At 32.5% G+C, this 213,868-nt stretch overlaps 15 protein-coding genes and 3 non-coding genes across 25 annotated transcripts; 10 read left to right on the top strand and 8 right to left on the bottom strand.

The window, feature by feature from the left end:
- Positions 1–5,730: 5,730 nt before the first annotated feature.
- Positions 5,731–9,265, bottom strand: LOC137929697 (uncharacterized). Its single transcript, XM_068772758.1, has 3 exons — positions 8,839–9,265; positions 7,660–7,846; positions 5,731–6,496 (listed from the first exon to the last, which is right to left on the bottom strand). Exons 1-3 carry the CDS (start codon positions 9,186–9,188, stop codon positions 6,242–6,244), a joined length of 792 nt encoding a protein of 263 aa, XP_068628859.1. The 5' UTR covers positions 9,189–9,265; the 3' UTR covers positions 5,731–6,241.
- A 586-nt stretch (positions 9,266–9,851) lies between these two features.
- Positions 9,852–10,882, top strand: Mnat9 (microtubule-associated Nat9). The gene is made up of 4 exons (XM_068773026.1): positions 9,852–10,115; positions 10,206–10,315; positions 10,394–10,450; positions 10,536–10,882. Exons 1-4 carry the CDS (start codon positions 10,039–10,041, stop codon positions 10,880–10,882), a joined length of 591 nt encoding a protein of 196 aa, XP_068629127.1. The 5' UTR covers positions 9,852–10,038.
- A 382-nt stretch (positions 10,883–11,264) lies between these two features.
- On the top strand, positions 11,265–12,641 carry CNPYb (protein canopy b). Its single transcript, XM_068772274.1, has one exon. It carries the CDS (start codon positions 11,455–11,457, stop codon positions 12,103–12,105), a length of 651 nt encoding a protein of 216 aa, XP_068628375.1. The 5' UTR covers positions 11,265–11,454; the 3' UTR covers positions 12,106–12,641.
- A 1,296-nt stretch (positions 12,642–13,937) lies between these two features.
- LOC137929365 (choline-phosphate cytidylyltransferase A-like) lies at positions 13,938–48,883 on the bottom strand. Of its 4 annotated transcripts, none has more exons than XM_068772272.1 (8): positions 48,505–48,883; positions 26,317–26,539; positions 22,398–22,495; positions 17,950–18,112; positions 17,136–17,305; positions 16,141–16,361; positions 15,647–15,719; positions 13,938–14,716 (listed from the first exon to the last, which is right to left on the bottom strand). In XM_068772272.1, the coding sequence occupies exons 1-8, from the start codon at positions 48,634–48,636 to the stop codon at positions 14,660–14,662; spliced, it is 1,137 nt and encodes a 378-aa protein (XP_068628373.1). In that variant the 5' UTR covers positions 48,637–48,883; the 3' UTR covers positions 13,938–14,659. The 4 variants fall into 4 exon arrangements, with proteins under 4 accessions (XP_068628373.1, XP_068628371.1, XP_068628374.1 ...); XM_068772270.1 differs by having other exon boundaries at positions 15,655–15,719; positions 48,505–48,878; XM_068772273.1 differs by lacking the exon at positions 48,505–48,883 and adding an exon at positions 35,322–35,727.
- A 1,341-nt stretch (positions 48,884–50,224) lies between these two features.
- On the bottom strand, positions 50,225–60,000 carry Karybeta3 (karyopherin beta 3). The gene is made up of 18 exons (XM_068772344.1): positions 59,846–60,000; positions 59,092–59,325; positions 58,382–58,524; positions 58,099–58,300; positions 57,394–57,519; positions 56,714–56,925; positions 56,090–56,321; positions 55,860–56,003; positions 55,600–55,719; positions 55,029–55,224; positions 54,793–54,945; positions 54,446–54,619; positions 53,771–54,075; positions 53,349–53,489; positions 52,933–53,152; positions 52,253–52,553; positions 51,360–51,573; positions 50,225–51,201 (listed from the first exon to the last, which is right to left on the bottom strand). The coding sequence occupies exons 1-18, from the start codon at positions 59,960–59,962 to the stop codon at positions 51,118–51,120; spliced, it is 3,318 nt and encodes a 1,105-aa protein (XP_068628445.1). The 5' UTR covers positions 59,963–60,000; the 3' UTR covers positions 50,225–51,117.
- Positions 60,001–60,518: 518 nt separating this feature from the next.
- Positions 60,519–61,744, top strand: LOC137929733 (mitochondrial import inner membrane translocase subunit TIM14). The gene is made up of 3 exons (XM_068772804.1): positions 60,519–60,684; positions 60,756–60,995; positions 61,538–61,744. Exons 1-3 carry the CDS (start codon positions 60,682–60,684, stop codon positions 61,652–61,654), a joined length of 360 nt encoding a protein of 119 aa, XP_068628905.1. The 5' UTR covers positions 60,519–60,681; the 3' UTR covers positions 61,655–61,744.
- Positions 61,745–62,976: 1,232 nt separating this feature from the next.
- Positions 62,977–66,861, bottom strand: LOC137929513 (growth hormone-regulated TBC protein 1-A). The gene is made up of 6 exons (XM_068772496.1): positions 66,672–66,861; positions 66,420–66,604; positions 65,928–66,194; positions 64,702–64,884; positions 64,268–64,521; positions 62,977–63,950 (listed from the first exon to the last, which is right to left on the bottom strand). Exons 1-6 carry the CDS (start codon positions 66,689–66,691, stop codon positions 63,843–63,845), a joined length of 1,017 nt encoding a protein of 338 aa, XP_068628597.1. The 5' UTR covers positions 66,692–66,861; the 3' UTR covers positions 62,977–63,842.
- Positions 66,862–67,486: 625 nt separating this feature from the next.
- Sec5 (secretory 5) lies at positions 67,487–87,535 on the top strand. Its single transcript, XM_068772946.1, has 17 exons — positions 67,487–67,693; positions 67,784–67,936; positions 68,980–69,172; positions 69,433–69,544; positions 69,769–69,928; positions 70,978–71,192; positions 71,920–72,035; positions 72,108–72,244; positions 72,816–73,000; positions 74,045–74,230; positions 76,288–76,440; positions 76,927–77,121; positions 77,549–77,721; positions 79,825–80,056; positions 85,738–85,925; positions 86,946–87,005; positions 87,324–87,535. Exons 1-17 carry the CDS (start codon positions 67,585–67,587, stop codon positions 87,406–87,408), a joined length of 2,652 nt encoding a protein of 883 aa, XP_068629047.1. The 5' UTR covers positions 67,487–67,584; the 3' UTR covers positions 87,409–87,535.
- On the top strand, positions 75,663–75,801 carry LOC137929985 (U4 spliceosomal RNA). The gene has a single exon (XR_011108860.1). It is a non-coding gene; the product is annotated as a U4 spliceosomal RNA (small nuclear RNA).
- Positions 80,888–81,026, top strand: LOC137929986 (U4 spliceosomal RNA). The gene has a single exon (XR_011108861.1). It is a non-coding gene; the product is annotated as a U4 spliceosomal RNA (small nuclear RNA).
- On the top strand, positions 85,118–85,256 carry LOC137929987 (U4 spliceosomal RNA). The gene has a single exon (XR_011108862.1). It is a non-coding gene; the product is annotated as a U4 spliceosomal RNA (small nuclear RNA).
- On the bottom strand, positions 87,536–111,682 carry LOC137929898 (ATP-binding cassette sub-family C member 4-like). The gene is made up of 29 exons (XM_068773027.1): positions 111,606–111,682; positions 110,743–110,837; positions 109,274–109,427; positions 108,751–108,822; positions 106,680–106,881; positions 105,544–105,681; positions 104,869–104,953; positions 103,916–104,072; positions 103,144–103,357; positions 102,101–102,239; positions 101,941–102,027; positions 101,176–101,279; positions 100,870–101,026; positions 100,302–100,498; positions 99,040–99,122; positions 98,216–98,339; positions 97,668–97,826; positions 96,994–97,160; positions 96,410–96,589; positions 95,677–95,824; positions 94,757–94,907; positions 93,652–93,879; positions 92,819–92,982; positions 92,189–92,323; positions 91,291–91,446; positions 90,113–90,233; positions 88,730–88,968; positions 87,803–87,943; positions 87,536–87,571 (listed from the first exon to the last, which is right to left on the bottom strand). Exons 1-29 carry the CDS (start codon positions 111,680–111,682, stop codon positions 87,545–87,547), a joined length of 4,101 nt encoding a protein of 1,366 aa, XP_068629128.1. The 3' UTR covers positions 87,536–87,544.
- A 5,955-nt stretch (positions 111,683–117,637) lies between these two features.
- On the top strand, positions 117,638–129,656 carry ana1 (anastral spindle 1). 2 transcript variants are annotated; one of them, XM_068772619.1, is made up of 12 exons: positions 117,638–117,801; positions 117,873–118,083; positions 118,897–119,020; positions 119,330–119,841; positions 120,566–120,900; positions 120,988–121,101; positions 121,486–122,122; positions 122,805–122,832; positions 122,915–122,992; positions 124,040–124,152; positions 125,032–125,077; positions 125,891–129,656. In XM_068772619.1, the coding sequence occupies exons 1-12, from the start codon at positions 117,733–117,735 to the stop codon at positions 129,570–129,572; spliced, it is 5,949 nt and encodes a 1,982-aa protein (XP_068628720.1). In that variant the 5' UTR covers positions 117,638–117,732; the 3' UTR covers positions 129,573–129,656. The 2 variants fall into 2 exon arrangements, with proteins under 2 accessions (XP_068628720.1, XP_068628721.1); XM_068772620.1 differs by lacking the exon at positions 122,915–122,992.
- A 1,283-nt stretch (positions 129,657–130,939) lies between these two features.
- On the bottom strand, positions 130,940–133,244 carry LOC137929286 (HIG1 domain family member 1A, mitochondrial). 4 transcript variants are annotated; one of them, XM_068772149.1, is made up of 3 exons: positions 133,240–133,244; positions 131,903–132,014; positions 130,940–131,430 (listed from the first exon to the last, which is right to left on the bottom strand). In XM_068772149.1, the coding sequence occupies exons 2-3, from the start codon at positions 131,994–131,996 to the stop codon at positions 131,240–131,242; spliced, it is 285 nt and encodes a 94-aa protein (XP_068628250.1). In that variant the 5' UTR covers positions 131,997–132,014; positions 133,240–133,244; the 3' UTR covers positions 130,940–131,239. The 4 variants fall into 4 exon arrangements, with proteins under 4 accessions (XP_068628250.1, XP_068628252.1, XP_068628249.1 ...); XM_068772151.1 differs by lacking the exon at positions 133,240–133,244 and adding an exon at positions 132,366–132,526 and having other exon boundaries at positions 131,903–132,013; XM_068772148.1 differs by lacking the exon at positions 133,240–133,244 and adding an exon at positions 132,144–132,246 and having other exon boundaries at positions 131,903–132,013.
- A 28-nt stretch (positions 133,245–133,272) lies between these two features.
- Positions 133,273–135,137, bottom strand: CAHbeta (carbonic anhydrase beta). The gene is made up of 5 exons (XM_068772154.1): positions 134,951–135,137; positions 134,567–134,651; positions 134,138–134,325; positions 133,725–133,913; positions 133,273–133,631 (listed from the first exon to the last, which is right to left on the bottom strand). The coding sequence occupies exons 1-5, from the start codon at positions 135,041–135,043 to the stop codon at positions 133,422–133,424; spliced, it is 765 nt and encodes a 254-aa protein (XP_068628255.1). The 5' UTR covers positions 135,044–135,137; the 3' UTR covers positions 133,273–133,421.
- On the top strand, positions 134,766–137,386 carry LOC137929287 (serine/threonine-protein phosphatase 2A activator-like). Its single transcript, XM_068772153.1, has 2 exons — positions 134,766–134,928; positions 135,354–137,386. Exon 2 carries the CDS (start codon positions 135,354–135,356, stop codon positions 136,335–136,337), a length of 984 nt encoding a protein of 327 aa, XP_068628254.1. The 5' UTR covers positions 134,766–134,928; the 3' UTR covers positions 136,338–137,386.
- Positions 137,387–143,890: 6,504 nt separating this feature from the next.
- Positions 143,891–152,396, bottom strand: RagA-B (Ras-related GTP binding A/B). Its single transcript, XM_068772425.1, has 8 exons — positions 152,191–152,396; positions 148,014–148,051; positions 147,815–147,914; positions 147,163–147,380; positions 146,493–146,659; positions 145,366–145,459; positions 144,715–144,867; positions 143,891–144,323 (listed from the first exon to the last, which is right to left on the bottom strand). The coding sequence occupies exons 2-8, from the start codon at positions 148,023–148,025 to the stop codon at positions 144,144–144,146; spliced, it is 924 nt and encodes a 307-aa protein (XP_068628526.1). The 5' UTR covers positions 148,026–148,051; positions 152,191–152,396; the 3' UTR covers positions 143,891–144,143.
- HBS1 (translation elongation factor EF-1alpha (GTPase) HBS1) lies at positions 148,944–151,267 on the top strand. The gene has a single exon (XM_068772424.1). The coding sequence runs from the start codon at positions 149,040–149,042 to the stop codon at positions 151,047–151,049; it is 2,010 nt and encodes a 669-aa protein (XP_068628525.1). The 5' UTR covers positions 148,944–149,039; the 3' UTR covers positions 151,050–151,267.
- Positions 152,397–213,868: the final 61,472 nt, after the last annotated feature.

The following is a 213,868-nucleotide window of genomic DNA, read 5'->3' on the forward strand; positions in this document are numbered from 1 at the left end:
GAAGTGTCTTTTGCACATGATTGTTTATAATTTATCAATGATTAACAGACGAAATAAAATTGAGTTTCCGGACGCTATTTTGTTTGGTCAACGAGAAATTCATTAAATTGGCCGATTCTTTGAGTACACATTTATTTTTTAAAAAAAATCATTTTATTTATATGAATAAATGAATTTAGTTACGTGCTTAAAAGATAAAAGATTTTTTTATACACTGTGAATTTTCTTGCGACTTTTTTCTTACAATTATTTAAAGAGAAATAACTTCAACAATATTCCATGAATTCATTTTACGCGTGCCGGGTACATCGTGTTGTAGGAAGAGTGTCCGGATAAGGTGCTCGGGGCGAAAGACCCGCAAACCAAGTTTAAGGAATTTCTCCGTCCACGCTTCTTCTAACCTTACCAAATTTTAAATGATCCTTCCAATGCTGCTATGCCTGTTCCAGAAATAAGCTGGCGATCGCCCTTGATAGGCCTAAATTCTTCAGAAGAATATGTATAGAGATTTCATTGTTACACCTCTTGCTCTGATAATTAACATTTGTTGACTTAAAACGAGATTAAACGTTTAATCATAGGTTAAGCAGTAATCAATTTTTTTTTAACAAACCTTTCAGAAAACCAAGACCTATTGATAAGAGCTTAAGAGCTGATCATTTTAAAATAATGTTACGTGATTTCTGTTATAATTGACTGGTCGAGAAACACCCACAAGATTTAAAAATCGGTTATGCTATAATAATATACCTTCATAACACTTCATCAGTGCTACCGAAACCACTGTACCACGGGCTAAAGCAAAAAGGGCATGAGTGCCACAGCGAACGTTGGCCGCGGACTGACGGAACAAAGCGGCCAATACTCTGACCATTTCGCTGCGTACATACTAAAGGTGCGGTACAGCGGTTTCGGTAGCACTGTAACAATAATTCCTTAGTTCATACTAATACTTAAAATAAACTAAAGGAATAATATAACTTTTAATGGTATAGCAGAAAGCATGTTTTCTATATACTTTTGTTTGAATACTGTGCCATTTGTAATTATGTACTTTTTTAAATGTAACACAAATACGTAAAAATGTACTGATTAAGTGACTATTATGATAGTTTGTGTGCTGCCGTGTTTACCTATAGCATTAACCTAATTAATTCTTAACAATATACAATGTATGCTTTGTAAGGAAACTAACCACCAAAAACTTATTATTAATAATATATCTTAACGAAAAACATATTGATTTACTAATTGTAGAAAATATAACGATCATTGTATAAAAACAACTTATAAAGCCGTGTTTCGGCCTTCTCGGACAGAAATATTGTATTTTAATATTGTTCGAATCACAAATATTGTAAGAATATCAACATTGGGCAAGTTACTCAGCTACAGCGCTGATTTTCAGTAAGGGGTGTCCCTAGTAATTTTTTTTTTAACGGACTACTGCCCAAATGGTGGCATTTGCAATCGCACTAAAGCGCCCTCTGCGCCAGAGCCACAGTCCTGCCTCTTAAAGATGCGAAGCCCAAGGAGCCTCGGCTCAGGCCGCTACCTACTACTAATTCTTCTAATTTGGAGCAATGTGATTTTTTATATGCCAACGGTACACATCATATATCAATAACAACAAGTTTTATTTTTATTAAGTTTCTACAAGCATATTACGAATATACGGTTTTTAATTGTGGCGCATATTCACTTGAAAAGCATGTTTAAGTTAATCTGTAATTGCACATTGAATTTTATTCGAATGTTACTTAGATTATAATAGATAAAGAGGCTAATTTTTACTAAAAAGAAATTCATGCGCATTAACCATGTCGATTAGTTATGTGCATGTGCATTAAAATAAATTGCTTCTCTTAATTGGGCTGTGGATGTTAATGATCTCTGTCATTTATTTAAATGTTTATGTAAAAAAAATTAAAACTGTGATGAGTGCCACACGTGAGAAGAATAAATATCCTTGTAAATCCTTATCCTTTGTTAAATCTTTGTAAATGAATGTGCTTTTAATATTATTTCCAACGGTATTTCAAAACACTACTGATTACTAATAAAACAAAGTATTAGGTATTTTTCCGTAAGGCATGCGCAAGTAGAAAAACCACCAAATAATATGTAATTCCACTATATATTATAAAGGCAAATGTTTGACTCTATTTTCTGAATTCTTTAAAATCAATGAACATTTTACTTTTATTTATGTAAAAATAAATTTTGAATTTCACCTGGTAATAAAAGATGCAGTCTTCTTCAAGAAAATGGAATCATCATCATATTTCAGCCATTAGACGCCCACTGCTAATAATATGGCTCACCCACTGCAAATAAAATGGCTCACCCACTGCAAATAATATGGCTCACCCACTGCAAATAAGATGGCCACGATGACCGGTGTTGCGTTGCCCTCACAAAGGGACTTGCCGCGGTCTCGACTACGTCGTCAGTCCACTTGATTGAGGACCTACCCACGCCGCCTCTATCCACCCGACAGTTACCTTGACCTTTCTGCGGTTGCCCTCATTTCTGATTCGATCTCGCAGCGAAACTTCGAATACAACCATCTCCATTGCTCTATCGGTGTGCCTAGAATATTTTTATAACGCCCGTCGTAGACGACCACATATAGGAAAAAATAATTGAATATAACTTATGATCAGAATCATAACTTTTTAACAAATATTAATGAATTCCAAATAAAACAGTTTTACCCAATAGGAATGCTTGTTATTAATGCCAGTGACATTCTTACGCGGCTATCGGAAAAGTACCAAATATAATTAAAACAGAATTAAACACTGCGAATTCTCCACTATTGTTATCTTTGTATTTAGTTGTGTAAGTTACGTGATATGTAGTTTGTTGATGTTATAATATATTAAATATTTTATGTAAACGTAAATTTTGTTTGATTATTTCAAACCATTTTTCCTACTGTCGAAGAGCCAGAGCTTCTTTTTGATATCGTAGCCTTTCAAAACAACTTTTGTGAGTTTCTTTCTAATAAAGCTGGGCCTTCCAATATCCTCAGAAAGAGTCGCTGTTAAGTTTTCTGACCAGGCGACCAGAAGTGATACTCCTGTTCATTTTCAGTTTATTTACGTGGCACCGGTCTCTATAAACCTTCTAATTGTTGATTGCACAGCAAATCTCGTAACTTCCTCTAGTCTGGTAATAAGTTCCTTAGACTTTCCCTATTCATTTAGCATCTGGATTTTTATCCGAGTTCCTATACTAAGCTCGCGTTGTTTCATCATTTCGTATCACAAACTGAATCTACTTTACAAATAAACAGCTTATTATAATTCACCGGAGTCAAAACGAGACTGACAAATACCGTATTAATTTTTTAACGAAATCCATCATTTTTACATTTTGGGAACCAGATGTTTTACGGATCCCTAAAAATTCTTTTCTATTGTAATTGTTGTCTTGCGATTGTATTAAATAGTATTTTATTATAGCCGCTGGTGGTAATGTTAAACAGATAAGTAATTTTTATAGCACCACACCGTGGCGGTATAATCTGATATTCGCATATTATCTCGAGCGTTATCGAAATATGTTATACAGGTGTCAAATGAAAGTCCATGCAGAAGTCCACTCTCGCGAGTTCTTGCACCTACAAGGAAGGTCAGGCTAACCGATGTAAAGTGCACGGCGTCCTCCCAATCCGAATAAATAAATAATGTAACGACGCGGGAGGCGCCTCCATATGCTGCCACAGTATAAGCGATATATATCGCAGTTACCTTCAACCCGTTATCTTCAACCGACGGCCCTAACCATTTCGCTCTATCAGCTGCAATCACACTCATGGCAATCCGGCGCCAAGAGTAACTTAAATCCGTTATCAAAGTATCGTTCCGAATGACAATACGAACGTCGAAAGGGCACGTAAAAAGGCGGCCTTTGTGCTCAGCCATGAAGGCCTACATATAGACCTGGAACTTCCAGCGATAGCTCAGTTCCTAAAACATCATCGATTCATTACTTTACTGGTATAGCCAACACACAAATACGCTGATGCCGCCGCCTACAATAAGTTAAATAAAGTACATTCCAACGCCGCATTGTCCTGAGACCGGAACATGTTTTGAGGTTTCGGACGACAATAAGACAAGCCACGTACACGGCATACCGTCATTGTTAACATTCGATAATCAACTGATCTCGTCGGTCTCGTGCCGGATGGTGTATCACTGGAGAAGCGATTCCTCGATCAAGTTGTGGTTGTTTAGTTCCTTGTGTATAAATGCAAAGCGGGTATTAGAGAAGATTGTCAGACCAAACTGAGGTCGTGGGGGCCTTTGACTGTTACCCACTCCATTGAACGTTCGCCGATGCAATCTTAGAACTCGAAGCCCGCTCCCCCCACAATAAGGTAAAATATGTAAGTAGTGATTTATCGCTACACTAAAACAGAAACACTTCTCTTTACTATATTATCATCACGTTATTTATTATTTCTGTAATCATTGTATTTGGATAGGATATACCATGCATTAAATGTTACTACGTTCACCCATTTGTAGCTTTTACACCTATAATCGATCTTCCTGAGAAAACCTTTTTACTTCAAACTTAGATAATGCTAAGAGGTCAAACACTGATTCACATAAAAAGCAAAAAGCCAAGGGACTAACGGCGTTAATCCGTTTAAAAATTAATTAAAATTAAAAGGCCACAATACTTTCCACTAGGTTATCGTTCTGCTCGTTTCGTTGAAGATATCAAAGGGTGAACGTCCTGCTAAAAAAACATTTTGTTTTTGTACAATATGTTGTGTTATCTGAATAGCCCCGATAGTGTGGTAGGAACTACATTACGCCATCTTCAGCGACACATCGGAAAGAGGAATTTCACAGAAATATAATTCTTTTTTTGTATCGGACGAAAGAGAGCTCTCTACAATACTTCTCGATTTATAATTTTTTTGGTTGAACATCGTTTTCATAGTTTTAAATCGGTATAAATATGGGCTAAGCTTGATTGAATATACACATTAAGTTCAGGGATCCTTCCGTTCCGTAAATTCAGTACCGATGAGGCTGTAAAAGCTCCGGGTTAACAGCGTTTTCTTCAACAGAAACAATGTGTGAATATATATATATCACTATTTCGGACTTTGTATTGTTATTACCTCCATGACCTACAGGCCCAAGGAAGAATCCCACAGTGTTACGATAATTATTTGTTAAAATAATTGAACTGCAGGAATGCTTACGTAGGTGTACACATTACACGATATGTCTTCAACGTTAACTTTCATTCATGTTATCTCCATGTTATTTTTCCATATATACACACACACACACACACCTAATTATAAGTTTTCAATTAAAAGGATAAATAATAAAAAGACTCAAGTATCATCAAAATATATTTTTTAAAAACACATTTGGACGGCACAATTACATAGAAGTAAAACATGGCTATATCAAATAATTATTCAAAAGTATATTCAATAATAATAGATAGTCGTATAAAAGACAATCGTAAATTTTAGTGCTCTCAAATATTGTTCAAAATTGCTGCAAAAAATTATCCATTTTATATTTTAAAACAAATCTTTACCTGTCTGAGAGCACCAATAATTAATATGTAAAATAGTATAGTTCTTTTCCTTGTAGGAAAAGCGATATGTTGTAGTTAGTAGTATATTACTTCAAGTATTAATAAAAATAGAATTTAATACTTATTTTTAAATGCTATAAAATAATTGAATATAATTATAATATAAATTTTATTTACATCATACAGTTTTGTGTTAATGGACTTACATTAGACTACATTTAATTACTAAGCAACATATTTATTGTTTAAATGGGCGGGATATATTGAAAGTCAGTCTTATATTATTTTAGAAAAAATAAAATAAATGGAATAGACACGAAACTTTAATATAAGTGATGCTTTCAAAAAGTTTGTGATTGCCAGGTGACATTGACCATAGATTTATTGTGTCAATATCTTTACACATTAAGATCATTTTATTATTTTTTTAACATTTTTTAAAGCACAATCCAAATTGAATAATAACCCACTGATTAATTGGCTATAACACTAATGTTAATTATAATATAGAATGTCATAATTGTTAGATATATGTAAACAAATGTTGGAACAATAAAAATAAAAATTTATATTTTACCTACAATTGTGTAAGATATTAACTTTCCTTTAAAATAATTGTAAATGTTTGTACTCAAATATAGATGTAAACATTAATATTTTAATTGCCACAACATGTCAACACATCTCGTTCTCTGTATGCTCTGAGAGCTGTGTATATGGTAATAATTATCCACAAACAAACAGATACCCAGGAAGCTATGATGGCCAACTGTAATGCAACTCCGGTAAAAATTAATTCTCCACGTCGACTGTTGGGTGCATCCTTTTGAATGTAATCCATAAAGTCAAATATTGCTTGACAGCCCAACCGAAAGTGTATAGCAGTTACTTGGTCTCCAGCTGCACGCAGTTGCTGTTGAAGTCAAATATATATGTGGACAAATAGTTTCAACACTTCACATAGTTACAATCTTAGTTTTGGAAAGACAAGATTGCATTCTTAAAAAAAATTGTAGTATTATTAAAATTTTAATACATAGATGTTACTATATGAAAGTTAGATAAATATATAGTTTTATTTAAAACGGTTTTGATAAAAAATATATACTTTTGAGAGACAAAAACTACACCTGCTAGTCTGCTTCATGAAAATCATTATTTTTGCTAATTTATTAATTTGTAATACATCACAAAGTCTCCATAATTTCTGATCTTTACTGTACAATCTCTGATTATTATAATTTCCTTTGCACAGCCACTATAATTGATTCCATATTGAAATTTCATTGACAACTATGCCAAATAAACATTAAAACTATAATTTGGGGATTACATTGTCAATTAGGCATTTGTATGTCTTTTTTTTTAAACGTTTTACGCAATTAATATATAATAATTATAATTCTTCATTAGTAACTGTTCGTGTTATTCAAAATTATTAAAAAGTGCAGAGTATGTAAAGGTGGATTCTATGAGTAAATTTATTTGCCTTCACAAAATTGCAATACAAATAAACGAAAGTTGTTTAGTACTGAATATAGCTGTCTTGCACCAACTTGTACAAATAAGCTCTTAGCCCTACACCTCATTGACTAAGATATATATCCACAATCCACAGTCAGCACATATTAGCATGCGGCTCACAGCTCAACATGTTTTCATCAAGAGGAAGCTGTGCCTGCACTCGTTTTTAGTGTAAGGTCATTGCAGCAGTAGTTTGAAACTCTAGAATAGAATGCTTAATTATATTCATTGACACTTTGGTGTGGTTAAAGAGACAAGTGATAGTAAATATATTGACATCTTTATTACCTACAAATATAATTGCCAAATAGTACTGCGATGTGAATGTTTGTCATGCCATAGACAGATATATTCATTACATACTAAGTTACCCTGTTTAAGTCATAATTAATGGCAAGTTAAAAAGATTACTATGAAAAAAATAGTTATTGTATTACAACAAATTACAAATTAATATTGAGTATATGGTTCACCAAGTACAACAGAAGGGCTACATTTAAAAAAACATATTTAAAATGAAACATTATCTGCAAATAAATTTTTTATAATTACCCTGACTAAATATCCACGATATTGAAAACATGTTTTAAGAAACCCATCAGTTATTATAGCAGCATGGACTAAATTGTAAATTCCAAATAATGCAGCAATACAACTCGTTGGAATCCAACAATAAATTACTGCATCATTCTGCTGTGATATTCTTGCTCTTGAAGACACCACAATTGTCTCACCCTCACTGAAATTTAAAAACAGAAGATTTATATAATAAAACTAGCTGATCCCGCAAACATTGTTTTGCAAACAAAATTGATATTTTAATTTACAAATAAAAAATAAGGGTTGATCGTAGAGGGGTGAAAATTTATGGTTGTGTGTATTCTTGTATGCTGTATTAAAAAAAAATAAAAACAAAAAATTTCGTTAAAAAAATAAAAATTTTTTTTAAGTGTGAACAACCTTTATTACTTAGGGGTATAGAAAATAGATAGTAGCCGATTCTCAGACCTACTGAATACGCAAATTAAATTTGGTAAAAATCAGTCAAGCCGTTTCAGGAGTTCAAGTTTGAACACCGTGACACAAGAATTTTATATATTAGAGATATTAAATAGTAGTAGTAATAAAAGCATGTCACAGACCACATTATTATAGCACTCTTTCAACCAAATTTGTAAGCTAGTGAAAGCGTGTGGTTGTGGAGTGGAAAATGTGCACTTAGTGGAACAACAATTTTGTTAAGACTGCTGGTAGATGCTGGATGCTGATTGATTAAATGTTTTATTGGAAAGCTATGGGAAAGCCTACCATATGGCTGAAATTATGGTGATGATGCTTTATTATCTTTTCCAACATATCACTTCACCTTAGCAAATTTTAGTTCAATTGGTTTAAATGATGTGAAGTTATTATTCTTATTATTGACTGGTTGTGATGTTTTAAGCGAGATAGGAAACTCTTTTATTAATATTTTGTTCAAAATTGTTGTCGAATGACTTTTTGCTACTTATATAAAAGCCATCTAACATTATTCTGACTGCACATTTATTACTATTGCATGTACTACTTCTATTTGGTGAATAGTTGTGTAAAGTTAGTTTTCTTTTAAGTACACATGGTGTGATCAACATTGTAGACAAAAACTAACAACTCGATCTTCCCTATTATTAGGTGTCTTAAGACAAAAATAGTATGAACTCAATACTTAAATATTAAAAAAAAAAAACTTGCATTTCTTCAACTGTTGTGGATTTCTCTCCTTCATATTGTCCAATATTATTAATACAAACTCTATACATGTGAAATAAGGTCATTATGATAGCGTACAATAATATCGGTAGTGGAGCAAATATAGCATACAAACAATATGAATTATGGCCACCATTGAAGTATGTGGACGTGCTTATACCATAAAAAATGCAACCACAGTTAGTATTTTCAAAATATCCCCCAGGACAAACATCAAGGGTGGTGCGCCAATGATTATATGTAACTGCTATACACACGATTGTTACAGAGAGTAAAACAGCTAACAAGCCGTAACTCCAGCAAAGTCGTCTTTCCGTTTCATATTGATTCATTGTATATTAATATATAATTGATTGCAAAAAGTTATTTTGACTTAATACTTCAATCACAAACATAAAATAAATAATAAATGTGATACAGACAAAAAATTATCTTATCTCATAGATTGATAAGTCTTGACTATGTGATAAAGAATCAGAATTGTGACTGGGTATGAAATAATTATCATTAACAAGTAATTTTTAGAATTATCTGAACCATCTAAAATTCTTCAAAAAACGAATAATGAGCTTGAAGTTATTAACTCACTAACATGATATTATTAACCCAAAAACATCTCGGTTTTGTGCACAAATTGTTACACATAAGTTGTGAACCCATTTACAAAATCTTTAATGTGAATAAAAAAAATACATCTTATATAATTAAAATTAAAAGAAACAACGACTGATGAGAATAATTTAAAATAATATAATTTTCTTAAATTTTCTGGTACGAATTTTTCGTATCAAAATAGATGTTGTTATGGTTTCAAATTTAAGCGGCTAAAATAAAACAAAATAAAATAGTATTAAACAATTTACAAATACTTTTATCTAAAAGTAAGATTTGAAGAAATAGATAATTAATCGTTATTTTGCTCCGGGAGATGAAATGGAACAATGTCAATGTCAAAAGTTTATCACTGTTTACTAGACTGTTTGTAACATGTAAAAGGTTATTTATTAAATAGTATTTTGTATTCCTCTATACAGTGAACTATTATGCAAACTGACAGTGAACTATTAATAACATATTCCAAATAACAAAAATATTTCCGACACAATATAATAAAATATTTATTAACTTCTACAATACTAACATATATTTTAAATTTAGAAAACATTTGAATAAATTAAAAAAATGAGATTAAATATTGATACAAAAATAATTGGACAAAACATTATCCTTGTACCTTACAAAGAACACCATGTAAACAAGTATGTAAAATATACTTTAATTGTAAAATAAAGTTTATTTGTTGTTATAGTCATATTCACATAGTATCAAGCAAATAACATTTTTTTAAGATATCACTTATGGATGAAATCCGAAGAGCTCCAGAAACTTACTGCCTCAGATCCATTAACATTGGAAGAGGAGTACAACATGCAAAAAACTTGGCAGGAAGATGATGATAGTAATATGTTATTTTTAATAAAGTTTTTAACATTTTTTCTATATAATAAACTGTATATTCAACTTAATACGTTTCCAGAATGCACCTTTATAATTTTGGACAAATGTACATATTCAGAGGGTGATAATGAGATTGGTTAGTATTGAAAACATTTACCGGTTTTTAACATTTATGTTGATGCTTGCTGGGCTAAAATTATAAATTAGGTCTTTAATTTTAGATTCAATGATTGGAGATACAAATATTTTCATAACAGATAAAGACAACATGGTTGGTGAGATAGAAATAATGATTGCAGAGGAAGTAGCCCGAGGAAAGAAACGAGGTTGGGAAGCAGTCATTTTAATGATGCTTTATGGAATTAGGAATATTAAAATAAAATCATATGAAGCAAAAATTTATATTAAAAATGATATTAGCATAAACATGTTCAAAAAATTAGGATTTAAAGAAAAATCAAGAAGTGAAATATTTGAAGAAATTACATTAGTAAAACTAGTTGATGATGATTGGGTTAGTAATCTGGAGGGGCATGTAAAGTATGAATTACAGAGCTATTTATTGTAAATGGTTTTTTTATTTACACCAATTATGGATATGGCAATAATAATAAAAATGGAAAGTATATTCCATGATGATAAAAATAATCTATGTAAAGAAGCTAAGCTAAATATTTCTGATATTTTTTTATTATTATGAACAGAGACAGTTACATTTTTATGATAATTGCTTCTCAAAACGATGCTGCCAATCATTAACTGATTAAATAATAGTTTCCCTTTTTACTGGGAGATAGTATTATAAAAGTAGGATTTAAAATTATTTACAGATAATCGACTGATTTTTCCAGTATGTTTGTTTTTGCTTGTGTTTAATCTATCTTTATTTGTAATCTGTATTTTTATGTTAGTTGGAAGTATTTTTCAGTCATTTTAAAGAGAAAATACAAATATTGCTTCTGAAGCATCTTCCATATTTTTAATGTTTCGGTTTTAATCATGAAAAGAACAACAAATAGTAATTAATCAATGGCCACAGATTTCTGTTGGCATCACTTAACAGAAATGATCAAACGTCAACAACGCTGTCATTGATTTAACAGGTTATTGGTATTTAAAATATCAGGTAATATTTTAAACATGTATTTTCGCGGTCTTGTTTGTATACTTTTCATTTGTACGATTAATGTTTTATGCAATCACGACGTTGAAGTAAAGACTGAAGAAGACGTTGGTGTTAAATACGCAAATCGATGTGAAGTCTGTAAAGTCCTCGCTACTGAACTACAAAGTAGGCTCGAAGAAACCGGTAAAGTGCACGACGTGCTTGAAATCGGATATTCTTTAGATGATGTGCAACCAAAAAAGAAAACAAAGTACGAAAAATCTGAACTGAGATTGATCGAATCTTTAGAAGGGGTTTGTGACAGGATTCTTGAATATAACATTCACAAAGAGCGCCAAGATAGTACCCGGTTTGCAAAAGGAATGAGTCAAACGTTTAAAACTCTTCATGGACTCGTGGATAAAGGAGTAAAAGTGGATCTAGGTATACCATACGAACTATGGGATAAGCCTTCTGCAGAAATTACTCATATGAAGACTCAATGTGAAAGCCTCTTGGAAGAGAATGAATTTGCTATTGAGGACTGGTATTGGAACCATCAAGGAAATATTGACTTGAAACATCATCTTTGTACAAAACATGCTCTAAGAAACACAGATGACTCTTGTTTATTTGAAGAAGTGGGGTCTAAAGGGGAGAGAGGTGCAGAAAGGTCTGAACTTTAATTTAATTTGTATTTGTCATGTTATGATCAAATATTGATAAGTACTGTGATAATGATAAGTAAATATTTTTTTCTATGCATTTTTTGTCAAGTACAATGTCAGCATTAATAACTGTAAAAGATAAGTTTATTGGTTACAGTGTTAATAATTCAGAAACATTGTAAGACATCATTTGAAATAGCTATTATTTTATAAATGTGTATGGAAGAGAATGTATAAGTATTTAATAAATTTTTTTATGTGTACTAGTTTTAATCTCATTTTTGTACAACCAAAGTATCAACCATTACTGATTTATTATCACTCAAATTTCACATAGGTTTCATTTTATGGCTAACCAATAGTACATGATCTATTGTTTATAGATATATTTAAGAATTCAAAACAATCAGATGTAATGCATGGAACATCTTCAGAACAGTTAATTCTTCTTTGACTTCTTAAAGAAATTTTGTGTACTTTGTATTATTATCTGGTTGATAGTTACATAATTTATGCATTGATTAAGGTGTGATTAAAAATGCAAACATTCTAAATTTTAGTTTTATTTATTTTTCAAAAAAAGGTTATACTTTAAAAATTTAAACCAAAGTACCATCTTGAGGTGCACAAAACAATCATAGCATTGCATTTACCTTGTGACCAACCATGATTATGTTACAACTTCTATTAAAAGTAATGGTAAATGTTTGTTTTGTGAAATTAGAATTTGTCATTAATTGTAATATCTACAAAGAGATTCATGTTATATCTTATGCCATTGTTTCATTAGTAACATCATTAACTGTGAAACAACATTTAGCCATGTTCTTTATTTGAAATAATCTCTGAATATAAATTAAAAAATATCTTTAATTAACTGCAACTAGGACCTGTTTAGTTTGTAACTGTAGGAACCATAATGCATTTAATTAACTGTCTTGTATAAGTAAAATATATATTGTAATGTTACTTGCATGATTGTACTTTGTAATTTTATAATAAATTATTAGTGAAAATTCTAATATTGTAGTTCATTTATTAAATATAATTTTTGGATTGTTTATTTCATATTATGGTATAATTCTACAAAAACAACTTACATGTTTTTAAATGATTGGAGCTAATTATATGCAATCTTTTATAAATTATACAAAACTGATCTTTTTCTTAATGTATGATTAAAATTTAAGGTTATAATGAGAGTAATAGCATTACATTAGAGAAATATATTCTCTAACAAAAGCACTCATGGCAGAATTCCTAGTGACAACTTTTTGTATATTGCATTTTTTTTTATTGTTATCTATAAAAAACGAATCCTTGATAATATCATATACCAGTGATAAAGCATGTCATCACGTCTCCGGCTTTGATTCACAGTTCCATGATTTTAAGAAATTACGAGGTTAAGTAAGCAAGAAATGTATTTATACAATAATAGATAATTTCTAAGTGTAAAAAGTTGCTTTAATCAATGTGAAGGACAAAGATGATGGTTAATAAAGATTATAGATTTTAAATAAAAATTACAGATTTTGTTTGCTTTTCCAGTTTGCATATTTCTTTATTTACAAGATACATTAACCCATAGTCCACTAAGTCTATTGTTCAATAAATAAACCATTCAATTGTCTAAATATTAATTAAATTAGCTAAACCATTTTTATCTATTATTTCTGTATATGTTACATTTGGTGTTTTGAGAAAAAAGCAGTGCCTGTAACTTCAGGCATTTGACCTACCATAAGTTTTTTCAGCGGTGGTTAGTAAGACATCAGGATTTGTTCCTAAAAGACTTTGGACATAAATTCAATAAAAGCAAAAAGAAGGGTAGAAAAATAAACAAAAAATTCTAAAATAAGCACCTCTTTAATCAACTGTCAAAAATTTCCATACAAACAATGGATTGCCTGCACCTTATCACAACATGCATGCATGTTGTTTAGCTGTAGCTAAATCCTCCGAATTCTCGACCCGTACAGACAATTGTATAATGAGAAAAAAATTTACATTTAATTCATAAATAAACATTTATAAACCTAATAGGATTAAATACATTCACTCGCTCCATCATACAAACAAAGTATACTAATTTGAAGCTTTGACATACTCTAAAATAATTTAACACAAAGGATAATTCAAGGAAATGCGCTGTCCGTAGTATCTTCATTAACAATGAACAATTTACTTAGTAAAAAAATACTATCGGCTATACTAAGACATAACGCCTTCATATTAAGTCGATTTTCGTCATTACGGCCATTAACTCCAGTAAGCAGTTTATATGGAACGCCGCTGGGACTACACAGGCATGTGTAATCATATTTGTTGCAAGCTCACTCAAATCTTGAGTTTCATGTGACACTTCTTTGATGATGTCCCCCTACTTTCAAATGAGCAATAAATAATTCATGTGTGATGTTCTGCAACTAGTCCATGACTTGCCTGAGGACCCTTGTACTATTTACATAGACATTAGATTATATTGTGAGGGACGCGATGTCGGGGGGCATGTCCTATAGGTATTGGCTGGTGTCCTGATAGTCGTCGTCGCTGTCGGAGCCATCGTCGGTCAGCTGGCGCTGCGCTGCTTCCTCGGTGTCCCCAATACCGTCAGAGCTCGATGCATCTGTGGGCATAACTATTTCATTGAACAAAAACCTATTTACTCAATTGATTTTAATTTTATATCTGTAAAAATTATTTTTTATTTTGTAATTCGAAATACGTGGGCAGATAGCTATGTGTATTATGCTGGTTTAGGGATGAGGTACATAATTTGTTAACCTAAAAACTACATGTAATTATAAACCATAAAAAATGGGCAAAGAATTTAAGTAGAGTATCAAAGACAACTATATTAAATATCAGGCTGTTATTTATATTATTATATAATAAGCATAATTATGAATAAAATTTAGCAAAAGGAATAAGTCGGCAAGCAATGCATACACTATTAACTACTTTGACATGTAATTTTGTGGTAAAATAAACACAATAATGCATGGCAATGTGGTACATTTATGAATTTAGGTCTCTTTCTCTAACTGCTTCTTCCAAGTTCAAAACAAAGAATTTTTTTGTACATCAGTATAAATAAAGTAAAGTACCTTAAATAACATATTATACCTTAGTAATTTATAATAGAGAATTGAAGTTGTATAATTATTACATTTTCTTTCCACACTGTTAATGTTATGTGTCCTAATAATTTTAAATAAATGTTTTGATAAAATGTACTTTTCTATCTTTACTGGATCATTTCATTATGAATTTATGTCTATTGTATTGTATTATGGTTTACTCACATTGTCGAAAAAGAAAATTGAAGTTCTATAGTCATAACAGGTAGCCCACAATAGGAATTTTTTAATTATCAGCAATTAAAAAAATAACGAGACAAATTTTTTAAATTAGTTTTCTAGGGTTAGCCCTCCTTATCAGACCTATCTTTTCATTTGTAGGACATCCTGAATAAATCTAGAACGAAAATAGGCTAACACGAAAGAGACTTAAATGCATTAATGTGCAGTGTCTAGTACAAGCTGAACATAGTTACCCAGTTACCTGCTTGCGGCTCCCATAAGGTTTCATATCGCCGTGATTTTGGAGGTGGTGGTGACACTGACCCTCTGGAACAATACAATAAAATTACTACAACATACCAGACAGATCTGATAATACTGAACCTTTACAAAAATCAAATATATATACGTTTATTTAAATTATTATCCACATCAGATCATTATCAGAGATTTATGTACTTCATGATAAGAATGCCTGGAGGGATTTGATAGCAACTAGATTCAGATTGATCTGCCTATAATAGGATCTTTCAAATTAAAGTCACGAAGGTATAAAACGCATTCTGAACTGAGAATAGTCCACAACAAACACAGACAAGAAGTGACGGAAGAAACTCCAGCAATTCCTCTCTAATGTGATCGGGGGTTCGTATCCTCTGTGATATACCATACGGCCGTGTTTCCGAAAAGCCTGGTACTTATTTCTTGTCATTATAATATAGTATGAGACCGCTTGTTCAGGTCGTACCTGTGCTCGTGGGCGTCTCCGTTTTCGCTGGGCGGCGGCGAGCCTCGCGGCGACGGTGGCTGGCTGAGCGCCTGCATCAGCCGACCTTTCGACTCGTTCCAGATGCTCGACAGCCGACCGTCCGGACCGAACAGCAGTAGGAATGCGTCGATCAGCTCACGAGATTTCTCCTCCCATTTTGTTAAAATGTCCACTCGCTTCTCGCCGATGTTGGTCATTACCTGTAATTTGAAGTCTCATTTAAAAACTAATTGTTTGTCACTCTTAACAATTAAATTTATTTTTATTTTATTTTTATTCACTAAGGGGTCTATTTTAGTGAACAAAAATGATTCGCTGCATTGCTCAGAACCCACTGAACCATTCTAGTCTACTCAATATAGTTATCCAAATAGAATCATTAAGCGACCACTCATGTATGTATCATGAACAAAATGGCAAAATAGCCCAATTTAACAGAAATTAGAATCAGATTGTGCGCTATCCTATAACTGAATCTGATTTTAATTCTATTCATCTTATAGTACCATGATTTTGTATGTGCCCTGATCTTAGAACCCAATAAACTCAATGTCTCCCACATGTTTACGTACAACGAGCAATGTGGTGTCACAAATACAAAAATCAACAACACGTCACGTGGACATGCTAACATGAAGAACACTTAATGTATTAAAACATCATCAAAGATCTATTTAGTCCTGTTCTAATCAAGACTTACAGACAATGCTGTCTTAGGACTTAATCCATGACAACAGTTGCTACGGGATTATCTAGACAACATCTCATATAATCTAATCTTTTGACGTAGTTTCAAGTTCTTATTAATTATCTTTTTGCACTTATCTTAAACGAAAATACTTATATTTACCATAGATACAGATAAATGCTTTTAATGCAGGAAATATGTTAAAAATGTGTATATTAATAAAGAATGTTATCAAAAATATCAGTCGGCAAAAATTAAATGTATTGAGATCAGCTTGCAATCTTACCTTCTTGCCTTTATCTTTAAGTTCGTCCATCTTGTTCTGAAGGCGGAATTTCTTCTCATTGAGGAATGAGACGTTCAGCTCCTTGGCAGAATATCCTCGCGCGAGATTCCGTCGCACGTAGATGTCGTAATCGCGAACGATCCGCGCCACGATATCCGACGTCGACACACCTGCCGACGCACGCAAACATTTTATAACATATAACTTTTTTAAAATCATCATTTGACCAGTAGAATGTGACAGTTCCATGATAGTTAGTTACTTAATACTGCCCGTTTTAATAAAAATAAATATAAGCACCTTTTTAAAATATGGCTGTAAATGAATTTATATTAAATCGTATTTTTAAAGTCATAATATAAAGAAAGATATGGCTAGTCAGTTAAGCAAACACACTCTGTTAAATCATGTCTGTGTGTTTTATGCAAAACACGTTTAAACCCTCTTAACTTTAAGTAAAAGGATGCCATTACAGGGGAGCTCAATTTGATTCTAGTTTTTATTAAATTGAGCTTTTCTATTATTTTTTCAACGTACACAAGATTGTTAATCAGACGGGTTTTTTGTGGTCACTTTCAAAGTATTCATAGTTAGATGAATTAATTTCCAAGCTGTGTTGTCACTTAAGAAATTTCCTACGCTGTAATATGATTTTTTACGTAGTTGTTTTAATAAAAGCTTCTTCTCGAGTGGAGACACCTCAAGTAACAGAATCGATAACTTCATTCACAACAGTCACAAACACGCTAAGTATGACACCGCCTGTTCTATAAAGTACACTTATGGATTCAGTTAAATAAAAAAACATTCTTACCCTCCGTCCTTTCAGTGGCGACGAACATATCTTTTGCTTTGATCATCGCGTACGTGTCCTCGCAATCCTCTGTGGTGTACGGGATGTCGTCGTGGGCAACGAAGTCAATCTTGTGCTTCTCGAGAAACGCCTCGTCATACTCCCACGGCGCGTCACGCACCACCTGTCAACAAACAAACAAATATTTAACAATTGCTCATAGTATTTCTCGATCTTTTTATGGACATCAATAAAGAATTTTACTCTGGTATTAAAACATGAACAATTGTTCAAAATTATTTAAGGTCGTTGGAAGACGCTGGATGCAAGCCGCTTCCAACCAGTCAATTTGGAATGGAAATATGTGGTGTAAGCTTTTATTTAGTAATGGAACGTCCTTTGGCCGAAAACGAGCTGATGATTGAGTGTCGATAATGTACTCTTAATTTTGTAAACGTCGTTACAAAAAAAATGTATATATTATTCAAAACTATTTAAAATATCGAAAAATAAACTAATAATTTTAAATAATTCATAAAAATCTAAATATTTTTATTTTTTAATTACCTATATCGATAGATATACGATTCGGACGTACGTTTTGTAGTACAATTGCAAGGGACACTTGTATTACAATACGTAAGAAAAAATGTTAACTAACATGTATAATTTACTGTATAGATACAGTTTCTGTTTCAGAACTAAATTCAACGTTATTATAATAACAATAATGCCATTAATAATACAACAATAATGTGATTATAAATACCGAGACATTGAATCATATTTTGTTGAAATTGTCATCTTATTGATTAATCTTTTTAACCTAGATACAAAGCAATAGGAGTGGGCGTAGAGAGGTTTCTAAGCCGCCCCCGCCGGAATGTGCGGGTTGTCTAACGAAATAAATGTTGCTGCAAACATTATCTTAGAAATCTTTATTATTTGTTTACTCTTTAATTTCAAATGTGTTGTGGAAAAAATATTTTTATGTGAGTTTATATTAACTTATTATCAAATCTTAACTCGCCAGACTTTTTCTGGTAATTTTATAAAACTATTTGATTATTATAATATACGTACTAATAGTTGACAGTGTCAGTAATACACGGGTTACGGATATTGAGGCCGTTAGCTTTCTGATGTAAATTAAAAAACAAACATCGACTCGGCCTAGAAAAATTTCGCATGTAGGTGTTTAATTCATCATAGGTTGTTTGAATCTAGTACATGAAAATAAATCAAATTCGACATCTTTCACTAAAATGACTTAAAAACGAGACTAACAGTATCGTAAAGTTCTTTATATCTATTATGTTCCTGGTTTTCGAACACAATAAGACATAAATAAAGTCCAATTTTTTTTAGAAAAAGATTACATAATAAACTTTTTAGCAAACATGAGAACTGTTTTTAATATAGTTATCAAACTTTATAAAATATTAATATTTATCTTAATGTTATTTGTTATGTTTAAAAGATTGTTCTATGTATATAAATTATTGTTATGACGTCGGGGTAGCGCTGAATCTAGTCTGAAACTTTTAAATCACCATTAAAAATTTTAATTACAATTAATTTTCTAATTCTCCTCAAATATGTAAAACTATGCCTCCTGTCTGCTTCGTGAAGTATAAGCGGTATGTATTTACCGAATTACAAGTTTCTAAGTCTCATGGTTCCAGTGATATCGTGACGTGTCAGTACATAGGTTGTAATTTCTTTTATGTATATTTAAATATATATTAATACATAGATTATATTTAAAAATGTGTTTTAATGTCAATTTGAAATCAATCTCTAGTCTTGGTACTCGGTAATACGCTTACGATGTACATAGATCAGTGTAGTAGAGTAGTTATTAGTTAATAGTGTAACTTGAATTGTTATTGTGCGCAAAAGTATTACATCATAGCGATCCTAACTCGGGAACGTAGGAATATATTTAGTGTTTAGTGCTATAGATCGAGGCGGTTATTTTCCATTCCGTCACAACAATAGTGATCATGCAATTGATCCAATCAGCCCGAGTCCCGTCGGACTAGACAACTACTCAAGAGCGCTGACGATGATCCCTGCACGTCTCCGCGACACTCGCAGGTCAAGGTTTTGAAATCGATAACGCACACGTGAGACGCTTCGTAGCTATCAATCACGAGCCAATTCATGATTATCGTGACAAAATATAGACACGCCCACTGCAAGGCATAAGGGGTCTCCGTCAAAGATCATTACGATAGCCGGTCTTGCGCTACCTGCATCCAATGACTACTCTTTAATCTTCGCCCAAAAGCCAAGAAACGTTACTAATTGGAGATCCACAACGCGTTTACCGGCACGTGGTCGCCACTTAAAAACCTTTGCCCTACGGACGTCGGTTACACAGATCACTTAATAAACGAAATTTATTCTACTACAGTTATTAAGGAAAATAACAATAATCATTATTAGGGATTTCACAAAATGGTTAACGTCGATGAACATGCCTTGCATATTTTTATTTAATTTCTATACAGATGATTGGTGGATTGTAAAAAGTTTAAAGGGGTCCATGTGTACCTCAATTATCAGCAAGAAGCTTTGATGCTTTTTCCAATCACTCTATATAATGTCACTCTTTAAGTTCGTTACATTCAATTATTAACAAATAGTAAACAATATTTGATTTTAACACAACAGTCGTAATTTTCAAGATGCTTTTTTACTATTTTATCATTTCGTTATTTATTATTTTTTAAACTGTTGATTTTTTGATTGGGTGTACAAATCACTAGTTAACAACAAATAAGCTATGCATATACTCTAAATCTTTTACCCATTTAACCTATCAACCTGCATACGACTTAAATTTATAAATACAATGAATTTTACACTTAAATTTGAGTTACATTCCCATGACAACATTTAAATGCTATTTGGTGAACACGTAATGAAAAAATCTGATAAAAATTTAAATATCCTTATCTACTGTAAAGAAGTATTATCTCTTTGCTTGCGCATAATTAGTTTATTAAACTAAGTTATCATAATTTGATAACTTCAATAAAATGATAAATATTCAGTTTTTTCAAGTTTAAATCACTTTTCGGCGAATATATTTTTATGTAATAATAACAAACCATGATTACGAAATATCAATAACGTTTTTTCACTTCTCGTTTATTGAATCGATATTTTATCTCTTTCACGTAGTTCTTACTACCATCGGTTCGAAATGCTGAACTGAAAATAGCAGACAAGAAACTCTACATTTGCTGTATACATTAATATAAACCATGTTAATGAGTCAAAAAATAAAGTTCCACGCGTTTGGATTAACTGAAAACCCTTTAATAATAATAATGCTACAAGATTTATTTCATACTATACTTAACAGGAAAGAGAACTTAATGCAAAATTCTGCATAAACAATAATAAAATATTTCACCACGTGACTAAATATCAACCACAATTTCCACGTGATATGATAACTAAAAACAGCAGTTATCGTGAAATAAAATCAAAACATACATGTAAGTTATGCATAACTTTTAATTCGATGTCGGAAAGTCAGATAAATAATAATAATTATTATGATAATAAATAAACAAAGTTTCCTTCAAAGATCTATGTACAAAATGTTAGATTACTCATTGCGCTGTTATTTAAAAATAAAGACACAGGGAACAAAGTGATAACTACCGGCGCAGTGTAGCAGGCGCGTGTGGAAATTACGATCTATGAGTAACCGCTCCGTTTTGTAAATCATTCGATTACGTAACAACTATTAATAATACAACCTTAAAAACGGATCATTTGCATATACATTGTATTCTATAAAGTTCTACGAGATATCTAACACCTTCCTTATATTAGTTTTAAATCTTTTTAAATTATAAGTATATTATTAATAAAAACGCTATGTTACGTTCAAGAAATTTTGTGGTTGATCTTTTTGGAACTTGATTTGTTGGCTCATTAGCATTGTTAATACCATAACGTATACATCAAACATTTAAATTTCATTTAAAAAGAGCAACTGCCGAATTCCTGGCCTGCATTTTTTGACAGATTAGCATTCAGAGTCGGTGGATGTTTGCTATGAATATATTTGGATCTATTAACGATTAATTGTTAATTTGAGAGTAAGTATAAATTGCTTAATTGAATAAAGATATTATGATTTTAAATTTAGATTGAAAATGTAGTTTTAATATGTAGGTTATGTAAGGAAGATAATCATACAACTCGCTTTAAAAATTAATTAACTTGAATTATAAACATACTGTGTGACATACTCCGGAAAATTGAAGATCAAAACCGAACCATTAACATTTTGGAATATAAGAATCAATAAAAACGTCAGGTTTTAAATGCGTCAGAATGTACACATGTATTATTTATAAAAGGTTTGAGATATCAACTGCAAGTAGACAGTACAAACAAAAGTTATTCTTATTCCGGTAAAAACAGGTTTCAAAATTACGTACCTCGTCTACGTATCTGCAATGTCGGACTGCCTCATACCTCTCGTCCTCTGTCATCACTGTGCGCCCCTTGCGGCTGTGTGTGAGTTTGTCGTTGCATACTGTCGAAAAAAATGTTTACTTGAATTCACTTAACATTCACCCGGATCACGATATAACGGATACAACTATATATACAGTATAGTACAATACAGTAATACAGTAGTAAAGAATGTATCGGATATTTTCGAAGAGGAGCGTTATTGACGTCAAAAAACCACAAGTTTTAGCTACCATATTGCTGTTAATTAAAAACTTAACAAATGAATGAATAAGTGTAATTCCATATATTTATTTCAAACTGGCACGGTAAAGGCAATACATAAGTTTACGTTAGTTTCATTTAACGAAATATAAAATTAAATATGTTTATGTATTGCAAGCGTACACAGCAGCACTAGCAGTAATTATACTAGTACTAGTTTATATTTAAACGTTAATTACTAAACAAAATAGAAAACAATAACAAACGTGTCTGTAAATAATAATAAACAATCCACCATGTGTTACATGATTAACAGTAGATAATTAGAGTGAAATGTAATAATTAAACATTTCACTTTGTGTATCTTTAGTAGCTCCTAAAGTTGCACATTGCAAACTTAATATTCCGTATATAACACGGATGGCCAAGCTCTCCTTGACAGCCTGAGTTATTGTTCAAAAGTTATTAGTAAATTTTATTTTACCGACATTATATTTATTAAAAACATAAATAATAATACAATATAGGCATTGAATGTAAATATTTTAAATTTAACACGTTTATATTTCTTTAAAATTTTATGACTACTACCGCCACTCGGGTTTTTTTTTCAGATGGTGCTTAGTTCATGATTTTACAAATTTAGAAGTGGAATAATTCCGGATATTGAAATAATTCTACAAGCAGCCTTTTTTAATTTAAAATACTTCGATCGTGGTACAAATTTCCTTTATTACTACTTGTATTCCCCATACAGTAATCAGCGACGACTTAATTTTAACTGTAGTGCTTGATGCCAAAAGTTAGTTTTGGGTCATAATTCCAACGACTCCTAATCTTTCATATTTGTCACGAGTAACCAAATAAAACAAATAATTTTTCAAAACATAATAACAATAATGAAAAGAGAACTCGGGGACATTTATCGAGATCCAAAATTGGGTTGGCTCACCTGGTATATAATTAATTAATGAGTTGTAAATTCCCTAATCAACATCGCACTTGGCCTAATGATATACATACATTTGACGGACATAAAGCATTCGCATAATATCATCAAATGTGGCCCCAATTTTTCACGCGTTACGTTATCAGCGCTGAAGCAAGGCTATTGCTACAAGAACTGATAGCGTTAATTGCGACACGTAATTAAGGTTTAAAGATACTATGTATAGAAAGATAAAACTCGTACGACAAAACCTGACCAATCACAGTAGTCATTAAAATTTTTATGCTCGCGTTTTAACAGATAGCGGTGAGCAGTAATATAATGATCGGAATTCATTGATAAAAGCAGTTTTATTATTATTACCGTTGTTTGTTATTTGTAACGTGACACGTGTCGTGTTCATTGTTTATTAAATTTGTTATGTTGATTGATGTAAATAAATATAATAGCTTCCTGCTGCAATTGTAACGGGAAGGAAAGTGGATCATTACAAACATGTCGCCACAAGAAACATTTATATTTTAGTACACACATTTAAATATTCGATTACTTTTGCGCAATGTACATTCTTTTTTCTATAGATAACATCGGTACTGCAAGCAATGCCGCAGTCGAGCACAATCGATATCCTTCGCAGTCCGATCCTGTCGTCTCTATCTCACTCGTCTGTTTAATGTAAGGAAGAGTTGTGTACAAAATGCGATTAAATGTCGCATTTGAATCAGGCTATTTGCGTGTTTGTGTTCATAATTCATGTGTCTGTATATATATATATATATATATATAAGTAATTACCACCCATGTACTGACTCACGATATCTCTGGAACCAAGGTTTAAAAACTAGAAATTGGGTACAAATATTCATTTCGTTGAGTAGAGGTCGACTAAGAACGGATTTTATGAATTTACCCTCACAAGAGATGCAGATGGGTGTTTGCTAGAAAATCAACGTTTTCATATTATAACTCTTAGCATAAGACATGGCCAAAATATTTTTTGACATCTTTAAAATGACTAAGAACTCATTAAAGAAGCAGGTAGTTGACCTCTCTGTTTATATTTCATATAACACTAATATCAAGTTTTTAATATTAATTTTATAGCATTATTGTCCGTAGACAATATTCACACAATGATAATATTGTAGTCAATATTCAATCCGAAAAATGTCTTTTTCGACTTTTTATATTTCAAATTACCGGTTAAAAGAAATGATTATACATTACCGGCAAAAACAATATTCAACCTGAGATTGATCCCGCGGATCTTTGACCGCAAATTACAGTAATTAACCACTACATTACAATGTTACTAAAATTACAATTTTTATTATTCCTACAGTGATTTGATACAATTGCATTACGTTCACTAATATAACAGTAAATATTGTATGTTAATGTCAGGTTGAAGAAATAAAAATGATGTAAGATGTAGCAAGTCTCTCTTACATTAAAGCATCACTTTAATATAAGAGGCACAGATCGTTAAAGATTTCGTAAAGTGTTTCGCAACAATTGCTTTGTGATTACAATTACCATCCGAGCCAACTCGATCAGAATTGACTGGCCAGTACTTCTGTGAAGTCCCACATGTTATACAAAGTGACATGATGACATTTGGTACGTGAGTAAATTATAAATACGTGAATTTGTACGCCATATAGGAATACAAACAATTATAATTATTGGAATATTTAACAGAGTTATGTAACACTATAATATACTTTTAGGATAATTTAATTGTTTCTAATGCGTGGAAATTACGCCATCGCATAACTCTGTGACAAATGTATTTTCAATGGCGAGGCAAATAACAAAATATTTATAAGCATTGTTTTAATGCGTACGAACATTTAAAAATAATAATGAATGTGCGGTAATAAATTATAAAAGGTTATAGTTTTTCATTCGCCATTATTCTTATTTTATAAAAGAAAAAGTATTTTGTAACTTTGCTATTATCTTCATCCTATTAAATTGGAGACGATACATTTCAATTGGTGCCAATTGGCAACACGATGGTGTTGAAACATAAAAAAAAAATTTTTTACAGTCTTGAAATTAATAATTCAACAGACCGGAGATAAGGCCGATGAGTTTTACCAGAGATAATTACAAGATATTTTGAAAAGGTTTTGCTTTAGTTCTATTAACACTTGTTCAGTTTTCATCTTAGAAAAGTTTGTAACGAAATCATTTTAAAAATTATTGCGTTTACGAACATGTTTTTATTAAGTATCGCAAATACCTGGATCGTCGTCTAGCAGAGAACCATGAACAAAAACTCATAATTAAAACAAAATTGACTAATTCCCTTTGCCAAAGGGATGTCCTTGGATAGGGCTATGAATGACAATAAAAGATAGCGAAAATGTCCCACAATAAAGATACCAATTTTTTTAATGCGTAATATGCCGAAAAATTTACTAATACGTGACACCACGGTAATAGTAATTTTATGTTGTAATAGTGTATACTTGAAAGTATTCGAATAAATGAGGTGTTTTAATTCGAATTTGAAAATTGTTCTAGATTCAGGGCTCTTTGAGGAAAAGACTAAATCTTTATCTTTACTTTGTTTAAGACATAAGCTAGACGCAGTTTTGCACGAGTAAAAAATACGAGGTAAACCATTCTTTTTTATTTGGTGCTTCTATGCATCTACCAGATTCTTGAGAAAATTGTACCAGGGTGTCGTCATAAAGATTAAGGCAGATTAAGAGACTTACCTCCGACTATGAGGTATACGTTTGGAAAAACATTCTTGGCCTGTTGCAGTTGGCGCGCGTGACCCTGGTGGAACATGTCGTAGATGCCGTCGGAGTAGACGCGCACGCGGCGTGGCGCGGTCCCCGCCTGGGCAGCCGCGCGCGGGATGCGCCCGTACACGCAGCGCTCGCGCTCTGCCACCGCCATGGGGTCCGTGCTGTACGGCGCCGCGAGCCGTAGCGACTGGGAAAGATATACAATAACAATTGATTACCAGAAAAGGTACGAACGGTCCTATTGGAAATCTATGGGGGATGTCTATATCCAGCTGTAAACGTCCCACCACTAAAATGATGACGATGACCAGAGACCTCAATACTTGTATAGAGAAAATCGATGATGACTAATAAAATTGTTAACTGATAACACGACAAAATCTATTGAGAGTAGAGTAGTGTTCGCCTCTGCGCGGACACAAGCCTCCGAGGCTTTAGCAGTCTTGTATATTACGTTTTATTCACTAGAAGATAAAACAAATAAATAATTCTTGATAACTATTTGTCAAAAATAACAGAAGCTGGTATTGTTTTCATATCTTAAGATATAGGTATACATGATTACCCTGTGACTTTATACATATACGTAAAGTAAAACCTCTTATCCACGTTTAATACTTGCTGTGTAATTTACACAAGAATAGATTAAAACGTAAAACGAATATAATAGAAGATGGCACAACATGGGAGTGACGTGTTCATCTCCGGGCTGTTTCAACGTTTATTTAATGGTTGTCATTTTATATTATTTACACAAAATGAATATGCATCATAAACCACTAATTTTTTTTCGGTAATATTTATAAATTTACTTTACTTTCTATTTGAAACGTAATTATAATGCTATAAGCAGAGACATGTAATTATCTCCTAATTTATTTTGTTCATATATATTTATCTATACATGTCTGTCGTTCATACAAATAAATAAATATATAGTCCTGCTGAATTTCCTCCGCCTGTCCTTCTAAAGTCTGAAGCATTAATCAACCGAACTCTAGGCTCGACTTGACATCAACACAAGTAATTCATCGTATATTGAATAAAGAATATTTATGTTTAAATTATGAAAAAAAAAACATACGGCACACACAGCGTTTGTTTGTTTCATTGTTCAATTTAAAAAAATACATATTTCTCAATGACAGGCCTTAGCGCATCCTTATTTTAAAACATGAAACATCCGCGGATGATAATGAAGTGGCGTGATGTGACGTCATCGGGCAACGAGCAGTACAGGGCGTTGAGCGCTGCGTGACTCGAGTTAACCCTTATCACTTAATCGCGGCCACTAGCTGTTATGACTTCTACATTATATTTAGAATTCTACAACGTGCATTTCTTACACGTGCACAAAAATCAAACAACTTTTGTTTATACAGTATTGGTTATAATTACTGATAAATATGCAGTGTTCCCAGTTTAAAGTGATCACTCTGAAAAACATTATATTAATTTATATTTTTTATTGGAATAAGACATGTAAATAACTTTTTGCCAGAAGTACAGTCTGGAGGGACATAAAGTAAAAAATAATTAAGTTTAATATGTAGTAATCATAATTTTAAAAACTTCATACTACATTATCATTTATATATTATTTCGGAAACCGTTGATTTTTTTATAGGTTTTCCATTCATTATTTTACAGCGAATGATTTAATGCATTTACCCCTATCAAGCTTTTACACCTATATCCAAATCCACTATTTACAATAAATTAAAAAATAATTCAGGAGTGTAAAATTTTCTTAAAGGCCACCTGATTTTAAATAGGACTATTGTCAATCACAGATGTGTGTGTGAGTATCATCAGTGCTTAAATAACATTTGATAATAATAATAAAAAACAAGGTCCGAGAGCCCGCAGCTCCTGACATTCGATATATTATAAAAGTTAAGTTTCTCAGAACATGGATGTACCCATCACAGGTAGATTCAATAGCAACGAATTTTTTTATTCGTTTCACAAATCTGATGTATAATAATTAGTAGTTATGTCGTTTATAAATAACTTCAACAATTATTGTCACATACTTTATGTGAATATAACTTGATTTACATCGTTTAATTATAAGCTAACATAATTATGACCAGGGTCATACGAGTACGCCTTTAATAGGTAAACTCTTCTAATTTTGTACTTTTTAATGTTGGTCTTTTAAGCTTCTTACTAAACTATAATTTACTTTAATATATATAACAATCAAGTTTGACTTTCTGAAGATCTTGCAAGGGGTTACTTACGACTTTAATTCAATTAGACACATAATAATATAAACCCAGTTGTTAGACGGTGTCTAACCGTGTCCCTTGTCTTAGTCCCCTATTTATTATTATTAGGCTGGGTATAAATTTAAATAAACAGATACAAAATGAAAAAAAGTGAAGGTAAAAAATAAGATAACATAAAAACTGAGTTAAGCTAAGCGTTAACATTATCTGCTGAAAAAATAAAACTGACTTAGGTTTGAATTCTTTTGTTAGCGCAACATCTTTGTTAAAAGTACATTGTTTTGACCTTCTACTTTCAGAGTGACGCAAATTGCAAACGCAAATAAACGCAAAAAAACGCAAATTCTTTCATATTAAACGTGGTTAATTTGTTCTTGATAATATCAAGATTATATAACACATTAGCTCATGGCAGATGTAATAAACGTGTAACACACGTGTTGAATAAATCTACATATCAATTAAATGTAGATATATACACAATAAAATAAAAGGTTAATTTATTCATATTCTGGAAAGTGGATAATCTTTTCCACTTCACTTGAGGGTTATCTGTAAGAAATCACGAAAGGCGATAAAAAATTTCGTAATATCATTATTCAAGTAGACACGCACATTTAAATGGTCAATTAATTTTCTATATTCATAACATTGTTGCTTTTTGATAACCAAAAAGCCCTGTAATGCAAGTCTGTATTATCATTTCAGAAAGCGTGAGCGCTGAGAGAACACGTGACCAAAGAACCTGCAGTAACTCCACTGCTTCCATCATTAATAGAGATCCTTATGAAAAGTGATCAATGTTTTACAGAGAACATTTAATTCAATCATACACGTGGTCGTTATTATTATTAAAAATGTTATTGCAAGGTCTGCAAAAACACCAAGCGTTAACTATTATTGCTTGCAAATATAGTCACGTAGTTCAGTAGAAACGCTCAAGTATACCGGAAATTGCAATTTCATCACTTTCAAATATTTAAAAAAAACACGTAACAATACTTATGTAGAGCTCAAGGTATATGTTGACATACGCGGATGACGTCAATGTTATTTCCAAAAGGTTTGCTGAGAAATATAATAGAACAGTTGTAAATGTTTACATAGTACATGTTTTAATAATGTGTACTTGAAATGTAGTCGTAATACAACTGAAAAAATAAACTACCTGAATAAATATAAATCGCTGAAAGCGTTGCGCTACCTCACGAGGGTGGTTATGGAATGAAAAAATGGGAAAATTATGGGAAAGATAGTAAAAAGAACATGTTTATTTGTCCATATAAACCACAAAATAAATTAAGACGCGGTTCTCAATGAAACAAAAATAGGCGGTTAAAATATATATAAAATATGGTGTCCTATTGGACTTAGCTAAAATATTGCAGCGGACGAAATAGGAAACTTGTTTTCGTGGGTAACTGTTGTTTAATACCACAACAATAAACCAATAAATGAATTGATTACTGTAAAATAAGTTTTATTTGAATTTAATAATAAAAGTGCGACAGGCCAACTACTTTTGTCAGTGGGAAGCATGCAAGGACTAGTTATTTAATAAATTCATGTTTATTAAATAAGTGAACGAAATTATAAAACATTTCTTTAATAACTTGTACATCTTCGAAACGGAATTCAAAAGAAAGAATTTCTGAAAATTATTACCGCATGACGATTATCTTTATCTTTTAAAATTAAAGTCGAAACACCAGTTACACAAGATTGTAAAAATAAAAAGCTAGGAACAGAATTGATTAAGTGTGGTACACTAATAACCTATACATCTAATAACATATACATGGAAACTGGCTTAAAAATTCATAAAATAAAAAAGAGTCTTTTAGGATCTATTTATGCATGACATTAAGAAGTGACAAGTGACATTAAGTAGACGACCGACGTTGAAAAGCAATTAATAAATATGCGTTGAAGCATAGAGTTAAACAAAATTCTATAATCATTTTCATACCCAGTTTTAAATAAGTTTAATGCCACGTACAACAATCACCATCGTCATCTGCAAGATATAAACCTCCCCCTCAAAGGTAGCCCCACGAGGACCGGACTTGCGCTGCACGCTTTCATTACAAAATATTATAATATTGCAATTTTGACCGCTGTTCACTAACTCAAACTAAAATACCGTCGATTTTTGACTAATTGCATTTACAATTAGAAATACCGCTAATGTTACTAGTTTTGTGTTAGATAATTACGGAATCAATGAGGTACTGTTGCCTTGGAACCGATTGAATTTTTGACATGTTAACAATGGAGTTTCTTCAAGGTCTTGCGGTCGCGCGATGTGACGCTGTTCGACATTAGAATATTACGAGTTATTTTAACATTTAGCTTGATCTTTTGATGTCACCCACATGCAACAAGCGCGTGGCCGCGGTCGGTTTTAATAAATTAGCTTCGATACAACGGTTTGACACAAGCAATCATTGATCAATACCGTGCAGTGTGCCAAAGTTCACGGCTAACATCTCTTTATGAATATCCGGCTTAGATGCTAATGTAGGAATGAATTAGAGAGTTTCCCATTAATCAACGTCAAACCGAAAACTCGCGATTGACTAAAATGGCTAAAAACACTAGAAAATGAATTCTATGCACCCTGTAATATTCTTTCTATTACTATGCATAATATGCAATTTCATGGTTTTGCGCTTTTATGTTACCGTAACTAGCCCAAATGGGTTTGGCATACTGCAATCTTACAACAAACGTATTAAACATATTCCTTCTGCATATTATTCGACATGGTATGTTTTTAGTAAGAATCATTTCCTTTCCTACTATTATTATCTCGTCGCAGCTTTCTACCGAACAATTTAATGTATGCCAGATTACAAAAATCTATTCGTATGTCAACAAATTTGCGTATATACGTCTGTTAGTAACAAAAACTTTATTGTTAATGTTGCAATTTGATTAGAAAAATAATAAGATACAATGTCGAACATATTACGCGGACAGCCTATTGCGACATCTCGGTCATGAAGCCACGCGAACGTCACGTGACACTGACATATATAACAGAGGTATCTATTACCTAAAAATTTATTCGAAAAAGTTTTTGTCCTATTAGTAAGGCCTAGTACTTACGGACTCCTAAGTTTTTTTGTAGTACATGTATATTTTAATTTATAGATAAATATATTTAATTATAATAGAAACTATACACAAGCGACCATTATCTGCTAGAAGTTGCTGGATGCAGGCAACGCAAAACCGGTCATCGTGACGATCTTTGGGTGAGGTCTATGCTTTGCAGTCTATAAAGCTCACATGATGATGACTATGAAGATGATGAGCATATATAAATTTCATCTATATAATATATACTAGTCGTATATGGTACTTATGATACATATTCATGTATTCTTTGTAAATTCTGTATACACTATGTATGTTATATTCTATATTCTCTAATAACATTGTTTTTCCTATTATGGATGCCCTTAGCAGATCAGATTTGTATCATCTCCATCTAAAGGTTGTGTGGTATCGTTCCACTCGAGCTATGAGATCGCCTTACCACCGCGTTAAATAAAAACCTTTCAGTTAAGTGTGTAAATTCCATTTCTATTATTTTTATTGCATGAAATTTATTTTTGCCCTATTAGACATTTTATTACGGTGTACGATTAACAAAACACTACACTAGGCACGACCTGTCACATAAGAATTAGGTCAAAATAATATTTTGGACTGACGTGCAATGTTAGACAATACTGAAAAAAGATTATTATAAAGACACTTGAAACCGATCTAGGCAATAGTAAGGTTATATATAGTAAGTATAGTACGGTTATTTTGCAATGGTAATTTAGCTTCTATTCTATACAGCATAGTTTGATTTATTTTTGTTTTATATATGTATATATATAACATAAATTACACTTAGCAAATAGAATATACATCGAAGCAACTCACTTAAAAGCTTACGGGTAGGGCAGAACGTTTAAATTATAATAGTACAAAAACGGTTGAACAAATATTTTTAAGATAGTGTATAAGAACTTTGTATTAAAAAGACAGCCCATTTATATAGTTATATTTGATTATAGGCAGAAAAAAAAATGTATATAGTATGTATAATATTAGTTTAGTAAATCAACTATTAGTAATGATTTCGAATCACACGTAATTTATCAATTACAAACGTGTTGTAGACGACCATGTCTAACTGTGGATAGTTTATCAGATGGAATGATTATTAACGATGACTTGAAATCAAATTACTTTTTTAACTTGAAGTTATTGTTTTAATTCATGTTTTTCTTTTAAAAAATCATCCAAAGGGGTTATTTTCATAAAACCAATTAAAATTAATTCGTTACAATCGAAAATATTAAAAATGAATCCATTCCTATCGATAAGTGGTAATAAAACCTTGCATTTTCTGATAACAGCTAACCTATTGTTATTACTCGATAAGATTTATGTTTCTCGACTATGGAGCGACGGAAATTTAGGACCAGAATTTGCCATAAAAGCACCATGTAAACTGTTTATATTAACGCATAGAATGTAAACATATGTTTTTTAATAAAATACTCTCGAATAATCCTTGAAAATAATCTTATAATAGGGGGAGGGGGGCGTGGCGTAAAGTAAGGTTGTTCCCGTCGACATTTTTTTTACAGAAAAACCGATTGATTTTTACCGCTCCGGCATTGAAAATTTTTATCAGAGATGGCATTAGTTTGTTGATAGCGGAGGTGAATATATTGTTGATTAGAAATAAAAACTTCTTAAAAATGTAGTCGTGTGAATTTAACTTGTGAAAGCGACATTACTTTCCCCCTAATATTTCTGTCAAGCATTATTTGTCAATTACCTAATTAGATTGCACTAGTCACATAAATAAAATCAAATGCAAGGTAATGACGTTTACTATTTTTGGGATTATTTGTTAATATCGGCGGTGACTGAACTGTCAATACAGGATAGATCATACATACGTCGTACGTACCTTGACTAGTTAGTCTAGACTATTTAGTCGTACTACGTTAACGAAGCTAAAGGATACAACTTTATCCTATTTTTTTAAACAAAAAATTTAGCCGTGAAACCATTAAGAGCTCTTTTTAAATTTTATCTCTGTTTTGCATATTGCATATCTATATTGCATCTGTTGACTTTTTGCCTTTCACGCAAAAAAAAAACTTCTATATTCAATAATGCAGAAATTGTAAAAATATTTTCATCGTATAACATTATTATCATTAGGAATTTAAAAAAGAAAATCACTTTGATAATCTTTCTAGAAGGTCTTTACAGTCGAATTATTAATCAGGTACAGTTTTGATACATTTAATATTACTATTTTTTTACGATCATTTACGTATTCATTCAAATTAAATTATTTTCTATCGAAAAATATTACTCGCATAGACCCCCTAAAAAAAAAATAACTTAAGCAGCTTTTGATTCGAATTTTTGTACAGTTTATCGAACTTAACCCTGATTAGTATCGCCATCGTGGCCGTATCAGCTGAACAGAGGTCAAGAACCGACCACGGGTTCAAACAAATCCCAATAGATTACTCGTTGTATATAATAAGACATACTGTTATAACTCAAAACTCTAACTCAAAAGTAAAAGTGAAAAGAAACGTATAATGGAGAATTTTCTACACTTTGATGTTTAATTTGTTATTACCAATAAAAAACGTAACAAGGAGCGAAGAAGGATATACTTAAGAGCCGCGAAAACGAGGTTCTCATTTTAATTATCATCACGTTAAAAGGTTTGCATGTAACTGTTTGAAACGGGAAAATGATAAAAAATTTTAAAACAAGTATTTGGAGATTGAATAGAAGAGTACATAAAATTAAATCCGGAATGAATGAAAATCGATCTCAAAGCGTTGAGATTGCAGATGATTTAAAATAAACTCAGTATAACTTAAAAGAAATGCTATATAATTCAATTTACTACAGATGTCGATAGAGCAACCTTGATTATTATAAAACTCCTGATAGAGCTTTACAAGTTATGTCTTTTAATTTAATTTCCGATTATTGTATGAAAAAATTCTTTAAAAAGTTACTATAAACAACCTTTATGTACAACTGGAACATTACTTCCCCGATTAAGGCTAAATACCTTCTCAAAGTTTAAGTGGTTATTGATTCAAGGTTATTGGATTCTTACAACATTCAAGTAAGTTTTTATCAAGTGGTCCAATAACTTGTATGTTACACTAAATTGTAATAATTAGGATATGAATTGTAGGTTTGTACTGAGCATATTATAGACGACAATAGTATATGGTGCGCTATTAGTATTAACTTGAAAATATTTTATGGCAAGGAAAAATGTACTGTTTAAAGATTTTAGACAAAAAAAATATTTCATATGAAATTGAAATTTACAATGCACCCAAACCGTATTACCGATGTGAATTCCATGCGTTCAGTTCAAATGACTAACACTAAGGTTGTGCACTCTGTGCAGTGTGCAAACTTACTATGTAAATAAAACTTTCTATACGGGCAAAGCAAACGCCCAATGTGGTCTGTGGATACTTTCACTATAGATATGTGGTGAAAAATAAAATTTTCACCAAAAAATAATGTATTTTATAACGGCCATGTCGTACAAGACAGATAAGAATTATTTTTTTGTAAAATTGCTTAAATGACTGTCATAAATCAAACTCTAGGAATTTAGTATTACATACCAGCAAGTTTAAAGTAATATAACAGAAAAGAACTCACCGACACTTCAACAGGTTCTGATTTAACGTATCCATTTTTCCTGTAGCCGTTCAGACTAGTCTCCAATGTCTCCAACTTCCCCTTATAATGCCCGTTAGTGAGCGTGGTAGTCAGTGTCACAGCAGACATTGTAAAATAATTGTTTTGCAGGTCTTTCTTAATTAATATTACGTGCACAGTCCTAGAGTTTTACCGGCACACAATCAAATGTCTTTGGCATCGTTATCCGAAAACGTGAAATAAATTAGAAAATCACGGATTAAAAATGAACTTTGTTATTATGTATTTTTAATGTAGTAACCAGACGTATTATGTAAAATGCGATGTTTTAAAATAGTTTCAAAAGTACTATGTGTACGTCCGTCCTTGACAAGCTATATAGCATGACTAACAATATTGAAGCGGATTGCAGGCGTGAAGTAGACGGGTGGGGATTGGTTCTAGCGAATGGAACGGGTGTGAGGCAGGGTCGCGGGGGGGCCGTCGCCGGGTGGCGCGACGCCAACGTGGAGGCTCGGCGGACACGCGACACGCCACGGGACGCCCCGTATTCACGCGAGACCGGCAGCGCTAACCGGCTGTACCATAACGCCATTCACTCACCGCTAACAAATTATCACTGGCCAAACTCTTGATAACCGGATAATTAAACAAAGATGAAAACCTATTAAATCAAAATTTTATACTGCTATATTATTTAGACAAAAAATATTTACTTATCGTTGTAACGATTGTAGGCACAGACTGCCTAATTTGAAAATCTGTCATTGCTTAATTTTAACAAAGAGTAAGTTCAGTTAGTAACGACAGCATTAGGCTTATGAGTCGGTACCCATGTCAATATTTTTATTTTAAAACATGCTATTAGTTTGAAATTAAAATAGTTACCTTGACACACAAGGTGCGCTACATAGATTTAAAATTTAATTAACTAATTTATTTAATTTAACGTGTAATTGAAAATGATTAATGATGTAGTATGTTAACTAAGTTTAATTATTATCATAATAATTAGAGGAATGAATGCAGGGATATTGCTAGAAAACGTTATTAAAATTTACAATAATGTGATTTTATTTTTAGATTACTTCTTCAATTTCAACAAGATATGAAATTAATAATGCAATGACAATATAATAACAGAGAACGTTTTTAAAATTTGTATTACTACATATTCAAATTTATGTTTTTGTTTACTATCCGTCTCTGCAAACTGTACTGCTAGAGTAGTGATCACTATATACAGGTTGAATGGAAAACAATTACATTAGTTATCATCCTGTATATTCTTCGAAGTCTATGTTCTCTTTAATATTAATTTTAAAAGTGAACTTTATTATGTTTCGACTTCTAGGATTGTAGTATAAATAATGCAGAATTATAAAATATCGTCTACATATCGAATGATTTGAAAGGTTGGTCATGATAACTCATGCAACAGACACGTTCGTTAGAGCGGCGTGTGGCAGCTATGACGTCAGTGCCTATTCATTTCAGTTCCCGAAACGGAATACTGGCATTTCATACACAAAGTATGACGTGCAACAATAAAGGTCAAGTTGGTACATTACTATCATTTTAAAAATTTTAAAACAGATGAAAGCATACCAATTGTAAATTTGCATTAACTCTTTGACGTAAAAAGTATCGGTAATGGACCAAACGAGATACCAGCTTTCGTAAAACATAAGAAACATTTTTTTATAGACCGAACTATTCCAATATTACTTTTGAAAATCTACATACATAAAAAATTCCTCTGTTATGTCTAACTTGAAATGACCAATTTCATTCATCTTTTTATAAAAGTGTCCTAATATTTGTAGAAATTTGATATGGGAAAATGTTATAAAATTTTACAATTAAATATTTCCGAATACATGGGACTATTGAAACTGCGCATTTGACAATTCGCTATGAACTACACGTGTTTGACAGTTCGCTATGAACTACTCGTGTTTGATAGTTCGCTCTGTCTTTCGCGCATTTTTTTCGTTCGCGTGCTGCAAATTAACATTGTGTTTTGTTCATATTGGAATACAAAAAACCATTAACTTTTGACAGTACATTTTCTGTCGGGACAGCTAGCCAGTTTTATTTTTTCAGTTAAATTTCTATTTGCTTCTGGTCAAGTATTTACTTTTAGAGATCAATTCATGTGTAATGGCTTCAGAATTATCATACAGTAATTATTAAAAAGGACATCGTACAAAAATTAGAAAAAAGTCCTATTAGGTTGAAAACTCCGTGATAACACTAAGGAATAAATTGTTTTAAGTACTGTTTTTATTTATATAGGATACACATTACGACGTTTGTGGTTCATTTATTTATTAACCGTGTAGCAGTTTATCACTGCCTAAAAATGTTGGTGTTTAGTTAGATGCCAAGCATGATTAACAGACATAATGGTGAAGAGAATTGTATGTATATATTTCACATACAACTCTGGCTGTTTGTTGAAAAAAGATCAAATCTGTTTATTAGATAACGCTAACCACCAACCTAATTAATAGTAAGATACATTTTTATCACCAATAGACTAATAGTGAGAACAAAATTAACACGCGCTTTTTTATTATTTTACTATTAAATGTTAAAGATCATTTAATAGACAATATGATTGGAAATAAGTGTAAAGGCTTTATAGGGGGGAATATATATATATATATATATATATATATATATATATATATATATATATATACATTCTCCCCTATAAAGGGGGGGATAAATTGTTTTGTAAATATATATATAAACCTCAAATGTCGGCGTAAAGTTTTAAAGCATTATTACACGCACTTCCTACCTATAATCCACCAGTATATATAAATTACACTGAAATATGAATATGTAAAATTGTTTTTCTATTAGAATGCGGCAGATCAATAACTTGCGGCAATACAAAGCCTGCAGGGACAGACAGTAAGCAAAAATAATTTAAATATGCAGTAACCCGAATTAAAACGCTTCTTCTTACTATATTACCATGACGTCATTCATTATTTCTGGAACCATTCGTGTTTGCATAGAGATACATTAATTGAAAGCTAATGAATATTAACCGTTTCAAAGCGTTTACACCTGTAACCAATTATCCCCTTTACTGTAATGTTATTATTTGTAATGTAATCTATTCTACTTATCTTTTCAATGCCATTTAAACAAATTGTTTGATATACGCTCCGGAAATAGCGTTTGGCGTGGCTCGATAATTGTGACGAAATTGTTACAATAGAAATAACAAATAAATTCGGTGTAGTCAACAAACAATTGGCAGTCAGTTCAGAAAATGATTTGTCGTGAATTTGCGAGCGGTGTCTCACGTTGCCGCGCAATTGCGTCGTTCAAATAATAATGTAAAACGCGCGAAGTTTCTATAGTAATTATAATTTCAAGAATTTCTTTTGTTTCTACGTAACTTTCTATTTTTTTCCATATGTACCTTCTACACAGTATTCGCGTAGGCCTCTCACAAAGATATACCACAATAGTTACGCTTAGCAGGAGGGTTGATCGCAGTGTGGTGTTATGGTACGCAGAGGACGCTGCTGCCCATCCTCTGGAAACTTGTTTGTGAGCAGTGGCAATCCCATATTATTAATTTGCGAAGTGTGAATTATATAAAATTACTAGCTGATCCCGCAAACGTTGTTTTGCAAAAAAAATATTTTTAATTTTCAATTTAAAAATAAGGGTTGATCGTAGAGGGGTGAAAATTTAGGGTTGTATGTATTTTTGTATGTTGTATCATAAAAAATAAAAACAAAAAATTTCGTCAAAAAAAAAATTTAAGGGTGAACAACCCTTATCACTTAGGGGTATGAAAAATAGATAGTAGCCGATTCTCAGACCTACTAAATACGCATATAAAATTTGGTAAAAATCGGTCAAGCCGTTTCAGAGGAGTTCAAGTTATATTAGATATATTAGATATCTCTGAAATTTAACCCGCAACCTAGGATCGCAATTCTTAGTTCTATACCGCTGTCCTGCAGTATTAGGAAACTTATTATAAAAAGGTTGAATGAAATCGGTAAAGTCGTTCTCAAGTTAAGGTGTGACTACGGTAAATTCAGATAAATTTTTATATAGATTTGTGAGGTAAAACATTTTCGTGTGCGCTGACCGTTGAGCGTTTACTGCGCTGCCAGAACTGTAATTGCACCGATTCGTCATTATTATATAACTGAAATAATCAAGGAGTTCTAATAAGAATCATTTTCTTACTTTAAATCCACGAAAACTTAAAAAAAAAACAATACACTGATGTAACAACATATTCGTTTAGACAGACACATTTATATCACCCTGTCGCATATGTTGTCGTCTATGTCTTGATGAACATTTCAACATAGTGCCGAGTATATAAACCGAATTTTTGTATTAAATTTCTGATTTTCTATTAAATGGTTAACTTTAGGCGGTAAAAAAACATTTGCTTGAAAAAAATCATTTATTACAGAAAGTGTTTACAGGGAATATTCCTTGTTAAAAGTAGATATTGCTTAACCTTACTAAACTTGGTACAAATTATCGATATACTATTGAAAGAAAGCATTAAAATTTAAGCAGCTTATTACAAAAAATATATACATTATTATATACGCGTACACGCAGACCTATGAACGATTGGTTAACTTTTTGAAGACGATATAAAAGCGTTACGAGTTTTTATTTCTTGTTTTTATCATGTGTCTGTCATTATTTTTCATATAAGGTTTTAAATTACGGCGCATAAATAATATGTTATTAATATTAAAAACGACTTGCGAAGCAACTGTTAGAAGCAAATTATAATGTAATATCTGCTGTACTAATAAAAAAATATATATAAACTTTTTAATTATCAAACATTAACTAATAAACTTTCCATAGAGATAATTTTAAAATTGTACGTAATTACTAAATAATACTTAATATAATCCGAAATAAGTTTCCGATAATTTTTAATACACTTTAAAACAATTAGCTCCTTAATTATGAAAAATGTAATAATATAAGTATAATTAGTGAAAAATAGGTCAAGGGAACAATACATCTCGAAGTATATATATAGGATACGAGCTCCCAGATAAATGACACTTGGAAGTCACGACACACTCTCTAAACAAGTGCATTGACCGTTATAGAACCCACTTCATAGACGTACAGGGAAGGACTTAGAAGCGAACTATCATTAAGACTAAAAAATTTATTTAAAATATCTAATATTAGGAACACAGTTGTGAGGTTACACAATAACAGAGTTATTTGCCGGAATACGAATGCTAAAATCCGAACAAAAATTAAATTTAGCCACGACAACGCCCCTGTTATTCTAAATATAGACATCTAAAAATATATTCAACTGTTATAAGGGCAATTATCACATAAAACGTATAGCATTCAAGTAAATTCTATATATAGATGACGATAATAACATAGAATTGACATCTTTTTTTACTATTATCGTTCTAGAATAAATTATGCACTGAGCAATGAACATCGATGAATTTAATGTAAGTGAAAAGAAAACGTATGCCCTGATAAATGTAATGAATCTTATCAGGGTTTACATTTCTTTTTAGTTACATTTAATTAAAAGCGAAGTGGAAGAATAAGCTTTTCGAATAAATTAAACATTCAATATAAAACAGTTTTAATGATAAAAATAACAGTTAAATAAGAACAAAGCCATTAATTTCGAAGATATCGGTGTTGTTACGTAACCACATATTACACATATCACAGTACTCGAGAAGTGTATGTAATAAGGAAAACTTGGCCTAACGATATTTTTTTACTCTGACGATTGGCTGCTTAGCGTTGTTGGAATTTTTGAAGAATACGCACATTACAGAATTATATATTTATTATACAGCGTAACTTTGTATTGTCAGTTTAAAAAATAAGATAAAATTAATTATTCAACATTCTACTCCCATGAGTCGACAATTTTTAAATCTTTTTTATTTTTTCTCTATTTCGCAAGATGTTATAGTTGTGGAGAAGAAGCAGGGAGAGACTCCACAACAACCCATGTTTTAATAAAGCTAAACAATACTGGTTTATTAACACCACTTTCTGTCAGATATAGCTTATATGGGGACATAATAATCAAGCGACATTATTGCTATTCTATTACATATTTTTGAAAACCATTGAATGGCCTTCCAATGTTTATATTTTTATTATTTAATTTAGCTGTAAATTTAAAGAAAATTATAATTAAATTAACATGTATAATTCACCCATTTTTAAAGTATAGTATTTGATTCTCATAAATATTCCATAATTTAAAACAGCGATATCATCACCGTATCCGGGGTCAATGTGAATGATTATAAACATACTACCATGATTATATAAGTGATACTACAATACATTTGACGCTATGACCGTCGATCACAATTTCGGCTGGAATTTCATACGCGTGAAGTGAGAATATATTATTGTCATTGTTACACACACTACAAATTTTAGAATGCACAACGTTACTGTAATTTTTTGTAGTAAATACGTGAATTGTTTTAGGTGAAGACCAAAAAGGAGTAATTCATTAGAAACAATGTATAATTCATTTACTGTCAATTAATGTATGGTAACAACCCATCCAAATTCAAAGTTTTCAAAAATAAAAAATAAAACAATAATAGCACAGAAAAATAGTGTTTTCAACAGATCATTATATATTAAATTTATTGTTCACTATCTGTCATTGCAGACTTGTACTGCCAGAAGTCATTGGCCTTTCACATTTCAATAGAAAAAAATAAATTGATACATTTCAGAGTGATCGGTTTATACATCACCCTGCAAATTATACTTACGATAATTGCTCAATTTGGTAAAAATAACAATATAAAGGCCTGTACCGCAATCTCCAAGGATAGCCATAATTACTGTAAAAAGTTTAGACTAAGCTTATTCAGACCTCTGCTACCGCACATTTGTTTTAACTAAAATACCAACGGACAAACAATTGTCATTGACTAAAAATAACACATTAGTTCTATCTATTTTTTACTGGAATATTTTTTAAATAAGCAGTAAATGCCACGTAAATATGTACATATACACGTGTATATGTACATATATAAGTATTTTTGTATGCGTGTATAATAATGTTTGTATTTATGTGTATATAAACTCTAAACTGCCCTCTCCTTCATACCTGCCTCTCCATTCCAAAGGTCTGGTAGAGATCGCTTCGAGCGATAAGAATCGCCTCTTGTACCCCTATATAAATTGTTTTTTTTTTTAGTTATTATCTATGGTGGACAATAATGTATAAATAAATACAAAAGAAGTTTTCGAATGACGTCTCTTACAGGGGCTTGCGGAACCAAGGTTCGTTAGTATGAACCTATGAAAGTTCCTGCTATCTTTAATTATTTTTAGCTGGACTCTGTTACTTCTTAGTTTCTCTCATTTGCTGAATCGACAAATGCCAAAAAGAATTTGTCATTCAAAGGGTTCGGATGCAGTAGCTTGACAAGCTGACGGAATCATTTTGTAAATATATTTGTGAGGTTTTTATATTAATTATCTTACTTATCTGTTTCTCATATTGATGAAATAAATATGAATATTTATTTATCGTCGACAATTTATCTCTGCACCACCCAAAAGGTTAACTAGTCTGCTTTGGGTATTAAGTTCGACTTTGTACTCAGTGTAAAGTAAGTGTATAAATAAATAAAATGTAATTAAAAGTTTCAAAACTAAGAAAATCATTTACAATTTTACATATAAGACTTTACATCGTTTCCGAGTTTTTTCATTTGAAAATGCTTAAGTTATTTATTTATCTTCCATTATGTTTAGATTATATTTCTTTTACAAACGAAAGAATTATTCAGATGAGTTACGAATAAGCAGATAAAAACTGTCTTATATATAGATATAAAGTGAGAAATTAGGAAATTAAAAAAAGCGGATTCTGGGTTACTCTACCGCCAAATACTCGTTTCAACAAGCTGCTCGTCGTAGGAAAAGTAGAAAGAAAGAGCCCCAAACGGGATCCCCAATCCGATGAGCGTACTCTGTGCTCTTTCCAGTAATGATGCGACCTTCAGCAATGAACATAAACGATCAGGAAGAATTTTTTTTTCCAAATTAAAAGCAAATGATTTTCCTACAACCTTTAGCATAGCTTTTACCAACCACATCATCTGAACCAAGTTTACGCAAATCCTTATAAGACATTAATCAAAGGAGCCATTATGTATAAAACGTGTTCTATTTCATGTTGTTATTGTAATTAAAATATCAATTCCGACGAAATGTTAGCAAATATATTAAATACCACATCAGATTTCATGGTATCAATAACACAAAAGTTATTAAGTATGTCAATACTTTCTGTTCATCATTTTAAACATCCTGTGTTTATACAATATTTAAAAATATGTATAATTCTAGAGTACCTTAACGTAAATTTGATTTATATTTATAAAAACAGTCACAACACAAGCAAAGGCACGAAAAAGTACTACAAGAGGACGTTCGCCCTCAATTTACCACTACCAGCCATCATCTCTTTAGCTGATGGGCTTACGCTTCCCACAAAGATCACCACGATGATCGATCTTACGCTGCCCGTTTCCAATCATACGATCAAAATATTACGTGTTCCATTTGTTTGGCTGACATACCGTCACGCTCATATAAAGACATTGCAAGATGCCTGATTCGTAGAGAGCATAAGGTGAATCCTTTCATCGTGACGGTATTCTGGCAATGCCAAAAAGATGAAAACAATTGTAGTAGGCAATAAACAATACTTTGAATTTAAATATATCTCTGCCTAATTAAGTCGCATTTGAAAAAAAAAACATCAGAAGATTCTGATTGTAAGCTGGTATTAATGATATGAAACAAGATATTAGTTATCCAAGTAAATAATTAATCAACATAAATGCAGAAGCGATAATGTTTTTTTTTTTTTTAAATCTTATCATAATTCCTTCAATCATGTGATGAATAATACTTTAATATCATGTGTTTATGATAAGACAAAGTTTAAAATTTAATACGTAGTTGTAATACTTTAAAAGGACGCCGTTCTGTATTCATTGAATGATGTCAAACTTTCCCATCGCTGCCACTTATGCTTCCCCGCGTCCTTCCTTCCAAGGACCTGACCTGACTAACATAAGTGGCAGCTTCCTCATAATGTCCATTATACACTACACATAGTCTGAATTAGTAAATGTTAATTTGAAATCAACACTAAAAAGTTGAAAAATTTATAGTCGCAATCATTATTTTTAAAAATTATTTTATCAATATAATTACGATGATATCTCTTAAATTCATTTAATGATTATTATTCGAAAACTCCATTGATAGTATGTATAGTGAACCTTAAACAAAGGGGACCGATTGTGCATAAACAGTTTTGAGATGTGGTCTTGCGAATCTTACGAATTCGTGGACTACTCGTGGAACCGACGCATAGATACGAATGAAACTCGAAATGCTCTCTTGCCTTTCAACTGAATGTAAAAATAATGCAAGAAATGTGAAATTTCCGGTCATATGACTACGAAAGACGGTGAATACTTATACGATACGATACCACTGTAGCCGAGGCAATACACACCGCCGAAGATCAGCACAAGTGCCACGATCCTCAGTAGTGAGGGATACGACAGGAGGAGAAGAGTTTCAAAACTACTGAACTTAAGAAATATCAAAGTTTAGTTTTCTCTCTAATTTTATTAGAAAATTTGTTTACCGAACCTTTTCCATTAACAAATGCTCATTTCCCGATGGCATTTACACCTAACCTAAAGCTGTTTACTATAACTAAGCTCGTGGGCTCTCACGAGACCCTCAGGTAATACTGTTACATTCACGAGATCGAGAAGTCGCCTAGATTGTCTTTGCACAAGGTTCACCGGGAAGGGATTTCGGCCGACGACATACTTGGATACTACAAAAGACATTAACAAAATTTGTCTTATAACAATGTAGTTCTCGCACTGTAACCAGAATATACGCGGAAAATATTTTCTTGTGCTCGAATATTAAGACCCGTACGACTGTAAAGTTACATTCCTAAGATCAACTGTAACGTAAACTGTGTGAATGGATAAGAAATACGCATAAATTGACAACAAAATGACGAACATATCGATTAAAAATGTGAACTATAATAATGACCGTGACAATCTATGTTAGAAATGTATTATATTCTTTGGTTGTAAGCATGACAAAACGTAAATTTAGAAAACGAATACATTTACTTCATTTTTTAAGGTTTGCTAACAAAATAAACTACATGAAATATCAACATTTAATTGAAAAAAAAAATCAGGGAAGTTTTTATTAAAGAATTTTTGAGAATAAAAATCATATTAACGATAAATCTTTTTACCTACATACCTGAATCTAATTTAAAAAGTTAGTAATTATTATTCCTTAATTATAAATAGGTAATAGAAAAGTTAAATAATTTCTCATTGATTATTATTATTAGCAGTTTCTAACTTTAGAGATAAATGGAAGCCGTCTCTGTCATCGGCGTGATCATTTGACACGCTTTAAAAGTCGATATTTATTTACGAGACATGAAAGCGAAATGCAAGTGGATAGTTGGCGCATAGCGCCCGGTGCAGTGCAATCATGGCGTGGCCAGCAATCACGCCACTTTGTTGGCAACCAGCCTGAATAAGCTTTTGCCTGGCGAACACCTTTTACACATGTTTTTATTTTCATTTTAACCAATTTTAAACGTAGTATTTTTATTAGCTATATAAATCTCTGCATGTATCGATCCTTGGGGGAGGCTAATGCCTTACAGTGAACGTTTATCTGCAGAGATGATGATTATTGTCCTCTTCTAACAACTCATTACCAAAAAAAGCATCTAATATTAAAAATTTGTTTATTATTTGTTACAATAAAATTGTTATATTTATCTGATATAATGAAATAATAATTTTAATAAGCTAAATATCAATTGAAATAGTTATAGATAATTTTAACAAAAAAATTATCTATAAAATATATATATATATATATATATAATTATATATATATATATATATATAATTATATATATATATATATATTAATATATATATATATATATATATATTAATATATATATATATATATAATAATTAATTATATTATAAGATAATTCACAATTTTTTAAAAAACAAATTATATCTCTGTTTTATATTAAAAATATTTTAAAATTGCTAAGAAAATTATTATGAAATTGTACATATATTTTTACGATATAGATTATTGTCATTAATAAAATGTTTTATGCACCCCATGATGTTCTTTTCATTATTATGACTACAAATCTGTGTACTTTGTTAATTCTATAAAATTTTCATGTTGCCATCAGTAACTTTTCTGTTAACAAATTAACAAAAATTCAAACAGCAATAGTCTGATTTTGAAAGATGTTACTTATAACTCCTAATTTATAATTCCTGTACTCAAAATGTCTACTAGATGCATCAAACTATAAAAATATTTAATGGAATCAGACGTTACCTCGCTCAAGTCCATCCTAAGTAAGAAAAGGACCAATATTTAGCCACTTCCGCACATGCAGTGGTAGTCGTGCAATAAATTTTAGGTGCATTTTATTATAAAAACTATAAAAATATATGATATAATTTTTTTTTATAAATTTTCAGGAATTATTGACTATGTAACTGCCGTGTAATTCAATTTCAGTTTAAGATTTATATATGGAGCATCTTTTTTAAACCTATGTATAAAAGTTTTGAAAACCTGCAAATGGTCAGAAATACATAAAATATTAATTATAACATACTAAAATACTGAAGAAAACTCACAATAATATAATTCCACAGAATGCCAGCTTGGAATGTACTAAATTAATGCCTCGGCATACAAACAACCTAATAGCTTGAACTACTTTCAATAATACTACTGAGTATTATATTACAGGTGGTGTACAAAGGGGACAATGAACTGACCCACTAACCCTAATTTTTGCCAGCTTATAGGAAAAGTAGGTAATGAATAAATGCAAGGAAATATAAAAGCTTCAGTAAACAATCTCACAGCCAAAATGTTATGTTTAGAAAAATATATAAAATATAATTAATTTCAATATTGTTCATGTTAAATCTCTTCAAAAATTACAAGAATGACTACTAAGATACAGATAAGATAATAATGAGAAAATTACTAGCAATAACTATGAACATCAAGTCAGGAAAGGGATATTGTAAGACTCAAGTTTCATTTTGCCAATATTATATTATGTTATATGGCTTGTAGTGTGGGTACATTACTGTTGAAAGTCTTATTCTCATATAGAAGGTGGAGGGTCTGATTAAATAGGCTGTAAACATTACATGTTGTAAAGGTAAAAGGTGGATACTAATGTGCATGAAATGGAAAGGTGCCATTAGAAAATTCTTAGCTCTCATTACAAAATGGTTTACTTTTCGAAAATTGCAGCGAGTGATTAGTTACACAATGCAAAGTAAGGAGTAATAAAATGGAAAATTTATGGAGTAAACTCGAGAAGACCTACACCCAAAGAGAGGTGCAAATAAAAGAAGAAAATTAATAACAATACTAACAACAATCCACTATGTAAATTGGGTACACTACATTGAGGAATTAATACTACAGTATTTCCTGTTTTAGAGCAGTGATTTTTTTTTAAAGTATAGTAATTTGAATTAAAAAAGAAAACAATGAAAATATAATATTCTTTGATACAATGAATAAGAAATTGTTCCTTAAGTTTCTGTGTGAGTCCTGGAGATTTAGTAAATTTTGCTTGCAAATTACTAATCCCAAGAAATTTGCTGTTTTCATTATATACACATACATAGTGAATGCTCACCCACCATGCTTGTTTTTTTATTATGATGAGAAGATCTGTGGCACCCCTGATGTAAGGTCACAGCATTCAATTCTGCGAAACTATGATTTAGAATAACCATCCACTTACTAGAATAACACTTGTTTGACCAAGAGTAATCAAGTTATAATTTGTTTTTGAAAACTTATGCTGACCCTAGTGATATATTCAATTTTATTCAAATTGAAAAAAGTTTTACACATTTTATATGGTGGTGATCGATGCGTTTTTGAAAAAATATTTAAATAAGCCTATCACAAAATAATGTATAAGAACATTTTAAATCCATCTGTTTTTTTTTTTTCAAGAAATACATTTAAAAAGTACCTGTGATATATCTTGTTGGTTAGTAGCACTGGTGAAGCTGTGGTCGCTGCCATTGCGTGCCTCCATACTTTCCGAATTTTTTACTTCAGCACTCATAACTTCTTCAATTAGGCGAGTCCTCTTACGGGACATTCTTTCATTGCAAGCCGGATATTCCCAATATTGGTACTTAAAAGGTATGTAGCAAAACTTTTATACTTTTTTCAAAATCTGGGAACCCTCTCTGTTTCTTTGATTTATATTTGTTATAAAACAATACGGTTTTAAAAATTAGATCATCATAACCTCGTTAAAAATTAAATAACCACGTACTACAACTTGTAGCTACGTTGACGATTAAAAAAATCTATAATAACGTTTTCTAATATTAAAAATGTAAATATAAACTATTTCTCTAAATCTTAATTATTTTTTTGCGAAAATAAGAATTTATAGCAACAAAACACGACTGAAGTGTCATGTGTTTGACAATTGAATTGATATTTTTAAACATGGAAAATATAAGTACGACTTACAACGATATTACTCATATCAAAATAATAATGAACATTATTTTATTGGTTTTATTATGGAAGTGAAAATAAAGATACGATAATGTGTTCTTTTTTCATTAAAGTAAAACACACACAAAATAATTCGCGGACTTGTTTAATATACAGAACAATTTTTTAAAATCTGGATTTATACACAAAATATGCAATTTTGCCTAAAAATTATAAAACATTTTTTGTGGTAAGTAGTTATCAAATAATTCCTTTTTTTAAAGTGCGTTGTTACCAGTGAAATGACGGGTTACTGTGACGAAACATTTCATGTCTCAATGTTGACACTTTCATGAGAAGACCATATTATTTAGCCTCACATCGAGATCCTGTCGGGCACGATGCATCGGACATTTATCACAATTATACTACTAATGACACGACGGCCGCACCCTCCTAGCCCACATTCAAGGCTAGGGCAGTCAGAAGAGGCCCGTGTTGCTCCCGGCTGCAGAGTACTCCTCGCTTCGCTTAACTCAAACTTCATCTTATTCACTACACTCAACTTACACGGTCATAATCGCCGTTCGATGTAACAGGGATACAAAACAGCGTATCATTAAATAAATATGCCCTCTGCCCAACTCGTCTGTATATAAAATAGTTATTATGAATAAAAAACGTAATGATTTGTCATTTTAAAGTATTGTTTGTGAACATTTAATTATCCTATATTTATGGTTAAGAATCACGGAGTAAAAATTATAGGCGCAATAATTACTGTCAATTCTTTAAAAAAATCTTTCCTTATTGGTATTTTTGTTTTAACGGTGTTACTACTCTTACTACGAAAATATTTGAAGTCAATCGAGGAGTTTTCACTACATTTTTTATTTATATACGAGGTTAAGTACTATAAGTACAAGGTTTTACATATTTTTCTCATTGTTCACTAGTTCTAAAAATATATACTTTGTTTAAATTATGTACATTTGAACCAGGGGCGGCTTAACCCATAGTGCGGGGTGTGCAATGCACACGGGCGCTACAAGAGCTAGAGCCGCCCCTGATTCAAACCTAGGGATTTTCTCTTTTAAATGAATATCGTAGTTAACAAGAATATACTGTAGTATGTCTTACGACAGATTTACGCGTTGACTGGTGTTAGCATAGGCCTGTAATTGTAACACTTGTAGGGCTACACCCACTGCCGATTTGATAGCAAGAACACAAATAAATGAAAAAAATAATGTCAATAACTTTTATTTTAGTTAAACAAAGAGAGGTGTATATATATATTATATATATTCACTGGATAAAATTACTTTTTATATAAACAGTATCTCGCCCATTGCGAGAAACAGCCACAAAGTCTCAACATAGCCGAAATATGGCAAATTAGAAAATATTTTGTAAATGGTCCAATTTCATCTTGTGTAGTAGTTATAAAATAAAATTTACTATTTATCTATGGGTCAAAATGGAACTCAGCATCTGTAGAGATTAATAATGCTTAAAATATGAGCAACCTACTGCATCAATTCCAAAGTATGAACCATCAGCTACCACTAGTACTGTAGTGTAGTATATTGTTAATCTAAATCAAGACAAAGTGTTTAGAACAATTTGCTACATTCTATAAATATTCAAAATTGGACCATCCACATTGAGGATGGGCCAAAACAAATGATTCGAAACTGACATTAAACGTCAATGAGGAGTCTTAAATACTTTTAATATGACAACCTCAAAAAAAATAGTACAAAATATATCACAGCAATTTTAGCCCAAACTGATAATTTAACTGCTTATGAGATCGAAGAATAATCCATCATAGGGACAAAGAAGTAAACATGTTTGTGTTCTTGTCAAATACCACCCATTGATTTTATTTGTTTACGGGGTATACATACACAAATACTACTAAACAACAATATCCTTTTATTTAACTCAATATTAGATAGTAAAGGTCTAAATATGTTGAATACAAAGAAACAATATTTTATAGGTGGTCAACAAATAAAAATGGGCTATCATGAGTGGAGTGACTGGCAACAGATGAGCGCGTGCCAAAGAGTAGTAGCTAGCTTGGCGGGCAATAAATACAGGGGGATTAGTAAGGCGGGGGTCACTATGTGGAGAGCGCCACTTTCAACGCTTCCTGGTGTTCACTGCTCAACTGCATTACGCACGAGTTGAATAATTCAGCATTGCTCTGTAAAGGAGAATATTAATTAGAGATCCATTATCTTCCACAAGGCACTTCATTACAGTTTAGCAAAATTTTTAATAATGAAGAATATAATATCAAGAAAATTTTTAAATCAACATTTTTGTCTTGAAAATGGACATTAGATGACTAATTTGAATAACCTGTATTTGCCGTGCAAGGGCCACCATCTGACCATAAACTGGATTGTCATTGGGTACAGCGTCACGAAGAAATGCTTCTGCAAGAGTAGCAATGACTCGCTGGGGAGCATCGGGTGTTGCCAGTGCTGCATGACCACTTGCAGCGAGCTCGCATAGCAGAGAATAAACGTGGGGCGCTTCTTCAACATCTTCCACTACAGGTAGCCATGTTAACCTGTTGGTTCAAAATATTTTTAATCACTACAACTAAAATTGTGCATCCATCTCATAAGAGAACTAAGATTAAAAATATAAAAATAACTTTGATTTTAAAGCGCGCACCAAAGGTCTTCTTTTCTTCCGCCGATAGACTCCCACTGCAAAGCATACGAAACAACCATCAGTTGCTCAAGCAATGTTGCCTAGTTTGTCTGGAAATGTCTTGACACTGCCATCTGACAACACCACAGTGGTGATTCCACGATTTTTTAATGAAAGTGTGTGATTCGTGGATAAAAGACCATGTGCCTGTGCTTCTGTATAAAACTTGGAAGTTGCCATAACTTCGCGTGCCGGCGACGAGTCAAATGAGCCGAATTAGCGCTGCCGGCGTTAAGTGAATAAATTTTTATGAATAGTGCGAACGGCAGTCTTAATAAACTTCTTAGCGTAAATTATTTTGACTTACAAATTATTTTGAACTAATTGAGGAATTAGGGTGAAACACTGATGTGTAAGCCAATTGATTCACTCTCCAAGCACCCATTCAAAGCTGCTGAATTATAAAATGATCTCTTTTTGTTAGCATAACTTCAAGTGACTTGTGACACCATTATCGTGAAATTTCGATGCCTGGAGAACGAGCTATTTTGCTTTGCATACACAAGTGTAAATAAAAATATTTATCGACTGACCAATGTGTGATGAGCTGGTCTCGATCAATTTGCGTTGGGTTGTATTTAATTATCTTGGCTACAGCGGAGATGGCGTTTTCGGTGGCATTGAGGTTTTCAACGTTGCGCGCGTCAGGTGCATTAACCACGTCAGCCAAAAGTCTTGCAGCTCTGGCACAAGCAGGAGCGAACTGTGTGCCTCCAAACTGTGCTAATACACCGCAACCATAGGCTGCCGCTTGGCGGACTTCTGCTTCAGCTGCTACTAAGCCATTCAGCATTGGCTCCAAAAATATGTCTTGGTATTTTATACACGCAGGACCTGTAAAAAAATTGTAACATTGAAACAAATATTCATATTTTCCAAGAGTGTTAGCTAAGCACTTTCAGAAAGTCAAGACATTTATATGAAGTACATTTAAATATGCATTTATACATTGACTACTCCCATGTTCAGAATGTCGATTTTATCGGAAAAGAACTATGTACGGAAATTTTTACATATATATGTTATACATTGTCACTGTCATGTGAAAATCGATATGATGTTCATCCCAAGCCTGTTGATGCCCTAGATAATCTTTGAATTTATTTATGGATTAAAATAAAATTGCTTAATTATGATTAATTATTATAGAAGTTATAGTGGTATTACAATTTCAATACTTAATTAGGAGCAAGATAAATGTTTAAAATTTTACCTCCAAATTCAATAACATCATCGAAAATGCATATCGCCCATTGCCTATCAGCATATGGGCGACCAGGAGCCAAAAGTTGAACGAGATGTGGTAGCAGTGTGTCCAGATGAGGGAAGAAGTTTTCACGGTAGGCTGACATGAGAGCATGCAATACATCTGCTACTCGAGATAAGCCATAAACATCTTCATTGTCTTCATCTGCTAGTTGCTCTTCTACTACCTAAATAAAAAAATAGATTTAAGTGCAAAATCTATTTATAAAACTGAAACATTACTAAACTAATAAACTGTTTTACGCATAATAACAGGAAATGTGTTTTGGTTGTGATATATGTCCAGTAATTATAAATTTCAATATTAAATATTTAAATGGACAAATCATTCAATGATGTATCATGGTAAATGTAATGAAATACCTCGTCGTAATCCTCGTCGGCACGTTTTTGTCGGCGTTCAGTGGCGCGTTTAAAATGTTCTGTGAGAAGTTTGTTAAGGATGCGTAGGACTTCTGCCATACTTTCATCTGATAAACAACCAGTTCCCAAAAGCTCAATACACTGGAAAAATAAATTGTAATTTTTAGTACATCATTGTAAAATCTGGATTTCTTGAAGATTAAATTATAATTTAATGAAAGAAATATTTACTCTTTCAAAAAGGCTTTTTGTATAGTGTTATTGGAACCAATTTTCTCCATATTCTATTCAAGCACCATTTAAGAAATTATAATTATTCTTTTAACACCAATTTTACAATTCTTATTTACAATATTTTATTAAAAAATAAATTTATTTATTATTGATTAAATATTTAATAATAATTTGCAACTACCCCTTACCTTAGCTAAACTGTTCAGGAGTTCTACTTGAACCTCTTGTTCAGGCTCTGAATCAATTGCCTTCAAAAGCTCTGGTAGTATGTATGCCCACATGCCTTGTATATATTGTGGACCGCGAGAGCGAGCACATTCCAATAAGTATGGAAGTGACTCTGCAGCTGCTGTGCGGACATTGTCGTGGAAATAAAACTTCAACATGGGCACCATAAGTTTAACTACATCTTCAGCATAATCAGCAAATGCCTCCTTTAACTCTCGTGCATAACACACTAACATGTCGCAGGCAGACGCTTTGTCTTCAAGACCTAGATGAAAAATTTACTTTAAATTTTGTTAAATTGAAGAATCATCATGGGAATCATGATTAACTTCGCAATACTTACAATATCTTCCTGCCAACCAACTTTTAAAATTAAATTTTTAATTTTTCATACAGACTTTTTCTATACCAATTACAACATTATACTAATGTTTGAAGGAATGAGTACAAATGAGAAAATTATTTATTAAAACAATGTGAATACTCTTTGATATCAATAAAAATATTTTTAATGCCAAATTAATTAAAACCATTCTATTTTTTGTAATTTTTGTAATGCTTCTAATAGAAAAAAATTTTGGTTTTTCGTTGACAAATTGTAAATAGACCATAATTTACTCCATTTTCATCTTTACCTGCAGTTTTGATGCCAAAGTTTTGTTGTTCACCAAGAGTGACAAAGTGCCAGTCAAGATCACCTTCAATAATCTTGATTTCATCATTGTCAAGTAAGGCGACTTCAGGCTTCATAGCTGCAGTACGCATTACTGGTTCCATTACCATTGGCAGATAACGTGCAAACTTCTTGCCTTAAAGAATCAATATTTTATATGAACATAACCATTTTTAGCATTCAAATATATTTTAGATAACAGACTTGAACTACAGGATATTATTTATTTCAGAATAATTTCCATAATTTATAAATCATACTGTAAATGTTTAGTAACGGGTGAGTTAATTAAACAAGTCAGATCATTACCCATAATTCGGCAAATTCTTGACCAAGCTGAAATGAGAAATGATGTTTGTGGATCATCAGGAGGCAGCTGTTCACCTTCTGTATGAGTCTTTAATAAAAGGTCCATTACTTCAGATGCATCTGACATAAACTTTTCTTCTCCAACAGCTAGACCTAAAACAATAAAAAATTCATATTAAAACAAGTTGGTAAGGAAGTTTTGAGAGGATATTTGCCAAGATTTTTAACAAATTTACCTATAAGACTAACACATTCAATGGTTTTGCCACGAAGCGTCTTCAGCTCTTCAGTGTTAGCATTACCAATAATATATTTAAGACAAGGCATCAAACGATCATAATATTGCACAAAATCTTTCTCAACCGTATCAGCTACTGATGCAATTGTGGTTACAATTTGTTCAAGTACAAGTTTGGTACCTCGCTCCACCAACTGCAAGGAGATAACAAGATTAGTAAGATACAAGAGATGAAGTTTGGAAATAGGTTCATTAAAATTTTTATTCAAAAATGTCTGTGAACTGAGATCCCTAAATTTCTATTTAACAGAGAGAAAGGGAGCAAATGTCACATTTACTTTACCAATGCTATGGAAGTAACAAATTCTGTGATGAGAAGTTATTACTAACGAACATTGGAATGAATCTGTATTCATCTATTTAATATTAGGTAATTTTAAAAAACTTTCTCCTTACTCTTATGAGTAAATATTAACAAAACTGGTATGGAGACGTTTAAAAAAAAATGATTGTTTGGTTCATTGAAGTAATTCTTTACAATAAGTAAATACACACAAATACTACATTACCTCTTTGAATTTAGCTGTCAAAATAACTTCAAGTTTGTTCATCAAAGGACCAAGATATTGAGTCAAAATTGGTTTTGGACAGTCTTCACTAAAGTTAACCAAAGCAGCAGCTGCATGAGCCTTGAAAGAAGGGAATTAAAATAACTGTTAAATATAAAATAACAAAAGTAACAGTAAATAAATAATTAAAAGTATTCCATTATTTAGAGCATGTATTTTGTTCTGATGCTGTACAAAATTATGAAGTACTTCTTTATTACCTGCACTCGGGGATTAGCACTGTCATCCAGTACTAACAAAAGACCAGGTACAACTTTGCTGTGGAATTTTTTTTCAAAAATTGGGGCAAAGTCTGTTGACATCTGTCCAATAGCATTACATGCTGCATAACGAACTCGAGGATGCTGATAACAAAAAAATGTAAAATATTAATTTGGTTCTCTATATATTTTGGCAGAGATACATTTTAATTTTGTATAAGGAAACTTACAGGATCAGTTAAATAAGTGAGAACAGCAGATACAACTTGATCAAGCATTTGTTCCATTTGCTTGTGGCATCCTTCTCCTGCTGAGGAAACAGCCATGAGGGCTGCATGTCTCTTTCTCCAGTCTTCAGAGCTCAACATTTCTGGTACTTGTCCAACTATCAATCCTAACATGATTTTTCCTCCAAGACCACAACACATACGGTCAAGTGCAGATTCTGCTGTCACATAGTTCCTAAAAAAATTACACCATATTAATTTGCATTGAATATAAGATAATATTTTTGACATGATCTTTTAATCACTAATGTAATTGAGGGACTGACATCCAGATATATAACATAAAGAATGCTAATTATCTCAATATTGCTCTTGTAAGATTAATCAAGGTAAAAATATTTGATGATATCCTTACCTAAGCATGTTAACCTTACTATACAAGGTGTCTTAAAAAATAAAAAGGACTTAACAATAAAGTCTAAATGTGAATTTCTCTTAAAACATCTGAATGATATCTGAACAGAATATTTATCTAATAGCTTATGACGTCATTTCTAGATCGAGAGGAGATGACGCCATTGCGAAATGAATAGCATACATGTAAACTAAACTATCAGTTTTACTTACATTTCGTTATCGTCGTCGGCAACATCATCTTGAACTGACCAGTCAGGCTCATCATCAAGTTCACACATCATTGCCAGAACTAATGGAGTGAGCCTGCGTATAGCAGCGGGTACCTGTTTTCGTACCATTGCCGGTGCTGTCTCACATAAGGTTACCAACACTTCCAGTGCTAATTGGCGCCAATTGTCATCTGCGTCAGTATCAGCAATAACCTATATCAAATTATAAATTACTTGACAGCCAATTATATTAGTAAATAAATTTGGCAGAGTAAGCAAAAATCTATTTTAATATTAACAGGGTGTACCATACATTGTCAGTAAATGAGCTATAGAATCACTCCTTTAAACATTTTAAACCTATTTCTAATCATCCTATATGCTAAAGCTGCCCTCTAAATGTAGAAATTCCATTATCATCTATATCTCATTATTGTGTACTGTCCTTGTATTTAATAACAAATTGAACAAATCTGATGCAATAAACAAATTGTGCTCATTTATGTGTAAATTCAAAAATTATCTATAAGATTGTACTATGAATTATCTATCTCTAGTTATTTAAATGTTAATGAAGCATAAAACTTAGTCATTTAAAACATCAGTATCGCATTGACATGGTTTCTAATAATGTTACATAATGCAATCAGATGATTTACAAAATCCTATTATAAGACATACCTTTATGCCGATTTCAAAGATTGTTTCTAGCTGTGGCCGCAAGAACTTTGGGGCAGACTCTCCCAACTCAATTAGGACTTTAAGAGCAGAGTCATCATCTGTCTTCTCAATTGACTGCACAACCACCTAATAAAAATTATTAATTTAATTAACACATTCCTTCCCCAGCAATTTTTAAAGATTTTCCATTTAGGCCGCTTGGAGTATATGACCCACACTTTAAAAATTAAAAAAGTAATTTAAAACATATACTTTATACTTTTTCAATACTGCAAAGCTATAATTAGCAGCAAAAGCTATAAATATTAATATGCATTAAATATGCGCATACATGTTATCTATGGTCAACCCTACAATACATTTTTAAGAATCCTTAGTTTTTCAAAGAGAACTGCAAATGGCCTGCACGGAAAGAGCAGTGGGGGTCGTATACACCCCACATGGGATGAAATGTGTTAAATATAAATCATAATTTTAGTAAAAATATTAATGTTTATGTGACAAATGTATTGAGGGCTACTATCAAACTCATTCCTAATTTGAAAGGAAAGTGTTAGCGAAAACCTCAATTTTCATATAATTTTGCACATCTTGGCAATAAACACTTTTATGAAGTAAAAAGTGTATGTAGTGAATGTGCATACATATTTTTAAGCAGAAAAAAATCGAAACATTACAATCATTACAAATATGACATTTACTAACTTGCATGAGTGGCAGTAATAGGTCACCAAAGTGTTTTTGGATAGCAGGCTCTTTGTCATGTAACAAAATGAATGCACCCACAGCTTTTACAGCTTGCATACGTAAAGCTTCTGTCTCTGTTGGTTGTAATGATGACAATAACATTTGTTTTATGACATCCAAATTTTCATTTTGTCTGTTGCCAAAAACTCCAGGGACCGATCTGTTCAGGAAAATGTATTATTTTAATAACAAAAGTAAAATTGGGGATCACCATAATCTGATCACTTTTATGAAAACTTACGTAAACATTCTGATGCCTGCCTCTTTGATATCTGGATCCTGGGAACTGGCACACTGGAACATGAACTGAAGGAATTCAGGCCATTGGTTGACCCCATCATCATCAATATGATTTCTTGCAAGCTCAGATACTACATCACAGATCTAAAATATAAACACCAGTTTGTTAGTCATGTATGGATGAGGGTTGAGTCACTGTCTGTTAATAGTTGTGAGAATCACAATAGGGCAATGTGAGAAATTTTATAAGTATTGATAAATATCTTTAGTTATTAACAACAATTTTTTTATAACAATACCTTGATTTATACAAAGCCAATGTTTTTATTTATCTAATAATAAGGTAGTACTTAGGTAAATTATATACTTCCTGCTATAATACATGCTTCCTGAAGATAACAATAATCAGATTATTAAGAAATGTTTTTGTCATTGTCATTCAAAATATTAATTATGATTATAATAAATCATTTCACTTTACACAGAAATTAAGAATTGAATATAATTTGATTTTTTTTTTTATATTTAATACAACAAACATGAATGTAATAACAAAAAAATATTTCTTACCAATTGTGTTAGTTTCTCCTTTATGCAATATTAGTTTGTATTAGATATCCCATTAAATTTTGTGATAATTATAAGCTAAATTAATAAGATTTGCTCACTTTATTGAAATACAAAACATAATACAAATTCAAAATAACCCACCTTTCGCCTTAACTGTGAGCTTACATTCATCTGAAGTGTAAATAGCAACTGTTCTCTAAGCATGGCTTGCTGATCAAATGGTAATTTAGGGAAAAATTCGAAAAATTCTGCACTGAGAAGACGCCGCAATAAAACTGCAGCTGTCTGTCTAGGTTCCTCTCCAATGTCTCCATTTTGAATGGCCCCCACTAAATGTACCACTTTTGTCTCAGTTGGTATATTGTTATAGGCATCCTAAATTAGTAAAGGTTTATTAATTATTCATTACATGGTTTGTCTTTATAAACAAATATCACGTTTAAATATTCAAATAAATTTTAAATATATCATAAAGTTTAGGCGATTGAAAAAATACAACGAGAATCGGAGATAATTGACAAATCTGCACAAATCAAAGAAATATTCAGGGTAGTCCATGAATTCTATAAGAATATTTAAATAATTAATTTTAGGCAATCCTCATATACTAATTAAAAAGATCCTTGTCTCCACATGCCCGGATCAGTTGCAAAAACTGTACATACGAAAAATGCATATTCGGCAAATAATTTCTAAGCAAGAAAGAATTATTATTACTTAAGTGAATTAAATTAAGACCTATAAATTAATAATCTAGCATACTTTTAAACATACAACCCTCCATGACCACGTTTTGACACGAGGCCACAACGCCTCGTTTTCAATTAATACGTAATATATCAGATATATATTCACATGCAAAGGAAGAAAATTTGAGATGTTAATTAATACTCACTTCTGCTTGTTGTCGGATGTCATTATCTGTAGACAATAGTGTATTTAATAATTGGTAAAACTGCGCCTGATCTCCTGCCATGTTGAACCTCTTCAAAAAGGCCCAATTTTTTTTCATAAAATTAAATGCGGCCGGTCACTGTTCCATTGTGTTGCCAGTACTATTTCTTTTTTTCAATTAAAAACCTGCAGAGAGCGCTGTTTAACTTAATACATATTCAAATAACTATAATATATAGACACATAAGACTTGAATGCGAAATTAATTTTGAAAACAAAGAGGCCTCCGTGTATTATTGTATACATCTTTATAATAGCTCTAACTAAATTTGAGATTATGGTGGAAAGAGAAAAAATACTACTACAGCTTTTAGTTTATTAAAATCTAACTTTACGTACTAATAGACTGCAAATATGTTTAATATAACCGTTGTTTAAATATTTAATAATTTTCCTACAAACCTATATGCAAGCCTCCGTATTGGGTGAAAACAAAAATCATTCAATATCATTTTATTTAACACTTAATTATTAATTAATATTAACGAGATATTATTTACTGTGGGTACGATCGATTCAAATATATTTTTTAATATTACTTTGAAAAAAATATTGATTTTGTTGGTGACTAAATTCATGTCACTTGGATTTTTACATATCCTACAGTATTTTATTCTATGACGGGACTAAGTTTCAAGTTCGTATACCTACATAAATTGATCCATTAAATTTACGTAGTATTTTATTTCAAGTAGCGAGTGAAAAATGTTTAAAATTGTGTTAACCATTTCATAAATAAAAAAGTATAAATCTACATAGTCGTTAAGAGTCGAAAAAATGGTAAAAACCGAATATTTAGATGTATATTTGTTTAGAAAAGTAAGGGTTATAATTATTATTTTATTTAACAGGCTGGTTCTATTATTGTGGCTGGTTTGGGTATGGCTGCAATAGGTTTTGCGGGTCGTTATTTGTTGAAACAAATGCCCAATGCCTCTATGAAATTTGCTGAAGCTGTGAAGAATCTGCCAAAATTCGATACAGAATCGCTAGCCAATTCAAAATATTACAAAGGTGGATTTGAGCCAAAGATGACCAAAAGAGAAGCAGCACTTATATTAGGGATTAGCCCAACTGCTAGTAAATCTAAGGTTTGTAACTTATAAAGAATATTAAAGAACATTAGTTAGTATTAGTATGGAATGTGAGCAAATATGTTTTTCCCGATTTTTCAAGATATTTTATCTTCTTGAATCTTCATTAACTCTCATAATTAAATGTGATTATTTTTGCACAATTTTATTACCATATCTCTTTGTATTTTAAATGTATATAACATAATGTAATAAAAATATATGATCGAGCATAGTGGAAACAAGTGCAAGATAGAAGACTAGGTTCAATTTGTGAACACAAGAACTAAGCTATCAAAACACTGCTATAAAGTTGGCTCTTCATAATGGAACCCAGCAGTTGTTGGCCATTAGTATTATTTTTTGCTTAATATGTCCAATCAAATGCTATTGTGTGTAACAAATTTTTCTCCTGTTTATGTTCATCCCGATAAACCCATTATGCCTATTTGTGAAAGTTTCAGATTTGATTGATTTCAAAGATATTCCTATAGACATTTTGTCAATGTAAGTGTTGATGTTGTGATCAAGGTTAGTGATGTACAATGAATTTTTTTCAGATCAGAGATGCTCATAGAAGAGTAATGTTACTAAATCACCCTGATCGTGGAGGATCTCCACTTATTGCAGCTAAAATCAATGAGGCAAAAGATGTTTTAGAAGGTGGCAAAACATAGGAGAAAATCTTTAGAAACTTTTTTATTTGGTTTAGGAATAAAATAGGTATAGAAAAATGTAAATAAAATAATATTTGAACTTCAATAGTCTATTTCTGTCATTTTGATATAACCCCAAACTTTATAAATAATATATTCACTAACACAATTATTTGGAATAAGAGCACTAAAAGCTAATAACATGCCTAAGCATAACATCACATTACAACAGATTTTAACATCACATAGTAATCAAAATTGAAGTTGTTCTTTTATAAGGGTTAATTTTTAATGTTGTATATAGTTATCATAAAACTTTACACGAATTATGATCTAAATACTACTAATTTGAATAAATAAAGAAATGTATTTAAAATAACTGTTAAAATTGATTGTAAATAATGTTTTTTTTACATCAATGTATTTTATTTTGTACTGCCTGGTGTAGTTTGTATTTTTCATACAAGAAAAAATTCATAAACCATCATTCACATATTAAAAATCTTTGATATATTGAAATCAAACATTCCCACTCCATTAAGGTCTATGAAATACGTATTTAAGTATGAAAAGATGTAATTTCAAGTTGAGCATACACCTTGGATTCATTTATGCCTAAGATGACAAACATTTACATTTATTTTGTATACAACCATATAGGGAAGCACAAGCAAATATAATTAATTATAGCCTTGCTGGAATTAAGATCAAGTTAATAGGCATTAAAAGTGATTAGTGAAACTAAAAATTTTACTCTATTATTGCATATTCATCCTTATAACATAGCTATAGACTACCACTGCAAAGCATAGGCCTCCTCTACAATTGCCATAATTACCGGTCTTGCACTGCTCACATCCCACCTTAAGTTGGTTATTACATAGTCATATTGTGTATGTTATTGCATACACATATTAATATTCCTAAAATCCATGATCACACTATATATCTTTAATTATCATGTCATTGTAGTACCAGTCAATGAAAATGAAATAAATATTTATAATCAGTTCACATTTTCATAGATATCTAAACATAAACTTGAACAATTTTACTCAATATTTTGAAAACAAATTTTTTTTGGATATTTAAACAGTTTTTTTGCAGGTATTAAAAAAAATTATCTTTGGTTTTAAAACAGCACCATTTTAAATTTAAGAAAAATGAATATGTGGAATGTGGGTTAAAAGACTATCAATATACATGACTACACGTACAAAAAAAGAAAGATTAGTGTAAAATCCATTTTCATTAAAAAAAGAAAAAAAAAACAAGCTGAACATATCAAGAACATAACCCTTAACATGTTTATAAAGAGTTTATAGACATTTTTAAATTTATATGTTGACTTAAGCACCAGTTTTGTTCAAATTTCAAGCAACATACATTAAAGGCTCAAATATTAATGATTTTGAATCAACCTTGTTGCAAATTAAATAATCGGTCCACTAAGGTAATATTATTTAGATTAACACCCTAGCCGCTATAGACATACATGTTATGTGAAATTAACAAAATCATTGTTAAAAGTAATAAAATAGATTTAACTTTTTTAATAATAATAAATTGTTAAAAAACGCATAACCTTATTCAATTCAAAATAAATACTTAAATACTATAACCTAATCTAAAAATACGTAAATGATATGCAACATGATTTTTCACTATCACATAGACAAAAAACTATTAGTCTCAAACTTTATTAAAAAAAGAGTTTTAATTCATAATATCAACGAAAGAATATTATCATAAGTGTACAAAAGGCGCATAGACTAGCTAAATTTGTACAACCCACAAAATAATTGTAAACAAACAACTTAAAGACGGTCTATATACTTGCATTGTTTATTAGCACAAACAATCCAAGTCAAGTTGGAGGTACATTCTTTAAGAAATTGGGTTCACATATTTATACCCAAATTTATTCACATTAATCTGGATGAATTTCAAGTCTAGGTAATCTTAAATCGTTTCTTTAAAATACCAAATACTACATTAGTAAATGATACTTTTGATCATTGAATCTTAAAGATATAGAACATAAATTATGAAATGTAAAATAATATAAACAGGATATCAGACATGATTGTACGTATTTAAATAATAATAATTAAATAACCTATGTAAGTAGTTTTTAGTTGCATACTGTATTTTGGTAATCTTTTGATAAGCATGAGATCAAAGTTTCTTGTTCTCATTAACATTTTGTTCACCGAGCTGGTTCTTTTTGTTGCTGCTCTCGACGCTGTTTAGCAAAACGTGCCCGCAGTTTAATTATTGTAGAGTTGGACAGTGTCCCAGGTACTTTAAAAATCGACTGGAAATTAAATCAAACAGTTTAAATTAGTTAAATTTGTAGAGCAATTACAAATAATAAACTCCAGCAATCCTAATGACAGTTCCAGGAGTGCAATAGAAAAGTTGCAGAACATTCTAAACTCTGGCAGTTTGGTTAACTAATGAGAATTTTACCATTTCTCTATTATTAATTATATAACAGAAAAGATAATTTAGGGAGGTCAAAGTTATATAATAGATGTTAAATAAAACTTTTTGGGAATAGTAGTAATATTTCTAACACAACATTATTTAAATTTTGATTATTTAAATATAATTAATAAGAAATAAACATACCTGCATAAATTCATGACAATGCAATGCACTGGCATTTTTTACTATAGCTTTGAAACACTCTGCAAGTGAGGTAAAGTCATTGCAAGACATTATCAATGCTCGATTGTTTTTTATCAATGTTATGCATACTCTAAATAAAATTTTAGAGCCTTCATAAAAAAGACAGTCCCATATACGAAGAACTGTTTCAATGGGTAAAACTTCAGCAAAAAGACAAACAAACCATTTAGTTGTAATGACTGCCCATGGTAAGCCTGAAAATGTAAATTAACAAACATAAGGTGAGGTGATTTATGTAATTTATATACTTTAATGTGAGTGAATCCACTCACATAGCTACATTCTTAAATATAGTTAGATAGCTACACATCATATATTACATTGCAAACATATTAAACTTTAACACTAACATGTACTGCTGAAAATATACATACCTAAATTAATCACATGTTGATGTACATCTGGCGCTTTTGACTTCACAAGCTCTGATAAAACTTCAATATCAACTATCAAGCCATCCATTGTCTTAGTGTAATAGTCGGGTAAAATTTTCTCTACAAGGACTTTTAGCAACCAAAATGAGGTCTCTTCACTCTTAGTTGCTAGCAGTAGCAAACCTAAAAACATAGATTGGTGACAGTTTTATTTGCAAAAAACCATCTATATGGATATCATAGTGTTTCTTCCCACTAATAATATTTCTGTGTTATGGTATGCATGCATGTGAAGTGTGTCTCATAAATCAGGGTTATGCTGAAATTAGGTGTGAGACCAAACACTCACTGTTTGGTCTCTCACCTAATTTAAACACTAAAAATTGCTAGTAAATTTTTTTTATCACATTTTTTAAAATTACAGTAATTTGAAAATGTAATAGCATTTCATGCCTCTAGTGATATTCTTTCTGTTGCTTTAAAATAGGAAACCTTACTTATCACTAAATGGCAGACAAAGTATCTCCCATTTACTGAAAAAGTTACTTACTGTAATGACCTGATTTTGTAAAAGTATGTATGTGTACGTGCACAGTTTACAAATCGTCTTTGGATTAACTGCAACATAGTGTATAATTTCAAGAAGCTGTGAAGTATTTTGTAATCCATGACAAAATGTCACATGCCTTTAGGTCATTTATTCATCCATTTTATGATAGGAAATAATAAAAAAACAGATTATTATATTCTTAATGTTACAAATTCCATATATATACAAGGTGATTGGTAATATGTGTAAATATTTCAAAGATGAATGTATAGAACATTTGTGGTTAATTAAGGTATAGTACACCCTATATGAAAATTAATAGTTTCAGAAATAAATAATCTAAAGATAAAATAGTAAGAAAAATTTTGTTCTTAATTCTGATTACTATATATTAAAGTTAATAATTGTTTACTATCTTTTCTTGCAGACTTTGTACTACAAGAAGTTATTAGTCTGTTGCATTCCAATACAAAAAATTAATGAATGTAACATATTTAAAACCAATCACTTTATATGCAATGATTGGAAATAAGTGGTGAATGATGACCCTATAAAGCTTTTGCACCAATAAACAATCAATTTGCATAATGAGGGATAAATCTATAGCACATAAAGAATATAATTAAGAATATTAGAGATATATTATTCTATGAATTTTTTCAGTGTATACACTTACCTGCAATATAGTTGAGTCCCTGACAATATCCAACAACCCTATTATTATGAGCATATGCGATAAGAACATTGAATAGGTGTGTCTGGTGGTTGGCTTCTTTTGTGAAGTAGATATTGTCAGGGAATGTGCGTGGTAAATCTGTTTTAACAAGATCTACAAGTTCTTTTTCAAAAGGACCATCTAGAATTTTTTGGTAAAGGTCTGGGCATTCTTCCTTCATTTTTTCTGCTTCTGATATAGCCATCCAAACTGATGGACGATGTTCGCCTAAAAAAGATAAATATGCATAATAATGTAAGATATTACAATAAATAACATGTGAATGAAGTATTTTTTTAAATATTACTAATTGCTTTATAGGAGTTTGTACCTATTTATATTTTTGCCTATTTCAGAACAATTACGGAAATTAGGTTTTATCAAAAGATCTTTGAATATTTTTAAACTAGCAATTCAATGTTATATATTTAATAATTAAGATTTATCACTTACTGGGTATTCCTTTCCGAACATATCTTTTAACCGTGTTTGTTCTTTTGACCGACTTTCCTTCGCCGAGCAAAGTAGCCCATTTTTGTGCTCGTGAAGCAAGTACCTTTAAGTACACGGACATAAAATGTTCATAGCTCTCATAATCAAAATCCTCGTGTCTTTCGAACCCATACTCATCTACCGAGCTAAAATTAACACAAAATTAGACAGTGCAAAGAAATTCTTGTGATCAATGGTTCACTTATCTCATACCTAAAGTTTGATTGAGCCATTGTAAATACTTTAGAATCCGACTAAACTTTCAGCAACATGTTTAGCAATACCAAACAAATGTGGCTATTATACGAGTAATGTATAGTTTAACGCCCCTTTAACTCCCCTCATCCATATCACTCCCACATGACAGAAATAAATAATTTTGATAATTTATTTTTTAATGACAAATGACAAAATGCACAGACGGCGAAGACATGTACGACAGATTATGTACAAGGTAATAAAAATGACAGTAATTTTTAAATTGCCAGTGATTAAATTTTCGTTTATTTAAAAATTAAATCGCTACCCGCCTCTTATTATTAATAATTGACTTTCCCGCACCCAGTGTGAAACTACTATTTTTCCACTTTACCGAACTAAAAGTTTTTATGCTAGTGATACACAGTTGCTATGGAAGGCGCCTTGTCCTTAAAAGTTAATTTAAGTCGTACTCAAAAGAGTAAAAATTTTGTACAATAGTATTCCCAAAAGTTATCCATTTTGTTTTGGCAAAGTATAGTCTTGTAACTAAGGAAGAAAAGGTGAATTTAAGCTAAGCTTTAAATAATCGATTTATCGAACTAAAAATTCTTAACTCTGCTCCACACGTAAAAGTTATACTCAAAAATATTTATAAATGGCCTAGTATTAATACTGTAATAAAGAGAAAGTATTAACGTCTTGCGTTAACGTAACGCAACATGTATAATAAATAAAGAAATTTTGTTGATAAAAATAATCTATTAATTTGTATTAAACAGTTTTAAATCGCTAGTTACGTCAATGTTTTGACAATTGATATATTAGACAGACGTTTGCTTCTTGTTTATTAAACAGTTTTAAATTTCTTGATAATAAATTAAAAAGTTTTAATCAATTTTATTGAATTTTGTTTACCTAATTAGTTATGGGGCCACCTCCCGTTGTCACTGGCATTTCACCAAAAGAAGGTCCGCCTGGTACTAGAGTCACAATTCGAGGGGAGTTTCTAGGCATTAGTGCTACAGATTTAATCGGTACAAATTTTTCTAATTTACACCATTATACATGTTTCACATATTACGCTTTTATGTATAAATGGTTAAAACATGTTTATAATTTATAAGGGCTTAAAATATGCGGATGTGACTGCCTTTTATCAGCTGAATGGAAGAGTAAAAACAAGATAGTAGCTCGATCAGGACCATGCAAAGGCAGAGGTGATATCATAGCCACCACAAAGTCTGGTGGTGAAGGCACTTCCACTGTACAGTTTAGAGGTGTGTATTTTATAAAAATTTTTAATCTTAATCTTTACTTTCACCATCCATTTGTCAGTCACATAGCCAGGAAAAATGGCGACAACTTAGAAAAAACTTTGATCATTGGAAAGGTGTGGATGGGTGGGAACGATAAGGCCACTCTGTGTTTGGCACTAATTGGTGTAACATAACTCCTGAAGATGCCCCATGGAGTGGTGAAACACGTTTTGAGTGATTTAAAGGTGGCAGTTGTGTAATTTGCATTGTTTGTCGCATGCACATTTATCAGCGGGCTGGCGGGCAGTGCACTTTGTTGCACAACTGCCATTGCATGTGCGGAAGTGGCTAAATATTGGTCCTTTTCTTACTTAGGATGGACTTCTGCAAAATAACGCCTGATTCCATTAAATAGATAAGGCCATTGTCAGATGTGTTGGTCTGAGTAGGTCCAAACTATTCTCGATACCACACTATCTGTCTGCACACACATGGTATAGTTATAGCACATAAAAAACTTTCCAAAAAGCGTCATGACCCTCAGTAGCTAGGTAGGTAAATATCTTAAGGAGGAGGAATATTTACTTATGTGAAATCATAATAGTATTGACCAAGTTTTAAGTATCATTATCATTTCAACCATAAGATGTCCACCGCTGCAAATAGATATCCTTCTTTTTACATACTATAGTTTAATTTTTTGTACATCAATGCATTGTGTACAAAATGACAGATTGAATTTTGTAACATAATGCATTGATGTATGAAATTTTACTTAGTGCATAAGTAAATTTTAGTTAGTATAAAACAATATTTGTATGTTTATTTACTATTTATCACCAAAACAAAAGCTTTACTTATCTAAGTAGATTACAGTATTGTGAATGGTAAAGAAGTAGTCACAGCAAAGGAGAAAAAAAATTTATTATTATTGAGAAGATATCCTAAGTTCTAACAAAGTTTTAAAAATGTTTTAGTCTTCTTTGAGTACAATCACAAACAATATGAATTTAAGTGGTTAATATGCTTTATATTATTATACAGTTGATTAAATATTTTTTCAGGATACCATGAATCGGTTGGACCAATGAAAGAAAGTGCCGTATGGGTTGAAGAAGCAGCTCCACCATCTCTTCCATGGGGCCGGCGTCCCATGTCACCTACTGCATATACACCTCCTGATCCTTTAGGTTTATCAACTGAAGGTGATGATAGCAAATTTCCTGAGGAGGTGCTACATGAATTGTTTCCTGATGGGTGAATATTCATGACTTGTCAAATAATTAATCATAAAACTTAGCTCTTATTATTAATTAAACCTATCTTGTCTAGTTAAGCGTTATCATTATTGGTATAAATACATGGTTCACAGTGATGGTTATGTCAGGTGGATTATTAAACATATTTTTGTCATTGTTTTCATAACATAATTTTTATTTCATATAATTAAATTGAAGTATAAACTTACTATTTCTTCATTTTCTTAAGAGGTTTAAATATGTTGACAATTTTTATAGTTCTGGAAAGTTGTCAGATGAGAACTTCCACCCTGGCTGGTATCTTTTGGAACACCATAGCAATACATCTTATGAAGATTTAAAAGCTGGCATGATTTTTTTACAAAGAAAGGTAAGGGTATTTAAAGCCATTTTCAAGATATTGACTGCTGGACATAGGCATCCCCCATAGAGTTACAATAGATTTTGAATAAGGATTGCTGTTTCGTGTTTGCATGTACATATTTCTTTGGTTTTTCATATATAAATTTCCTGTTCTATCTGTCATCCATACATTTTAAATAATAAAATAAATTAGTATAAATACCATTACACCTTGTAATATGTCATTTCCAGGTAGAAGGACAGAAAGAAGGACAGTTGAGCTTCCTCAAAGCTAATACTGGGGCTGTGATGGACCAACTGGATCGACTTGTGCTTCTGAAGAACATGTATGAAGAAGATCAGCGGAAGAATGGAAGAGAACCACTACCAAGCTTGCAATCTGCTATAGAAGGTTTTTAGTGTAAATTAATATGTATTATTAAATTTTATATTCAATATTTGGTTAAGTTTAACAATAAATATATAATGTTTTGCTAATTAAGTATTAAGGTTTAATGAGAAAAGCTTACATATTATTATTGTGTATGAGATGAGTATTGAGTATGAGGTTATTATTTAATACATTTATTTAAGTTTTAGAAACTTGACTGCACATTTCTTCAATATTAAAATATCTCTTTGCCGATATCTTCAAGTTACAACATAATTATATAAAACATATATCATGCTACTAAAAAAATTTTTTTTAAAGGATGCTGTTATTATAAAGCAATTAATAATTCTATATTTACTGCACAAAATTAGGAAAATACAAACATAGAGTACATTGTTCCAAATGGTAATTAGGTATTTTATATGCCATCAAAAATTAAAAAAAAAAGAGATCTTTCTTCTGCCAATAGTTTTATCATGTCCATTATTCAAATATCCAATAAATATTTTAAAAATATTGTCAAAGTTAGAATTATCGATATATATGAAATTTTATACATTATATGTTTTGGTTAGTATTACAGCATACTCTGAACATGGTGATTGTTTTTATATATAGTTACAAGTAAAATTTTTAAAGAGGAAAATGCATAGTTCATTTATCTGGATGACGCTTTAAGGCTTTCACGTATTTTATGTAAAATTTTCTTTGCATTCATTTAAACAAGATAAAGTGATCATTTTGAAATATGTTACATTAATTATTTTTTTGGCATTGGTATGCAACAGGCCAATCACGTCTATCTTATACATACATGTCTCTGTGAGCTACACAAAAAAATTTAGTAAACAATAATTAATTCTAACGGATAGTATTTAAAGTTCAAAAAAAATTTCTTACATTATTATCATTTTGTATTAAAATTTTCTGCTGCGATTTCTTTTGACTGTGTACTATAAATTAATTGACAAAAAATGAGTTACCCTTTAAAGCATTTACATCTATATTCAACCTATACATCACATAAATACAGCGTACCACTTAAAAAAATATCATACATTTTTCAGAATCAATATCACTGGCAGATTCATTATTTTCGGAGATATTATCACGTAAGGAGAATGCAGACAAGACTCGAGAAGCGCTGTCTCTGCTTACACGTCACAAGTTTTTATTTCAGCTTCCTTCGTCCATAGACAAGAATATCAAAAAGAAGGAGTATGATTTAGTTGTAAATGATTATACGCGAGCTAAAAACCTGTTTGGTAATACTGATGTTAAGGTAATTTTTTTTAAATTAAAACGGCAATTTATTTTACGAAAACTAAGTTAAATGTTTCATAGTGTCACTAGCTAATCAAATCAGACATTAGACCCTCAAGGTTGGGGTTCCTTAAAAAAGGATTTAGGCCCTCAGCGCCCTGTTTCCGCGCACCCGCGGATTTTGTAAATGTCTCTTAGGTAGCAATGCAAGGCAGAACTTAAAAAACATTGTATATGGCGATGTTTTTGATATATAATAGTGTTAGTTTTAGTGCATAAATAAACAGTGTTGATCCTTTTTCAATATGGGAACAGGTAACATATAATTGTGAATAACTTAGATTTTCAAGATTTATGCCACACATACACACCCATACAGGCCATTACGAATATATACCGACATTGCAAAAGCAAGCTGCATTATAGATTGTAATTTTTTTTGAACAGGGTATTGGAAATAGGTGCAAAACCTTATTGATAAATGAGCCACATATTCACCCCTTTAAAGATTAAACTATTTTTTATACAAAGTATCTTAGAAATTTATTATGGATTTTATCAGGGCAATTTGGGAAGGGTAACAGATTTGTCATCCCACATTTGCGCAAGCCTGTATACATGTGATGACAAACTTTGCCTGCTTATTTGCAATAAAAATAGTTCCTTTTGATAATTGCCTACTAATAACTCCATTAAAAAACATATGTTCTCCAAACACATCAATATATACATGGTAATAATTGCAGCTTTTTCAAAAAATCTTGGATGAAATTGATAAAAAAATTGAAGAATTAAAAGAGAATTTGTATAACAGAATGAAAACAATGCCAATAAATGTTCAAGAGCAAACAAAATATATCAGGTAATGAACTTGAAGATACAATTTAGATTGTTTCTTTAATTTTGTCTAATCTTTATGTTAAATAATTTCCAGACTGCTGATTAGCCTGAATTGGGATGGAGATGCTGCATGGACGGCAATATTAAGCAGAAAGGAATACTTAATGAATCTTATGAATAAGGTGAAAGATCACTTCAAACAGAAAGAAGAACAAGAGTCTAATGAGAAAGGTAACTTTTAAAATTATTTATATTTATATGACATTCAGTATCAACAATTCGTATTTTACTTGGCAATGTGTAACAAATAATTTTATCCGTGTATTTTTAATATACCGTTGTCTACTAATTAGAAACAAAGACGCAATATGAGAATATTGCGTCTTTGTTTCTAATTAGTCAATTAGTCAAAAGTATGCCCTCAACTGGTCACTGTGAGATTGACTTTCTAATTAGGAATTAGGCTTGATAATGCATTTTAAGGCAAAGGGACTATGTAGGCTTGTGTTCCAAGAGTGAGATTGCTACAATGTTATTAATATACAGTTACTGGTGAATGCTTTCCGAGCATAATCTGGTATCTTATTGTGAAAGTGTATATATTGTCAAAAGAAAGATTTGCTATGTAGACGAATTCTTTGTTTCTAGTATTTATATTATTTATTTGCTTCTTCGAAAAAAAAATATTGCCATCAGCCTATACCATTTGATGACAAACAACAGCAGTTAAAGTTGGCCCAAAAAACTTATATATGTATAAATTAAATAAAAATTGATAACTATTTTTTATTAATAACTTCAGGGCGCCGTAAGTTTCGTGAGAGCGAATGCGAGGGTTCGTGGAGCGCCACTCGTGCCGCATGGTGCGGGGCGGCATGCGGCGCGCTGGCCTCGGAACTGCACGCGCTGTGGCCGCTGGCGCGACGCTACTTCGCGGGCGAGCTGGCCGGACAGCCCTCCGCCCCGCAGCGCCACAGCGATCTCAAAGTACCAGCCTTGACTTACGAATAACAGCGGTTATAGGTGTAAAAGCTTTAAAGGTGTGAATGTAAAACACGGGCGTCAATGGGCTCATCGGCCAGCATCTAGTTTGTTTCTATGACCTTAATAATCCGTCAATTCTGTGCGTCGACGTCATATGATACACTTGTTGGTTGGTGATCGCAACTCAAAAACCTTAAGGATGCTATAATACAGGAGTTTAATTTGATTTAAATTTCTATCCAAATGGGTTACTCCTCGCACCTCTTCTCATGACGTACACAAGTGGTCACTATAAATTATTCTAGATCTAGATGATAATATGAAGAAATGAATAAGCTTTGAAGCTTTTATACTTATTTCCAATCAACTGTATAAAGTAAATATTTTAGTATATATCAAATTAATTTTATTTTTTGGAAAGCGACCGGAAAATCTATTCTGGCAGTACAAAGTTTGCAGGGACAGCTAGTATACTATAATTAATTTTAATAAGAAATATTAGTTTATTTATTAATTATTAGATATATTTTAATAAGGAAATCTGAATTTTAAAAACGTTTTTCTTACCATAATATAATTACGTAATATATTATTTTTGAAACCATGAACTTTTGGATAGGGCTTACAATTTTTAACATAGCGAAATTTTTAAGTAGTCAGAAACTTTTATTTCAAATATCAAACTTAGTAATATTTTAAAATAAGTGCATGGTTCTATTCGCGACACAGGCACTTAAGTACATGTACTAAAATCTACTAATTATAACTATTACTATGTGTTGTTTAAAAGTTTCAAATTTAAAGTTTTTGAATTTGCATAAATTATCACATTGGTCAAATCATTATTTATTATTATATTTTGAAACCACATTATAAAACATTGCCTGAAATATATTATTTCAAAATTTATAAACCATTCAACAATCACTGTGGAGATAAGACGCGAATCTGCTGTATGAGTGTTAATAGATTAAGTTTTATACATAAAAAGAATAAAATTTTCTAACTAGCTCATTAATTTACTGAATATCGGGTTATAAATTTCAGGAGATGATAATAGCGATGGTGGAGTCTTTCTCGGACCAAATGCGCGGCTGCCTGATTTGCAGCGGCGGCGGGAGCGGAGCTCCAGGGGGCGCGGGCGCCGAACAAATGCGTACGCGACTTGCCGCCAACTTGAGGCACTTGCGCGACGCCTATGACTCCCTGCTCAAGCTTGATCTTCCATCGCAGGTGATATTGTAACTTCTATTTGATGCTTACTACTCCTACTGCCTAACTGCGAATGGTTCAGTACAGTCGTTACCGACTATTGTCCATTTATTTAAATGCCTCGCCTGACTTATTACTAGATATGATAGAAAATTTTATTTTTCCATTACACATTGATTAAGGGGTACCAGGTCTATATGGTAGTAGTGTGGAGTAGTATAGTGGAACATCCCCTGCAGACTACCGAGACACGTTCACGTCGAACAACCGGATATTGATACACCAATATCGCAAAATAAATTAATTTTTTTTAAAGCTAAATAAAACCACGCTGTACGTCATGTGTTATTAATTTTTATATTTATAAATATTAGTATAAACTCTTTGAGACCTTGGAATTCCGTACTATTTACTAAAACCAGTGTCTTTCTAATTATAATGTAAATTTAAGTTTAAAGTAGAAACAAAATTGTATTATATTAATATATTCCAAAGAGAATACAGAAATAAGTACTTATGTGAACTTTGTTTTTTTTCTACTAATATCATAATCATACAAAAAAAAACAAAAAAAATTATTAATGCATTAGCTACTGTTTAAGTTCTCAATGAACTTTCTATATATACTCAAAGCAATTTTTTTTTAAAATAATACAACAGATTTATAAATTTATGTTATAGATTTAAATTCACTAATTTTTGTTGTATTATGTATTACGATATTTTACGTTGTGTGATATGCAGTTACTTTTCTGCAATTACCATAAAATTATTAAATAAGGTATTACCTAATAACTACCAAAAAAAGTCTATTAATTAGACATACTTGGCATTTTCCGTTAGCCGGGCACAAATGTCGCCTTCTAATGGCAAACCTTACGTGACTTATCTAAATTTGGTGGCTCAATTTTTAATAATTAGAACTAATTCATTTTGATTGTCATTTAACTGTAAAGTAGTCTAAAGTTTTACATTTATCTATATATTGTGAACGATTTTTCAATTACGGCCGGTAATGCACGCAATATTTTGTTAAGAAATATTTGTATGTAAATATTTATTACTATCATAACGAGATTTCATTATTATAATTATATCGCAATATTATTTATCGTGAAACAATAATTAAATTCAAGAACAATATAACACTGCCAACTTTCTTATAATATATGTGGTATGGGTGTATTTTTAAAATCATAAATAAAAAATATAATATTAAATATTTATCCTATGAATATAATATTCATAGGATAAACATTTAATATCCTTGCATAAATATGTAAATCGAATTTAAATAATTAAAATATTGTAACCGAAAGATAGTGACATCTGACATGCACCTTTGGTATTGGTGTATCCTTTTGACGATAGATGGCGCTACCCTACTTTTGAATCACGCTATCGTAAGTTTACTCTGGGAGAGTGATATAGTCAGCCGCGTGTATTTTTCTCTAACTTTGCGCAGAGGCAATATCGTAACCAATGAGGTTAATCCGAGGTGCGATTATTGCTAGTTGAAAACTTTACCAATACCCCGCCTTGTGGTCGTGAAATACCGACCGCTATGGCAATTTTTGAACGGCCGTTTAGGCCACAAAATACTAAGAGTTATTAGAAATATAATAAATTTAAGTATAATATTATTTTGTGTTAATAAATATTGTCAAGTAAATTGTTAATAGTCAATTTATTTATAATAGTTTATTATTATAAATAAATATATATGCAAATTATATTAATAAAATATATATTTTTTATTAGTAATATTCAATTGTTATGTTAATCTTTGATTTAAAAACGATTGGCCTGTTTACTTATGAATATTTACTTGTGAGGTTTCTCTAAGGAGTTTTATGAAAGTTTAATGTGGATATGACTTGAAATTAAGTTTCCGTGACATTTTATATTTACTTCAAATGACAAAATCAGACACAAATTATGTTGTGGTATATATTTTTATTTTATTTTATTTAATTTATTATATTGTAATTTGGAATTTAACAATCTTGGTTGTTTATACCTTGATTAATTCATTTTTATTTTCAATGATTTAATTGTAATTGCTAATTTGTTTCCAGCCTTTAAGTATAGTCGAGAAAGTGATATTCGATTACCGTGTGCATGGGATGACGGTGTTCTTACAACGCGCACATAAACGTGTCAAAGGCCTCTCTGACAAGGAGACTTGGAAAATTGAGGAATTCTCGGATTATGGTGCTATTACCAATCTGGTAAAATTAAATTATTTTTTTTATTAAAATAATAGGTAGCTAAAATAGTTATATCGTAGATATTATTTATCCTTTCTATTCATTTCTCAGTTAAATAGAGTAGTGAATGTAGTTAACATGAATGAACAAACTTAATAGAAATCTTGAGAACATTATGTAATTTGATTTTGCACATTTCGTATTAGTATATACCAATTTTGACTAGAATTCTGTTAAATATTTTTATTGCATACCTAAGAAATAAATATAATATATGAGAAAGAAACCAAGTGATAGCCTAAGTCGCTGATTATGTATGCTGGTAATATACCTAATATTATTTTTGTCAGATTTGTATTTGTACCTGTTTTTTAAATGGTTAACTGGTAGAGAATGCTTTTCATTAATTTTCTCATTGTACTTCGTATTAGAAATTTATAATTTATTTTGTACTGTTATCTAAAATGGTTATGCATGAAGTTACATGTAGGTTTATTTTCATTTCAGCCACACTTGCTAGAGACTTACGTTAAGGAGGCGTTGTCAGCTATTCATAAGTGCGTGCTGAAAAGCGGTCGCCGCGAGTCACCGCTGCTAAGCGAGGGCAGCGAGCCCCTGGCGATATTGCAGCGACACACGCAGCAGATATTGCTCGCTTTTGTCACCGTACTACAGGACTTGGCGCTGCATCATGATGATCAGGTTTGTTACCAAATGATCATTCTTTTTGTCGTCTAAAAGTGTATGTAACAAGCTGTCACCAGCCCGCTTCGCGTGGCCCGCCCTGCCTATATATTCCATAAAAACTACTTTTGGTAATTTATAACATGACAAAAAACTTACGCCAAATTTTAAACCTTAAAGAACCAGAGGATTTGTTTTTTATGAATGACTGATACTTCTCATATTCTCCTCACAAGTACCTAAGGAATGGTATAGTGATTTCGAAGAGATCATCACATCTGGCGATAAACGAACATTACAAGGTCTTTTGCTGCATCCGACTTCACGCAACATTGCTATGTCGTCAGTCCGTCTAGTGGGGGGCTTCTACTCACGCCTCGTCTATCGGCTCGTGCTCGCCATCGAAAATCGTCCAGCTTATCCAATAATTTGAATTTTTTTTAAGGATTTTAATAATACGAGTCTATCGGTGGCGCTGGACCAGAGGTTGGACGAGACGCTGGGCGAGGGTTGCGAGGAGGGCGGTCGCAGCTGGCAACAGCGTCTGCTCATTGCTGGCGCCAACGCGCAGTACACGCGACGCGCCAGCCTTGCTAATATCGTCACAGCATTCGACGAGTACGTTCCTAGTCATACCCTTATTTTCATAACGAAGTGCAGATATTGCAATCAATATTTGTTGTAGGATTTTGTTGGTTATTGTTTTGTGCTTCTAGACGAGAACAAGACTAGAAATCAAACAAAGCTTGTTTTAAAATCTTAATGCAATATACTTTTATCGTAACAAATAGCGTCAGGGTAGCAGTGTGGTCCAGGTCACAAAATAACTTATGCGCCCAAACATAATTAGGCCGGCATCGTGAACATCTGCGTTCTGATTCTGTCCGGTCATACAAAACAAAACAGCGTGGATCGTCTCTGCTCTGTTTTTCCGAGACACTTTCCAGGTTGACTTGCCCAGGCATTACGGGACGGGTGAACCAGATATACTATTTGCACTTTGTAGAATATACTGTCTAAAATTTCTTTTTAATGCAACTTTTTAACAAAGCTTTTAGTATATAGGGTGATTGGTTAAATGGGTGAATGTATAACTTATTTGCTTTCGACGAATCTGTTGTATGATAATGCTTATTCAAAAGTAAATTGTTTAAGAAATGAAATATAGCGAAATGATAATGTAGTAAGAAAAAGAATTTTCAAAATTAGGACTCTGAGTAAGCTTTTTACTGGCCTGTCGCATATCAATTAAAAAATAAATGGAAAATGTCTCTGATTACTTTATATAGAATAATTACGAATAAATCCAAAAGCTTTTTAAAAATTTAATTCCTTTACAAGTATAACCTGATTATAGAAAAAGTTTCGAAAATAGTTTAACAGTCTTAATGTAAATTATAATATTGTAAGTTAGTTAGTTTCTAATGAAAACATTGTACTACTTCCGCCATGTATTGTATTTTTCTGGAGTTGTCAATGCTGTTAGCCCTAAGGCTTTTAGAACTTCATCGGTACTGAGTACACGGAGCGGAAGGGTATGTGAACTAGATTTAAAACTAGAAAGTAAAAGGTGGTGGGGCGCCTATAAGTTGCATGAGGACGCTCACGGGGCGCGGGCTAAGCCCGGTGTGTAGGGGGAGAGGGCTTTTAGGGAAAGCTCTCTTAGATTGCTCTGACAAGGTGCTCGTATTCGGCGAGCACCAATAGCTTTGCGGCCTTCTTTGGCGGCGCGATATTTCGCAGCGAAAAAGAGGATAAACACGCGGTTAGGGAGGCTAAGTCCTCCGTGAAGTCTGCGAGTCCTGCGGAGGGCTCGACTGGTTTGGGCTGCGGTTTTGGGGCAACCTTAGATGGGAGCGCTGAAGGCGCTACCGCGGGCTAAGGGGATGCCGCTACCCGTGCGGGGTTGAGGAATCTTGCCTACGCGGAGGCGGGCGGGGGCGAGGGAGGGGGAAGAGGGCGAGGTGCGATGACACTGCCCGATCAAGCCCTTCTTATGAGGGTCCTCAAATGAAATTCCTGAGAGGGCGCAAATCTTCTTAATATCGAAGATCTGCTTACCCTCTGACGTGTGCTCGATGGCGAGTAGCACCAGCAAAATTTTTTTTCCGGGTGCGAGCGCTCGTCATACGCTTTGCTGATAAGGCAGGGATGCCTTGTGATTTTAGATCAGACATTACCTCGTCCGTTGAAATTTCGAGAGTAAGGCCTCGAGCGACTACCCTCAATTGCCGCTCTTCCGGGAGGGCGCAGGTGTGGAACGAGGGTTGCGGTGCGGTGCGCGAACGAACGGTCGGCTGGCTGGCGAAAAGTCGGCGGGTAGAGCTCTAGGCGGTAGCGCTGGTCGCGGACAGAGTGTGCGTCTGCTTCGCGATCGGAGCTGATTTTGCGATGGATGTCGACTTGTGGATGGTCTTGATGGTTTGTTGTTCCGTCGATGTTCGTTGTCGACGTTGATCTTCTTCCTCGATGTCTTGGGCATTCAGTGTATCTTGTTGCATGATGGGTGTTTAATCGATGCGCGATGGATCGTCTTCTCTTGATGATTTGTTGTCTCTGTGGATGTTGGCCATGTAGTAGCCTTGTCCAAAACTAGTATTAAAAAGTTTTAGAAAGCATGCATCATTTTATAATAGAATTATTTTAATAAAACTATCATAAATGGTATATTTTATTATGTACTGTATTAATAAATCGTAATTTTTTTCTTTTTAATTACAGTTATGGAATTCCTAAACCTACGCAAGCTATACAAACAACGAAAGACGAGTTAAGTAAGTTGGAGTCGAGCATCGCGGAGACATATTTGGAGCATAAGGGCGACCCACTTGTGGGCACCATAGAGCCCAGCATGTACATGGGCCGCCATCACACTGACCCTGATGCATTGGTCGACGACGCAAGACCTTATGTGTATGAGATTATAAACAATCTGATTGCTGTACATGCAGAGGTTTGTACACTGTGTAAACAATATTTTTTTTTATGTTAATACATTTATTCTAAGAAAAATGTCATGTACAACTTTAAAATCCAAAATTTACTGTAGTTGTCGTGCTAGTGTTTGAGATTTTAATCGTCTGAGATTTTTGTGCAAAGAGATTGACATGTCCACGATTGCCAAGACTTTCTTGATTCAATAATTTCTTGAGAATAGATTAATTTCCGGATAACTGGGTTAGAAATCATCTTAATTAATGTAACGGGTAAATTATTATAATATATACCGCGCACGTACTGCAGGAGGTGGCTGTAGTGTTACTGAAACGTGCGTACCGCGCCTGCCATAAGCGCGCGGCGAGGCGGGGTTATATCCAGCAGCTCTGTTCCATCATTTCATAGTCAACCCTCGTCACCGCGAGGGTCGAGCTCTTTTGTTGTGCTGCTTATCTTTTCTCTTTTTTCCTAGACCCCACCTCGCTGTGCTTTCCTAAGCTCTATAGGACACATAACATTATTATTTTGCTTTTATAAGATATATTATTTATAAGATTATAAGAAATAGAATTATTTAATATTGTACCAAATGAGTATTTGAGTATAGTATATCTTCCTTGACTGTATCAGAGCTTAATTATCCTGATTTTTATGAATGTTGCGTGTAAAATATGTCTTAAGGTAATTTTTTATAGAAAAATTATAGGTGGTTTATTGGTACTGAAAAAACTCGTAATAATTTAGTTTTCTGTTTACGCCCATAGATGGCGCAAGTGTTAAAACTAAATCACGCTATCGTAAGTTTACTCGGGGAGAGTGATATAGTCAGCCGCGTGTATTTTTCTCTAACTTTGCGCAGAGGCAATATCGTAACCAATGAGGTTAATCCGAGGTGCGATTATTGCTAGTTGAAAACTTTACCAATACCCCGCCTTGTGGTCGTGAAATACCGACCGCTATGGCAATTTTTGAACGGCCGTTTAGGCCACAATATTATTAATATAGTAATCATTTTTTACTATGTTGTTTGTTTGTCAATCTGGAAGTTTATAGTTAGGGGTACGGAAATTTCGTATTTACGAAATAGATGCGAATATATGCGAAAATTACACATAAATGCGAATAAATGCGAAATATATGGTAGTGTTCGTATGATGGATTATTAAATTAATATCGTATCGCCTGAGTCGCGACTCGCGTCAACTGAACTTGAGTGAAGTTCGTTTCGGACGAAACGGTCGACGCACTTTTTGGACACGAACTGACTCGACAGAACGAAAGCTTTCGAGTTTTACTTGTTCGTTGCCTATCGCTAGAGTCGGGGACGTTGCATGCGGGCACTCGAGCAGTGTTCATTTGTAACATTTTGGGCACGCAAGTGTTTTACAAAAATATTTTTTTTCTTGCTTTTAAAATGGGACGCCCTAAGAAAGATTTGACAGATAGAATACTAGAATTTAAGAAAGATGTGTGTATGTGTCCGACACAAACATTGTGATGTGCCAATATTGTAACATTCGTTTGGATGGTGACAAAAAAGATACATTGAATTCTGAGTTCTGAACCAAAAATAATGAAATTGATTGATGAGTTAGAAGGGACAAGTTATCCAATTGCTCACCTGTTATGAAACAAATTAATATAAACGTATTGCTGGAAAGCTTTTCGAAAATTCCTTTTTATCCAAGGATTTCCTCAAAATGAGCTAATTGATAGGTATGCGCACTTTCATAGGTTAATTCTTCGGTCTATTAATATAAATGAAAACCCCAATGTCAGGGACATATTTTTGGCTGTCAAATGCAACTTTCCGTCCTTTGCTGAAGCAGAATTACAAAGTATTTGGTGTCCAACCAACAGCGTGGACGCTGAACGCTTCTTCAGCATATACAATGTCGTCGTAACGGACCGAAGAACGACGCTTAAGGAGTCAAATGTTGAAATTTTTTGATTTGTTATCTTTTAATTAATTAAAATTGTTTAATGTGAAACTTTACTTTAATATTTAGTAATAAAATTACTAAACAAGTATTTTTGTTTAATAAATACCTAATTTACCCAAATTTTATAATTTCAAAAATATAAATGCGAAATTTATGCAAAATTTTTAAATTTTGAAAAATATAAATGCGAAATTGGTGATTTTTTTTGCGAAATTTCCGTACCTCTATTTATAGTAAATACTTAGAGGTACGGAATTTTCGCAAAAAAAATCACCAATTTCGCATTTAAATTTTTCAAAATTTGCAAATTTCGCATAAATTTCGCATTTATAATTTAAAATACGAAAAATTTAATAAATTAGATTTTTTAATAAGCAAACATACTTATTTGTTATCTTTATTACTAAATATGGAAGTAAAGTTTAACAAAATAAAAAAATTGAGTACAAGTTTTAAGATTTAAAGTTTTTATTTAATTGATAGACAACATTGTAGAAATTTTAACATTTGACTCCTTGAGCGTCGTTCTTGGGTCTGTTACGACGACATTATATTTTATATGCTAAAGAAGCGTTCAGCGTCCACGCTGTTGGTTGGACTCCAAATACTCTGTAATGCTGCTTCAGCAAAAGACGGAAAGTTAAATTTACCAGCCAAAAATATGTCCTTTACATTGGGGGTTTCATTTACATTAATAGACCGATGAATTAACCAATGAAAATTCGAATAACAATCAATCAGTTCATTTTGAGGAAGTCCTTGAAAAAAAAGGGATTTATGAAAATCTTTCTAGCAATACACTTATATTCAATGTGGGTGACTTGCAGCCACGGATGGGGAAAACAATTGAGCAATGTGAAAGAAAGCATCATTTGTCTTATTTAATTTCATATGTTTAGAAAGTTTGCTTAAACTTTTGTCGCTTGCTAATTTTAACATATTTTTCATGCACTCATCATTTCCTTCATGGTCTTTAAGACATAAAGACGTCTTTTCATCAAAATATCCTTGATGTTGTCGTTCAAGCGATGATTCTAAATCCTCCAATTTGCTCCATAAAAGATGTGCAATTGGATAATTCGTCCCTTCCAAATCATCGATCAATTTCATACCTTTAGAACAGAACTCAGAAATAAAAGTTATTTAAGTGTGTTTCAGATTTAACATGTTTCTTCAGTGTATCTTTTTTATCACTATCCAAACGAATATTGCAATATTGGCACATAACGATATTTGTATCGGCTACATACAATCCATCTTGCGAAAATTCTAGTATTCTGTCTGTCAAATTTTTCTTAGGGCGTCCCATTTTAGGGGTAAGAAAAAAATTTTTTTATAAAGCATTTGCGTGCCTAAAGCGTTTCAATTAAACACTAATCGCATGCAACATCCACGACTCTAACAATAGGAAACAGACAAGTGAGATTTGAAAGCTTTCGTTCCGTCGGCATATTTACATGAGTTGCAACTCAAGATATTTCATATAAATTTTTAAACATTATACAAAAAAGTACGGAACATTTCGCATTTATTCGCATTTATGGTAAAATTTCGCATTTATTCGCATCTATTTCGTAAATACGAAAATTCCGTGCCCCTATAAATACTATCTATCACTTTCTATATTTTCTAAATGACATCGACAATTTCTCTCAAATGACTGGCTAAATATGTGTGTAGTTTGGTGTTGACTTTATGAACAAACTCTGATTTTGTTGATTATTTCAAACAATTTTTTTCTGTTTCTTCAATAAGTCTGATCAGTTGTCTGCATTGAGATGCATTGATAGCTACACGCTACAGGCCTGACGGGGCCTCATCGGGGAAAGATTGCCCTCCCACCCCTTCCACACCCGCCAATAAGCCACGAGGGGCCTCAAGGCCTTGCAAGAGAGCCTCGCGGTGCCTAAGCCGCCTTTAGTTTTATTAATATTAATTAAACTACGAACTTCATCTGAATCAAATTTAAAGATCAGGATTTTAATAGAACCGTGGCGAGAATTTGTTTATATTAATCTGTTAAAACTATTTACATATTAATATTACTACGAAAGATATTCCACTACAATTTAAATTTTTCCCAGTCAAAATATTTTTCGAAAAACTGCTTAGGTAGGTATTGGTAGGCTTTTACCATTAGTTTCTAATAATATATATGTTTCAACTTTTATTTATATAAATTATTTTTAGCAATAAGGAACTAGGAAAAATTATAAGTAAATAATACTTTGAAACCAGTCATAAAGGCAAAAAAAAAAGGAATTAGTGGTAAGGAAAAAATTTAAAAAGTAGAATTGATAATTAATGCTACCAATTTAAAAGATCTTTGCCAATTGTCGCAGAGGAATAAAGGTGGCTTTTAAAAAAAAAACTCTTATAAGCACACACATTAATGATAAAGTTAAAACTGCAGCTTATACATAATCATGTATTGTCACTCTACTAAATTTTGTAAAGATATTTTTTATCGCATTAGTATTTATATCATTAGACGTTATTTATAAAAACTATAAACCTTTTTTTGTTTCTGTGTTTTTTCTGTTGTTTATTATGTGTAAAAGGTAATAGGTTATGACTGGGGTAAAGTTCTATAAACTTGTTGATGTAATGGCTTTCCCAAAATAAGAAGTCCTATTAATAACCATTAGAAGTATATAAGATTAAAATATGAATGGAAGTCATCTCTTCAACTGATAAGAAGACAAAATCGATTACAAAACACGCAAATTCTAAATTAGTACATTTCAAGACGTACAATTTTGCCATTCATCATTTATATTGATGTACATTGCATTAACTTTCTTAGATGATAGTAATTTTGCGATTTGCAACTGCAATCACGTACAATCATTGAAAACGTGTTTATATTATGTAAGGAAGTAATTTTGTCTATCCGATAATAACTTTTATAGCATGTGACATATGCCAGTTTTAAGAAATATTTTAAATATGAGAATTTTTTTTATTTCATGATTTTTTGTTGCATTGTACTTAATTGTTTTTATTTTACGTCCTAAATTATTATCAAAAAAAATTTTACATTGTTCACAACAGATGGCGCTGGTGTATTTTTACATCGCGCTATCGTTTATGTATTTGAATAACACATAGGGTGTCGAGGAAAAAAATTCATTAACTTTGCGCAGAGGCAATATCGTAACCAATGAGGTTAATCCGAGGTGCGATTATTGCTAGTTGAAAACTTTACCAATACCCCGCCTTGTGGTCGTGAAATACCGACCGCTATGGCAATTTTTGAACGGCCGTTTAGGCCATATTTGATTCTAGAATTTCGTTGTTATGCGTATCTCCTTAACTTAATATGTCATAATAATAATGGTTTTAATTCTTGTATACTAATTAACAAAAGAAAGTTCGGTCGTCCGCTTAAAAATGTCACCTCGGTGTTTCTTCGCGGTTTGTGTGCAATTTCAATGTTATAGTGTGAGATTCTGTTAAAAACCTACACTTACAATTATAAGCTGTTTTCTTTAACCACAAAGCTAACGCTGTCTTAAAATAGTACTGGATATGATCACTTATTCTATGATTCTTTGTTATAACTTTAGTTCTCAAAGTGGACTAGGAATCTAAAGGACTTATATGATCATCATTTCATTCTTTAACTTAGGCTAATAAGGAGAAATGTATTTACAGGGGATGCATCGGAGCCAGCGGGAATTTGAAAGTGAAACTTCTGCTGTATTCAGTGCACCTACTCGTCAGCTAAACAAGTTGCTGGTATCGTTTGCAGGTGGACAGCGTTTGTGGCACAGCATCTTCACGCTACGTTCGCGATATCTGCGAAACTGTGTGTGAGGAGTTGGCACGGTTGGCCGCCTGTACTCCGCCCACTATTAATAGGGCAGCGGCCTTCCAGGCCAGACTTGAGTACACCTTGCTGCGTGTCGCTGTGGCGGAACACCTTACCAGAAAAGCAGAGTAAGTAATTGCAACGCTCTCACAACTGCAATTAATCAACAATCGTAGATACTGTATTTTCTATTTTACTCATAAAACATGTGATATTATAAATAGGATTATCGTAAGAATAAATATGATAAGATTACTTATCATAACCCATTGTATAACACATTCCATGTCACGTTGGGCATATACGACCCCCGCTGCACTTTCCGTTCAGGCCATTCACTGTTGTCATTAAAAAACAAAGGATTCTTAAGAAATTAATTATAGGGTCGAATATAGATAACTTCAAATCACGTATGCGCGTACGTAATGCATATTAAAATTTATATCCTTTTCCCGTTAAATATAGCATTACAGTATTAAAAAAGTGTAAGGTATATGTCCTAATCGATTTTTTTAATATATTAAATTGTGGGTCGTATACATAATCTTCAAAAATTGCCGCGGCACGGAACGTCATAATTTATTAGTACTGTAAAATAAACGATAATAAAAAATTGCATTACAATGGCAGTACTGATTAGAGCATTGAAATTAATTTTCTTAAATAGTTATTAATTAAATATCCTTTGTAATTCCACGCGGTATTTTAAATTTCAAATGATGTTAGTAATGTAGGTAATTAAATTTTTGGTTTTTAATATCCGTTCAAGCTGAACAAATGAATTTTGCAACGTTTACGAGCATTGCATGTCTATCGTTCTCGATAAATATTAAATTAATAATCATTTGTAGTATCTCCAAAAATTATCGTGAGTAGTATGAGCGCTGCAGAATGTAATATATTTGCTTTAAAATGCTATATTTAGTAAATAGAAATTTAAATGTTTTTTCTTGTGCTCCAGTTTCGGTAGCACTGTAGTAAACAGATATTTTATTATAAGTAATTTTCTTATTCAATATTATACAATCACAACAGAAAACGAATTATAGTTTTTCATTTAATTTTTGGGTGATTTATGTTTGGGTGTATACACCTTATACACCAGTAAAGCAAATCCAGTCACAGTACATTATTGTTTGTTTTTTCAGGAATTATTTAAAAGAGGCTCTCGCTGGACTTCCGCCTTTGGAGAATGAAGAAGATAAAACGTTAGTAAATATTTAAGTTTCTCTTAAAAATAGATCTAATTATCATAATACATCATAATTCATCATAAAATTACAATGTTTGATGTATTATGATATATTAAAAATATATCATAATACATCAAACATTGTAATTTTAAAAATTTAAAAAGGAAGTGTTGATTTTCAGGCCGGCTCTTCTCAATAGATTGGTATTCCGAGCCTGTGGTAGCTTCCTGTGTAAAATGTTTAAATAATTGACATTTTAAACGTGCATGTAAATGCCTGTTTAAATAAAAACATTTTGATTTTTAAATTAATAATGCATTACCTTCTTTTCAGACGAATGGATAGTATTATTAAAGGTTTCAAGGAGAGGATGAAACTACAGTTGGCAAGTCTCAATTGCAACATGGAGATTGTATAAAGCACACATGATTATCTAATGGAAAATATTAAGTTTATTAATTAAGCTTGTAACACATACTCATTGTTATTTATTTTAAAAATAAATTTATTATACAATAAATTATTGCGAAATACATAAATCAGTCTTACTGTGATTACACCTGTTTCATATCCTTGTAACTCTGAAAAATAATTTAAGTTATTTTTAAAAGTTGTCGTGGCGGCCGGATAGCTGGTAATATTAACTACTAGCTATTTTGCGCGTGTTTCGCATGGCGTGAGGTATTTTATGTAGGTGTAAGTTCATAAAATTTGTTCTTGGTAATTTTGAACATGTCATATGTAAAATTTTGTCCACGATGATAATGAATTTGATTAGGATGGTAAATCATATTGACAAATTAACAACTTACCTCCTTGGCTAATTTGTGTAACATTGAGGTCATAGCCGGCCCGGTCTCCGCGACCATTTTATGGAAGTAACCCTTTTTGTTCTGGAGGAGTATGTGCGGGTGGTCATACTCCATCATTCGACCGGCGTCCAAAACTAAAATCTGTACGAAGGAAAAACTTTATTTTTATAAGAGAGAGTTTCCTTTTTTACGGCTCATGATTTGGATCCTCAAATCACTGGGTTTCCATGCCTTATGACCAGACCAGATTAGTCTAGCAATAACAACTTAGCAATTCGAAGTTTAGCCTTCTCGGGCGCCCATGTGTTAGAATGTTAATGGGATATTATTGATAAGTGATAGCTTAAGCCGAGGTCGCTTTGCGAAGACCCTTCAGGGTCACTTCCCCTGACCCCTGGCAGGATCACTCCATGGAGCGAACGCCGAAACGATCAAGAGCTTGGCGGCCTTCCAATCCGGTCATACAATAATATTACTGACTATTATTTGACCGGATTGGGTCCGAGCCGAGGCTCCTTCAGAAGTCTTCTAGCTTCACTGCGTTTAAAGAGGTCTTAGACTAGGGGCCCGCTGTGCCCCGCAAAATCTGCAAATGCCATTTGGGCAGCAGTGGTAGTCCGATCTCAAAGTGATGTTTAAAATTTGGACTAGTTTCTAAATAATTCGTAGCATCTTTATAATATTAGTTCTAAGTTCTATTTAAAAAATTTCTGCCTTTATTATTTTATCGGCCACACTCGCATCCCAAACGTACACTCACTACATTCGCATGAGTACAGTTTCCTACCTTCTTTTCATCGTTATAGTTCAACTGGAGTACGATCGGTGCTGTAAATTTTGCTAAGTTTGCGAACTCAATTTCGTTGAAACTGCCAAAGTCCCCCGGGCTAGTTGAAACTACATCACCAGAAATCATACAATGCTCACTTTATCGGAGTCTATGACGGTGTTGAGTCTGTGTGCGATGGTGAGAACGGTGCAGTAGCGAAAGTGAAGGCGGATGGCGGTCTGTATGAGCGCGTCTGTTTGTGCATCCACGTTGGCTGTCGCCTCGTCCAGGACCAGCACGCGTTCGTTTCTCACGATCGCTCGCGCCAAACATACCAACTGTCGCTCGCCCACGCTGAAGTTGGATCCGCATTCCGACACTTGCTTGTATAAAACACCTTAAATATTCACTGCTATAAATAATATATTCAAATCCGTAAAAACCAATAGGTTGTTGAACACGTATGCTTTACGACCCGCCGATGACCCTAGCTCACTATTAAATTTGAGCCAAACCGAAATAAAAAATCAATGATTTTTATTAATTAACATTTATATCCTAACTTATATAAATTCGACTTAAATAAAATAATGTAGCAACTAATATATAATTGTGTCTTCCGAATTGTATTGTTAATATGTATAAATTTTAGCTGTATTTACCCGTAAGTGAAAATTGTGTAAAAAAAAAATTGTAAAAAAAAAATAATAATATAAAACACTGTCGTGCCTCGCAGCTGGGAGAAGAAAGATCCGTATCAAATAGCGGCAACCCTCTCTCAACTGTCTGCGTTTAGTTATAGCGAAAGATAAATACTGTAAAAAAAAAACACCAGCGATACAAATTAGAATTAATAAAAAAAAAAAAACTTATATAAATTGCGGTTAATTTTATACATATGAAGATATACGATGACAAAATCTTGAAGTTTATAGTAGATTCGAAAACTAACCTGTTTGTCAACAGGGCCACGCTAGTCATTACTATGTGCATTTTTTTGTTAGTTGCAATTTGTGGCCTGTGAATTAAGCGCTGACTGCCATGGCTTAAATGGTTTACTGAAGGATGACTCAGCAACGTGGCCTAAATAAATCAATACTCAAGTTTTCAATGTTTGATAACCAATTGCTTCTTAATTACAAAATATATTATAAGTAAACACTTTTAAATGGTTTAAGACTTAACTTGAAATAATTCCACAATTATTCATGGATAACAGAATTTGAAAATCTCAATATTAGAAAAATATCAATAAAGCAAAATAAAACCTCTGGTGTCTATTTAAAAAAAAATTTAATCTAATTGATAAAACACCGCGTTTTCTATGTGCCGGTGCCACGACGGCCAAACGCGCCGAACAAATATCCGAAGGGGCTTTGAGTGTCTGGAATGGAGACACCGGCGTAGGACATACATCCTTAAGATGAACAGACGACCTAGTAAGGTTTCAAGCGGTCTCATTGGAAATTTATGGGGACCCTTATGTCGAACAGTGGACTTCCTAAATCATGTTAATGACATTGATGAATAGAATGTTATACCATCGCCTTCTTCTTCATTAAGCAACTCTACGTTGCTAAGAGCTTTTAGTAGCAATTCATCTGGAAATTCATCAAAAGGATCCAAATTTTTCCTCATCGTACCACTGAATAAAACTGGTTCCTGCAAAACATCTCAATATATAATAATATATTATGGATACGAAATTATCAATTATGTATAAAAGTTATTGTTGTGATTCTGAGCTTTTTTTTAAATATATGGGCTTAAAGATCTTCACAAATAGTGTTGTAGCAATAGTTGTTGATTCACCATGAAGAGTCCGCAATATTATCGCAAGTGCTAGTCCTAGGACTCGACAGTTCTTTTCTTGTTCCTGTCAAATAAATGCTGCAAAAATCCCCTTACCTCCCCTCGGAAAGACAAAACAAACGATTAGGGGGAAAAAATAAAAAGAAATTCAATGAGTCTATTATTTTATCTGTTTATTATTAGTCTTTCTGCAAGACACCAAGGGTGCACTAGCGCGTGCGCCGAGGTGATTCATATTGGACAATGTCTTGGATTTGGACTGTTAGTATGTTCATGACATTATTTTAAAACGCATACTCATTTATTATTAATTATAAAGAGTCTTGTTAATGTTATTGTAAACACATTTTAATAGTTATACTAGTATTGAAAATAGATAATTCGTCTAGTTGCTAGGTTACAGTTCTGTCGAGTGGAAAAAAAATCGTGCGACATATTGTTTTGTGATTATTGTTCTACATTTGTTATTATTTTACACCTATTTGGTACATACATTATTATAAACCTTAACATCACCTTGCGCTTAATGAATGAATGTAAATGAATCTGACATTACTTACTCGGGCTTTTAAACTTTAGTATGAAACTCTGATATTTTACTCTTTTTTTTGGTTAGTCGTATATATTATGGAGTCAAAGAGAGCTTATACAAAATTAGTATTTATTGCGTTGTGTTCACCACAAATTTAGTTTCGTACTTACTACATTTCATACTTACTAAATTAATATTGCATAAGTTCTTACTTTATCTGTGCGTGTTTTTTAGTCTGACTCACTTTTTGAAGGATCTAATTTGCTAGGTTTTGATTTCCCGTAGAGTCTTTTTAACTCGTGTTCTTGTGTTGACGAATCATAGTACGGCTGATTTGACACCCTCAGGGTCTTATATTATAATATATAATTTAACCTGTGGTATAATAGATATCTTTTCCCGTAGATCGTGTAAACCGATGGTAGATATGTCGATGCCGTCGATTGTGATAGTGCCATCCAAATAAGCCAGTCTAAACAGAGCCTGTATGATCGATGACTTTCCAGCACCCGTTCTACCGACTATACCAATCTGTATATAATTGATTATTATTGCTATAAATATAATAACTATCGTATCGTTGTGGAGTTTTCCTTATTAATGTCGATTCTACCGCGGGTGCCCCTTTTATACGTTTACGAACAACTAGCGCCATCTGTGTCAATTAATAGCGCCATTGTGGCGCTATTAATTGACATGAATTCGAAGAATTATTTTTTTGTATTTAAAAATTAAATAAGTTTGTAATTTATGTAATATATATGTATGGCGACATGTAGGTATAAGAAATGATATGCAATGAAAAGTGGTGCCTAACTCTGGGCCTCATTGGCAAGTTGTCATGGGTCAACGAAGCATATAGAGTGGCCTATTCTCATGATTTCTCTACGAGATCTAATTAGGATTAAGGAGATCCATAATTAAACGAATGTATCCGAAATAGCTTAGCGGATTGGTAAGTAATAGATGGCTGCGCGTAGCACGGATGGCTGCTGGGAGTTTGAGGTTCTGCAGTGGAAACTGCGGACCGACAAGAGCGGCGTAAGACGTCCACCGACTAAATGAACAGACGACCCCGTTAAGGTCATTGGAAGATGCTGGATGAAGACAGTTTTCAACCTTTATCAACCTTTTGGAAATCCATAGGAGGAGGTCCATGTTTAGCAGTGGGCGTTCTAGAGCTGACACAAAGATGATGATTTAAATAAATGGTATAATTAGAGTCTCTTAATTTTAGAATTATGAATATTTAAAAACTTGAATTATTTAATACCTTCTCCTGAGGCCGCACGGCGAATCTGAGCTTATGAAGCACGTAATTACCGTCTGGAGAATACTTCAAACTTAGTTCATCAAAGCTTATGGCCCCTTGCGATGGCCAATCGACGGGCGGTGCTTTGTTAGGCTCCTGCTGGCATGTTTGTGTTCTTATAAACAGTCATTTCAAATCATATAACATAACATTTCTTATTTAAACGTTTATATGATGAAGTTCTTTGTTTAAGACAGAGAGACTGTAAAATTGACATAACTACTTTTAAATTGTGTCATTTTAAGATTCCGCGGGTTTGAAGCGGCAGAGAACAAAGGGTGTTTGGCCTAACACCACTTTTAAGATCGAGAGTTCTCTAAAGGGCCTCGGATTTTGACACGACTTACAAGAATTTAAGAATTTATATAATTAGAATTTATTTAATAAGAATGACTAGAGTTCAGAACCCAGGGAAATCAGCTTGGGGTAATACTGTTGATAATACCCGTATAGCATTCCTACCTAAGGACACATAAGAGCGCCTCACTTTGTCGGCCGCTATTAACTAGCTAACATTACTACCACTTTGGAAAGCGGTACATCTGATATGTTTTTGATTTCGTTGTCGTTATAATTTGCTACTAGACTAACACTTCTCAACGCGGGTTCTTGTGGCAACTTCGTGTACTCAAGAACTCTTTCTACACTTGTCATTTGATTCTCCATTTCCGCTGACTGCCGCATGCCCCACTGGAATACTCCGGTCAGCGATATCGACTGCGTTATCACAAGCCCGACGTTGCTGCCTTCACTGTCTTCAAAATTTTTACTTTTTAATATCAAGCCTCTTTGCTTATATAATAATAATAAAAATATAACTATTGTTTGTTTCACTATAATTAAACCAATTGTATGGATGAATTAATGATGGTTTTTTTAAGTGTTCCCAGCACAGTAATTTTTTTCTAATTTGAGATAGTTTTAGGAAGTTTAGAAGGACAAAGGAGCTCTCTATCCTAAATGAAAAACTGATATGTGAAAGACTGTACTGACTATTCCATATGAAAGGATATTACGGAATGTTTAAGTTGTCAGTTATATGTCTATTTATACATAAGCGGGAATATTATTAAAAAGCGTTCCCAAAGTCTCGCAAGATATGAGTGGCTTGCCGTGACGACGTTTTTGATCGCGGTGCACCTTAGGCGGTGCCCAAAGTTCGATGTCTGTCGACAAGATGATATTATTCTCTTCGTCTAAAGAGTGTCGTCTGTTAAGACTCGCGTGGCAACTACATGATTATTTTTAAATACTATGTTTATTCACTTAAACATTCCGGCTGATTGTAATGTGTGGCGCCTGGTTGTTAATTCATTTACATGGTTGATATTATAAGTTATACAACAGCGCACGACGATACAAAATTGCGAGCAAATATTTATTCAAATAAAGACGTTAAGAATTTGAATTCAAATGATCGTTACCTGTTTTCATCAAGCAACTGAACGTAACACAGACAATAAACAGCAGGCAGATGATGTCGAGAAAGTATCCAAAAGCTCGGCTACATGTTATAAAGAGGTACCAGGCGGCACTATGCAGGTCTTGGTGGCGGTCGAACTCCTGCGCGAGTAGAGCTTCTGCTCCGTAAGAACGAATAGTCGCTAGCCCTAAGACGGTCGCGTTCACGTGACCGAAGACGGGACTGCGGGCTGACAGATTTTATTTATTTTTTTTATTAAAATTACTATATGTAACTTTAGCATGTTATTCGCAGCTGTACTAGTTATTAACTATGGTATCGCCGTTAGCGTCAATCTCCTTGTACATTAAAAGAATTAAATGACACCTTAAATACATGAAAGATAACAATATTTTAGTCAAAATATTACCTTTAACACCTAAAACAATTAATTTAATCATGCATGCATGTGAGTGTGTGTGCGTGTTTGTGCGTATAATTTCAATTATTTTAATTTAATTGCTTGTTTCAGGAATTATATTGTTATAATTATAAATTGAATCTTTAGAGTATATATAGTGATATTATCAGACGAATTTTAAATTTACTTCACATTTTTATTTTTATAATCCGGTTTATGTTATTATTATTTTAATTTCAAAGTTGTTAAATAAAAATCTATCCACCATTTTTATTTAACAATTTCGACTGTCTTCGTTTTTCATCTTCTTTTTAATGACAACATTTGTATAACAATTGCTACTGGATCTATATAAATAAATACGAAGATATATACTACGAATTTATGTGTGTTCCTCTCTAAAACATGGCACACAACAGCAATGCTTTGTGACTAACGGAGAGACTGTTACATCTCCCCATGGCAGTGTTCTGTCCTCCATTCCACAACAATTGCTGCGTTCTTTTTAAAAGTTTAACGTTTATTTTATACGTATAGATCCCTGCTTTAGTTACTGTTGTTTTTTTTTTTTACTTAAAACAAATTAAAAATTTTGGTCTTTATAAGACGATTAAAAAGGCCATGACTAATGTCTTTGACTATTAAACTTATTTTTATTAAAAAAAGTTTCTTGTGCCGTGCAAAAAATATTATTAAAAATACTTACTGATTCCTTCGAGACGTTTAATAGCGCTAGTAGTTCGTACGTATATGACGCGAAAAATGTAGAAAATTATCAAAGACGTGGTGATGGGTATCAACATGGTTATGTCAGTCATCAGTATGACTACAATTACGCCCACGAGGTTCAAAATGATCTAAAAATCAAAACCAGAAAAATAAATACCAATCTATGACATAATTATTCAATTAATATTTTGTTCGATATAGACTTAATGCCGGGCTTTATGATATTCATATCTTGTAATTGATACAATCTCAGGATTATTGAAATTTCATCATTCCTATGTCAGCCAATAGGCACTTAAAGCATTCTTCAAAAATCGCTGCAATGATTAGTCTTGCGCTTCCTGTATCTAAAAATCTGCCGCGAACTTGACTTTGCAGTTGGTACACCTAAGGTGTGATCTACCCGCGTCGTATCTACCGCCCATCTAGGCCCACCGTAAACGACTTCGTCTACAAATTCACATTCAAAATTTTTTTTTCAAGTAGACATGCACTTCAATTTGTCAATTGTTTTAACATTATAAATACTAAGCCACCGGCTCGGAATGTTGATCTGCTGAGAAGGGCCGGCTAGAAATTCAAGTCGCTCTTTTTTAATCAAATTTAACAATTTTTGATATGTACATCGTAATATCAATCATGTAAATTTGTCAACAAATAAAGTTCCACGCATTTCAATTAGCTAAAAACTCTTACATGCTATAATAAAGTTAATTTAAGAAGGAATGTCTAAGATATTTAGTGGAACTTTATTATACGTGCATTCAGACCCGCTAAGGATTGGTAAACTTTGTGAAGAAGAAATTCCAGATCTATAAGTCATTACCGGCAGCACGCACTGGTTAAAACGCTTCAACTTTGGTCATTGCGAATAATTTTAATTCTTATAATATTTACTTGAAAACAATCCAACATCGCTTGTGGTAGAAGCTCGTCTACCGCTCCCATGTCTTTGCTAAAACGGTTCAGTATTCTGCCGGAAGGATTCGAATGGTAGAAACTCATCGGTGATTGTGATATGCAATCAAACATAAGGTCGTGCAATCTGTCAAATTATTTAAAAATGTTGACTATAATATTCAATAATTCATTTTGTTTATAGCCTATTCGGCAAAGCTTCTGCAATGAAGGGATATAAATAATTGGTAGAGAAGTTTTGATCTTTTGCCATTTGTATTGTAGAGCTAACATTACGCCATCGTCAGCGGCGCATGGACAAAAAGGGAATAACACAGAAAAAATAGTCATTTACGTCGGAATAAATATAGGCGAAGCACGAATGAATATACACACATTTACTACGGATTTCGTGTTGTACCTTGAGGTAGTAACAACTTCCAAGAACTTTTGTTGTCGGACCACTCTATTCGTTTTGTTGTTTTCTTGTATATTGATATGATGTTTATGTAAGCAGATCACTAAACTTGAAATTTCACATCAGACTACATTTTGTTGTTAATCATTTGGTTAAATATTTTTTCGATTTCAAACAATAATTGAATATTCGTCTGGTACTATTGGAAATCTAAAGGGAAGATTGATGGCCAGTAGAGGATGTCCATATAAAAATAAATTTTAATTCAGGATTCAAATAAATCTTTATGTTATGTGATTGATGCATTTTACTGACTTAATAGAAGACATCATGCACAGTGAGAAGAACATAAAAGCTCTGAACAAGGCGACAGCGACCGTCGCCACAGTTAAGATGCCGAAGATTATGACGTAATGGTTTCTATATAAACCGCCTTGCGCCCATAGCAACATGTCGATTGTTGTATCGCCTGTCAAATGATCTTCTATTTGACTCCTAAAAACAATTAAATCGATGAAGCGATCATACTAATTTATTAATGCTATTATCTATATTGGATCATTTATCATGATCACTTGTATAGGTCAAGTGAAGAATGCCAGAAGCACCAAATTTGATGGAAACTTGAATCAGATTGAGTTCCTCTGTACTTGCATTCTTATACTACAAAATACGAAAGATACTAACGCGCCCTAATCTAATAAGAGTTCACAACAAGCTCTGGTGTTTTCTTTTTTGTGTGCACACTTAATACAGTAGTAGAGAAATTCAATAATAAAAAAATAAAGGCTTAATCGGGAATGGTTACAAATATTTAAAAAAAAATTTAACTATCGAATTGATAGTGAACTTTTCTGTGGTTTATAAGCAATAATAATTTGATAACTATATATATATACCATTTGCTTATCCAAAAGTCACTAGCACTTGCAAAGAATTGAGCTAGAAGGAACATGAGACAGACGATAAAGAAGTAGATATAAGAGGTGCCTGCTAGGAAATACTCCCGGTATACAGATCCTCGAACTCGTCCGATTGCTTGAGCTTCTGCTTCTGGTTTTTGATCCTGCAAAAAGATTTTTGGTAGAAATAGTTACTAAATTAAAATGCTTAAATTTTGCTAGGTGTATTGGCTATAGTTATTAATCTATGCAATTAAATAAATCTCTATATTTCAATCATTTTTATAAGATTTTTGAAACTGCAAAAATTCTCATGAAAAAAATTGCGCAAAATTAGAAAATATATGTCAGTTTCACTATTTGATATGAACGTCGCAGGTTGGACGGTTCGCTTTGAACTTAGCGCGTTTGATAATTTACACAATTTTATAAAGCGATCACTGTCAATTATGTTATATTAATACATTTTTTTTCTATTCTAATGCGAAACTGCAACAACATGTCTGTTAGTTCTTTAAGTCTTAAATATGAGGATTATTAATTATATGGTCAAAGAAAAAAAATATAATGCGGATATTGCCAGTTATAAATAAAAGTAACTTGACTGTATTGATTGTGCTAAAATATTCTTCGAGTAACATATTGAATAAATAAAGAAATCGTAAACAGACGGCAACGCTGGCATCCAGAATGATGGACCAGTTCCGGCGCATGAGACTAAGTGTGCTTGGCTGCGTTACTGACTGCGTCAAAAGATTTGGCGTTGATTCTTCTTCGCGTATTTCACGCGTTTTGTCTTGCATGAGTTGGATTATCGCCAATTCTCGTTCCTGAAGAGTAATACTAATTACTATTTTAATTTTAATATTGAATTTATTATTATAATTAAAATATTTTTATTTTAATAATAAATTCATTTTTTTTATTATTTATTATTTCGAATGCATTTTTTTAATAATAAAGTGTTTTTTTGTCAATAAGCGCTGTAAGATTGTTTATTTTACCAAACTTACCTTATCTTTGATGTTGAAGAATGTAAACGCTTTATTCTAAAATAAATAAAACTATTCAAGTGCTTTTACCTATGACATTACACATAAGCAATTCAATTTCATATGAGGCCATTTAAGATACTACAGAAAAGGCCTATGTCCAGCATTGGTTGTCTTATTGCTTATATAGAATTAAATTTATTAAGGTTAAATAAATGATATATTACGTTTAAGTCTTCAAAACAACCCTCCGCTATGATCTTGCCTTTGTCCATGATTACAATTTCATCTACCGATTTAATAAATTGTATCTGATGAGTCACTAATATGACAGTTTTATCTGATAAATATCTGGAAAAAAATAATGTAAACCCGTGTTTTTTCATTTAAGAATAATTCAATAATTAGTACTATAATTTAATATAGACTGTAATTACGTCAAAAAACGTTTTTATTATCGATGTGGAGGATACAGTTTAAGCATTGTTTTTGTGTCCATGGTATAAATAAAATTTAATTAAATTCCGCAATATTATTGTTTGATATCCAGAATTGATTCAATAATTTCTTTAAATAATAATATTTCTGTATAAGTATCTTTTTGTCTACCGGCTCGTAGACGCCCTTTGTACTCTAACAACAGTCGATGGCACGAACAATGTACGCCGCCCGCTACTACTTCAGACAAGCAATTCTTCGTGCCGTGTCAATAACTTTGGTTCGTCTGTAGATCTCCTCATTTCTAGTTTGATCTTGCGGAGAAGCTCCATGGACTTCACTTCCCCATTGCTCTTTGAGTGAACTTGAGCCTTCTCATAAAGCGGCATGTCCTCCACTAAGTGTACCGACAACATAGTCAAGATGGAGAGAAGTCGTTAGATGCGAGCAGCACAAGATCGGTCATTGTCGCGATCTTTGGAGGAAACGTAAGCCTTGCAGTGGGCATCTATCGGCTGACATGTTGATTATGAAAAACATCTATCTGTGAAGAACTATAAAAATGGAATAAATTGTATTCCAATTTCAAATACTATAGAACAAAATCCATTACTTTTTAATGCACTTTTCAAAAATATGTCTCGCAACCTGTGTGTCGACAGCGGACAGCGGATCGTCTAGCAAATATATATCCGCCTGTAAAATACACAAGACGATTAGTACATCACCATACAATGTCTTTGAATCCGGCATGGACATGTTTAGACGAGACCATCACTAAGTAATATATTCGCCACGAGATATATACATGTCATTTACCTATTGATTAAATTATATATAGTACAATCAAATTGAATTTCTAATTACTTCGTAACGTGTGATAGTACATGACATTGGTTTAGTAATTACAGAAGATTCGGTGCATTCAAATTTAACAACAATATAATAATATATAATAAAGCGTGCTGTTTGATAGCAGATATAACGTGCTACTTACACGCTATCTCGCATGAGGCAATTGCCTCTTCTAGGTTTATCCAGTAAGTTCACAAAGATAGTCAAATATTCCTTTCATATATTAAGATTTCCTTATAAGATTGCTCCCTTTACGGTAAATTATTAATACACGGTCATATTGACCAGGTGTGAAATCGTTTGACATAATGTTAGGTCTTTCAACGTGTCATTATAAATGTCTCTGTTATATTTTAATACATACGAGGTGTGATAAAAATACGGTGAATAATTTTATATACGTTCGATAGTCTGTCTCATTAAAATAGCCTGTAGCAAATTCGAACATTTAGACTCTACAGTATGAAAAGTGAGGTCTTATTCGCTGTATCTGCCGCGCATCATGGGTTTTGATCAACGCGGTAACATAAAATTTTCTTCTAAGTTGCCAAAAACTGCCAAAGGAGGTCATAGAATGTTAAAATCTGGTGACTTTGAAGACTATTCACCAGTGGTTTGAGCGGTTCAAAATCGGGAATGAATCGGTTGAAGATGAGCAAAAGTCGGGACGTCTCCGACTTCAATAACCGACGAAAGCGTGCGAGAAGTTGCAAAAATGGTTTAATCAAACAGGCGATGACAATTCGTGAGTTTGCCGAGAAACTAAACATTTTCTATGGGTACGGACCTTAAATACTTTGCACAGGCAAAGCATTTTAACCGATGATTTGAAAATGAGACAAGTCAGTGCAAAATGCGGTGAAATGGCTTGTCTAGATGCACATTCAGACTTCATGGACATAACAGACGACCTCGGAACACGCTGAACGCAGACTACTTTCAATAGGTCTTATTGTAAATATATTGGTGAGGCCTATATCAGTCAGTTAGTTCAGGCTACGGCTGAAATGATGGTGATACCTCTTTATAGACAGCTCTTGCCAAGTTGATTCTTGCCCGTTGACCGCCACTCAGTGATACACCCCTTTCGCCGATAACCGTTTTGTCACCGTGCGGGAACAAGGAAATGTCCTTCTCGAGTGCGCATACTTTACATACTTCCATGTAACGAGATTTTTGAAAAGGCTGACCGAATAGAATATTTTGTCGGACGGAACCTGCCGGCGATAGTAACGTGAATTTATATATTTAAATTCAAAATGTCTAAGTAGTAACCTACCACCGGCTCGGAATGATGAGTTGCTGAGCAGAGTCCGCCAAAAAGTTATCGATTGCTGATTTTAAATGAAATTTAATAATGTTTGATGTAAACATTATAATATCGACCGTGTTTAACGAATCAAATTCCACACATTTTGTTCAACTAAAACTCTTAAATGCTACAGTAAGATATATTTAATAATATACTTTTAATTTTGGATTTAAAACTGAGAAAAGGAAGGACTGAGAAATCATGTGAAATTTTATTATAAATGCCTACACTCTGACCCATGAAGGATTTAAGATATATACGCTGTAGATAACTCACCGACAAATAGCCAGGGATCTTGACAGGCGTAGCTTACTGTGCCAGCTACATTGACATTGCCACGAGAACTTGGCAGTTCACCCAGCATCATATGCAACAATGTTGATTTACCAGATCCCACCGCGCCTATTATAGTCATAAGCGTACCTGACATTATCTGCACAAAAAAAATATTTCTTGCCGTTTAGTTATTATCTGTCATGCTCTACCATTTTCATTATTTTTATAATATTTTTTTTTTGGAAATTTTAGTGGCATAACTAATAATAATAATAAAAAATAATACAATGATTATCATTTACATACATTAAGAGTAATATCTTCGACATCTTCTTTGTTCGACGATTTGAGCCAACGACTATAAGCGCTTTCAAATTTAATAACTACCTCTTCTTTTATCGTGCGTTCACCTAGAATCGAATAAAGCACCTAAATTATAATTGAATTTTCATAAAAAAAAATAGCAGTGAAATTAAAGTATGAAAGGGTTTTAATTTACATCGTGATCGGAAATAGGTGTAAAAATTTTCAAAGGGTGGATGTTTCAATGAATGTACACCCTGACCAAAAATCAACAGGTTCAAAAGTAATAGAGTGAATAAAGCGACATGTAAGAAAGAGCGTTATGAAAATTCGGATTACTACATATTAAAATTAATTATTGTTTACCATCTGTCCCCGCAGACATTTTCTGCTAGAAATTATAGGTTTGCCACATTCCAATAGATAAAATAAATTAATCTAACATATATCAAAATGATAACTTTAAACAGGGTTATTGTAAATAGAAATAGCTTTAAATCTTTTTTCTGATCAATTAGCTATAAATTCACTCCTTTAAAGCGTTTACACCTACAACCAGTCACTGTATATTCACTGTTATTTTTATTTACAATGTAGATATAAAAACAGTACAAACACGGTATCTTTCACTTTAATAATAAAACGTATTTTATCGTAGTTGTAGTAAGTAACATATACAATGAGTTTAATTTTCAACCTTTTGAAACTCTTACACTTATTTTCAATACGCCTGTATAGGTGCAAAATATTATTTTCAAATAAACTGACTTTTGTCTTTGGGTGTTCCTTTAGATGTGCCTGGATCCGCTTGACGTCTGACAGGTGAATGTCTTCTCCGTCCATCTATTGGGTCGTCTAGGAATAAAAAAGTACATCGAAGTATATTCAACATTAGTTAAAATAATGACGTCTTGTTTTTAATATTTACCTGAGATTGTTACTCTTTTCTTTGGTTTCTTATTCTGCGCTCTCGCGTCGGTGGATAACTGCTCGCGTGGTGGCAACTGACACTCTTCACTCAATAAAAAGTCACGGATTCTCTGTATAGCGACGTGCATTTCGGCAATCTAAAAATAAGTCTTTATTGGTTTAAACAATATATGTTAATAGTTGAATCCTTGGCCATTGCCTTAAGTAGCAACCGAAGATAGACTTTACTTCTCAAACATTCGTAGCGGCCGTCATAGTTTCAACCTATAGATGTCGACTTCAAGGCATAGGCCTTCCCCAAAGATATCTATGGAGGGTATAACATAATCGCCACGCCTGGCAGCTTTCACATTTTTCTATTTATATAAGCACATGATGCTGCTGCCTATCCTGTATAATTATTGTAAGGTTGTATCCTAGGAATCGAACTAATGACCTAAAATTGTTACAATCAAGTTACATTCCTCTACCGATGGGCTGTTACTGCTCAACGATTCTTAAACATTGATAAACAGTGACATGGGATTATTCAGAGCATCATAATTATACGTTATAAGAGTAATTCTATTGTTTCGTAACAAATGTTCGCAGAATGATTGCCCTAAAAATACAGTAAACAGAAATACAAGTGACAGTTTCTTTGATAATCGTGCGGAAAAGATAAATCACACTACACTCGGTAAATCATCAGTTTATATTGATCGACTTAATCAAAGATTAGTGCGTACGGTATTATTGATGCTCCTACAGTAGGGAAGCTCCGTATTGTTAAGAAGATATACACCATACAAAAACACATTACAAAAATCAATAACTACTTCATGCGTATCTGTCTTACTTGTAGGCTGGTAAGGCTTTTTTATTTTAAACATGAACAGAATAGTCAAATGGACTTACATTCACGTTACAATGCCTCGTAAATTAAAAGAAACTAAACAATAAATTAAAAAAGGTTTATTTTAAAACTGCTAGCTTCTTCGCTTTCTGGTGTAAAACAATTATTCTTCTTAAAATGAAAGGGATAGAGTGTGCCATACACACCTGTCCAACGGCCTGTGGGAAGAACAGAGTCATTGTCTGTCTCATGATATTGTAGTAGCAGGTGAGGAAGAAAACATTCTCCACGGTGATGCGATCCACGTAGGTGACGTAGAGAAGAACAGTGATGAAAATGCTGAATCGCGCAGTGAACATGATAAACGACATTATAATGCCGCGAATGTACGACGCCATTTTGATACTCCGTATTTCTTGGCTAAGTGTAAAGGAATTAAAAGTATGTTTTTGTAATTCAGATAATGACGATTCAGTTTAAGCATGTTGCTGAAAATGTCTGCTTATTAGTTTTGGAATATTGACATCCTTATCAACCTGAAAACTCGGCTCTAATCTGAAATATAATCAAGCCATAGTGCTAGTAAGTATTCAATAATGTACAAGTTCATCATCAGGAAAAAAAAACGGTCTCAGTATGTCGTGGGCTTTTGTCAGATCAGGACAAGTTTAGAGCCTTTGTGATGTAAGTAACATTTAAGTTTCAGGGTACCATTTGACAGGGGTGGAAGGGATCCCTAGCGTCAGAAATTACTTTTGTCAGGTAACTTTTACTAGTGGAGGATTCGTAGAATATGTAGCGTGTGACAGCGAAAGGGCATAGGTTTGGTAAAGTAAAATTTTTGGTGACGTATTTTATAAACTGCCCCTTGGCAATGTTTATCATCATGAGATACGGCAGCGTCTCCCACGACGATCATTCTGAAGGAAGACATACGATTAATATTAATAAATAAATACGTTTTTTTAATCAACATACCGTCTAACAGTATCGATAATTTTTCGAAACGGCATTTCCCAAGTGTACATCTTAATCACCTCAATCCCCATTACGATTTCTTTCATTAGCTTAACTCTTTCGTCCGATTTGGTCGCAGTGTCGTTTCTATAAAATGCTGTAGCCATTCCGAGACATACTAAAAAGTAATTGATTTTAGCCGTATTTCAGTTGAAATCACGAATTGTTTTAATGTTTTTTAACATAGGGGACGATAAAAAAGTTAACTTACTCATTTGAGTTAACTTACTCATATAGTCATTTCGACTATCACATCGCAACTGTGTGAATGCAAGTGAGATTCTTAAGATGTTGATTAATAAGTCCCGCAGAGTACTATGGGTTAAGAAGAAAAACTCTATTATTGATGCAAAATTTAGAGTTACGTTTCATGACATCGTCTTAATCTTCGTTGTCATTTCAGACCATAGACACCCACTGCAAGGCACAAACCAACCCAAGAGACACCTATGAGAGATATAACATAATCACTGCACCTGACAGGCAGGCTGGTGATCGCAGTGTGATATAGCACCGTAGTACGCAGAGGACGCTGCTGAAACTTGTTTTGTGAGCGGTGGCAATCCTATATATTAAATGTACAAAGTGTAAATTACATAAGATTGTAGCCTGGGAATCGAACTCGCGGCCTACGGTCGCAACTTTTGGTCCTTGCCGCTGGGCTACCACGCTCAATTAGAAAAAATATACTGAAATAATTGTCAATAAATACATTTCAGTACTAAAAATGTAAAAACCATTCCGTAAAAGGATTAAGATACAATCTTTGAATAATAATCGACTATATGTCACATCTGGCATATACAATTTTTTTTAGTTATTATCTATGGTGTATAAAAAAGTGGAAATAAATGAATAGAATAATTAAATCAAGTTTGTTTTTCCAACAACTTTTTTTAACCGACTGGACTTACTTTGAAATGGTACGACCGCAATAACAATCAATGCTCCGTAAACCGCTGACATTCCCATTTCTCTATATAAGTATACAGTCATAAGCTAAAATATAAAAACAAAATTTTCATACTTTAAACGTTAAATTAAGTTAAATTAGGAGACACCATTGTTTGTAGCAGATATTTGTTAGTTACGTAGAAAAACTATGAAAAAACCTTTACAAAAAAAAAACTATGTTTTATTTTGTGAAATTATGTACTTTTCTCTAGTATGTTTTTTTACCGTTCATGAGAAATTAATATACAAAACATAACAATGAGATATATTATAGAAAGGCACTATCATATAACACGATTTCTTTCGAACGATATTTGGATGGAATGGAAGCGGCCTGCATCCAGAGTTGCCCAACGACTTGAACAAGATCATCTGTTCACTTTGTTAGTGGACTTCTAGGTGTGATTACTGTTCCATGAGCTTCACTCTAAATCATTGAGATCCGAGAGGCCATGTGTTCTGCGCATGCACGTCCACTGTACTTTAACTTACCACTTTAACTTACCGTTGCCTTTGGATATGCCTCTTACATACTTATACACTTTTGTAATTTTATTCATAACGTTCGGCGCTTTGCCAACGACTTAGGACGAAAAACCAAAAAAAAAAAGAATGTCCGATTATATAAAACTTACCGCAGTTTCAACCGGCCCTATCCAAAGATAATGGATGAAGGAGGGCCCTGTGTCGAAGCGGTTGACATCATTCGCCATAAGATTAACAACAACTCCTGCACTGCTTTCTGACATCGACTGCAGATTGATTTTTAAAGACTGAAATATTACAATAATAAATTACACTTAAATACAGAAGACAGAATATTTGTTTAAAAAAATGTTGATAAGCTTAAACAGCTATAATATAGAATTCTATGTAGCCATGGCGAGTACTATGCTTAGGATTTCTCTATATTGAATCAGATGTGCACAGGCAAGGTAAAATAGGATTGGGAACGCTAAATAGTGCTGACAACAAAGGCCAACAGGGCCTTAAAGTACCGAAGTGTATACGAAACGTAATACGTCCACCCACAAGATGAACAGACGACTGCTGAATGCAGGCCGCTTTCAATCGACTCTATAGGTAATACTCTGTGATCATAAAATAAGGCGAAATTGTTACTTAAGACTCCCAGGCATTAGGAAGCCATGCCCAAGTGCCATTTGCAAAGCGTCTTTTTGTGAAAAGTTGGAATATCATTTGGCTCATACCAAACCCTTTTGAAGGATGTTTTGGGTGTCAAACGCAAGTCTACATTGGTGCAAAAAAGGCTCATTTTTTTTTAAAAATCGTCAGAAACTTTACTCATACCTAAATCCGCGAACACTACCGCATTCGCTTGATTTGGCTCCGTTCCCTTTTTGACTACTCAGTAAACCCAAAAGGACAAAGCGGGAATGCTGTTTTGATACGATTGTAGAAATAAAAACCGAATTGAAGAAGATGGCTATACTTATTCTTCGGACGGAGATTACTTGGATGAAATTGATTTGCAATAATAAATAAAGAATACATTTTATGTATTAACATGTTACTATTTTATTACAGTGTTATATGGGGGAGGAATGCGTCCAGTAGACGATGTCCTACGGATCATATTACGATTTAATTTAAAAATCCTGTGAACTAAATTTAAAGTATGTTTAAATTTAGTTGTTATAACTTCATTTTCTTAAAAAATATATTATTTATCTGCAAGCAAAAGGAATGTATAATATAAAAAAACTCTATACAACGGTAGGCTTTAGTGAGTTTATTACAAAACAAATACCTTTCTGTAAATAAGACTGCATACACCGACTCTCATTTTCATTCCAAGGTGTGTGACACCCATCATAAAAGGATGAGCCACCATGACGTTTGCGGTACTGCAGAACACCACACCGAACGCAAAGAACACCGCTTCGCCCCATAGCACACCACTCTCTTTATCGTAATACGAGAACAATCGAGAAAAGTACGTGGAATCAACTCTGTAAAGGATAATTTATTTACATAGCTATAACAAACTAAACGACTTGACTATCATGAGGCCAGCGCCCTTATGCTGCGGTCACGTGACTTATACATTAATTTATTTATTTATACGCACGCCACCAGAAGTACATTATATAAGTTTATATTAGTTTCATTTAACAAAGTATTAAATTAAATGTTTGCTTATTGCGTCGTATACAGCCCTGGCCATAATTATGTTGGCTTATATCTAAAAGTTAATAATTGAATAAAACAGAAAACCATATTGAGCAGAATCTGGATAATGTGAATATTATTATGTGCTTCTCTCGAATCATGACACTCATTTTTTTTTTAATTTACTAGTCGAATTTGACCCAAATAAGTTAAAGACCCTTTTTCACTCACACTACTAGTAGTTTAATATGGACGCCTTTTCTTTATAGCTTTAAGTTATTTATTATTGATTAGCATCTCTGGCCGCCCACGGGACACGTTCTTTGTATAAAAATATACAAAACTTTGAAATCAAAACCGTATCATTCGTTCGATAGCTGAACACATCATTGATTCTTTGAGAATTTCAGCATTTCAAAATTAAACGAATAAATAATTTAAAAATAGAATTATATCAGCTTTCATCTTTATAATTTAAGCTTTTGGACGGCCTACTAGATATCAACCTCTCACATAGATTTCCAATTGGCTCGTTAAGAGGCGGCTTGCATTTTGCTTCTTCTAGGTAGGCTTTGTGGGACGTCCTGTGTGGCACTTGCCGGTCTGCAATCTTCACTCCAGAACCTTAATGCCCCAGCGGCCGATCCACTACGAATTACACTTACAAATCCGCTCGGCTCTGTCGGTTACTTCAATTCGTCTTACGAGTATACGCTTGAGTTTGAAATTAATAATGGTAGGGAGCCCAAACATAACTGACGATTCTGAATGGGAACCACCTAAGATGCTTCTGTAACCGTTTCGCATTGGTCTTTTTTATTAATTCTAATTTGTGTGTCGCTAGTGTTTTTTTTACAATATTTTTTTTCGCTTTTACTAAACGCAGACAGGTGAGGGTTGCCACTATTTGATACGGATCTTTCTTCTCCCAGCTGCGAGGCACGACAGCGTTTTATAATTATTTACAACTTTTCTTACACAATCTTCTCTTATGGGTAAATATAGTTAAATTTATACATATTAAAAATACAACTTGGAAGTTTTACTCAATTATATATTAGTTGGTACATTATTGTATTTCAAGTCGCTGCCCACGCGCTACAGATCGTTAAATGCTTTGGACTAATAAGAGACTTATTAAAAGTAATAAGGCACCGTTAAATGCTTTGAGGTGTAGGACAATGTGCCGGGCCACTTCATCAAAAGTTTTTGCTGTAGATATTTCTTACGAAGGTTCGGTAAGTTGAACGGCGGTATATTAAGGTTTTCACATAAGGTCACGTGGTTACGTCTTTTGAATTCGAATCGGGAGCAGTGTCTGAGTAAGTGATGAAAAGTCTGTACTGTGGAGCCGTCACATGGGCAAGTCTCGTTATCGATTATTTTATAACGGTGCAGGTACTCGCTTAGTAGTTGTATGAGATGGAAAGATGTCTTGATGAGTTTTCGCGTTTTGCATTGGTCATATAGCATTACATATTTAAATTTCGATTAATAATGTTTACTTACAATCAATTTAATTATAATAATTAATTCAATTTACAAAACAGTTGATTTTTTTTCTAAAAAACCAGTCTACTAAAATTAATTTTTCGTCATTACAATACTAGAAATACAAACGCTTAATTATTCAGCAAAAGTGTTTGCGGTCAGTGTTACGTTCAAGGTTACGTAACGTAATATTACTTGAAACATATCGTTTGACTTACGTGCTGTTGTATAAATCTTGAGCAGGGCTGTAATACCGAAGTAATAGGCCAAGAAATAGTGGCTGTTGTAATCTGTTACAAAAGAAATTACTATGACAAGGTAATATTTCGTTGTCTAAAATAATTACAAATATTCTTAGAACTGTATAGAAATTTTTAGTGATAACTTTACACAAATAAATAACTTTAAGTTTTATTAAAAATTGATCTTGACTACGTTACGTTTGACATGAAAATTTTTAATTCTAATTTAAATACAAGTTCTTCAAAATAATTACACAAGAAACAATTACAAGATAACATTGAAAAAAAATACTTAAATTAAATCTAAGGTGACAGCATGGATTATGTAAAAAAATAGACAGTCAAAAAATATACAGCGAGATAGTGATGTATACAAATACTAAAACAAAAACTCATAATAATCAAAAATGATCTTTGACACAAAATAAATTCAGAAAATAACAAAAAGTACATAAAAGATATTATTACATATTTATGGTAATCCTTTATATATATTTACCGAATTAAAAATTCCATAGCCGCGAGTATGAGACCATATAGCATAAGCTCAGCGCCAAACACCTTCATTAATACTTTCCATAGACTAGGTTTTATTCCATCTCTTTGGCGAACATTTTCAATTTCGCGTTCCCAAGCCTTTTGCATTGAATCACCTGATTATATTTATTGACATATTAACTATTATAACATAACGCTGGAAGACGTTAAAAACTAATGCTTTCTGCTAAACGAAACCGAAGAAGGACCCAGACGGTCGAGAACGTACCTTGATGTCCGAAAGTTACAAAACACCTACAATTAGAGACTTAGGGGGGCTCATGGCAAATTCGATGTCGTCATGATGTTTTAATAAATAATTATGTAAATGGTGATAATCTGAAGTGGCAGTGGGTGAAGCGCACGCGTCGTGCCACTGGTGAGCGTTAAGTTTCAGAAGTTTTCAAGTGGCAACCACGTGGCCGGTAAATGCAGTAATGGACCAACAATGTAGTCGGTCGCTGGGGTAGCGTAAGAACGTCATCAAGGCAATCTTTGGGGGAGGTCTATGTCTTGCAGTGGGGGTCTTTTGAACTGACATGATGATAATAATGATGATGATAGCCTTATTAAGTCTATTTGAAATCGTTAGTTTGTATTAATCTATATTATTTTAGGTTATATTCATTAATACTTTACGTTAAAATTATTAAAACTTAAAATATCTGGTAGTAGCCGGTTTGATGGCAAATTGAAGTGGTAGTGAGCAGGCCACAGGGCGCAGAACAGATGGTCTCCAGGACCTTACGATTCCGGAGTGGAGACCATGGACTGGCAAGCGCAGCGATAGACTTTTTTTTTTTTTTTTTTTTTTTTTTTTTTTTTTTTTTTTTTTTATTCGTACCCCTATCTAGTTTGGGACAGGGTCTTTTGTATCAATATAATTTTTCACATTTCTTATTATTTTCTTTCTCTTCTTTCTTTCCTTATAATGTCATTTCTTTCATTCTATTTTCTATCTTTCATTCCACAATTCATCTTTCTTTCTCATTCGCCCTATTCAGCTTTCATTCTTCCCTCTTTTCTTATTAATAATTACATTTTTATCTTTTTATTTACATTTGGATTTCTTATTTTATAATTATTTTTTATTTATCACAGTCTTATTTCTTAATTTTTTCCCATTTTATTGTCGCTTTGTTACTTACTTATGTTTGTCTTTTATTTATTTCTATTGTTCTTTTAACTATTTCTTTGCAGAGGGTTATGAAATCTTGCTGGTATTCTCCGCCTATCAGGGAGGCTATTGACTCCTCCCTGATTTGAACCCCAGGCAGCGATAGACTTCCTCTCAGAAGGTGAACAGACAACCTTATTTTAAGATAAGGTTGTCTAAAAAGCAGGCCGCTTTCGATCGATCCTATTGGAAATTTATGTCCAGCAGTGGACATCGTTGGACTGAAATGATAATCTGATAGTAATATGACATACCTAAGATGTCTGATTGGTGTTCAGGCAAAGGCGCATACAGATCATTTTCTCGTATGTCACGGCTATATCCAAGCTTGAACGTTTCAAGAGTCCATCTATAAAGAAAGAAAGTAAGATATGTACTTATTTACACTAACACACAATATAATTCGGTCGATTCAGAAGTGCGCGTAAATGTTTTCAGAAATAAGAATATTTTGAATTTGATTTTGATGGCTGAATTTTGGGCCGAAAGGCAGCACAAGACCGGTCATCGTGGTAATGTTTGGAGGAAGCCTATGTCTTGTTATACTGGCTATGTTGATGGAGATGTCTCTTAAATTTACGTCAAACCTGGTGAGGGGTAAGAGGTTAACCTAATAAAATAGAAATGAATAAAACCAGTGCTATCTTTTGATGTTACACGCTTATATTGGCCTTACATGCATGAAATAAAGTTGTAATTATTCATTTTGAGTGCATGGGTTGACGAAAGGTGCAATTTTCTACTAACATCAGGCCATTAGACGTCATTTACAAAGTATAATAAAAAAATTAAAAAAGTATAAATTAGTCACAGTAATAAAAAGAATCTTTGAAGTTGCAATAATTTTTTGGCAATAATTTTAAAAATACGTGACATAATTTATTTAACTAGTTTGCTTTAAATTAGCTACTACATGTTTCATCACGCAATCTTGTTGATTTATGGGAAACCCCGTTTACATAAGTATATTCTAGTGAATACTAGATATTTTAATAGTCACTAAATCAAAACAAGCTGATGCCAATGATGAAAATCACAGTCTTTATAATATATGGTGTATGATGAGTGAGCATGAATTGAACCTGACATTTCTAGTAAATTATAACACATGACTTACCCAAAAGTGAGTACCGAAAAAAGATTAGCTTTGTATCGAGGGTTTACTTTCCTTCTTTGCTTTGGGCCTGTATCCATAATTCAATGCATAATAGACTTATGAAAAAACAATAAAAGACTATTATCACGTTGGCCGTGATTCAAGTTGATCACATTAAAAATTCAAATGTAATAAAACCTAATTCTCTGTTTTTTATGTCAGTAAGTTCTAAAATGACCTCGAATTTAATTCCCGTGAAGTGGTCAAAAGTTTAAAGCCTAGCTTTCTGCGACCTCATACCCCACGAAGCTGAAAATACCATTGGGCAAACAATATTAGTCAGTAAAAAAACATATACAGTAAACATAATTTTACTACTATGGCAAACAGTCTCAAAGCCTTTTCGTGCCAGCGTTAGTGTATTCTGGTTTGAAGTATATAGTTGTGATTTAAGTATTTGGACTAAAAACGCACTATTATTTTAGACTAGGAAGTTCAAGCGTGGTAGTGCAATCGAATTTGAACCTTAAAATCCCGGGCAGCATCATATTGTTTTACTTGCATACATCACATGAAAATTAAAAAAAGGGACTAATATTTAGCTACTTCCGCTATGTAGCAGTCGTGCAATGAAGTGCACCGCCCGCCAGCCCGCTGATAAATGCGCATCCGGCAAACAATGCGAATTACACAACTACCACCGTTAATTCACTCAACACGTGTTTCACCCCTCCACGGGGCATCCTCAGGAGTAATGTTACACCAATAAGTACCAAACACCGAGTCATTGGCTGGTTGCTGGATGGACGGTGACGCAAGTTCGATCATTGTGACGATCTTTGTGGGAGACAGCCTTGCAGTGGATGTCTATCGGTTGATATGATGATGAAATATTTAATATTTATCCTAGTTTGTAGTAAATAGAATAAAGATTAATATGTTTAAAATGATGTATGATAAGAAATAATAATAGTAGCATGACCATTCTTTTCTCTATTGTATTGCTATAACACAACTAAATGTAATAGATAAATACGTGACTAATTGTTGAAAAAAAGGGAACAAATGATATCTATGTCCCAGAGTTCACCTGCGGCAGATGTGTTATTTATCTTATCGAGCATTGAATAAAGGCGTATTTAATAATATTGTATACAATATTCAAACGAACGAACATTTTTTTTTATTATTATTGGTCGCCTTATTGGTCGCCTTAGACCTCTACTTTAAAATGGCAGAGAACTTTTAATACCTTAGTAACAATTTTCTAACCTTATTTTTCAGTTACCGTATTAAATTACTTAACTGTAGAATCTAAATTTTAATATCCTAATTATTCACGCAAATAATCTATTACGTACGTACGCACATGGCATTTAATATGATTGTCCAAGCTAATTATTTCACTTATCTATATCTAGTTATTTTACTTCCGATTTATTCAAGCCCAATTTTACATTAAACTAATCTAGCTTACTATCTTATCTACTACTTTCTTATCTATTTATGTAATACTGTTTCCAACTTTCTCATTTATATTATTCAAACTTAATCAGCAGCGCCTGATGATCTAGTAGCAGCCGGCGCCGTAGTTCCACCAGCAACCTCTTACTACGGCTCCTGGCCAGTACATCTTTTATTATCTGCTCTAAAGAAACGAGAAGGGGCGGTCTACCCTTCTTTCCATCTTTGACTCCAAGTCACCCTTGCGCCGCACGTACTTCGGACAGCCCAGCAACAAGTGTAGCGGCTTTTCCTCCCCTCGAGGTCGGACATGCAGGCGGAGGTGCCTTTCAGCCGGAGTCGGTGTGGAAAAAGAAAAGGCTTGTTCTATGAACGTCTGAGTTCAAAGTGGTGTGATTAGACATTGGCGCACCAGCTTGAAGGCCACCCGAACCTCAAGCAGGAACGCCTTCGCTACTTGGGCGGTATCGCCCTCTAAGTATCGCTTTTGACAGACCTCCGGTGTCCCTTGTTGAAGCAAGCGCTTATCATGTGAAAGAGGCACCGCGTCATAGACTCACTTAACCTTCATCTTGAAGGCTGCACCCTTTGCGAACTATGTAAAATATTGTAAGAAAAGCTTGTTTTCCAAAATTTTCATTAAAGATAGACTAGTTTATTATCATTTTCATTTCAACCGTAGGACAAACAGCCGGCGGGAAGCAGCATGCATCTAGTCATTACCAATGACCTTAACTAGTTCGTCTTACCACTGCGTGTATGGACTTCTTACGTTGATTATTACATTACATAAAAATTAAAATATACGTTAATATAGGATTATATATTTTCTTCTATATATTATGTACAAATTTAAAAGAAAATATAATGATAATTTTAATTTTTCTTTCAATGTTTTATATCATTTTCGGCCGTACTCAAAACAACGCCTAAGTAACCATAAAATTTATGTTCATTTGTTTAAATTTTGTTAATGTCGCTAGTTTTTTCACTCAAATAGTGTGTTGAACCGGTAATAAGTGATATGCGATGTCCATAAAATGAATTACTGCACAGATTTTTGCAGTATAAAACTTGTGCAACGACTAGGAAGCTTTGTATAATTAGCACAGTAATTTATATTACTTACTATTAACCTATATTATGTACAACTTCACGGAATAATATCCTTCTCAATAAATGAAATTTAAAAGGATGTGTTAACCTAAACCGTACAAAAATATCGTGGTAAAAAAAAATAACTTTACGTTGATATTATACATATGAACATGACTAAATATCGAATCTAATCGCTTTCAACAGGATTGATTTTTCAAAATATTTATGTACGATTTGTTGTAATAGGGTGTAATTAATTGTTATAAGGTAATAAATTATTTGGCAACGCATTTATCTATATAAACACAAGTTCAATAATGAAAAGTATCTTTAAAACAATGAATCGATTATTGACGGTTATAGTTTTGGTTACAGCATGTGTGGGGGTATGAATATATATTTTCTTTATGGTTTTTATTTTAAGGTTACTGATTAATGATAACTATTTTATTTTCAGGTGACATTAGGGCAATGTTTTTCGCGATATCCTCAATATGTGTCCGTAGACTCCACTTCGCCTGTTACTACGCCCGCCGATGTCAACACGCTGTTGCAGCTGGCATCTTTAATGAACAAAATTGAGAACAATGAAAAAAATGATCGATTTAACTCCGATGACATTATTACTAAATTAATCGATGCGCTTATTTTAGTTGCAACAAAAAATCAATGTTCTTCAAACGGTAAAGATCTGGTCAACATAGAACTAGGGTCGAGTGACCTTTTGAATATAGGTGTTCTTTAATCTATTTTGCATTAAGAACTACTTTTTTAAATAATGTTTATAAACACTTTAAAAATATGCAATAGTATAAATATATTTTTGAATTGTTAAAAAGAAGTGTTTTATTTTTTTATCATCATTATTATGTTATCCAATAGAAGTCCACAAAAAGATTTGAGCTGCCTGCGACTTTCGGCGACCTTGACTATGCTGTTACTTGTTACTTATATTCAATATTAAATTTAAATTGTACCAATGATTTATTTAATGAATAAAAATAGAAAAATATGATATAATTAATTGTATGGAGTTTAATGAGTTAATATGACACAAGAACTTGCTAGCACTTGATAAAATTGTTATTGTTGAAGGTTTTCTTACCTTACCCAAGGTCCATCAAAAACCACTAAATGCCACGATAATTTACCAAAGTTATCGGATTTTTTTTGTATTAATGATATCTTTTTCTTTATAATTAGATAGTGCGATTATTGATTTATGCCTTAAAAATTAGAACAAAATGACAAAAGGTAATTTCACTTAATTTTTTTTCTTATGAATTAATAAATGCCTTCTTAAGGTTACCATAAAAAAATTCTATGTAAAATTTACGAAACAATGACTACGTGACTATTACAACAAATATTTAAACATTTTACAATATTAAAAATACCAGCTTTATTTCTGTTTATGTACAAAAATGTACAGAACCCATTCATTACTAAAAATTATTGTGTTCAGAAATGTTTGTAAAGGGTCCTTTTCTTTCGTAATAATTACTATATAAAGGAAGTTCATTGAAATCAGCTTCAGTCAAACTTAAAATGGCTTTATTATATTTGCTTCCTTTGGTTTTGGCTGCGTCATTTGTTGAGGTATGTTATTTTATATACTTATTTCATGTTACTTATATGGTCATCTACATTTAAATGTCATCATCATATGACTTTGCAATCATGCTCTCGTTTTCTAATTTTTTTTTTATTTCAGTTGGTTTAAAGTTATATTTTTAAGCATATAGGCATATAGACATAATATCTTCTGGTTTTGGTTGCTAGCAAAATATGAGTGCTTTTTTTATTTTTGTTTGATATCCATATATCAGATTACTTGGGCATCTACAAAATTGATAAAGGGCACACTCTTTGTTCTCTCTTCTCTCTTTGTTTTTGCCTTTTGAAACAAAACAAAATTTTATTCTTTTTCGTAAATATTCAAGGCTTTAGTACTTTTGAGTATAATATTTAATATATAAAAATTGCTAGTACTATATTGAAAGTTTGTTGTAACTTTTAATATACTTTTTAATTTAACACTTTCATATAGCTTAACTCATAAAATACACAAATATTGAATGCAAAACTTACGATTAAAAAAATTCTGCTAAGTAAAAGTTTTAACTATCAATCATATAATGTATTTACATGTGTACTTTATATAAATAACAAAATATTAGTGAAAATCAACATTTTTTAATAATTAATTTTCCAGATTTCTGAAGCACAATGTTTACCCCGTCGACCGTGGACATCATTGGGTAGCTATGAAGATTTAAACGTTTTGCTTACACTAGCTCGTGCAATTGATGAAAATGAAAACTCGAGATCATTGTGTAGAAATAATATCGACGTCGAAGAAATTATTATGAAACTAATTAATGCATTAGTTTATACAAGTATCAACAATAATAATGGTTGTGGAGGATCAGGAGGTTCTGGCGGTAATGGTGGTAGCGGAAATGGTAATTCAAATGAGGGTCTTATCGACTTAGGCTTGCTGAACCCTAACGATCCCGATAACTTACTGAAATTAGACCTCGCTAGACAAAAGTTACTCGGTATTGGATTGGGTAATACTGAACAAAATACATCATAATGGTAACATTAAGCTTATTATAACGAAATATTTTAAATTTATGTATGTTTAAACTTCGATTGGGAAAACCTTACGGCAAACATTTATAACCTTTTATGTGTACTATAACAACAAAATATACTATTGTGTTAGGTTTTCCTTGTAATAATAATTTTAAAAAAATCAATTATCTTTTATTTCCAACTATCTTTTATTTACAATAAACAACTAACTATATTACTTTTTCGTTTTACATAAGTTGAGTAAAATCTTAAAAAAACATTAACGAGTTATAAAGTATTTAGGTTCATACTATGAAACAACGGAGACCATAATTACACTAAATCAGAATAACGCAGTAATTTTTAAATATTATAGTATCATGTTAAAATAATGTTTTAATCGAATTTTTTAATGGGTTGAAAAATTAAATTAAAATAATGAAATAAACATTTATTTTTTGTAATATAATAATTTGATTGTTTTCGGACTTCTTAGAGTATTAAAGCCATAATCATAACAAGTTTAAAAAATGTGAATCAACACCCTTCGTAATTTGATCCGTGGTAGAAACTTATTAAAATTTATAACAATAAGTCTAAGTTTCTTAAGTGTTAAAGATCTACGTACTTGTAATGGCTGCAAAAAGTATATCCAAATTAGTTAAAATAAATGTTTTATTATATAACAATAAATATGAATTTTATTAAACAAAAAATATATTAGGTATACTCATAAATTTAACTAACATTATTTCAATATATTCAATAAAGGTCGCCTAAATAAAGTATATTGTGAAGATTCAGTTATAACTTTAAGTTTCAAAACTTTAAAACTGACAGATGTCAAATAAAATGAACGGTTTAACAAGTTGTCATTTGTGCGATTTGAATTAAACTTGTTTTGTTTTCTTTGTTCAAGTTGTTGCATTTAAATAAATAATGAAGTCATAAATTTAACATATTTTTATTAGAATTCAAATAGAAACTTTTTAGAAGAAATGTCACAATGACTTCCGAGGTAGACACAATAAAAACAAATGATCTTTTACATCGACGAAAGTTGAGGCTACAGCAGGTTGTGTTTTAACATGATTTCGTAAATATAGAAATGTATACAAAAGTTATTAACTTTTGAATACTTTGTAGGTTCGGGAACAATCAAAAGAAATTGCCAAGAAAATTCGTGAGCGTGCTAAAGTTGAAACGTTGCGGCAAGAAAAAATCGTTGGGAATAAGAAAGAAAAAGAATACCTCGAGTGTCAAAAGCAATTTATTAACAAATTGCAAGAAATTTACACAAATGGTGTTCAAAATATTGGAGCGGGACATAAGAATGCATCAGATATTAATCAAAAAGGTACTTTCAATGATAAAACAATGTCACAAAAATTATTTTTCTAATAAGCTGTATTATGTACCACCGAAAAGTCAAGACTACAAATATAACAAATACTTGAACACATTTTTATACATAGACTACTGCCAGGTTCAGAATGATGTTTCTTATGTTATGAACGTTTAATAAACATTAATTCTATTGAGAACCTACCTAGAAACTCGAAAGTTATTTTTTTAAGGGTAATTTTACAGTTTTTACTTGTTTTAAATTGTAAATTGCCATGTGAAAATTAGCATGATACTAATCTCAGGCGTGTTTATCTCTTATATAATCTTTAAATACAAGAATATATCTTATTGATCAATTTTGCCTTAACAGAAGCTTGAATTTTTGTGTGGGTAAATTTAAGTTGATTCAAGTATTTTATTATAGGAGCGTAATACTTGCTCTTTGTAGAATAATTCTATTTTTTATTTTGAATTATTCTATTAAATACTTCCAAAATAAATTGAACCAGTAAATTAAGTACATCTTTTTCATGTTTGTAATAACATAAAAGTAATGAACTATTTTTACATACAGTATTGTCAGGTCAAGTTAATAATAGAAATATTTAAACAAATTGTTTATATCCATGTTGAATATTTTTGTTTGTATCTTTCTTAATAAGTCTACATTTTTATTATTTAAAAATGTAGACTTATTAAGAAAGATACTAAAATAAATGTAGACTTATTATGAAAATACACAAACAACTTGAACAATTTATAACTAATTGTTTAAAATATAATACTAAGATATATGATATAATTATTATTCATTTGTTCTTAGATTATAATGTGAAGATTGATAAGTCTAAATTAAGAGGTAAAGAAGCAACTGCAGAGCTGAGAAGGAAAAAGCAAGAAGTATTAGACAAGAAAAAAGAATTGTTAGATAGAAAACTGCAAGCTAGGTACACATATTATATTTGTAAAAAAATACTTCTTGAAATGTTGTATACTTTAGATATTTAGATCATTTTAGCATGCATGTTATATTGTCACTCTTGAATATTGTTATAGTGCTCCACTGACTTGATGCCTTGAGTGCTGCACTGATCAGTGGACCTGACATATGGGTGTCTGTATAGTACATACTTAGTATAGTATTATGTGGCAATGCATAACGCAGATGGTCAGTGGAGGTCTGTAACCAGTTTTAATAAATCTAATTCAAGAGACCTCTTAACACAACTTCAATTATAACCCATTTTGGATTTTAGGGAAGCAGCTAATGAATTGAGTAGGGAAAAATCAAGTGCAATTGCTAAAACATTTCAAATAACCAATAAAGATCCTGATGTTGCAACTGATAACAAGGAACTTAATATTAGTCAAATTGAAAATTCAACAGAACCTGTCAAAAAAGTAGACATGGCAACACAATTAAATTTAAATGACCCTCTTTGTGATGGACAGTCAGATATACCATTATTGGTGTTGCCAGAAACTGAAAGTCTTAAAGACATAGCAAATGATGTAGCAAAAAATGACCGAAGCAGGAGACTAAATCTTTTTGCTCTAAGTGATGAAATGCCATCTAGCTTACGAGGAGGTTCATCCGCCGATCAACAGTTTAACCAGCAAAAACCATCCCTTACTCTAGTTTCTGAGTATATACAAAACAGGAGACTCCGCTTAAGGGAATTTGACACAAAATGTTCAAAGAAACCAACAGATGATTTGCAGAACATTAAACAAACCATACAACGGACTAGAGCTTCAAAAACAGAAGGTAGTGATTTTAATAATATATGCCAAGTTCTGGATGATCAAGCTGTCTTTGTTCCAAATTGGAAAGCAGAGCCCAATTATCAGTTTTGTTGTCACAAACTAGTGAAATCTTCTATTCCTCCTATCAATAGCAGAAAATTTAAATCAGTTGTTAATAATTCCATGAATAACAGTAATGAAACTCCAAGAATATTTCAAAGAGATACATTAAAACAAATTTATCAAGCAAGCATAGTTGCTTCAAGTAATTATAATATGAGGACCTTTAGACCAACAGGTGACAGAATGGTTATTTGTTGGTTCAGTACAAAAACTTATAGTATAATAATTCACTTGCTCATTTCAGACAATTCATTAAGTTTAGTGTTAGATTATATTATTAGATGTAACTCGTGTAGCCTGGATCATAAAATAGATTGTAAGTCAAAAAAATATTTATTAAGGAAATAATACATGGTTTTTTGATTATCTTATTGTCTTTATCTTCCATATTTTATTTTATAATTTACGTAATATCTCAACTAATTCCATAGTACATAAACATAATGTAGTTTATGTATAGTGCATATATATATATAGTTTAGTGCTTGAAAATTATCATTTCAATGTTTTCATATATTATGTAAACAGATATTTCTCTATAAAACAGATACATTTACTATTTAATTTAAAACATGCATCTATGGTATATTATTAATGCTAGTTTTATATTTATAATATTCCAGGTCATGCTAATAATAAAGAAAATTCTGTGATAACAAGTACTGATACTGCAATGAAGGGTTCAGTTGTTATGTACAACCATGCAACCAGGAATACTAAAACTGTGCCTTGCTATAATGAAAATATAGTTGTTAGAGATCAGAATGATGACGATAATGCTTTTACAAAAGCACAGAAAGAGGAAACAAATGACAACTTAAATGTTAAAGAATTGCAAAACAAAATAACACAGAGAAGAAATAGAATTGCCGTAACAAAGGAAAATGTGGAGAAAGAGTATAGGGATACATTGGCTTTTTTAAATTCTATTCCTAAAGACATGTCCAATAGACCCATTGTAAGTACCCAAACATTAACTTTAAATTATTTATATTAAAATGTGTTTTTGTTATGCCAATTCAATCCTAACAAAAATTTATTGTAGAAAGAGGCTTACATGGATGAAAATCGTCAGCAGCAATTAAAAGAGAGATATCAAAAGAAATTACAAGCTGAATATAAAAATATACAGAGTGAACATACAAGACGCAAATGCAAAGTAAGTACTGAAATTTGCACTAATGGCTTCATTTAACAATATTCATTTTGCAGAAGATCAGATTATTCTTAGAAATAGTTGCCCATTTGTCCTTTACAATGGTAGATTTTTTTGGTGGACAAAATATTTTTTTTGAAAGTAAGGTATTCTTTTGATAATGGCCATATTCACTTTCTATTCGTTTTTCTTACCCATATTTTTAAGATCTGTTGTTCATTGAAAAAAAAAAATGTTATTCTGGGCAAATATATTTAAATTTTTATATAATTTAATAACAGTTTCGAATTCATAGCAAAAGTTATACTTTTACTATTAATTCAAGATACTTTGTTACCTACACCAATCTACCACTGGCTAATTTTTTCTTTTCTTATTTTCCATCAGCATGTGAGGTCCAATATTCAAAGCAGGTCAAAATCTCCAATGGATCAATTTGAAGATTGTAATAACGATATCCAATACTCATGGATGCCAGTACCTGATGCAGAAAATAATCTAGGTATTCACAATATACCCAACCATGTAAAACACGGTAACAGTGTCAAATTTAGTATGGATAATGGCTATCATGAATATAGATCAGGACGTAAGCATACACCACCTACAAAAGACAAACCTGTTAAAACTAAATTACCCAAAAATAAATATGTAGAAGCGTTGGTAATAGAAGAAAATGATGCAGAATCAACAGGATGCTACTCCATCACATCAGATTCCAGTTCATTAGAAGATTTGAATTTAAAAAGAAGACGCAAGAAGGAAGAAACTTCAGAGGGATCTGAGAGGAATTTATCCAATGCTGACAGAATTGTCATATACAAAATTCTTAATTCAAAAAATGACAAAAAGAAGAAATGCCACAAAAAATCTAAATTAGTAGATAAAAATCATTCATCTAATGGCATTATTCAAGACCCTATTGAAGAATGTCTAGGTAAAGGTGACAGCAAAAAAACCTCTGAGAGTACCGGTAAACCAGACAACATTATGAGCAAAGCATCATTTGAACAGTTAACTGAAGGTATGTAGCTTTGAATAGTAGATTTTTTTGTATGCTATTCATTAGCATGAATGTTGACTCTAGGCCTTATTGGCAAACTCATATTTGTTAATGAAAGAGACTAATACATACAGACATAGCCTGGCTAATTAGCAAGTTGAGGTGGTAGTGGGCAGGCCACATGGCTCGCCGAACGGATACGCGCTGGAGCCTTAAGGTTATGAAGTGGAGACCACGAGCCGACAAGTGCAGCATTGGACGTCCAAAATGGGCAGTAACCATGTTAAGGTCGTCGGAACACGCTAGTATCAGTCTGCTTCCGACTAGTTTAGGAAATCTATGAGAGAGGTTTATGTCCTTTAGGTAAGTTTAGCAAAGTTTAGCAGTTGTCGTCTTGAAACCTATGGTTGGAATATTGGCTATCCCTGTAATTTTAAATATTTATTATTATCAAACGTAGTAATTCAATTATCATGTTTGATAATATTAATATAATAATTGGTTAATAATAATAAAATAAATACAAAATAATATTAGTGATTTAATAAACAAGTGTTTATCAAATAGTAAACAGCCGTAGAATTCTATTAGATGACTACAGACAAAAAAATCTTCTGTGAAAGTAATACTTAAATATAATTTACGATTATTGCTGACAGTTACTTTTTTATTCTAATTACTACTATTGTGGTTTTTTTTTCAGGAATTTACAAAGCTGTCAATAATAATGGGTAAGTTAATATTTTATATTTTTTCCTCATGGCCCTTGGCTTATTGTGCCATTCCTTATATTAATTCTTACTACACCCACAGGCAGGTTTATAATGAAATGTGTTTTTACACTACTAATACTCAAGAATGGTATTTAGCAGAAGAGCGAAGACCTTGGTGGTAAATATAGTCAAGAAATTGTTTTCGTTGATGATGATTTAGTTTAGCTTTTAAGTATAGAATATTAGAAATATTACTTGAATTATTTCACTTTCATAAAAAGCCTGCAAATTATTTATCTATATTTTCGAATATATTTAAAACTTTATTTAGAAATTGCATTACTGTACCATACTATAGAAATGCCATAATTTTTACCTCACCATCAAATTTAAATAACAAAAAAGTAACTAATGCACCTTAGGGATATGTCTATATAATATGGTTATAAAAGTAGCAAAATATTTAAGTGTGCACGGAAGTGCAAGTCGCCTCCTGAAGTATGGTGATAGGAGAGGGCACAAATGACAAGACTTACACGAGATATTAAAGAACAGACGTCTTGACGTTTGTCTACTTCTCCCGACCTGCTATACATATCTGAAGAGGTGTTTGGCACATAAGTGCACACTATATAAATTGTGTACATGTTTTTTTAATATTTTCATTGTAAAAGAATGTAGACAGAAATGGATAAGTAGATAAATTTAGATAGTTTTCGCTATAAATCCAATAAATAACAAGGAAATTATCCAAATTAAAAATAAATACTAATTTATAGTTACATACTAACATAGTTGTTATAATAAATTACTAAGAACATTTCTAATTTGGAAATAAGAATACAGAACTAAAGAGCTTTTTTATTTGATTAGATTTCGACTTGATGTCAAGAAATTATTTTCAATTGCAAAATCTCAAAAAATTTATTAATACACCCTGCAACAAGTTGCCCAGGTAAATGATAAAATAATGTGTACTATTCACTTAAGCATGTTGCCTTGGGACATAATGTGATGTGAATGTGAATAACAACTTAGTAATCTAACTTGCTACATAGCCATTAAAATGGTAACTTCATAATGTTTACATAATGGTAACCGCGTAGACTTGCAAAATAGTTTATGTAAAAATTGTAGCACTTATAACTCTCATTTCAATCTATATGTTATTAATTTAAAGTATGAATTACTGATTAAAATAATATACTTGTTTAATTCTGTTAAGGGACAACATGAATACATTACAATTCAGCGAGAATCCATCAGAGAATAAACTTCCAAATGAGGGAGACACACCAAATCATAAGACTTGTTCTTGTGCAAAAACAAATATACAAGGTATTATTATAATATTTACAATTAGTTTTTATTACAAAATAAATACAATTACCGTAGTTTTTTTTTGTTTAGATGTAATTGTTGTTTTTCCTTTTTTATTTATTATTGAGATTTATAGTTTTCTTAGCATTAAAGGTGAATATGTATGGCACGACTGGTATGTTTTAGCTTTTTTAAATTAAAACTGTATTTACAAAAAAGAGCTATGCGGGCTATTTACGACATTAAAACTAGATATTCCCTGAAAAATGTTGAATGTTTGCTTCTCAGGACTTATTCAATTCAATAACATTATTTATGTACTAAAATTTATAATCTTACATAAAAAGTATTGATAGACACATAAATACATGAATACAATAAATAAAAATAAACTTGTGACGCCGAAGTTATACCTCAAAAATGTTAATAAATCCTTCATAACTCTGAGGTGTACGCATATTAAAGTTCCATTAGATATCTCAGCTCCAATTCGAAGTTTTAAATCTAAAATTATTAGAGTATTTTTAAATAAATCTTATAGCGTTCAAGATTTTTTGGATGATCGAAATGCGCGGATATTTGTTTGTTAACTCAGTAACATAGTCGATATTATAATATTTACAACAAGCATTGTTAAATTTCATTAAAACAAAAGCTACTGTCGGATTTGTTGTCGGCTGTTCTCAGCAGATCAGCATTCTGAGCCGGTTTTAGCTTACTACTGCTCATAATGTTAAATTAATCTATGATTCAAAATGTGATATGATTCGAAATTTTATCTTGATAATATTTTAATTTTAATTGAATTGGTTATTTTATAACTTACACATAATTTATTGCAAAATTTATTTTACACTTTTTTTAATTATGAAGACTTAACGTTGATTTTTATTTTAGATGTTCAAACTAACACTATTCCAACTGAAAGTGGCTCTACTGAAAGGTAACTATATATTTTCTTTAATTAAAAATTTAAGGATTGTCTAAAGAGATTTCCTCGAGAGGTTGTACTTAATTTTGTGAAATATACTTAGATATCTGTGACATTTTTTAGTCTGGAGTTATTCTTATTAAGAAAAACATTGAAATCTGTAGTACTAACAGAATTTTTTGTTCCCTGGGAAACAAATAGGCCTTAAGACAACACAACTAATGTGAACAAGTACTACGATCTTGTTACGAAATTACTACGAATAAATTCATTGGGAATTTGAATGCTGTTCATATAACCTGTTAAAGTATTTAGGCATGTAAAGAGTAAAAATATTAGAAAATTCCTTGTCCGGGCTTCCAAAGTTTGCAGTATAGAGATTAAAAATGTATAATATGATCGGTAAAGCTAAATGCCAATGCATTGCAATGAGAGCTACTTAAACTGCTGTACGAGTCGTTAGCCTAGAGTACAGTACCTAGCCTCTCTCCCTACAACGCGATGGACCCGGTACCCACACAGTAAATCCGTGGTATACCCAGATGTTACGACGCTATCAGCCGACTGTTTCTAATGATAATATTGGGTGTATGACTTAAAAGAGTACTGTAGAATTTTTTAATAATCTTTTTAGTTTAAAATATTTTTATAGCTGAGAATTCCCATAGTAGTGGAGAGAGGGTTATCTGTCAGGTTATTCAAATTAAACTTGGCTCTAGTCCTTAAAATTTTCAATTATTTTTTAGCATAAAATTATTAAAAATTGTTTGTAAAAGGAGATGTAAAATATATGAGAGCAATACATCAGTTATTCGTTTGTTTCAGACCTATTAATTTGTGTGATGCCACGAAATTGAGCATCCCAGAGACACAAACTATTCATTATCCGTCAGCAGCAACATCTACGTCGTCGATAAAGGCAGTCATCAATGAAGATAAAACGCAACTCTCGGATGATGGATATATTAAATTAATTGACAAAACTGCTCAGGAAAATGGAAAATTTTATGTTGGAACGACAGGATTCCTTAAAGATGAAGCATATGAAGTTATAATACAACTCCGGAAAAAAGAAATAAATAACATAGGAAACACTAAAAAACACCATGATGCGGACATCGCAACGGAACAAAATGCTAATGTATCCTCGCAGAATCCAGTTGCATCGGTACCACACGAAGTTGAGAGAAATGAAACAAGTACCAATGCTGTAGTTGATGGACAAGTGAAAGAACCGATTAATCCTTCCAAAACTCAATCGTTTTCTTCTAAATTATCTGACAATCATGTTTTGTCCGCGAGCACTCGACAATTGCCACAGAATGTCACCAGTCATACTGAAGAATCAAAAGTTGATGACGTATCGAATAAAACTAAAAATGCGATTTCAACGTACACGCAAACAACAAACTCTCCAATTCACAGACCAATATTCATGCACATGAGTTCATCCACATCTACAGCATACATGAGCCCACCGGAGCTCATTATGCCCAGATTTCTTAAAAGAGATTACTCTCCATCCTGTGATGACACCTATAACTCGATGAAGGAATCGAAGCATACTAAAAGTTCTAATTGTAATTGCAAACATCGTTATAAAAAGAAGTCATCACAACATATAAATTTGTTCCAAAACTATAAAAAAATAAATCATAGAACAAAACATTCAGCTACACCGCCTAATACAGCTACCAGTGTTAGCGGCGTAAAAGACATTTACCATAACTTTTATGAAACCACACCAGATAGCATTTCTTCTGGAAAATTTGGAACATGTAGCAAGTGTAAAAATTGTCGGAGGCATAAAAAACAAAATAAAAACGTTAATGTTCACCACCGCAATAAACCGAAAACACAACTTCACGATGTGAATAATGCAACTGATAAACACATTAAAAATGTAAAATCTAATGAATTAAAAAGGGCTAATAAGAACTCCTTGAATCCTATTGTAAAACAGTATGTTAATAAACTTCTAGAACTTAATAAAGAAGGTTTGAAGACCGTTGATATATTAAATGAAGAATGTAGTTCTGTGACAACACCTAGCAGCTCTATTATCAATGATTCTCTTAATATGAACCCTAAATTATTGACAAATAAAAAAATCTCACTGGAACAAATTAAAAATATTTTAAAGGAAAAAATTATTAATGAGTACAAGAATATCGAGAAAAACAATTCAGTATCGAACACATCAAGAAACAATCAGTCACGAAAACATTTAAAATCAAATCCGAAAGCATCACGAAGAAAACAACTGCATAAAGTCAAATCATTGAAAATTTCAAGGAAAATTCTTAAAACTAATGAATTTCCAAAATATCACCCTACTTCGTCGAAATCAAACTCTACAACATCTTCATTTAGAAATGATACAAGTGATCATCAACCGGTTATTTCGCTTACAAAAGCGTCCAGCCAGAAAAGTTCTATGTCAGTTCGGAAAAACGGCCTAGTTATTAAAACTCAAAAAAGTGTCCACGATACTAAACCCGAATGTAACTTTTCTGCATTAAAATCTAATTGTTTACCTAACACAGATACTGTGTCCATTGACAATGAACCAGTTGGTTATCACAACAATCATGATGTAATTCGGCATCAACCTGCACACATTTCGACTCAAACAAGCATTGATAGTGAACATAATTTTATGAAAGTCGCCGAAGGTAAACTTCAAAATATGGAGAAAATTGCAGACTTGACTGAAAAGTGTACTAAACGCTTATCAAATCTTGCCAAGGTACTGGAAGAGGTGAGAAAAAATAAATCTTTAGCCTACAGCCAAATTACATCCTCGGAGTCCACATCCGAATCCGAATCGGAACGACTCAAAAAAAAATCTGTTGACAAAAGCCTATCCCCGCTCGCAATCTTTTCTGAAGTTCAAAGCCCGTTAAATCCATTAACTCCTCCAGCTATAACTTCTGATGATGATTTGAAAAGAAATGGAACGAACAACTTCATTCCATTACTGTCTGATATTCCTAAACCCATGGAATGTAAAACACCTAAACCCCAAGTTATCGCAAAACCCGAAATGATAAATAAGGAGAAAGAAAACTTTGGTACAGAGAGTTCACATATGAAATTAAGAGGTAAACCACCGCCGGCTTTATCTCGAATATATTTGAAAAATGAAGAAGTTATTGTACCTCATGAGCTTTCCACTGTACTTGAAGTGGATTCGCCTATGAGTTTGAAATTTAAAAGTCAATCTCGGAATGATATCAACACGGAAGTTTCGAAAATTTCAAATACGAGCTCTGAGTACTTCGCCACGAAAAAAGATTATGAACCTAATATAATGTCTCAAATATCTGGAAGAGAACGACTTAATCCAGACTTAGTGAACGCTAATAAAAATGGCTCCGAAAAAAATACTGAAACCCTTACCAATGAAACTTCCGATGACTCAAAATTACAAATGATGGATTTGAAGCAATTCAACGAAATTATGCTAAAACCATTCATAAGCATTCGTGAGTACACAAAAAAACAATATATGGATAATAACAATGAATCGTCTAATAACGGAGATCATTTGAAAGAAATATTAACTAATGACGATTTGAGTTCTTTCAATTCAGAAGGTAGTCTACCAGATGTTATTGCCGAATTGTTGAAGAGGAAAATTATCAGCGAACCTTTTAAATTCGATACACCGTCCAATGTTAACACGAGTACATTGTCATCAGAGTCTACAGTGTCCTTGTTGACTTTGTCTAATGTTGGAAAAGGGAAAAAAAAGTCAAGTATACTATTTCACGGCAAAAAAAATATTGCAGAAACATCAGATACCTTGAGTATTTCGTCCAACCCTGATTTAGAAAACGCTTTCCAAAAACTAGGCATGGGCTGGGCGTCGTCAACGCTCAAGAAAACTAAAGAACGACTCGCTCTTTCTTCGTCATCAAATACCTCGAGCTCTAGTGGAGTACAACTTCGCAGTAAAATTTTAAATAACCCTTCTTCAAATGGAGATTCAACTTCGTTGCCGTCAAATTTTAAGTCGCCAAGATTAGATGTGAATACTGATGATGTTTCTCAATTACCTAAACAGCAAGCTAAATTGTCTAATTCTATGACGGTTAAAGAGTTTCTTACGACTGAACTAGCGAAGAAAATAACTTTTTCAAACAAGTCAACCAACAATTTAACCGAACCAGAGTTTGTTTCTCTTTATGAGACTAAAATGCCTGAAGAAATGAAGAAAATTATAGCTTGCGAGGGGGACCAGAGCGGCAACAGTATCAATAACTGCACCAACAATAGAGCACGAACATCGACCCCTGTACATATTTTTAAATCATCGACGTTTCAATCCAGTTCCAGTTCTAACACATCAAACGGTTTATTTAGCAACGTTGATGATTTGTCGTCAGTAAAAGTGACTTCAAATTCCATAAGAAATCATTCCACTTCTGACAAGGATGACTTAACCATTCCAAATTGTATGTTAAAAATATCAAAACAATCCGATTGTAGTAAGAGTGATTAATCTAAATAAATTAACAATAACATTATTTTACGAATATAATGTTAAATGAATTAATTTAGCTTGGACATGTTAACGTTTTTTTCTTGCGAGATTTATATATGTTGAAAATATATTATAATATTTATTAAAATCTGTGTATTATTTCTACTGACATTTTCCAACTATTTATTTGACTTTGAAAATTACCCGTGTTCTCATAGCAGCAGGTAATATAAGTGAATATAATAATATACTTTCATATGTAACCTTCGTTATAAATCGCAAGAAAGTATAACAATCTTATTTTAATCAAATCTGATTATTGTTAATAAAATTAAGCTTTACCTTTTTTTCATAAATGTGATTGGAAAGAAATGAAACCTCACTCATTAAATGAAGACGAAATCATAGTGATTCCAAGACGCGACTGACAAGACAAGACCACGCTGACTGGGATTACCAAATTTGAAAACTGACTTTTATATACACTTCTCCCCATAGTCTACATGTAAACACTCGAAAAGTAGTAAAGTTGATAGTTCGCTAATTTCCGATATGATAAGGTGACTTTGGAGGTCTTTCATGCTTTTGGGGACTTTTCGAATATATTCGTAGTTTTGTACAGATCCGTGTGATTTATTGTTCCTGTAGTTGTTTGAACATGTTCAACAAATACGATAATTGTTTTGCGTGTCATACTATATTATCTTAATCCGGGCCATGTCTTTAGGTCCTATGTATGTACTGGTACTCTAGCACTACTATTATTTTATTACAATTTATTTTATGTAATAAAGATTGAAAAAAAATGTTTAAAACATGGAGAACAAATTGGATATTTAACAATAATATGACAATGAAGTGCTAACTGCTGCTATCTAAAAAATATGTGTGATCTATGTATACATCTGGACTACATAGAAATCCTACTACTCAGTAAATGTAGTTAATACTTTAGTTGGACATTGGTTTTGTTGTTAATACAAGAACTCCTTATTTGCCCAATATAACAGATTGTATTTGTTTCTGATATTTAAATAATGTTGATTGATGTCTAAAATATTAGTGAATGAATATTTGTGTAACAAATTAACATAAGAAAGTATTTTCCGAGTTTGTAATTTTTTCAAGTAGGTGAAGTTCATCACATTGTATGTATCAAAATTTTGTTACAAGTTCAATACGAAGAGCTTTCCATAATAAGCCAACACTTCAACTTTATGTGAGTACATGGATATTCAATCATGATCATTCCGCTAAAATGTGATTGTTATTATGAAAAGTATATGATATCTTTTGATACATAGATAAATTATATCTTTAACAATGCCAAGCAAACAAAATAAAAGTCTTTACAAATATTGATTTGTTTAATAAATAATTTACTTCTTAAAATTAAACAATGACATCACAAATCAATAATGAATACACTAGAGGTCACAAAAAAATACATTTTGTGTCAGTTTTGTTTACATGCTAGTGATCACAGTAAAAGAGCTTGGCTCTTAATACTAAAATTGAAAACTAATAACTGAGTAATTTCAAAGAAATAAACTTGTCCCTTGTGAATAAAATGAGATTGATTAAGTGAGATTTCAATCATAAGATTAATTATGTGAGATTACTTCCGAGGTAGCCAAGTTTAGACAGTGTTTCAAGCAATTTTACTAAAAAGTGACACAAGAATGTTATTCTGCCTTTTCGTCTTTAAATAAATGTTTTTTTGCTAAAGCATATGCTAAACCTAATGTTAACGCAGACACAACTGTGCCTTGGGCAGCCACACGAAGTTGCATCAGATATACACTTGTGCTCATTTTACCCCGGTTCTTGAACATATAAGCTCCATATCCACATACCCCAATAAGACCAATGATGCCTGTAAAACAAAAATTTAATTTAATATAGCTGACTAATGTATCTTAATTATTTTCTAACATTTACTTGATTTATCACCGACACAATTAAAATTTACAATTTGCTTATAAAAAAAATTGCTCTGATGGCTGCTAGTAATTGAAAACTACAAATTCTATTTGTTAAAGATTTTGATTGAACAAAATAGTAGCCATAAAAACATATTATGTACTGACTACATACTGCAATTTATTTTACAATTTATTTGTGTAATGAAAAAATTATGTGTTAACATGTAAGTTTCTATTTTTTTTATAAACAACAATACCAAAAATATTTTTAAATTTCAAAATCAAATTCTATTTGCAATCCAAAAAAGTACTGGTTTGTATCTACATATTATTTTAAAAACTAAATTTTGATTATACTATTTATTACTCTTGAATTTTTAAGATTAATGTACTGCACACTAGGATTCAAAATGAGAATATTACCTATTATCATAAATGGAGAATCTTTTGATTTTCTTGCTAATTTATCAGCTTGAGATTCCTCTCGGTAGTCAAATACAGGCTGCGAATTTGCCATAGTGGATGATTTCAGTTCTGAAAAACAATATTTTCGATCTTAATGATATATAATAAACAAAGCAAAAATATTGATTGCTGCAGAAATCTGTTTTGCACAATAATAAATACGTTAAATAAAATTATTTATTTGTGAATTCATAAATACCGTAAATTTGTATCACCAATTATATAATTTTTAAAATTATTTTTACATTGCATCACACGTCCATCACCTAACCTTGAAAATTTTTAATGTAACATGTAAGTCAATGTCATTATGACACAGTAATAAAGGTTTTTTTTTGTTATACAAAAGCAAAGGTTATTTTGATCAGTAGATCAAAACAATCTATGCTTTTGAAGATCTTTTAGTAATATATTTACTTACGTTTTGAGGATAAAACGAAGCACGTATAACTTCACTAAACACTAAATACAATCAAGTATTTTTAAATTCAACATTTACTAGATAGAACAAATACTGGAAAATTGAATTTCTTCGCCTAAAATATTAAAGAACGTAATATTGTTTCTTTTATTTTTCACCTCGACGCCTGGTTATAGATCTCGCAAAACGTTTGGATATAAAAGCGTGTATGCGAATACGCAGCGCAGAAGCACAAAGAGCACAAAATGAAATTTTTCCATAGCTAAATGTTCAGTACGTTAGTTCTATTGTTATGTAATAAATTTTCATTGCAATTTTTATGATGATTTTAATGATGATGATGATTTTAAAATAGTTACACTGATTCTCTGCATCTGAAAATGAGTTCAACACGAATGGGAGTCCAAAAGATTAAAAACAATAAATTCAAAGTGTACATGTCTTTTATTTTTTTATTTAAAACAGAGTTATACAAAAATTGCCAAAATATAGTGTAAAAAATAATTAAACTTTCTTAAGATTTGTTATCCCTAATAATATACCCTTATCAATAAAACTATTACAGATATATTTTATTCGCTATATTTTTATATATATCAATATACTTAACCTGAGTTTTTTAATAAAAGGTACATATTTTAGTTCCTATAAGTAAGCATAAATTATCCACTACCTATATAATATTATAGATAAGCGAGGATCATTAACGTGTTCGCTTTAAAAATAGCACATAGCTCTATGTACGTTAAGTACAGATCTTTTGATGGAGGTTTGTCATATAATTATTACAACTTTACTATTAAAATATAAACGTACGATAAAAATATTATAAAACTAAGTAAAACAAATATAACAATATTGTTCTATCTAAAATGTAATATTTGTTTTACAATATCATTGGTCCCGATTTTATATGATTTAAAAATAACTAAAAGTTCGATAGAATTCGATTAATTTCCTTCTGCAGGAACCAGGTTAATGTTAATTTTTTGTGACGTGACTTTTTAAACATTCTTTACGGGAATATTTCATTATATACCATAATTTGAAAAACTGCTACGAATAATATCTTCGAATTTCAGCCAATATACATTCATAAGTTGCTTCGTCTATAATAATGAATCTTTTGGCCCGTCTACTAAAATAGTAAATATCTCCAGTGTATATGTCAAACCAAAGTGCATGAATATGTAGATCATGCTTCTCTAACCGTTTCTTTAACATCCCGTAAGAAGCCACATTTTGTAACTGTTGCAAAGTGTTGACCTTAAAAATAATTAATGATTTTGTCAAAATTTAGTTCACATAATCAACTTATTATTTATTTAGAAACTAGGTACTTGTATATAAACTACTAACCTGTGATAGTTTATCTTCGATACAAAATTTATTTTCTGGATCAATATAAGCAACAAATTTTCGTTGAGGAGTTTCAGCCGTAAAAAGCATGGGCTTGTCAAACTCTCCATTCATTTGAACAAATTTTTCTAAACTTGTTTGACCATGTGTACATAACCATGACTTAAGTGGAGATATTCGTCTCTGCTCCTGTGTGGTATAAATAACAACATTTAATTTAGACCTTGAAAGTAATTAGCAGGTAAGCAAATCTAATTGAATTTATAGTAATTTAAATATTAAATATGATAAGATCGTCGTCATTTTTATCTTTGGTCAGTGTTTGTGAAACGGCTATATTGAGATAATAATAACCAATTACAATCAAAGCTTTAAAAACTTTAACAAAGACCTATTAATATAAATATACTAACAATGCTAGATTCTTCTTTACTTTTTAATTTGTATAAAAGATTCATCGCTTTGCAGTCGCTGTGCCCGCAAACTATAACATGTCTTATGTCATTTATTATGCAGCCGAGCTCCAACCCAGCTGGTTCACAACTTGTCATTTCGTCTACGAAATGTTGAGAATGCGGTATAAGATTTCCAGCGTTCCGAACTGTAAAAAAAATGTTTAAGCAATTACATAAATACATTATTTTTATAAAGAAAATCTATTATTAAAGGAAATTTACGCCAAATTTTACATAAAGCTTGGCTCTCCTCACAAGACTCCTATATATTATCACATATTATCGATCTTAAAACATTACTATATTGATCATATTTGCGTTTTTGTATATTTTGCAGCATTTTAAAATTCAGGATGTAAGGAAACAAAAGACATAAAAGTTACGTACCAACGAACATGTCTCCTACACTGGTTTCCGTAAATCTCGTGGGAATCATTCTGCTATCCATGCATGTATAAAAAATTGCTTTAGGCTGAAATTAAAAAGTTTTTATCATTAATTTATGGTCATAGAAGTTTTGAAAAGTGGCTTTATGGGTAATGAGCCGTTGTCTTTATATTATTTATGTTAATGTACCTGTCATTTTTGCCGTATGAACGAATGTTAGGTTTGTCAAAAGTATTCTAGTTTCCTATTTTTAACGACTTATAATAGTAAAAATAAATAAAGGACTATTAACTTCATTAGTCAAGATTAAAGGAACTGATGTTTACATAAATAGGGTATATTTACGTTCAACGAGAAGCAAGGTTAGTGACGTTTTATACTTACAACTGGGTGATCTTGTACTTCTTGAAATTGTTTTACCATACTTGCACGATCTAGTACTCGGTACCTCATAATTCCTCGTAGTATCCTCTCCATTTTATAAGTGACTAAAAATTATGTTTACCCAAATTATAATATTTAAAGCTTATTTACGAATGGGAACAAGCATTGCTTTACCCTATGTTTGACATTACTGACCTTCATTGGCTATGCTTATCAAAGTATACTTTTAAGATTCATTGGTCGTCTTAAAATATAAATACGTCCTTTAACTTTTATTTCGTATCGATATATACCAAAAACATTTTTATGTTGCCCATTATCTATCCTGAACAAATTAAAAAAAATATATGAAAAGATTGTAATGAAGTTGATATTTAAATATTATTTAAATTTCTTGTTCTAGATGAGTGTTGAAAATCCTATGGGGGATGGAACAAAAAATGAGAGTTCTGTCCCATTCTCACCTAATCATAGGTTTCTAGAGCCAGTAAAAGCAGTAAAAACAATTACTGACATGACAATATGGGAGAAGTCTGAAGCCTACATGGAGTACACAGGGTTCATAGCCACCCTAAATGAAGCTATAAAAGGAAAGCCACTCTCTGTTGATTGTAAGGTATCTGAGAATGTCACAAAAATTTTGAATATGTTAGACAAAATTGATAAATTAATTGATAATTGTCCTCCTATTGAACAACCACAAAGATTTGGTAATGTTGCCTTCAGAGAATGGCTTTTAGAAGTTAAAAAAAATACAGTGTTGTACCTACAGGAGGCATTGGATGAAAATATTCATGTAACTATACCAGAAATTAGAGCATACCTTGAGGAGAGCTTTGGCAATGCCACACGTATTGATTATGGAACAGGGCATGAAATGTCTTTTATTATGTTTTTATGTTGTCTTTATAAAATAGGTTGTCTTGTCCCAGAGGACAATGTTGCAACTGTATTTATGATATTTAATAAATACCTCAATATTGCAAGAAAACTCCAGCAGACATATAGAATGGAACCAGCAGGTAGTCATGGTGTGTGGAGTCTTGATGATTACCAGTTTGTGCCCTTCATCTGGGGCAGTTCACAGCTTGTTGATCAACCCAGAATATACCCGCCAACAAAGTTTTTAGAGGATGAAATAATTGATAAATACTCAGATGAGTATATGTTTCTGTCATGTATTAAGTATATTAAAGAAGTGAAGAAAGGTCCATTTGCAGAGCACTCAAATCAATTGTGGAGCATTAGTGCCGTTGGCTCCTGGTCTAAAATTAATCAAGGTCTTATTAAGATGTATAAAAAGGAAGTTCTGTCCAAGTTTCCCGTAGTGCAGCATGTCCTATTTGGATCATTACTCCCAATACGTAGATTTCAAATACATCACTAATTTCAAATTGTTTAAGCTTTTTTCCCTATCCAGTTGTGTGTAACCTAAAGATTGTTTTGCACATAAATAATATTAATGAGTTGATTTTATGTATTTCTTTGGTAAAAACAGTATTAATATGTTACATTAGGTATGATGTGTAGATTTATTTGATATATATGTTAAAATGTGATATTTGAATATTTTTGATATTATTATTTAAAATTGTTATTAATAAATATGATGGCTTTTTTTGAAAACTTAACTAAACTTATTAATTTGTAACTTGCTTCAGAACCTTATTAATATCTATATGATCTTGCGGTAGGTATACTCACAGTTTAAAGATACTTTCTAATTTATTTTGTTCTAGTGCACTTATATTATTGTACTGCAACCTAATTTGGGCTTTATTTTTATACATTTGTCACTGTTTTTTTAATTTCAGATATTCTGTTAGTGGCAGATGGTGATAAAATATTTTTATAATCGAGTCACTGTTTTTAATTTTTGGTTAAGATTTTTACAAATGTTTGTAACCTAAATTTTTTAATGTTGGATTACATCTTAGTATATAAATCCTTTTAAATAGGACAGAATGTCTCATTATGTCTGGTATAAAAGAACATTCGGATTTCACTAAAAATAGAATAACAGGGCAAGCAAAAAGGTAAAGACCTGAAAATAAGTTTTAATTAAAATGTGGGATTAATAAAGGACAGAGGCAGTATGCAATTGGAGCTTAGGATTTAACTTATTTTTATTTTGGAATTTAAACAATAAATATGTATTATAGAAATATTTTTTTGATTAATATGTGTAAGAGTTTTGGTGTAACCAAAAGGCATATTTTTAAAATTTCAAGAAACAGTTATTTTGAAAGTACAATATCATTATTAAGTATCCACTTATAACAGATTTTACTTCAGTTGGTTTTAAAGGGAAATTATACTTTATTATAGTAAAGTTGAGACTATGGGCAATAGCTTTGTTTTATGGGCTTCAATTTACTCAATCATCATGATTTCTTTACGTGAGATGAGTATTTCAGATAACCTTTCGCCATTTTTTCTTTTTAAATATGGCGAAAAACAGAAACACTTGTTGGTGTACATTCACTTAAGAAAGGTGCCATTCATAATTTTCCATCATATTTTTTGACTATTAAAAACAGGGAAGAATGACTGGCAATGTATTTTCCTAATTTAGTTAAGTTTAGTTAAATCAGTGTGATTTAAATAGAAATAAACTCATGTATAACATGAAATTAACTTTTGAGATAACTGTTTCAATAAACTCATGAAAAATATAAAATGCCTGTTAAAGTAATAAGTGTATGTTGTATTTACAATAAATTAAAACAATTATTGCTTCTCAAAGTAAATACACAGATATCTATAAAAAGTAGTTATTGCTCAACTACACTTAACATTGCTATTACTTTAATAATCATATAAGCAAGATAAGAATTAAAATTCTATCAATTCAAAGAATATCATTATATATAATATCAAATGTTGTAAATTGGTATATTATTCATGTGGCCTCAGGATAATTGCTTTATTCCTTTCATAAAGACTTGAAATAAATAAATTTTCTTTCATTATTCCATACATTCAAGTATACCTTATAAATGCCTTTGGGGCACTTTACAACACAACTGTTATAAGTACATTCTTTTTAAATTTACATAATTTGATTTATAATTTACACCATTAGATATAATCACAATCTAGAAATTACTAGGTCTAATGCTCATTAGCCTTTGGTATAACATTTCCAGTTATCATGTTTGGCTTAGATTTATTAAAGTGATTATTGTAAAGGGTATAGGCCATGCCGACTGTTAAGGCGCCGACGGCTAAGCCTTGAGAGATGACCCTGAACTGCATTAGATATACGCTTGTGCTCATTTTCCCACGGTTTTTATAGGAATACACGCCGTATCCCACAGCCGCTGCCAATCCTCCCAGTCCTGAAAACATACAAGTTGGAGTTAATCGATTTGTCTTTGAGTATCTTAAAAGGTTCAGTATTTTATTGAAAATCGAATTAATTTTCACGGTTAATTTCATTTTCATAAGATGAAGAATTTTGAAAGTTAAAATCCATTCATTTGTCAAATGTAATAAAATGGAAATTTTATTAATTTTCAAATTAAATATTATTCTATAGTTTATTTATTTATAAGATTTCTACCCTAGTACTGCCTCATTTCTGGAACCATAATGCTTAGATGTTTCAAAATTCGTAAGAATGTTTCTTTCGCCGAGTAGAGGTCAGCTAAGAATTTCAGATCTCGGGATATTCCACTCGCAAGGGCGTTCATTAAGTTCGCGAAGCGAGCAGGGGGCGACTAGTAAAATGGAACTAAAAAGTATTGAGTGATTATAGAATTAATATATTTAACTATTTGATTATAATAACGTACGTTACGTAGTGGTACTTAAATGAAAAAGTTTTGTTCGGAAAACCCACATTGCGAAACAGATATGTGTTACTACAATAAGGAAAACGCGTAACTGCTTGGAACGCCTACAAGCGTAATTTCCAATCAGATATTATAGAGATATTATCAATTTTTACCTATTGAAATAATAAATACCTTTCAGATTAAACGTTCGAATATATAAAGAACTAATATTTGTGTACCGTCATTTTGTGCTACCATAAAAATACTATGTAGTAACATTTTACTACCATACTATACAAAGTAGTGAACATAAAACTTGGTACTTTAACCTAAAAATACTTTAGGTAAAAAAATTACACGATAAGAAATTGGTGACGGGACTTTTACTGTCAAGTTCGAGCGCATTGTACGTTAAATGTTGCGTCACAATTATACAATATTTAACTGTTTCATCGGTTAGATTATTTTTTGGTATCTGGCTTACCAAGCTTCGACCTCTTAATTTATTTATAATCATGTTATTATAACCATTGTCTTGTAGCAGAAAATATTATTCATTTACAAATATATAATACAAATGTGTGACAGTTTAGCAGCTTTTTACTTGTTTCCTTTTTTTCTACGGAATTTATTAGTTGTGAAGGTATCACAAGTGCTAAATAATGATTTACTCACCAAAGACCATAAAAGGAGATTCTTTTGATTTACGGGCTAGTCTCTCTCCGTGTGTTTCTTCATGATAATCGAATATAGGTTGTTGTTGTGCCATTCTGTTGGAACGTATAAAGATTGTTATATTATCTTACAATAGTAAAGTTACTGCAAGTATAGTTATTAACAATAACAAGTTTTTTTTAAGAATATTTAATAATAACACAAACGTATAGCTGAAAAAATGATGTAAATAATATTAATGTAACAAGTTAACAATTGTGTCATTAAATACCTAACTAAATATTACATTTTAAAACCAAATCTAAATAGAATACCTAACAGCACACATTTTAAATTGTTTTAATTACAAACTCACTTCAAATTTAAGATCAAGATCACGAGCTCGCACGACCTCGGTTATTAAACGAATGAGCCACAAATTAAACAGACTGCTTCAAGGTCATCTAGACGTGTAAACACGTTCACTATCAATGGGGAGCAGTGCCAGACTAAACTCGTGGAAACGCCCGCTCGCTTTTGAATCACGTGTACTTTTTTTATAAAATAGTTTATTCATACATTTAATGACGTTACGTAGGTTCTTTTCACTAGCGATTATGTCTCTTTATCGTGACGTCCATGGCTTGGCATTGTTACAACAGCTGACACGAGGACGGTTGTAACTTAAAAACGTGTAGCGAGAAATGAATACAATAATTTGATAACATTATTAAACATCGTATATTCTCAGGACATGAAGCTGCTGCTATTTCACACCTGAGTAATGGAAAATTTTCATTTCTTTTCTTTAGGAACCTCTTCATAATGCGAACAATTTACGACAAACATTAAACATATTTTTTATTTTCATCTATTTCATTATTTTCATTTTGAACCATTGATCGGCGGCACAGAATTTAGTATTTGGAATTTTTAGTAATAATTAAATATTCAAAATATAGTTTCATTATGCAATAACAGCACTTATTTTTGTATATACAGTGTACAAAGTACATATATACAAGGAATTAAATATATTTTCAGAATAATTATTTTATCAGTGTGGTACTGATTATTTAGCACTCTAGTACCTAGTCCAATTCTAATTCCACGTGTTTATTACATTACATTATATTACCGTTTATTACACTGTGTAGTAAACATCATTGTTCCATACGAAAAGTTTGAATTGACTTTGAATTTGATTGACTGAAATTACGTATATACGACAAAATATTTTAAAAAAGGTTGATAGGAGTAGCGGTGTCGTTCCTTGAAGAACATTGTCTGTTACGGCAACTTTCCTAAAAGTTAGCCGCATGCCAAACAACACGGTTGTCAAAATAAAGTTAACTTTGCTTAATCTCTGTCGAGGTCTGAGAGTTATCAGGATGTGATCATTTTATAAGCTGATAGGCAACTATTAAAAGATATGGACTTCATTCAAAGATAACCACGATCATCTTTGGGTATCCCATGTCTTGCGCTGCTAGCATCCAGTGACTTCCCAAGGCGTACGATACGTTAATTGTAAGCAAAGGAAAGAAGCTATAAATTCTCTCCTTAAAAATTTTAACTTATATATGTTAAAATTTTATATGTATAATATAATATGTAGATTACAAGTACAGATGATAGATTATAGAATCTATCATCTGTACTTGTAATCTACATATTATAAAGAAAAGAAAACAGTGTGGTGCACCAGAATGTGGACTCTCTGTTAATAATTGTAAACGAATTTCCAGGACCCTATATAACGACCGACCTTTATCTGATGATAATCTTCCATGACGATTTTACGCAACAATATGCATGCGTCATTTTGGTATAATATGGTACGTCACATACGCAAAATAATTTTCTTTCGTAAGGAAGGACGGCAGAACCTTCGTGCGAATGTTACGAAAGAAAATATGTAACATTCGCACGAAGGCAGCAACTGCACACGTGTGAGTGTATATTATGTATTTGGGTGTGCGGCTTGAGATGGCAGCGAAGACCCCTGCACAAACTTATATTTCCAAAGTTACGGCTATTTGCAACAAATATACATAGAAATAATATATGAAATGTATTTATGAACTCCAACAGGTTTTAACAAGCCAAAAAATGTCATGGCTAAGTTTTATACTTTACCCACAACCTTTCTTGCCGATGGAATATTTTAGCAGATCTCTACACGGCGAAAGAAATATTCTTACCAAATTTCAAATCTCTAGGCTTTATGGTTCCAGAGAGATAGAGAGACGCGCCGATATAAAAATAAAATATTTTAATCTCAATTTTTCACAAATACTCACAGGAATACTATAATTTACTTTTCAGGCGAGCTATACATTCACCCCTTCAAAGAATTAATACCTTTATGCATTTACCCTGTATGTTTCAAATTTACATATATATGTATGGATATCTTCTAACGCTCTCTCTGCTGTAATTCATATCTATAAACATTGATAAGATTATCGTCCTCTACGTGTTTACACAAATTGCTTTTCTGCCTAATCCGTAGGGATTGATTCCATGTCTATGTAAAAATTATACTGTAGCATTAATATTATCATGGTTCTTTTACGAATGTCTATCGATTTTGTCTTTGTAGTCTATATTAAGATTAATTCATAAACAGAATAAGTTTTTTAGGTCATCATTGTTTCATCTGTAGGCCATTCAGTGTTGGACATAGGACTCCCTATAGATCTACAATATTAGAACAACCTATAGAAAATAGTGTAATAAACTCGTCTGCCAACCTTATGTGTAAATGTCTTACACTGCGCTTGCAGGTCTGCGGTTTCTACTTTAAAACCTTGAGACCCCTAGCATAGCCTTTTCCATGGCTCGTTTAGAGGCTGCGTACTTGCTAATGGGGCTGGAAGTAAGAGATTATTCATTGCCGTCAGTCATAAATGGTAACACACTTAGTCTTCGTCTTACAGCCCTGAAGGATATTGAACAAGATGTTTTTCAGTTTTTCGAATGCTGCCCAACCGAGTTAGATTCTACAAATGACATCTTTCTTGGAGTTATCTAATTTCAATAAGTTATTTATAGATAAGATAACAAAACTATTTTACGTATCTACCTGCGCACAAACGTGTAGTGTCTCATAATCCTCAATCCGTCTTAATTGACAAAAGTCTTTTTCAAAATAATACTGCTACCTTAGGTATATTTGCAGACCGAGTATCAAAGATTCGGTCAAAAATAGCAATTCCTTTATAAATTACATATACAATGATAGGTTATAGATATAAAAGCTCTAATGCATGGTACACCCTATCCAAAAATCAATGGTTTTAGAAATTATAAACCATGTAATGATAATCTACAAGGTTATCGGTTTTAGGTGTAAAAGATTAATAGGAGCTTTTTTGTTAGTAAAAGCCTTGACGCTTTTACATCTGTTTCCAATCACCTGTATAAAATGATGAATGATAACTATGTTACAATACTTTTTCTATAGGGATACCACAGGCCAAAACTTCAGTCAATATCTACAGGAACAGATAGTAAGTAGTAATTATTTTCAATATGAAATAATCCGTAAGTTTTTTAAGACCATATAAACATTAATGGGATTTAAAACATCCTATTTTCATTTCAATAAATAAACACAAAAAATTTTATTATTACATTTTTAATATTTGGGTGATATGTCAACTTTGTACAGACAACTGGTAACAAAGATAAAACATATGTTTATGAATTTTAATAAAAGTAATGACATTGAGTAGTGAGAACAAAACTTAAATGACTGGAATGTAGTTTTAGAGAGATTTCAGAGTTTCAGAATATGTGCAAATATGTTTAATTTAACGCTGAATTAATAGACAAAAGGAGTTTATAAAAACTACAAACCAAAATCAATCACAGATGTAACCTAACTTCAGTTAAAAGAATAAATGTACTATGCATATGTTTTAAATTAACTTAATATTCAGTTACATAATTATACTTAATAACAAATTACATGCAATTTCAACATTAATATATAAATTATGGATAATTACTCAAAGCTTATATCATATGTGTGAAGATGAAAGAAAAATTTATTCATGAATTGGTGGCTTTTGTACAGGTTTTTTTTTAAAACTATAAATAAATATTTTTATTACATTTCGTTTAAGTTACGTATTGTTCATGAATAAATAAAAAAAAATATATTCAATTCTTAACTGAATGCAGAAACCATTATATCACTCGGAAAAATGTATATTGCCTTCTTTGAAAAATTTATAGATACAAATCTCGATAAATCAGAAATATACATTAAGAAAATTGTATTGTCTATAGTATATTGCAATAATTATCAGAGCTTAATGAAGTTAGTTTAGATTAAAATATAGAAACCAAATTATAAACATTTATAAAGCTATAAATGTATTTTTAACTTTTTAAAAATATTATGTATGTATATATGTATATATATATATATATATTAATACATAATATATATATATATATATATATATATATATATATATATTAATTTAACCATAAAGACAGTTGCACCTAATGTTTGAAAGTTTATAAAAAAAAAATAATTTAATTAAAAATATACATATTCTCTACGATTTTCTATTAAAACTTTGATGACATTCTTACGACAACATTCACGGAAGGCTACAGAAATCCAATTATATTGTATCTCGCTTAGGCAAGAAGTTTCTCATGCTTAGCATAAGCGGACAATGTTTGCCAATGTTCAAGCATAGACTTGTCTCAGTTTGCCAATGTTCAAGCATAGACTTGTCTCATTGGTATTGACTGGGGGCGCTAGAGGACACTTTCTCCAATTTTTCAAAATGTTTTCTTGCATTACGAATGTTGATAAGTGTGGCTTCAGACGGTATTTTGGGGTCGGACATTTCGACCATCACGTAGGTGTTGCTAGTAAAACCGTCGATGAACGCGGCGAATACGCTGTTCCGGACCTATTAACAACATTACTTTATGTTATGCAATGTAAGAAATTATTTATATTTACTACCTGAGTTAAAGAACTTTACGGTACTTCGCAATAAAGCCACCGTGTCTGTTGGTTAAGATTGATAAGTTTGTTTTTAAATAAAGTGGTTTAATTTACAATAAAATGTTTTATTTATCTTGTGGTAAAAATTTACAGCGGCATTTATAAACTGCCAAATCTTTAGCTGCGGTGACGTTAATACGTAAGTACAAACTTGTCAAGTCGAAATGTGATGATCGGGTATATAGTGGTTAAACACAGGAAATTTTATTAAATGTTCTGCATCTGCATAAGATAACAAGTCTTTTGCCAGAACTATTGAGAAATATACTTATATTAAATTAGGATATTCATACCTCCATACTCTGGAACTGAGCGGCAAGTTTTGAGCAAGAGAGCTTGAACTGTTTCACAATGTTAGAGACTTTCTCAAAGCGATGCGCGTCGCGGTGTTGCCGTCGTTGACAGTGGGATACAACTAGAAATGTTGCCCGCTCAAACAAAAGTACCTGCATTGATAAATGTATGAGTCAGAGCTGAAACTCTCTAGCAATATCTGTGAACTAGTATTAGTATTGTTATATCTATAATATTAGCATTTTGTAATATATTTTGTTTATTTAAAATTTTACTGTATTATATAAATGTCAATCAATAGTTATTTTGGATGAGTACATAGTTGCATTTTCAGTGGCCACATTAAATCTGACATCACTGCCCTTTTTGAAATTATATTCACTGTTCTATAAAGGCAATGTTTACAGCACTGGTACTGGACCCTTCACATGAGTGATCAATAATATATTAAAAAAACATCATACTTAGTCAAGTCATAAGTTCATATACCATAACGAAAAGTTAAATTTTTTTATGTTGGCTATGATTAAGTAACTTTTGAGTTAGAATTTCAAATGTTTTATGAAAATAACAATGCGCACTATTTTAAAGGTGGAGGAACAATAGTGGGTCATTTTTGGTAGTGTGGATAAATAAATTGCAATACTAACCTCGTCTGCATCAACAATCGCTGCAAATTGTTTTAATGATGATTCCAAAGCTTTTACATTAGGTATTAATTTATAAACTATGCTGGACCATGCTCTGGAAAAAGAAATAAAAAAAAATACATACAAATATAACACATATATACATAGAAAACTACAGATCAACACTGTTTGTCTGTTGGAATTTACTATGTTTTATATGGCAGATAACAAAGGGTGCCTGGCTTAAACCTCTTTGTAGTAACTAAACACGAGGATTTCGTTAGGAGTCTTGATAGTGGACCTTTACATTATTCAAGTACCTTGGGAAGCTACCAAGCCTATACGTCATAGACATTTCATGGAGTGACAATACGAAAGGCCATCTCATGAGGGCACCTTGATATGGACAATCACTCAATGCTCACTCATGCTAATAATTCATGGGACCCGAGAGGTTTTTAACAAGACTTGATGATATGATCTATGGTTTTATTATTTTTAACATGCATCAATTTCAGGAGATTTCTAGACAATTTTAATTAAAGTAATTGGAATAGCACAGAAAATTGGCAAGTTAAAGTGCGCAAGCCACATAGCTTACAGAAATAATTGCCAATGGGGCTTTAAGGTTCTGAAGTGGAGACCTCAGACTGGCAAGCTCAGCCTATGATGTTCATCTAGAGGCTTATACAGGCAACCTTAATAAGATTGTCGGAAGATACTGGATGCAGTTTGCATCCAACTTGTCAAAAAATGAAACTGAAAATGTAGGAAACTTAAACTCCAAATGTGTTGCCAAGTGTGACAACAACTTAAGGCTTAAAATATCAAGATGTATCAAACTGAAAAAAGAACTTAGAACCACCAAAGAGCAAATATCCTGTACCTTTCTTTACTATGGTACATAAAAAAATTATGTACCATAAAATATTACAGGGAAATTCAATTAAGTCATTATTATTAAGTCTCAGTGTATGAAATGAAAAACTCATTATAATAAGTAATTGTTGTTCATCAATGAGAAATTAAACCAATAAATAAAGAGCTAACATTAAAATGTGTCATTTACTTTTTTCAAATAGTTTTTGACAGTAAGAAGATGGTTAAGGCTACTAATTTAAAGTAAAAATTGAAAAGTTTATACTTACTTGTATAATGTCTCATCCCATATACTTGTTCTAAAACAAGTACATTCTAGTGGTTTTGAAAGTCCCTTTAAATCTTCCTCTCTCTCTTTAAATATTTCTTCTCGCCTTTCTTCAGCCACCAGGTCCATTTTATGCACTAGACAGAATATCCGAGCTTCTGGGGAGTTCTGCAGTTGGAAAATATTGTTAAGAAAGTATTAAAAAATCTGTTTTAGACATATACAGAGAGTACACCAACTAGGTAGACATGACCTTATCAAGATTGTCAGAAAGTATAGGATGCAAGTCCCAATTAAGTGGTCTTATAAGAAATATATTGAGAAGCATATTATTAGAAAGCATTAAAAATCTTTTTTAGACTTATACAGAGAGTACATCAACTATATACACATGACCTTATCAAGGTTGTCTGAAAGCATGGGATGCAAGCCACAATCAAGTTGTCTTATAAGAAATATATTGGGAGGAGGAGGTCCAGTAGTTGACATACCAGAGTTGATAGAATGATGAAGCTGAAGCAGTTAATAGCAGTAGAGTGTAGACAGTATCATTTAACAACAGATTTAAAATAAGCACAAATCAAAGTTTTGTCTCCACAAAAAAAGGCCTGAGAGAGACAATTGCAAATATATATTTTTTATTTAACTAATAAACTTAAAAAAATCATAACCTGTAATATAGCTTCTAAACATGATTGATAATAGTGCATGTCTTTTTCCATTTCTCTGCTTTCTACATCAAAGACATAAATGAGAACCTCTACATTACGGAAAATGTTATCTCTCTGTGATGCAAAGTAATTTTCCATGAACGCTTCTTGTCCTCCACAGTCCCATAGATTAAGCACTAAATTACCAAGAAATCTGACATGTGAGTGTTCGACATCAACTGAAAAATTAAAATAATGTGCAATTAACATTTCCAGCATTCATACATAAATAAGGAAGCTTCTTCTGTCAATTGTTCAACATTGTAAAGAACAGTTACAATTTTTGATTCCAAGTCTAACTTTCAAAGTTGCCTTAGAATAAAAAAAATTAAAACAATTTACCTTTTTGGTAAAAAGCCCATAGTAATATAATATAATAATAGAAAAGAGTGACAGTGGGCAAGTCTTTCATTAGGCAATTCAATTTGCCATTAGGTTATTTACGAAGTAAAATTTAAACTTGTTTTAAATATCCTTTGGTGTTACATACCAAAGTAAAACGGTATTCCTATAGTTATTTACCTTCATTATTTAACATTTTTTTTGTTAAACCATTTACATTCAAGAAAAAAATATTAATTGAGTTAGCAATATAACAGTGTAAGAAACTTACTCGTAGCACCAAGACGTCGTGTGTCTCTTGCGATATAATTAGCAAATATTATGGATCTCATGCTAGTTTTACCCGAGCCACTTTTCCCCATCAACAGCACCTTGAATATTTATGACAAGTAAGGATTTAATGAATATAGTAATAATTTATTTATTGTACGTTGATATAATTAAACAGAGAGCTGCGTTATGATACATACCTTTTTCTTCATAGTTGCAATTGTTTAAGGTCAAGGGTCTAAAATTTAAAAGAAATGAACTTGTTTTTAATGACACGCAATTTTTTACTATGACTCTCGTTAGTATTCGTAACCTGTAAACATTTGCTCTTTATATCTTCAGTATGCAAAGATATTAAGTGGGAGTATCACAAAATCTTTTAATCACAAATCACGATAGGATACAAAGACGATACCCATTAATGTCACACATTGCAAAACAGATTACTCAATGTCACTGTGACAAGTTTTGTTATGGGTATGCTTAGGTTGTATGCGTTAAATAAACTAACACCGTAAAATTATAAAGCTTCTTAAGATATATTAAGATTTGTAATATAATTTTTTGTATATTAATTAATGGAATGTAATGGAAAGTAATGGAAGAGAAAATCGGTAAGAGAAAAATATAATTAGTACTATATTGTTCAGAGGGCTATTAAAATTTTGCTATGTGTAAATAAAAACATAAATATTTATAGGTGACTAAACACCGTATTGGTTTTCAAGGAATAGTAATTAGTCGATTTTATCTTCTAACATGTTTTTTTACTACTGTACACAATGAAACGATAATATTCGAAATTTGATAAAATTTATGAATACAACCAACACTTATAATAAGTTTAATTAGTTTTGGTTATTACAGAACTTTAAACCCATCAATAAACAGTTAAACAATATTGTACAGTAATCGAAAAAGGGCAGAAGAAACGTAAATTGGCTTAAAATAATTTTAAAAAATAATAGAGCACGTTCACATAAACTATGTTGATATATGATAATTAGTTGATTTATTTATTTAATTTTAATACGTTTTTAATAAAAAGTTACTTAACTTTTTGCGTAAAAAGGAGTTTAATATTATTTATCAAATGTTGTCAGATGTCAATTATTAAGAGTGAATCGAAATTTTGAGAAACGTGTAGATTTTTCTCTTTTAATTCTTAAGTATGTATTTTAAATATGTCTGTATGTAATAATTTGTTTTAACCAAAGGTAACTATAATGGCTAGGCACCGGAATATAAGGAACAGGAGTTATTCCGACGATTATGATTACGACGATGTGTATGGACATTCGGTTGAAGAAGACAGCTGTTTGTCACCAAGTGATGCATCACAATGGATGTATGATCGCTCTCGTAATCATCAAGCGATTTCAAGCTTTCTAGAAAGCCATAATGATATTCAAGAAGAAGTCGAGGAGGAAACCCCTGAACAGATTGGGTCGGGAATTGAGCGACGCGAGTCTACAGATCTTCGAAGTTTATCTCTCACTGAAGCAGACGAAGCCAAGCTATTATCGTGTTTAGATGAACTGCGGGATATATTGGGTGACACTGTATCAGAAAATGTGCTTATACAAACAGTGCTAAGCAATAAATTTGACTTTGATAAAGCTTTGGATAAGCTATTGAATAGTGATAAGAGTAAAGAAAAAGAAGCTGAGAAAACTAAAGAGCAGGCTAAAGCTCCACCTATAGTAGTTATAGAGCCTCTTAAAACTGTCAATGTTGACATTACACCTAAAGTGATTGCTACAAATGTTGAGCCTAAAGTTGTTGGTGTAATTAAAGGTTTCAAAGTTCAACAAGAAGGGGGATCAGGTAGTCGGCCTCAAACACCTAGAGACCAATCTCCAGCAACAGAAAGATCTACTCAAGTTCTTAGTAGAGTAAAAGAAAAAGTTGATCCCAATAAGCAATTTTCTGATGAAAGAGGCTCTGAAAAAGATCACTTGTACATAGTTGTTATAGGACATGTAGATGCTGGAAAATCAACTCTTATGGGCCGTCTTCTGTGTGAGTTAGGTGAAGTGAGTCAGAGAACTTTACATAAATATGAACAGGAGAGTAAGAAGATTGGAAAGCAAAGTTTCATGTATGCTTGGGTACTAGATGAAACTGGAGAAGAGAGAGTGAGAGGTATTACAATGGATGTAGGAAGAGCTCAGTTTGAAACAAAATCAAAGAAAGTTATTATATTAGATGCACCTGGACATGCTGACTTCATACCTAATATGATTACTGGAGCAGGTCAAGCTGATGTGGCCCTATTGGTTGTTGATGCGACTAGAGGAGAATTTGAATCAGGATTTGAACTTGGAGGTCAGACCAGAGAGCATGCCTTATTGGTTCGATCTTTGGGCATCAACCAACTTGCAGTTGCTGTTAACAAACTAGATACAACTAATTGGTCTGAAGAAAGGTTTAATGAAATTGTAAAGAAACTCAAGACATTTTTGAAACAAGCAGGATTTAAAGAGTCAGATGTTACATTTGTTCCTTGTTCTGGATTAACTGGTGAAAACTTAGTGAAACCACCAAATGAATTAGAGCTTTGCAGATGGTACAAAGGGCCATGTCTTTTAGATGTCATTGATCAATGCAATGTTCCTGTTAGGTCTGTTGGCAAACCACTTCGCATGTCTGTTAATGATATATTTAAAGGAACTGGTACAGGTTTCTGTGTAGCAGGACGCATTGAAAATGGAGTGCTAAACAAAGGTGATAAAGTTCTTGTTTGTCCCATTAAAGAAATGGCTGAAGTCAGAAGTATAAGTATTAATGATCTTTCCAGCAATGTTGCATTTGCAGGTGATCAGGTCAGTGTGACTCTCTCTGGAGTAGACATGCAGAATGTCTTTGTAGGTTTCATACTTAGTGATCCGGTGCAGCAGGTACAAGTCAGTACCCGTTTTGAAGCTAGATTGGTGGTGTTTAATGTAAAAGTACCAATCACAAAAGGTTACCCTGTTCTGATACATCATCAAAGCTTAGTAGAGTCTGCAAATATAGTAAAATTAAAAGCATTGTTAAATAAGAGTACAGGAGAAATATTGAAGAAAAAGCCTCGTTGCTTAGGAAATAATTCTGTGGCTGTTGTTGATATAGAAGTTTGTAGACCTATTTGCATTGAGCGGTACAAGGATGTTAAGGAGTTGGGACGGATAATGTTGAGAGTTTCTGGAGTCACAATAGCAGCAGGGCTCATTACAGATATTTATAACACTTGATTGATCAGACCCTCAGTTATAGAATTGCCATGCATCTTATATTTATTGGCTAAACATAGAAAATGTTTATATATATGAGAACATTATGTAATGATATGGTTATCTACAGAATCATAAGTTATGCATTGCACAAACCTGTTGTTAAATTTGCAATAAGTATTGTGCTACTTATAAAATGTGTAGAATCGAGATGAATATTTATGTATATTCTAATAAAAATTGCTATAGTTGTAAAAGTGTTTTCTTTTCTATTTATTATGTAAAGCAGACAAATATGTGCTATTATTTATAGAGTTATAATTCCTCAACTATCTATGAAGTATGTACACTTCTAGAGATTCTTAAAACAATTAAATGGATTATTGTATTAGTACAATTATAGATCCATATATATTAAGTGCTTCATTTCTTGCATAAAAATCTGATCTGGGGTTTTTTGTAGTGTCTACAGAAGAACGGTTTTCATGAAATGTATTATATTACAACTAAAGTCTAAGAGAAAAGTTTGGAGTTGCAGTATACTGCATGAAAATTTATACACAAATGAAAATACATAGTATAAATATGAAACCCAAATCTATATGAATAAGGATAGAAATAAATATAATTGATTAGTGGTGTATATAATGGTTTCTCTAGAAATAAATATGAACTTTTATATACATGTCTCTAAGTTTCATGTAGTAACTACTTTGCAAGCAACTGTTTATGCTTGGACCATAAACTCCCATGTATTACCTTTGTATTATCATGCAATGAAAAGTATATTGAACATGAATTATTAAAATGTAAAGAGTTTTTAAGTAATAAACCATAGGAATTAATGGCTTTAACTGTGTTAAGGATTATTTTAATGGTGATCACAAGATTTAAAAAAACCTGTTTTCGTTTATTGTGCGTTTTACTCAAATCACAGTGAGTGACCTTAGCTGCCAGGTACTTAAAGGATGCATGTATATTACCATGGTGATACCAGAGCATAGAATAGCCCCTTTTGCCGTGGTTGCTATAAGAGCCGGCTAAGGGAAAAATATTTTCATATTATGGTCAGCAGCTTCTGAATACATTTGAAATAAAAAAGAACCCGCATGCCGTGTGGCGAGAATTGGCATTGGCATGAGCAAAGATAAAAAGACCAAACCGTTCGTTCCTGGCGGCTGCGTTGATCCTGGTGGGTAGTGAAGTTCTTAAATCTCTGGCAGAGGGGAAAGATGTTTGAGTCCTTACAGCGTTGCCGAATTGATTCTCTACAAGATTAGCATCTGTTGAAATGGGGCGTGGGACGTGGGAAAGTTAACTCTCCTAAACTGTTCACTTGTGTGCTGAAATGAGGTCGTAGTCATAGCAAAATCGACAGACGAATCTACCACTATAATCGAAAACATGAATGAAGTTTCAAAACGGAGGTGCCTTAAAATTAACATAGATAACTTGGGTCTATTTTGTCTATGTTCATTTGGCTGTATTGTCACCACGTTGGTACCGTTTTCAAGGTATATTGGGGCAAACAGTCAAACTAGGTAATCAATTAGGCTAGGCAATGTCTGGGAAACTTCGAAACTTTTTTCCGTCCAATATTACTCAGTTCCTAAAGACTTCGTCTACAAGCAATGTCGCGGCACAAAAACGTGGTTTTTCACTTCTCGCCTCATTGGTGAGATCACAGTCGGTCAACTAGCCACGGAGAAGGCTATACACGGAATTAATTTACGAGTTTGAGTTAGGAATGAGAAGATCCGCTACCGAAAGTAACAAACATTGCCCAAGGGATTAGCAAGTTGATGTAGCATTGTGAAGACCACATAGCATGCAGAAAAGGCCGCTAGGGCATTCAAGTTCTGGAGTGGAGACCACATACTGACGACAACAATGTATGACATACACCCAGAAGGTGGACAGAGGACTTGTTGAGATCGTCGCTCGCCGGTTTTATCAAAAATCTGTGGGGACCCATAAAATATTCAATATTTTTGTAAGTAGAATCTTCGAATGCACTATTTAGGAAATGAGGCGTCGTTGTCTAAGGGAGATAAAAATAAATTTTAAAATAAAGATGGTTATTTTTTATTGTTACATTCCATTTACCAGATAATCTGAATTCGTCATATTTTTCAAAATTAAAACAAGGATTAAACTTAATGAATAATCATGTTTAAGTATAATGTACATACACATCCGTATAAATGACTTGGGTTTTTATAAATGTAATTGATTAGTAGCCTAGTTTTAAAGAAGATTATTTAGCTTAATTCGGTTCTTTAGATGTAAAATTACTTTCATCGTGTGATATATGAAGCGGAAAATTTATTCTTCCACATGAATTTCCTTTGTATAAGCCCTGCCAAATTGCTTCGATACATTATTAAAGACAACAGATATTTGTAATTTATGTGAAAATCGTTCAATATGTATATCGTGCGATATAGAGGAGTTTTTATGTGTTAATTTTATGCATTATTTTTTTCTTTAGAAAATGCTGTTTATCTGGAGGCCGCTAAACCATTAGTTATCTCAGGTGGACGCTCCATTGAGTCATGGGGTATAGGTGCCCAGGGAAAAAATTTCTGCTTTGGACCATAGCATTCCGACTAGAGGGTGCCCGAGAGGCACGAATCATAGCTTCATCAGCTATTGTTAACGTGCAGTTATATAGATGTCAGTGTCAAGTCCGGATAAGAAAGGAGGAGGAATCGTAAAATATCACTGCTGTGTCTAAAATGGTGAAAAATAATCTGATACCTTGGCCAACTAGCACACTTGAAGCGGTACCCAGTGACCGTGAGAACTAAATTTAGATCTGGAAGCGGGAGCCCGCCCCACATTTTCCAGAACCCTCCTCACTTTAGTGAAAGTTTATTACGATTTTGAGAATTAGGGAGAACGACGCGAAAGTTATAATATACACCAGATTTGTTTTAACAAATTTACGATAAGTTTCGCAAATTAGCAATTACGACTACGCTGTGCCGTGCAATATATTTGTCAAAAAAGTTCTTTTAAAAGTTATGCATATTCATCAACATTTTGTCGTTTTATAACGGTAGATTATAATATTCCCGTAAAACCTAGGTTAACTATGGAGAGGCCAACCCAAAAAAAAATCATTAACGTTGTAAACAAACTTTATTATTTTATAATCTATCGGTAAAAAATGTATGTAGATATTTTCTTAAACGTGAACCGAACGAACCAACATGCACATTGTTGAAAGTATTCATATTTGAGTGAGTACGATTGAAATTGGCAACGATTATTGAAATAGTCTTTCGGATTTAATTTTATTTGATTGAATTTTTGTTTCAAATAAATTCAATGTTCCATCGTGGTTTGGTCAACATTTAATATTTTTATTGCAACAAAAAAATTAAATTTCGATGAACGCTAGTGTTTCTACTCTGGTTGGCAGTCTATAATAAAAATGTACAAAATTCTACTTGAACGATCTGAAAACGTTCCAATTAAAGCAGTTCAAGAATTTGGCAACTCGCCGATTATGGAAAAGTTACGGCTAGTGTCATCGAGTATTTAAATTATTCGCTGCACAATTTTCAAATTTAAATCATCTTGCATATACTACGATATAACATTTATTTTCTTTTCATATTACTTTCAAAATTTTCTTAGAGAAAACATACTATCAATTTGTTTGCCCACAGAGAAGCATTTTAAGGACTTGATTTGAATTTACATTTTTTTTACCCATTATTCGAGCGTTAAACACTGTGACACCTAATGTTCAGTGACACGAATCTTTAATTAAAGACAAATAAGAAGAATAAAAAGGATAAAATATGTCGAATGACCTCATTCAGCAAGCCGTAGTCGCCGTCCTACACTGTCGACTGCGTTTACTACGCGAAAAGCAAATTCATTAATCATTAACCTGTAGGTACTATAGATATCTCTAAGATAAGAATCATAAGGCTTAAAACTTGGTACGAATATTCATGTCGCCGAGTGAATGTCGAGAATGTGAAGAGATTGCTCCCGTAAGGGGTGTTTACAAAGTGTTTTATAAACTACCAAAGTATTTAATTTCAAAATAATATTTGTTTCTATATATCCGAAAAATAAAAAGTATAATATGTTATTCTTAATACATTGTCCCTGCGAAAGCTTTTCAATCTCGCGAATGAGAACAAAATCACCCAGGTAAAATAGATAAATCACCAAGTTTCTGTTTGGTTTTAGAAATAACACAACCATTTTGAAATTAAAAAGTATTATAAGCCTAATTCACGTGATCTGAAAACAGCAGGTTTATTGTACGGTAGGAAAACAGAAAGATCCGTAATTAGAAGCTCTGGCGTTATGATGGAATAACACCGTGGAAGTGAACAGCCTCTCATAGGATCGAGCGAGAGGCGTCGCGTCGGCTTAATTATGAAGCATTAAGGTTTCTCCGCAGCGCACGCTGGTAACGGGGACAAAGATAATGAACGTATGGCTTACAAACGCTATGCGTTTTACTTTATACGCGACTCTGTAGACCTACTTTAAAATTTCAATTGTTAAAATAACACAGAGTTCCCAGACGTTTTGTCTCATGAGCCAATTTCAAAAATTAGCTGGTACCGGTTGACCCTCTGCAGCTTAAAAATGTTAAGATTAGATCAGGAATACGCATGTTTGAACAAGTAACAGTCGTTGAGCTTCTTAAAGTATAATGTGCCTATATTGCTTTTTAATTTTTCTCTAACGAAAGGAGATAAATTTTCGTTCCCTTATTACGAATTGTGGACCCCCATTTTTTGACACGCCAAAGTAAGCCCCCTCGTGTCTCTCGTGGACTCCTGGAGGTACATCTGGACTACTTTAGGAATTAAAAAAGGAACATACACATTGTTAATATAATTGCAGGATAAGCTTGTGCCTGTGCGGGTGTTAATAGAAGACTATTGCTGTATTCCTACCTTTTTCATTGACTAGAAAAAAGAAAATGAAATGCAGCAGAGACAACAGCAATCTTAGTGACTTTTTTATTTGTGTGTGTGTCTTGTGAGTGATCTTACTTTTAGCGACCGAAATCGAATCGACGTTCTAATTCGAATGCGAACAAGCAATAAAAAATAAGCACTTAATAGCATAAATGGCTAGTTTATTTATATGATGCATTCGCACTCGGATGCCGTATATTTGTAAAATTTTCTCGATGAGTCTGTTAGAGTTAGTTATTAGTTAAGGGTTGTGAATTGCGATTGTACATCGCAGAAATTATTTAAGGAAGATTGCAGATTTTGTAGGAATTATAAATTTGTCTGCTACATAAAAGTTGCAATGTGAAACATTATGAGGAACCCGGCGGTACATCCTCGGATCAAAGATCCAAATAAGATAAAATATTTGCATTATACGATAACTAATTTATCGTCACCGTCTCTTCGAAAACCTTTTGTTTCGGCAGTGGTAACATTATCAAGATATTAAAATAGGTTATTATTAAATAACTAAAAAACTACTAACTGTATAATTCATTATAAAGAAGTTACTAGCATATGGTGTATAATGTAGATAAACTCCAGGCGATAATGTAATAAAATTTTTACGTGCAGGTTTGTCTATTTTTTACATCTGTTCTCTTCCACGTGTAATGTTTTTCTATGTGTTCCTTTTGACGGCTAAATATTATATGTGACTGGTTATTAAGAAGTCAAAATTTGTTAATCGTTTATTTTTTTAATTTACCTATTTTGACATTCGTATTTATTCTATTTTAAAATCTGTCATGAAAGTAATAATAGCTGTACACAACAACATGGTTGGATTTTAATCTATATTTTTAATTTACATTTTTATTTTTTCATTTACATATTTATTAATTATGTTGTGCGAACAATTTTAAACTGTTTTTTTAATTACATTCATCATGTACAGAGTTTCATTTGGTTTTTAAAAATAATTTTTAGCGTTTTTACTTTTTGCTTATTACATTTTTCACTAATTTCATATTTTGAGTTATGTACAATTAAACGTAATTTAGTTATTGTTGAAAGCACGAGGTGAGGCGAGTTGTTTGTTTGCAATCAGTGCCCTTCGTAAAATTGCCTCCTCCGTTACAAGCATAGTAATGAACTCTTCGTGTGACTGATTAAAGCGTACATGTTGCAGAGTTTTTGCGCCGCGAAAGTTTGCTGGCGAGAAAAAAATAAAGAAAGAAACGTTCTGTTTTCAAACAAAACTTTACCATGTACATAATTAGGTTTTACTTATTGGTAAATATAAAGAAATCGTGTATATTTTTTAGAAAATGAATGCAAGAGACATTCAGGCTTAAAAAAATATTATTTAGTAAAATATGTTTATTTTTTTCTCTATTGGGTACTATTATTCCAGCAGAAGTTAAGTTATTAAGTTTTAATATTATTATTAGTGTGTAGACCATTGTTACATTCTAAAGTGGAGAACAGCAGGATGTACGTGCACAAGGTGGACAGACAACCGTATTAAAGTCGTCGGAAGATGCAGAATGCAGGCCACTTCCTACTGGTCCTATTGAAAATGTATGGAAGTATGCTTCAAAAGCAATCAATATGGCCCAGCAGATTGGCAAGTTCATAGCTGCTATTTCCTTATGTGGGGTAGTCCTACTACCTAAGGCAGCCTCTAGCAGGGACCTTCCACTTACATAGCTTTGTTGTGTATTTCAACTCCTAAAGCTCCGGCTTAAATGATGACAAATATATGATGATAATTAGTTTGCAAGCTATTCTAACATCGTAAAATAAAAGAAGATAAATAAAACAAACAGTTAAAACAAAGCAGTGTATTTTAAACATAGAATAAATTAAGTCAAGAAAATACCTTTGTCGCGGCGCAAGTTACAGTGCAGCTCTAATTGGTCAAGCAAACTTGCGTTACTTACTTGGGAGTCCTCGGTAGACGACCGCAGCGGCTTTTGTGCTGTTAATTAATTGCCGCGAGTAACTTCGTCTGAGAAAACTAACGAGTGCCGCCACTTGTTAGTTTTACTGTTTCAAAAATTTATGCCTGGGACTGTTTACTAAATGTGAATTAATAAATTAATTTTTGCTAAATAAATATTTAAAAAAGCAGCCAAAGCCATAATACTTAATTTACATCAAAATTATATAGATAAGGTGTAGAGATTGTCTTAGTCTTAGCGTGCACATTCTTCTTGTTATATAAGGAGAAATATTGGCTAACGTGTATTTTAAAATACATACATGCAAAGATCTCGGTTTTTCGATTAATTATATTGTAACTAGTTAGTAATTTATTTTAGACACATTGATACATTTATAAATTATTAAATTAAATTGACAGAAGGCTTTGTAAAGGTAAGATACGACGACGCTGGATCCAGGAAGGATTTTGAAATGGTTGCCAACCGGTGCTAATGAAAATCTATGAAGGAAGGCAGTGTCCGGTGTGCATGTCGCGGTTAAAATGATGATGATACTTTACAAGATTTTTAAGGTTTTTTCATAAAATAATGTGAAGAACGCATATTCCTTGTGGTCCTTTTCCTCAAAATTTTGTTAAGGTACAAAATCCTGTTATTCCACGTCTCTTGTTAGGATCGTTACTTAATCATACGAGCCTAATTATTCTTTTCTCACACTTGCTTAATGAGCCATTGAGAGGGCTATGCCCGTGATTTTTGTTCGAGATCGATTCAGGGATAAGAAAATCCCTAGACGAACAAATGTAACCAACACCCCATCAAAATGGTGAGTTGAGGTGGCGGTGAGCAGGTCACATAGCGTCCAGTACAGGTCACTGCTGGGCCCTTAAGGTTCTGAATAGACATCTCAGACCGGCAAGCCCTGCGTAGGGCATCCACTCACAAGGCGGACAGACGATCTTGTTAAGGGCGTCGGAAGGCGCTGGATACAGACCGGCCTCATTCTATGGGAGGATAGATCCTATGAACAGTCGTGTATATATAGATCATAGGATCAGCAGTGGAGAATATCCTCTGGTAGAAATTATGATGATGATGGTGATGAATTACTCTTTGATGGCAGGTGTTAACGCTGCAGTTGTACCAATTTAGACAGTCTAGAGCATGGTTGCACAGACTTATTAAGACTAGGGGCCACTCGAGCAAATCATGAACTGATGGCGGGCCGGCCGCCAGAAGTATAGGTAATAAATTTTCTTGGGTTTTATTCTGAAATGTAATTCAATATTTTTCGAATGTACGAAAGTATTATTTTTGCTGTCGGTGGGCCACCAGTATTCGACCGGCGGGCCGCGGTCTGTGCATCCATGGTCTAAAGAGATCTGCCTCTGGAACAAACCACGCTAGGAGTAGAGATCTCTATCGTAATTGAAGTAAAATGTTGGGTAACTTTAAGAGCATGTATCATAATTATTGTATTGTATGATGAAGTTTACCGCAAGGCTGAAAGCTGGTAATGATTTTTTTTTATTTTCCAATCAGATTTGCACTGTTGCCATTCCAGATGCAGATTACGTGGGTTCAAGGCGGTAGGGCGCAAAAGGCTCTTAGTCTAAGATCTCTTTGTAAGTAACGATATTTGCGGGCTCCCGGGGGCGCTTCAGCTTGGACCGCCGAATACTATTGTTTCACCGGAACAGGAGGCCACAGAGTTTTTTGATCGCTTCGATGCTTGGCGGATGCTCCGTATAGTGACTACGCCCAAGGTGCGCCGGACAGGACCTGTTGTATTGACAACCTTACACGGTTGTTTATACATCCACGGCAATATTATCATAAGAGGTTCCGAAAGATGCGACGCTTATTGAATGGCATGCCATTTCAAGTAAGTCGTCGCTTTTCAAATAAGTCTGTTATTCAAAAGGAGTCAATTTCGCTCAAACCGTGTCGTAAGACTGCGGGTTACCAGTTGTGCTATAGGTGTATGTAGCTAGCTGTAGTGTGGCGGCTATATCTTCTATAAACACAGAGTTAAATTTGAAACAAATTTAATTTCAAAATATCTTGAAAATATACACGCGTTCAGAGATAATTAATATTAGATATCCTATACGGCTATCTATGGGATGTCTAATATATACTTCATCGCAGGACCATGTTAATAATGTTGTTAAAGTGGGTCAAAGTAATCTAAGTTTTCCCGGCAGGTATCGGTAGTCGATCTAACTTAAGACTGGTGCAGAATTTTATAACTACTTATATTACTAAAAATTATTAATCACAAAGATTACTCGAGTCATAAAGTTTTTCTCTTATTTTCTATGAATATAAATAAAAACAAGGGGTAATTTCCACCAAATTATTAGAATGTAAGTACTAAAATAAATGCAGATGAGATCATGTCAGTGGATACAGTTTTGACCGTAATTAATACATTACGGGGGCAATTATACATTCTTAATAATTTTGATAATTTTTATTAGAGTTTTGTTTTAAACAAATACATCATCATTATCATCTCAGTCGTAGGACATGTACTGTTGGATACAGGCCTCACCCATAGATTTCCAATAACACAGATTAGAAACTGCTTTCATCCAACATCTTTCGACATGGATAATGTTTAAAATCACCTGATGGTAATTGATAGAGATTAGCAATAATATCGTAAAAGCATAAGATCTTCTTCTAGAATATTATAAGCTTAAGCAAAGTGTTAGATTTTAAACTTTGAACCGAATTAGACCAGTAATAAAGACGGCGCTTTCTAACGAAACAAACTAATTTAAGTACAGCCGTGGTAAAAAGCCACGCAAGATATTTACCAAAATCGAATGAATTGTATTGAATTTAAAAATACGTTTAATGATCTCTTGCGGTAATATAAATTGTTGTTACTATGTACGTGGTTATAGTTTTATTGCATAGTTCAAAGTTGACGCAATAGGGGGACCGACAACGCTTTAAGCGTGCTTGTTTCACTGTAACATTAAAGGGAATGATACAAAAAGAGTGAAGCGGGCCCCAACTGTGTGCCGGCAGCTAAAGAGAATATTAACAAGCCATTTTACCTCCGCCATGCATCCTTTGCACTATGAACTCTCTAAATGGTGCGTTCTTAGTTTCCTTTGTGTTAAAATGCGAATGCAAAATTTTACGACGCGCTTAATATCTTTGTAGTTATTTAAAGCCCTTCTTTCTACGTTCACAACAAACTTCAAACGGTTTAAATAAATTATATTTTTAGCTACAGTAAGCTGAAATTTATGATCTTTACGAGACACATTTATACTTAAAGTTTTGCATGTGATAGCTTGTTTTCGTAAGAAGCCGTTTTGGTACTACTGTGGCGTCTGTTTCTACCGCGCATGTATTATTGCTGCTATTTATATTTAGAAGAAACTAGGAGATTTCTAGACGACTTATATGACTAATGAATGATTGTTATGTCTCTTTGTAGTGAGAGATATGATTTTGTATTTCAAAATACCGGGCATCTCCAGATTCTATATTTGGGTCATGTGGGTGTTAGCTTCATCGCGTTGTATGGGGAGTGGTCGGGGCGATCGCGTCGTAGAAAAAAGAGCTGGGTACGGTTCTCGATGGTGACGACTTAAAGCAGTCTTTTAGGAAGTCGACTTGTAATGCGTAATGCATTGACGTTCACCTTCCTGACTCCTCTCCCTATCTAATCAATACTCATCATTAGGTATATGCCGTGTTCCCCTTATCACTTTATGGTGAAGAAATTGATGTGAAAGGATAATTAAATTATTAACAACAAAAGTAACTAATAGCGTTCTACTAAATTTTAAAAAGAGATTTATTTTATTTGAAGGATTGGACATATATCCAACAATATTTTTTAAAACCAAAATTAGAATTTTTTTCTACAAATAAAAATAAAATTTGAATATGAATATTGAAAACGTTTCGAGAGATTTCTAAAAAAATAGCAACAAACATCGGTTGAAGTTGCTAATATTGTACATTACATTATGTATTCTATTCATTTCGATGAAAAGCATCTTATCGTTCGTTCCATGAAGGTAATAGTTAATAAACGTTCCTGAATTTCATGAATATTTGTTATGAATTATATTTTACCGCACATGAAACCACTATACTTAGTTATAACAATAGGCAATGGTACCCTGATACAGTACCCGGCGATAAATATTGCACATCGACCTTTGGAAAGAGACAATCGGCTAATTTCGGCTTCGTAGAGCATCTCTTTCTTCAGCAAAGGTCGATGTGCAATATCTATCGCCGGGTACCTCTGTGGTTACGATAATATATATCATAATATGCATCGTTGCTTAACAAAAACTTGTAACTCGTTACATGTGCAACTGTATCTAGTAATAAAATTAAGAATATTAATAAAGTACAGTGTTAAAGTTTTTCTTATAACAAAACATTTTGAATGAATTGGTTTACTAATATATATCCTTAATGTCGATCCTCAAAGATCAGGTCGGGTCAAAACTTCTTGAAGGTTTTAAATCTGAGGAAGCTATTACTTATCAAATTAAACTCTTTTACCATTATTCTCATGGCGTACATAAGTGATCTCTACAAATTATCTTTAGTAAAGAATTAAACGACTCAATAAATATAATAACATACAAATATATAATAAAACCTTAAGATGCTTATGTAAATATTGCTATTTTTTTAAGTGTAATGTTTGACGCAAAATATCGCAATGTCAAATCTATGACTTTAAAAAAGAGGAATATTTAGTGCACATGAATGCAAATTACTACCAACAGGTACTCAAAGACACGCCTGCTCCTAAAAGCAGAAAACATTGGCGCCTACACCAGCGGGTGTGAAATCCCAGCGTTATACTCATGCATTTGCATAACTGGCTGCCTTTTCAAAGATACCTTTTGTAAGATGAAAATGTTCCTCCGAAATATTCCGCTTTTTTACTAGAAATTAGAAGTTGTGTTTCGCGAAAATTTGCAAATCATGTTCGTTATTTGGTTATATAACAATTTATAAAAATATTATACTATTATTTTACAAAATAGTTCGAGTGTGTATTTTACACACGCTTCCTATAGACAAACTAAAAAACTAAAAGATTTAAAATTATTTCAGAGTTTACTATGTTATTTTCGTCAAGTTTCCATTACTTTCAGGCTGTGAAATGGAAACTCAGGACAGACCAAAATTAGTATAAAAAATAAGTGGATACCTTTTAAGGTTCTAGTTTTTATTGTAAAAAAGGTCGTTGTTAAAAAAGATAAAAGATTATAGGCCCCTGTTGCATGATCACAGTGATATTCGGAGTGGATATTTTAAAAAAAAAACTATTATTACACACGGCAATCTGATATCTCTTTTCACACTTGAAGCAACCTAAAAGTACTTCTTAGTTGTGTGCTTTTGGCAGAGTTGTTATTTCATTGTCTTTTTCGTAGTCTTCTGCCATTCTTCTCTCTCTCCTAAGCATTTCATTGGGATAGATTTGCAATAATTTTATAAAAGGTAGTTTTATTTTTCATAAATGGCAACTCGACCCCGTCACTCTTTTGTGACAACTTCCGGTAAAAGGATTGAGAGTGGTGGGGTTAAAACAGCGTTTTGATTATTGAGTCGGAAGCTCGATCACTCGTTCGATAACCATCGAAGTGATAAGATGTCTAGTGGAAACTCTGCTAGTTGGCCTATAAGAGTATTAAAAGTTGAATAAAAGTATTTACTCGTACTGTGCGATGTTGTTGTTAATTGGAGTTTTTCTGATAAATTTGATAGTGATTTCGCCTTTTGCGACAGGGAGCGATCGCTGGATCTTGAGACCATACTCTGGTCAATGAGCCTTATAGAGTCGTCTTTTAGTACGTAACGCGGTCGAAGTATTTTAAAATTAGACTGATTGCCGATAGCCGTTCCCTATTCTTCAGGTCCTGGAGAATAAAGGTATGAGCGCAGAGTGTTATATAGGATGATTGGTTTTAGATGTGAAGGCTTTAAAGGCGTAAAGCTTTTTCATCCGTTTTCAATCACCTTGTACGAAGTGATCATTCTGAAATATAAAATATTTCTATAGAAATGCGATATGCCATTATTGGAATGTCGCATTGTGTCGAACGCAGACTTTATACTGCCAGAAGTTATCTTCAGGCAATACAAAGTTTGCAGAGACAGATAGTAAAAAAAAATATTAATATTATAGTTAACTGGATAATTAGTAAACTGGATTTTTAAAACTCTTTTATTGTATTATGATTATTTCTGGAGTTATTATTTCTGTAAACATTGATTTTTGAAAAGGTGTATTATAATACACCCTATTATTATATCAGTTATAGATGTAAAAGCTTTAAAGGATTGGAATCCTTCCCTAAAGCTTTCGTTATAGATATTCAAATTACTTTTTAAAATTTATTAGGGAAATCTTCTTTAAAAATTCTAGCTCCAAACTCTAATCAGCAAAACAAAATACTAATCATGCATATATATGTGTAAATAGTTTTTTATTTAGTACATAGTCTCATTCAGGGTTAAGTTTTCGTTAAAACTAGATTTGGTTCATTTCATATCATCGAGAATTGAATAAAACGATAACACAAGATTTAGTTAATTATGTTATTGTGTTAGTTTCAAAACAAACGCGCAATTTTTAGATACAAGGAGAAAATAAAACGATTTACAATACATAAGCTGATTCATGTTTGTTTTAAACTATAAATTTTGTGAAAAGCGACGCATTTAGATATTGTTAGAATATTTTGTTGAAGTAAGAAGCCAGTTCCAGTGTTGATAGGGTTCATCTAAGGGTGGCAATCTACCCCTTAGAATTTAAATGCTTTTGAAGCGAAGATGGATCTGTATATACCACTCAGAGCAAGCTTAATCCGCTTTGCAATACGCTCTAAGGCTAGGAGTACCTCTTAAAAGGGTTGGAAGGAATTCAATTTAAACCAAGTTGTTTTCAACAAACAACTTTAGGTTTTGATTTTTGGTATACATTTCGGGTTTTTTAGTATACTAGTGTTTCATTTATAAACTATACTTGTAGTATTTATTTTTAAGGCCTTAAAGTTTAAATCCGTTGTGTAACAAGAAGTAAAAAATGAAAATAGTTCAGTTAATGTTATCTAGTGTAATATATTTTTACAGAGTAAACCATAAATACTTTTAAAGCGTAATATGAAATGACTTTCAATTGGTTGAAAGCATACAGAAATGGGTAGCGTTCGGAAACATCTTCAAGTTCAAAATGCCGCAACGCTTAGAAACGAAGGTCTTTGACTAGTGTATGTTGTCGGTGTTAAGTTACTGATCGAAGACCTGGTCGTTTACCGTGTGCCTAATAAGAAGATCCAAGGTCACACAAACAGCAATAGAGAGAGTTATGCTCGAAGTTTCATGACGAGATCGAATCTGGAGAAGAACCAAGGTCATCGTGGTAGGTCTAAGAATTGTTAGTTTGAATAGGCAGTGGGCGGCACACCTCGCTCATGCAATCGATGGCCCTTCTGGTTGAAAAGTTCTCGAGTGGCGACCAGGAGTCAGTATATGCGACGTGGACCGACGACATAGCACAAGACCAGTCATCGCGGCGATCTTCGTGGGAGGACCAATGTTTTGCAGTGGGCGTCTACCGGCTGATAAGAAGAAGCTAATGTAATTATAAATAGTATACAAAGAACGAAACATGATGGTAATACTTTCTTATTTACATTGACGACATTTTGAAAAAGACATCAGCCAGTAGAGTGACATTATAAGTAAAAAGGTAGTGCAAGTAATTAGATTTGACCAGGGATATATTAAGTTAGTTAAAGAATAGTTTTTATTACTATTTGATTTGTATAGTAAATTGAAAAATAGGATGAGTGGATTAATGTATAGTACATTCTATCCAAAAATCAGTGGTTTAAGGAATAATCAATAACGTAATGATAATATAGTAAAAATTTAGTTAACAATAAATTAAAATTAATTATTGTTTAATAGTGACAGATCACTGCAGCCTTTGCACAGCTAGAAGTTATTCGTCACTTCATAATTTTATACAGGCGAGTTAAAGCTCAAAAAGCTTTAAAGCTTTTTCTTGACTAACTATGCATTCCTCTAATAAAGCTTTTACATCAATTGCCAATCAACCTAAGTCTATGAACTTACTCCAAATAACTAGTAATAAATTGTCGATTTAGTAATACATATGTAATTAAAAAATACATGTTTAATAGTTTTATTAAAAAGTTAACCGTTCTAATTTAGACAAACTTTTTATTAAGCAACTACGCAGATTATAATTTAAAACGCTAAAGAAGATTTAATTATGCTTTTTCTTCTCTTTTCTCGCTGTATAGGTCGGCGATTTTTCAATTCGCTCGAGTCTTCTTGCATAATTTACCTCAAGCATAATATATTTTCCCGCTATGTCGCTGTCGTTCGTTATCTGTGTGAGTTAATCCTCGCGCTTATGAAAAACGTTGTTCCGCATTTTAGCTGTTTCAAATTCACCTTAATACCATGTTATGAGGTCGATGCGCTTCAATCTATGTCCCGCCGAAATTGTGTAATTTCGCTGTTTGTTCTATCTACTATACACTTATAATTTTTATCTGTAAACAAAGAACCAAGCAAGCCATAATCAGGTGATTTTTTCAACAAGTTTTATAGCCGGTTTCTTGATCGGTAAAGGTAACAAAAGGAACCGAAATAATTCAGCTGATTGGCAAGCTAAAATTGATAGCAAGAAGAAAAGATGGCTGCAGGGACTTTAAGGTGAGTGGAGACTGCGGATCGATTTAAATAAAATTAATATACGAACATGGTTAGTTGTATATAACTTTACATAAACTTTAGTTCCTGGGATCAAGTTAAAATCTTGTGAAGTGTTATAATGAACATTGTCATAACCTTCATATCTTAGGAAGGATAATATGAAATACTAAAATAACACTTTAAACTTTCTAGTTTACGAAATGATCTTAAATACATTTTTCTATATATAATATAAATATCCAGATATTTTTCTGTAAATTTGATGATTATAATATGCTAGCCGATAAATGCCTACTGTAAGGTATGTCTGCCCCATAGATCGCTGGGATGATCGGTCTTGTGCTGCCCGCATTCAGCGAATTCCGCGAATTTGACTGTCGTTGGTCTACCTAGTGAAGGTTTACTCCCGCCGGGTCTACAAACTCATGGTCGCTACTTAACTGCTTTTCAGGCCCAACGGCCGTCCGATACGTGACTGAGTTTAGAGTGATTAAATATATAAAAAAGGCAACTGCTTATTCTAGAATGATTGTCTTTGATATAAAAGAGTCAAAGGAGCAATAACTTGAGTTTATCACTTAATATATATCAGGCCAAGATCTCAGACTAAGCGCCAAGTTTAGCATTAAGTGTTTACGCGACGCCTTTGAACCTTCGCCACTTGAACCCGTTTTCCAGTAATTGACACGTTCTCGTTGCACCGTCGGGCGTTCCACTTTCCGACTGCGCTCTATCTATTCAACTGCATCGTTTATAAGGCGTTGACAATTTACAGCCTTCAGTGTGGCGAGTGATTAAAATTCCTTTTTTTTAATATAAAACGAACCTATTAAGTTTTAAATGATCGTTCTTAGCATGGAAACATTAAAAACAACTAAAGAGTTTTTCCTTCAAAGATATTCAAGAATCTAAGGTATTTCTGTGAGGTATTCCTTTATATAGATATGCGTTTTTGTCCTGTGTCAAGCAGTTGACATCTTAAGGTTGAAATGTTGATGATGATGATGAATATATCGATCGAAGATTTTAATGTATATGTTTTGTTAATTATGAACTTGAAATGAACGAGTGATGTGCAGGTAAGAAAAATAATTAATTAATTGTGTAATAAAATTTTGGCCAATTTAATTTACGATTTTTATCAGAATTTATTCAGATTTATTTTTCAAACAACCTGTATTTTGAGAAACTTTTAAATTAATCTACATTTTAATTAAGGAAAGAACGAATTAAAAGGTAGAGTTGACTTTTAATTCGTTTTGATAGTCTCATAAATTTTGCTTATATTTTTACTACTTTATTGCCAGAAAAATAGTAAAATAACACAAATAAAATAGTTCTCTTTCATTATAACTAAACTAAAAAGTAACAATTTTTCCAAAGGTAATCGAAAATTTGTTCTTTTGTGTAACACTTAATAGCATTGGGAGCAAGACAAATGAGCCATTTATCTCTCTTAACTACAACAGTCTATAAGGCTTTGCTCCCAATTTTGGACAACCCTAAGTAATCTCGGTGATCCGATAGATACCTTTTTATTGATTTCGAGCCTTATAAGAAATATTGCAATTCGCGTCATTGCTAAAATATCAAATGAATAGCGGACAGTTACTGGTGATTATTTTTTTTACATTTCGTTATTGTCAAAATACTAATACATATACTTAGTTTAGCCATAAAAGCCGTTAAAATTTAATAATAAATGAAACATTACTTTTGAATTTCGAATCTGTGATTTTTTATGATTGTTCATTGTTTTTTTTAATTTTTGAGCCAATATATTGTAAAATATTTTGTAATATTAAAATGGAGTGAGGTGGTAAGAGAACCGAATCGCTGTGTTGAATGACATTACATAAAATAGATATGTGTCTGAAAGAATTCGAACAAATCCTGTTCGAAAGCAAAAGATTTTATCAGGAGAGATGAAGATTGCACCCAGATCCAGGTCACGTATTTTAAAAGATGATTTAAGATTTTCAGTCCCACCACCTAATTGTTAAAAATTAATTATTGGAAGTACAAGAACAGTTAATGTTAGTGTTGTTCGTGGGTATAAATAAAAACATATCGACGGAATGAAGACGGGAAGAGGGAGTTGTCGATTGAACTTCTGGAGCGTTCTCTCAGCTTGGGGCTCTTCAGACATTGTTACTTTATTAGTCGAATGTAAGGAAATTTTATGAAACTATGTTGTATGTTAGTGATGTCGGCACAACTGCAATCGCTTTTTTTAAATACTTTTCATACTTTACTAAGGTTATTTCACCTTCATATAAATGAATACTGTAGAACCTGATTGGGACCAATCCGCATCGTACAAAACATCGGGACATTTTTTGTGCAAAGTTGCAAATAAATCATTTGTATTTTTTTCATGAAAACCGCCAAGTAAATTAAAATATTTATCCATAGTTGATTAACATTTGACCACAGCCGAAATAAAATCGTTTCAGATACGAAGTTAATTCACTGGCTAAAACACAACGAATGGAAAATAATGTATAAAATCAAAATAAAAATAGAAAGCAAATAGATAAACTGTGAAATGTCATAAAATACTATTTCAATTATATTTTAATATGAGGCCATAAAAAGTAATAGGTTAAAAAGTGCCGTCCATTGAGAGTCAATTTAAATTATCTCCGAAGCACGAATTTGATGGATTCGCACGTTAAAATGTGCTTCCAATGCGCTTCCAATTAGACCTTTTACGATGCGAGTGTTGAAAATTGATATCACTGTAAAACGAGGGCATAGCATATGCAAACTATAGATAAAATCAATGATTTCAAAATTATATATTCATATACATGTTAATCGGTTGTATGTGTTAATGCTTCAAAGGGGTGAATGTATAAATGATTTACTGTTAATTAATGTCTGGTGAATCATAAATAAAAATTAATAGTTTCAGAAATAATAAGTAATGTAAGTAAGAAAAAGCATTTTAAAAATTCGGATTACTGCTGTCTTTATAGACTTTTTATTATCAGAAGTTATTAGCATCGCGTATTCCCATAGAATTTTTTTTTAATGTAAAATAGTGATCACTTTATAAGGGTGATTGGAGCTATGAAGCTTTTTGCTGACAATAATTTTAAAGTATGGATTAAAAAGTTTAGACCAAATTGTGAAGTAACATTTCGTACCAAAAATAACATGGGTTATAATAAAAAGTTTTCAAATTAAACAAAAATTATACTACTCTTTAAAAACTGTACCAGCATCGATCGTTTGGGCGCAGTGCAAATTCGTTTTGAACTTTAGGCCAAACAATAATTTTTTGATATATCTATTTTCGCACTATGTTTTCTTTCATCATTTATCAATAGATAAGTCGCTGGATGCGGGCTGTGTAAGACTGAACATCGTGCCCAATTTTACGAGAGGCCTACACTTTGCAGTTGACGTCTATTACCTGACATGATCTTAACGACGATGGTTTATTATATATGTGTTTGTTTGTATTTTATACATATTGCAAAGTATGAATCCTGTAACTTCGGATGGTGTCAATAGATGGCGTGGGCAGTCTATTGCCACATGCTGTCGATTGACGCGAATGGTCCTACAAGAGGGTATCATTCAATTAAAAAAAGTGAAATAAGGGAAGTAAACCCTACGTTATGAAAAACGGATTTATTTGTTACGTCGTTGTAACATAAAAATGAAATCGAAAACTACAAACAACCAAAAATAAAATGTCTGGTAGTAGATAAACACAAAAGATTAAAATATTATTTTTGTTTTTTATATTTAACAATATTTTAAATGCAAGTGTAATAACTTTATCGAAGAAATAATAGAATTGACCAATTATTATAATTAAATTTAAAAACGTAACTGATTTTTTAGCATAATTTACTTTTACAACGTAGAGAAGTGAAAATGAAAATTCTTTTCTTTTCTTTTATGATATGTACTTATTTTACCTACCATCATTTATCTATCCCCTTTATCTCTGCACTGCCCAAACGGTTAACTAGTAGAAAATGCCTTCAGCATTAACTTAACTGTTAAACATGAATTGTATAAGATTCATTTTTATAATTAGATAAATTTAGCTATCAACTTTTACTAGAGCTCTAAATGAGCATGCGCCTATATTTTTGGTATTCAGCTAAAATATAGGTCGTCGTTTATATTGATTAATTAACATTGCGATGGCACAGTGCGGCAGACTGCACTGTTCGCAGCGCGAGACTTTGATTGATAGTCGCCACGTACCAGGTCCATAAACTACGGCTATCAATCTATATTACAATACGCGAAACATGTTTTTTTTTGTTTATTAACTAATTATCTATATACATTTAAATTGACGTATCTAAAATGATCCAGTTTAATCGTGTTATTTATTGAACATTGACTATGCCTGCTCACTCTATTATGTTTTATGGAGAAATATTTCGCTGTTGTCACTGTCAGGTTATGGAATGAGCTATCATAACCAATTAGATGCGCTAAATCACTGTCAGCATTTTAAAAAAAATGGTAAAAGAGCACTTCCTTAGCCTCTAAAATATTGTGTAGCATCTTTTAATTATTCATTTTTGTGTAATACCTTTCCCACGTATATATATATATATGTATATATATACATATATATATGTATATATATATATATATATATACATATACACTAGCTGATCCCGCAAACAACGAACATTGCCAATAAAAAATAGGGGTTGTTCGTAGAGAGGTGAAAATTTAGGGTTGTACGTATTTTTGTATGCTGTATCATAAAAAAATAAATACAAAAAATTTAGGGGTGGACCACCCTTAACATTAAGGAGGATGAAAAATAGATGTCGTCCGATTCTTCACTCTGTCCGATATTCACGCTAAGATTCATGAAAATCGGTCGAGCCGTTTCGGAGGAGTTTAATCACGCACACCGTGACACCAAAATTTTGTATTATATTAGAAGATATCTATATATGTGTATAGTCACATGACTACATATAACAGGTTGTCAAATATCTCCTTTCCGCTTTTTTGATCTTTATTCAATGCTTTATAAAAAGTGTTACAGTGATCGGATTTAGTTCAAATATGCGCCGTTTTGTTCGATAATCTGTTTCCATCTAGACGGCAACTTCATAATACCTCCCTCGTAGAAGCCCCCCTCCTTATTTGCGAAGAACTCGGACAGCCACTTTTCACAAACCTCTTTTGAGTTCAACTTTACACCACCAAGGGCGTTCGCCATGGACAGGAACAGGTGGTAATCACTTGGCGCTATGTCCGAGCTATATGGTGGATGTGATAAAACCTCCCATCCGAGCTCCCGTAGCTTCTGACGAGTCATCAACGAAGTGTGTGGTCTGGCGTTGTCCTGGTGGAACACTACACCCTTCCTGTTGGCCAATTCTGGACGCTTCTGGTCGATCGCCTGATTCAAGCGGTCCAGTTGTTCGCAGTAGATGGTAGAATTAGGCGTCTGGCCATATGGGAGCAGCTCATAGTGGATGATTCCCTTCCAATCCCACCAAACACACAGCAAAACCTTCCTGGCCGTCAATCCCGGCTTGGCCACTGTTTGGGACGATTCACCGGCCATCGACCACGACCGTTTTCGCTTGATATTGTCGTATGTGATCCATTTTTCGTCGCCAGTCACCATCCGCTTCAAGAATGGGTCGAGTTCGTTCCGTTTCAGCAGCATATCGCAGGCGTTGATTCGGTCCAGAAGGTTTTTTTGCGTCAAATCATGCGGCACCCAAACATCAAGCTTTTTTTTGTATCCAGCCTTCTGCAGATGGTTTAAAATGGTTTGGTGACTAACTCCCATCTCCTGGGCGATGTCACGAGATGCCACATGCCGGTCTAACTCGATGTAGTCCATGATTTGATCGGTATTTGTCGTCACAGGTTTTCCGCCGACTGGCTTATCAATGGCGTCGTTTTCGCCGGCTCTGAATCGTCGAAACCATTCCTCCGCGGTTCGAAGTGATAGAGTACCATCCCCCAAAACACCATTAATCTCACGGAACGTTTCTCTAGCGGATTTGCCTTTAACGAAGGAAAACTTTAAAATAGCGCGAATTTCGGCGTTAGTGAACTCCATGTTTACACGTCTATAACTGTTGAACGCAATATCCAAACTAATCATGCGTAGCGTCGTTTTGTAGGTTATGTCAAGACGTTTCAAATTATGATACTTACGTACTTACGTATTGCCAGATACGAGCTCTGTAGCGCTTTGTACATAGCCGCGAAATTCAAAAGACAAAAAGGCGGAAGGGAGATATTTGACAACCTTTTACATACATATGTACGTATAACCTAAACCGCCCTCACCTTCAGGTGGTTATCTCCATCCAAAGGTTGTCTGGTAGAGATTGTCTCGAGCGAAAACACCGCCTCTTGTACCATATAAATTGTTTTTTTTGTCTATTTATTGTCCATGGTTTATAAAAAAAGTATTAATAAATGAATAAAATAACTAATTATATATTAAGTTAAGTGAGCGAGGCTCGTCATTCGTATAATGGTCTATCCGTGATTTTTATTATAATACATTTATAACACAAAACATTGCAGAAAAAATTTGAATAATTTGCCTATGGATAATAATAAATTTCGACACGTTTAATTGGTTTCAGTGCGCATCGCTTTTTAAATTGCCTGTCAACTATACGTCGCAGTTCATTAATTGTTCACTTTGTTGTAAAACGTGAAAATTGATTTAATAAATAAATAAATATAGCTATTTTATTCATTGTATAACACAACGTGTTATGTAAAGGTTAATCGAAAAGAGGTGTAAAAGCTTTAAAGTGGTGAATGTATAGCTTTTTCGCTGATAAATTATAACAACTACTTCCAATCATTCCATGTGAAATCGCAGAGTTTAATCAGAAAAATTAAGTATGAATGGAGGCAAACTATTTTTTTTTTAAAGTAAGATGCATCAATCAATAAGAAGTGTCAAAAGTTATAAGATGTGTCAAAGACTGTCTAGATCGTTTGACCTTCGTTATTTTTATTACCAAACAGTAATATGAAAATATTGATATATAAGTATCTGTTTTGGTGGTGTAGCTAGATAATTTTGACAAAGACGTGTATTCTAAAATCGATAACATTTTTACGGGTTCGATGATGGGAAGATATTAAATGACGTTCTATTTTTTAGTAAAAACTGATAACCAAAACCATATACTTTTTAATTTGACAGTTTGCTACAATATCATCAAATTAATACGAATAAGCCTAGAAGCGGCACGTAGACGCGGCGTGGATAGGCTTGGCCCTAGGTGGATCAGCATTGTCTTTGGGAAAGGCCTGGGTGGGTCATGCAGTGAGTGTCTTTTGGCTGATAATGATGATGATGATGATGATGAAGCCTGTCAATATCATTCGAGGAGTGTACTATTTGTGTTTTACTTTGTGGTTTAGTAGTTCTTTCTGTGAACTGCTTAGGTATAAGTGATATCTAGAGCGCGAGTTAAAACATGCATACGATTATTTAATTGTATCTAGTTTGTCGATTTTTTAAACAAAGTACCTTTATTAGGATATAAGCCTAATGAATAAATATGATATAAAATGTAAACAATGTTTAAAAATGTGTTTGACAAAATTCTATTAAACTGGTAATAGGAAACGAGAAGGAAATTAAATTTCAAGATACTGCCGCGACACTTGACTGGAACCCGTAATATGACAGGCCAACCGATGTCGGAATGAAAAACAAACATTTGTTCTCGTTTTCCAATATCGGCGTATAAAATTATTTACACGTTGACATTGGAAACATTACGTAAACATTCATTGATAATGAACAAACAATGAGAATCTATTTATTATTTATAAAGTAAGTTTTTTTTTAATAAATAGATCCATGTAAATGTTATAACAATTCGCTTTAATGTAATTATATAGGGCGTTTGGATAATGGTTTCAGAAATAATGAATAAAAAAATATAAATAATGATAATTAAGTAAGAAAAAAAGTTTACTATTAGTCTCTACAGACTTTGTACTGGTAGAAGTTATTTCGTGGTCGAATTCTAATAGAAAAAATAATTTGATCTAACTTATGAATCTAAATAGGATAATAGTTAATGGGTGTAAAAGCTACAATGTTTTTTGCTGTAAAATCAGCTATACATGAATCTTTTTTAAGCTTTTACATCTATAACGAATAATTAGATCGATTATTGAGTCTCCTTTAGTTCATAATATCACAGGCACGAAACATGATAGAAGATTTTATGAATAATATTAAAATTGAAAAATTGATAATGTGTAGATTGCTTTTAATATTAATAATTATTCATGCGGAGCCTACTGTTTACTACATAGTACAACATATATTTCGAGTAATTTATAATACATAGGTAGTACAGTCGTTGCATAGATATTTCAACGAAATAGGAGGCTGCTGTATGTACGGGCTTTCGGGACGGAACCAAGGGCTGTCACTGTACCCATTTAGCATTTTAAATAGAGGGTGCTCGAGAGGGCAGACCGTCGGCTCGATGGATTGCTCTTGTCGTATTAATTACTAAAATTAAATGATAAATAATATAATGTAATAATAATATAATGTAATGTTCATTAGTATTTTCTAATGTATTAGGTGGTAAACTTTTTGTAGTATATTTATTTATTATTAAGAAATCTTACGGGCTAACAATAAAATGACATTGAGAAAAACGGTTAGATGGTGTTTTATTATTTCTAATGACAAGCTTCCGCATTTACGCACTAATTTTACTTGTGTAATTAATGTTACGTATACATACATTACATATACATACATATTTCCTATGACAAAGCTAGGCAAAAATATGTAAAGCGAACAAAAATCGAGAAAGTTAAAAAAAGTCGGTGCGCTAACTACCGAATTTTCAAAGGATTGTTAAGTTGTCTTACCGTGCCCACTCTCGTGTTAAGTATGTCAAGATCTAAGTGATGAGGAAGTTCATTAAACGCTTACGCATTGCGCAAGAGGAACTAAGTACTTGCGTAGCTGGTACTTGCAAACAGTACATTAAGTCTTGGAAATGACAAGTGATTTTTAAGAAAATAAATTGTCTTAAGGCAGCGAAATATAATTGTTGATTTGAGTTAAATAATATAAAAAAACGTAAGTAATGAAAAATAATTATGTATTGTTTACAGAAAACCGGAGCCGATCCGTTTTTTTTAAGGAAAGTGTGTCTCATTTCAAATGAACTACAGTCTCAACAGTTTCTTTCCTGGAAGCAAACTACAAGATATAAGTAAATTTAAATTTTTTATAGTAAATAAAATTATTAAAAATTCTGCAAAAACGTTCAATTATGTTATTTATCTTTCTTTTTCTTACCGGTCTCAATAATAGTTGTTGTTAACAACATATAGTACTCTTTAATACTTTTCCGGGTTACGAAATAAAGTTAACAAGCATTTGCACTTTATTAATCACGCTTTAAAATGAACATTTTCCATTTAGCCAGTTTGTTGATGGGCACCCACGACGATATATAACTAACCAGTGTAAACTGAACTTTCGTGTCCAATGTTGAGTCCTTGAAGCTACAAAAGTGAGGAGACAACCTTACGCTGGTCGCTGTACCGCCTACCAGCGATCAGATCTATTGTCTTGCTTCGCTTATCTATCCATTATTTATAATGGTTTAGATAGTGCATTCATTTCATTTTTACACCTACGCGAGTTATAAAAGAGATGTTAATAGAATGATCTTAGATTCCCTTCGAGATATTTTAATGGATTTGTATTAGAAATACATTTGACATTGTGCGAGACAATTATAAGAGACTATACATGTACTTAGATGGTAATAGGTTTCTTTGGTAACGGATTATAGTGGGTGTATGTTTATGTTTATGATGTTATTGGAATTTATTACAGTATTAATGTTTTAATTATGACATGTAATAATAGGTTGTAGAAAAACTGGAAGGTGCGACGGTAAATACAACTATTTACCGTTTGTCATTTTAGCCGTAGGACGTTCACAGCAGGATATTGTTCTCTCCCGTAAATTTTGAAATAGAACCGGTTGGAAGCGGCTTGCATCCATTATCTTTTGACGAGCTTATCAAGGTCATTTGTCCACATTAAAGGTGGTTCCTGCGCTGCACTTGCCGGTTCATGGTTTTCATTTCAAAAAATCAAGGCAACAGCGGCCATTTATTACTATTTATTTTATATTAAATGTCATTATATTGTTTGCTCACTGCCACTTCAATTTGACTATGGGATATATCTGAATCATTGAAAGGATATTATAGTACATGTGGAAATATTAGGACCTTGAATAAGTTCTCGCTGTTTTTTGAAAGATGGCGTTGCGGCACTCTGTGCCTGGAATTTCGTACGGTAACAAATCACCAAAGTAGTGCTATATGTAACCTCAAATTATAGTAGAATAGAGTTTACCACAGTGTCAACTACATATTTATTTGCCTTTTGTGAAAATGTGTACTTTTGTGCCAAAAAAAGTGTTTTTGCGGGAAATTTTATTGCACTGCTTTATTCAGAAAAAATCTGCAGCAGAAGCACACAGAATTCTCGTTGAGACATATGGTGACAATGCTTTGTCGAATACAACGTGCAGAGACTGGTTTAGGCGCTTCAAAAGTAATGATTTTGACCTTGAAGACAAAGAGCGTTCTGGAGCACCGACAAAATTTTAAGACAAAGGATTGGAGGCATCAATAAATAATCTATCAATAAAATTGTATAGTTGAATACGATAGTAAATATTCACTCAATGAATGCTTAGTTTGTAAATAATTCTTTCGTATCAATTTTTTAAGTCGATTATCAAATGTTAATAAATATATATATAATATTAATCAGACTTCTATTTTGTTGTCGATTAAAAATTTGTGGAGCCTTTATTTATTTTCCTGGCCTTAAGGCACATGGAGGAATTTGGAAGACAACTTTCTGGCAAAAACACTTTTCCTGTACAGATTATGCTCCGTTTTTCTCAAACCCCACCCGTCCCATTTTCCAAAGTCGCGACACAGTGATTTCGTTAGGACCATATAACTTCGGTTCTTTTTACTTATGGTTACCTTAAAATGTATTATATAATCTATTTAGTTAATATAACCATATACATTTTAATTGAGTATTTAATATTAAATCAGCACTATAAAATAAAGTTATACGTAACCTTTCTGTTAGGTGATAATTTTTCTTTGAAAATGTCGTGGTTGTTAATATTTCTTATCTTGCCGTTAAATGTTCAGAGACGACTGAAGCTCGGATCTGGTTAAAGGCGCTGTCGTAAACATGTCCGCAGGTCGCCCACGATCCACCGCTACAATTTGTTCTGCGTTTCCCGTGAACGCCATAGATTAATAATGCTTTTGTTAAGCAAATGAGACTCGTGCGATGGAGATAATCAGCTATGAATGTTGACACGAGCATAGTTCCGGCTTTATAACGAAAATGGTATTTTTTTCAAACGCCCACGTATCATGGAGTTTCACATTCATCATTAATCACATACCTTACTTTGATTGATATGCTTTATCGGTGGTTTCGTCAACAAATATTGAGGAATACCATTCGGGTTAGGGAATGGGATCTGTAAATCTAATGAATATCAACGAGGCAAAAGAAAATTACTTACTAAAACTTTATTTACACTTAAGAGGTTAATGTTATTTTATTTGAATTAACCTTACGAGTAAAAATAATATGTTTGTTCATTTGTATTAGTTTCCTAGTAAGATCTAATTTTATATTTGACAGCATAAATAGTTAAAGACAGTTTCTTTCTCATTCTCATCGTCTCATTCGATAATAGCAATAGAGTCTTGATCCACTCTTTTGTGTTTTTGTGGTTCAAGTGACAGCCCATATCTCGTAGATTCCGTTATCCCGCGATTCATGAAGGGTTCCCCTAAGCATTCGAAGATCTTGGCTTCTCAATCCAGTGAAATAAATAATATGACAGCCTTTTACGAGCCTCTAGAGCAAGATCTACTGTGCATTTGTGTGAAAGATATTAACATTTTCTATACGTCACTAATTTATTTAGCTTTATAGATAAAAATGTTAAATTTTTATATATATCGAAAAAAATGGACTTTTTAACTTCTTCTCATACAAATTGTTTTAAAACGTTCTATAATTGTTCATAATATTTTGTTACTTACTTTTTTATATTTGTTAAAGTAATTAAAAATTCAGTAAGCATGAACAGCAATTTGTGTTTTGAATATAAGTCTTGGACTGCAAGAAAACAAAACATAACCCTAACTATATTTTATAATATTGAAATTTCTTGTTAGCAAATATCTTTACAGTAAACTGATTTTAAATCTTCAGGTCTATTCAGGGTTTTTAACGAACCGTAAAGAATTGAACAATAGAGAACTGCAGGAAGTCCAGGTTCAACGGCTATGAGATAACACAGCCGTAGGTTAATGTTAACAAAATAAAACCTTACCTCTTCGGTGCACGGTCGAAAATCAAATGTTCATTAAATATTGATAGCACCACGTTCTAATATAAAACTAAAAAATTGCAAAAAGTTTAGCGTCATTAATGTTTTAAAATATTTTTTACATTTTGTCTTGTTACAAAAACGTTACGTACTTTAGATTATATAGAATATTTTTTATAGATAAAAGATGAATGAAATATTTTTTTAGCAAAGATAGGCTTATATATTAAGAATATATTTGTTTTGCAAAAATATTCACGTCTAATTCTTTTGCCTAACAATAGCTTGTATGCGTTGTTCACGCTTAAGATATGTGGTAGGTAGTGATCGACTATTACGTCATATGACTTCATTTCCATGATGTAATACTATTAATGATTAGTATATTTCATAATAAGCCCGTGGTAGCCAAGCGGTAGGTTGCTGAGACATGATACCGTAGGTGGCGGGTTCAGTTCCCAGGACACAATCTTATAAAATTCACAAATTGTACATTAAATATATAGGATTGCCACAACAAGTTACCAGAGTATAGGCAGCATCGTCCTTTGCATAACATATTACCATACTGCGATCACAAACCCTTAAGCGTCATTATTATGCCTTGCAATCTATGAGCTGAAATGACAACGATTGTTCATAATAAAACTTGTGTACGTCTGCTAATTATGCTTTAATAAAATAAAAAATAAATTTTAACCCCTTTTACTAGACTTTGTAAAACATGAATCATTTGTGCTTAATATGTGACAATTATGCAAATAATCAACCGTGTAATAGGTTATGTAAGTGTATATGTTAAGGTGACGAGTGTATATATAGTTAATAGATACAGAAATAGGTATTGAGAAATCGGAAACGTCTTCTTTATGGGTAAGGCGTGTCAACTTACGGCGAAGTCAATGCCTTGCTGGTCGTCAATTTATTATTACAAGTCTCTTTTTACTTTGGAAAGTGGATTATCTCTTTTCTATAGAGCATTGTGTAATTATTCACATCGCATATATAAACCTCGATCTTTAACGTCGAATAAATGTTCACTTTAAATTGAAAATAGATACATTTCATTACTTGCTAACATCTTTATTTGAATACGTTTTTAGTATATCTTATGTAACTGTAATCTGGACGAAATACATTACATTAAGATTTCAAATAAATGGCTACTCCGTTTGTTTTAAATTGTACATTACATAACCATAAATATTCATTTAACGAATCAATATATCTAGATTGTGTAACATAACCTAATATTTAATATAAGTGTTTTTGATGTTATTACGCATGAATATATATAAGCAACAAATTTTTAAAAAATAATTTGAAATTGACTTAGTGCGTTTTTTACGTTATGCAAGAATGACGAGAGATTTAACATAAAGTAATTTCGTTATTATTTATTAAAAATTTTTCATTTAGACTCAAAGAGGCCGTGCATGAAGTTTTGTAACAAAATCTTGTCTTTAATAGCTTCAATAAAATCAGATCGCGTTCAATTGCGTAAAATAGAATTTATCTTTATTCTCGTAAACTAGACTAAAGTTACATGTACGCGCTGTAATTGCCGACTGATAATTTTTCACCATATGTCACGCTAATGGTCACCGCGTTTTACTGGAATATCTGTAATTATTTATTTTCTCAGACATGTTTCGAATGTTTACTTATTAAGCAAGGCACAGTAGACGCCTTGGTGATTTGCCAAGTCAACTTCTCTTGTAAATAATATGAGATGACCCATCGAGTGAACATAGAACTTTATAGGCAATGTGTTAAAAATGTTTTTTTTTAGCAGAGAGTCAAATAATATTTAAGTTTTAATAATTTAAATAATTTTCATACACAATGTGTTTTTAAAAAGACTTACATACACGGTTAGATAGAAATTATGTTTAACGAGGCTACGTAGCACAAAATGCAGTAAAAGTATCGCTCCCTCTGAGTATATGCCAGGTTTAGCATAGGGTTCGTTAAATATGTAATGTATTTATAACTATGAACTTTTTCGCAATTAGTCACAATGAAGTATTTTTCAAAGTATCTGATATATATACCTTGCTTACACTCTCGTTATATTTATAAATATTTTATCTTTGTTACATTTACACGAATTACATTTATCATAGGGAAACCGAAAAATAACATATGTGCATTATTTTTTTTTTATATTTTCAGTCGAAACTTGATTAATCAGTATTTTTTTAATGTTTACTACTTTGAAATTAATGGGTAAGTGTCCTCGTTTAGATTTATGTTAAGATGAAAGAGATCAAGGAATTTATTATATTAAAGTGTTTTACATATTTTTTTAACAAAGATAAAATGTACAATAAATTGTAAATATCTTATTAATGTGATAGATATTTCAAGAGTATTTATATGTGGTGACGCATCATATTTTAACTCTTTTGTTCTAAAAAAATATCGCTCGGTATTATGTACATAGAACCGGTTATAAGCATTCTACAACCAGTGTATTTTGATGATCTAAAGAAGGTCGGCGGTCAACTTTTTTGGTGAACGTCCTCATCGTGATCCACTTCAGGACCCAGCGGCCATATATTTTGCGCGCTACGTTGCCTGCCTGGAGGAACTTCTATTTGTCTATTCACTGGGCTATGTCGACGAATTCTTTTCGTTTACAGCTTTCCTCAAAAATCTATAACCTCCATAGATTTTTCACTACTTTTTTTGCCTACGCCTCCAAATGTATAAAATTTCAAATCGTTTGCCTTTCAAAATTTATTTATTAATATTTATATATTTAATATAAAATATATAATATAAAACTTATTATAAGTAAGAAATACCGTATTGATTATTGTGAGAAAATAACCTTAAACCGAGAACAATGTCTAATCCGACATGGAATGCGGCAGAGAAATTATGTGTAACTAATATCTGTGTCTCTGCTTGCTTGCATTTCTTATTAGCAACGAGCATTCTCGAGTCTACGTACGAATACCATTGTATGTGAGTCAAATCGATTTTCTTAGGATGTGTGATATTCGTGTAAATACTAGAAGTAAAAAATAAATAAAAATATCATGTTTTCATAATGATCAGAAATTTGCTAATGATAGATTCCATGTTAACAAAAATTTTGTCAAGGGACGTTTGTGTGTTAAGAGTTAATACACTGTAATTGATTTCATAGAAGTGTTTTCACCTTGGGAATAATGTGATCGCATCCAGGCTATTTCAAAGTTAATTAAATGTGTAGACTTATTTAAAAAAAAGTTGTAATCACAGTGAGTTTTTTTGCGTGTGAATTTTCTCAGTCCCGAGAGCTATTATCAGAGATTCGTCTCAATTTCATCAAAATTTATCATTTAAACAAGTTGTAGATTCGTTAGACGATAATAAGTGATGTAATCATCCCATAAAAAATTTAGAATTTTGTATTAAAAACAAAATCATCTTTTTTTGATCTAACTTGAAAATTTAAGGATAAAAGCAGCCTTAAAATAATGTCACATCATTTTATTGTAAATAGTATGTATATATGTATATGTATACATATATGTATACATTATTGTCCATTAATACTCTCTGAGCAACAGTAGTCAAAAAGTGTAATTTAAAAGACAGCAATCAATTAAATCTCTGCCGACGTCTTGGTTCAAACTGGACACTGAGTATTTACGATACGACGTTCTCTAATTGACAGCGTTTTCATTGAAGTGATATACGAACATAATATACTGAATGATTGCCTCATTATTAATACAAGGGCGTGGACAAGTGCGATGCTCTGTTTTAGTGATGACTATAATAATTATGTGCAGTGTATAACAGTGTTTATTTCTGATTTATTGAAAAAACTCGGTTCCACATCTTATCCACAAAAGTGGACAATTAAAACATGTTACTTTGTATTAGTTATGTTCACTGTATTATGCCCTATGGGTTATTTTTATGGGGAAAACTGCTTATATAAATACAATTATTGTGCTACAGAAGAGAACTGATCATCCGATTTTTAACATATCAAAAGACATCCTCAGAGAAAAGTTTCTTAAAGAAAATAAATAACAATCATCATCATTTCAACCTCCTCTAAAGATTTCCAATATATAGTCGGTATATATTAGATAATTTTGTCTCTATGCAAAAGAAGGTTAGCAAGAGATTTAAAGATAAGCTCGTTACATCTTTCTCTAGGCTCCATAAAATTAGTAACTCTTTAGTGGACAACAGTGAGCGCATTTACGAGTACAGTATAGTGAAATTTATTTATTTAATTAATTAGTCAAAAACTCGTTAAAATTCTTTTTACACTGTAAATGATAATAAACCTGGGGAATGAGTTGTTTAAACTCTATTAATCTTATACTTTATTAAGGATATTGTGAAAATGGCAACAAAAATCCCTTGAATTTGTTGTGAGCTAGTCTCCGATGAGGGCGCGTTAGGAGCCTTTAAGTTTTAAGTCGCCTTCACAGGGAGCGCAATTTGAATATAGTTTCTATCAAATTGGACTTCTTGATCTGGATCTTCCAGAACTGTTTTAGTGACGCACACAAGGAATCACTGTAAATTGTCAGAAGTGGACAATATATACCTGTGTTCAAAATGACCTCCAAAATTTTAATTGCGCTGATATGATTTTGTGGTTTTTATTATAGAACACCACATGTATTCCACTACAGCACCCATTACAGCAGCTTTCGAATAATGTTATTAAAATTAGTAGGTAATAAAAATGTAATATTTATCATTTACGATTTTAAGTGTACAACGCATATAGAGTAAAGCTTACACAAAACACTTATAATCGAATTTACGTCTTGTTACGTAACAGTAAAGTCACAAACCCAGGTAACAGTTATAACGACTATATATTTTTGCATTCTTCTTCCTCTTTTTTTTTGATCGAATGACGCCCACTGCACGGCTTAGGCCTCTATCAAAGATCGCCACGAAGCGCTGTCCGCATCCAGGGTCTTCCCACGACTTTCACTGTGTTGCCGGGCCTCCCCGCCGCACCTATCGGCTTGTAGTTGCCACTCGAGAACCTTTCGGCCCCAACGGCCTTCGGTTACATGAGCAATCTGCCGCGCCTATTGCCACTTCAGGCGAACAATTCTTCGAACTACATCGATTATATTACCTAAACAAAATTTGATACATAAATGAAAAGATAAATTCGTAAATTTTTCTATTACCTTGTACTACCATAAACTTTGAAATCAACTCTCAAACTCATCTTAAATGTTGAGAGGCGAAAGTTTACTAAGATACTACATTTATTTCGATAAATGAATTTAAACCGCTTTGAGTTCGGCATTGCATCGATTAACTGATCCCTGGACAGATAAAGCCTTTAGCACGGTGTACCGAAGCAGGTTTGCCCGTTTAAAATGTTCTCTGAAAGTAATTTAAGAGGGCGTTCATGTATATTCGACTCTTGTTTTAATTTATAAGATTAGTTCGTGATTTAGACTTTAATGTAGGCATTTATGTGTTTATTTAATCATCATTTAGCTCTGCACGGCCAAAATGCTTAATTGGTACAGAATGCTTTTGACATTAAGTATGTGCTTTGTGCTTTGTATAATATAAGAGATGTTTCAATAAACCAATGTATAAATCTCATTTACTTAACATTTGAAAAGAAAAAATGTAAAACTTCGAATAAATTTACTCTACACGTGGTTGTAGACTTTTGCTTCTAGCAATCGCCGACCCGTAAACTGTCATCATCAACATGAATCTTTTTGTGCTTTATTTGTTTGCTTCTCGTTTAAGATCTTTAGTTCAACATCTTCATCATAATACCAGCGGATAAACGCCCACTGCAAGATATAGGTCTCATCCAAAGGCTACAATGACGACCTGTCTTGTGCTCCCCTTATCTAGCATATTCCTGCAAAGTTGTCGTAAGTTCACAAAGTGATGGCTCGAAAACCTACAAGCCCCAACGGCCAAGGGTCTCACGAGTGATGTGCACCGTACGCTGCCACTTTGGATGAGCATTTGTTCGGGTTACGTCGATGATCTTTGTTCTTCTTGATTTTAAGTACAAATACTTCTAATTTTCCTTTAAATGTATTTTTAGTTTTTAATAATATGCTGTGTATTTGCAAATGTTTTGGTGATGCATAATTCACTTAAGAATCCTTTTAAAATTATCTTCCATGCGATGGAATGTTTTGTAATTAAACCACACTACATGAAGAGCGGTGGTATTACGTCAATTCTGTCGGATCACCTGCGTACGTGTATCTGCCGGTTCAGAGAACGTGATTAAGTGCCCTTTAGTTAATTAGTGATGTACCACTTTGTTGCCTTAGTTAATTAATGGTAAGTAAATGAGTTAACTAGTTATTGTAAATTGTTTACTGCTGTTTAGTGTTAAAAGCCAAGAGGCAGAATTGAGGTTACTTGGCAGAAATAGTTGATGTTAGTTGCTTCAAAGTTGCGTAATTAAAGTGATTACTATTGATGTTTTTGAATTTATAAAGCATTTGTCTTTATCTGTTCAAAATTCAAAAGGTCTTGCTTTAATCCAGTTCAATCGTTACCAAATTCATTGTTATAGAGGTAAGCATAAATTCTCTTTTATTATGACGATGGCCTTTCATTTGGCATTGTGATCTTTCAATTGTTAGCCTTCTGTTTGATCTCTGTTACTTTTTTAAAATATTCTCTGATCCCAATAATATTTTCACCAAAGAATATCTCTTACACTTAACAATAGATTACAGATAAAAAATAATCTTTTTATTTGAATTAAACTATTACATCTTTTACACTAAAATTAAATTAGTTTACTTAATTTTACGTATTACTTAAATTAATGCACTTTTCCAAGTGCACATAATGCTTAACTTGAGGCGAAGTTAATACATCAAGTTTTTTTATTTTTCTGTGACCTCTAGGTTCTGAAGCGGAGACCAAAGACTGTCAAGTGCAGCAAAGGACGCCCACAAAGAAGACAAATAAACGACCTTTTTTGTCATTGGAAAATGCTGGCTACTTCCAACGGGTGTAATAGAACATCTATAGGAAATGATGAAGATAACGATTCACCTAAACAATGTCGATCTTATCGAGTTATCGATATGTATTCTATAAAATTAATAGAGACGTTCCATCGCATTGATGGAAGATTGGTTGAGTACGGTGCTTGGGGCTGACGTCCTGTATGGCAGGTTTATGAAAATCCTTGCATTACATTAGCTTTCACTTTCACTAACCAATAAAGCTGCTTTGAAAGCCCGTTACAAAAACAAGCTAATGTTTGTTCTTAATTGGCTTAGTTTCTTTAGCAGGTTATAGATACATATACCTCTTGCTACTTCTACCTTCCCACCTCTACCGCATAAAAAGACGAGTTTATACCTAGTTATTTTGTTATCTATGTCTTAATATGTGAGATACAAGTAATACAGATTTATGAATTAAAATCCATCTTGTTTCAAGTCAAATACAGGTGGACGTAGCGAACATTTAAATTTTAAATGTGACGGAGTTGGTTGCTCGCCGCACCTAGTAACCATTATTGGGGACGGGTTAGTTCGCCTTCTAATAGATTGGTTAATGGATTGTATCTGACTTCACTTATTATTCCATAGAAATAATTTTGCTATCTTTAAAGTAAATTATAAAACTAGTCACAATTAAAATAAACGAGGAGCTATGTAAAAATTATAAAAAAGGTTATCATTATTTCTCTTATTTATTGAACTGTATCGTTAATCAAAGAATAGTGCCGATATAGAAAAATATAAGTTGATTGTATGGTTTTTAAAGTTGACAAGAGGCAAGAGAGCAAGACTAACAAGACAACAAAAACATGCCGTAAAGATTGCCTTCCTACCAGATACATATTCTTTCCGATGAATTGATCTACGCAGTCATACTTTATCAAGTACGTAGGAGATCAAACATGGTGAATGGTATCCGGGTAGACCCGTACTAAGATAGTACCATATAAATATATAACTAAAATGACGATGATGCCCTTAGAAACAATATGATTGCAATGATGATATTCTAATACCAGAATACAAATGAACGACAAACAATTGGATTAGGAAGCTGAAGTAGCAGTGAGCAGGCCACATAGCGTTAAGAGGAAATGGAGGCTGGGACCTTAAGGTTCTGGAGTGGAGACCACGAACCGGCAAGTAGAGAGGAAAGAAATCCACTTACAAGGAGAATACCCAATCTTGTTAAGGTTTTGGGAAGAAATGCAGGCTGTTTTCAACCGTGCCTATTAGTAATCTATGTAGCGTACTACGTCTGATTTGATGATGATAATGACGATGATATCAATCTAAAATAGTTTTTTATCTATGGCTTGGGAGTTCATTGTTATAGTGTTACATTGATGTAGACTACTTTCATTCAATATAAAAATCAGATACACGTAGACAGGAAACGACAAATGTTTTACACCATAGATATTTTAAGTTTTTATAACCAGTCTCATTGACGTAACACGATTTTCACGTACGTACGTCGCCATTTAATGTGGATCTGGTGACTGTACACGTTTAATGATGGCAAAAAACTCGTCGCGAGAGCAATGCAGCGAGGCAGGATCGCGGAGGATGTTGGAATACGAACACGTAATGCGCTCTTTCGACTTTTTGTTTTCAGCTCTAGATATTGATGAAGTATGATGCGTATGCGAACTATTCTCTGGAACGTTAAAAACATTTTAGGATTTATTTCAACTTAACTATTTTTCGGATCGCCAGAATAACCTGCCTTGCTCTGCGAATTCCCGCGACCTTGTCGTCGGTCAACCTAGTGGGAGCTATAGACTCGTGATCGACACTCGAAAATCTTTCGGCTCCAATAGCCTTCGGTTGCTTAAGGATTGTGATCTGCCAATTACCACTTCAGATACCATTTTTCGAGATACGTCGGCGACTTCTTCTGTTGGTTGTTGTTATATTCTGTGCGATCAATATTAAACGGCAAAACGAGTTTAAGACATTCAATAGTAATTTATTTATACCATAAATATTTAAATATATGAAGGTAGTGTTGATAATTTTATAAATATTAACAGTTACAGTCTACATTTTGCATTCATGAAAGGTGGCATTAAGGCAATAAATTTTGAGACATTGTACTCTAGTATAGTTTATAAGCTAGTTTGAAATAGTTGTAAGATATATTTACTAAATACCTTTTATGATTTAGGAATAATTTACGATCAATAATTCTTAGCTAAGGACTGACTTTATCAGTTTTATTATTAAACGTTGAAAAGCTTTCCCAGCATGATTCGACACAAAGATGTACCGTACTCTTACTTAGTGTTGGATGATTTTTTTATCTATTTTATTTGCAGTAAATGTTTTTAATACTCAAACGCTTAAAAGTCCCTTTTAAAATACAAATATTTTCGTTTATTCGATAACAGAATTGGTCAGAGGTCTTCTATGTCTAAAGTGCATTATCCATGACCATATATTGTTAGCAATAGTGTAGTATATTTTTTAATGGCTAATTTTTATAAGTTTCTTGTGCCTTTCTCTAGGTTTCATAAAACTAGTAATACTTTATTACAATACACTCCCATGTTAATGTCTTTAAATTATTTTGCAATAAGTTATTAAAGAAAAACGTATTAAAATTCCTATTATAGTGTGAAAGATTTTAAGTAACCATTATGGTTGGAATTGTGCTACTAATCTATTGTAAAAGTGGCCACAAAACTCTGTCCGAGTTTGCTGTGGGCTCTTCTAAGATCAGAGCGCGTTTGCAACTCTCGTAATGTTAAATTTAAGTATGCCATATAAAGGGGTGTCCAATCAGATTCTTTTTTCTATCAAAATGGGTTCTAGAATTCTCTCATAACGTATACGTGTAGCCGCTGTAAATGTAAATGCTGTAAGTGAAAAACCCTATGTAGATAATAATAAATATGAATACTAAAAAAATTGGTGTTATAATATAATATTTTTTATTTTGACAATATCAACATTTTGGAACACTAAATACCAACATTACATAAAATGCCATTTATTTGTCCGACGGAACAATTACTAATAAACCGAAGCCATGTTTATTAGTCTTCTGTTTATATAGCAAATAGTTCCGACGTTAATCCAATAGATTAGCAACAAATGAGCAAAATATATCACGTAAATGTTAGTAAGCGGTTTAAATGCAATGCTTGGTACTAACAGACCGCAAATTGGAGTTTCTATGAGAACCAATTTTGATTAAACACAATTTCGAAAAGCAATTTAGACTAAATAGAAGTCGGCGAAGTGGTTGAGTTGGCGTGGAAGTAAAAGTTTGATAGATTAAACGATATGAATTAAAGTTCGTTCATGATTCGTATTCTAAAATCGTCAAATTAAATTATTGAAATAAATGAATGAAATGTAACCCGATGGTCAACGATTGCTTCATTATGACAATGACACACAATAAGTTTAGAGTGAGCTTGCGTGTTAATATTCGACTGCAACGTCGCTTCTCAACAGGCGAGCCGGTGGCCAAACGCCACCATTTAAGCGATAAAAAAAACAAATAAAAATCGTTGCGGATAATGTGCCTAACATTAGTACGTCAAGTACATCGAAGCAGCTCTTGATTTGATATGTATGAAAAACAATACTAATAATAATATACCGGTTACGTCTTTAAGACCGGACGAATTCTTATTTTCAAGAACATTTAAAATTTCTAGCACCTTTAAAAATTACTGTTCTATGGTAAAAAATAATATACCTAAAGAACATACAACTATTTTGTACAAGTACTACGACCTAAGTGACGAAATAAAAAGGAATAAATTCATTGTTAATTTGAATACGAGTACTGTGCAGATAGGAGCGAGACGTATAACAGCAAAATGTTTCTATCACTTGCTGTAGGATTTAGGCATGTGAAGAGCGAACATCAGGTCATCTCTGGGGCGAGCTTCTGCAGCAGCACGTTCACTGCGGGCCCAATTTTGAAGAACTTTCAGCTGGTGCGGCTGAGATCGAATCAGCCTCAAGCTGAACTTCCTAGTAGTGCGGTTGAGGCCTTTTCTGCCTCATGTTCATCAATATTTTTTTACAATATTGAGTCAATGCTTCGCAGACATAAAGAAAGCTATATTTGTCTATGTCATACCTCATACGGTTGAGTGTAAACAGCCGCCGCACTAGAGAGAAAACACGAGTTTTACACGCCGCACCAGTGCAAAGTCTACCATGAGGCTGAATTGACCTCAAGCCGCAGTCAACGTGTTAAATCTGCCATGCGGGTCGTCAGCTCCGAGTACCTTACCCAGCCCCTTTCTCTTCAATGCTATAGATATGGACGTATCGTAAAATTAAACTATTTAATGAAAGGACGAAAAGTTATCTGACGGTCAAAGATTGCCTTTTTAATTTTTAATTGATAATTTACTGCTATTGTAATAATACCACATATATGACTACCAATGTGTGCCCAACATTGGTATGAAGAGGCATCGTTCGTAAAACATGAAGAACGAATGTGACTAAAGTAGTGCGTAAGAATCGCTCGTTTGAAGGCGGCAGCGGGCGGAGCACATCGCTCGTGCAACGTTGAGGCCGACAGGTTTTTGAGTGGCGACCACGAGCTGGTAAATGGGACTTGGACAGCCCCCTCTAGGTGGACAGAAGACATAGTCAATTTACAAATAATTTAATATTGTCTGTTCTGTATTGCTTTCCAAATCATTTGTAAGAGACACTAGCCATCAATGAAAAATAATCTAAACTGATGTTTTCGTTAAAACCGTAAGTCCATGCAACCGAATTATTTTTAATAGTAATCCACGCGGCGTAATTTATTAATTTGCAATAAACAGAATTTAAAAAAAATCATAACTTCAATGTATACTTTTTTGTATACAGGCGTTATTAAAAAAATAATAAATATCGCGTACGTTTAATTAAAATCGCTGGCAAACACGACCATCAAATAGAAATGATTAACAACAAACTATATTTAAATCTTATTGAACTTGGTAACTTCTATTTTATTTTCAATCAATAACTTTACTGAGCTATAATCAAGTGTAGTATGTTCAACCTACTTTAATTTAAAACCAATTAATAATTTCAACAGATGCAACAAAATTAAATAATATGCATGAAATGTAAATGTAATTTTCATGATGATTGGCATAATGATTTTTAAGTTACACAATTTCATTTACAGGATAATTGACTGTAAGTGTACTTTAAAAAGCAGCGGTGGTCCAGTGAAAGATGAATGAGACTTGCGATCGTAGGTCGCGGGTTCGGCGATGACGTGCTTTGAAGGCGTGAATGTATAAAAATGCTAGAAACCTATTCAATCATTTGTATAAAACGATAACTCATAAATACATCACATTAATTTACTTTTTTCTATTGGAATGCGTAAAATCGTTTTCAAGTTATGTCGAGACCAAGAAAACAAGGATTAATACTTAGTAAAATATAGACGTGTGGTATGATTGAAGGATACTCGTTAATTCTGGTATGATGTATCTTCTAGTTCTTAGTTTTCAGGTAATAACTGAAGTTCTTGCAAACAGTATTAAGTATCACAAACATTACGTGCAGCTTCGCATTATACCAAACTTCGAGAGAACTTCTATACCTATTATAACAATGGTATCATACGTCAGGTAAAACTAACTATCCAACGTGCTTTAATGCGGTTCCGTTATGTCTATACTACTTCGGAAAACTGAAAAAAATCATAAGCAGGTAGATCTAGAATTAATAGTAGAATCTGCCTATGACGTGGCGGTATTGTGAGTAATCAACTATTTAACTTTGCTTTCAACAATTGTTGTTGTATCAGCCGGGAGGTCAAACAAAATTCTCGGTCTTCGTAGCGTTCGGCACCTAGAATATCTTCAACTAGAGCAGGTTGTATGGCTGCACTTATACTATAGGAGGAATGCTGTGTTTCTTTGCAGAGAAAAGTTAAATAATGGGCGAGAGGTATGGCTACACCATAAAGTTATTAGTTTACTAATTATCTAAAGCACAAATAAATGCAGGCAGCCATCGATGTCTAATGCTGGTTTTAAAATATTTTATAAGATTATGATCGAATTTAAGTCGCATTCGGTTTGTGGATATTAAAAAATAATATATTATTGCAGCGTTATCTGCAACATCTTGGTATGGTGTTATGGACGTATATCTTCACGTTTACATCTGTGTAGGTGTTGGTATTACGTATGATCATAACAAGCGGTGGACGGAAACGAAGTTACGCCACCCACTCGTAATTGATGCGCTGAGGGTTTACCACAACTAAATTTTTTTAGGAAATAAAAATGTCAATTAATTCTTTTTTTGGACACTAATTTAAAAACCTTAATTTGTACAACATTTATTATTACATATAGGAAAAAAATAGTTATCATTATGATTTTTATTACTTTAACAGTGATTGAAATGACTTTTTTAGTTTTTTCTGGACTATTATCTTTTCATTTTTTTAAACTGTTTTTAAATCATATTAAAAATATTTAAATTTTACGACGAAAATAGATAATACACACAAAGTAAGTTAAAGAAGGGTCTAATTCGCGACTGTGACGTGAATTATAATGCAGAAATTATCCAGTATTACTACTAAATTAAGACAAAATGAGATGTAGAATAGCCAGCTCATTAAGCACCTTTGGCAAGATTTTCTTTGAATATAGATTATCTTTTGGCTGTCATAATATTCATAAAATTTAAACACAAGCTTTTCTCTCCATCCCACGAGGCAAGGCAAAACCCATTTCCGGGAGGATGTAACAACTGAAATATGTTACCTATTTATACATCGGCTACTTCCTTCTACAGGAAGTACTCTGTGAATAGGGGTTGCTCTCTGGGGAACTGGAGAAAATGTATTTGCAAATGAAAAAATAATGCTGACTTTTAAGTGCGAACAAAATTACGAGGTTTGTTTAATATTCGCATTGCCTATTTTTTTTTTGCTAAATTTATCCAATTGACCAAGAGCTATTTATCTGTATATATATATATACATGTATATATATGTGTATATATATTTATGTACATATTTATATACATATGAGATTTCCACCATGTACAGACTCGTTACGATATCTGTGGTTATGGTTCCAGGCTTAAAGGCTTGTAATTTATTAGAAATATACCTTTTACCAAGTAGACAATAACTAACGACGAATGTTACGAAATGTCATCCACAAGAGGCGTTAAGGGCGCGTTCATTAAAAATATTATTTTCAAATAACAGTTCTTATAATTATACAATTTGGTCGGAATATATTTTTCAAGTATTTTATAAAAATTACACCCGCAAAAGGCAATTCGGGCCCAGCAAAGCCACCAGGGGACTGCTAGTGTATAGCGTTTAAAAAGAACGAAACTTGTTGTCCTCCTATTACAGTATTTATTTGTTATTAATTAGACCATTGATATAGCATATAATATACATCATATTATATTTCTATCAGATTTACATACCTGTGAGATTGTCTATTAAGCTTTAAGCCCGCAAAGGTATTTTGCTATTAAGGTTTTTTTTTTATTTTTCTACTACATTAAGGATGGTATATCTTTGTAATCCGTTAAGCCGTAACATCTGCCACAATCAAAATTCCGGAATGCTCATGAATACTGTACATCGTATCGTACCGTGTCACATTATGCGAGTTCTGAATATCCCAATTTATTGGTTTTTATCATCTCGGCGTCTCTACAACAATGCGTTTACGAAATTGACGAAAATACATTTATAAAGATTACAAGAAACAGTGACCCCACGGCCCCTTCGCCTTTCCAATGCCGCGATCGTTTTATGGTCATTGGCTTCAAGTGACACGAGACGTAAAGACAAAGGTTATGCGCTTCTTTATATATCTATATGGAATTAGTATGTAAAATATTCAAATTATGCATCGTATAGGTAGTAAAGAAAATAATGTACACCGGTCGTTTACGATAGCTGACAGACTACGTAAATATACATGAAGTTTGTACTAATCTCGTTTCGTATCTCGAAAAAAATAATAATTAGACAGCTTTAAATTATTTCTGTTTTGACGACGGAATCTTTTAACGGCTCAGATGAGACTGATAGTCACTCTGGCATGCTGTTATTGACTTCGAGCAGAATTTAGGAATTTATAAGTGAATCAATAGCTGAGTAAGTAATTAATCATATTGGTGTTTAGTAGCCGTCCATAATTTTCCATATTAGGAAAAAAGACTATATTTTTAATCTTTTTTTTTATTAATGGAACATGTTTATAGTACTTTATTATGCGCGTTCAAATTTAGGAACATTATTTGTACAGGTTATAGTAGTGTGATAAATATCTCCCTTTTTACACGTTGTTTCAATCCTTAAGGATGTGGGCAGTTGCTTGCACTCAAACGAATCAATTGTTTCCACGCGCTTCCGTTTGGTGTATTCAGGTTTTTAAATGGATATAAATAAATAAAATCCTTTTGATCGGAAAAGCGCACTCTCTTCATATTTCGATATGTGCTTAATCATGTCATCCTGTGCAACTCCTTCTTGATCTTCTAATTAATAAAAAAGTAAATTTGCACACGAAAGGAGTATATATGTAATGGTACCAGAACTGCTGCAGTGTGCCTTAGGAAAGCGCGACCAAGAAAAAAGAGTAGGATGGTTCGTTGACGGCGGACTGATAGAACGAAGCGGCCGACACTTCCTCTTTTCTCACCGCGCATGTATCCGAGGCATAGTATAGCAGTTTTTTTCACTATATATAGATATCTTCAGTATTATTATTATAACTTTTTGTTAAAATGTGCTGGTTTTATTATAACTTTTCCCTTCTCCGTTAGTGAACAGTTTTGCTGTTATTATTTATAAAGAGTGTGCACCTATGTGAAATCGTTTGATGTTTGATTACAAGACTACGTAAGAAAGGGACTAATATATAGCTTCTTCCGTAACGAAGCAATAGTCGTAGAATGAAGTGCACCGCCCGCCAGCCCGCTAATAAATGCGCGTGCGGTAGTCCGATTCGGTGTTTGGCACTGGTCGGTCTAACATATCCTGAGGATGCCCCGTGGAGGGGTGAAACACGTGTAGAATCTATTAGATATAAAATACTACGGTTCACTATTTTACAAGATGTACAGCGAATTGGTGTTTGCAGTGTCGTCTTTTTTTAAATGATTACTATATTTTAGAACCATTGCTATATGATCATGAAAAACAAAGTATTTTGTATTAAGATAATACGGAAAATGCAAAACGGGTTCGAGTTTACGCGTAATAAATATTTGTTCATATCAATATACTATAATTACTATAATGACTATAATAATATATGCTTTAGTAGCAGCTATGCTATGACGCAACCATATCGTCAAACGAAATCTAGGAAAAAATAATATTGAGAACTAAATCGAATCAGAAATGAGGAAATCTGTAAATGAACGAAAGTAACCGTCATAATCTAATGGATTGGCAAATTAAAGTGTGTCACAACAGGCCTCATAGCGCGCAGAACAGGTGCTGCTAGGGTCTTAAGTTTCTGGAGAGGGGAATGCGCACGCGTAAGGGAAGCGTAAAACTCTCTACGCTGCGCTGGCCGGTCGGACCCACAAGGTAGACAGACTATTTTGTTAAGATCATTGCAAAATACTGGATGCAGGCCGCGTCCAACAGTTCTTATTCGAAATCTATGGAGGCAATGTCCGCAGTTGATGATAATGAATAATGATTTATGTGACATGCGCTTGCCTCTTTTCGTGCTGTCATCTTTAAACTACAAAGATTCCTAATACCCAAGTTATTTTGATTAAGTTAAGAAAGGAAAAATAAATGGTACGCCGACTGATGTAAACGTATGTATGTACCCAAAAATTTAATCATTAGTTTATGATACATCTAGTCATCTAGTAAAAAAATTAAACAAACTTAGAATCGTTCAAATTAAAATAAATAATTAACACCGACTAGAAAACCAGAAATGATGTATAAAGATTTTGATCTTATTATTTTATCGCGTAAACAAAATCAATATAGTTGAGAATGCTCAAAAAATGTTAAAAATACAGTTTTTATCACCTAAGCTGTTACCAACAAGAGAGATACAAATGTTTTTAATGTAAAGAAGAACATATCATTTTGTCATTTTCTGTTATGCTTTTACTCAAGAAGAATCCGACCATATAATAATTAAAACATTGTGTTGGTGCGCTTAAAAATATATTACCATTTTAAGTGAAATAAAAGTGAAACAAGTTGCTGCGCTTGCTGCACTAATTACAATTATCCGACCTGTTCTGCCTTATGGCATCATTAAGGCGTTAAGGTATTTACTGTAAGCCCTTTTTCGTAACTGCATAATTGGAACGCAGTTACGAGGAGAGTGTATTGAGAAAGCTTTCTGAATACATTTATTTTAAAAAAATATTCAGATAAAAATGATTAAACAAAAAATGTACCTATTTTAAACATAAGTGCCTTTTTTTTGGAAAGGAAATCTTCTGGAGCGGCACAAGACACTTTGACATCGGGGAGATAGATCAGTTAATATGGAATACTTACTCAATAAAACTCTCCCGGCGGTAGTTGTCCGTAACTACGGGCCAGCTGGATCTTTTACGGAATTCGTAGATGCCACTTCGAATTTCACTCCACCACAGCGCCAAGTCGCATACTGGGAGAAGCAGAATCTCTCCCGGCATCGTGCCTGTATCGTAGCAGCCCGGCATCGAGTTGGAGTAGATGATGCAGGCCCCACCCTTAACACCTGCGAACCTGTCGCCCACTTTAGTCACCTTTTCACGAAAGACAAGACCTTAGTCCTATTCTATTTAACCTTCCCTAAAGTTCATCATCGTTTTTTAAATTAATAGAATATTCTTACCTTACTATAGTATGTTCGTGTAAAAAATGCAATGAATCATCGTCGTCTATCTGCATGCCTATGGCCTCAATACATTCGTCTTTCAACTGGTCACTGGGTACTTGACTTTCTAATAAGAAATAAATTGATTGATTTAGGTCGTAGCTACGTTGGTGCACAATGATGATTTGCTGCATTATTAACGGGAACGGATTGTAGTACTTTTGCATTGAATTTTATAAGGTTAATAGATAGATTTTTCACCCAGAGCTGGGTCAGTTGTAATTGCCTTAGTAATATCTTTATCAGGACGATAGTAGACCGATGATAACGGTAATCACACCTGTTTATTTTAAATGAATTAGTTTACCGTTAATAATGGCGATTACATTTAATTTTAATAAGGGTGCAAGAGTAATGAGCAGTAGCCTAGCGGTAGAACACTGAGACTTTTGATCGTGGGTCGTGAGTTCGGCACCCGAGATACAATCTTACATAATTCACAATATGCGCTTTAATTATATGTGATTGCCATTGATCATAAACAAGTGGAAGGGACGCAGCATCTTTTGCGTACTATAATACATACTACAATCGCCAACCAGCTGCCTAGCCGTTGCAATTATGTTATTTCCTTCCAGAGATATCTTTGGGGAAGGGCTACGCCTTGCAATGGGCTGAAACGAACGAACAAACGAACGTGCATGTGTCGGAAATCGAACCAAATCTGTGATCAACTTACAGAATTTAACTACTGCTTGGGTTCAAATTAAAAATCCAGCTAGGTGTGATTAACAATTCTGAATAATTATCTGTGAAATTGGTAGTAGAATTGGTGACATTTATTAATTTTATAATGATAATCCCATTATATAATAATAACTAATAAATTTTATGGTACACTTCTAAAAATTTTATTTTGTAACTTTAAATTATAACCAACAATCAAATGTATAATTTAAAAAATACAGTAATGTCTACTCGATAAAAACTTACAAAAGACTTCTCGTTAGGTCAATTCCATATTATCCAATTACCATAAAGCATTCACGTTTCACAATGGCGGAAATTATGGGACAGTTTATTAGATGATCATTTAAAATGGTTAGATCAGAGATCATGATTTTTGTCTCGCAGAGTTTACGATATGAAGTTTGAAAATATTTTTATATATTCAGATGTAAGATTTTTTTTAGAGATTAAGATAGTATATAATTTTTGTTGAATATTTTGTAACCACACTCGCAACTAATATTGTTAGGAGTAAACTGTTATAGGTAAATAAATTTCAAAAGACCCAATAGAAGTACGTTAATTTATACATAATGATTGGAAATAAGTTTAAAAACATTGCAGTGGTGAATGTATTACAACATCTTCTGTCAATGAATTTATGGAACAACGTGTACAAAAACCCACTATTTCAGAAATAATAACGTAATACGTAAAAAGCGTTTTTACAATTCGAATTACTACATAATGAAATTAATTCTTGTTCACTTTCTATCCCTGCAGTCTTTGTACTGGCAGAAATTATTGGCCTCCCACATTTAAATTAAAAATTTCTCAATATGACGTATTCTAGAGTGATCACTCTGTAGGATTATTGAAAAATGATGTAAAAGCTTTCAAGCATTTTGCTGACAAATGACTTATTCACCTTCTCAAAACTTTTGTACTCTCTCATACAATCATTCTGTATAGAATTTCGAAGTAACTATTACATATGAACATATTCCTGAAACAGTTTCAATATTTTATTAAATACTGGAGTTGAAATCGGAACTCTAAAAGGTTTAATCGAGACCGTTTTACAGTACAATATGTTTTAACGTAAAAATATAACAAGCATTCAGTCGACATTCTCTTATAGCTATTTGAAAAATAAAATTCGTATTCTAAAATCAAACAACTGCATTAAATTGTATAGTTTTTATCGCCTAATACATTATTCGGGCACGCGACCAACATTACAGGGTTTTTGTCTGCCTCGTAAAAAGTTATTATAGAATGACATTATGATAATTTATTAATATATTTACCTAATTCGGCAGCTCGACGACAATGAGTCGCCTCTCAGGCAGTAAATGATTGTCGTAATTTATTAGCAGGTTACATACACAGCGACCTGTGGATCAAGTCTGGCTGTCTCTTTTGTGAGAAGTAGTAATGAATTGAAAGTTACTCCTACCACAAAAATTCCATGAAATCAATATTTTTAAAATATTTCAAATATGAGTTTTCTATAATTTACGAATTATTTACCGTTACTAGTAACTTGACATATTTCTGGCGGTATTTGATCAAGGTACTAATAATACTACAATATGATAGCCCTTTTTACTTATTCGTTTTTTTTCCGAAGTGGTAGTGATATTAGCCAGCAACCGACCATGTCGAGGTTGAACCCTCTCGAGAGCCCACGAGTGGGAACACTAAGCGGGTATAATCGACTAGGCCCAAGCCGAGGTTTTCTCCTAGGAGCCTAGTCATCCCAGAGAGCATCACCATGCAGGGAATCCTCGAGTTACGTTACTTTAACAGAGGTTTTAGGCAAAGTGTCCCTGCGTTCTGCCACATTGAACCCGCACGACTTGTAAATGCTTCTGGGCAACAGTGTACAAAACAGGTAAAAGAAAAACTTCTTTTATGCTCAGTGCAATTAAATTGCGGATTTAATGCTATATATGCATTCTTTTCTAGTCAACGTAAATACGTATAATTTAATAAATACGTATGATTGAAAAAAATATATTTTCCACTTGTAGATATTTGAAATTTCAGTTATCAACATTATTTATACATTTTAGTGCGTATTAAAAAAACCTACTTGTTAAATGATCATTTCAAATAGCAAGAGTTTTTTTCGCACATACATATGAGTGATCAAATTGTTCCAATTTTCCTCCTTCATCACCTTCCGCCAGGAATTATTGGAATTACCCTTAACTGTATAAATATTTAAAGAAAATAGTACATGGGGAAATTCTATAACATTTTATAAATGTAACGAATATTTTTTTAAAGTCGGTAATACATACACAAGAAATAATTTAATGTATTTTGAAGGTCAGCAAAGGAAATAAATCAAATAAAAAACGTTATTGCAAGAGATTCTAAGTTTATTGTTTCAAATGGTGTATTCTTCGTGTTACATATCTGCAGCTATTTATTAAAATACCATTGCAGTACAAATTTTAACATGAACAAGAACAAATCAAGATTTTTAATTATTTTACGACATTAGTCAAAAGTCACCACGACGTGACTTTATAAAAAATTTACTAAATTTAACTAAAAATTATAACTTACGTAAATAACAATAATATTAAAGATAAAAAACGGAATTATTTATTTAAATGTATATGGAAAAGTGCATATAGAGTACGCTTACATTTAAAATTAAAGTATTTATGTTCATTTAACCTTTTTGTTAGTAGAAAAATTTTCCTTGAAACAATTTTAGCTTTCATGAATTCAACCAATAAATTTAGAGGCGAGCCTTTGTTTACTGGAAAACCCCCCATTTCACGTCGTGTTCCAGCCACTGGGGCTTAGTGTTTGAGTTATACAGCTCTAATTCAATTACTTCAAGCCCACATCTCTTTGCGAAACTCTGACCTAGCCTTTAGAAACAAAATATCCCTCTGCCAAGAACCGTTTTCTTAAAAAATGATGTTTCTTTAATATCGTTCTTTAATAATGTCTTTCTTTAAAGTATTATTTTTTTTATTTCAAATTCAAGAAAATTACCAACATTTTTTATGTGTACACTTTAATTAGATGGATTTTAATCGGAGCAGAGGACTGAGACTTATGATCTTAGGTCGCTGGTTTGATTCCCGGGATTCAATAGTATATAATTCATAATTTGGACATTTTTTTATATGGGATTGGCACTGCACACAGACGTTTCCAGAGAATGAGCAGAAGCGTCCTCTGCGTACCATAATACAATACTGCGATCGCCAATACGCCTGCCAAGCGTGGCGATTTTTTTATATCCTCCATAGATATCATTTAGGTCTATCTGTGGGCATATATGGGCTGAAACGACGACGACATTTTAATTAAGTAAAAAAATATTTCTCTGTAATTGAAATACTAACAATTTTTAGAAACATATTTAAAAATTTACTTTTTAATTTTTTATCGCTTTACCGTTAGTATTTACATATTTTGTATAAATATTTTGAAAGAAGAGAGAAAGATATTTAAGTATAAATGACAGCGTTGAGTGCTGTGGACGCCGGTCGTTACACAAAAAAATAATAGTAGACTCGTGTCACAGTGTCTCATTACTGTCACTTTTTCTTTTATCTTTTATTGTGGGTTAGTTAATAATAATTTGATTTAAATTAATTTTAAACAGTTATATTTTAATTTTCTTTTTTTACCGGTTGTAGGTTTAGCTTGTTGTCTACTTACTTCAATGCTTGGCTCTATGCCTGACAGCATTGATTGGTTATCATAAAAATGATTCCCAATTTCCATTAGTCACACCATAACTTGAAAACAGCATTATAGGTTTAAAAAATACACAAAAACTTGAATAATCCTAGAAAGTATAATGATGGAACGGGGTATATAGGAACTTCGCATTTGATAGTTTGCCATGAACCTTGCGCCTATCACAGTAGGCTTGTTGGTTTGAATTGACTATTCACAGATGTGTCCGCTAGTGAGAAATAAAATATACAGTAGGGACTGGTGGTGATATATCATTCAGATTTTAGTTGGTCGTAATCCCTTATTTCTAAACTGTTTTAGTACTGGCAGTTGGTACCAACCAAAAATAATTTATAATAAATAAAATTCTAGCATAAAATACGAGCTAGAAAAAATAAATGATTTTATTACTGTAAAATATATTGTACTTTTAAACTTGAGTTCCTGGGGAAACCATGTGCACTGTGCAAAATGTATTGTAATATAAAAGAACAAATTGAATATACTTTTTATCATAGTTGAAATGTGGCTGGTTATATTAAATTGTTATAAAAAAGAATTAAAAAATTTTATATACCTTTTAACATTATATAGTTGTATACGATATATTATATATCATATACCGTGTACAACATCACGGCATCATATCCTTGTTACAGACTATGTCATGGATGTGATTTGCAGACGTTTCCACTTACAAGTGAACGTTTTGAGGTCATATTGCACTAATTGATCTGTCAGCTGCAAGTGTATCGAGCTTCGCAACGCCATATTATACTGGATCACGTTGGCATCTGTCTAGGCAGCTGTTTCGATACGAATCTTTGGTTAGATAAAGAGAGAGGTTGGTATTTAAAAATAGTACTAATTAGACGGCATGCACTAAAAAAAATAAGTTTATTTACGTTAAATAAATAATTTACTATTTTATTTGTTTAATGGCCGCCTAAACAATAAAATTGTAAATATATAATTTATTTGTTGCAAATCATTAATAAAATTACCATAATATGTAACGTTACGTTATTCTAGGCAATAAAATTATTATTATTTATTCATACTAATCTCATTTGAACGTCATAATGAACTTTGATTTTATAACCAATAATCTTTGCATTCATTTTATATTATTCTAATCTTTGCATTCATTTTATATTTATTGATAATATTGCCCTTAAAGCAGAATTTAAATAATCTCCGCCTCCCGTCTCAACGTCAGGATATGCATCTTTCATCGAGCCCCGTCGGTCTCGATGCACAAATCTGTCACCACTCACATACGTATGACTCTGCGGCCGCCTAACCCGCGTTCAAGCGGGGACAGTCCGGAGAGGCCCGTGTCTCTCCCGATCGCCGAGTAATTCTCCCTTCGTTCTACATATACTACACCTCATTCACTACACTATACACCTACATGGGTGTAGTTCTTTGAGTGTGCTCGTCTTCGTTTAACTGGGATACGATCGCCAGCGTTAAATTTTTTAGTCCGTGGAGCTCTGTTTTCACGGGCTCAATTTCGATGAAGCTGCACAAAGCCTGGATCGGCTAGCAGCGTAACTTCAAATACATGAAATGCAATGTTTGAAACTAATTAATGATGAAAATTGATGAATGATAAATATATGTTCTACTTATAACGGAAGCTAAATTAAACAAAAAGCTTAAATGGTTATGGCTATTAAATGGTTATTTAAAAACATAACATATGAAACATTATTGTGTATCTAAGTTAATATGTCAGTTTATTTGGATAGCTTGGAATGCCAAATAATAGACAATAAATATTATTGAGAATATATGTTACTTTGTCATATATATACATATATACATATATATATATACATATATATATATACATATATATATATATATATATATATATATATATATATATATGTATGTATATTATTGTGCAACGAACTACCCACAAACCCGGGTAATATCGCGTTGCTGAAAGTCGATATCTCTTTATCATATAATAATATCTAAAGAGAAAATGATTCTATTAGTATAGCAGCGAGAGGGCTGTTCGTTTATCCTTATTGTGTAAAATGAAAATTACTGCGGTTTTCATTTCAATATGAACATTGCAATGACTCCGGCGTATAACTCTGTTAAGCCTCCCACTGGCACAGATATTATTACGAAGTCGCCTCGATTCGCCTTTATGCAATCAGCGCCCCCGGACCGACTCTGTACCCAGAGGACGCCGCGCAATTTCAGGGAATAATCTCCAACCCGATACCTACGAAATACGAGGTAACTTTTTAAACACGACTAACCAAGTCTTCATATTTGTTTTAAAACAGAAGACACTGAATCAAAACAGTCTTTAATAAGAGTTTAATTAGGGGTTAATCACAGCTCTTATATTGGTCACAATTTGTAATGTTATTTTTGGTGTTATCGTCGATGGAGCAGATAGAAGAATATAGCACTATGCTCTAAGACCTCCATCGAGCTTCGGAACGTGAAGGACTTAAAACGAACATGAATAAGGCGAAATCTATGTGAAAATGCCATTTCGTGGCCATCCTAACATTAGTAGCAGGTTCGATTGTTGAAGTTGTTGATTCGTAGGTGTACCTACAGCAAATAGTCAAAATAGATGAGCGTATTTTATAGAAAAAGGTTATGCGTGGAATTCAAATCCTTTACAGCATCAGCGCCTTAAGACGAAGGTTTGCGGCCAAAGTATGTTACCAGTTATGAGTCAGAGCGTAAAATGTAGTTTGTTGCTCTATGTCTCATCGGAAAGCTTTCAGCTGCTTAAAGAACCATTAAGAGGGCTATGTTGTATGAGGAGATCCATAGATGTACGAAAGTAATCAACAAAGCTTAGCGGATGTGCAAGTTGAAGAGACAGTGGCTAGGCCCTATAGCGCGCAGAACTGATGGCCGCTGGGGCCTGAAGGTTCTGAAGTGGCAGCTGCGGATCAAGAGATGTAGGATGGAGGATGCTTCCCACTGGTTCTGTCGCAAATCTCTGGGGAAGACCATAATGTCCATGAAGAATGAATTTTTGTCATGATTTTAAATTACAGAAATAAGAAATAAATTAAAGAAAACGGAAAAGTCAAGTAACTTATAAGAAGTAAAGTAGGTACAAAGAGATGATGAAAAATATCGCCATACGTCTTATGGTATTGATTTTTTTGTGATATTTCAAGAGATGTGGAATCTCGTGTAAATTTGTTGTTATAAATAATATAAAATAAATATTTACTCAACGTGTAATAATGTAAAAATAAGTGTACATCAACTTGATCTCTCTCTTACGATAAATCTTATGAGAACTGTGTCCTTGGTCTGCGAATAGAGCATTAAATCAACAGGCGCTACACATAATATATTACGTTTTTGTTTAGGACGACATACAGAAACATTACGCCGTTAAGATTATGTATAAATTATATATTTATTTCTTATATATTATTGCTTTCCATCGTGCATAAATATTTTTCTCTTAGCCGGCGGTCTTTTCTATTACGATAACAACGGATGGTGAGGCGTTGGACTATTCTATTCACCGATACCACCAGTAAATGCCAAACTGACGGACTTTTGAAGCGGATTTGACGGCTGCAATGTGAAGGTGATAACTTCATGTACATAAATATAATCAGAGACACACATATAATCTACATACGTATATACTCAGCACAATATCTCTAAAACCATAACATTTAGGGACTTGAAATTTGGTACGAATATTTCTTTTATTAAGTAGATGTCAGAATTGCTAAGTAGAAGCAGATGCAAGAACAAGATTTTACAAAATTGCACTCACTAGGATATCGAGATGAACCCTATTAAGTTCGCGAAGTGGATGATGAACTGCTAGTCATTTATATTACTCGTAATATTTGATTTTCATTAAATAATCGTACTGTTTATATAAATGTTTTCAAGTCATGGTAATGTTTAGTGTATTTTATTTAATAATAATAAATGGTCGAGTTAATTATGGTGCTAAGGTTATGGTCACGGTCTACAAAAACTGGTTTGTTTATACATCCTTGTTGAAAAGTATTTCATTGCGAAACGGAAATGGAATTTAATTGTTTTTACCAGCTATGCGTCATACACGTAACACTATTTCCACAAGTGCCCATTGAATGTGAACTAGTTTGGCGCAGTCAATGTTCACAAAAACTTGTCTGAACCGCATCGCGTATAGCGATAGCGCACAGGAAATGCTCTAACATGCTTCTATATCCTACACATTAAAATAGTATTAAATGAGACTATTGCTATTAATTAAACATAATAATAGGTTAATAAAAACTGCAACAATATCTTATCGCTAGTATTATTATTTACGATCGTGATTTCTGCCGTAGGACATCCACGCTTGGACATAGGTTTTCTTCATAAATATCCAATTCCAATTTTTAATAAGCTCATCTATCTACCTTGTGAGTGGACATCTTATGTTGCGCTTGCAGATCGGTCGTCTTAATTTCAGAATCTTAAGGCCCCAGCGGCCATCCGTTTCGCGTGCTTGTTTGGCGTGGGGCTTGCTTATTGCCAATTCAAGTTTCTAATGTGCAAGGCCTTGTTACCGTACTTTGGTTTAGTTAATTAGAAGTAATTACAAGTTGTATAAGAAGATTTTAACTTTAAAATAAAGAACGTGGCCAATGATTTCATTAAAAATAAATTTCCTTTTGCTGTCTTCATTATTTCGATATTTTTCACTGGCAGGAAAAATGTCAAAATAACTATTGATCATTATTAATTGGATATTAATATCTCATAATAGTTGCTTCAATAAACGAATTATAGTTTCATAATCTTTTTAAAAATAATTTTCAGATAGGTTTTTGTAGAAAAATTCTTAGAATATTTAAATTATTTAAAATGGAGAAAATAAATTTACTTATATAATTTACTTATATATTTGTCTTAGAGGCATTTGTAAGATCTAAGGGGCAAGGTGCAGAAACAGAGCCTACCTTCGATTTAGCCACTCGAGAGCTGACCTAGGGGCATAGATTTGGGCCATAGCCGAAGACAAAACTATATCTGACTATACTTGGGTAAAATTGATATTTTATTCAGGTTTAGCTGGTATGAATGTATATAATACAGTGTATTCTTTGTTAAACTCTTGTGTAGGCAAGAAAAAAATTAAATAAACATAAACATAATTAATAACTATATCCATTAATAAGCATAATTTTAAATACTGGTACTTGGTGACTCAAGATTATATTGAATAAAGGTAGTATCGCGTGGGTTTAATTCAAGGTCATCTTCCGCCCTTCAAGTGATTCATTGTTCATTAGCATCAAATATCATGATCCTATTTAGTTGTAAACATTGTAACTATAATTATTCTATTATCGCTTCAATCAAGAATATTAATTGAAAAGTGTCAGAGTGATTATGGCAGTGTGACTATAAGATTCAAGTCCCTTTTCGTCTACAGCAAGAGCAGAAGAATGACAATGAATAAGTCAGTTTCGTCTAGCCAAAGCGGTAGATTTAATTACTAAAATAATTAAAATTTAAAATAAAATTACAATAAAAGTATCATTAAATCCGTAGTTATTATGTGATTTCATTAATGATTCTAGTTACTGAGAATCCAATCAGTGGCTGTTAAAAACAGGTTAACGAAGTCTGCGCCTCGTCAATTATAAATGAGACGCACTGATGCAAGTGTTTCAATAAATACACACATATATATTTATATACATAAATAAATGCGTTATTGTGTTGTTTGTAAATAAATTATTGTAATGTGTACCAAAGAAACTTTGTTTTGCCACTTTACCGATAAATTTATTTATTGTTTTAATGTCTATAAAATAAACATTGAATATTTACATCGATTATTTATATTTATTCCAACCGGACCCAATTGATGTTTATGTTGGAGACTTGGCCAGCATTTAAAATAATTATTTATAAAGAAAGTTCATATTTTATTTTATCCTACTTCACAACACTCAAAAAAATCATTAACATATTCTGACAAATACGAATTATGGATAAATGCTATTATAACACTTGATAAAGGCAGTCACATTATTTATTTTTGTCTTTTTGTAATATTTATTAGCTAACATTATCTTAACTATTGTTAAAACCGTGATTGCTTTAACAATAATAAAGATAAAAAACCAGAGCAAAATAAAAATATTTATTGTCTAACAGAAGGCGTGTTCGGTAGAGTAAAAGTATTGGGTACATAAAGGTAAAGTTTTGGATTAAATCACGTACCATGAGGTCAACGAGCTACTCATTGCGTCATCTACCAGGTTAAAAAAAATTTCATTTTTATTAAAAAAAAATTCTTGTTCGATCCATCTCACATCGATATAAATCGCTAAAGGTGCTTTAATTTTTAAATGGATTCAAAGTCCGCAGACGAACCATATAACTTTGTATTTACAGATTTTATTACTTCACTACACGAATTTATCTCATCTGATTTGTAAATGTGCGGTAAGGTATGGGTCTTATTGAATCAAGTAACTAATTTTGCTAATAGTCGCTTACATAATTGAGAAGTGAAAACTACATTAGGGATTAAAACCATTGTAATAACGTATGAAACTGGTTGGTAGCACAGTATGAAAAGCCTCGTCTTAAATGGAATGGATAAACTTAAGGAATTTGGTCAAGGATGAACTTCTAAGTGACTTATTTTTTTAACATCACTTAGACTGCTGCAACATTTGCAGACTGTGCGGGTCCACAATGCGTCTTGCTGCAGATAATATAATAAACGATAAAATACTCCATTCTTTTCCGATTCGTAATACTCAGTCTATCTCTTTTTAAACTGTCCAGGGGAAATAAGAGGATAGGATGGTATGGAAGAAGCTCGTTATCGATCCCATCAAATCGTTTCAAGACGGCCACCGCGTATAGAAACGAAGAGACGATTGATAAGAAGAGTAACATTAAGCTCCTTCTAAGGTCTAACCTGCGATAAATCACTTTATGTGTAAGAGAGGATAGCACAACTTTTCCGGCGATTGGAACTTCGCTATAATATAAAAACATAAACGTCTCACTTAATACTAAAGTTCGGCAACTTTACAGTTCCATAAAATTTACACGCAAAGCAATTAAAAGACCATTTAACAATTTGTTAATGATAAACGGTAGGACTTTACAGCGTCATTCGTGGTGTAATAAAAGTTACCGGCTTAGTCCTTGGAACGTTCAATGGACAAACGTATTGCTAATGGTCTGTACTGATAATGGAGAAGAGTGATTGCGCAGTATTGATTTACTGTACGGTGTACTGATTTGATTAGTTTGACAATATTTAATAACTTCATAAAAAAAATGTGTGGGATGCACGGGGTTTTTAAATGTAACAGATGTGATCGTCTATTGTTTAAGGAACAGATGTCGGCGTCGCTAAAGTTCGACTTGGCCCCACGTACCGCGATTATTACTAAAAATTTAACTGCATCATACTTTCGTGTATATCGTTAAGCGCAACACAATATTCCGTGAACTTAGTTTATGTAAGATAATATGTTTCTCTCATTCGTAACGTAAATATTTATTAATTACGTCAACTCTATTTTATAACTTTATTTCTATGTAATATCAACTTTACGCCATCATATTTAAACTTTTTATATCATGAACAAAGTTGTTTTAGAAGACACCTTGTCCATAAAAATTTATTGAAGTAAATAAAATGATTTATCAGATTTCAAGTTTGAATAGTAAAAATTGATGCACGAAAATAATAACTAATGAAATACGATAGTTATACATAGTAATGTCAAATAAAGTTAGAGGTGAATTTAAATTTAGAACACTTTTTTTTATACAATTTCTTTTTTATATTATAGAGAGGGTTAGATATTATTTGTAGAGAGTCACTATACGTTCTGGCATTTACTAATTCCATGAGTGATGAAGTCGCCTCATCTAAATCTAGATGCAAGTAATTTAACTCGCAAGGGTTCTCTCGACAGCCTTTTTTACACTGATTTTTTACTGAGTTTCCACTGAGCTGTTATAAAGGTTAAACGCTCCATAAATAAGTTCTTACGGTCTTTGCGCCTGGTCACTAGGCATAGCCTGATAAAACCCTGCTTTGAAGAAGTGCCCATGAAGGCAAAATATCGACTTAATCGATTGTTGTTCTCGGATTATTGCTTCGGAAAATTGGCGATGGGTGAAGAAGTGGCAGAAAGATCTGCAGGTTTGGAAATCTATCTATTTTCTAGAGTATCATGTCTGGCTGAATTCTGTTTGAGCTAGATTTAAGAATTGAGCTTCGGTCTCAGAACGCCGTACCTATAGTCATCGGATCTGGATTGCCTATTGATTTGGCTAACTAGTCGTTTCAGGTCTACATGATTTTTGTTACTTAAAGTTCGATCGTACAAACTTTGTTTTATTTTGACTTAGGTATATCCACAAGACAGTTAATGCCGGGCATTAATAATACTTATTCGTTTGACATCTCAAGAAAGCCCATTTATAAGGGTGTTATAAATAAATTAGAAATGTTAAAAACATCTGTCTTGTGGCGTGTTCATAGATGCTATATTATCGGTCACCGGACAGTTTGCGTAGGACGCAAAAAATTGGAACATTCATGAAATGAGAAATTACAAACCTAATACCATGATTTCCTAATATTTTTCGTGTAGCACTCAAACAAAAACTGAATATATATCTATATATATAAAACTACTTCGACAGTTTGGCGTTTTTAATGGTTTTTAAAGAAAAAAAATTTAGTAAAAACAACCCTTTTCTTTTTGCTAGTTGGCGACTGACTGAAGCAAGGAACCTTTTATATTTTTATTGGTATTTATACTTTGATATTGTTGATTTATATTTGTTTTATGTGTCGTTGTATGTGGGATGTCATTGGTTCTGTGCCAGTCTACTGCTTACGTATTTTTTCCCTGTTTCTGCAAATTTCAATTAAGTTATATGGTTAAAACTACCATCATAGATTTTGTTTATTTAGTTAGCTTTACAAATTAGTATTACATTCCACACGGCTATCAACATCCCTTGTATTCGCAACCGCATACACAATGAAAAACAGTTAGGACTATCCTAGAAAAAGGATATGTTAAGTTGCAATCAAACCATAAATATAGTGTTCCACAAAGCATTCAATGTAGCAAATTGAAAAACTTTTTTGTAAACATTTTAATATTGTTTATTAATAAGACAATAAATTAATAAATAAAGTGATCACTTTGATATACGGTTTATTTATTTGTTATATATTAATAAGGCAATAGAAAAACATGACAGAAATTTTCAAAAGATTCGTATATTGTACCAATGTAAATATGTTGTACTCCAAAAAAGTATACATTAAATGTTTTTTCAAAAAAATAGGGAAATTTTGCCTCAGAATGGAACCCACGATAGATTTAATAAAAGAATCTTTTGTCATTTTCAATAAAAATAAAAATAATTGTAAATCCTTTGTATTTACTCTGAACTAACTTTGACCTAATCGTGTTCATGTAACAGTACAGCGACTGCACTCACAGATGCAAAGTTCTTTAGCTAATTACAGACTGCAAGTAGTGCAACAAACCAGTTGCACACTTCACTCGACAGATCTATTATTAATTAAGGTAACAAAGGGGCCCGGAGTGCTAATTAACTAAAGTGCACTTAATCTCGGGTCTACGGCCTGAGAGATACACGAGAGCGGTTAATCCGAAGAAGCAAGCGACGATCATTGCGGTGTATATTGGTTAAGACAAACATAGCTACCATATAATTGTACATTTCTCTATTAATCAGCGCAATATCAGATGTAATGAATAAGACTTATGTGCAAATATCAATTACAGATTCGATATGAGATGGACAGATGTGTAATTATATACATTGTGATTGGTTACATTCAGGTGTGAAAGCTTTAAAGTGTAATATGTATATAATGTAATATAATGGTCATCTGTTGCTAATTAACTTATGGTACAATCTATACAAAATTAATGGTTTCAGAAATAATTAATAGCACAATCATAACACGGTAAATTAAAGGGTATTCAAAATTCGCATAATTGCTTATTAAAATTAGGTATTGTTTACTATCTAATCCTGCAAACTTTGTCCTGACCAAAGGTACTGGTCTGTCGCATTCCGATAGAAAAAATCAATTTATGTAACATGTTTCAGAGGGATCACTTTATAAAGAGGAAAAAAGATGTAAAAATTTTAAAGCTTTTTGCTGACAAATGCGCTCTACGCTCTTCCTTTTAAAGCTTTTACATCTATAACCTATCAGTCCTGTATACTTAGTCTAACCATAAACATTGTTAAAAGGAAAAATCCATTTTTATATTTTCCATAAAAGCGTTTATTATTCTAATGTTAGTTTATATTTTAATATAAAAACATTAATAATATATGAATCTCATTAAAAATAATTAGGTTTTATAAAGTCCTTTAAACGTTTATAAGTCGTGATAGTCCAGCAGGACTAGGACAGAGGACTGAATTTGCTATCGTAAGTCGCGAGATTGGTTTTCGGGATACGATCGTATATAATTCACACTTTGTCTATTAATTATATATGATTGCCACTGCTCGTATGATAATACACACTATAATCGCCAACCCGCTTGCCAGGCGTTGCTACTGTGTAACCCCCCCCCCCCCCCCCCCCCGTAGCACGATCACTCCCCCACTAGAGCAGCGTAAGTCCGGTCATAGTGGCGATCTTTGCGTGAGGTCTGTACCTTGCAGAGGGCGACTATCGGCTGACATGAATGAATGAATGAACGTATTTTTATAAACTAAACACTTACATGGAACACTAATTAGGTAATTATTTTTTAATACAGGCATCATATTATATACCTGGTTACATTCATAACCTTACTTGTTACGCACTCGCTAATCAGTTAACCGGAAGCCAATTCACAGAATAGAATTATTTCTAAAGCTACACATGGAGTAAGACGAGCGTAAGAAAAGTCACTGAAGGCTTATTAAATACATTTATGAGTCTTCCTTCCTTATGCGGCATTACCCTTGTTGTAGACATTTGTACTGATATTACACATGTGAATGTTCTCTTAAGATTGTTTTATTGTTATTATTTTTATTGGTCTGACTCTCCCGCTTTTTATTCAGACATAATTTTAAGATTCTCTTGAGATTACGGAACCGAAGAAGCCATGTTAATACTGCAATTAAACTATAAAAGTTTAAACAGTTTCGTCACACAGTAGATAAATTTTTCTTCCTGTAACAATTCTTTACGTAAACCACGATGAATGTCAACGAACTAAAGAGGCAATGCTTACCATAAGTTGCCGACTCTCCAAAAGTATTCTCTGGCTGCGTCTAGTGGCATGGATCTTAACTGGTCATGGTGTTTTTAACAAACATCTGTTTATTTTTGGTATTACGAACAGTTCTGAGTGCAGGGCCTATTTACAGATTACGATAAAATGAGAATGATAATAATTGAGTTTATGTATTTCATTTATTCTAAGCTTATTTTCATAGAGAAACTCGTTATGCACAAAGACATTGTCTTGTTTCCTTATAAATCGTTTATCTAGATTAAGGACAGCAAAAGATGTAAGCGAAATAAAATCCGAAACATTTGAAGGATTCATTTCGAGCTAAAAATTCATTCAATTTCATTATACGTCAGACGTAAGAGAATAAAAACACGCGCGCATGAAATATTCGCCCGGGATTGCATCAATGGAGGATAATGACTTTCAAAATTCATTTTTAAACGAATAAACCAGTTTCGGTAGCGGCGTTTAAAGGAGATATTCGCTGTGGCATCTCGGTATCGACAAGAAATCAACATTTTTCTGTTTTAAAATTCATATTCAGTAAAAGTACGTTGTTAAAACTTGCATTGAATAAAAAAGTTATTGAATTAAAAACAAATAGGTTTTCACCACTCATTAGTTATTTTTGTAATTCGAAAATAATCATCAAATATTTATTTTAGAAGAAACTAACTTTAAGAATTATAACAAGTATAAATATTTAGATATTATATTAATGCGTAACTCACAACGTTATCCATGCATTATATAATATGTTATATATGCTTAAAGTGTAAATAGAGATATATGAATAAGTGCACACGTGTATTCATGTACATATACATTTATTTACGTTTTCTTCTATTGTTCTTATACGAAGACTTATATAGATATATATCTTCGTTGCTGCCTGTTGATACCCAATGAAAGACTTAAGTCTCAACCATAATAGCTAGTAATATATAATCTATGGCAGTAATCACTATTGTGATAGCAATGCACATTATGATTAGTAAAAATTATTAATAACAGATAAAAAATACGACTTCAATTCATACAGTGGGCAAAACAAGTTACACTTTTTTTTATTATTAACAGACAGTAATAACTTGAACCATAAGATCTATGTTAAACAATGATCACTATAATTTTATAAACATAAGATAAATAACGACAAGAGTCAAACAACGAGTTAAGTGTAGTTATAACGGATACAGTTATGTGTTACCCAATTTACGAATAAATTG

The sequence above is a fragment of the Battus philenor genome, unplaced genomic scaffold (assembly GCF_028537555.1).
Source record: "Battus philenor isolate CCGP_79_NKW_IND1 unplaced genomic scaffold, ilBatPhil1.0.hap1 SCAF_5, whole genome shotgun sequence".
In the NCBI taxonomy this organism is placed as follows: domain Eukaryota; kingdom Metazoa; phylum Arthropoda; class Insecta; order Lepidoptera; family Papilionidae; genus Battus; species Battus philenor.

Excerpts from the sequence above, each read along its gene's own strand:
- LOC137929697 (XM_068772758.1), bottom strand. The coding sequence starts at position 9,188 with ATGAATCAATATGAAACGGAAAGACGACTTTGCTGGAGTTACGGCTTG. Across the intron at positions 7,847-8,838 it reads TCCACAACAGTTGAAGAAAT|TGAGGGTGAGACAATTGTGG; the intron begins GCAAGTTTTTTT and ends TTTAAATTTCAG. Across the intron at positions 6,497-7,659 it reads ATCGTGGATATTTAGTCAGG|CAACTGCGTGCAGCTGGAGA; the intron begins GTAATTATAAAA and ends TGACTTCAACAG.
- Mnat9 (XM_068773026.1), top strand. The coding sequence starts at position 10,039 with ATGAGATTAAATATTGATACAAAAATAATTGGACAAAACATTATCCTT. Across the intron at positions 10,116-10,205 it reads AAAGAACACCATGTAAACAA|ATATCACTTATGGATGAAAT; the intron begins GTATGTAAAATA and ends CATTTTTTTAAG. Across the intron at positions 10,451-10,535 it reads AGAGGGTGATAATGAGATTG|ATTCAATGATTGGAGATACA; the intron begins GTTAGTATTGAA and ends CTTTAATTTTAG.
- CNPYb (XM_068772274.1), top strand. The coding sequence starts at position 11,455 with ATGTATTTTCGCGGTCTTGTTTGTATACTTTTCATTTGTACGATTAAT.
- LOC137929365 (XM_068772270.1), bottom strand. The coding sequence starts at position 48,636 with ATGTCCCGTAAGAGGACTCGCCTAATTGAAGAAGTTATGAGTGCTGAA. Across the intron at positions 17,306-17,949 it reads CGCCACTGAAAGGACGGAGG|GTGTGTCGACGTCGGATATC; the intron begins GTAAGAATGTTT and ends GTGCGTCGGCAG. Across the intron at positions 16,362-17,135 it reads TTAAAGATAAAGGCAAGAAG|GTAATGACCAACATCGGCGA; the intron begins GTAAGATTGCAA and ends TTCAAATTACAG.
- Karybeta3 (XM_068772344.1), bottom strand. The coding sequence starts at position 59,962 with ATGAAAAAAAATTGGGCCTTTTTGAAGAGGTTCAACATGGCAGGAGAT. Across the intron at positions 56,004-56,089 it reads TCACTTATTTAACTGATCCT|CATCCTCGAGTTCGTTATGC; the intron begins GTAAGTTTCCTT and ends TTTTGTTATCAG. Across the intron at positions 53,490-53,770 it reads TCCTGAACAGTTTAGCTAAG|TGTATTGAGCTTTTGGGAAC; the intron begins GTAAGGGGTAGT and ends TTATTTTTCCAG.
- LOC137929733 (XM_068772804.1), top strand. Across the intron at positions 60,996-61,537 it reads CAACTGCTAGTAAATCTAAG|ATCAGAGATGCTCATAGAAG; the intron begins GTTTGTAACTTA and ends AATTTTTTTCAG.
- LOC137929513 (XM_068772496.1), bottom strand. The coding sequence starts at position 66,691 with ATGGCTCAATCAAACTTTAG. Across the intron at positions 64,885-65,927 it reads GGGACTCAACTATATTGCAG|GTTTGCTACTGCTAGCAACT; the intron begins GTAAGTGTATAC and ends CTATGTTTTTAG. Across the intron at positions 63,951-64,267 it reads ATTGTCATGAATTTATGCAG|TCGATTTTTAAAGTACCTGG; the intron begins GTATGTTTATTT and ends TTTAATTTCCAG.
- Sec5 (XM_068772946.1), top strand. The coding sequence starts at position 67,585 with ATGGGGCCACCTCCCGTTGTCACTGGCATTTCACCAAAAGAAGGTCCG. Across the intron at positions 72,245-72,815 it reads ACAAGAGTCTAATGAGAAAG|GGCGCCGTAAGTTTCGTGAG; the intron begins GTAACTTTTAAA and ends TAATAACTTCAG. Across the intron at positions 85,926-86,945 it reads CACCTTACCAGAAAAGCAGA|GAATTATTTAAAAGAGGCTC; the intron begins GTAAGTAATTGC and ends TTGTTTTTTCAG.
- LOC137929898 (XM_068773027.1), bottom strand. The coding sequence starts at position 111,682 with ATGGATACAGGCCCAAAGCAAAGAAGGAAAGTAAACCCTCGATACAAA. Across the intron at positions 101,280-101,940 it reads AGGAACACCCAAAGACAAAA|GTGAACGCACGATAAAAGAA; the intron begins GTCAGTTTATTT and ends ATTCGATTCTAG. Across the intron at positions 91,447-92,188 it reads CCGTGCGGCCTCAGGAGAAG|ATTGGTATAGTCGGTAGAAC; the intron begins GTATTAAATAAT and ends AATTATATACAG.
- ana1 (XM_068772619.1), top strand. The coding sequence starts at position 117,733 with ATGACTTCCGAGGTAGACACAATAAAAACAAATGATCTTTTACATCGA. Across the intron at positions 119,021-119,329 it reads GATAGAAAACTGCAAGCTAG|GGAAGCAGCTAATGAATTGA; the intron begins GTACACATATTA and ends TTTGGATTTTAG. Across the intron at positions 121,102-121,485 it reads ATACAAGACGCAAATGCAAA|CATGTGAGGTCCAATATTCA; the intron begins GTAAGTACTGAA and ends ATTTTCCATCAG.
- LOC137929286 (XM_068772149.1), bottom strand. The coding sequence starts at position 131,996 with ATGGCAAATTCGCAGCCTGTATTTGACTACCGAGAGGAATCTCAAGCT. Across the intron at positions 131,431-131,902 it reads TTCTCCATTTATGATAATAG|GCATCATTGGTCTTATTGGG; the intron begins GTAATATTCTCA and ends TTTGTTTTACAG.
- CAHbeta (XM_068772154.1), bottom strand. The coding sequence starts at position 135,043 with ATGGAGAGGATACTACGAGGAATTATGAGGTACCGAGTACTAGATCGT. Across the intron at positions 134,652-134,950 it reads AAGTACAAGATCACCCAGTT|CCTAAAGCAATTTTTTATAC; the intron begins GTAAGTATAAAA and ends TTTTAATTTCAG. Across the intron at positions 133,914-134,137 it reads GTAAAGAAGAATCTAGCATT|GAGCAGAGACGAATATCTCC; the intron begins GTTAGTATATTT and ends TATACCACACAG.
- LOC137929287 (XM_068772153.1), top strand. The coding sequence starts at position 135,354 with ATGAGTGTTGAAAATCCTATGGGGGATGGAACAAAAAATGAGAGTTCT.
- RagA-B (XM_068772425.1), bottom strand. Across the intron at positions 147,381-147,814 it reads ACGACGTCTTGGTGCTACGA|TTGATGTCGAACACTCACAT; the intron begins GTAAGTTTCTTA and ends TTAATTTTTCAG. Across the intron at positions 146,660-147,162 it reads GTTTAGAAGCTATATTACAG|AACTCCCCAGAAGCTCGGAT; the intron begins GTTATGATTTTT and ends TTCCAACTGCAG.
- HBS1 (XM_068772424.1), top strand. The coding sequence starts at position 149,040 with ATGGCTAGGCACCGGAATATAAGGAACAGGAGTTATTCCGACGATTAT.